Raw genomic sequence first — 268,277 nt, 5'->3', positions numbered from 1 at the left:
CCTACACGTTACGCTATATACACACATACTATATACAAATAAATGAGATGTATATATATATGTACGCAAATACTATGTTTATTTACATGAACATTCACACATACACGTTAAGTTATGGTGGGTAAAAGCCGTTTTGACCTTTTGTCAATTTTTGTTACCCACCATAACTTAACTAAGTATGGTAAAACCTATCCTTGCTTCATTTTGCACAGCCGGTATAACCAATCCCACACTGATGAGACTCATTAAGGTCGAAACGGCTGTCTGTGGGTGGGTTTACTGACTATGCATCTTAACAATGGCTGTGTTCAAAGCTGTCACCATGCAGCAAGCTTAAGCCTATAGGGAACCATGTTAATGGTTTTGAAGCAAAGGGTGGCACTGTGTGCTCATTTGCATGTCATTTCCCATAATCCCTTGCTGCAGTGGAAGTGCTGTGTGCTGGCTGATAATGGTGAAAGGCAGGGTTGCAGACCCACATGCAAATGAGCACGCAGTAATATTTCCATTTGCTATACTGTATGCTTTGCTGTGGAGGGTTTTTGTCACTTTTTTTACCCACCATAACGTGTGTGTGTGTGTGTGTGTGTGTGTGTGTGTGTGTGTGTGTGTGTGTGTGTGTGTGTGTGTGTGTGTGTGTGTGTGTGTGTGTGTGTGTGTGTGTGTGTGTGTGTGTGTGTGTGTGTGTGTGTCACACTTTTTACACCCACCATCTATATATTTATTTTCTATAAATATTTATATACATCAACATGGATATTCTTCTGCATTATAGTTTGTTCACAGCGCTCTGCATGAGCATGAATACATGTCACTGTCCCCCACGAGAGCTGAATCTTTGATAACTAGTCCACGGCAGCCAGGAAGGGGTTAACCCGCCTGGTTCCTCCGGAGGATTTTAACACGGTTATAAATTCTATAAAGCTGCCAGCTAGTCTATAATGATAGGTTCTGTCTGGGCTCCCAGACTCTGCCCGCTCACCCCCTCCGTTTCCTCCTTTGCTTGCTTAGCAGCTCCCAGCACTTTAATTAGAATGTTTCTCTGTAATTAATTAGCTTCAGGCACACATTCACACAGTATTGTTCACGCTTCTCCTGAAAGCAGCGATTTTCCCAGAATCCTCTATGAGTGTTACCTCATAGTGTTAGTGTCTTGTACCCTGATCATAACCTGCTCTTTAAAAAAAAAAGGGGGTATTTTTAGTGTTAAAAATTTATAATTTTGTTAATCTCTAGCGTCTGAGGTTACCATGGTCACTACACTTGGCTTTGGAAGCTCCATTTTAACCTCCCGGACACTTAGTATTTTAAATGTGTATATCTCCAGAACAGAGCATCAGATTTTAAAAATAAAACCGGGGTTGGAAAGAGCAGGAAGATAACTCCTAAGTAAGTAAAAAAGGCAAAAAAAAAAATCATGTTCCAGGAACTGGGACATAAACAGCAAAGCGTTGGGCAGCCATTTTATATGCCCGCAAACCCGTAACTCACTTGTCTTCTGCGTTGAGTCCATAAGACACAATGCATAAAGCATAGCAAAGTGTTGGCTGCAGACAACACTAGCAAATTAAACAGTTGTTCAAATTAATTATCAGAAGACATGTTTACCTGTTCAAAGGTCAGAGCCGTAACCCCATCCTGGTTAAAGGAGCCATGAAAGAGCTTAACCTCCCCCACCCCCTTGGTTTAATGCTGCCTTTTATTGTGTTTTCTATGTAAACTTGTAACTTTGTAGTGCTATAAAATGTCTGTGGGACAGACTTTCTGCAGGTAAAAGGAGACCAATAAGCCAGCGGCTCCCAACCTTTATTACACTGGGCACTCCTGATAGAAAATATTTGTTCCACGAACCCATAATGAATACATTTTATTGCCTACTCATCAGACTATTGCTAACAAAACTGCGTGACCTATCCCAGGCAATATAGTGTCCTGAACTCATCAGGGCCGACTTAATTAGGCCCCAAACTGCACCTCAGTTTATGCAGGCAGCATGGATGGTATAGGCGTCAATTAATGCGAGAGCTTCCAAATTCACGCCCCATATTGCCTTGCCACCAGGGTCGGACCGAGACATTATCGCAGCCCGGGCAGAATAAAAATGTAGCGCCCCACCTCCTCCTAACGTCACGTGGTGACACGTTGCCATGACAACGTGACAACACCATGATGTCCCGTTGTCATGGAAACGTGTCGCCATGTGACATCGGGACGCTGCAAGAGGCGGAGGCCTCCTGAGGAAGCATTTCTGCGAAACGCGTAGAGTCTGTTGGGAAATTGAGGCAGAGACCGAGGAGGGGTGTATTCTCATTCGGAGAGACTACAAGACCAGCATCTCATCCTGAGACACAGCAAGATCTCACCTGGAAAGTCCGCAAGACCCAAAGCTAAGTCTGTTTGGAAACAGACGGCACGAGCTAGACCGAGCTGAGCAGCGGTGAACGGCGGGCAACGGCGGAAAGACCTTCCCAGATGATCCTTGTTTACTCCATGTTTTAAAACGTTAAAGGACTTGAGAAATGTGAGTGTAACTGACACTATTTTCAAGTTTATAATTATAAATGGAAACAATTTGCACTATTGGGCTCTTCCCTTCTTATCTTCCCTATGTCTGAGATGTTGTCTGGCAGAGTCAAAGAAATCGGTCACCATCTATATTTGTTGTGATCAGAGAGGCTGAAACGATCATCAAGATAAGAAGTTTCTCTGCATTGAGTTGTATTTTTGATCCGTGTGGGACCCCAACGCTTTCTATTATTATACCAGTCAGTTATGGTAAGGTTCACAAATGTATTACTGAACATTTACACGCGTACTACCAGCGCTCCCCAATTTTGGATCTAATTCACATTAGAAGAACTATAAGGCTGGTTCACTTCAGCGATGAGAACAGCGGATCAATTAGTAGTTGAAGCATTTGCTTTTACGTAACATTAATCACGTCACGATTATTTATGTCATATGAATAGTTTATATTCACTTAAATTATTATTATTTACACGTTGGTTGTTGTCACTTTTAGGAGCGCCCGGTTTGTACATTTTTGTCACTTTGTATGATAAGAGTAGGGTCTGAAACTAAAACCTGGCCTGGATCAATATCACCTGTAGTTCTCTGGCTGGTGTGAGAGAATTGCACCACTATTAAAACAGACGATTTTTTTTTTTAAGTGGAACTTCTTTGGCAGTGTGAATGCAGTTGATTGGAGACGGAAGTCAGTGGTGAATGAAGTGACATCAGTCCTGGCAGAAGAGGCCGTCAGTGTTGCCAGCTACAGTTTTCCACGACCACGTGTAGTTTTTTGGCACAAAATCACTACAAATATCTCGGGGGTCGGCGTCCTCAGAGGTTGGGGGACCACAGATCAGCTGCAGTTCAGGCAAACTTAAAATAAAAGTCATTACAAATAAGAAAATAAAAAAATCTTATTCTGCCAGCTCACAGATCATCCGCAAAATGGTATTTACTCCAATATGGTTAATGCCTTCTTTTGCGAAAATGCTGCATTGAAATGTTGTATCACTGGGAGCCTGCTGTAGGAATAAAGAATTAAACAAATATTGGGGAGAGGTGCTGCTGCAGCTTTGGAAATGGGGTACATCGTGGTGTTACATTGTGCTTTGTTATGAAACAGGACTGGTTTCTTTTAACCACTGCCCGCAACAGGGTTAACCCCTTGAACGCCAGAGAGACCAGGAGCTCATAAGCCAAAGGGGAAAATTCTATATACTCCAAGCTGTTTCTTGGGCTGGAAATTCCCAGTGAAGTTAATAGGGACTTTTGTCCGGGAACGGCAGCCCGTGAGTATATAGAATTTACCCCTAAGAGTACCTACAGTTACACAGTCAGGAGGATCGGGCATTTTGCATCCTGTGTTGTTCATACATGACCTTTTACCCTTGTACACTGTTAGCCCTGAGTCAAGTGACTGATTCCTCTTATCTTATTGACACAGCGTGATTGCAGTCCCATGTAGTTACCTGTATATTGGAATAAGGCTCAAGCAGGCAGTGATGTAAGACCTTATGAGCTATGTATAAAAGTCTCCCAGCAGGCAAACACAGCACTAGACACAAAATTTAGCAAAGAGAATGATATATATATATATATACATAGATATAGCATGGGGATTTTAGGTATGGCCGCTTACTTTTTTTGGCTGCAGATTTCACCGGCCGGGAGACTTTGATACACAATCGATCTCTTCTAGTATTTTCATAAAGGTGCAGTCCCACTCGGCAGCATTAAGTGACAATGCAATAAAGTGAAAGCACTTAACCTTATAACCTGTTACTCTCATTAATTAATCTCTCATTTCCTCACTCACCCCCTCTCTCCTCTCCCTCCGTCAATTACCCAACGCTCACTCATTTCCTCCCCCCTCACACAATTCCCCCCACAAGATATATACCAAAAATTCCCCACCCCCCCCAATGCATACAAAAAACACACCTACCCAATACATATAAAAAAAAACAATACATATAACCCCCCCATACATAAACACACACACACACACACACACACACACACACACACACACACACACACACACACATACACACAAACATATACACACACACACACCATATTAAAAAAAAAACCTCCCCAATACATATAAAAATACCCCCACTCCCCCCAATACATATAAAAATTCCCCCAAGCCCCCAATACATATAAAAAGTCCCCCACTCCCCCAATACATATAAAAAGTCCCCCACTCCCCCAATACATATAAAAAGACCCCCACTCCCCCCAATACATATAAAAAGACCCCCACTCCCCCAATACATATAAAAAGACCCCCACTCCCCCAATACATATAAAAAGACCCCCACTCCCCCAATACATATAAAAATTCCCCCACTCCCCCAATACATATAAAAAGACCCCCACTCCCCCAATACATATAAAAAGACCCCCACTCCCCCAATACATATAAAAATTCCCCCACTCCCCCAATACATATAAAAAGACCCCCACTCCCCCAATACATATAAAAAGACCCCCACTCCCCCAATACATATAAAAATTCCCCCACTCCCCCAATACATATAAAAATTCCCCCACTCCCCCAATACATATAAAAAGACCCCCACTCCCCCAATACATATAAAAAGACCCCCACTCCCCCAATACATATAAAAAGACCCCCACTCCCCCCAATACATATAAAAAAAAGTAGACATATCTTGGGGATGGTCGGGACCGGTGGTTGCGGGGTCCGGCGGCTGGTGGGGGGTCTGAGGAGCCACCTGTCTGGGGAGGGCGCTGGGGGTGGATGGATCCTAGTAGGGCCTGGGACTGAGGGGTGGGGAAGGATGCTGGGCGGTAGGGCCTGGATGGGGAAGCCGTGGGGATGCCGGTAGGGGCCTTGGAATGGTGGAGGGGCCTGGGGATGGATGGAACGTGGCTGGGAAGAGTGCGGGTTAAGTCCGGCCGTCCGGGCCCCTACATCAGCGGGAGCCGAGGGGATGATGGTGGGGGGGTGGGGCTGGGGATGACGGTGAGGGGGGGCTGGGGAGTGTGGCTGGGGACTTGGGGAGAGTGCGGGTTAAGGCCAGAGTGTCCAGCAGTGGAGCAGCTGCGGTGAAGGGTCCCTCGTTTGCCAAACGCCGGCACCGATGCAGTCGCAGCAAAATGGGCGCGACCAAATGTCTGATTCCGAAGGTGTATGTATGCAGGAGGAGTACGTCCAATATGCTTTGAGCCGTCTCCTTCCTGTTAAATAAGGTTTAACTCTTTGAACGCCAGAGTGGCCCAGCCCCAGTGGCACATCTCGATCACATGTACGTGACATCGCCTCTATTGTTCCTCTTCCACAGGAATACAGAACGCAGTCTCCCCTAGTAAAATGAGCAGAACGCCGATACATCATGGGACCCCTTGAATGGTGGCTACATCATGGGCCACTCCAAGGGTTAAAGGAATGGAGCTGAAATCTTCCCTGACCAGGAGTAGACAACTTCACAGCATACTGAATAAGGACAGCAGACCCGGCCTGAGAATACCGCACTTGCATGTGAACTAACCTTTTCATGACCCTTCTCTCCACATTCTGGGAATAAGTGAGAAGATTTATCACTTGGGTCTTAAATCTTCCTGAGAACCAGTTGGATTCAATTCTCAGGCCCCTGCTGTCTCCTAAGGAATCTTCACACATAACATCAAATCCAACTTGTTCCTATAATAGAGGTAAATGAGAATTTTAATCCTAATAGAGGTATATTAGTATTTTATCTGGTAGTGTTAGGACCTGTGAACAGGGTCTGCCTTGTCGTGGCTCACAGGCTTACAACGCTTTGGCCAAAGGGTTAAACTAAATGACCCTTTTTCAAGAGAATATATAAGTATTTTACTGCGTATTTTTGTCATATTGGATGTAGCATTGGCTTCTCTGTCGCTGGTTGTATACATTTGCCACGCTCAATAGCTCTCCTTTTTGACACTTATATACATATATATTTTGTGGGGGTGCAGGGGTTCCCAAAAAGAGCTTGCTGGGGTTCTGTGTCTAGTTTGTTAACATGTGTGTTTGCCTATTCCTGTGAATAAATTTACAGTTTATTTCATTAACTCGTTTTGCTCAATGCATGATCCTGGTAAAAAGGTGTAAATAGCCTGGTCTCCCGTGACATGTACCCCAAAGAAGTGTCTGTCCGGTGCCAACAGTGTGGAACCCTCAACCAACCATACCCAGGGAAGCGGAGCCGGAACCAGTGAGTGACGATCCCTTGACCAGCCCTGAAGATGCACTGCAAGCTGCCAGGCAAAACTATGATCTGCTCCGTGAAGAGTTGAAAATGGAGAGAGAAAATAATGCTGAGCTATAGAAGACTGTGCTCACAATTTACTCTGCGGCCAAGACCGAATTGGAAGGATCTAAGGATAGATCTAGATACTGCGAATACTACTATTACCACATGGATGAAAAGCAGAGCAAGTCTGACTGATTGATTCATAATCTGTGACAGAAGTATGAGGAGGCACTGAAAGGGATTACAGTCTTTCAGCAAGAGGTTCGCGATTGCCATAGAGAGTTGGAAGTCTTTCAGAATGAGGTTCATACTCTGCAAAGAACTGGAAGCCTCACACCAAGAGATCAGCAGTTGCCGCACAGAACTGGAAGTCTCTAAAAAGGAACTTCACAGTCTTGCTGAGGCGCTGGACATCTCTCAAAAAGATGTTTACAGTCTTAATATGGATCTTAAGTCTCTCAGAAGGAGCTTCACACCCTTAACCTAGAGATAGAAGTCTCACGCCAGGAGACCGGGAGTCTCAACTCAGAAGTGGGTATATGGAAGGAGGACTACAAGGAGACCTTGAATATTATAGAGACTGTAAGAAGAGAAAATACAAGGCTGAAAGATGAAAAGTTAAATGCATTGGAGCAACGCACACAAGCAGAGCACCTACTGCAGAACCAACAGCAAGGTCTGCGTACGCACCTACAGATTGCCAAAGAGAAGCAGCGATCTCTGCAGGAAGAAAATCTGCAGGCTGCTAAAGAAGTACAAATGCTGCAGGAACGTCTGATTACCCAGTGTGTCTCCGCAAAACAGCATGAGAAATTGAAGGCTACCGTGAGCTTCACAAGAGCATCGCTATAGGCCAAGCTTAGAAGCCAGGTGACACGGTACAAGAGGGAGCACAAGCAGGTCCAGAAACTGAGACAAGCACCTGCGGCCCAAGCAAAGAAATCCGCAGAGCTCCAAAATATAATGAAGAATACTTTGATGCACACTCAGAGCAAGCTTTAGAAACAGGATTCTCTCGCTGATGAGCTAAACTTCTTTAAAAAGGGAGAAAAGCTGCAGAGTAATTCAGAAGAACTACAAAGCTCTTGTCCAAGCAAGGCTGTAAAGAGAAATGTATCTGCGCAAACACTCTGCAGCGCTCACCATACAGGCTGCCTACAGAGGAATGAAAACTCGTCGGCTAAATAGCCAGAAGAAAGCAGCCTGCCTTCTCCAATCCATATGGAGAATGCAACGTCAAAGAAAAAATTATGAACATTTGAAGCTGTGTGTAATCTTACTCCAGTCAAATGTTAGGAAGTGTCTGCAGAAAAAATACTACAAAAAAATGAAGGAAGCTGCTGGTGTGATTCAATCCAGATATATAGGTTCTACAACACAACCAAGCAAGCTGTGCGTTGCTATAAACGCACCCACAATGCCATCTCAGTACTACGATCGGCTTTCCACACAAGTCAGGAAAGAATTACGAATTACGATTGAGAAGCTCAATACCAATACAGTCATGCTACTGTGGCCCTGTAGCCCAAGCCATATTCCTCACAATGAAGCTAACTGCTAGAAAGATACAGTCTTTGGCTAGATTGAGGTAGAACTGTTTCGGTGTTCACACCTCTACAGGTACAACACTAGGTAACTAGCAAACTGAGATGCCACGGGAGTCAATCGGTATGGATAAAAACTCCACCCAGCTTGAACCACCCATGAATATGGCTACAGAACCCAATGCAGGTGGTCAACCTAAACTCAGGGAAGAAAGGGCCGTCCAATGCAGGGAAAAACACATGACCAAGTGGTCAGAAGAAAGACTGTGCTTGGGAAAAGTCCTCCTCGAGCGACTGAAGAGTGCTGAGCTCAAGCACCTTCTTGAGGAGACATTACTGACCTGGAGAAAGGGCTCCAATCCCAGCGGGACTAAGGGTTCTCTTCCTCCATCCACTCTTATTCGAACCGCAGAGATATTTCGAGTGAGAGTGGAAGGACGGGCTTTAGCTGTGGCAAGCCCGAGATTCCCACAAACATGGGCAGGTATGTAACAGGGACATATCCCTGTTTAAATAAAGCAGCCTTAGAGCTCTGAGAATCCAGCAGAGAGATAGTCAATTGCAGACACTCAATTAACTAGTCTCCACCTGGACTAATGAGAGTGCTGTAAAAAGCCTCATGTGAGACACAGGAGAGATTCCTTAGCTCACATTTGGGCTGACATAATGAGAAGGAGGACTGCAGTGATTTTCCTCAGCACACAAGGTGCTGCCATGAGGAGAGCGTCTTCCAGCATACAGTACTGTGTGCCGACAGCAAGGACGAAGGGACAAGACAAGGTTGCTGACCCAGGAGAGCAGAGAGGTTTCCCCTACAGCTACAGCAAAAGAAACAGATAAGAGACTTTCTTGATGGACTGTTGTGTGTGTATATATATATGTTTAGGGTGATAACCAGCTTAGCTACCCACCCAGTTAGAAAGGGCTGGAGTAAAGGTTTAGTTATTCTCCAAAGTGGAGTAGGTCTTTATTTTGTTTCTTTTTGTATGTTTTGCCTTGTTAAAGGAACAGGTGCAATAACGCCAAGATATATTGTCACCCTAATCTGTCTCCATTATTGTACCTCTGCACACATCTCTTAAAAAACCTAGGTAGTCTTGGCTTCTTTTTCTGCTCTATAAACAGGAAACTAACATTTTGGATCACTTATTTGCTTGGACAGAATTAAAATAGCTAGGGTCTGGAAGGAATATAAAAGTTTCGGTAAGATGTTCATTTTAACCGAGGTGATTCTCCCCAGCCAGGAGATTTGGAATTCGTTCCCATTCCCTAGATCCTTCTTAATCTGGGCGAAAAGGCTTCTTAAATTCTGGTCTAATAAGTCCTGATAGTTTTTAGCGACATAGATACCATGGTATCTGATGCGTAAGTGCCGCCATTTATAGTCAAAATGTAACTGTAATAGCTTTACATCGTGGTCCAGTGGGGACAGGTTCAGAGGTTTGGATTTGTCCGAATTAATTTTATAGAAAAACAAAAAAGGATCCTAATCCAATATCAGTGGATTTGTTTAATGACTACCATGATTGTGTTCTTTAAGTGAAAATGTGTAACTCGTTCCGCTGCCATGGTTATATAAAAATCCTCAATTGTGAGTACAAACTCTTCTGTACAAATAAAGTGTGGCGCAACTCACAGTTAGGTGTGCACTGGGAAGTGGGAACGAAGACTTACACCCATGGATAGGGAGCGATCTCAGATGCCACAGCCGCCTACTTCAAGTAAAGCCTTAGAGCTGTATCTACAATATTGGACATAGATATAATAGTCCAAGGTTCAAGTTGAATCAAGAATCACATCATATATGAAATGTATGGAAGTACTCGCGGAATCCCTACACAAGTTCCGTTGGTGTGCTCCAGCTGCATAAGAAGGCGACAATTGAAGAAAAAATGGCAGTGCACAGCACAAAAAAGGACAGGGCTGGAGTGCAGGCAAATGCTGATCAGATCATTTTATTGGCACATAACAAAAGCAAATAAAAAGGGTAAGTACACACTAACGCGTTTCGAAACTAGCCTGGCGCTTTGGATGGATGTGAATTCGGAGAGGACCATCTGTAAATTTGGGAGGGACGTTAGAGGATTCAAGATGGACAGGATAATATCATCAGCAAATAATGATAACTTTAATGAGAGAGGACAGCTCTATCTTGTACCATTGGAGACTTTTATTCTGTCATGGTTACCCCCAGGTAGCTTTAGAGTTGATGACGGGAGATTATAAAGTGCTTGGATGCCCTTCAGATAAAGACCCATGAATCCCAAACGCTGTTAATGTTCTTTTTAGGAATAACTAATTCATTTGGCCTAAAGCTTTTTCCACATCAAAGTTTAACAGGATTTGCTTTGGACTTTCTCGTATTGACGTGATCTATTATGTTTATAATTTATCTCATACTGACAGAGACTGGCTTGTCACTCACAAAGCCCACTTGATCTATATGGATCAGCCTTGGGAGGATTGGGTTCAGTCTATTTGCTAAAATCTTACTGTAGATCGTAAGGTCTGAATTTAATAACGAGATCGGTCAATAACTCCCTCAATGTCATTGAGTAAGGTATCGGCTCGCCCTCTAAGGCCCCGGACATGTTTTGCGCTTGCTGACGGAAGAGTGCTGACGCGCGCTCCCGCTCAGCACTGAGCCCCTACAGCCGCAATTAGAGCGGCTTTAGTAGGGGCTCACCTGCGCTTCTGCGTGCTTGCGGAAGCGCAGGTCTTAGGGGAATTTAAAATTCCCCCACTTGCCGGCGAGACAGGCCGGTCACGTGAGCGGTTCGCCGAATGAGGCGCCCGCCTCGGACCGCCCCCGGACCGCCTCCTGACGGCCTGCTGAGAGCGCTTGCGGTAAGCAACCGTAAGGCCAGGGAAAGCACCCGCCTCAGCACGCCAGCGGTAAGCGTGTCCGAGGCCTAAGAAGGAATTTAGAAATTTTAGAAGATGTGGGGAAACGATCTTTATATATTTTTTATAGTCGAGGTTACAAAAACCATCTGCGCCTCGCACCTTATTGAATTTCAGATCTCTAAATACTGCTAGCAATTCTAGGCTTGTAATTTTAGCATTCAGTATAGTAAGGTGATCCTTCGATAGTTTAGGTATAATTGAGAAGAACTTGTCCATCTGGGCTTGTGGTGTTACTGAGTGGAGGTTCAGGTTATCTAAATTATGTAGTTTGGAACAAAACTTGTTTAATTCTTTTGCAATTTTTGGGATTGCTGTATGTGTTGGTCCCATTTTTGAGATTTATTGCACTGATCCTTTTTCTAGTTTGGACCCCTCTAAGCTTACTTGATGAAATGATGAAATGCAATCTGCTTTGTTACCTTTGTTGTAGAATTATTGTCTTGTCCATCTCATTGCTGTTTTAGTTTCCTCAGATCGATTTTGTTTCAGCTCCTCTCTAGCGCTAGTGCGCTGTAGTTTTTCTATGTGGGTTAGATTTATGATCTTGTTCGAGGCGAACAACCCTTTCTATAAGAACTTGAATAGTTCTCTGCCTAGTCTTCTTTCTGTGCGCGGCTAATGAAATTAATCTTCCTCTCACTGTGACCTTGTGGGCTTCCCACAGGATGACCCCCGACTCAACTGTTCCCTCATTTATGTCAAAAACATCTTTAATCGAGTCTCTTAGGTTGCTCTCTACTTCTGGGAAATTTAGTAGGGCTTCATTAAGCCTCTATTTTCTTGATCTGATGTGGGCAAAGGGGGTAGAGAGAGTTAACTCCACTAGAGCATGATCAAACCAGGTTATTGGGGCCAAGGTTGTCTGGGAAACTCTTTCCAGCACCTCCATAGTCACCAGTATATGATCGACCCTTGAATATGACTCGTGAGGAGGTGAAAAGGAGTAATCCCTTTGCCCCTGGTATCCTGCTCTCCAGGCATCTGTTAGGCCTAATTCTTTATAATTAGCTCTCTGAATAATTTGGCTTTTTTGTAGGTTTGTGCAGAATGAGCCCAGCTTATCAATGCCGATTTATCAATATATGGGTACTGCACCATGTTGAAAACTCCAACTACAATTAGTAGGGTTGAAGGTTGTCTTTTGACATTCTCCAAGACCCTTTTTAGGAATTCAACTTTGTAATCATTAGGGGCATATACATTGACTAGCACCATTTTAATTTCTGAAAGTGTGCCGTAAACCATAATAAATCTCCCTTCCAAATCTCTCTGAATTCTTTGGCATTGGAAGGGGATGTCATGTTTTATATAGATGACAACTCCCCGTTTCTTTCTTTGGCTGGAAGCATAATAAGCTAATGGGTATGTTTTCTTAAAGGTATTAGAAGGTACCAATTAATCAAAACAAGTTTCTTGAAGGAAAAGTATGTCTCTCTTGACTCCTTTGAACTCAGACAAGGCAAGCCTATGCTTAAAATTGGTGTTGAGGCCTTTGACATTCATTGAGATTAATTTAACTGGAGATTTAGCAGCCATAATTATATTGGGTTCAGCTAGCGCTGAGAGCTCTATTCATCTTTATTTGGTATTTCTTTACTGTATAGACTGATGGGATAAGTAATACATCCCTCTCGTGCCCCTGTGACATCGGCAATCAGTTGTTCAGGTGGTTTGTCTTAGATTGTTTCCTCTGCAGTGGTGGGAAGTAAAGAATGTATAATAGGGGGCAAAGCGAATACAAAAGGTATTGGTTCCAGCAATTCCAACTGGCCTTTTAAGGGGCTAGCGGTACAGGCTTGCAGTTCTAAGGGAAATTGTCTGACCCTCCAGCAGTCACAAGCTGAATTGTGTCTGCCTTATAATAGTCAGACTGCTCTCCGGAGCCTCCAATGCCCCCCGGCCCACCAACCCCCGGCAAAGGGCGGAGATGTGCCGCCAGGGGCTCCCAAGGCCCACTAGATGGCAAAATAGTATAATTTACCCCTTAATAGTTGGGGTTGAGTCTAACACGGTATAAACATTACAACCATACATTGTTTTCAAAGAAACAGAAAAACTAACAATATAGTTATACATATGTAATGGTGCTCCCCCCCCCCCCCGCCCCTCAATCGAAGATAGGGGTAATTACAGGGTGTGTGTGGTGCATACCTGCTGGTAACAAGAGGGCTGAGTCATCCACTATGACTTTGGGACACAGGATCAGGCTTCTGGGGTCCATGCCCCAGATAATACTCTCTTTAAAGTGAGAGCAGAAAGATAGTCCTGGTAACATACTGGGCATCCACATATCTTTTAGTCCCAGGGCGGTTTGGGCATAGGCCTATGGGCCCTTACATATTTCTGATACCCGGCCACACCGAAGGACTATCTGTCTCAGGGACCAAGGCCGTATCGGCCATGGCAGCGGCCGCTTGTTTACGGGCCAAATGTTCATGTTCATTGGATAAAGGCAACAGTTCCTTTCACCGGAGCTATAGCGGTACTCACCGGAGCGGGAATCAAAGGCTTCTCATCCGCCCCAGCTGTCGCTCATAGTACGACATCATCTCCGGCAGGTCTTGCGGGGTCCTGGCGCATGTCCAGATCCCGCACCGGAAGGGCATTGACATCCAGCCATTGCGTAGGGGTGCTCCCTTTGTCATTATCAGCTCCCGCCACGTGGACGTTGGCACCGGAAGGTACCTCCATTGGTACCGTAGACTCGCTGACTAGACCTTTGGTCACCTCCACTACGAGTAGGTTCATCGACCTCTCTGTTCTCACAGTCGCGGTCATCAGTAAAGGGCTCTGCTCTCATACGGAGTCATTGACACCATTCGGTCCATCTTTAGTCTCGGTCGGCATAGTCGTCAGTGGCCGAAACACCACTGAAGACTGGCGGCTACTGGTGCAGGACGAAAGTAGGGACACACCCGCAGGGGCCGGACACCGGATCATTTCTGAGTCATCAGTGGCAATCAGCAGAGCCGGTCCCGACTCTTGCGCCTCTGAGAATAACGGTGTCTCATCACCCCAGGTAGTCACCTTACCCGGCTGCTAATGGGCCGGTTCTGATTCTCCAACCATCTCTGGTTCCTCTGTGGGAACCAGGTTTGGAACCGTCTCAGCTTGCTTTGTGGTCATCGGGATACTCGAATCCCTTTGGGCCTCAGTGAGGGCGCAGGGACCCTCCAAAACCTCCACAGTTGAGGTAGCTTGAATAACAGCAGTATCGAGGAAATGTGCTCCGCAGTAGGCACACTGGACTCCCCAGGTCAGTTTGCCACCTGGGAACTCACATTTGGGACAGAAGCATCAAAGGTGCCACTTCCTTTCCACGTTTACCACCAGAAGTCCTCCTGGTAATCGATAGGGGTCAAATCTCCAGACATAATCAGTTCTTGCTGAACACAAGGGCACAAGAGCAAGGGGCAGTTGGCTCCTTTCACTCACCAGGCTCCAAAGAACTGAGGGTGCGGTCTGCTGCATCCGGTGCCTCCCTAATTCTCTGAAGTCTTTAGTCATTAGTTGTGGGCGTGTTCCCTCCCTCTGGTGGAGATTAGAGGAGGGACACCCGATGACATGGACGGGGCGTGACTCTGACTCTGAGTTGAGCCAGTCACATGGTGGGGACCTGGCTTTTGCGCCAGACCCCGACAGAATTTTGCAGCGAGGCGTGCAGTTCTTTTGCAACCAGCACGTGCATTATCCAGCCTTGGCGGGAGACACCATTTTAAGTCCTGTAACTCACGTGACGTTTTTCCAGGCAGGGGAACCTCCATTTTGGGCTCAATCACTTCACAGACCATGCTGTGACCGAGATTCCAAAAGGATTCCATTCCTTGTGGTTCCTCACAGTTCATATATTAGCAATCTACCAAGAGTAGGTTGTACCCCAGTCTAGCAAAGCTTCATCTCGATACCCTGTACATGATCTTAGTCCATTACAAGCACTATGTGGTTCTATAGTCTGGCAACTGGCTAGTAGTACTCTGGGCTTCTTCCCTATGCAGTACTCTTACGTCACCCCTTCTAGACTGCTGGTATCACAGACCCTTCCTTCGGTGGCTCCTGGGGTTTCCAGGTACACCCACATTCTAGATATCTCGACCACCCGCCTTAGGGCGACTTAGAACAGCAATAGCCTTCGTGTCTCCAGACCATTTACCCAATAGGGCCGTCTAGGTCATCTTTGTGAGGTTTGGTTCTGGAAGCGTATCTCATTACTTCCAGCTTTGTTTCACTATAAGCCTGTCCTGTTATCGCATCTCAGCAGCTCCTACAAATGTAATGGTGTACCCCCCCCCCGCCCCCAATCGCAGATAGGGGCCATTACAGGGTGTGTGTGGTGCATACCTGCGATGACTTTTGGCCACATGATCATCCTTCTGGGGTCCATACCCCAGATAATACTTAACAGTACAGCGCCTCCATCTGCCGTAGGCTCCAGGAATATGTGGAGATGATCTCCCACTGTAGAACTTGTACTCTCCCCCCAGTTAGATCACACACCAGGCCGGAGGTATATTGCTAACAGGAACGGTTTATTACTACAGTCTTTGCTGTAATACACAGCTACTCAGCAGTCTTCTGCCAGTTACAGTCTCTTTACTCGCAGCTATCACTGGAGATGGTCCCTGGACCGTCACTACAGGCCAAGGGCACCCGCAGCTATACTAACTCTTCCGCACCTCCCTAGCGGAGGCAGAGGTATAATCACACTCACTCCTCCCCGCAGGAAGAGCACATAGGTAGGCCCCAATCTCAGGCTCCCAGATGTGTGACCTGCCTTCCTTAGATGGAAGGAATAACCACCAAATTTAGGGCGGTCCTGCCCTTAAGTACAGCCAGAAGGCAGGCACCCCGTTGTCCCATCTACAACAGAATGTGCCACCCTCTGCTGTCACTTAAGTGCAGAACCAAAGGTGAAGGGGAAAACTCCATACCAACTACTGGCAAGCCTGTAAATACCAGGGTTTACTGCCAGCCCATTGGGTAGAATCGTAGCCAGCGGGTACCCCGCTACACATATATACTTGAACAATGTCCTTATGGGAGGTGTTCTGTCCCAGACTCACTGTGGCTTAATTAGTAGAAAAAGGCAGCTAAACCCATTTCCTTTTCCAGCACACAGAGTCCTTCTTGAGTTTATGAAAACTTTATTGGAGTACAGACAGATAACAAAAGGGGACATGGGGTAGCAGAATTAGGGGAAGGTGAAAAGACAAAACTATCTCAGGGGAGAGCAGTGAGGAAGGAATCACTCACAATGGCTGCTGGCTGAAAAAGGAAGGGGCTGCAACCAGACAAGGAGGAAATAGGGGCTAGGACTGCACCAAGTGACAAGGGAGGAGGGGCTGCCCAAATCACAGAGGAGAGAAGGGGAGGGTTGTTAACAGGGCAAACCAGGAAGTGGCCTGAAAGAAGGGACAGAAAATAGGTATACAACCCAGAATCTACATTCTTCTGATTGGCCCTAATAACGTACAGGTAGAGGCCCCTTTAAACTTTGGGCCAAATTATGTAAGTGGATCTCAGGATAAATGAACATAATTGTTAACTACTTCCCTCAGTAATTGCGATAAACAGTTATAGTTACCCAGGTTGTGTCATACGATTCCCAATGAGGAGGATGCAAGAACAAGGAAGGCTCTGGCAGACCTCAAGTCCCGGAACTTATCTATGGTCCATGGGCCTGCAAACAAAATGGTGTAACCTCCCGGTCTCTTCCCAGGTGAGAGCCAGAGAATCTGGTGATTCCATCTGTGTCTGCACATCTTCGGCTGGCTCCCGGGAAGCGGTGTTCCAGGTTCGAATCAGGCTTCTCCGACTCTCGTCGCACCAAAGGGTGTGAATCTCTCCTTACTCGCCTTCCTCGGACTGAGGCCGACTCCTCTTTTTAGCCTCCAACGCAGACCACATGGTGTGTTGATGGCCATTTCTGCCAATGATTAGATGAAACAGGAAACCCCACCTGTACCTGTAGCCTTTATCTCTCAGCAGGGAGGCAACTGCTTGCAATTCCCGTCTTCTTAATATCGTGGACCTGGATAGGTCGCTAAATATCTGCAGGGTTGCACCTTCGTGTTTGATGTTTTCCTGATTTCTGCAAGCAGCAAGAATTGTTTATTTTCTGGAGAAGTAATGGAGTCTTAGCACCACGTCTGTAGATCTATTGTGGTTCGCAAGCCTGGGTCCGAGAGATCTATGAGCTCTGTCCATGATGAGCGAGCTTTCATCCAGGGAAGGCAACCAGGGTTTGGACAAATTTCGTTAGATAGGGCTGAAAGGCATCCAAACTGACTCGGGTATGTTCCTAACACGTAGGTTTTGACGCCTCTCACTGTTTTCTAGGTCTTCCATGGCATCTTTTAAGGTTATCACCTTGTTTTGCAGCTGCAAAACCTCCTCGGTGGTGTCAGCTTGGAGGCAGAGAAATTCCCCTAACTTCTGCCCTAGGGTCATGGTTCGGGTCTTCAAGGAGGAAATAACCCTACAATATCGGGAAGGGTAGGAGTAGGGAATAAAGAATAAAAGGGAGTAACTAAACACAGTGGCTAAGATTACTTTAGGTTCTGATCTCGTTGCACTGCTGTAGGCTAGTTACTGACCACTGGAAAACATGTGGAGCTCAGGGAGCGGAGCAAATCAGCTGGCGGCTGGTGTACTAGTTGCGGCGATAGTCTAACGCATAATACGTGATGTCATAGGTGACACCTACCTCACCTATGACATCACGTATTATGTGTTAGACCAGGGGTGTGCAAAATTTTCTATGGGGGCGCGGCGGTTATAGAGGCCCCCCGCTTAAATTAAATGCTGGGGGAGGCGTGAGGCCTCTGTAACTTCTCTTACTTGCTCTCAGCCGGCTCTTCTGTGACGCATCACCATAGCAATGCCGCGTCAAGTGACGCCGCGGGGTCATGTGACATGATGCGTCGCTATGACAACGCGCGTCAAATGCCGCTGCGGGGTCACGTGATGTTACATGACCCGCGGCGACATTTGACGCCGGGTCCTAGGAGAGGGGGGGCATGAGTGCTGGGGCTGCCAGGCAGGGGGTGCAGCTCAGAAACTTTGCGCACCCCTGCATTAGACTATCGCCGCAACTAGTACAACAGCCACCAGCTGATTTGCTCCACTCCATGGGCCAACGTTTTCCGGTGGTCAGTAACTAGCCTACAGCAGTGCAACGAGATCGGAACCTAGGGTAAGCTTAGCCACTGTGTTTAGTTAGTCCCTTTGATTCCTTATTCCCTACCCCTACCCATCCCGATATTGTAGGGTTATGTACCTAGGGAAAGTTACGTAATCATGGTCCAACATTAATTTACGATGTTGCACTGAATTACCTGTCGTTTCTTTGGGTATATTACTAACGGGGACAGTGTTTAATATTTACCTATGTCTCCTTGACCTCCAAGTTCCAATTATATGACTGCACCATTAAAATTATTGGTCCAAATATACAACTGAGGAGCGTGACACATCTGTTATATGCTACACAGCGCTCTGATACATCATAGCACCATAGAGTGTCCTTTTAAATACTAATTAGGACCATTAACCCTGTGCGGTCTTGTCAGCATTGTGAGTCATGTATTTCTCTTATACTTCCCTCTTTATTCCAGTAGGGGAGTACACATTATGTAGCCATTGTCCTTGGGGGATACTCTTTCTACTTAAAGTTACACTACACCCCAGGAGAGACTTTTCGTTATAGTGTTGCACATTTCATCACAGTGCCTATTTTGATTGAATACAAGACTTATGTAGAGTTCTTATAGTTTACTGTGCTCTCTTGTCAGCAATAAGAGTTCAAAGGTGTTCATCAGGGTAAGGTAGGTATTATTACCTCCTGACCCTAGTGCGGTTGACCATACCACGGTTTTGTTATGTATATTTTTTTCCATGTTGTGTTAACAACTGTCCTGCCCCCCCCCCCATTCTTTTAATTAGTTTGAAATAAATGGGTTTTAAATTTTCTTTCATAGCCTGATATCTGCTGATATTTGGAGGACAAACTAGCTTGGTCTTCAGTATATTTGCACCTTGTCCTACTCCATTCTCTTACTAACAAATCCCTTGTTAGTACATAGAGTCAATCTGTTTGTCTCTGCCTTCAACCAGTGCTATTGCTTAAATAGAGGTGTTTGAGTGCATGTTATTTGAGGCCTTTCCTGTTTTCTTCTGCCCAGGAGATATCTGTAAAAGAGGACCTCTCTTCTTGCACTCTTAAGTTCACTTTCTCCTATTGCAGCGGTGCGCATTCTTTCCCTGCTGTGCCCCCCTGCCAGCTCGCGCCACCCTCCCTTACCTTGTCTACGGCTCTCGGCGTCAAATGACGCAGCGGGGTCACGTGATGTCCCGTTGTCATGGCGACGCATTGCCGAAGACAAGGTACTGTAAGTGAAGTTGCAGAGGCCTCATGCGATCCCCCGGCATTAATTTAAATGCCTTGGCGGAAGAGCGTGGGGCCTCTGCAACCGCCGCACACCCCCAGTTTGCATACCCCTGCCCTAGTGCGCTGACCCTTTATCTATTTATATTTTTACAATTTGTATAGGTTGAGCGGATATCCTTATCCTTTGCCTCTGTACCCTTCAGAGAATGTAGCCATATCTTGCATGGTAACATATCTCGACTCCTCGTTCCTCTGCTCCAATTCATGGGCACGTGGGAGCCTCGAGTCAGCACCGCCATCTTCGGGCTCCATGTTGTGTGGGGGGCCTCTAGTAAAGAACCTGGATACCTCCTAAGCAGAGTTCTTTTTGCCCCTGGCGGGCATACCTGGAGTGTTCGGGAGTTTTAGGGATGTGAATCAAGGATTCAGGGAAATCCTAGTTTGAAATTCAGGCAATATTACTGTATGTATAGGTAGTATCCGCACAGCTCCTCTAGAAAGCTTCCATATTTGGTCGACGTCTCACTAGCACATCTTCCAAAATGCTTGTTTTCCAAGGGGAACTTCACTTTGTTTGTTGATACTACATATATGTTGATAAAATTGTATTATTTTTTCAAACACCAGAGCTATCCATAGCTCCTATAATCTTGATATAACATTTATTTGAGTATGGCACTCTGCGCTATTATTGCTTAATATAATACTTTATAGGCATGAGTGAAATTTGAGAGGGACTCTTTTTTGTGACTCCTACTGGGATTCACAAAGTTGGTGTATATATACGTTCCTATTCCCTCATGCACCGCCTTCTAAACAGCATATACTTATCATTGTAGTGGGTTGAGCAGGTTCTTTCTGTTGTGTTTGTTTCCAAGGGGAACTCCACTTCCGTTCACGTCCTGGGAGTGGAACGTCTGCCCGTGACCACTAGAAGACTGGTGGAACTAAGGTCCTCCAGCACTTAACGGGTGTGGTTCTGTGTGAGTTTTTTTTCTAGGTAGGAAGCAGGGAGTCTCCGGAACTGAACCGCGTGAATTTCAGATCCGGGACCCCTCTGTGAGTGGCATAGACTTTGCCAGAGCTGCTGCTCTTGGAACCTTCAGAGGAGCCGCCGAGATGGGTTCCTAGGAATGACAGTTGGGATTTGATTGGGGAGTTGGGCAGTTGAAAAGTTAGTTAGAAACAGGACTCACACAGAAAGACATGTATAACTTGATGTGGAGGTAATGAGATGTAAATAAAAAGTATAAAGTGCCAAGTAGTGCTGAGTGTTCCTCCTGTCTTTCCTTGGGAATTATGGTGAAGGTGCCCTGCCTGTTATCTGGTGAAATATAGATTTTTGGTACCGGGGAACGGGGAAGTCCCAAGGGACTTACCTCCGAAAGTGCTACCAGTTGCAACCCCTACTGGGGAAACAATATGGAGGTTTAAATCTCCCGCGGCTTCCTATTTGTCCACGTTCCCGCAGGAGATATAAGAACCAGGAATGACCGGCTGCACCTACAGAGGTTAGTATCTCAGAAGCACGGGGTCTGCGGAGCTGAAATTAATGCAGTTCATCACGCACACACTATTTCTTGTGTCTCTACTCCCCAACTTTTTAGATTGTAAGCTCCTTGGGGCAGGGATCTCCTACTTATTTTCTCTGTTCGTCTTAACCTACACTTTTTTGGTACACAATGTGATTTCCCTCTGTCCCACTTTATACTGCACTGCAGAATATGTTGGTGCCATACAAATAAAATCATAATAATAATAAAGATCTGTGATGCTAAAAATGAGCGAGACTATTACACTGAGTGAATCTCACTGCTGATTTCATATGTTGTGAAGCTGCTTCCCAGTGCTATGGAACAGGGGTGCGCAAACTTTTCACTCTACGCCCCCCTGCCTGCTCGCGCCCCCCTCTTACCTTGCCCCCGGCGTCAAATGATGTCACGTTAGCCCGCTGCGTCATTTGACATGGCGTCATTTGACATGGTTGTCATGGCGATGCGTCGCCCAAAGTCAAGGTATGAGAATTTACAGAGGCCTTGCTCGGTCCACCGGCACTTAATTTAAATGTGTTTTGGGGAAGCACGGGCCTCTGTCACCACCGCAAACCCCCCCAAAAAATCATGTGCCCCCCATTTTATGCAACCCTGCTGTAGAAGACATCAGCTCCATTCAAACGAATAGAACTTAAATCTTCTCCAGTATATTGGATAAGGGCTGTTATATACAGGATGCGGCCGTGCGTTCCTATGCGAGCGTGCGTGCGTAGTGCCGCATGCTTTTCCTGTATATAGTGCCGGGAGCTGCAGGTAAGTGTATATGTGTGTATATGTGTGTATATGTGTGTATATATGTTGTGTGAGTGAAATTAAGTCTTAAGTAAGATTTAAAAAGAAAAAAAAAAGTTTAATAATTTTTTATTTCACATCCATACAAACACGCATACACGCATACATACATACACACATACACACTAATACATACATTTGAGCGCAGGCAGCGGCGCGAAAAGATTAATTTCTTCATCTTCCCCGCTCCCTGTCGGCTCGCCTCTCCCTGCCGTGCGCGCGCGCGGCCCTCGTATTGAAAGGCTAACTGACGTCAGCCAACTAAAAATCCGCGCGCACGCACGGCGTAGCGCACGCACGGCACTATAGAACGTGCCTAAGGGTCCAAGTGAAGAGACAAGCACAGGGGACTTTGCTTGCTGACATCACCCTGCAGGCGTTAGCAGTGTTTGTTTTTGCCGATGTAGCGTCTGGATCTCTCACGGATACAAGAAATCGTTGTTTGTCTCAGGGTGTTGTTATCACGAGGAGCTGCCACAGTTTTAAACTTTGGCCCGGCCTCTGAAACACTAGGAAGGAGACACAAGCAGATAATCATCTAGAACAGGAGTGGCTAACTCCAGTCCTCAAGGGCCACCACACAGGTCAGGGTTACAGGATATCCCGCTTCAGCACAGGTGGCTCAATCAGTGGCTCAGTCATAATGACCCTTAACGACTGGAGTTGGCCACCCCTGATCTAGAAAATCTAGTGGGACAGAACCACTTGGCTGACCTTTTCTGCCCATTTTCCTATCTGCTATAAAACCTCAGACCCTATTTGATCTTTGACTTAATTTCATATTTAGGATCCCCTTATATCTGTCCCAAGCATGTTTGAATTCCCTTACTGTATTATCCCATAGCACCTCTGTTGGGAGGCTATTCCCTGAATCCACCAACCTTTCGGTGAAGAACTAATTCGTCACATTTCCTGTTTGCCTTCCACCCTACCGAAGATCATTTATCAAAGCCATAAATGTCTGCTATTTATTTGTGACTTGTATGTATATCTGTATTTATATAGCGCCCACAGCTGTACTCAGTGGTTTAAAAGAGAGACAATACTGTACAGGAAATTGTAGTAAAAAAAAGTGCAACAAACAAGATCAGGCAATAGGAAAGGAAATAAGGAAATCACTGCCCCGGAGAGCTTGCAATCTAAGTTAATTTAAAGGGAGCAATCCCTCCCAGAACCAATATACTAATAGCAGTGACATGTTTAAGGGGTCACATCTGGGTTCTTGATGCCTCTGTTGTTACAACCCAACACCTACATTAATGTTTTAATATTTTTTGTTTTTAAGTTACTTTGTTTACATGGTGAGCTGAGACTTGGGGAGGAATGGGCGGTTTCATTTCCTCTGGCTGCTCCCTATATTTCTGATGTCACTGTGTGTTCAAAATGAGTTTGCACAGGCAAAGTTCCCCCCAATCGTTATTAGTTCCCTGACAGCATGGGATAAGGGTAAATAAATCACTTCACTGACAAACTCTTCCCCATACAGATGTCCTAAGAAATACCATTTGTAATTAATTTCCAAACACATGAAGCCAGATCTGTGCTTAAGTAAACCAATGAGATTGTTTAAAGGAGCATCCTCTACTTTTAAAAAAAATACTCCCTAGGGGGGAAGCAGGGTCTCTCCGCAGCTGAAGCGTGATCATTTTAGTTCTGGGGACACCCTGTTTCCCGAGATACCTCTGTAGGTGATGCCAGTATCCACTGCATATTTAGGGGGCTTGCATCTCGGGGGCCCAATAGAAAGCTGCAACGAATGACATCACGACTTCCTATTGGCCAGCATGATGCAAAACCTTTCATCTGCCATATTGCGTGCCCATCCGGGGCTGCTAGAAGCATGGCATTTCACGAGTGAGTATCGTGGGAAGTAGGTGGTCTCCGGAGCTGAAATGAAGGGTACAGCACCGGGGACCCCCTTTATCCCACCTAATGCAGAAAAAAAACCCAGCCAGGAAATGCATCTTCAATTAATTACAAAGGGACGTTTCTTTCGGGCACTATTGTAGCTTAATGAATTAACCCCGTGCGAGATGAGTTTGTGGTATCTTTGCAGGACACTGGCTTTGAGTCTTATGAAGAAAAACAATATATATATCTGTATATATATATATATATATGCCATTACGTTTTAAGTTATGATGGGTGAAAAAGGCAACAAGAAACCTCCACCGTATTGCATATAGCAAATAAAAAGATCACTTGTGAGCACATTCACATGTCTAAGGCCTTGCCCCCGCTGCCTGCTACGGCGCCCTCCCCGCAATGGCGCCGGGCCCGCTGCGAGGGGGGGCCGCAGCGCTCGCGCGAGAGCTACTCCTGCTCTCAATAGAATTGAGAGCAGGAACTCGCGGCGAGCGGCTAGGCACGCCCCCCGGCGGTTCAGCCAATGAGGGCGAACCTGCCGGGTGACGTCATGGCCGCGCCCCCGTCACTCCTCCGCCACGCCCCCCCGGTCTCTGCTCCTGCAGTGAGCTGCAGACCGGGGAATCGCCGGAACGCGCAGCCAAAAGCGCGGGCGGCAATTAGAGCGCCGTGACCGGGGCCTTAGTCTTAGGCAGGTCTGCAACCCTGCCTTTCACCATTATCCCTAGCATACAGTGTATCCACTGCAGCAAGGGATTCTGGGAAATGACATGCAAATGAGCAAACAATGTCACCTTTTGCCTGAAAAACCATTGTTTCATGGAGCTGATATCAGCTAATGCTCGCTGTTAACAAAGCTTTAAAGCACAGCATGCGAATCAGATGCAAAGCCAGAGAAACCATTCACAGGCATGTTTCTACCTTAATGGGTATCATCCGTGTGAAGTTGGTTGTACTGCTGGCTTTGCAATTTTCAAGGCTGTAGGGTTTACCATCACGTTTTGATTTCTTGTTTTAAGTTAGGCCTCGGGCACGGTGCCTCGGGCCGCGTTGATCCGCGCTCCTGCTCTGCCTCACCTGCTCAAACTGGAGCTTTTTTGTGTCCTGGCAGGCGAGGCAGTGAGCGTGCTTTGGGGGCAGTGCGTAGGCGGGGCGTAGGCGGATCGGGAGGCGGGGCTAGTCCCTCGCTCCCATTGGATGTGAGCGGTCACGTGACCGCTCCTCCGTTTCCCTGAGTGGCAAATTTTAAATTTGCCTGTCTTTCCAAAATACCTGAGCCTCCGCACACATGCGGAAGCGGCTGCTAAAGCCGCGCTGATGACAGATGCAGGGGATAAGTGCATCTGCTCACCGCGGCTCAGCAAGGCTCGCCGTACTATGTCCCAGGCCTTATGGTGGGTGAAAAAGGCAACAAGAAACCTCCACCGTATTGCATATAGAATATATATATATATATATATATATATACACACACACACACTATGCAAAACAAATAACAATATAAAAATATTTGCCGACTTAAAAAAAAACAGAGCGTGGATGGGTAGGTATAATTATGTGTAAAAGCCTAATAATCCAGATGAGAAGACACGTAAAGAATAATTGCAGGCGTTTTAAATATGTAGAGTATGAAGTCACCATTGGAACAACAAGTGTGGCATTAACCCCTCGCTCAGTTAAACTATTAACCTGTTCCAATTAAATAAAGGACGTTTTTAACATTTTATAAATGATTTAAGAACACTTATAGTTGTCTGTTTTTTTTGTAAAGATTCCAATAACCAAGATTTGGTCCAATATATATACAGCTCAACCCCCTTATAACGCTGTGCTTGGGGTCCAAAGAATTACATTGTGCTATAAGCGGATCGCGTTAGAAATAATGTACAATTGTATGCATTGTACAATAAAGTATTTAAGATACCAATAATTGTGTTGTAAAGTATTCATAAATACAGAAATTGGGAGCCGCGCTTGCATCGCGTTATAAGCGGATTCGCGTTGTAACGGATCGCGTTATAATGGGGTTGAGCTGTATATATATATTCTTAATGGCACTAATTTAGTTTTGGTCCATATGGCACAATTTAATTCAGGGATGGCCAACTCCAGTCCTCAAGGGCCACCTGTCAGGGGAGACCAGGTTATTTACACCTTTTTACCGGGATCATTCATTGAGCAAAACAAGATAATTAAATAAATTGTAATTTATTCGGCATAAATTCGCTTACACACAATGATACATAAAATACAAACAAAAAGACACACTTACTTTGGGACTGGGGTCGAAAACTAGACTTACCTAGGTGCAGGGAACACTATAGAATCGTTTTACCCTGACCGGGACTTAGCCTGGAATCTCTTGGAACCCAAATCGGCATAAAGTTCCACACGCCACAGGTACGTTCTCTTCTGAAAACTTGGTCCCTCCTGACCGCGAGTTAGTCCAAATCTCATAGAACTCGAATCGGCATAAAATCCAGGCCGCGTCCACTACGATCGTTTCTGAGAATTTAGGCTCAAAAGACTCTGGCAGGGAGGCTTTTCGGGCTTGAAATCGAAGCCGGTTGCTCTGCTATTCGCACAGAAGCAACTTTGAAAAGCCCGCCCAAGCGCTTACTACAGGGAACTCCTAATCTGATTGGCTCATCGATTATTATAGTATTCTGAGTTTCATTCACAAAAACTGAGCAGCCAATCAACGTGTGGGAACTTTCCCAAGCAACCAATCAGAGCCAAGCCGCCTAGAAAAGCCGGGTCAGCGGGAAATTTGAAATAGCCAAGAGACATGTGCAAGTTTGCTACCTCTCTCCCTGGCTATCTCAATGCCACCCGCTGGGGCAGGCTCTACCAGGTCTAGCAGAGCAAGTGGCATCCCAGAGGACTGCCATTGATCTCCGGACCTGGTACTCCGCCTTTCCCCACTGACCGAATGCTATTCACACCTCTGGGCATCCTCTGGTTGCTTTGAACTCCGATGTCCAGCAGACTTACCGGCACCTATGGGTTTGCTTGGGCAGCCTGTTTGGACATCGGTTCCGAATGCAAAAAGCATATTACATTATTAAAGTATATTTTAATACACCTCAGGGTCTCTGTGTACCAGGGGGACAGAAAGGATAAATGTTGTACTTGTAGTTCTATCAGCTTTATTCCTCACACAGCTTTATTCCTCACCTTGGACTCAGTTTGGACTCTCAGAGTCCCCCCATACCCTTATATACGGTTGGGGCACTAACAAACCCTATCCTGGTTCTGGGCCACCTTGGCACTAGCTGGGATTCCCTCAGCTACAGGAATATATGTTTTATCCCTATGCCTCATTCTCCTTTCTGGCCTATGCTGAAGCAGGGTACTCTAGTGGTGAGTCGAGCTTGCGTTTTCCAGGGGAGGTATTGCTGGGACAATGTGCCTACATGTATCCGAGAATCAGGCAGGATTCCCGGGTACATTTATAGGAGAACCGACAAATCCGGACTCCAACCTCCTAGGCACATTCTGACAACGGTTCCTCCGCAAAAAAAAGAACTTGAAACCCATACCCTAGTAATCCCTGCTTGACTGCATGTCCGGAAAGGGAAAACACAAAAAATACTTTTATTACAGGCAAAACATTGGAATGATACAATGTTACTAACCTTTGAGAGCCTGGTTACCCCCTACCGTCACACCACCAACAGGCCAGGTTTTCAGAATATCCCCGCTTCAGCACAGGTGGCTCAATCAGTGGCTCACTCAAAGACTGAGCCACTAATTGAGCCAACTGTGCTGAAGCAGGGATATCTGGAAAACCTGGCCTGTTGGTGGCCCTTGAGGACTGGAGTTGGCCACCCCTGAAATTGTAATTAATTTGTAGCAGAAAGAGGCTCAAATGCATTGCTTTGTAAACTGCAACCAAATACTTGAATCATTTGGATGTTCTCACCATATAACTTATTATTTATCATTTTTAATGTTTGTTACATAACTGAAGAGATGTTGGTTAGCTTGGCAAATGCAATCCCAAAAGGTGCAATTGCAAAAAGCTTAGTAACACATTTCGCACACACAAACGTTGCTTGTATCTGACTAATGAAAGAACACAGCAAAGATTGCAACATTTGCAGGGATTCGGGCTGGGTTGTAAAACAGTTTTTAGAAATTTTGCAATGGTGGCCAATTTGTTTTTGTTTTTTTACATCAACATTTCTCCAGTTCAGCAATTACTGAATGATTTCTCAATGTGGCCTGTGATTGGGTAAAAGTATATTAACAAATAAATATATATATATATATATATATATATATATATAATCATCATCTTTAGCCCTTGTCACTGGATGAAAGCCTCCCCAATTATCTTCCAGGTACTGCGATTACAAGCCTCTTCTTCACATTGCTCCAACACATTTTCTGATTTCGTCCTCCCATCTTACTTTTGGTCGTCGTCTTGGTTATGTCAGACTATGGCTATGTCAGACTGTTCCTCCAAACCCTGACTGTTTAATATGGTACAGAAGGAATGGCTGAACCTCATCACTTCAAGCTACAGGGACTCACTGGTTCCTGAAATATTTAATTTTAAAATTCCCTTACAAGAATTCTTGTCCGGGAGAACAATATGACCACCGAGTCAGCCTCTCTCTGACGACCAACAGAAAGCTGTGACGTCACCATAAGATAACATTGCAGCTTCCGATTGGGTGACCCCACAGCCGTTACTGGCCAAAGTAAAATAAATATTTCTCGGTAATAATGGGGTCCCCCAACTTCCGCTCCTGGGGGATGCCTTGGTTAATTTAAGATGATTTGGGGGGGAGGTGGTTGCTGCTTTAAAGTGACATTACCTCCCGATTCATTTATTATTTTTACTAGGTGGGAAGCAGGGGGTCTTTGGAGCTCAACCACATTATTTTCAGCTTCGGGGACCCCCTGCTCCCCGACACAGCAGCCCTGGCTGGGCACAGAAAATGTCTGTTTAAAGGTCCTACATCCCAATAGAAAGGCCGTGATGTCATCCCTTGCGGCTTCTTAGATTCTTATTGGCCTGCGTGCTGCAGAAACGTTACACGGACTGAGATACTGGCACCCCCTTTTGATGCGGGTATCTCAGGGAGCTGAAAAAAATGCTCGGGTCCCCAGAGCTGAATTCAACACAGTTCCATTCTGGAGACCCCCTGCTTAAAACCTAGGGGGTATATTTATTTGTTTTAAGGCTATGCTGCTTAGAGCATCTAAAGGCATGATTCTACATTCTGGCTGCCTGTGTGATGATGAAACACTCTATATGACGTCATGTTTTTGCTTCCCAAGATAATTGAGCCAGCAAAAGCCATGCTGATTGATGCAGGAGTTACTGTGTATGATGAGACTGCCTGCATCCTGAGCTGCACAGGGCTGGGGCCAAGCTGAGTGACTCACCATCTGTGCTCCCAATTCCAAAGAATGTAACTTTCCCTAGATAGTCTCAACATGCTGATGGTCTGAACCAAATAATGAGAGGGGGGGAGGGTTCCCTACTGAACCATGGGAAATCATAAAAGAACGGGGGTGTGAAGCACACATCGCACAGAAACCAGACACAGAGCACAGATGGATTTCATGTCAAGCTGGTGAGATAGCTGCTTTTAATAGTGACACATGTAGTATTTGTAAAGGAAATGAGATCAGGTTCCCCCCTCCTGCCAGCACATGGTAGATGCCTGTGTTAAAGACTGGGCAGACACTATTATGTTACAATAGCAGATCCATCAGCTGCTGTGCTGAGGTCTCATTTTATTTATTTATCATTTTGATTTCACATCTAAGTTTTCTTTGCTGCAGGGTCCCTGATCCTTTAAGGGGGGAGAAATAAAGGGAAGATTGAGCCTCTCCCGTCCATAAAACCTTTACAATTTGTGTGATCTTCATTCAAAGCAAACACATCTCCCCAGACCCTGGATTTTTTTTGTTTGAGTAGGTAGGGGGTTGGACACTTTTTTTTTTTCTCCTTCCCCTCCCTGGTGATGAAGACTGTTTTCAACTGCTAAGAAGGATCCGGCTGCCTTTAGGAATGAGATTACACCAGGGAAGCAAAAAAGAAAGCCTGCGATAATTTCCACTTTAAAATATTAGTAATAATAATAATAATAACCTCGCTGGAGTCTAGAAGTAAAATATACCAGTTACTTTGTCTGTCGCGATCATGGAAAACCAGATTGTGGGAACCCAAGAGGAGAAGAAAGAACTGGATCAACACGCGCAAGGTAAATCAATATTAACAATTACAATGGTATATATATTTTTTTAATGATCTGAAAACTGACCCTTTTTGCATGCAAAGTGTCATCAACTGGCACTTGTCCTGTAACTGTGTTATTTTTATACTCGGGGAGGAGGAAGCTGCTGAGAGACTATATAAAGAAAATATTTATCCTGCTCGTGTAACGTTTTGTATACACCAGGGATAATCTCCCCTTACATGTCACACATATAAACATTCGTTTTTCTAGTAGCTGCGGTGAGATTTCTTTTGCAGTGCTATGTTATCATGACATTTGAACATGATTACTAAGGTTACTGTATATCTCTGATTTATAAGAGTAGGCGGGTGTATGTTAAGAACTAACAGTTGTGTTGCATGTATACGTATCTGTTTTACATGTGGTAATTGTATATTATATATGGACCCCTATATGATTCACTGCTTTGGTTGTATGTTTACACATTATTCGGTGTCCGGGGACTTTACATATTGTTTTATAGAAGAGGAATTGTTCAGCACAGAGAGCAGAAATCATGGCTGTGACTTAGAGGAAGGAATTGATTTGGTCTTTAGTATATGCTAGTCCACTCCCCATATGAGCATGGCTGGGGTGAGATCACTTCTACAAAATAGTGTGTTCTCCCCCTCCCCTGCAGTCTGATGGGGCTGGGTTATTATAGAGCTGTGCAGTCAATGACACTGCAGATGATGATAAAAAATACACAGCAATGTATGTAGAATTTTTGCAAGCACAATGGGGTCTCTGCCCCGTAGAGCTGACAATCTAATTTGGGTGCCTGAGGCACAGGGAGATAGTGACGAGTCACAAGGAGCAGATTCTGGGTTCACCCACTTCAAAGGCAGTGGCATTAGCATTTCAGCCCTGGACACTGAATTCTTGTGTCTTTCAAACAATGCTCCACATGATCATTATTAAGGAGGCCTAACAATAGATATCGGGGAGAGACCATTTCCCTTCCCCCATCCCTCAAGAAACAAACTATTGTTGTGATGGGGGAATTATATTCATTGGTCCCCCTAAACTCCTGGCTACTGGAGCGACTGATAAAGTAGGGGTACTGTGCTGGATTTGAAGACATTTTAGGAGTGGGGCAAAGCTCTAATCATGGGAAGATGTATACAATATTTAGGCTTTGAAAACCAAATCCGAGTTTTTGCCCGGTTCAGTTAGAAAGTGGAACAGTAAGTGCAAGTAAGAAAAATTAGTGGTACTCCAGGATCCTAAATACAAAATCCAGTGATACTGTGTCAGCGTCTAGTAATCACCCTGTGATTTACTTAAGTGGAAACCTAAAGCTTTGTGTTTAGAACTGAAGTGATTGGGGGACATGATATTCAGATTGAGATATCTCTATCTCTTACTCCACTGGAGGTAGCATCCCCCTTGGGTGCAAACGGCTGGGTACTGGAATACAAAAAAGATGGAAGCAGGCACCCCAGGACTTAAGTTTTGCAATAACCTTTTATTTTTGTGTGTGGTGAAGAGCCAGAACTCCTAGCAGGACTCTCTTTAAGAATTATAATACTTTATTGCTGAAACATCAATGTTTTCGGTCGAGATTGCAATTGATACATTTATATGTCCTATATGCCAATAAACTCTCTTAGTGGTAGTCGTTTAATGTGGGATATGGCAGGTAGAGAAAATGTATAGGTAATTCAAACCTTTCAGCCAGCAGGCTTCATGGGTATCCCGCATGTGAGCTGGTACTGAGACAGGTGCATGGCCAGGCTCTGACTTCCTCTGATGACCCAACTGGGGCCCTGTTTCACATACTTATCGCTTCCCTGCCAGGAGGGCCTGCAATTCAGCAAAGGGGTTAAGTGCAAAGTCTCCTTTTAAGAAAGGGTAGTCATATCGAAAGAGGAATTAAATGAGCTATTCTTGCTGCTGTGGGATATTGCAACTCAAGTCCTTTTAGTCCCCATTAACCTTGCGAACGATTCCTGTCCATCCAAAAAGGATCCACTATGGCCAATTCATTTCAATCTGACGTTAATAGGGTGACCATACTTGTACCGGCAAAAACCAGGACAAAAATCTCACGCATGGGCAGTCGCATGCGCGGATGGCGAGCACCGACTGCGCATGCACGAATGATGAGTGCTTGCCGCCCGCTTGCGTGCATGCATAATCTGCACATGCCTCTTATGCATGCGTGGCTGGTGCTGGTAGAAAACTGGGACAGTGGCCCAAAAAGTCAGGGCAGAGGCCTAAAAAACGGGACTTCTGGTCACCCTAGACATTAACCCCCTCCCCTCTCTTACTGAGGGTTGGCTCATGACAAAGCATCACGCCAGTTCCCTTAAACAAAGCCAAATCTTGTGTAAACTTTGTTTTTCCAGATAAAGGATTTTGTATCCATTATTATTATTTGCTTCCCATTTTCAATTAACCCCTTCCTTGGAAGCCATGCTCCACAAGCCCATAGTTGGCCCCTGCCAGAGCGGCCTTGTCGATCCACTGCTGGATAAAGTCCTCCCCAATGATCTTCCAGGTACAGGTAGTCCTCGCTATCCAACGAATGGCATATCCAAAGCTTTACAACGCAACCCGAAGGGCCGTTTTTCGACGCCGGAATGCGTTATCCAACGCTCACCGCCCCTGATTAACATGGGACTCACTTTACAACGGTTTCACTATCCAACGCAACTTCCAGAACGGTTTCCATTGGATAACCGAGTACTGTCTGTACGGCAAGCCTCTCTCTTCCACGTTGCTCCAACTATAGTATGTATGTATGTATATATCCATGTATAATAAATTGGTATCCTATCCTGTCTAGCCGATTGTAACCTAATTGCTGCTGGAGGGCACTCCAAAGCCCTGTAGCTAAAGGATGCTGGGGCCTGCCATCCTAGGACTAATGGCAGTGAAGTGTGTTGTGTGGTTTATTTTTGTTGTTGCTTACTTTTTTTTTGAACTAATGCTCCATCCAGAGGAGATAAGCGTTTAAAATATTATGCGTCAGGGAGGTTAAAATGGAGTCCTCCTCAGAGCCCAGTGCAGTCTGAAGGTTACCATGGTGACCTCAGAAGCTAAAGATTAAGAAAGAGGATAAACGTTTATTGTCCCCATGGGAAGCAAATGCTTTGATGGGTTGTTCCAATATTTTAATCATATCTTTCCTAAGACTTGGTAAACCTTGTATCTGCAGGCAATTTATTCATTTGGGCCTTAATTATTCAAACAGCTAACAGTGGAAGACAATAAGTAGATGATGCATCCCATAGGACTTCTTCTTTATTTATAAAATATTTTACCAGGAAGTTATACAGTGAGAGTTACCTCCTCGTTTGCAAGTATGTCCTGGACACAGAGTTATGATAAATAATACATAGTTACATTAAGTGAACAGAGTTATACATTATATACAAGATATTGAATGCACAGTTAAAGATAATATATATTTATAGGTGTATGTAACAGTTAATGAAAAGGGGGGGGGGAGTGTTAATTTTTTTTTGCAGGATACACAGAAGTAAAATCTTGATTATCCCTTTGTTTTCTGGAAAGGTTGGGGTAGATTCATTGTTATTGGTTAGGATGGAGGGGGGGGGGTGTAAAGTTATATTAGATGGGGGGGCTTACCTCTTGGCTTCTGTTACAGAAGTCCGACCCTTCCTGTTGGGTTATTGTTTAACCGGTATGTGTCGTTAAGTTATCTTGTTGCAGCTTTTGTACAAAGTTTATATGGCTACGGCCCTGCTGTCTGCGCTGCGCATGCGTCTGCCTGGCTGGCGACGCGTGCAGCTGATTTCCCCAGTCTGCTGTGAGCTGGAGTGGAAAAGACGGGGGGAGTGACGGGGCGCAGCCATAACGTCACCTGGAAGGTTCGTCCTCATTGGCTGAACCGCCGGGGGGCGTGGCCTAGCGCTCCATCGCTAGTTCTAATCTCAATTTTCATGTATCCCTGAAAAACTTGCCACGCGACGGCCACCCCTCACAGCACCCCCGGCCCCATTGAGGGGAGACTCTTGTCCATAGCGGGCACTGCAGCAGCCAGTGGGGACCAAGCCTTACAGATGTAGCTAACCTTGCTGTCTCCCGTGCCAATGCGCGGTGGTCCCGGCACCAGAGGATTTACGCTGCAAGAGTCCCATTCGAAGCATAAACCCCCTCCGCGTAATCATGCCAGACGCGGTCTCCAGCGCGCAGACCTGCTTCTTTGGCCGTGGCCCGGGGACAGTGAGTCTTTTCACATCTGTACATGGATCCTGTTGGAGTTGGCTCCTTGTGGGGAGGTGGTGGATACCTCCCGTTCATTTGTGTTGGGGAAGGCAGTGTTATACTTAGCTTGGGCAGCTGGTATTGAAGTGATATTCCAGTGTGTAGTGTGTGTTGGGCCTTGGGTGGCTGTTGGCAAATAGAGGTACACGTCATGGGTATCCCCCTCAGCTTTATGTTGGTTGACGGAGCAACATAGCTGGGTACTCCAGTGTTTGGTAACATTTTGTATATTAACAAACCTGCAAGCAGTTTTCTTCCAAGCCTTGCATGTCTCTTATTTGGGTTGGGTATGCTGGGTAGTTCTGGAACACCACCCTCCTACCCCCCTGAATACATTGTATTGACTGTTCCTGGGTGTCTGCCTCCATCATGGATGCTACAGGTCATACTAGATTTAGGATGTTGATATCTGACATTCATGAGTAGCTCACTACAACAAAGTTTTAACCTTTTGGGGTTTTTTTTTTTTGGTTACCATATGTTCTGAGTCGCCCATGTGTGACGGACCGTCCTGCGCTGTGACCATGTGGTCACTTGTCTTGCAGTATAGTTCTCCATAGAAAAAAGTAAACAAACTGATGACTTCCTCTGGATGTCACATTGGCCAGGCGCGTTGCAGATGGGCAAATTTTTGTCATAGTTTGAATTGGCTGCGAAAATATCTGTCTCCTCCCCTTCCAGGGGAAACAAAAAGGAGGTCACGCGGGCTAATACGACGTTGCAGATTCCTACTGGTCTGCGTGACAGAAGTACCAGCGGCACCTTCCTTGGTAAATATCTCAGGAGCAGGGGGTTCCTGGAAATTACTGAGGTTCTGCTGCGGAGACCTACTTCATATACATGATTAAAAAAAGCAAATCTGGGAGGAAATGCTGGTTCATTAGGAGCTTCTAGCTAACAAAGATAACACTGCTGCAGCTACTCCAATGTTGCAGTGATCAGGGCAACGACAAATCAGTTTGTAGGAGATCAGAATTTCTTCTAAACTGGCAAATCACTGGGGGTTGGGGGAGAAAGAGAGCTGACTTCACAATGAAGTATTTCTGAAACAAATGTGTTTACGTGTGAGGGACGGAGACTGTAACCCTTTCAGTGCCAGGGGGAGCATGCAGTGCAGTATGATGGCATGCATTGGGTTGTAGAGCATGATGGTATGCATTGTGTCGCAGAGCTGTATGATGGCACGCGTTGTGTTGCCGAACACTATACTAGTATGCAGAGCAATATGATGACATGCATTGTGATGCAGAGCAGTATACTAGCATGCGGTATGCTAAATTGCAGAGCAGTGCTTTGCAGGCGCCTCTGATGGCAGCCTCTGTAATCCTTCCCAAACGTTGTCACAAATCAAAGATGACTGCCTCTGTCGTCCATTTTATTTAACATTTTTATAGCAATAGATTATGCGCATATCACCCCTTTGCAGCCAGAGGGGCCGGCAGCGCTATTATTTGAAGGGGGGGGGGGGATACTTCAAGGCAGTAGTAGACAAATGGTATACTTCACGGTTCTCAAAAGGGCCACAATATATGTATTGGTGCACAGGCAGGAGGGCTGTTGCAGACGGGGTTTGGAGCTTCTCCCCTGTCCGGTCAGCTGCTTAATGCCGGCATGCTGGTGAATACTGACCGGTCCTCTCTTTACACAGGGAACAAGTGATTAGCGCAGGAGTGGGACAGTACAGTATTTATCAGCGCAGTGTCATAACGCAGCTGGGGGAGTGAAGAGAAGCTACGATCCCCGCTCCATCTTTACTAGGGAGATATGGGGAGCTGTGCTACTGGGGCGGCCAGAGGTGGTGGCCCAAAAGGTGACGCTCCCGTGGGCTGCCTGTTGCCCACCAGTACTTGAAGACTAACTTAGTGGGAAGAACATTCTCTTTTGAAGTGGGTAAACTCGGTTTGATTTCCAGTGTCGGGGATTCTGACCTTGGACACGTCACTTTATCTGCCTGTGCCTCAGACACCTAAAATTAGATTGTAAGCTCTTTAGGGCAGGGATTTATTGCGCTTGCAAACATTTTTGTACGGCGCAGTGGATGCTGTCAGAGCTATATACGAAAACAATGTTCTTATTATTTAAGTGCTGCTGACTGAGATTGTAGGCTTGGTGTCTTTTTGCGTGGGCTGGTTTAATTGTTTCCTGCTGCCTCTGGTTTTGTACTAGGCCTTAAAGCAGCCGTCTGCACTGATCCCCGTTGCTTTTGCATATTTCTTTTATATTTACTTTATGAGATCTTTTACTTTGCAACGCTCCTTAATTTATTTTTAATCCAATGCTCTGTTCAGGAGCATGTGTGTCTAGATTGCACTGGGCCACAGGGGTTACAAATGGAAATCCAATGATGTTGCAGCTTTTTTTTTTGGTGACCCTGGTAGCCATGTTTGCAGTTGTGTTTTTTTTTTTTTTTTTTTTTTTCCATGAAACGCCAAAAATTAAAGTGACAACTTTGGGGGTCCCTGTAGCTGGGAGCACCACAGTGGAACTCTGCGGATCCTCCCCAGATTTTGTAAGATTATATATAATATTTATGGGAGGTTCTCTGGGTGATGAAATGGTGGGGGGGGTGGAGTGATATTTAACTCTGTACCTCCTCATACCATTACATTTTGAACACCACCAGTACACCAGCCTGTCGGTGGCATGAAAACTCTGTCTGACAGCCTCCCTGCTTTTTAGCATAGGCATCTTGTAGACTTAACTGGTGTATCACTGCTAACAATCAGCACTTCATTATTACAATTATTATTTTTTTTGGGGGGGGAATTTGGTGGTTTGGGTCCCCTTTTTTGAGGTTGACATTTTGGTTTCCTGTCAGTTCAGGGCTGCAGCTCTTGTAGCGCAAGATGGCAACGGACTTGACAAACTGTAAGAGAGCCTGTGCCTATTGACGTACAGTGCCCCCCTGTTCTTGTGCCATAGAGGTATGCCCGACGAGATGGATTAAAATAAAGAATGGGTTTGAGACCAAAGAAAAGTAGGGTTGCCAGGTGGCTTCTCCAAAAATACTGGACACAATGACGAAAGATACTCTGTCCGCTCCATGCTGATTCCTCCTGTCCTTGGCCCCACCCCCAGGCTCCTGACACCACCTCTTGATTGGCTGCATTTTCCCATCAGGATGGAGGAAGCTGCCCAGCCCCCTAGCAGCAGTCCTGCTCTCTCTTGGAAAAATCCTGTGCCCTCCCCCCCCCCCCCCCCCCAGCCGGCAGGTCACTATGTCCAGGGAGGTAATATCGGTATACACATACGTGTCCTGTATTACCTCCCTACATTTTTTTTTTTTACTGGAAAGAGTGTCCAAATATAGGACTGTCCGGTTCAATACTGGACACCTGGCAACCCTATCACAGGGGGGAAGAAATGAAAATGGCAGTGGGCCGGACATGTCGCATGAAGAAATGACAATTAGTGGAGGAAGGTAGATGGTACTTGAATGAATTCCAAGAGCGCTTAAAAGACCAAGACAACAACCTAATGTAAGATGGAAGGAAGAAATCTGAAAATGTGTTGGCGCAACGTCAAGAAGAGAGGCTTTCAACCACAGTACCTGGAAGATCATTGGGGAGGCCTTCATCCAGCAGTGGGTCGACCAAGGGCTGAAGATCATGATGAAAGATGTATGTAGAAATTCAGCAGAGTTGCTGCTGTAAACGCTCGATTTTGTTTGCATGTGATGTCCAGTCTTTGTTGGGTTGACTTGGAAGGAGCACCTAGCCATGTGTAATTCATTATATCCAGGGATTTGTGACATGCCAGGGAATCTTACAGTTGTCTCCCTTCTAGCCTTTTGTAAGGTCAGGTTTGGGCAGTGGGTGAGAGAGGAACAGACTTTCCTCATCTCCTCTTAAAGAAACCAAATTCTTCACCCCAATAGCATGTGGCCCCTCTGCGGAAAATAACCCTTTCATTGCCTGAGGAGACCAGCAACTCTGGTAGAGAAGGGGTTACTGAGCCTGCCCAACACCCTCCTGCGGTTTGCCAGAGATGTACAATAACAAGCACTGAATGGAAATCTGGGGGAGGGAGGCTGGGGGCTCAGACCAAGGACTGCCACAGCTCAGCACTTTTATATACTGCATGGTGGCGTGGTCGGCTGATTTTAACTCTTTGCACACCAGAAAGGCGATGGGGGTCCGAGTCTAGCGACTAACTCCAGATATTGTAGTAACAAATCGTGGACGTCTCCTGCTATTTTGCTAGTTAACTCCTTTTCTGACACAGCCCTGCAAGGCATTGCAAAGAGATTTGATGCCGGTCTTTCTGGCAGCAAAGAGGTTAGCACTCTTCAGTATTGGTAAGCGCTTTGTACACTAACATCTCTTCACACATACCTCCTCATATTAAACATGCTGCAGTATAAGTACAGTATGCATCTATGCACGTACCCTCCAACTTTTGGGCTGGCGCCGTACCTATTATTTTTTTTATGAGCTGGACATATTGTACCTATTTCTGTCCACGTTTGAGCTGCCTGTCTCCCATTGGATGAAACATGGAACCTTCAGCTAATTACAGCTGCTTGAAGATCGATTACTGATTTTGATAAATGATCAGCGTGTTATAGGGAAGTATGCTAAGTATATATTTAGTATATACAAATCCAGAAATACAAGTGTTTTATCAGTATGATATTTGCCAATAATTGCATGCGTTGCCTTCATGGAAGATGCTTTCTTGCTTGTAAGCTCCAGTGTCCCACATTAACTGAGGAACTAAAGTGTATCTGTTTGCATGTGCCCCCAATATTGGAGGGTCTGGTATCTGAGAACATAGTCCTCAAAACATTACAGCCCTCCAGTATGTTGAGCTTATTGAATGAAGGTTAAAGTGAGAAGGATCCTGGACGTGCAGAGGATATTCAGTATGTCCCATGTTCATTCTGCTGGGTATTTTCTACCTCCTACAATATTCCTAAAGACAAAAGGGCAACATTGTGTGTGTGTGTGTGTGTATCTTAAAAATAAATTATTGTCCAACACTCCAATATTCCCTTTTCAATCCATCAGAACATGCAGTACAAGAAATAAAAATGGTGCGACATTTCGGACCACCCCAATTCTTTGTCAAGCTTGACAAAGAACCTGGGTGGTCCGAAACATTTGAAATAAAGGGAATATTTTCTAATGGAGGAGTGCTGTGGACAATATATATTTTTTTATTTTGTATTCTTCTGTCGCATAAGTGACTACAATCGTCCGCGTGCGACAAGTGACTTTAATTCTGACTGTATATACTTCATTATTATGTCTGCATATTATAAGCTCTTCAGGCAGTCTTATTGGTTTCTATTAAACATATGAAGCCACCTTCTTGTTAGGGAAGATTTTATCCCCATTCAAACGAAGAAGGGTTTGAATCTTTTGTAGCAAGGTTTAGAAAGCTGGACAGAATAGGAGCAATTGTGCCTGTTCCTTGGTGAACCGCACAGCAGAGCTACAATGTATTGTAATAAATAGGTGTGAGCTGCAGTGTACGGGCTGCTTTTCTTTGCAGATCTCCCTGCCCCCGCCCTGCGGAGCAGTCATAGTGATGTATCGCTCTGCTGCTCCCATCTACAGAGGCTGAATGTTTTATAATGAGCTGCTCAAAGAGGAGGCTTGGGCGCAGAACCTACCGACAAGTGCAGCTCGCTGCTTTTATACAGGGTCTGCTGTCACAGACTTTATATAGCGATCACTTACCCACTGACATGTGGGCTCTATGTATAACCAAGTGAGACTATTAATGCAACCTGCTGTGCTAATCGCCATTTGTTAAGAAATCTCTTCTATCCCTTTCCAACGCTGTTTTAATTTTGTTTTAATCTGATGCTCTGTTCAGGAGACATGTTTTGCAATATTAAGGGCCCGGGGGAGGTTAAAATGGAGCCCTCCCTGAAGACTAGTGCCGTCTACAGGTTACCATCACAAAAATCAGGATATGAAACACCATTTTGGGGGGGAGATTGGAGGGGGGGCGGTGAATTGGAGAACACGTAATTTCCAGTCTTGACATTCAAAATAACATTGTTAAATGTATGCATGTCCAGTACTGGCCAGAGACCAAATACTGGAGAGCTAAATCAGAGATGGGTTATATAATCTCTATCTAAACCTTCAGGTTCAGAACAATCATTTCCAGGATGACTGTTCAGAAGGGATTTTTTTTTTTAAATACCTATTTTTTTGTCTTTTTATGGACGAAGGCACCAACTTTGTCAGAGATGCAAAACATTCTCCCACTATGCCCGATCTTTCCACCATGAACATGCACTGCAAGAAACTATTCCTCTTCTACGGACATGTTTAACCCTTTGAGTGCTCCAGGACGTAGTCAATCTGTCATGGCGACTGGCACTCCCGGGGTCTCATGAGACAGTGACTACATCATCATCCTCCAAGGGTCTGGTTTCCCCCCCGGAGCGCAGGACGCAATCTGCACAGCGAGGAAACTGAGGAGGAGGACGACTCCTCTTCGATGTCCCAGAAAATGGCTGCCGCGGTCACGTGACCACACTGTGCCAGAGGGGCCATGGCACTCGGTCACCACGGTCTCTCCAACATCAAAGGGGTTAAATGAGCATTCCTTTCTATGGTCACTTCTTTTATTAAATGGTTAATGGAGCAAGTGGTCCCCTGGAGCTGGACCGCTTTTATTTCGGCTCTAGGCTCCCTCCATGATTTGCTTCCTGGTTCTTAAATCTCCAGCGTGCCGCGGTAGATTTAAACCTCCATTTTGTTTTCCCTGCAGGGGATGGTACCTGGGACACTTTCAGAGGCAAGTTTCTGGGAAACAAGGGGCTGTCAGAGTGGAAATTAATACTGTTCAGCTCCTGGGACCCCCTGCTTGACAACCTATTTCCCCTTCCCCCTCATTTTTAGCTTCCTAATGATGTCAGTGGAGTCTCGGCACTTATCCATTAATAATCAGATAACAAGCAGATATGGTCAGAGAATAGCAAAAATAGAGCAACATAGATGCAATAGATATTTGGGGGGGAAGGGGGTGGTATTAAAGTAATGTCACTGCCTTTTGAAGTGGGCAAACTCTGTTCCTGCAATACACTATGTACAGCTGGGTACACAGTCAGCACTGTATGAGAAACAATTCTAATAATGAATTAAAGCTGCACCTGCGCTCTCTGTGTGGGAAGCTGGGGCCCCCCGGAGCTGAGCTGTGTTAATTTCCTCTCCGGGGGAACCCCTGGTTTTCGAGATGTAGCCAGGAAAGTTACTGCCGGTAATTCTGCATATTCAAATGCCCTAGTCACCAGGACATTGACCCATTTACAAAATGGCAAATGTAAAATCTGGGGGGCTGTCTTCTCATTTTTAAACTCCCCATTTCACAATCTGGTGCGCAAATAGGGCAACAAGACACCTTGAGTCAGAGAAACCAGGACAAATGGTTCTCTGCTGATGTCAGCATAGTGCCACAGTTACCTTCATACATCTCTTCCCCGCCCCCCCCCTCCCCCCCCCAGAGGCTGGAATATGTTCAAATGCAACCCTGAGTCATAACGAGCTATGTGATGAGGGTGCTGATCAGCAGGTAGCGCTGGACCAGAGTCGCGTGCGTTATCTTGTTTCCACACAGCATGCACCTCAACGTGAGACAAACAGGCAGCGTCGCAGGCTGAGTCATGGAGTCTGTGGAGGTGGGGTAACCCTAAAGGCATAGCCCCACGTAACACCGTAGTGAGCTAATGGCTGCGATGTGTGTAATAGGTTAACGCCTTCAGTCTGGCCCTAAAAACAAAATGCAGTTTTTTTTGATCAGGGAAATTCCATGGAAGTCTGATACCTGCTAAACATCAGTGACACTGACTCCAAACCCGTGCGAAAATCAGATAGTTGACATGACTGTCTGCACCAGAAGTCAATAGATTGTTAACTCCTCATAGCTTTTCCACGAAAATGTTAAGATAAAGTATTTTTTTTTTATTTCGTATACGGCTTTTCTCCCAATGGGACTCAGAGCGCGTCACAATGACAGTACCGTACAGTGCGCAGTACATAGGATTGTTAGTCTTTGCTCCGTAGAGCTTACAAGCAATGATTTTGGTGCCTGAGACAGAGGGAGATAAAGTGACCTTCCCAAGGTCACAAGGAGCTGACACTGGGAATTGAACCAGGTTCCCCTGATTGTGTCATTGTCTGTGTCTTTACTCGCTGAGCCGCTCCTTCTTTAACCCAGTGCTTCTCCGGACCCATTGTTTGTTTTTTAATCTTTTACATAGGTGAAAAGCTCATTTTTCCTCTGGGGAACCCCTCTGGTTCCTAGAGACATTACTTAAACGTTCCTGCTGGTATTGTCCCCAACAAAATGGCAGTTTAAATGTCTTACGCTGCGCGGGCCATTAGGAAGCCGCACCCGCAACGTCCTCCATCGCCACTTCCTTTTTTTTTTTGACCGCGTGACGCTGCGAATTTAAAGACCCATGAAGTTCCCGGTGGCAGCTTTCTCAATTAAGTATCTCGCGAACTAGGGGGTCCAATGAGCTGACATGAGCGTGGTTTCTCTCCCCCCCCCCCCCCCCCCCTCTTCCTATACATAAGAAAAAGGGGGCAGGATTGCTGCTTTGAGTATTCATGGCCATGATTGGGAGTGAGGTCACAGAGACTGATTGGGGGAGTGGGAGTGAGGTCACAGACTGAGGGGAGGGCTGGGTGTGGGGTTTGCTGCTCTGGCCAGCCCCCTTGTTTTGCTCTCTCCGGAAGCCCCTGCTTTGTCCTGTTAAAGCCCCAGCCTCCTTTCAGTTTACTTTGCTGCCTGATTCATTTCCCGCAGTGTCTCTGCTTTTCCGCCTCGTTGCCTGGGATCCTGCCTGTCCTGTAATCCCCCTGCGACCAGCCCTGGCGTGGACAATGCTGTTATTATTCCATGCTGTGTAACCAGTAGTCAGGCCCTATTAAACCGCTTTGCCTACACATGCATTGCTGCCACCTCCAGCAACAGCGGGCTAATTGCTTTTGACTATGCATAAGCAATCCATGGCTCCATTATTATTATTATTAATAATTTGGCTGCTTTGGCCAAAGGAGTTAAACATTTTTTTTTTTTTTTTTTTAGCACCACTGAGCATTGAACACTGTATTTACAGTGAAGTCAAATCACTTCATATATTACTGTAGCCCTGGTTCTTAGCGAACACAGCCCACTACCGTATGCTGTATAACCTGTAGGCTCACAGGGCCTAAGCCTCTGCCACGGAGAGCCTGGGGCACGCTCAATACTGGATACTTGGTGCAGCGCATCCACCTGCGACAGCTTCCGCCAGAGGGAAAGTGGTTCTTCGCAGGAACTTATGTACATCAACACACACAACAATAACCAACCAGTTAACTTTACTAGCATGAATATATGGCATAACCTCACTCCTTCTTTATCATCAACCGGTGTCCCTCTTTGAGGCAGACACTATACTCTGCGTCTCGCAGGACGCTCACTACCCTCCTTCACCGGGTGATCCCTCCCCGTGTCCAGTACCCGTGTCCAATATTTCCCCCACCCTCAAGTGAGACAGTGAATCTATATGTGTGGACTGCGCAGCCACGGTGTCCTGAATAAATGGTGATACCGTTGGTGCACTTGTATGTTACCTGCCGGGCACTCCAGTACCCGGTCCTGCAACAGTCTTCACAAAGGATCAGCGTGGGCCTAGATGACGTCGCCCGTAGGTGTCCGGGGCGATCCCACACAGACGTGCAGCAACACGGCAGCGGGGTCTGAGCCCAGACCTCCCGCTGATTTGGAAATGTCCTGGTAGCACTCACACTAAGGGAACCGGAACCTATCTATGGCCGGTCCCTAGCTCAGCTTCACACTACTGGGGCTCAGGGTCTAACTGGGCCTGGGGTATGAGGCCTCGGAGCTCCTTCTCCTTCCTCCTACCGCTCGCTCTGCCCAACGTGCGCGACCTCCGACCCCTTTTTCCCTTGTCCTCGCATCTCATTGGTCCTTGCGCGTCACGAGGGTCCGCTGGGCTGCTGGGACCCGTCGTTCCCTGGCCTCCCTCCTATCAGAGCTCTCCTCCTTCGCGGGCTTTGCCATTATCCCCGCGCATGCGCAACCTCTGGCCTCGGCGGTCATGCGCCTGCGCCAATCTCTAACATGGCGGCTCCCTCTATCGCGGAACCTCCGATATCGGAGCGTTCCCTAATGCAGCACTCTCCCACCCCGCAACAACAATTGTCGGGCAAAGGGTGTCCCGGCTACATCATTATTATTATTATTTATTTTACAGAATTAAGGGCGGGGGTCGTCCTTTTGGAGCTGAACTGCATTATCATTAATTGTAATTTGTTTGCCTAATCGCTTGCATCTGAGGTTACCATAGTAACCTTTAGGCCTTGCCCCCGCTGCCTACTACAGCGTCCGCTGTGGCGGACGCTGCGCGCACGAGAGCCCTCCCCGCAATGGCGCCGGGCCCGCTGCGAGGGGGGGCCGCAGCGCTCGCGCGAGAGCTACTCCTGCTCTCAATAGAATTGAGAGCAGGACTCGCGTCGAGCGATTAGGCACGCCCCCCGGCGGTTCAGCCAATGAGGGCGAACCTGCCGGGTGACGTCATGGCCGTGCCCCCGTCACTCCTCCGCCACGCCCCCCCCGGTCTCTCCTCCTGCAGTGAGCTGCAGACCGGGGAATCGGCTGAACGCGCCGCCAAAAGCGCGGGCGCGTGTTACAGCGCAGAGACCGGGGCCTTAGCCTTAGAATGAATGCACTTGGGAGAGCTCCTTTTTAACCCTAATATTTAACACTCCAATGTCTTTAACATGAATTTTAAAAATAAAATTGTCAAGAAGAGATCTCAAAGAAGATTAAAAAAAAAAGTGAATCTGCGCGGAGCTGCTGCTTTAAGATGCAGTTACTGAAGTGTTGGAAAGCTTTTACAAGTCTGCTCCGTCTGGATCGGATGTAATGGGTGGGGGGGGAATACACAGGCGGAAAGTCCAAGTACAGTCTTAATACACATCTCTTCTCCCTCCCCCCTGCGTCAGGTCTGGAATGTCGCTGCCTCTGTCCCTGGGATACGCGAGTTATCTTTAACCTTCTCAAGCTACAGCTATGTTCCTTATTATAAAAAAAAAAATTGAAATAACATTGCGGGGAATTGAAAGCACTCCGCCACACAACACCATTCTTTGTTTCTGATCTTTAATAGTTTAAAATGTGTTAAATGTATTGAATAGCTTCTAAGTTTTGCCCTGAAAAGCGTCATACTGCACAGCAGCAGAATTTATTTATGTATAAAATGTTTTACCAGGAAGTAATACATTGAGGGTTACCTTTCGTTTTCAAGTATGTCCTGGGCATAGAGTTATGATGACAAATAATACATGGTTACAAATACAGTTACATAAGTGAACAGGGTATACATTATATACAAGACATTGCATGCACAGTTAGAGATAATATATATTATGGGCGTATGAAACAGTTACAGACTAGATGAAAATGTGAGACAGCCTTAGTTTTGAAAGAACGGTGGCGGCTGTGAGTCCCCTGTAGATTCCTGGTGGTATGTAACCCAGCCTGGTGCAGCGATTCCAAGGTTGCAGTGATCACGGCTGAGATATTGAGTGAAAATAACAATGGCACTCGTCTTTAATGGACTTGGCAGAATTTTTTTTCTGGCAGTGTCACTCTAAAAAAGGAGTGAACTGAACATTTTCACAATGAGGTGTGTGACCAGGATGAAAAAGATTACATTTGGCCTTCCCCTTTAATTAATTCACTCATTTTCTGGGTTCGATGCCAGCCTTTGCAAGTTACAACATTGATGTTTTAGGAAACACTCTCACTCTGCATAACTACTCATAACTAGAAACATGATATGTATTTGCCATCAATAAGAACTGGAGGGGTACTTTCTCTGCTTCTAGAGGCTTTGGTGCAGGTTGGAAATGTACTTCCACCCCAGAGGTGGCTGCATGAATACTTTTTGAAGCATAATTGTAAAGTTCTTTACAAATGACCGATGCAATACAAAATACCGGACATTTATAATGACTGTATACACAGTACGGTTCTCTTGAAAGAGCTGCAGAGTTTAGAAGTGTTTGTGGAGGGGTGAAAAGGCTTTTTAGATGCCTCGGAAATGTTCAGCGTCCTGCACAAGTTGTCATGACACAGGAGAGAACGGGAGGCGAGGCCGTGATCTCAGCCCTGAGAAATTCTGTGCGCGGGGGGGGGGGGGGGGGGGGGAAATGAGGCTGACGTCTGGAGCGATGGGAGAAACCAGTGGCTCACGCAACACAGGCAGCGAATGCTACCCTTTTAATAATGAGCCCACAGGTTCCTGTACACTGCAATCTGTTTAACTCTACCCTTTAATAATCGCACTAGGCCGGGGCTCTTCAACCAGCTCTCCAAAGGGGCCCGATAAGAAACCATTTAGAGGTAAAATGGCCAAAAGCTTATTAAATGCTAATTTTAGATGCTTGAAAATTATAATATCTGTACCATATATGTTTACACAAGTACAACTTTAATTTAGAAGCGAGTTTAGTGTGCAAAATTGCCCTTTTGCTCCTGCGAATTTTGTACCAGTTGTGCGGTCAGCTGAGAGTTCGATGGCTGGCTCGGAGCCCCTCCCGGGCCGCATTTGGACCAGGCTGCCAGTTGTTGAGCCCTGGTTTGTGCTTCAGCAGTGATGCAGTTACTCAGGCAATTCATAGTTTTTATTTCAATAAAGGAAACCATATAAATGTAGCCAGGTCCCCTTTGGCTCCCCGGTTCACCATTGAGAAGGCAGAGAGGCAGGAAGGCCCTCTAGAGGTTGCGCAGGCGCAGTTAAGCATAGCGACGGCCATTACAGCTTTGCACAGGCACAGTAAAGATAGCGCACGCGGTCCCAATGCTAAAGAGGTCCTGAGTGGACTACAATTCCCAGCAGCCTCTGGGGACTGCCCTTTCACCCACATCACGTGCAGCCAGGCAGCAAATAGAGTTTGCAGCTTCTCCTGTGGGAGAAAGATACAATGTTGTGGAGACCACGCTAGGCAGTTGGAGCTGGGATCAGGAAGGGGGAGGAAGTGTGTAAGGAGCAAGTGGCTCTTACTCTAGGCCAGGTTACCCCCAGGCCCCAGGTAGGTCCCACTCCCCACTAGGTTAGTGGGTAAGTCATAGGGAAGGCCCCTTAGGTAGGGACCCTGCCCTTAGGTGTGTGTAAGTCTTGTCAGTGACACAGCTGCAGTGCTGTGTGCTCTGACAAGAAGAGACAGTGTTGTGTGCAGTGCAGCTAGAGGGGTTGCTTTGGCTGTTTCAGGGAAAGGCCCCTCATAGGAAGAAGGGGGATTGCTTTCTAAGTTATACAGTGTGTGTAATATCACCAGTGCCAGTTGCATGTGGTGAGATGCCAGAGTTTGGGATCAGACAGAAGCTACAGTAAGAGATCTTCTGCATGCAGAGGCTAGGGTAGAGGTATACCCCAGGGCCCAGTTAGTCCCCAGAGACACTGCAGAGGGAAACTGTATGGTATAGGGTCGGCCTTAGGACAGGGACTCCTTCACCATACGCAGAGAGGAAGAGGATTGCTGTCTGACAGTACCTGACTGTCAGTACAGCGTGTATCAGAGACTGTGTTAAAGGATCATTCCGGCTGGAGATCCTGTCCATGTGAAGTCAGCGTGTGCATCCATTCCTGCAGAGAGCAGCACAGCATGGCGTGGGATCACTGTGCGGTGTTGCTGAATTCCAAGGATTTTCCTGATCAGGACTGATCAGGGAGGTAGTATATATTAGGCCCCGGACATGTTGCTTGCTGGCGGAAGCGTGCTGACGCGCGCTCCTGCTCAGCACTGAGCCCCTACAGCTGCAATTAGAGCGGCTTTAGTAGGGGCTCACCTGCGCTTCCGCGTGCTTGCGGAAGCACAGGTCTTGGGGGAATTTAAAATTCCCCCGCTTGCCGGCGAGACAGGCCGGTCACGTGAGCGGTTCGCCCAATGAGGGCGAACCAGCTCCGTGACGTCACTGGCCCGCCCCCGGCCAGTGACGCGCCCGCCCCCGGACCGCCCCCTGACGGCTGCTGAGAGTGCTTGCGGAAAGCACCCGCTTTCCCTGCGCCTCAGCACGCCAGCAGGGACCATGGACTCGGCCTTAAGTGCACCACCGGGCCCCAACACAGGGAAGCGCTATCCCTCACACTCACACTGGTCTTTGTTGTGGTGGACACTCAAGGGACTGAAAGGGATGTGATGATGGACATGTGGGTGAGGGGACGGTATGCATTCAGGGTGATGCACTGTTATTCATATGCTGTATTGATGTTATGCAAAGAGTTTAATTGAAGTTACCATTCATGCTCAGTAAATAATGTTTATTCACATTGTGTGTATTTTACTGTATGGTTGTTCTGGTGAGGGCACACTCGCACCACGTTGGGATCCCTCATCAGTGGAAGCGCTGCACCGAGTGTAAGTACATACTCCAGGTTCCCCGTGGCGGAAGCTCAGCTCTCCTGGTTGCCAAACAGGTACCGCACCACACTGATAAGAAGTCAGATACACCTGCCCACCCCAATCTCACTTAGGGTGGAGGAAAGAGGGCTACATAAAAATAAAAAAAAAAGAGGGTTCCGGAAATATATTTTTGTTTTGCTTCATAGATTTTTATTGATTTTTGAAAATGGCACAGGGAGGTGAAGTACGGAAACAGATTGGGGAGGGTTCCATATCCAATACGTATACATCCATACAGAGAACTGTACCACTAGCCAAGGAAGAAAAAAGCGGTGCCAGGTAGTAAAAATTTGGTATTCTTTATTCAAAAAATAAGCAGGAGTGCCAACCCCCCCCCCTTCCCCCCCCCCCCCCCCCCCCCCCGGCAACACCAAGTCTAGGGCTAAATGGCTGGCCATTGTCTAACCCATAGGAGGGTTAAAAATGTAAGTTTTTTTTAAATTAACTCCGAAAACCGGAATCCCTAACTCTGAGTTAAACTTTTTAGCGGATTGTTGCTTTAAAAATGATTTGTGTCTTTCTAAGGCCGCGCTTATAGTGTGCGTGGTGGGTGACGTCGCCGCTAGCGAAAGTTGTAATTCGCTTTGCGGTGACGTTGCGGGCTACCAGGTCATTGATTGGATCAGAGGCTGTCACATGTGCGACAGCCGCTGAAAAATCAAATTTGACCGGCTTCCAAATTTTGTGTCGCTCTGTCGCGCTTACTATAAGCGCACGCGACGGCGACAAAACATTTGTTTTTGGGCGACGTCGCGTCACCGTCGCCGACACTATAAGCGCAGCCTAAGGAAGCTGATAACATACATAACATGTTTCCATCCTCTTCGTCTGGTAACATTGCACTGTATCTGTGTTTCCAAACCTTTATTATATTGTGCACACCCTGTTAAAAAATATTTGTTCCACGAACCCACAATTAACAAATCTTATTGCCTACTCATCAGACTATCGCTAATAAAACTGTGTGACCTATCCCAGGCAGTGTAGTGTCCTGACCTTGTGTGGGTGGAACAAGGCCCAAACTGCACAGTGTGTGCAGGCAGCATGGGTAGTACCGGTATAGCTGTCAATTACTGCGAGAGCTTCCAAAGTCACGCCCCACAATGCTTTGCTGCTGTGGATGTAAAGCGTTGTGGGGAACACCTGCTGGAATTGATGGCTATACCACCCACGCCAAGGTGCAGTTTGGGGTCTTACTGAGCACGAAGTCCCCACACTGGCTCAGGAACCCATTACACTGCCTGGGACGTGATGCTGTGGATTTATTTTGCCGGACTCCTTGGAGACTCATCGCGAGGCCCCTGTGGGGAATTGCTGCTCGGTCATCTCCCTCCTAGCATTTGTAAGGGGAAAAGTACACGCACTTTTATCCCCCCCAAAAAAAAGTTTGGAAAGGGGCCACGCTGCATTCCTCTTGAGTTCCAGGGAGGGGCAGGAAATGCCTTGTGCTGACTCATACTGTGGTGGAAAGGGGACAGGTACAGCTGGTGAGGTAAGAGGCAGATAAGGACCCCCAGGTAAAATGTCTCATATCCAGGTCATACTGTGGATAAGTAACCTCTTCATTGCTGGTGGGACCTGCAATGCTTTGTTCAAGAACAATTACAATTCAAAATCCTTCTTTTTTTTTTTTTTTTTTTTTTTTAATTTGTATATATTAAAAAAAAAAAAAGCAGCAGCACTGAAATCATTTGACTTCAAATAAATATTTTTGCTTGTGAATAACTGTGGGTCAAACCTAGGATCTCAGCTGCCATAACTTCCCCGCCAGTCATGTCAACACTACTGATTTTGACTTTAAAGCAGTCTTCCTGATGGACGTCTGTAGTTCTGTATAAAGGGACACATTTTCTTGGGGCCAGAACCCCCAAAAGTCACTAATTTTGGGCCTTGGAGATGTTAAACACACCTTGAGTTATGGAACTGCAGTTTACAGGGGCAGTTTATTGAAGCTGGTACAAACATACTTTCAGTTCAAATAATCAATGTAATAGATTACAATGGCCATATAATTGATTGTCTTGCTTTTTTTTTTCTTGGGAGAAATGTTTTTCCTTTAATCTGGAACACATAATTCATCAGATACTTCTGTTTATCTGCTTGTTTCACGAGGACTTCAATATTACTTGGAAAACAAAAGCCAAAAAGAGAGACAATTTACCTCCGACTTTGAGGACTGACCAATAGTTTTTGGGTCCAAAATACATTAGATAAAGATTGTGTTTAAAGAGGTATCCAAGCAGCAAAGATCCTGCTTCCCAGGGTTCACTAAATGGCTGCTTTTCAGTTTCAATCAATCCTTCAGTCTGTGTAACTCAGCAGCCACTATGTATTAAATTACTAAGGTGACATATCTATTGTTACAGTTTGCAGCTATAAGGACTGGGAATATTGGCAACAAATTATAACAAACAAAGTTACAAAGATTTTGCATTGCCGGGGAGGTGTGTTAAAACCTGCTATAGAAAAAAAAAAAGAATATATATTTATTTCATTATATAAAAAATGGCACAGAGTTGAATTTAAAAAACATTTAAATGTAGTACGTATTATCTAATACAGCAGAATTTATTTAAAAAAAAAAAAACGTGAAGTTCATAGGCGACGGTATAAAATTTAAGTAAATAAGGCACCTGGCCCCGATGACATATATCCAAGAGGTTTTTAAGGACTTGTGGTCAGTAATAGCCAATTCATTACAATTAATATCCAAGGACTCTATTTCCACAGGCTCAGTACAACAAGATTGACGTAAAGCAGATGTGGTGCCTATATTTAAAAAGGGAGCTAGATCACAACTGGGGAATTACAGACCTGTAAGCCTGACATCAAGAGTGGGGAGGCTACTTGAAGGTTTAGTACAGGTAATATTCAGGAATACCTAATGTTAAACAAAATTATTAGTAATAGTCAGCATGGATTTATGAAAAATAGGTCGTGCCAAACTAACCTTATTAGTTTCTTGGAGGAGACAAGCGAGAATTTAAGTGGGTAATGCAGTTGATGTGGTCTAGTTAGATTTTGCAAAAGCTTTTGATATGGCTCCACACGAGGTTGGTGTACAAAATGAAACATGGATTCAGTAAAAATATTTGAACCTGGATTGAAAACTGCTTGAAGGACAGACAGCAGCGGGTTGTCATAAATGGAAACTTTTTCAGGTTGGCTAAGGTCGTGAGTGGAGTACCTCAGGGATCGGTACTGGGACCCCTGCTTTTTAACTTGTTTATTAATGACCTTGAGGTTGGCATAGAGAGCAAAGTTTCCATCTTTGCTGATGACACTAAATTGTGTATGGTAGTAGGATCAGAGCAGGGAGTAATTTCTCTCCAGAAGGCTTTGGATAGATTGGAAACTTGGGCAGGTAAATGGCAGATAAGGTTTAATATAGATAAATGTAAGGTTATGCATATTGGAAACTAGAATAAACAGGCCACTTACAAATTAGATGGGGATACATTAGGAGAATCATTGATGGAGAAGGATTTAGGAGTGCTGGCAGACAGCAGGCTTAGCAGTGGTGCCCAAAGTCATGCAGTAGCTGCAAAGGCAAATAAGATCTTATCTTGCATTAAAACGGAAATTAAGGGAAGTAAACATAATTATGCCCCTTTATAAAGCATTAGTAAGACCACACCTTGAATATGGAGAACATATTTGGGGCACCACTTCATAGAAAATACATAATGGAATTAGAGCGTGCAAAGAAGAGCCACCAAATTAATAAAGGGGATGGATAATCTGATTTATAAGGGGATGCTATCTAAATTAGATTTATTTACATTAGAAAAGAGGTGTCTAAGAGGGGATATGATAACGATATACAAATATATTCAGGGACAGTACAAGGAGCTTTGAAAAGAGCTATTCATCCCAAGGGCAGTACAAAGGACTTGGGGTCATCCCTTAAATTTGCAGGAAAAGAGATTTCACCAGCAACAAAGGAAAGGGTTCTTTACAGTAAGGGCAGTTAAAATGTGGAATTCATTACCCATGGAGTCTGTGATGGCAGATACAATAGTCTGACATCTTATTTTTAGAAAGGAAAGGTATACAGGGATATACCAAATAAGTAATCTGATTGTCATTATGGAGTTAGGAAGGCATTTTTTATTTTATTTTCCCTTATGAGAGATCAAGGATGATATTTCACAGTTTTTTGGTTTATTTTTGCCTTTTTTCTGGATCAATATACTGGAAGTACAAATGTAGGATAACGTACAACCCCCCGTCGAGGCCCCAAACAAGGTCGACCACCCTAAAAAGACCATATATAGAAGGGGAAAAAGGGGGGTGGGAGAAGCCCCCAACACAGGAGAGATACCCGAGTCCGGAGACATTAAGATCAAAAGGTATCTTCAATCTCTCTTCCCTTGAAATTGACTTACAACTATGCAATGTCCTGTCCAAGGGTCTAACATTCGCTCCGACAGCAAACCCTTCGGAGTTTGAATTATTCGTAGACCTTCAGAAGTATCTGAGGAAACTGACATTGCATAGGCACTTTGCCAATTGTAAGGAAATAGAAAATAATGTAATGGAACCTTTACCAGTAGCCACTAACTTATACAGCGACCCCATAGAACAACAGACGTATAGGGATCTGGAAAGTTTGTTCCGTGAGAATCATACAGATAGCCAAACTGTTGAGGACATGAGAATTTTCCATTCTGGGTATAAACCCAAATCGGTATTCTACCCTTACCATTCTAGAGGTCAATATGTCGAGCTGTTTGAAAAACTGTTAGAACAAGAGTTCAGACACATCTGCAATTCGGCCTCATCTAAAAAGCGTAGTTATTCGAATATGACACAGAGCGAAACCCTATCCATTAAAAACCTGCGCACTAATACTGGTATTGTAGTGCGCGAGGCAGACAAGGGAGGGGGAGTTGTCATACAGGACAAAAAAGACTACTGCTTAGAAGCGGAGAGACTCCTATCGGATCCCAAATCATATAAAAAATTAAAAAAGGATCCCACAGGAGAGTTCCTCCTATCACTTAAAGCACTACTTGATGAGGCCCTTGACCAGGGCATATTGATTAAATCTGAATATGAGTTCATTTATATTCCATCACCCACCATTCCCATATATTACCATCTACCTAAGATTCACAAATCGATTTTGAATCCTCCTGGACGCCCCATTATATCGGGCATAAATTCTATGACATCGAATTTATCCCAGTATCTGGATTTTTATTTACAGCCTTTAGTTACCGAGTTACCGTCACATCTTAAAGATACCACTGCGGTTATCAAATTATTACAACAAACCAAGTGGAAAACTGGATATAGACTGGCCATGCTGGATGTACAATCATTGTACACATGTATACCACATCAGGCGGGATGTATGGCGGCTAGGTACTTTTTGGAGGCATGTAATTTGATAAAACAAACACTAATTGACTTTTTGTTATGCTCCATAGAGTTCATTTTAACTCATAACTACTTTTTGTTCGAATCGGAATTTTATTTGCAGATACTTGGTACCGCAATGGGTACCAAGTTTGCTCCATCGTTTGCTAACTTATATATGGGGTGGTGGGAAAAACTCACTATAACTGAGATATCTCCTCCACAGTTATTTCTGTGGAGGAGATATATAGATGATATCCTCATCATTTGGGATGGTACAGAAGCATCTCTTTTAGAGTATATTGCTCAATTAAATACGAACACGTGTAACCTCTTTTTTAGTGGGGAAAATAGTGAAACATCAGTACATTATTTGGATCTTGAAATTACCATCGAATCAGAGCAAATCTGTACTAAAACATACTTCAAGGACACTAATGTGAATTCTTACATTCATCCATCTAGTTGCCATTTTAAACCCTGGATTGTGAATATCCCTTTCAATCAATTTGCACGTCTCAAGAGAAATTGCACTAATGACGAGCAATTTCAAGATCAGGTACTCTTTCTGAAGGAAAGATTTATTCAGAAAGGTTATGACAGACACCTGATTGACTGTGCCATTGACAAAGTCAATCTCGTCAAAAGGACGAACTTATTAAAAAATAAGTAAAAAAGAGATAAAAGACTTGACTTTAGAAAGGGGCCTATCAATCAAAATCCAGTGGCTAGGGCTGAGCTTGCGTTAACAGAGGGAGTAAGCCATAATGACCCAACACATAGTAATAAATTCCCAGTGTTTATTACACAATTTAACGATAAACACAAGGCCATACAATCGGCCATTGCTAAGCACTGGAGGATTCTATCTCTAGACCCTGTGTTGAGTGTCGGAATGTCGTTGAAACCAAAGATCGTATACAAAAAAGCTCAAAATCTAAAAGGATTAATAGCCCCATGTCAATTAAAGTCTGCTTCTTGTCAAAGGGGCACATTAAGATCCTATTTAGATCTGAAGGGCAACTACAAATGTAGTAAATGTAAAATATGTACCAACCTAATGAATAAGAAAGAGGTTGTCTCTTTTACCACAAAACGCAGTTTTAAAATTAACCATTTTATTAATTGTTCCACAGCATATGTGGTGTACATTTTACAGTGCCTATGTGGGTTACAGTACATCGGCAAAACAAAACGATGTATGAAGGTGAGGGCAATGGAACATATGAGGAACATCAAAAATGTGCAAAAATTAATTGATAAACACATGCCCCTAACCCACCTTTTAAAACACTTTCATGATTGTCATCAGTGTGACCCGAGTGGCATTTCCTTCATGGGCATTGAATCAATCACCGCTAATCAACGCTTAGGCAATAGAGATTTACGCCTAAGTAGAAGGGAGCAATTCTGGATCTATACCATGCAAACGAGGTTCCCACATGGTCTAAATGACTACATAGAATTGGTCCCCTTCTTAAAAGAATGAATCATTAGGTGATTACATGGTTTTTATGCATGTTTTATGATTTATTGTATTTTTAGATAACATATTTTAATATTTAATAATCATGTGTTAAATATATTTTTTATACATGTTCATCTTAAAATTGTCCATAACTTTTCAAACATTAGTGTATATATGTTTACTTTTAATATGGTTATGTTGGTATGATTATTTAGAACCAAAATTGGGACCTGTCTAACATTGCTCCAATTTAAAATGTGCTTTTAATTAGTTAATCCCCCTTACATGCTGCAGGAAACTCCATTTGCCTTGATTGGGATTACATGTGCCCCCACTTTTTCTAATTACACTAGATCCATTGGCTGCTGCTCTGCACTTAAACTCCAGGGACAGCGCTATCACGTGACCTCCTGACGAAGCACTACGTGCGAAACGCGTAGAGGTCACGTGGTGGCAGTTCCTGTGGAGTTATTGCAGCCGGTAGGAGCGGGTCCCCTTGTCTCTAGCAGGGTAAGTACTCAGATTGGTCCGGACCCTTTCTGTAGTGCGTAGCTAGATCCTGTGGTTACCCCGTGCTCCACACCGAATATACTAGTGTATAAACCAGTCCCGTTTTTTAACGGTTTTTAACGTTTATTTGTCCTACCGTGCCGCTTTATTATTTATTTATATATTTTGCATCATTGTTGTTTTATCCCATATCAGTGGATGTCTTGCCCACTGTCTTAGATTAATAAATTGTTCATACCCCTCAGTGCGCCTGTCTGCCTATTGTTTTCTCTGTCTGTGAGCCCCCCTTGTGGGAGCTCACATTTGTAGGGGACGTGTGGAACCCCCCCCCCCCCCCAGACCGAAGGCTGCAAGAGGGATCCCTTACAGTATCCACGTTAGCGCGGAGCAACTTAACCCTTAGGATAACGTATCTGTCTAAATTTAGCATAGGTTGAACTTGATGGACGTATGTCTTTTTTCAACCTCATCAAATGTAACTATGTAACATTGTAGGATATTGCATGGATTGCTCCTATAAAAGTAAAAAAAAAAATATAGATATATAATTATTCTTACCAATTATGTTTTATTTATTTTTAAAGGTATCAATTGGCTACATAACCTATTAAACATATCCCTGTCTTAAAGCCATTTTCATCCGAGGACTCAAGGGACTGATTGTAGCACAAAAGGTGTTACAGGGCCAAGGGGGCAAATCTATACCCACTGAAGTGGCAGTTCGGGATGTTTTCAGATGCTAATCATAAGTGTTTTCCACATGAAAACGGCCCAAACATCTGTTTCGGTGAAATTATAATAAGGCCCTAAGTGTTGCAGTGTCGTAGGACGAGGTGAGATAACAGCAGGTGTATATGGGTGTAGCCCCCTCCTTGGAGGACTACTAGTTTCTGTAAAGGATTGATTACCTTAAGGGGTTAAGTGTATAGGCTCACTCCGGTTACTCCCTTCCCCTCCATGTGATGTCTGATGTCATTGCAAGAGTATACACAGGCAGTCCTCGTCTTACAACGCTTCGCTTTACAACGAATGGCTTATCCAACGCTGTGTAATGCATACCTATGTTCATTTTTACAACGCCAAAACGGCTTATCCAACGCTCTTACAACGCTTTGCAACGTTGTTTATGTGTATATCATGTATATATATATATATATATTATATAATATAATATTATATTATACTATATATTATATTTTGTTATATTATATATATAATACACTATATAATTTATGTGTGTGCTGCGTATCTTATTGCCTGCATAAAATATTTGGTGTATTTTAGTGTTAAAAATGCCTTCAGGAACGGAACCTTTCATTTAAACAGTGTTCCTATGGGAAAACGTGTTTCGCTTTAAGACATTTCGCTATCCAACGCCATTTTGAGTAACGCATTGTGTCGGATAACCGAGGACTGCCTGAATTGCCACCCCATGTGTTCTAGAACCAGGTTCTTTAGAGTTCTAACTGGGGTCCTCACTGAGTCCTGTACATAGGTTTGTGTGTATTACAGCTGCGCATTTCTAGATCCGCCTCCCCTAGGCACTTGCCTGGTGCCACCTCCAATGTGCTGCCGTCCTCCGTCTTCAAAATAAATTGTAGCGTCATTTGCCATGGCGACACAACGTCATATGACTCTGTGACTTCCCGTTTCCATGTCAACGAGCCGCCATGTTGCATTGCAGCGTCATTTGATGCTGCAGAAAGTAGACGGAGGCAGCAGTAAGGCTGAGGCTGCAGCAGGTAAGGAATTTCCCATCAGGCCCGAGAGTGCGGCCTCTATGTATGGGGGCGGAAACTTTTACCGCCCCAAAAACTTGCCCCCTATCGGGCCGAATGGGAAATCCGCCACTGGTGTATAGTCATGAGTATTAAGATGGGTCCTATCATCTTTTGTTGTTTTCAGTTAGTAACGTGTGCCGCCTTCTAAGTTAGTGCCCATTAAAGGAATGAGAAGCCTAAGTTTACGGGCGACAGATGCCAACTGTCTTGGTCTTATAGGCTTGTCCCTACAGCAGCCTCACCGCCACTGTTCTCATAGGGTCGCCCTTCCCTCACTCACTCTGAACCTGCGCGTCTAGCAGGTACTCACTTACATTCTAGTTTCCCCACAAGCGGTACTTAGTGGCCCATTGCAAAAAAGGGAATAAGTTCAACTCTTCCTCTGAATGGGAACTACCAGGGGATGAAGTCTTAAAAGTTTTGTTTGCGACGAGTTTGTCAAGTATGATGCATGTCGATACCTGTACAGTGGTTTTTTTTTTTTTTTTTTTTTTTTTTTTTAGTCGGCTATCAATAAAGCACCTTTTATTGTTTTATAAAAGTTTCTGGCGAACATCTCTTTTCTATATGGTCATCCATGCCTAGCCTGCCCCTCACCCAGCATCCTGAAAAGGCCTGAGAGACTGAGCACTGCCATTGTACATACTTCATCTGATGTGACCTTCTTTGGAGCTGGGTGAAGAGGTTTACATGGGCGGTTAATAAAAAAACCAATGGCAATCCCTGGTTCCTGATATGTACCGGGGAAGGTATTGCCCCCTTAAGGGAAATCCAATATGGAGGTTTTAAATATCGACCTCATCAGTCCCGTCTTTCTTTTGGCCCACGTGACAACTGGGATTTAAACCTCCATGAAGTACTGGCGTCACCTTTTCCAGTAAGTATCACGGGAAGCATGGGGTCCCCAGAGCTGAAATTAATGTGGGTCAGTTCCGGAAACACCCTGCTTCATATATATATATTTGTTTAAGAAGAGGACAGAGGAATTGCTGCTTTGAGGCTACGTTACTGCAGCCTTTGCTAGGCCCAGTCTGCACAGGGCATGCTGCACGGGTGACATGGCTGTCATATGACACTTGGCTGGAGTCACGTGATGGCTGCGTGTGAATGAGCCTGCATTGGGGTCTCGGTGCATTCATCTTCCTCATTCATCTCTTACACAGATTCCTCCTCCTCCTCCTTCCCAGGATGCAGGATGCGTGAGAGCTGCTATGACCGGCTGCCTAGCTTGGTGGCTCTGCCATTGTGTGCTGCTCTTTGAGATGGTCACTGAGACTGTGGGGAAAAGTCTGCCCAGCACTCCATCAATTTCATGCCTGTGTGTGACATTCTACCCCACAAATCCTCACACCCGTCTCATTTTCTGTTTTTCTTTGTTTTTCCTCCCTCTGTTTTTTTTCTCTTTCATGTTTTGTTCTGCTATTATCTTCTCCCTCATTCTTCATTCTTCATTTCTCCCCCTCCGCCCCCTCCCTGCCTTTTTCTGTTTCTTTCAATATGTCCTTCCTCCTGGGGTAGTTCTACCCTGGAGATCACATGTTAAAGCAGTCCCTGCTGAGCGCCATTTTGTTTTTTATTTTCTTTCCTCCTTGCCCTTTTTGACACTTTAAAAAAAAAATATATATATATCTGATGCCCTGTTGCTGCTTTAAATAGATAATGTCCTTCTGTTTTCTCCAGTCTCCACCACAAGTGTGTTTAAAGTATTTCCAACCATTTATAGTTTTTTCCCTGTGACGTCTGGACAGCATCGTGACCCAGAGACAGGAAGGGTTTTAGGGGGGAACTATTCACAGAGGTTGCATCATAGTGTGATTTTAGAGTGTCTATTTCACACTGGAAGCGTTCATTCAAGTACGTAACCCCTCATTTGAGACCGTGAATCCAAGGTGCCAACGCTTAAAATCCCCCAGCTTACTCCCCAACAGACAGAAGAGCAGAAAAGGGGGTGTGCAGATTAGGAGGGGGAGAAACAAAGGTGCAGGACACTGACAAATCCTAAAATGGCTTCATGTAATACCAAGGATATCCCACCCAGAAATATATCCACCTCACTCACTGCCGGGGTGAGGGCGGTAGCAACAAAAGTGGTTAATTTAACACACCCCATATGTATTGCCCTCTCTGTCACTATCTCCCGTCTCTGTGCACTCCATTTTCTGTCCCCTGTTCTCTTTGTGTGACTGTCCCTTCTGTCTGTCGCTGTCCCTTGTGTCCTTTTGCAGGGCATTTTTTGAGGGAGAACTCAGGACAAGAGTCCCTTTGGGAAACCTCGAGAAAAGAGGGAGAAAAACATGAAATGATTAGGAAGAAGTCTGGTAACTAGTTAGGAATAGCTGTATATACCTTTTTCGATCACCTTTATTTAAAGCTACATTATGCTTGCGTTCAATTTTTTATTAACTTGTTCTTTGTTTAGGATTCTGCCACCTTTTTTCCCTACAAAAAATACCACTGCCTTTCTGAGTCCTTTTGTATAGCTCTGTTCCCCTATGTTCCGCCCAAGCATGACTGCCCCTTGCACGTCTCATCGTGACTGTCCTGTGTCACTGTCTGTGTCCCTTTATCCTTCTCCAGCGGCTGGGAGGTTGCCTACTTTTTCCAGCCTAGCTGGCAGTCACGTGTTAATGGGAGCCATGCATGCGCAGTATGTAGGATAGGCCAGCTGCATGTAGCCTCTCCTGACTCTCTGCGGCGGCGTGCCTCTTGACAGCTGCCGGGAGCTGAAAGTTGCACAAGGTCAGAGCCCACATGGACCTCTTAACCTCTTCACTGTCGTAGACGCACAAAACTATCCTAGCGGAACTTTCACCCCAAATTTTGATTCCTGGCTAAACGTTCCAGCAAACCTTAAAGTGGCAGTCAGTGCTGATCACTTTTTTTGAATTTTTTTTTTTACTCCAATCTATTCTTTCCAAATATGTGTTTTTAATTTAAAATTTGTATGTCTATATCTATGTATCTGATTCGCCTTTCAAATGGTAAGCTTTTTAAATATTAAGTCTGGTCGATTTTTAAAATGAAGTCTCCAGAGTTTATTAGCTTTCAACTGCAGAGATTAAAAAAGTCATGTTTTTTTAACACTAGAAAAGTGTGTGTGTGTGTGTGGTGCCAAAATATTCCGCAGCGCGGTACAATTGGGGTGCAGAGCTACATGCAAATAAGCGTAAACTGCTACAGAAGGTAATGAGGACCCTGCTCATGAGAGTTTACAATCTAGATGGAGTAAGGGACATTGTTGAAACAAAAGTTAGTGTCTGCACATTGTGGAAGGGAGAATGCCTCAGGAAGGAGTATGGTCCAGCCTCAGAGCTGCTGCCATTAAGGTTTGAGGGTGAGGACGTTATGAGATATATGTATATATAAAAAACGAATATTGTTTTCTGAAGCGCAGGACATGCTCGGGGGGGGCAAGATATTCACATAGGAGTTAAACTCTTACAGGCTTCTCATGTGGATTGCAACTTTTTAACAGACTAAACCCATCTCAAAAAATCTCGAGTTTCCCATCCTTTTTTAAAGGCTAGACAAGGATATAGGGCTTTCGCGAGAGGAGAGAGGGAATTGGCGAATCGCCTGCGAACGCTGAAGGAGCCGCCATTTTTATTGGCAACTTAAAAATGGCAAGTTTCAGAGGGACTTCATGGAACGGTTTGACACATTTCTCTATTCAATGCTGGAGGGGGACACAAAGTGACTAGGTGTTTTGTAATGCAGAAGGATTCGTTAGGGATTTGTTGTATTCCCCGAGGGAATACAATCGCTCCTAAAAATAAACCTAATGCATTTATTTGCATTCCTTCTGTTAAACAAAACCTCATATAAATTATAATAATAATAAACCTCTGCTGGGAGGCTATTCCCTGAATCCACCACCCTTGGGTGAAGAAGCCCTGCCTCATGTTTCCCCCTGACCCTCCCACCCTCCTGCTTCAGAGAATGACCTCTGGTTCTAGCTCTTCTCTTTCTCTGGAATAATCTACCCTCCTGTACTTTGTTGAATCCCTTTCTAATATACAGAGAGAAATTGTATTATCAATATTACTCTGTTCTGCACGGTTGAATAAAAACAGTATACGTTCCGTACAAAGTACTGATTCTGCTTCCTTCTCGGTGCAGATTTGGCCTCTCCGGCACCAAACATTGTAACCGAGTATTTTAACAGGTTTCCCTAAAATGTTGGGAGCTTGTCCCTAGTTGGAAGGGAAGTTTTGGAATAGTTGAAGGTTAGTCAGAAGGTACTCTGCATCACTATATGGTGCTGCCAAAGCCTGGCTGGCAGCTGGCGGGGCTCTGTGGTCAGGGCTGAGCCCCAGACAGACTCACTCAGCTGACAGGTGCAGCATTGCTGACAGTCCTGTGGAGGGCAGCTGTGATTGTGCATTCTCCCAGAGGGGGCAGCTGTGTGAAGCAGCCCCGACCCTCATTAAGTGATAGACCTGCGTTCTGAAGGGATGGAGGAGGTATGTGTTCTCAAAATAGTATTTCATGCTTAATGGGGACGAGGGGAGATGACACCCCGCCCCCCCCCCACCACTTTTGGTCTCTGAAATGGAGCATGATACACGGAGTAGCGACAGGAAAGGGACATGCACAGTGAGCGAGCGGGCATAAGGGACAGAGATAGGGGTCAGTGACCGTGGAAAGTGACATTTAAAGAAGGAGCCTAGAGGACAGGGGCAGTTTACAGAGGCAGGTTACAGGGGCAGAGAAGTAGTGCAAGAGGTTTTATTCATTAATCCTGTTGGTGCCAGAGCTCCTAATGCGTTACTGCCCCCCTGGTGTTTTATAGCATATACAGAACAAACAAACAAAATGAAAAGCACTTTATGAGCCTATTCACGTCTCGGACAAGTCCACAAACCCACCTCTTAATCACTCTCAGCACACAATGCTTCCACGGCAGCCAGGGATTCTGGGAATTGACATGCAAATAAGCACTCGCAGTGAGTCACTTTTAACTTCTTATCCATTTTAACATAGATCCCTAATAGCTTATGTCTGATGGTTTTTTTTACACCGCTTTTACAGCAAATCCTGATGTTTATACAAAGTTGCTTGAGTCCTTTGGGGGGAGGGACTCCTCCCGTTGCGTCATCGTCGTCAGCGAAGTAATCACAGGCAGCATGGCCCCTCCCGGCACTCAAACGGTTAAGATTACAGGTGTCTTGCAACTGTCCGCCCCTGTCACCCACGTCTGCTGTTAATGTAATGGGGGGAGACCGGGTGTCCCTCAGTCTGGCAGTGAAGGGGGTTGTACTCCGTATGTGCTTTTTATTCTAAGGCATTGAAGGTTTTAGTTATATCACAGGCTTTGTTTCTGCTCTGTATAGGAACTAAAAATATGTTCCAGCTCAATAATTCCTGTTGGCGTCGGTCACATGCAAAGGCTGCGAGAGAGGAGGAGGGGGGGAAGAATGAAACGTGCAGTGTTGAATCCCACACGGTTCTCACAGAATTAACCCCTTTATTGCTGCAAGGGCCTCGCTTGCTTTGAATTAACCCCTTTCAGTGCCACTAGGATGTATGACCGCTTTCTTAGATAAGAAGTCACCTCTGACTGCAAACACGTGAGTTTAACCTTGCCCCGAGATTAAGGGCTGTTCTATATGGATGCTCAGGGGTTTAACTTGTCCAAAGGGCCGTTGAGTACCTGTGTCATTGTTACTTGGGCTTGACTTGGAGTACCTATGTTAATATGTTACTTGGGCTCCTCTCTCTCAGTACCTGTGTGTTATTTGCTCTTAGTTGTCTTTGTGTGCAAGTATATCTGTTTATATGTGGCTCCAACAATATATGCAGTGCTTACCAAAATAAACGTATACAGGGCATTCTAATAGCATACGTACAACTAATATAAGCGCACACTATAGGAAAACTTTACAATCCAAGTGCCTATGTTACTTGGTCGTGCTGCAAGTCTGTGTGCTCTGCAGGGCGAGTCTTGGTGTCTGTGTGTTGAGTGGTATGGGAGTCTTGCATCTAGTGACAAATCATTGCTTGTTCTCTTCCAGGCTTCACAGCAAGTACAGAGGAAGAGGATGAACAGGAGACCCCAGCAGAACCCCCCAAACCTGACACACATGCCCGGCTAGAAGCTGGACAGCCAAACACAAGGACAGATACTGGGAGTGACCGCTCCTCATCCGTGGCTGAAAACAACTGCTCTCCCCAACAGATTGAGGGACTCTGTTCTCCCCCAGCAGCTAAAGAACCTGCCTACTTATCACAGACTGAGGGTCCCTGTTCTTCAACAGCTGAAGGACCCAGATTATCTCTTGAAGGTCACAGCTGTTCACCACACACTGAAGGCCGATGCTCACCACCAGTGTCTGAGGGCCTCGGCTCCCCAAAAGTAGAGACCATCTTTAAAGGGGATGAATCCTCTCCACCTGCTGCCCCTTCTCCTGCCGCTGCAGTGAGCCCCCGGCAAATAATAGGTGGGTCTCACGTCCTCTGTCCCATTTTACTTCCACTACTCTCTCCACCAACCTCTCCATAAAAAAGATATATTAATGTAACCCATCTTGCCCGGCTCTTAAGGAGTTTACATCAGTTTACTATTTTACATGGTTTTGCTCCATTTCTCTTACCTTATTAGGGTGCTGGATCCACACAGGCTGGCCGCAGATATGCTAAGTAAATAATAATGGGCACCAGGAAATTTTATATTAGAAACAGGAGCTTTATTGACCGCCGTTTATAATGTTCTTCATTTTTAGATACACTTGACTCTATTCACATTTACTGATATATTTACAGTGTTTGTACTATTTGCTTCTTCCCTAGGCACCCTCATCTTAATACGCTAGGGAGGTACGGAAGCTTGTTCCTATTTGGGTTAGCTGAATAGTTCCTCTTCTGTATAGGGTCCAACATGTCCCATTACTAGTGAGCCCCTTGCGGGCATTGGCCGACATTTCTATTTCCTCGGGATCAATGTCCCGGTACTGTATACTGACTGCCACCTCTGGGTGGACTGGGTCTGAGTTAGCTATGGACCTTCCAATTAGGAACTTTAGGGTATAGTCAATTGTCCCATCTGTGGAACCCCATATATGCATACGCTTCCTTGTATCTGAACAAATGGGTTTATTATAGCCATTACTACGGACGCTATTTGGGTAGGGCACTTTCTCTAACTATAAAACAACAAACGTGGATAGATCAATCTTGGTACACATAATGTATACACAGGAAATAATTAGATTATTAACAGTGAAGCTCCTCCAACTATTACTCCCAGGAACCGAAGTTCTAGAACATTTGGAGGAGAAAACTATACCCCAATGGTGACATCATGGGTCACCAGAGAAGGTGGGCTTGGCTTCTTGTCTTGCCAAGTCACTCTATACCATGTGATGGGAAAGGTGTGTTACCCTAAATGAGCCCACACAGTTAACCCATTAAGGCTGCTAACCCCATAACTGGAATATCAGTCCCAAAGGGGGGCTACACTAATATATTTATATCCATCTATCTTGATATATTAGGAGGCCACAGCGCTTTCTCCATAAAAGAAAAAACAAAGCTATTAGAATTGTATTTAGAAGCCAGGTTACATGTCCCTCTGGCAGCAAAGTGGTTAACATGCCAGTTATTATAGGGTGTGGCTAGCCATACATGGGCCCTCGTATGCAAAAAGCAGGATACAGTCTAAAAAAAAACCAAAAAACCCACCACAAATGCCTTCAAATTGGATATAAAATGCACAACAAGTACATTACAGAAGCGCCTCAAATAATATCTAAAAATGAAGGCAACACAGATTTCGCCCTCCAATTACCAAAATCGGGATGTTGCGGGGTTAAAATGGCATTTTACTGCAGTCATTGAGACCCTATTGAAGTCTGCATGTATCATCACCCTCCAGAAAAAAATGCGTTTCGTTTTTTCAGTATAAGATTTCTCTCGTCTCTTCCCGCTGGTCCGTTAACTGGTTATCTCGCCCTGTGGAGCATACAGACTTACAGCACGTGTTGAGTCTATCTTTTGTATTCTCCTTTCACAGACACCCAGAAAGCAGAACAACGGCAGAAGCAGGCAAAGGAGAGGAGAGAAGAGAGAGCCAAGTACCTGGGTGAGTTTACCTGCCTTGCAGGCCCCTCCGGCATTGATGGTGTTAAGAGCGGTGCCTGTCAGGTCCCTGAATAACTCTGTTGCTGGGAAGGTCTGCAGCTCAGACGCATGAATATTTAATCGGGCAGAGAGGCTGCAAAACATGAATATTTCACGATCCGTTCCGGAGATGGCAAGGAACTCAGGCCAAGCTGTGAGAAGCCAAGTGATCTTACAACTGCTCTGCAGATTCCTCACCTGGCTACCAGATCGTTATCTCTGGGCATTAGTTGAGTAAATACAATTTAAAAAAAACAAAAAACTAGTGGTGCTGTTTTTGCTAGCAGTGTATCATGCTTGTGATTTTAGGGACTGGCAGGAGCACCTGGGCATCATTTTGTATCTCCCTGCATGTAACAATCTGCATCATTTTTTTTGTAAGGAACTTAATGAACACGTTGGATTTGCTTTGTTGCAGTCTGTCACAGCAAAATTTCCTTTGTCGTGATACTCTGGCCTCCTGATCTTCAGCTGTATGGCACAGAGGGCAAGGGGCTGGTTTATTTTTGTTTCAAATTTTTTTATTAGGCATTGATACAGTATACATTTTTACAAATATATCTTGGCCTAATACAGGGTTTTTCTTTTTTTGTTGTTAACAGAGATAGTCTCAGCGCGCCCCCGACCCTCAAGGGGCTGGTTTTAATGACCTAATGTAATGTTGATTCCATCCTCAGCCGTTTACTCACACTTGCGCTCGCTCTCGTCAGGGGCAGTTTCAGCCCTATTTGCAAAGCTTGGCGCACCTTTGTCTTTTTTATTATCGTGTACAGGAAGACAGACAGGCTTTTGGTAAGTGGGAGAAGGAGAACCCCACCTCCTGTGGCATCCGTCCAAGCCTTGTGAAAGTTCCGGATCACAGATATCGATCAGATTCTTTATAATGTCTTATCTCTGGCATAAACATTGATCCTAACTCACTGCAGAGATTTTAGTTGGTCTGTGCCCTCTGTGTATCTGCAGTTCCCAATGTCACCCTGCCAGGTACCAGTGGGGAAGGCACCACAGCCACACTTTTTATGGAAAGGAGAGGTTGTTAGTGATGCAGATGTGGAGGTTAATCATCGCAGAACCAGTTTCTTTTGAGTTGTTGCTCCATTTTGCAGCTACGTCAGATGTAATACTTTCACATTTTCCTCACTTTGGTTTCAGCTTATAGTGCTAGTATCTGTATTTGTTCCTTGATGATCGTTGCAGGTTGTGAATGATACCTTTTATTTAATTTCTTTTTATATACTTAATTTTTATTAAATGGAGGGGGGGGGGGATACAGAAAGGAAAAAGGAGGGGGGGATGCATGTATGTAGACAGCTGTCGTAACAATATATTGTACAGTACATGTGACAAGTATTTGTTTTAATTTATTGCTTTGTTTCCCTTTCTTATTACTATTTACTAATCGTAACGCAACATCCCAACCTTAAATCATCAGCAATTTCATAATTAATTGCCTCATTTTGAAGTATGTGACATTTAGGCTCTCCTTCATTCGAGAGCACGTCTCAAGATGACCCCAAATGTCCAATACCAGATAGGGTGCCCAGAGGGAAGTTATAGGACGGCTGATTCCCTGTTTAGGCCCGGTACACTCAAGTAGTAGATCCATGGTTCCCATATGTTTAGGAATTTTATGCTAGAGTCACTTAAGTAGCTCAAGACTTTTTCCATGGAAAACATATGCCATATTATTTCCTCAATTTGCGTAATTGTGGGGAGGTCGTGTTTAAACCATAGTGATGCCAAAGCACACTTCGTTGCTGCTGTTATATATGAGATTAATCTTTGGGTACTTGTATTTGTCATTTAGAGGTATTGTTCAGTAAGGTTAACCATGGATCCATGGGAATTGAGATATCTAAGATTCTTTAGATTAGTTTGTATTTTTTTCCAAAGTGGCATCTGAGCATCACCTCAGGTGGTCTCCTGTATAGAGGTGCATATTGAGCTTTTGTTTACTGCTTCAGATATTTCTGTCCAGTCCTCTGGCTCTATAGATGTGTTTAAGTCTGTTTCCCACTGTTTTGTATATTTTGGGAGTGCTTGTGAATCGAAGAGTGAAAGCTTTATACAGGATTGATAACAGGCCTTTTTGATAATTGGGATTTATGCATTGTTCTTCAAAATATGTGAGAGGGAGGGGAGGGAGATTATCAAAGTGTTTTTTTTTTTTTTATAAAACCTTTAAGATGCAGGTATCTGAAGATCTCTCCTCCCGGCAATCCGGTGTAATTTCTGAGGGTCTCAAAAGACAGATTTTCTACCATGTCCCTGATTCTGGTTATATTACTAGTTTGCCGTGAAGGTTCTTGATTTTCCCAGGACAAAGTCTGGGTTCTCAAATAGTGGTGTCATTTGGGAGTTTTCGTTTATTAGATTACATTTATGTTTGGATTGTTTCCATATCTTTAGAGAATGTTGTGTCGTGGGGTGGAAGGTATTATGTGGTAACTTTTTGGATTATGGGAATCAAATTAGCATGTGTATGGGTGTAGGAGCTGTTGCAGATGATTCTATTTCGACCCACCTTTTCGTCTTTGAGGTTTGCGCAATGAGATTAGCTGACTGATCTGTGCTGATCAGTAGTAGTTGATTAGACTGGGTAGGGCCAGTCCTACCTTATTTATGGTAGGCACAATGTTTTTTATTTATCTGCCCAAATACATTTTAATGTGACTTTGGAGGTCCTTTAGTTCCTCAGCAGGGACCACCGGGATTGGTAGGGTCTGATAGAGATATAGGAGTCTGGGTAATGGGCTCATTTTAATTGAGTGGATCCTGCCTATCCAGGATAAGTAATGTTTGTTCCAATTTCGTTAGTCATTTTTTAGAATTTTTAGTAAAGGGGTGAAGTTATATTTGTATAAGGATTCGTACGTATTAGTCAGATATATACCTAGATATTTGATTGTGCGGTGTTGCCATCTAAAGTAAAAATGTAGGGAAATTTGTTTGCTTCATCGTGGACATTGGTTTAGGGCTTCTGATTTTCTTTTTATTAACTTTGAAGCCCAATGGGTTTAATAAAATATCTAATTCCTTTATATAGATTAGGTAAAGAGGTCAGTAGTCCAGAAAGAGAAGTATGTCGTCTGCCAAGAACGATATTTTATATTCTTGATTTGTAGTCTACACAACAAAAAAAGGAGATGCTGAAAGCGCTTTCACTATAAAACAATAAGTGATGTGACCTCAAGTGATTACATAAAATAAAGTGTAAGGAAAACTCCTGCCTGATGTCAAACTGACCGAACAAGATCAGAACACAATAGCATGTAACAAATACGAACCGGAGCCTCAAAAAATGTCCAATACATGTCCAAATGTGATGATAGATGGTATTGGGAACTTTGTTAGGAAATCCAATCTGCACACCTGATCGGCTTGATGGATCCACAGAGAAGTGTCTCAGACATGCGGGATTAAACACACAAGAAAATCATAATGTATACTGCTACAAAAGAACGAACAAACAAAACACAAACCGACAATACAATAATAACACACCAAAGTGTGAGTGACAAACACCCCCTACAAAAATCACACAACAAATGTGACATTATTTGTTACATGCACTTGATTTGTCGTCTGAATATCTTTTAAATATCGGGATTGTTTCATGTGAACAGCTAACGTTTCCAGGGACAGGGCGAAGAGCAGGGGGGACAGTGGGCATCCCTGACGTGTTCCTCCCTTTATTAGGATGGGCTGGGAAGGGAATCCCATGCACCAGATTTTAGCTGTGGGATTAGAATAGAACGCTTCAATAGCTCTGAGGAACTTTCTGTGAAACCCAAACTCCCGGAGGGTTGATAAAATAAAGTTCCAGTCTAGACGATCAAAAGCCTTCTCTGCGTCTAGCGCTACGAGCATGGCGGGGTGTTGGGATTTTTTTGCTATTTCTATAAGATTGATCGCCCGTCTTGTATTGTCAGCGGCCTGTCTACCCGAGACAAACTGACCTGATCCGGGAAAACCAGCCGAGGGGGATATTCATTTAGTCTGGTTGTTTGGATTTTGGTAAATATTTTTAGGTCTACATTAATTAAAGATATTGGGTGATAATGTATGCAGTTGGTTGGATCTTTACCCTCTTTGTATCTCAATGAGATATTAGCTTGGAGCATGTTTGGGGAAATATTAGATCCTGACATGTAAGAGTTGGATACTTGTTGAAGATTCGGGGATAAGAAGGGGGAACATATTTTGTAATCTAAATTGGAAAACCCGTCTGGGCCGGCAGCCTTGGAGGGCTAACATTTTTTTTTTATATAGTGGATAGTATTTTATCCGGCGATTTTAAGGGTTTCACTCCATTTTTGTCGTTTCGGTAAGTTTGCTGCTTTGAGGTAGATTCAGATAATAATCTGAGTTTTTATGATGGGCTGTCCCCCCCCCCCCCCCATCATATAGTTTGGTATAATAATTAAAAAAAATTGACTATGCCGCCAGCTGGCGCGTCACGTGAGCGGTTCGCCCAATGAGGGCGAACCAGCTCGGTTACGTCATGGCCCCTTTCCCTGCACAAGCAACTACAGATGCAGCGGCTGTTATTCCAACGTTTCACGCGTTGAATACCCATGTAATGGCGCGTGATTTCTTCCAACCGTACCGCCTTAAGATGCAAGTGCAGAAAATGGCATTTTGGTGTTCTGGTTTTTAAACACCTGAGATTGACACAATAGCACAGTACTGTACACATTATAATTCAATCATTTCTGCCACGGATACGCGAAGAATTGCACCCAAAGAAACAGAATCCATGAAATTCAAACAAAGCAACCACGATAAACACATGTGCCTGGTGTGATTGGCCGCGTGGAATACAGCAGAGCACATGAAAACAGCTCTGTGAAATGTTCGAATAACGGCCGTTGCATCTGTAGCTGGCCATAAATCGCCCGGCCCAACAGAGCTCGTGACGTCACCACGCACAAGCGCCAGCACGTTCCCTGCCTGGCCGCAGCCTTAATGTTTGTAGTTCTGCCCTAAAGAGGTTTTTAATATTACTAAAAAGATCTATTAACTTTTTTTTGTTGAGGTTTGGGAGAAGGTTTCTTGCTCTGACTCTGATTCAGAGTTTTGAGCACATGGTAATGGCTTCTCGGATTCAGTAGGCTGCATCAGCTCTTCTTAAAGTAATCTTGAACTCCCTGTTGGGTCGTGTTTTTTGTTTTTGTTTTAATATTTAGAAGAAGGCATCTCCATCCAGCATAAGGCCGCGTCCATGGTTATCTGCTGCTCGCGGCGCTATCAAAATGATGTGCCTCTATGAGGCTGTCCTGAGAGCGTGCGACCAGAAGTGCTGGCGCTTGCGATGTGCGAGAGTGGTTTGCCCAATGAGGGCAAACCGGGTCCCGAGACGTCCCGGCCATGCCCACGACACGCCCAATTAGAGTGCACAAATCGCTGAAGCTAGAGGCAGGTGTGAAGCCACTAGCACGGTCGCGTACCCGTATGCACCCACTATGGACTCAGCCTAAGTCTTTAACTGTTTTGGGGAGATTTCTGTGATTTTTGTGGCTCTGAGGGATCAATATTTGGGTGCTCGGCTTCTATGCGACCATCTGCATCAATGTTGCCTGAGCCACGTGATTTATACCCTTTTAATGGACCAACACAAGTTCTTCCTAGATTAGAAAATAGTGTACAGAGTTTTTCGAGCCTCACAGGCCTCTTCATGTATATAGAGCTTTCCAAACCTCACAGGTCTCTTCTTCATGTATACAGAGCTTTCCAATCCTCACGGGTCTCTTCACATGTAAAAGGTTGTTCACCAGGCAGATTTAGCACCCCATCTCTTAACTTTTTCCATTAACAATCCCCGAACCATAATCTGGTGAAGAACAAGTCAAGTAGGAGCTAAGTAGTTTGCCCTCTTGACTCAATTTTCCATGCAAGGCAAGGGTGGAATTATCTTTTGATTGACATGTACATGCAATTCACACTCTATTTAAACAAAAAAAACAGACACATGTTTCCTTGATTTGAGATTACATTTTTCTTAGGAAGACGATTTCATGAAGTTGTGCTTTTATTTTTAATTTTAAATGAACCATTTGGTGTCTTTTTTCACCTTGTTACCCTTTAGCTGCCAAGAAAACTGTGTGGCTGGAGAAAGAAGAGAAGGCAAAACAGTTGCGGGAGAAGCAGTTGCAGGACCGCAGGAAGAAACTGGAGGAGCAGCGCCTGAAAGCGGAGAGGAAGCGGACCCTGCTGGAGGAACGGCAGAGGTTGAAACAGGAGAAGAACAAGGTGAGGATGGAGAGCGCAGGAGGAGAGCCGTATCAGTCAAGGACAGGATCCTGTGGCAATCAAACATTTTGACGAGTCAAATAGCCTTTTAAAGTCTTTGTAATGATGCAGAGATAAAGCACAACATTTCGGGGAAATCCCTTTGTCACGTACGTGTTTTACCTGACGAAGGGATTTCCTCGAAACGTTGTGCATTATGTTTGCATCATTACAAAGACTTTAAATGTCTTTTTGTCTGTGGTCAAAAAGTTTGAGTGCCACAGGATCCTGTCTTTATTCAAGTCTATGGAGTGATTTCTGCGGGGACTCTCGCTTTCCGGTTAGAGCACCTACCACCATTTTGAAAAGGAGTGGAGTGCGCCTGTCATCTTTGGATCCTTTGAAGAGCAGTATCGGTCCCGACGAGGACTAGAGTGATCCAGGGACAGGGACATTTTAATTTATTTGCAGTTTTACAGCATAGTGCATTTCTGTGGAGGAACCATGTGCTTAGTGATGTCCCAAACTGCACATCAGTGGGGGTGGTACAGTTGTCAATAACCAAAGTCGTGCCCCGCCTTGTGTAACCCTCCTTGCCCGGCTCCTAAGGAGTTTACATTGTGTCTATTTACATGGCTGTGTTCCATCTTTGTTAGGGTGCTGGATCCATGCAGGCTGGACATTGAAAAGGTGGTGATGGGCATCAGCAACTTTATTCATACAAACAGTGTTGCCTAACTAATCCATTTTCTTTACTGTGTATGTGGCACTCTGTCCCTTGGGGGCCCTTTCTGAGCCTTGTCACATCTCCTCTCGTGCTGTCCTCAGTATCCCTCTCTCGGGTACTGAATGTCAGTCACCATGTGGCCTTCTGGGTGAGAGTTGGCAAAAGAATCTTCAATTGGGCTGGTCGTCTTGCGCCTCGAGGTCACGGTTTGCAGAGCCCTGGCTAGGCATAGGCTTCCTCCATATACAATAGGAGAGTAGGGAATAGCCATCTCTATGGACACTATCTGGGAAGGACACTGTCACCATCTCCAAAACAAGAAAGGGGGATCCCTGCCCTATTATAGGATAATCTACATACTAATCTATATACACAATACACAGTGAACACCCTCTACACAGAACTACTCCAGGGACCTAACCATTAGAACCTTCTCCCCCACTCTCTCTATACCCTCTTGTGATATCACGGTCACAAGGTAGAACTGGGTGAGGGTTACTCTCTTCTAAGGCACCCCGTACCATCTGAGGGGTAAAGGGCATTTTTCTGTGAGCCCCCACAGTTGCCCTTTAAGGACATAGTAATCCTAAGGGTGGGGGGTGTTACACATGCATTAGCTGCTGCCAAGCATTGTGGGGCGTGCCTTTGGAATCTCCTGCGGTGATTGAGAGGTATACCTCCCATATTGCCTGTATACACTTAAGTGTTGTTTGGGACCTTACTAAGCACACAGCCCCCCTACGGGCTCAGGACACTATACTGCCCTGGATTTGCTAGCAATAATCTGATGAGTAGGTAATAAGATTTATTAATTACAGGCTTGTGGAACAAATATTTTCACAATGTAAAAGAGGTTGGGAACCACTGCAATAGAGCATCTACTGACAATCAAGATATGTAAAATGAATGTATCGGAGTTGTTATGAATGCCAGGAATATTTTTGTTGAGGAGAGAAACAGCTTCATGTCACAACATCAACGCTTATAACATTGTCCTATGTATAATAGAGAGAACGTGAGACAAGATTGTAGCGATAACTGGACATGCCAATCATCTATGGAGCATATTGCTAGGGCCACCAAAATGTCTCCAACATGAGTTTCAAACATCTCATGTAATCTGACAGGGACCGTATACCACCGGATGAGGACTTTTAGCTGTTGTTTTTAATGGTTGTACATATACTGTAAGCAATTTAGCCGTTCTAATGGAGGTAGATCGTCCGTCCACTGAGGTTAGATTTTTTTTTAATTCATTCTCCCAATTCAGCATGTACTGTAGGATCGTTTAGAGCAGTGGCGGGCAACATTATATATTTGGGGAGTGGGGGAAAGGACGAACAGGCAGAAGGGCTGTTGCAGCCGTGGGTCGAACCTTCTCCCCACTAAGCTGCTTAATGCTGGCGTGCTCGTGAATACTGTCCCGCCCCTCCCTTACACAGGGAACAAGTGATTAGCACAGGAAAGGAGCGGGCAGTACAGTATTTATCAGTTGAGAGAGTGGGGAGGAGCTATGATCCACGCCAGCAACGTCTCCGCTCCCTTTGTACTAAGATCAAAGGGAGAGGGGGCTGCCAGAAGTTGGGGTAGGGGAGGCCTCTGAGGGCTGCCTGTTGCCCACCAACGGTTAAGACGAGTCTGGTTTGAGATGTGTCAAGATGTAGTATAAAAGGAGACACCATAGTCTTTCTGTATAATTATCTTTCACAGAGCCACTCGGAGTAAAATAGCCTAGTTTGTTGCCAGGTCAGTTAACAGATGAAAAGAGGATTTAATTGTAGAAATCTAAAGAATTTAGAAAACCGTATTCATCTTGAATATCAACAAAATAATTTAAATATGATTTTATTTTAACAGATGATAAAGTCTGGTAATTCCCTTTCCACCCCCCCCCCCCCCCCCAAAGAGAAAAATTACCAGCCGAGGGATATTTTGGATTGAGCAATAAAGGGAATGAGAAGTTGGCAAGATTTAACCTTGGGGAATGAGGGAATGTGAGACTATTGGCGGGTTATAGGCCTCTTTAGGCCCATCTTGTCTTGGGAGCTATAAAAAAGACCCAAAACATTAATAGGGAAAATAACACGATTCCCTGTGTTAGCCCAGCATTCGTTTCGAGTGCCAGATTCAAAGGGGGGGGGGGGGGGGGGGGGGGGTGAAGCTGTGCTGTAAGTAGATCATATTCAGAGGGTTGGTGCTCCTAGACTTCCATTGGAATGTGCTAAATAATAAGTATTGTAAAATAATATGCTATTCTTTTAACATTTCTATGGTAAAAAAAGCTTTGGAAAGTTTTTGGAACCTGTGTCTTTGTCTATTGATGCAGAAATGTCAACTCTCACTGATTTTCTGTTGATCTTATTGATTTGGAATCTGTCCCACTGATTTTATTGCTCAAGTATAATTATTTCTTTTAAGACTATTTCCTTTTTTTTTTTTTTTTTAACGGCAAAGCATTTGGTTAGCAAGGAAACCTGAACGGTAAAAGAAATAATAATTTAAAAATACGAATATCACCTCACGTTTAACAAACCTCTTAATGCCGATAGTTCACTTTGGTCATCAATGTGTCAAGAAAAGTATTCATTATACACAAAAATAGTCCCCTGTGGCGCTGGAATCCTGGTGCTCGATGTTTTTTTTTTCTCTCTCCGATGAATATGTTGGAAAGAATATGACAACAAAACCATGTGCTTCAATACATTGTACAATACTGAATTCTTGTAATCACATTTAATATGAAATTACCACACAAGATAATACCTGGCTAGATCCTCACAGTATGTGAACCTTCGGATACCTTACACAGGTGAATATATAGGGTATATCTGGAGAAGTGTGTTATAATCTTCAGTAGACCTTATATCCTTTTGGTGATTGATGCTTATTAAACAGTGGAAAAAAATACCCTGGAGTGGTAAAAGATATACATTTTGATAGAAGAACTTGACTTGTAGCTAATTAATATCTTCAGCATGAATCACACTGAAGGAAGAGATCATAGCTCGTGTTCCACATGAAAAATAAAATGGATAACAAACATAGTGCAATAATGTTTGAAAAATGCTTTACTAAAAAACTTGATAACAATTGGAATCACATGCACAAATTCCCTCTTCAAATCGCTCAGTTTGACTGTTCAGGCCGTCACAGCCCTTTTATTGCCGTTCTTCATGGAGGGTTGATGTCTTGGGTAAACTGTAATCTTGCCATGGAGGTTTCCTTGCATCCGCGTGTGTCTTCCGCTTCCACATTCGTCTCAATGTGACGTCAGCGTTCTACACGGAACTCTCCCAGTGTAAGGAAGCCTTCTAGTTAAAAGATACCTCCTGTATATGGCAATCGACAGGACGAGCACTTCTCTCCACAATCAAGCAAACAGCAGTTTGACAAACGCATAGGACAGAGCAACGCATGTGCAGTGTTGACCAGAACTGATCTCAGTAAAAGAGTCAAGGGGTGCTCCAATCTTGTGACAACTAGATCATCAAATAACAATCTTCATGGACCCCAATATAGCAGTGTGGGTTTAAAATGAAATGGCCTGTGAGTCACTCATAACAACATGTAGAATAATATCCTCATGGTAGTTTAGACAGTCCAAGTTAGAGTACTCAACTATAATGGTCAAACATAAAGATATATAATCCTTACCCACTTCTGCTGTCTCTAGGGGTCCACTGTGGCGTGCCAGCCATGGAGGTAATCCAGATACACGTAGAACAAAGAGGCAAAAGGCGCACTGCCAGGGAGTCAGGTGGTGAAAAAATAAAATCCATTTATTTCAGAACATATCTGATAACAAACATCACCCCAGGGGGGTAACAAACAACCTCCTACGCGTTTCGGACGGATAGGTCCTTTATCAAGGACCCTATAAGCAGAGAAGAGAGGGGATCGTGGAGAGAAGTGCTCGTCCTGTCAATTGCTATATACAGGAGGTATCTTTCTCCTAGAAGGCTTCCTTACACTGGGGGAGTTCCGTGTAGAACGCTGACGTCGCATTGAGATCCACGCGGACGCAAGGAAACCTCAAAGGCAAGACGGACAAGATTTCTGTTTACCTGAGATATCAACCCTCCACGAAGAATGGCAATAAAGGGGCTGTGACGGCCTGAACGGTCACACTGCGCAATTTTAAGAGGGAATGCGTGCGTGTGATTCCAATTGTTTTATCAAGTTTTTTTTTTTTAGTAAAGCATTTTTCAAACATTATTGCACTATTTTTATCCATTATATTTTTCACTAGCTGATATTCCCGGCGTTGCCCGGGCGTGGAAGGGCAGGGGGCATGGAGTGGAAGGGGGGGGGCAAAGGGCAGGGAGGGAGGGGGGGACTCAATCCCCCCCCCCCACACACACACAATCCCCCCCCACACACACACATACACAATCCCCCCCCACACACAATCTCCCCCCCCACACACAATCTCCCCCCCCACACACAATCTCCCCCCCACACACAATCTCCCCCCCCCCCACACACAATCACACAATCCCCCCCCCCCACACACAATCACACAATCCCCACACTAAATCCCACCCCACACACACACACACACAATCCCCCCCCCCACACACACACACACACAATCCCCCCCCCCCACACACACACTTCCCACACACACACACACACTTCCCACACACACACACACACTTCCCCCCCCCCCCCACACACACACACACACACTCAATCCCCCCCACCCCCCACACACACACTCAATCCCCCCACACACACACACTCAATCACTCCCCCCCACCACCACCACCACCACCAACACACACACACACTTAATCAGTCCATAATTTCACCTGGGGGGCGACATGCTCCGATCCCCCAACCCCCCATGCTGCTGAAAACGGGAAGCAGACAGGAAGAGAAGGAGGGCTTGTCTGTGTGCAGAGAGAAGCCCCGCCCCCTCTGCAAGACACAGACATAGAAGCAGCAGCACGGAGCTTCTGGCCCCGCCCCCTCTGCAAGACACAGACACATAGAAGCAGCAGCACGGATCTTCTGGCCCCGCCACCTCTGCAAGACACAGACATAGAAGCAGCAGCACGGAGCGCCCGTGCACAGCTCTGGCCGCCCCCAGGTTTCCCTGCAAGCTGCTCGCGCCCCCCCTACATAATCGTGGGCCCCCCCACAGTTTGCGCACCGCCCCCCCCTACCGTGTGTGTGTGTGTGTGTTTTGGCCCGTCACTCCGCCTCAGGCCAATGAGAGGTGTGCGGGGGAGGCCGGCCCAAGGGACCAATGAGATTTCCCCTAGGGACACCGGACATCCAGACAGGCATACAGTGCTTTCACTAATATAGTATAATAAGATAAGATGTGGAACACGAGCTATGATCTCTTCATTCAGTGTGATTCGTGCTGAAGATATTAATTGGCTACAAGTTAAGTTCTTCTATCAAAATGTATATCTTTTACCACCACCAGGGTGTTTTCCCACTGTTTAAAAAGCATCAATCTCCAAAAGGATATAAGGGCTACTGAAGATTACAACACACTTCTTCAGATATACCCTATATTCACCTGTGTAAGGTATCCGAAGGTTCACATACTGTGAGGATCTAGCCAGGTCATTATATTGTGTGGGAATTTCACATTAAAGGTAATTACAAGAATTCAGTATTGTACAATGTATTGAAGCACATGGTTTTGTTGTTATATTCTTTTCAAAAGATTAATCGGAGAGAAAAAGCCATCAGGTACCAGGATTCCAGCACCAAAGAGGACTATTTTTGTATATATTTAATCAAAAATGACATTTGAAAAGGCCTTAAAGTCTTCAGGGCTGCAGGACTCTGGACAATCTAATGAATCGTATCTAACATAATTGTAACACTGTAGGAAAGTCTATCTTTGCGCGCTAGAGTTGTTTTATTTGAGAAAAGGATTCAATTTCAATAAAAATCCCAACAGAGTCGCGCAAAAAACTTTTTATTTTTCTTCTAACGAAGTTGAAAACTGAAGGATTTTACAGTGAAGATCAGAATAAAGAGATAAATTAAAGGCCGTTTATACCAACGTGGCAGTGTACCATATTTCTTTAGCGTTCAGATACAAGATAGTACTGGATTCTTCTTCTTAGTAATGGTAATATCCCCCAGGAGCGCTATGAGGCTGTGGTGACCAGGAACACCAAGAAGACTTGGGCAGAGATCCGGCAGCAGAGATGGTCATGGGCAGGAGCTCTACATCAGAACTCTCCCGGACAGAAAGGTGGTGAGTATGAGGGCCAGCATGGGCACACTCTGCTTTGTTTTTCTCCAGCAGAGATAAACCTGATGCGTTAACGGATTTGTAGCGGTGAAGGGGTTATAGTTGGAGATCCCCTTGCATGTTGGTTTTAAAGATTTCTTCCCCCTACTGTACAATACTGGATTTGTTTTTATACTTTTTATTTTTTTAATGCCTGTTTTTGTTTTAACCCTTTGGAGGTATCCTGACGTAGCCACCACCTTTATGGGGTCTGTCTGACACTAGGACCTCCATGATATACTGGCTACGTTATGAGCTTTCTGTTCAGTTTCATGGAGAGATCCCGTTCTGTGCTCCTGTGGAGCGTTGAACGCGATCTAGTCAGCAGAGGAACTGAAGAGGACTCCCCTTCACGTGTGACGCCGCAATCACGTGTTTACTCCGAGGGGGCGCTCACGCCATCGCCGTATCGGGTATTGGATGTAAAATACTGACTGGGAGCAGATCGATACTTTATTTTCTACTTGGGATATAAATGATTATTTCATTGATTTTTAGGATGTTTTGCACCGTTTTACTCCCTACAAAAAAATCCAGTGGGCACAGGAAGGACAGGTGTTGGGTTTAAAGCCAGTAAAGTAGCATGTTCCATGATGCAGTGTATCTGTTTATCCCAGGTGCAAACCGATGTTCTGTGTCTGCAGTAAACCTTCCCAGACATGTTGATTCTATAATCAACAAGAGGTTGTCTAAATCGTCTGCAACCTTATGGAATTCTCCCAGTAGAAGTAAGTACTATGGATTACCCGGGTACTTTAAACAGTCAGGCCCTCCTAGGACCAAAGTGTACTGTACAAATGGCGGTGGCATGCTTAAGGGATAACATCTGGGTGATTGCTACCTTTTTTCACCCAAATCTGACATCTACAACTCGTTTACATAATTTTAAAAAGTCCATTGGTAAATATGGTGAGCTGAGATGGGGATTTGCTTCCTTTGGTCTTATTGTCGGTATGTTTATGGGGTCTCATTTTGGTAAATTATATTTTTTGTACGCAAATCTGACACGTATACGTGGGGGGGGGGGTTGGGGGTTGATTTCCTCTAGCTGCCCCCTTTTTATGTGCCATCACTATGTGATCAGTGAGTGCTTGTACAGTCGGAGCCCCCTCCCCACATCTTTATTGGTTCTCTGATGAGAACAAGGCCGGGATAAGGGTAAAGAAAACGCTTAGTTGACAAAGACTTCCATACTTAGAGGCCCCTAGTAATTCAACTTGTAACTAATAAAACAAAAGGAAAAATGTAAGTAGCCAGAGCCTTGCTTATAAGCACAGTTAGACTGTTCCGGTTTTGTTTTCTGACTGACTATGTGGGCTGGCACCTCTACCAGATTCCTGAGCAGCTGCTGACGTAGAGGACTTTGGGCTGTTATGTTTCTGTTTCTCAGTAACCAGCTCCGGCTTCCCAAATATTTCTAGCCGAGGAGGAGGGAAAGGAAGGGGAGTTATTGGCCCGTTCTTTATGCTGCACACTTTTACATACTCACTGCAGAACCTTCTCATGCAGACCACCTGCTCTGTCCCCAGGAGCTCGCAATCAAACATGACATGGTAAATGTTTCTTTTTAACCCCTTTCGTGCTGAAAGCCTGCAGTGCATAGCACGGAAATGCATAAATTTGCTACCTCCGTAGAGGTTTGCGGCTGCAGACCGGGCTATTTGGGGCTAATGTAATGGCGACTTTAAAGCGCCCACTTCCAATGTTTGCATTGTCCAGGAAAATTTGCTTTTATGTTTAAAGGAGCTTTTCAAAATACAACGGCTTGGATTTCCTTATTGTCTTGTCAGAAATCAGTGGGGTTGCAGTGCGATAAGATTAATTTCTAATCACTTAGAAGTGATTGTCCATCCCCTCTGTTGGTGTTCTAGCAAAACAGAGAAACAGAAAAGGTTTGAGCTCACCTAGAGGAGGCAGTAGCCAGAGGACAGAGGAATTAATTTTATTGCATCTCATCCAAGTGTTATGAATGACTTTCCAAACCCCAGTTGGCTTGTTCATGGGATCTCAATAAATGTCTGCTAAAGGGTATTTTTATAGTATATACATCATTTTAAAACCGGTTGAATCTACATTTGAAAGAGTTCAACCTGCGTGTTTTTGTTGAAGATTTATTCCTCATACTGTACAACACGGGACTGTTTTCCCTGGTTTTTTTTTCTTTTCCTTTTTTAAATGTGCATTTCAAGGCTAAAAATGTTTTTTTTTTTTTTTAATTTTTTTTATTTATAGCCACATACCTAAATGGCTAAATTCTTTCCTCTTGGTGACATCACTAGACTTCAAAAAATGTATTGGAGGTATCCAGAATAAAACAGCTTAACTAAGAAGTCCCTTTTGTAGTCAGCATGAAAAAACAATCGGTGCTGGCTCATGGAGTGGAGGAAGAGCGAATAACAGCAGGAGTTACAATGTAGACACTCTCTACTGCAGGCTTTGGGCCTTTTTGATATGCAAACTTCATTGTCTATAAATTATATAGATTAAAGGCAAAATGAATATAGCTTTTATTGACTGATGCTTTGTGTATATCCAGATGTGAGTCAGAATCCATGATGTGTAACCTGGTCCAATGGCTATTATGTCAATAATATAATATTATCTATAATATAAAACCCAAAATCTGTTTGTCTGTGGGTTTGTGTGCGCTCTCATTGGCTGTCAAGCTCTCCCATTGACTGACTGTGGGGCGGGCCTTGGCTGTCATTGGCTCTCGCGGTCTCTGAGTGCAAGGCAGGGTGACGTCATTATATACACACAGAGAGATGGGAGATGTATATAATATATACACACAGAGAGAGGGGAGATACATATATTATATAAACTCATAGAGAGGGGAGATACAGATCTTATATACACAGAGAGGGAAGATACATATCTTATATACACACAGAGAGAGGGGAGATACATATCTTATACACACAGAGCAGAGATACATATATTATATACAACCGCAGAGGGGAAATACCCCACTGTGAAGGGAGGGGGGACACACGGAGTTGTTAACGGGGGGAACAGAGCTGTGGAGGGGGGGGGGAGAAATCGGAGATGTGAAAGGGGGGAGCAGAGCTGTGACCGGCGGGGGACCGCAGCTGTGAAGGGGGGGAATGGAGTTATGAACGGGGGGGGGGGAACCCAGCACCGGAGCTGTGAAGGGAGGGGATGCATGTGCAGGGTGGGGGACAGGATTTCTGTGAATGGTGAAGGGAGAGGTGAAGGGGAGAGAGGAGGGGGGAGAGAGAGGGGGGAAAGGGGGAGGGGGAAAATTACATCACGGGCAACGCCGGGTATATCAGCTAGTTTATAATATTCTGTATATGCATTAACACTTAATCTCATGGATAATCTGGCCAGTTGTGGGTACAGTATATAGTCTTAAAGTTTGATGTATAAAGATCGTATGAGGCAATCATTATTAAATTATTGAAAACTAATCTGCTTTCTTTCTCATCTGTCCCTCTTGCTCTCCCTCTCCCCCTTTTTTCACTCTCCTTTGCTCTCCCCCCACTCCCCCATCTCTTTCTCTCTCCCCCCACTCCCCCATCTCTTTCTCTCTCCCCTTCCCTCCAGACCGCAGCAGGCAGCTCAGCCCCTGGGAGAGCAGTATTGTGGATCGGTTGATGACTCCTACACTCTCATTCCTCGCACGGAGCCGTAGTGCAGCCACACTCCCGGGCAATAGCCGAGATCTGAGTAAGAGACGGGCAAAACTGGGAGAAGAAGAAAAGTGAGGGGGATAGAGTGGGAGAGGCAACTATAGTACTAGTATTGTAGAAACAATGGGTTTCCAGTGACCAGCAAGAAACCCAGCTTGACTATTACAGTTATATGCATGAATCAATAATGTATTATGTGCAGTATGTAACCCTCCCTGCCCGGTTTCTATGGAGATTACATTGATGTGTTGTGAGGCTACGTCGCATTGGTTACCTTGACTCCTGTGGCTGGGCGATGAGGTAGCCAGGTTGTATAATAATGGGCGACAGGAACTTTTGTAGTACAACTGTCATTCGTTCATGTCCCGAAGCACGGGGACAGGTCATACACATTTTGACAACATTGCACTGTATTTGTATCAGACATACATGAATATGGTTTTTCCATTAGTGCCCACTCTTAACACTTGGAGGTACATTTACTTAGTTGTTCTACATAGATGTGATACCCGGCCCCTCCTGTTGCTTTGGCATATCACCGGCATTAATCCAATTTCACTAGGCCCCTACGGGAGTCCTGGCGGGTCTTTCTCATGTGACTTGATACCTTCGGCCTGTTTGAGAACGGCTACTTGCGTACAATATTAGTGCAGATCTGCGGTTAGAGCTGATCCACAGACAACCCGTGATCCCTCTTTCCTGAGGCAGTCTGTGGCGTGCTGTATTCCCTTTCCTGTAATCCGGTTCATTCCTTCTGGGGATCCTTACTTAAAGAGTCCCTATCTACAACATAATAAACAGGGGAGCCTGGTTGGTGCTATTACTTTATATACGTTACTTCTCTACTCTCCCTCAGGCTCCTCTCCTCATCCTCCTGGAACCTAACCTCCTCAAACTTTTCCCTCCCCTTATAAACTCTGTGATGTCATGATCCCATGACAACACTGGGTGGGCCCCAGTAAACTCCTCGTCTCCTTGCTGTCTCTCTCTCTGTCTATATCTATATATGACACACACAAACATTCTGAAATATCTGTGTGGCAAGTCCGCCACTAGTTGTTGTACCTGGTAGGCTATATATCTGGCACATTACATAATGAGTTGTAGACATCCTTAGGCTTTTATATAGATAGATATATTTATATTTTGGGTATGAGTATAATTATTTTGTTTCACCTCTGCCAAAAGTCCCTGCGACGCCTTGAGATTGAATGTGTTCTGTATATGACATGTTTGCATAAAATGGATAATTTGGCCAATACTGGATACTCCCAGTCCAAGAAAAAGTTACCAAAGTGGCACCATTCACACAAGGCCAATAGCTTAAAAATGACCAGAAACATGGCTGTTTGCATACAAACTCGCTCAATTCTCACGTTTCTAAGAGAGGCAAAGTTGTGAACTTTGTGGGATTTTGCTTGACTTTTCATCGCATATGAATATTAAATTGAAATGTGAATAAAATAAAAAATGCTTTTTGCAACTTTGAATGTCTCTCTTGCTCTAATCTTCTCTCTCTCCCCCTCTTTCTATTATGCGGCCTCTGTCTCTTTCGCTCACGCTCTCCTCTTCCATCCTTCCCCAGGTTCTCTGGTTTGCCCTCGTTCTGCCTCTGCCAGTCCTCTCACCCCCTTCAATACCCACAGACACCGGTGCTCGGAGCGTCGCAGGACCACGGGCAGCAGCCCTGACGTCACCACCAGGAAGAGCAGCGACTCTTCCCCGGTGAGAATGAAACCACAACACCCTGTGGTCTCACAGGAGTCATTCTATGTGTACCGAAAGCAGCCTTTTTTTTGGGCGTCAAAATCCATATTAATTTCAATGAGGATTTTTGCCCAAAAATGGCTGCACTCCAATTCAGAAAACCTGTAATGTGATTTGTTCTTTTGTCAGTTAGTAATTGGAAGTGTTTAATATATCAGAGAAATACTTGCATATCTAATAAAATAATCCAGCGAAATCGTCCCAAGTAATATACTTCATGGTTTCCTCTGTGCGCTGCATGTTTGGGAATAAGTAACGGTAGAGGTACTTATGTTTCGCCGGGCGGCGGGATTCCAGCAATTTGATTTGTTCAAGGGCCCTCACGTGACGCGACAGCCCTTGAAAAATAAAATTTTGCCGGCTTCCAGTTTTGGCTCCGTCGCTTTGTCGCCGTTGCGCGCACTATAAGCGCACGCGGCGGCAATGTATTTGTGTTCGGGTGACGTCGCGTCGCCGGCACTAAAGCGCGGCCTTACCTGCACACTTGCCCCCATTGCTTCCTGTCTGCATTTATTTGTTTCTCACTTTCTTAGCTCTCCGCATATCTCTGTATTTCTGACTTTCTTTGTTCACAGCTGCCCCTTTCTTTCTCCTAGATCTCTCTGTTCCCCTCTCTCTCATTTTCTCACTGCCCCTCTTTATACCTTCTGTTTCTCTGACTCCCATTCTCTTCTTTATCTGTCCCCTTCTCTGTCGTTCTCTCCCCGTTTCTCCTATTCTGTACACCTTTTCTCACGCTCTCCTCTGTCCCTCTCTGCCTATCTTTCCTTTCTCAATCTCTCCTTCCGTGTCCCTCTCTTCCCCTCTGCCTCTCTCCTTTCTCACTACTGTGTCCCTCTCTGCCTCTCTCCTTTCTCACTCTCTGCCTCTCTCCTTTCTTGCTCTGCCTTTCCCCTTTCTGCACCCATTTCTCACTCTCTCCTCTGCTTCTGTGTCCACCTCTTCCTTTTCTTTTTCCTTGCTCTCTCTGCCCGCCCCTTCGATTCCCCCCGTTTGTGTGTGTGCCTCCCAGTTAGACGTGGGCGATTTTTATGTCGGGTAAAATTTTCTGATATTTTTTAGGGAAAAATGTTGCAAAAGCAGCACACTTTATAAAACATTTGTTGGATAATTAAAAGTCAATAGGCAATGCAAAGGGCGTGTGACCTCCAATACGCTGGCATTTTTTTGCTAAATACTGCGATAATCTGGTGAAAAGTGTGTGTGTGTGTGTGTCAGTGTGTGTGTGTCTCAGTGTGTGTGTGTGTGTGTGTGTGTGTGTGTGTGTGTGTGTGTCAGTGTGTGTGTGTGTGTGTGTGTGTGTGTGTGTGTGTGTCAGTGTGTGTGTGTGTGTCAGTGTGTGTGTGCGCCAGTGTGTGTGTGCGCCAGTGTGTGTGTGCGCCAGTGTGTGTGTGCGCCAGTGTGTGTGTGTGTGTGTCAGTAAATAGCCATGTTAGTCCAGTTGCGATAGTGCAGAATAAATGATTTCTTCAGTATTAGGTGATACCTTTTTTTTATTGGACTAACAATTTATGTCATAGGACAAGCTTTCGAGAGTTATCCGCTCAACTTCAGGTCAAGCAATACTGATATACAAAGGATTCAATGGCTAAAACGGGGTAGAGAGAGGAAAAGAAAAAAAAACAGCAGATATTTACTGTAGATAAGGTGTTTGAAGCCAGGGGACAGTGTCAAAGAAAGGTGGGGAGGGGGAGGCATACTGGGGGGGAGAGAGAAAGTGTGGATAAGAATAGAGGCAAGCAGGATAATTACAAGCAATTTTGATAGGGTGTGAGAAAACCCATGTCCGCATGAAGTCCTTTGGTTTTGGTGTCAGAGTCTTATCATTCTGAGTTCAAATGTTTTCCGTTCTTGGGTGCTTTTAAACATTCCATTAAGGATTTTGATTTTTAGATCATTTATGGAATGATCTGGTTGTGAGAAGTGATGTCCCACAGGTGAGCAGTATCTTCCTTCTTCGTGAAGAGTATAGAGTGTCTGTGCATATTCATTCTTCCTTGTAGTTTTTGGCTGGTTTCCCCAATGTAGCAACCTTGGTCACATTTGTTGCACTGAATCATATATACTATATTCCTGGATGTGCAGCAGTATGATCCTTTAACATTGAATGTTCTATGGTTGTGACTGGCTGTGGGATCTTGGCAAATATGTTTGCAGAGTTTGCAGCGTTTGTTGCTGCACGGTTTTGTGCCATTATCCATGTCTTTAAAATCGTTGTGACGTTTTCTGCTGACTAATTTCTGTTTGAGGTTTGGTGGTTGCCGGAATGCAAGCCAGTCACAACCATAGAACATTCAATGTTAAAGGATCATACAGCTGCACATACATACTGCTGTAGGACCGAAACGTTGGGTTTCTGGATGTATTTTTGCTATCACTAATACACTTTGATTTTCAACATTGAGTGCTGTCTCTTGTTTACCAATCCTTGGAACGGTAAAGTATAGCTACATTCTGTATATGGGACGTGCACCTGTGGCTTACCAGCACCTATTGGAGTGCCAACTGCCTATATATATATATATATATATATATATATATATATATATATATATATATATATATATATATATATATATATATATATATATATATATATTTATATTTATATATTACAGGATGGAAAGGGTGTTTCCCAGAGCCAAACACTGCTGTTTTTGGATTCCCCCCCCAATTACTGAGATGTACTTATTAATGAAGTTACATCTCCCTAAGAGGAAACAGAATGGCTGCCAAATGTCAGGCCAATAGGCAGCTGCAACATCTGTTATAATTTCCCATCCTCTGTGTAAAAACCAGGAAGTAACTTCATCAGTAAATATCTTGGGAACTGGGGACCAAGGGGGGGTCCCTGTCCCCGGAGCTGGTAATAGCATGGTTCAGCTCAGAAAAATCCTGATTCCAACCCTATTGAAAAATATTTTTTAAAAATGGATGTTGGGTGAATGGTTGGATTGCTCAACCCTCCCAGCCCCTTGACTTTTCCACATTGTATTCTAATCATGTCCAGAAAAAGAAAGAAAAGAGGGAGAAGGAACGAGAGAACGAGCGCGAGAGAAACGCTCTGAGCAGAGAACGGGTCCTGAAGAAGAGACCGTCCTTGGCCAGCACCACGAGTCGCGTATCCCTCTCTTCCGACATCAGGTCAGCATCTGCCCCTCTCCGCCACTTGCAGACTCCCCTCAAGCGCTGCATGCGTTCTACATAAACCTGTCTCACTGACTCATTCGGGTATATTCTATACGCACATAGATTGCCGATCCGTGCGGTCTGAAGTCAATGGGACTTCTGTGTCAGACAGCACGGGTCGGCGATCTGAGTTTATAGAATATATATACCCCTGTCGCCAAGCTAGCACGCATCCTGCATACGGGACAAGGGTTAATGCTCACGCCGACAAGCGCTCCCACTTTTCACCTCCGCAAAGGTCCGTCAAATGGACAAAATCTCCTCTACAGGATCAAAGATCAATACACAACCCACAAGCTGTTTCACTCTTCACCTCCGCAAAGGTCCCTCAAATGAGTTCTTATCTCTTCTCAATCCATCCCAATATACTACCATCACGAAGAGCACACAAGTGAGCACGTGACTTAGATATGCAACCAGGGTCAATACACACAGCTACTGTAGCCAACTCGTTTTTCTCGTCCACAAGGAACCAGCGAATTAATATTAACCCCTACTAAATTGCAAATCATATCTATCCACTGCCCCGACCTGGGGGTATGCAAATAATATCAGATGTAAAATGAATATTTGCCAGTTTATTATAGAAAAAACTATGCACTTTAACCCACCAAAATCAGTTGTAGCCAAATGTGTCCGAACACTTTAATACTCTCCCCAGAGCATGCAATAGTTCATCCAGAGCCCAAAGCATTACTTATTAAATGTTTTAATATATATAAAAATACAGTGCTTAGGTTACGGAAAAGGTATTACAAAAAACATTCAGTTACAATAAAATGCAGAACAGCTTCTTAAAATAAAAGGGTAAAACAGACAGAAAATCCTATACTTTACCAAATGCTATGGATTTTCCCCAGAGAGGTCGCTGGTTCAGAATATGAGGTCTCACGTACTTGGTCCAAGGCATTCCTCTGGTGAGATCTAATTATTATAATCTCTGCTCAGACTTGAATACACTTGTTTCCCATTGAACACCACCTAAACTCAGCCCCTGTTGTAAATCAGCTGTGAGATTGACAGTTTTACGACAGAGGAACACACCTCCCACCAAATGACGTTTAAAACTTATTTTCCATATCTAAATGTACTCATAGCTTCACTTCTGTAATACTTACACACGGGAGACACATCAATACATTCAGGCACTCATGGCGGGCACAATGAGACTAAATATGAACATTTAAATCCTAACTTTGAGAGATATTAATATCTGTCTCCTAGTACCTGCTAGACGTAACGTGTCTGTAATCATTATCTGCGACTCTGTTCTACGGATACACACATGTAATGTTTTAGCATGTTCAGCAGAGGACGTCACATGATATTCTCATATTTAATAAGGTCACTTTTGGTTTGATACCTCCTGAAGCCACGCCCCTGGCCATCCATACACCCCCTGTCGAGAAATGCTCTGTAGCTCCTGTTTAAAAAAAAAAAAAAAATATCATGTTTACAGAAATTTGTCACAGGGGCTATATTTTACACCAAAGTCTCCAGACACGCTTTATCTTGACTATCAGCCATACAGGATAGACACCCAACTTCAATCACGCCTCTTTAAAGCTAAGCACAAAGCTGGAAAAAGTCCTGACATGTTACAACCCCAACAGATGTTATTTTAAAATAAAACTCCAATCCCATTAACACCTTAAGCACCAGAGGAATTAAAATACCTAATATCTCAGGACATTATCATGACAACTCCATTCACTTCAACGGAGTCACGTTAATCAAATTTTTTAAAAGCAGCACTTTTTCATTATAATGACATTTATTTTTGGTCTGGAATTCCCCCAAATCTCTCTGGTTTTGGTTATTGGAGGTAGCCTGTCCTTGCAGTGGGCTGTGTTTGTTGGGGGAACTTCTAGGAACTGAGTTTAGTTTTAGAGATTAGCAATAAACTCTACAGAGTGATTCTGAAATGATTAGGATGGCTGCGGAATAATGAGGCTGTCTGCTTATTCTGCAATATTTCCAAAAAATCAGCACCAATTAATATTTTTGGGGCGGTATCTTTTGGAAATAAATTTTTTCTCCTAAAAAAGAACAGCGCAGCAATCCGGAATGTCCTGCACTGTTATTCCACCTCATATATAAAATAAAACCAGTCAATCACTCCGGTTAAACTTCCTAAACAAGCTGCAGGTACATTTTGGTCCTTGGAGTAACTGCAGAGGCCTTCAATGCGGAGCAATGTAATAACATGCAGAGCAATGTTTTTCAGTCCCCTCACTGTTTCCTTTGAGCACATGGTATTTCCAATGTAATGGTGTTTCTTGTTCCCTATAGCATCCGGTCCAAAAAACGCCCATCCTCCTCCTCCACCCCCACTCGCAAGATTGCTTTGGCCAGCCCAGGCCCCTCTGGAATTCTTACACTGAAGCCACTTTCCCCTAAGAGCTTACTGGGGGCAACAAAGACCAAGCCGAAAGCAGAGAAGCTAAAGGAGGACAAGACCCCCATCAAGCTCAAAGAGAAGGAGGACCACAAGACAGAGAAGGAGAGGCAACCATCGCCCGCCCCCCGCCTGGAGGAGACAACAGGGGGGCAGGAAGGGGTAGAAAGTGTCCCAGACAGCGCAGCACCAAGCACAGGTCAGTACCGAGCTCCCCTTCTCCTGGACCGATTTCATACTATAAGATGTATGTATGTATGTATATCTTGATATAGCGCCAAAAGTGTACTCCGCGCTTCTCAAAGAATGTAGTACAGGGAATTATAATACAATAAGCGTAGCAAAATCAGACAATAGGAAAGGAGATCTCTGCCCCGAAGAGCTTACAATCTAAGTGGTATGATGGGAGACTTGCAGAGACAGCAGGTGAGGGAATTCATGCAGTAGATGGCAGTGCTTGGCCACAATGGGTGGTAGGAGTGACTCTGGGTGTGGAACAATAGCCATGAGTGCAGGCTATTGGGTTGCTTGATTTGTGCGGCAAGTTTTAAGGTTAGTCAGTATTAAATCAGAAGTTTAACACCATTTGCAGGGGAAGAGATGGCAGGGAGGCGTGGATGAGAGCAGGTGTGTTTATGTCTGGGTTCAGGATTAGGAGAGAGATCCCCAGCAGCAGGAAGGAGTAGGTAGAGGACGTGTGATAGGTCAAATCTCTTGATCAGACCTGGGCATGAAACCTTTTCACTCTACCCGGGGAGCTTTCCACGGCCCTGCTATATGCTTCTGGTTTCAGATATGATAGTTACGAGCCCGGATAAGCAGAGATTCAATGCACACAATGTGGTTGAGTTCTCACTTCTGTTTAATATGTGGTCAAGGCAGTTCTTTTATACATAAAGGCAAGAACAAAACATAGTGTGTCAATTCCATACATTTCTTACAAACTGAGTTCCCATGTATAGATCATACATCTAAAATTACATATACAGCTCAACCCCGTTATAACGCGGTCCTTGGGGTCCACAGCTTGGGGTCGCGTTAAAATTTCACCGGCATCAGCTCTCGAGCCTTATTACAGATTTCCTTTAACTCCATTTTGCCGCCTTACCAGTGCGCTCCTCTTCCTGCTGTCCACGTGCTCATCTCATCTCTCTGCTCGTGCTCATCTCTCTGCTCTCTTGCCATCGCGTGCCATTGTTTTTTTTTTTTTCAAACATTCAATTCAATGCTTTATTGAATACCAGACAACGACACACAATTAAACATTAGTACATTTTGTACAAAACACATGCAGGGATTGTACTTGGGACCTTCTGATACCAATGCCTTGCCTCTTACCTCTACACCATAGGCTTGGTGTTACGTGACATACCCTATAAATATATTTATCCTCTACAATACAGTGCCACAGGGTACATGTCAATGCTAAATCTTAAGCCTATTTCTAGATGTCTATGACATCACACAGCTTCTGTGCTGTATAGGTAGAAATCTTAACCAACATATGAAAGGGTACTGGGTTCAATTCCTGTATGATATGATATAATTTAAATTTTTTATAAATTATTATTTTAATTATATTGTATAATTTATAAATAATATATTATTCTTTATTATTCTTTATTAAGTAATAATTATTTATTAATAATTAATGATGTATTAATTATTAATTAAGTGTTAAGTAATAATTATTTAGTAATAATTATTTATTAATATTATTATTATTAATTATATGATTATTATTTATCATTAACAATTACTAATTATTAATAATTACTAACGAATAATTATTACTAATTAATACTTAATAATTATTAATACCTAATTAGTTATAATAATTATTAATAGATAATTATTAATAACAATTATTAATACTTCATTATTAATAACAATTATTAATACTTCATTATTAATAACAATTATTAATACTGGCTAGTTATTAATAATTAATAAGTATTAATAATTAAGTATTAATTAATTGTTAATAATTAATAATCATACTTATTAATAATACATAATTAATCATAAAGAATTATTATGAATACTTAATACTTTATACTTAATAATTATTAATACATCATTATTAATTATTAATAAATAATTATTACTTAAAGAATAATAAATAATAATATATTTATAAATTATACAATATAATTAAAATAATAATTTAAAAAAAATTAAATTATAATATACTATATCATACAGGAATTGAACCCACGACCCTTTCATATGTTGGTTAAGATTTCTACCTCTGCACCACAGAAGCTGTGTAATGTCATAGACATTTAGAAATAGACTTGAGATTTAAAAGTGACATGTACCCTGTGGCAATGTGTTGTAGAGGATAAATATATTTATAGGGTATGTCTCATCACACCAAGCCTATGGTGTAGAGGCAAGGCATTGGTATCAGAAGGTCCCGAGTTCAATCCCTGCATGTGTTTTGTACTAAATGTATTAATGTTTAATTGTGTGTCTGTCTGGTAGTCCATAAAGAATTGAATTGAATGTTTGAAAAAAAAAAAAAAAATGGCACGCGACTGGCAGAGAGATGAGCAAATGGGACAGGAGGAGAGAGATGAGCACGTGGACAGGACAGCTGGAAGAGGAGAGCGTAAGGCGGCAAAATGGAGGATTTGAGATGCGGGAAATGGAGGCTTTCAATTTGGGAGCCATGCTCAGACCGCGTTATAAGCGGATTCGCGTTGTAGTGGATCGTGCTATAACAGGGTTGAGCTGTACCATCTGGCCTAAATTGGTGGGAACAAGGATAAAAGGTCAATAACTACTAATGGGGTCAGAAACAAGACTAGTGGTCTTGTTTCTTATAATCTTATTTCTTATGTAATAGATATCATGGGACAGCTGGTCCAAAGCTGAAATACTTTTACCATCTAGTCTTCTGAGAAAATAAAGCTTGACTGTTTTAACCTATTCAGTCCCTGAAAAGAACAGAGCTGAGATACGATTTTTGACCTTACATTTCCTCCTTTTGTTCTGGAAGAACAATCCAATCGACCAGGCCCATTTATTCTTCTGCACACCACTCAGGAGAGGAAAAACTCCAATGGAGAAACCTCCAAGAGACCATGGGAATGCAGAAACCTATCTCTTTTAGGTATCTCGTTTGATAATCAGAGATGAACATATGGGTGGTTGACGAGTACCAAGACTATTGGTATTTCTCGCTCTCATTGTGGGAGACATATACATAATGGTAGAGCTAGAAGCAGAAGCAGCTTTCTTTGGCAAAAATAGAGCTGATTATACATCTAGTCATTTGGATTAACATATACACACAAAGTAATTAACTTGCGATTGCCATGATTCCATAAAGAATTTTCATTCCCAATGCACCCAGCCAATTTCCAAGACCAAATGTCCAATCGAACCCTTTTGGTTCCTCTCGCATTCTAGATTGAATTTCTGCTAGAGTGTCTATATCATGGTGTATGCTTTTTTTGATTGGTTGTCAATATAAGCACATCATTCTTTACCCACTAACCTCCTTGTGCTGCCAACAGATAATCTAGTGCCATACAATTTTGCAATACTGTTGCTCTAATTTGTTGCTATTTGCTACTGAGCCTTAAAATAGCGTCTTTAGTATCATTAAAAACGGCATCTATATTGACTACTAAGAAATCCCCTTTTGCATACAAATCATACATTCCTAAAAAGGTATTAGACGTCCCGCAACTCTCTTAACTGAGCTACTTTTAATAATTAATGCACTTTTCCCAAATAACATAACCTGGTCTAGTTGCAGGATAATACTGTATCTATCCTATCACAGAGTCAATAACCTCCCTAGAGCAAACTCGTATTTCTTCTCCCTTCGTAACCAATTCTTATATATATAGTTCATCTATATCTTATAACATATTGTCCTTTTCCAAGGGGTTAAATATAATTCTCGTGTTCCTGGGGTGCAACCTATTGGGTATGGATAGTACATTGGGTTACATTGCACATAAGATATGGGCTTTGTTTACCAGGATTCCATTATATAACAAAAAGGTGCGCATATATGTTATACACAGGACAATAAAACAAAAGAAATATTATTAAACAAAATACAGGCATACCCCGCATTAACGTACGCAATGGGACCGGAGCATGTATGTAAAGCGAAAATGTACTTAAAGTGAAGCACTACCTTTTCCCACTTATCGATGCATGTACTGTATTGCAATCGTTATATACGTGCATAACTGATGTAAATAACGCATTTGTAACAGGCTCTATAGTCTCCCTGCTTGCGCACAGCTTTGGTACAGGTAGGGAGCCGTTATTGCTGTTCAGGACGTGATGACAGGCGCATGCGTGAGCTGCCGTTTGCCTATTGGGCGATATGTACTTACTCGCGAGTGTACTTAAAGTGAGTGTACTTAAAGCTGGGTATGCCTGTATTCCTGTTACTACCCTATCGTCTTCATGTGAACACCACTTATATAAACCTAATAGCATAAACATTGTAATTAAAACAATAAAACCTGTAAAAAAGGTTATTAAAAAGTTCAAAGTTCATATATTGAGGTCCGGATTTCTGCCTATGAACTTTTCTCCTTCTTTGGTTAGTACCGGGTTTTATTGTGACCCAAAACACCAACTGAAAATAACTGTGTCTTTAGGCCTTCTCTTCTGTATTGAGGTTTAATTTTGAAGCGACTGTGGGTGCACTTATGTAACATGGATCCAGGAAAAATACTCTGACGGGGTAGACTCTGGAATGGGCCTCTCCACTTTAGATGAAAAGCGCTTTTGCGTCACCTTTATCTTCATCTAATTGGAAGGACTGCACCTGGACATGAGACACTCAAACAATTGCATTAGTTTCACACAATAGACGCTGATTAAAATCGTCTGTTTAGAGCAGGGGGGCGCAAACTTTTTTCCCTGCGCCCCCCTGCCGGCTGTCCCCTCACTCCCGCACCCACCCCAACCCCAACTTACCCGCGCTCCTGCGCAACGTGACGTCACATGACCTCGCAGCGTCATTTTGACGCCGCGTTGCCATGGCGACGCAGGGAGGAAGCCGCCGGAGCCACGGTAAGTTAGGTTTACAGAGGCCCTGCAGCTCCCCCGGCACTTAATTTAAGTGCCTTCGGGAAGCGCGCGGGGCCTCTGTAAACCCCGCGCCCCCCGTTGCCAGTCTCGCGCCCCCCCTGGGGGTCGCGCCCCACAGTTTGCGCACCGCTGGTTTAGAGCATAATCATACAACATTAAATCTACAAGGTACCTGGGGTGACCATTGGTCTACGCATGAGAAAAATTCTTTCTGACTGTCACGGTAGGCCAGGCCAAATACACCTTTATATTTAAGGGATCGGTCACAAGGCAAAACAGGCAGAAAAATAAATTGCGGTTTATTCGGATAGGACCTCGGAAACACACAAACACAAGAAACAGAGAATATACTTTGGGGGACCTTATACTTATTAGGGAAATAACTTGGGGGGGGGGGGATTTGGGCTCAAAATCCAGGAGTCTGGGGAACACAGGGAAGTCCTGGCGTAATTCACCCTGCGTACCGTCAACTCATGCCTGCTTGCTGGGAAAATTAAATGACTACCAGCACTTAGGCCCCCCCAACTCATGCAACCAAAATAATTATATTTCCACCCAAATATCCCCCTAAAACCGACACACAAGAAATTTCACAGTTCAAGGGCTAATGGAACATGACATAGGAAATAACAGGGTCAGTTCACTTTCAGGCAATCCATATCTGAGCTGGGGCATTGAAATGCTTATTCACATGTAATTCACATGCTAATTCACACTGCCTTTTGTCACCTAACCTGGGTTTAAATCACAGGACAAACACAATGCATTGTAGGTTTAAAACACATAAAACCAACATGTAGACACAAGAGCTTGCACTCCACCATTTGCACCTATCATGTGGGGTTCTAAAACCTTCTCTAAGACACCAGCTAAGAATACCTTAGTCTCTGCCCTGCAGCTATTTATCATAAGAGGCCACCCATACAAGGCAATCCACTTATAAGCTTGCACAGGCAGCTACAGGCCCATGAGGCAAAGGGAATACACAGAGAATGCATTAACTAGCCCACTGGTCTTACACAGTTAATCCCACATACACAGTTCCTAGCTTATACCCCTATGGGGGACAGTATAAAAGGGAAAAATTATAGGCAACACAGTAAGGTACAATATTAGACCCAAGAGCTGACACTCTCAGCCCTTGCCATACGGTTTCAGGGGCAGCCAGCCGGGCTCCACCTTTATTAATGAAGGCCGGCTACGCCTATCGCCACACTGATAGACAAAAACAGCAATAATACCAGCAATAATATCCCTCCTTTTTGTTCACATCTTATTACATGTGAACAATATCACACAAAGGATAACAGTATTTAAAACATAACCTTAATGGAATTGCTTGATGTACAAAAAGAGCACAGACACAAAACAAACAGAATTTTACACATCTCTCACACATTCAACCAGCTTTTACAAAAATAAGACACATATTTTCTCACCTATTCTAATAAATAGGAAAACAAAACAATTTGATCCTGCAAACTAAATTAATAAAGATATCCTTCTTTTTCCCCATATCATAATTAACTTTTTTTATTTTATTAAACTAATTTAAAAATGTTGAGCTTCTAGTTAGCTCTGCCTGATTTTATCTGTAGAAATTTAGAGGAAAAGAATTGTAATTCTGGTTAAGGAAATAAATCGCCTGGCCAGTACGATAAACATCCTTATTATTCCAGTGACCGGACTGTTTACAAAAAGATGGTAAAAGTCAAATGACTTTTCCGAATTTTGTCCTTTCTTTATCCTTTTTTTTCCACAGATACCCTAATTCACCTCTGCCCAGTGTTAATTAGTTTATATTATATTAGGGGTGTACACATTTTAAAAATTAAATTTCAACATGAGCAATTAATTATATTCTTATTTTAGAAGCACTTGCCCTGAATAGTAATTTTGTATACATACAATAAACTGTTTTTCTTATTATTTCAACTTTCTAATTCTTGTCTCTTTTTTTTTTTTTTTTTTCTTCTTGATCGGTCTACAACATTCCTGTGCCTTTCCTGTGTAACAAATCACTGGGGGGGGGGGAAACAAAAGGTGGGGGCTAGAGCGGCTTATACATGCAGGCAACTTGAGGGAGACAGACAGAGCTCAGATTGTCAAAAGGGAAAAAAAAAATATTTTATCTTCCCAGCTTTGTTGCTGTGCCTTCGTGTTAATTGAGGCACCTATGCCACACTGCATTCATCCATAAGGGTTATTTTAACTCATACTACAGTACATTTCTTCATATACCTATAATCCCATAAACAACCTATAAAGGAATTTTATCTTAACAATATACAATAAGGTTAGTTTACTTCCAGACGTGGCCATAATAAATGTATACAGAAAAGAAATCTTAACACTTTATGCGTATGTAATATGTAATTCTTATTTTAACTTAAACAATTATTATCTTATCTTAACCTAAATTACCATCATATCTGAGACACCATATACAGCCCGTTTCAATTAAACAACAGGGACTCCAACCCTTTGTTATATAAATCAGGGACTTAAACCCTCGATTCTTCTGCCCTATAAAATTTAGATTCGCAGAGGAAAGGTGAGATAGAAATAAAAAGAATCTTTACTCGCCGTTCCTTGTGCAAAATCCCAACTTCTGACGCCAAGTTGATAGGTCAAATCTTCTTGATCAGACCTAGGGCATGAAACCTTTTCTCTCTACCCGGGGGGCTTTCCACGGCCCTGCTATATGCTTCTGGTCTCAGATATGATAGTTACGAGCCCGGAGAAGCAGAGATTCAATGCACACAATGTGGTTGAGTTCTCACTTCTGTTTAATATGTGGTCAAGGCAGTTCTTTTATACATAAAGGCAAGAACAAAACATTGTGTGTCAATTCCATACATCTCTTACAAACGGAGTTCCCATGTATAGATCATACATCTAAAATTACATATACCACCTGGCCTAAATTGGTGGGAACAGGGATAAAATAACTACTAATGGGGTCAGAAACAAGACTAGTGGTCTTGTTTATTATAATCTTATTTCTTATGTAATAGATATCCTGGGACTGCTGGTCCAAAGCTGAAATACCTTTACCATCTAGTCTTCTGAGAAAATAAAGCTTGACTGTTTTAGCCTATTCAGTCCCTGGAAAGAACAGAGCTGAGAGATACGATTTTTATCCTTACAATGTGTGTGGGTGCTTTTTATTGAGGTGGTAAAGAAGTTGTTGGGAGAGAGCTGTATAAATAATGGTGCAGTGTATGGGCACATGCATAGGTGGAGGGGGGGGGGAGATGAAGAAATGAGGGGAGTGGGGAAGCTGGAGAGAACAGAAATGATCACAAAGGAATGAGGAAACAGTAAACAGAAAAAGCAACAGGAAGGGCACAGTGAGATGGAGGAGAGACCTCCCAGGTATTGCAAGATGGGAAGAGTACAAATAATCACAGCACTTAGAAAATCAAGTTCTCAAAGTTGCAAAGTTATTGTTGTTGTGCAGAGTCAAGATTTTCTTGTAGTATTCACCTCCAATTCTAACTCCAAAATTTACTCCACAGATACTTTATATGTGACACTTTGGGGTGACACAGCCAAGATAAACTGACTTAAGTACTCTGAACACATTCACTTGACTAACAATTAAGGGAGGGGTTTGCCTAATCAATTCACAGAAACCTACCAAATAGTTTTTAATTAGATTTAAAAAGTTAATACAACTATTAATACAAGTACCAATAGACACACACACACACACACACACACACACACACACACACACACACACACACACACACACACACACACACACACACACACACACCTATTTTCTTTGTATGGCACCAACATATTCCACAGTGCAGAACAATGTGGGAGGGAGGACAATAACCTACTATGACCAAAGAGTACATATATGTTAAGACAAACTGAGACAATAGGAAGCGGGCCTCTCACCCAAGGATCTTACAATCTAGAAGGGTGCAGGTGGAAACACTAAGGAATAGTGTATAAGCAGAATGCAGTCACTGTTATACCACTCCAATATGTGTTACGTGGGACAGCATCTTTAACAATCTGTGTTTTTCAGATCCTGCTGCTGCTGCCCCTACACCTGTCCCCCCGCCCGTTACTGCCGCTGTCACCGCTACCGCTCCATCCCCTGCCCCCTCTCCTGGTAAGCCCATGGCAGGCACCACAGACAAGGACGAGGCCGCCCGCTTGCTGGCAGAGAAGAGGCGCCAAGCCCGAGAGCAGAGGGAGCGAGAGGAACAGGAGAAGAGGGAAAGAGAGCAGCAGGAGAGGTAGGAAGACACTATGGTGACCAGGTAAAAGTGGTCCTATTCTGGGGCAACCGCACTGAAAAAGTCCTATTTCGGTGGGAGAAATTTGCTTTTGATACAGTATTGCACCACTTTTTTGCCTTGGTACAGATACCCCTGTAAGCGTTAATCTTCTAGCTAAACCAAACGCTAGTGGGTTTGCAAATAAAAAGTAGTGGTATTGCCTGCTACCATCACACCTTGACCACAGGCTCCATCCCCGAACGTGCTGAACAGGAAATGGCAGATAAAAACCATTTGGCCCACCGAGTCTTATTTCATATTTACGATCCCTTTGTGCCTATCCCAAGCATTTTTTTTTATTATCTAACTGTATTGGGCCTCTACCACCTCTCCTGGGAGACTATTCCACAAATCCTCCACCCTTTCTGTGAGAAAGTACGTCCTCACATTTCCCCTTAGCCTGCCTCCCTCCATCGCTTCTATTTCTCTGAAGCATGCTTCCCTCCTGCACTTTGTTGAAACCTTTTCTCCGGTACTTGTTGATTCCGCGGGGCGGGGGCCTCGCAGTTAGTGGTGATTGTGGTATCTCACACAGGCAGGCGCGGGAGGTGGCCGCTCTCAGGGAGGCTGAAAAGAGGGTGCAGAGGGAGGCGGAGGCCCGGAGACAGGAGGAGCAGAGGAGGCTGGAGGAGGAGGAGACACGCCAGCGCGATGAGGAACAGCAGAAGAGGGAGGCTGAGGAGAGAGCCAGGACTGAGCAAGAGGAGATGGAGCGCCTCCAGAAACAGGTGAAGGGCAGAGGGAGGAGGATGGGGAGGTGCCAAGCAATGCGTGCGCCATGGCTCAGGTTAAACGGTCACCAATGCATTTCGAAGGCTTCTGCACTAGTGAATAGGTTACAGCTGCATATAGCGGGCTTGGTTCAGCAAGGAATGAGTTAAATACAGATCTGCTTGTTGTGGCGCCAAAGAGGTTAATGACACGGATGTCCTGGTTCGTGGTCATAAGACAGAGCCAGGGGCAGAGATCTGTGCAGAATGCACAAGTCAGCAGGGTGTTTACCTTCAGCTGCCTGAAACAACGGCCAGGTTTCCTTACTGTGCATCTTTGTAATTACAGTGCAGCTACGTGCTGGAACATTGTAGCATGCAAGCACTATGTATTGGATGTGGTACTTTACTGCCCCCCGGTGGTAGGAGGATGCATATTTAAACCCTGCTGCTCTGAAAGGTCTGAGTGCAGATTTTTATCTTTCATATGTGTGGAGTGCTAAGAGATAATGGGAAAAGACAGGGTTACAGACCTGTCTTAGACATGTACATTCACCACAACTGATATTTTTTATTAACTGTATGGTGGAGGTTTTTTTTTTTAATACATTTATTTTTTACCCACCATAACTTTTTTAATGTCTGGTTATACCCACGTACGAGCTTCACTTTGCAGAACCAGCAACCACCCTCACACTGAGACCTAAAAGAGCAAAAAAATCATCTGTGAGTAGGTTTACACATCTTAAAGCCATGGCTGTGCTGAAAAACTGTGCAATACGGCAGGCATAAGTTTATAGTGTTCCATGTTAAAATGGATGAGAAGTAAAGTGTGACACGCTGTGTGCTCATTTGCATTTCATTACCCAGAATCCCTGGCTGCAGTGGAAGCACTGTTTGCTATGTGATAATGGGGAAAGAAAGGATTGCAGACCCATCTGAGACACGTAAATGCACTACAAATGGAATTTTACTGGATATGTGTATGGAGGCAACATATTCAGCAGCGCAGTACAAGGTGGGAGGGAGCACAATAACATTGCATAACCAAAAGACTACAAATTGTTACAAACTGAGGCTGTAGGAAGCCATTTTCTGCCCCAAGGAGCTTACAATCTAAAATTCAGAATGAAATCCGAGAGGCCAGCAACACCTAGTGAAGGGGTTGATGTGGCTTCACCTTGGTTGGGTTTTGTTTGCAGAGAGAAGAAGCAGAAGCCAGAGCCCGGGAAGAAGCAGAGAAACAGAGGCTGGAGAGAGAGCAGCATTTCCAAAGGGAGGAACGGGAGCGACTGGAACGCAAGAAGGTATCTGCAGAAAAACGACAGGCACGCCTGTAGCAGTCCCCAAAATATAAAATAAAAACCACCGTGTGAAAAGAAATAAACCCACCAAAGATCTACACAATGGGAGCTCAGTAATCGCCACTAAACATATATTTAACACCTTCCCTGCCAGGCTACATGGAAACACATGGAATGTCTGGTGGGTAAGAAGCACTTGGCACACCCAGCCCGCCTATTTCCCATCTGCTACAACACCTCAGACCCTATTTTATCCTTGTCTGTCTTTCATAGGCTGCGGCCCCGCTGCCTGCGCTGCCCGCGCGTCTGTGAGGCAGGCGGCGCGTGCAGCCGAGTCCCCCGGTCTGCAGAGAGCGACGGGCGAGTAACGTGGGCGCGGTCGTGATGTCACCCGGCAGGTTCACCCTCATTGGCTGAACCGCCGGGGGGCGTGGCCTAGCGCTCCGTCGCGACTCCTGCTCTCAATTTTCTTGAGAGCAGGAGTTTGTCGGCGCAGCGGACCCGGCCCCCCCTCGCAGCGGGCCCAGCCTCATTGTGGGGCGGAATTTGTCCCTCATCTTGAATTCCCTTACTGAAGGCGCCACTACCATCTCTCCTGGAAGGCTATTTCTCAAATCTACCACCGTTTCAGTGGAGACATACTTACTACTCACATTTGCCCTTAGCCTGCCACCCTTCATGGCATGGCCTCCTGTATTTTAGCATTTCCCTGTCTCTGAAATACACTTCCCTCCTGCACTTTGTTAAATGCCCTTTATTATGTTTAAGTTTCTATTCTTCTCTTTCTCTCTCTTTCTCTCTATTCTCTCTCTTCTCTCTATTCTCTTGTCTCCTCTTCTCTTCTTCTCTCTTCTCTTCTTCTTTCTTCCTTTCTCCTCTTCTCTCTTCTCCTCTCTTCTCCTCCCTCCTCTCTCCTCTCCTCTCTTCTTCTCCTCTGTCCTCTTCTCCTCTTCCTTCTTCTCTTCTCCTCTGTCCTCTTCTCGCTCTTCTCCTCTCTTTTCTTCTCTTCTCTCTTATCCTCTCTTTTCTTCTCTTCTCTCTTATCCTCTCTCTCCTCGTCTCCTCTTCTCTCGTATCTTCTCCTCTGTCCTTCTCTTCTCTCTTCTCCTCTCTCTTAACTTCTCTCCTTCTCTCCTCCTCTCTTCTCTCTTCTCTTATCCTCTCTCTCCTATCTTCTCCTCTCCTCCTCTCTCCTCTTAGTTTCTCTTTTCCTCTCGTCTATTCTCCTCTCTCGTCTCTTCTCTCTCGTCTCTTCTTATTTCTCCTCTCTTCTCTTCTTCTCCTCTATCCTCTTCTCCTCTGTCCTCTTCTCCTCTTCCTTCTTCTCTTCTCCTCTGTCCTCTTCTCCTCTGTCCTCTTTTCTCTTCTTCTCGCTCTTCTCCTCTCTTTTCTTCTCTTCTCTCTTATCCTCTCTCTCCTCATCTTCTCTTCTCTCGTATCTTCTCTTCTCCTCTCCTTTCTCTTCTCCTCCTCTGTCCTTCTCTTCTCTCTTCTCCGCACTCTTAACTTCTCTCCTTCTCTCCTCCTCTCTTCTCTTATCCTCTCTCTCCTATCTTCTCTTCTCCTCTCCTCCTCTCTCTTCTTATTTTCTCTTTTCCTCTCGTCTATTCTCCTCTCTCGTCTCTTCTTCCCTCTCGTCTCTTCTTATTACTCGTCTCTTCTTCTTTCCTTCTCTTTTCCTCTCTTCTCCCCTCCTCTGTCCTCTTCTCTCTTCTCCTCTTCTCCTCTCTTCTCCTCTGTCCTCTTCTCTTCTCTCTTCTTCTCTCCTTCTCTCTTTTCTTCTCCCCATCTCTTCTCTTCTCCCCTCCTCTCTTCTCTTCTCCCCTCCTCTCTCTTCTTCCTTCTCGTCTCTTCTCTTCTTCCTTCTCGTCTCTTCTCTTCTTCCTTCTCGTCTCTTCTCTCCTCTCTTGTCCTGTCCTCCTCTCTCTTCTCCTCCTCTCTTCTCCTCTCTCCTCTTATTTTCTCTTTTCCTCTCGTCTATTCTCCTCTCTCGTCTCTTCTTATTTCTCGTCTCTTCTTCTTTCCTTCTCTTTTCCTCTCTTCTCCCCTCCTCTGTCCTCTTCTCTTCGGTCCTCTTCTCCTCTGTCCTCTTCTCATCTCTTCTTCTCTCTTCTCCTCTTCTCCTCTGTCCTCTTCGCTTTTCTCTTCTCTCTTTTCTCTTCTCTCGTCCCTTCTCTCCTCTCTCACGTCTCTTCTTCTCTCCTTCTCTCTTATCTCCCCATCTCTTCTCCTCTCCTATCTCGTCTCTTCTTCTCGTCTCTTCTCTTCTCCCCTCCTCTCTCTTCTTCTCTATCCTCTTCTCTTCTTCCTTCTCTTTTTCTCTCTTCTCTTCTTCCTTCTCGTCTCTTCTCTCCTCTCTTGTCCTGTCCTCTTCTCTTCCCTCTCCTCTCTTGTCCTGTCCTCCTCTCTTCTCCTCTCTCCTCTTCTCTTCTCTCTCCTCTTATCCTCTCTCTCCTATCTTCTTTTCTTCTCTTCTCCTCTCCTCCTCTCTCTCCTCTCCTCCTCTCTTCTCCTCTCCTCCTCTCTCTTATTTCTCTTCTCTTCTTCTTTCCTTCTCTTTTCCTCTCCTCTTATCCCCTCCTGTATCCTCTTCTCTTCTGTCCTCTTCTCCTCTGTCCTCTTCTCATCTCTTCTCTCTTCTCCTCTCTTCTTCTCTTTTCCTCTGTCCTCTCTTCTCCTCTTCTGTCTCTCTTCTCCCCTCCTCTCTCTTCTTCTCTCTCCTCTTCTCTTCTTCCTTCTCTTGTCCTGTCCTCCTCTCTCTTCTCCTCTCTCCTCTTATACTCTCTCTCCTATCTTCTCTTCTCCTCTCCTCCTCTCTCTCCTCTCCTCCTCTCTTCTCCTCTCTTATTTCTCGTCTCTTCTTCTTTCCTTCTCTTTTCCTCTCCTCTTCTCCCCTCCTCTATCCTCTTCTCTTCTGTCCTCTTCTCCTCTGTCCTCTTCTCATCTCTTCTCTCTTCTCCTCTCTTCTTCTCTTTTCCTCTGTCCTCTCTTCTCTTCTCCTCTTCCGTTTCTCTTCTCCCCTCCTCTCTCTTCTTCTCTCTCCTCTTCTCTTCTTCCTTCTCTTCTTCTCTCTTCCCTTCTTCCTTCTCGTCTCTTCTCTCCTCTCTTGTCCTGTCCTCTTCTCTTCCCTCTCCTCTCTTGTCCTGTCCTCCTCTCTCTTCTCTGTCCTCTTCCACTCCTTTGTCCTCTTCTCTCCTCCTCTGTCCTCTTCTCCTCTGTCCTCTTCTCCTCTGTCCTCTTCTCTCCTCCTCTGTCTTCTCTTCTCTTCTCCTCTGTCCTCTTCTTTTCTCCTCTGTCCTCTTCTCCTCTGTCCTCTTTTCTCTTCTCGCTCTTCTCCTCTCTTTTCTTCTCTTCTCTCTTATCCTCTCTCTCCTCGTCTCCTCTCTTCTCTCGTATCTTCTCCTCTGTCCTTCTCTTCTCTCTTCTCCTCTCTCTTAACTTCTCTCCTTCTCTCCTCCTCTCTTCTCTCTTCTCTTATCCTCTCTCTCCTATCTTCTCCTCTCCTCCTCTCTCCTCTTATTTTCTCTTTTCCTCTCGTCTATTCTCCTCTCTCGTCTCTTCTCTCTCGTCTCTTCTTATTTCTCCTCTCTTCTCTTCTTCTCCTCTATCCTCTTCTCCTCTGTCCTCTTCTCCTCTTCCTTCTTCTCTTCTCCTCTGTCCTCTTCTCCTCTGTCCTCTTTTCTCTTCTTCTCGCTCTTCTCCTCTCTTTTCTTCTCTTCTCTCTTATCCTCTCTCTCCTCATCTCCTCTTCTCTCGTATCTTCTCTTCTCCTCTCCTTTCTCTTCTCCTCCTCTGTCCTTCTCTTCTCTCTTCTCCGCTCTCTTAACTTCTCTCCTTCTCTCCTCCTCTCTTCTCTTATCCTCTCTCTCCTATCTTCTCTTCTCCTCTCCTCCTCTCTCTTCTTATTTTCTCTTTTCCTCTCTTCTCCCCTCCTCTGTCCTCTTCTCTCTTCTCCTCTTCTCCTCTCTTCTCCTCTGTCCTCTTCTCTTTTCTCTTCTCCTCTCTCTTCTCTCTTCTTCTCTCCTTCTCTCTTTTCTTCTCCCCATCTCTTCTCTTCTCCCCTCCTCTCTTCTCTTCTCCCCTCCTCTCTCTTCTTCCTTCTCGTCTCTTCTCTTCTTCCTTCTCGTCTCTTCTCTTCTTCCTTCTCGTCTCTTCTCTCCTCTCTTGTCCTGTCCTCCTCTCTCTTCTCCTCTTCTCTTCTCTCTCCTCTTCTCTTCTCTTATGCTCTCTCTCCTATCTTCTCTTCTCCTCTCCTCCTCTCTTCTCTTCTCCTCCGCTCTTCTCCTCTCCTCTTATTTCTCGTCTTCTTCTTTCCTTCTCTTTTCCTCTCTTCTCTTCTCCCCTCCTCTATCCTCTTCTCCTCTGCCCTCTTCTCCTCTTCTCTCGTCTCCTCTTCTCTCGTCTCCTCTTCTCTCGTCTCCTCTTCTCTCGTCTCCTCTCCTTTCTCCCCTCTTTTCCTCTGTGATTCTCTTCTCTCTTCTCCTCTCTCTTAAATTCTCTCCTCCTCTCATCCTCTCTTATCCTCTCTCTCCTATCTTCTCTTCTCCTCCTCTCTTCTCCTCTCTCCTCTTATTTTCTCTTTTCCTCTCGTCTATTCTCCTCTCTCGTCTCTTCTTATTTCTCGTCTCTTCTTCTTTCCTTCTCTTTTCCTCTCTTCTCCCCTCCTCTGTCCTCTTCTCTTCGGTCCTCTTCTCCTCTGTCCTCTTCTCATCTCTTCTTCTCTCTTCTCCTCTTCTCCTCTGTCCTCTTCGCTTTTCTCTTCTCTCTTTTCTCTTCTCTCGTCCCTTCTCTCCTCTCTCTCGTCTCTTCTTCTCTCCTTCTCTCTTATCTCCCCATCTCTTCTCCTCTCCTATCTCGTCTCTTCTTCTCCTCTCTTCTCTTCTCCCCTCCTCTCTCTTCTTCTCTATCCTCTTCTCTTCTTCCTTCTCTTTTTCTCTCTTCTCTTCTTCCTTCTCGTCTCTTCTCTCCTCTCTTGTCCTGTCCTCTTCTCTTCCCTCTCCTCTCTTGTCCTGTCCTCCTCTCTTCTCCTCTCTCCTCTTCTCTTCTCTCTCCTCTTATCCTCTCTCTCCTATCTTCTTTTCTTCTCTTCTCCTCTCCTCCTCTCTCTCCTCTCCTCCTCTCTTCTCCTCTCCTCCTCTCTCTTATTTCTCTTCTTCTTTCCTTCTCTTTTCCTCTCCTCTTATCCCCTCCTCTATCCTCTTCTCTTCTGTCCTCTTCTCCTCTGTCCTCTTCTCATCTCTTCTCTCTTCTCCTCTCTTCTTCTCTTTTCCTCTGTCCTCTCTTCTCTTCTCCTCTTCTCCTCTTCTGTCTCTCTTCTCCCCTCCTCTCTCTTCTTCTCTCTCCTCTTCTCTTCTTCCTTCTCTTGTCCTGTCCTCCTCTCTCTTCTCCTCTCTCCTCTTATACTCTCTCTCCTATCTTCTCTTCTCCTCTCCTCCTCTCTCTCCTCTCCTCCTCTCTTCTCCTCTCTTATTTCTCGTCTCTTCTTCTTTCCTTCTCTTTTCCTCTCCTCTTCTCCCCTCCTCTATCCTCTTCTCTTCTGTCCTCTTCTCCTCTGTCCTCTTCTCATCTCTTCTCCTCTCTTCTTCTCTTTTCCTCTGTCCTCTCTTCTCTTCTCCTCTTCCGTTTCTCTTCTCCCCTCCTCTCTCTTCTTCTCTCTCCTCTTCTCTTCTTCCTTCTCTTCTTCTCTCTTCCCTTCTTCCTTCTCGTCTCTTCTCTCCTCTCTTGTCCTGTCCTCTTCTCTTCCCTCTCCTCTCTTGTCCTGTCCTCCTCTCTCTTCTCTGTCCTCTTCCTTCTCTCTTCTCCTCTTCCTCCTCTCTTCTTCTCTCTTCTCTTCTCTCCTCTTCCTTCTCTCTTCTCTGTCCTCTTCTACTCCTTTGTCCTCTTCTCTCCTCCTCTGTCCTCTTCTCCTGTCCTCTTCTCTCCTCCTCCTCTGTCCTCTTCTCTTCTCCTCCTCTGTCCTCTTCTCTTCTCCTCCTCTGTCCTCTTCTCTTCTCCTCCTCTGTCCTCTTCTCTTCTCCTCTTCTATCTTCTCCTCTGTCCTTCTATCTTCTCCTCTGTCCTTCTATCTTCTCCTCTGCCCTCTTCTCCTCTCTTCTCCTCTGCCCTCTTCTCCTCTCCCTTCTCCTCTGCCCTCTTCTCCTCTCCCTTCTCCTCTGCCCTCTTCTCCTCTCCCTTCTCCTCTGCCCTCTTCTCCTCTCCCTTCTCCTCTGCCCTCTTCTCCTCTCCCTTCTCCTCTGCCCTCTTCTCCTCTCCCTTCTCCTCTGCCCTCTTCTCCTCTCCCTTCTCCTCTGCCCTCTTCTCCTCTCTCTTCTCCTCTGTCCTTCTCCTCTCTCTTCTCCTCTGCCCTCTTCTCCTCTCTCTTCTCCTCTGTCCTCTTCTCTTCTCCGTTCTCTTCTCTCTTCTCCTCCTCTGTCATCTTCTCTTCTCCTCCTCTGTCCTTCTCTTCTCTCTTCTCCTCCTGTCCTCTTCTCCTCCTCTGTCCTCTTCGCCTCTGTCCTCTCCTCTCTTCTCCTTTGTCCTCTCTTCTCTCTTCTTCTCTGTCCTCTTCTCCTCTGTCCTCTTCTCCGCTGTCCTCTCTTCTTCTCCTCTTTTCTCCTCTCCGTCTCTCTTCTCCTCTGTCCTCTTCTATCTTCTCCTCTGTCCTCTTCTCTCTCCTCTTCTTCTCTCTCTTCTCCTCTGTCCTTCTCTGTTCTCTTCTCCTCTGTCCTCTTTTCTTCTCTCCCCTCTGTCCTCTACTCCTCTTCTCTTGTCCTCTGTCCTCTTCTCTCCGTCCTCTTCCTTCTCTCTTCTCTGTCCTCTTCTCTTCTGTCCTCTTCCCTTCTCCTGTCTTCTTCCTTCTCTTTTCTCCTCTGTCCTCTTCCCTTCCCCTATGTCCTTCTCTTCCCCTATGTCCTTCTCTTCTCTCTTCTCCTGTCCTCTTCTCCTCTGTCCTCTTCTATCTTCTCCTCTGCCCTCTTCTACTCTCCCTTCCCCTCTGTCCTCTTCTCTCTCCTCTTCTTCTCTCTCTTCTCCTCTGTCCTTCTCTTCTCTCTTCTCCTCCTCTGTCCCCTTCTCTTCTTCTCCTCTGTCCTCTTCTCCTCTGTCCTTCTCTTCTCTCTTCTCCTCCTGTCCTCTTCTCCTCCTCTGTCCTCTTCTCCTGTCCTCTCCTCTCTTCTCCTTTGTCCTCCTCTCTTCTCTCTTCTCTGTCCTCTTCTCCTCTGTCCTCTTCTCCGCTGTCCTCTTCTCCGCTGTCCTCTTCTCCGCTGTCCTCTTCTCCGCTGTCCTCTTCTCCGCTGTCCTCTTCTCCTCTGTCCTCTTCTCTGTCCTCTCCTCTTCTTTTCTCCTCTCCGTCTCTCTTCTCTTCTCCTCTGTCCTCTTCTCCTCTGTTCTCTTCTCTCTTCTCCTCTGTCCTCTTCTCCTCTGTCCTCTTCTCCTCTCACTTCTCCTCTGTCCTCTTCCTTCTCTTTTCTCCTCTGTCCTCTTCCCTTCCCCTATGTCCTTCTTATCCCCTATGTCCTTCTCTTCTCTCTTCTCCTCTGTCCTCTTCTCCTCTTCTCTCCGTCCTCTTCCTTTTCTCTTCTCCTCTGTCCTCTTCCCTTCTCCTCTGTCCTCTTCCCTTCTCCTCTGTCCTCTTCCCTTCTCCTCTGTCCTCTTCTCTTCTCCTGTCCTCTTCTCTTCTCCTCTGTCCTCTTCTCCTCTCTCTTCTTCTCTGTCCTCTTCTCTCTTCTCCTCTGTCCTCTTCTCTCTTCTTCCTTCTCTTCTCCGCTGTCCTCTCTTCTTCTCCTCTTTTCTCCTCTCCATCTTTCTTCTCTTCTCCTCTGTCCTCTTCTCTGTCCTCTCCTCTCTTCTCCTCTGTCCTCTTCTATCTTCTCCTCTGCCCTCTTCTTCTCTCTCGTCTCCTCTGTGCTTCTCTTCTCTCTTCTGCTCCTCTGTCCTTCTCTTCTCTGTTCTCTTCTCTCTTCTCCTCCTCTGTCCTTCTCTTCTCTGTTCTCTTCTCTCTTCTCCTCCTCTGTCCTCTTCTCCTCCTCTGTCCTCTTCTCTCTTCTCCTCTATCCTCTTCTCTCTTCTCCTCTATTCTCTTCTCCTCTGTCCTCTTCTCCGCTGTCCTCTCCTCTTCTCCCCTCTCCGTCTCTCTTCTCTTCTCCTCTGTCCTCTTCTCCTCTCTCTTCTCCTCTGTCCTCTTCCTTCTCTTTTCTCCTCTGTCCTCTTCTCTTCTCCTCTGTCCTTCTCTTCTCTGTTCTCCTCCTCTGTCCTCTTCTCCTCTGTCCTCCCCTCTTCTCCTCTGTCCTCTTCCCTTCCCCTATGTTCTTCTCTTGTCCTCTGTCCTCTTCTATCTTCTCCTCTGTCCTCTTCTCCTCTTCTCTCCATCCTCTTCCTTCTCTCTTCTCCTCTGTCCTATTCTCTTCTGTCCTCTTCCCTTCTCCTCTTCCCTCTCGTCTGTCCTCTTCTCTTCTCCTGTCCTCTTCTCTTCTCCTGTCCTCTTCTCTTCTCCTGTCCTCTTCTCTTCTCTTGTCCTCTTCTCTTCTCTGTCCTCTTCTCCTCTGTTCTCTTCTCCTCCTCTGTCCTTCTCTTCTCTGTTCTCTTCTCTCTTCTCCTCCTCTGTCCTCTTCTCCTCCTCTGTCCTCTTCTCTCTTCTCCTCTATCCTCTTCTCTCTTCTCCTCTATTCTCTTCTCCTCTGTCCTCTTCTCCGCTGTCCTCTCCTCTTCTCCCCTCTCCGTCTCTCTTCTCTTCTCCTCTGTCCTCTTCTCCTCTCTCTTCTCCTCTGTCCTCTTCCTTCTCTTTTCTCCTCTGTCCTCTTCTCTTCTCCTCTGTCCTTCTCTTCTCTGTTCTCCTCCTCTGTCCTCTTCTCCTCTGTCCTCCCCTCTTCTCCTCTGTCCTCTTCCCTTCCCCTATGTTCTTCTCTTGTCCTCTGTCCTCTTCTATCTTCTCCTCTGTCCTCTTCTCCTCTTCTCTCCATCCTCTTCCTTCTCTCTTCTCCTCTGTCCTATTCTCTTCTGTCCTCTTCCCTTCTCCTCTTCCCTCTCGTCTGTCCTCTTCTCTTCTCCTGTCCTCTTCTCTTCTCCTGTCCTCTTCTCTTCTCCTGTCCTCTTCTCTTCTCCTGTCCTCTTCTCTTCTCTGTCCTCTTCTCCTCTGTCCTCTTCTCTCTTCTCCTCTGTCCTCTTCTCCTCTGTCCTCTTCTCCGCTGTCCTCTTCTCCGCTGTCCTCTTCTCCGCTGTCCTCATCTCCGCTGTCCTCTCCCCGTCTCTCTTCTCTTGTCCTCTGTCCTCTTCTCTCCGTCCTCTTCCTTCTCTCTTCTCCTCTGTCCTCTTCTCTTCTGTCCTCTTCCCTTCTCCTCTTCTCCTCTTCTCCTCTTCTCTCTCGTCTGTCCTCTTCTCCTGCCCTCTTCTCCTGTCCTCTTCTCTTCTCCTCTGTCCTCTTCCCTTCTCCTCTCTCCTCTTCTCTTCTCCTCTTCTCTCTCGTCTGTCCTCTTCTCCTGCCTCTTCTCCTGTCCTCTTCTCTTCTCCTCTTCCTCCTCTCTTCTCTCTTCTCTTCTCTCCTCTTCCTTCTCTCTTCTCTGTCCTCTTCTACTCCTTTGTCCTCTTCTCTCCTCCTCTGTCCTCTTCTCCTGTCCTCTTCTCTCCTCCTCCTCTGTCCTCTTCTCTTCTCCTCCTCTGTCCTCTTCTCTTCTCCTCCTCTGTCCTCTTCTCTTCTCCTCCTCTGTCCTCTTCTCTTCTCCTCTTCTATCTTCTCCTCTGTCCTTCTATCTTCTCCTCTGTCCTTCTATCTTCTCCTCTGCCCTCTTCTCCTCTGCCCTCTTCTCCTCTGCCCTCTTCTCCTCTCCCTTCTCCTCTGCCCTCTTCTCCTCTCCCTTCTCCTCTGCCCTCTTCTCCTCTCCCTTCTCCTCTCCCTTCTCCTCTGCCCTCTTCTCCTCTCCCTTCTCCTCTGCCCTCTTCTCCTCTCCCTTCTCCTCTGCCCTCTTCTCCTCTCTCTTCTCCTCTGTCCTTCTCCTCTCTCTTCTCCTCTGCCCTCTTCTCCTCTCTCTTCTCCTCTGTCCTCTTCTCCTCTCTCTTCTCCTCTGTCCTCTTCTCTTCTCCGTTCTCTTCTCTCTTCTCCTCCTCTGTCATCTTCTCTTCTCCTCCTCTGTCCTTCTCTTCTCTCTTCTCCTCCTGTCCTCTTCTCCTCCTCTGTCCTCTTCGCCTCTGTCCTCTCCTCTCTTCTCCTTTGTCCTCCTCTCTTCTCTCTTCTTCTCTGTCCTCTTCTCCTCTGTCCTCTTCTCCGCTGTCCTCTCTTCTTCTCCTCTTTTCTCCTCTCCGTCTCTCTTCTCCTCTGTCCTCTTCTATCTTCTCCTCTGTCCTCTTCTACTCTCTCTTCTCCTCTGTCCTCTTCTCTTTTCTCCTCTGTCCTCTTCTCTCTCCTCTTCTTCTCTCTCTTCTCCTCTGTCCTTCTCTGTTCTCTTCTCCTCTGTCCTCTTTTCTTCTCTCCCCTCTGTCCTCTACTCCTCTTCTCTTGTCCTCTGTCCTCTTCTCTCCGTCCTCTTCCTTCTCTCTTCTCTGTCCTCTTCTCTTCTGTCCTCTTCCCTTCTCCTGTCTTCTTCCTTCTCTTTTCTCCTCTGTCCTCTTCCCTTCCCCTATGTCCTTCTCTTCCCCTATGTCATTCTCTTCTCTCTTCTCCTGTCCTCTTCTCCTCTGTCCTCTTCTATCTTCTCCTCTGCCCTCTTCTACTCTCCCTTCCCCTCTGTCCTCTTCTCTCTCCTCTTCTTCTCTCTCTTCTCCTCTGTCCTTCTCTTCTCTCTTCTCCTCCTCTGTCCCCTTCTCTTCTTCTCCTCTGTCCTCTTCTCCTCTGTCCTTCTCTTCTCTCTTCTCCTCCTGTCCTCTTCTCCTCCTCTGTCCTCTTCTCCTGTCCTCTCCTCTCTTCTCCTTTGTCCTCCTCTCTTCTCTCTTCTCTGTCCTCTTCTCCTCTGTCCTCTTCTCCGCTGTCCTCTTCTCCGCTGTCCTCTTCTCCGCTGTCCTCTTCTCCGCTGTCCTCTTCTCCGCTGTCCTCTTCTCCTCTGTCCTCTTCTCTGTCCTCTCCTCTTCTTTTCTCCTCTCCGTCTCTCTTCTCTTCTCCTCTGTCCTCTTCTCCTCTGTTCTCTTCTCCTCTGTCCTCTTCTCCTCTGTCCTCTTCTCCTCTCACTTCTCCTCTGTCCTCTTCCTTCTCTTTTCTCCTCTGTCCTCTTCCCTTCCCCTATGTCCTTCTTATCCCCTATGTCCTTCTCTTCTCTCTTCTCCTCTGTCCTCTACTCCTCTGTCCTCTTCTCTTGTCCTCTGTCCTCTTCTCCTCTTCTCTCCGTCCTCTTCCTTCTCTCTTCTCCTCTGTCCTCTTCCCTTCTCCTCTGTCCTCTTCCCTTCTCCTCTGTCCTCTTCCCTTCTCCTCTGTCCTCTTCTCTTCTCCTGTCCTCTTCTCTTCTCCTCTGTCCTCTTCTCCTCTCTCTTCTTCTCTGTCCTCTTCTCTCTTCTCCTCTGTCCTCTTCTCTCTTCTTCCTTCTCTTCTCCGCTGTCTTCTCTTCTTCTCCTCTTTTCTCCTCTCCATCTTTCTTCTCTTCTCCTCTGTCCTCTTCTCTGTCCTCTCCTCTCTTCTCCTCTGTCCTCTTCTATCTTCTCCTCTGCCCTCTTCTTCTCTCTCGTCTCCTCTGTGCTTCTCTTCTCTCTTCTGCTCCTCTGTCCTTCTCTTCTCTGTTCTCTTCTCTCTTCTCCTCCTCTGTCCTTCTCTTCTCTGTTCTCTTCTCTCTTCTCCTCCTCTGTCCTCTTCTCCTCCTCTGTCCTCTTCTCTCTTCTCCTCTATCCTCTTCTCTCTTCTCCTCTATTCTCTTCTCCTCTGTCCTCTTCTCCGCTGTCCTCTCCTCTTCTCCCCTCTCCGTCTCTCTTCTCTTCTCCTCTGTCCTCTTCTCCTCTCTCTTCTCCTCTGTCCTCTTCCTTCTCTTTTCTCCTCTGTCCTCTTCTCTTCTCCTCTGTCCTTCTCTTCTCTGTTCTCCTCCTCTGTCCTCTTCTCCTCTGTCCTCCCCTCTTCTCCTCTGTCCTCTTCCCTTCCCCTATGTTCTTCTCTTGTCCTCTGTCCTCTTCTATCTTCTCCTCTGTCCTCTTCTCTCCATCCTCTTCCTTCTCTCTTCTCCTCTGTCCTATTCTCTTCTGTCCTCTTCCCTCTCGTCTGTCCTCTTCTCTTCTCCTGTCCTCTTCTCTTCTCCTGTCCTCTTCTCTTCTCCTGTCCTCTTCTCTTCTCTTGTCCTCTTCTCTTCTCTGTCCTCTTCTCCTCTGTTCTCTTCTCCTCCTCTGTCCTTCTCTTCTCTGTTCTCTTCTCTCTTCTCCTCCTCTGTCCTCTTCTCCTCCTCTGTCCTCTTCTCTCTTCTCCTCTATCCTCTTCTCTCTTCTCCTCTATTCTCTTCTCCTCTGTCCTCTTCTCCGCTGTCCTCTCCTCTTCTCCCCTCTCCGTCTCTCTTCTCTTCTCCTCTGTCCTCTTCTCCTCTCTCTTCTCCTCTGTCCTCTTCCTTCTCTTTTCTCCTCTGTCCTCTTCTCTTCTCCTCTGTCCTTCTCTTCTCTGTTCTCCTCCTCTGTCCTCTTCTCCTCTGTCCTCCCCTCTTCTCCTCTGTCCTCTTCCCTTCCCCTATGTTCTTCTCTTGTCCTCTATCCTCTTCTATCTTCTCCTCTGTCCTCTTCTCCTCTTCTCTCCATCCTCTTCCTTCTCTCTTCTCCTCTGTCCTATTCTCTTCTGTCCTCTTCCCTTCTCCTCTTCCCTCTCGTCTGTCCTCTTCTCTTCTCCTGTCCTCTTCTCTTCTCCTGTCCTCTTCTCTTCTCCTGTCCTCTTCTCTTCTCCTGTCCTCTTCTCTTCTCTGTCCTCTTCTCCTCTGTCCTCTTCTCTCTTCTCCTCTGTCCTCTTCTCCGCTGTCCTCTTCTCCGCTGTCCTCTTCTCCGCTGTCCTCTTCTCCGCTGTCCTCATCTCCGCTGTCCTCTCCCCGTCTCTCTTCTCTTGTCCTCTGTCCTCTTCTCTCCGTCCTCTTCCTTCTCTCTTCTCCTCTGTCCTCTTCTCTTCTGTCCTCTTCCCTTCTCCTCTCTCCTCTTCTCCTCTTCTCTCTCGTCTGTCCTCTTCTCCTGCCCTCTTCTCCTGTCCTCTTCTCTTCTCCTCTGTCCTCTTCCCTTCTCCTCTCTCCTCTTCTCTTCTCCTCTTCTCTCTCGTCTGTCCTCTTCTCCTGCCTCTTCTCCTGTCCTCTTCTCTTCTCCTCTGTCCTCTTCTCTTCTCTCTCCTCCTCTGTCCTCTTCTCTCTGCTCCTCTCTCCTCTTCTCTCTCCTCTTCTCTCTCCTCCTCTGTCCTCTTCTCTTCTCTCTCCTCTTCTCCTCTTCTCTTCTCCGCTGTCCTCTTCTCTTCTCTTTTTCTCTTTTCCTCTGTCCTCCTCTGCCCTCTTCTCCTCTGTCCTCCTCTCTTCTCCTCTGTCCTCTTCTCCTTTTCCGTCTCTCTTCTCTCTCCTCTTCTGTCACTCCTCTCTCCTCTTCCTTCTCTCTTCTCCTCTGTCCTCTTCTCTCTCCTCCTCTGTCCTCTTCTTTTTTCTCTCCTCTCTTTTCTCTCCTCCTCTGTCCTCTTCTCTCTCCTCCTCTGTCCTCTCCTCTCTTCTCCTCTGTCCTCTTCTATCTTCTCCTCTGCCCTCTTCTTCTCTCTCGTCTCCTCTGTGCTTCTCTTCTCTCTTCTGCTCCTCTGTCCTTCTCTTCTCTGTTCTCTTCTCTCTTCTCCTCCTCTGTCCTTCTCTTCTCTGTTCTCTTCTCTCTTCTCCTCCTCTGTCCTCTTCTCCTCCTCTGTCCTCTTCTCTCTTCTCCTCTATCCTCTTCTCTCTTCTCCTCTATTCTCTTCTCCTCTGTCCTCTTCTCCTCTCTCTTCTCCTCTGTCCTCTTCCTTCTCTTTTCTCCTCTGTCCTCTTCTCTTCTCCTCTGTCCTTCTCTTCTCTGTTCTCCTCCTCTGTCCTCTTCTCCTCTGTCCTCCCCTCTTCTCCTCTGTCCTCTTCCCTTCCCCTATGTTCTTCTCTTGTCCTCTGTCCTCTTCTATCTTCTCCTCTGTCCTCTTCTCTCCATCCTCTTCCTTCTCTCTTCTCCTCTGTCCTATTCTCTTCTGTCCTCTTCCCTCTCGTCTGTCCTCTTCTCTTCTCCTGTCCTCTTCTCTTCTCCTGTCCTCTTCTCTTCTCCTGTCCTCTTCTCTTCTCTTGTCCTCTTCTCTTCTCTGTCCTCTTCTCCTCTGTTCTCTTCTCCTCCTCTGTCCTTCTCTTCTCTGTTCTCTTCTCTCTTCTCCTCCTCTGTCCTCTTCTCCTCCTCTGTCCTCTTCTCTCTTCTCCTCTATCCTCTTCTCTCTTCTCCTCTATTCTCTTCTCCTCTGTCCTCTTCTCCGCTGTCCTCTCCTCTTCTCCCCTCTCCGTCTCTCTTCTCTTCTCCTCTGTCCTCTTCTCCTCTCTCTTCTCCTCTGTCCTCTTCCTTCTCTTTTCTCCTCTGTCCTCTTCTCTTCTCCTCTGTCCTTCTCTTCTCTGTTCTCCTCCTCTGTCCTCTTCTCCTCTGTCCTCCCCTCTTCTCCTCTGTCCTCTTCCCTTCCCCTATGTTCTTCTCTTGTCCTCTGTCCTCTTCTATCTTCTCCTCTGTCCTCTTCTCCTCTTCTCTCCATCCTCTTCCTTCTCTCTTCTCCTCTGTCCTATTCTCTTCTGTCCTCTTCCCTTCTCCTCTTCCCTCTCGTCTGTCCTCTTCTCTTCTCCTGTCCTCTTCTCTTCTCCTGTCCTCTTCTCTTCTCCTGTCCTCTTCTCTTCTCCTGTCCTCTTCTCTTCTCTGTCCTCTTCTCCTCTGTCCTCTTCTCTCTTCTCCTCTGTCCTCTTCTCCTCTGTCCTCTTCTCCGCTGTCCTCTTCTCCGCTGTCCTCTTCTCCGCTGTCCTCATCTCCGCTGTCCTCTCCCCGTCTCTCTTCTCTTGTCCTCTGTCCTCTTCTCTCCGTCCTCTTCCTTCTCTCTTCTCCTCTGTCCTCTTCTCTTCTGTCCTCTTCCCTTCTCCTCTCTCCTCTTCTCCTCTTCTCCTCTTCTCTCTCGTCTGTCCTCTTCTCCTGCCCTCTTCTCCTGTCCTCTTCTCTTCTCCTCTGTCCTCTTCCCTTCTCCTCTCTCCTCTTCTCTCTCGTCTGTCCTCTTCTCCTGCCTCTTCTCCTGTCCTCTTCTCTTCTCCTCTGTCCTCTTCTCTTCTCTCTCCTCCTCTGTCCTCTTCTCTCTGCTCCTCTCTCCTCTTCTCTCTCCTCTTCTCTCTCCTCCTCTGTCCTCTTCTCTTCTCTCTCCTCTTCTCCTCTTCTCCGCTGTCCTCTTCTCTTCTCTTTTTCTCTTTTCCTCTGTCCTCCTCTGCCCTCTTCTCCTCTGTCCTCCTCTCTTCTCCTCTGTCCTCTTCTCCTTTTCCGTCTCTCTTCTCTCTCCTCTTCTGTCACTCCTCTCTCCTCTTCCTTCTCTCTTCTCCTCTGTCCTCTTCTCTCTCCTCCTCTGTCCTCTTCTTTTTTCTCTCCTCTCTTTTCTCTCCTCCTCTGTCCTCTTCTCTCTTCTCTCTTCTCCTCTGTCCTCTTCTCCTCTGTCCTCTTCTCCGCTGTCCTCTTCTCCGCTGTCCTCTTCTCCGCTGTCCTCTTCTCCGCTGTCCTCATCTCCGCTGTCCTCTCCCCGTCTCTCTTCTCTTGTCCTCTGTCCTCTTCTCTCCGTCCTCTTCCTTCTCTCTTCTCCTCTGTCCTCTTCTCTTCTGTCCTCTTCCCTTCTCCTCTCTCCTCTTCTCCTCTTCTCCTCTTCTCTCTCGTCTGTCCTCTTCTCCTGCCCTCTTCTCCTGTCCTCTTCTCTTCTCCTCTGTCCTCTTCCCTTCTCCTCTCTCCTCTTCTCTTCTCCTGCCTCTTCTCCTGTCCTCTTCTCTTCTCCTCTGTCCTCTTCTCTTCTTTCTCCTCCTCTGTCCTCTTCTCTCTGCTCCTCTCTCCTCTTCTCTCTCCTCTTCTCTCTCCTCCTCTGTCCTCTTCTCTTCTCTCTCCTCTTCTCCGCTGTCCTCTTCTCTTCTCTTTTTCTCTTTTCCTCTGTCCTCCTCTGCCCTCTTCTCCTCTGTCCTCCTCTCTTCTCCTCTGTCCTCTTCTCCTTTTCCGTCTCTCTTCTCTCTCCTCTTCTGTCACTCCTCTCTCCTCTTCCTTCTCTCTTCTCCTCTGTCCTCTTCTCTCTCCTCCTCTGTCCTCTTCTTTTTTCTCTCCTCTCTTTTCTCTCCTCCTCTGTCCTCTTCTCTCTCCTCCTCTGTCCTCTTCTCTCTCCTCCTCTGTCCTCTTCTCTCTCCTCCTCTGTCCTCTTCTCTCTCCTCCTCTATCCTCTTCTCTTCTGTCCTCTTCTCCTCTGTCCTCTTCTCATCTCTTCTTCTCTTTTCCTCTGTCCTCTCTTCTCCTCTTCTCTCTTCTCCTCTTCCGTCTCTCTTCTCCCCTCCTCTCTTCTTCTCTCTCCTCTTCTCTTCTTCCTTCTCTTGTCCTGTCCTCCTCTCTCTTCTCCTCTCTCCTCTTATCCTCTCTCCTATCTTCTCTTCTTCTCTCCTCCTCTCTCTCCTCTCCTCCTCTCTTCTCCTCTCCTCCTCTCTCTTATTTCTCGTCTCTTCTTCTTTCCTTCTCTTTTCCTCTCCTCTTCTCCCCTCCTCTATCCTCTTCTCTCCTGTCCTCTTCTCCTCTGTCCTCTTCTCATCTCTTCCTCTCTTCTTCTCTTTTCCTCTGTCCTCTCTTCTCTTCTCCTCTTCTCTCTTCTCCTCTTCCGTCTCTCCTCTCTCTTCTTCTTTCTCCTCTTCTCTTCTTCCTTCTCTTCTTCTCTCTTCCCTTCTTCCTTCTCGTCTCTTCTCTCCTCTCTTGTCCTGTCCTCCTCTCTCTTCTCCTCTGTCCTCTTCCTTCTCTCTTCTCCTCTTCCTCCTCTCTTCTCCTTCTCTCTTCTCTCCTCTTCCTTCTCTGTCCTCTTCTCCTCCTTTGTCCTCTTCTCTCCTCCTCTGTCCTCTTCTCCTCTGTCCTCTTCTCTCCTCCTCTGTCCTCTTCTCTTCTCCTCTGTCCTCTTCTCTTCTTCTCCTCTGTCCTCTTCTCTTCTCCTCCTCCTGTCCTCTTCTCTTCTCCTCCTCTGTCCTCTTCCTCTGTCCTCTTCTCTTCTCCTCCTCTGTCCTCTTCTCTTCTCCTCCTCTTCTATCTTCTCCTCTGTCCTTCTATCTTCTCTCTCTTCTCCTCTGCCCTCTTCTCCTCTGCCCTCTTCTCCTCTCTCTTCTCTGCCCTCTTCTCCTCTCTCTTCTCCTCTGCCCTCTTCTCCTCTCTCTTCTCCTCTGCCCTCTTCTCTTCTCCGTTCTCCGTTCTCTTCTCTCTTCTCCTCCTCTGTCATCTTCTCTTCTCCTCCTCTGTCCTCTTCTCTCTTCTTCCTTCTCTTCTCCTCTGTCCTCTTCTCCTCTATCCTCTCTCCTCTTCCGTCTCTCTTCTCCTCTGTCCTCTTCTCCGCTGTCCTCTCTTCTTCTCCTCTTTTCTCCTCTCTGTCTCTCTTCTCTTCTCCTCTGTCCTCTTCTCTCTTCTCCTCTGTCCTCTTCTATCTTCTCCTCTGCCCTCTTCTACTCTCTCTTCCCCTCTGTCCTCTTCTCTCTCCTCTTCTTCTCTCTCTTCTCCTCTGTCCTTCTCTTCTCTCTTCTCCTCCTCTGTCCCCTTCTCTTCTTCTCCTCTGTCCTCTTCTCCTCTGTCCTTCTCTTCTCTCTTCTCCTCCTGTTCTCTTCTCCTCCTCTGTCCTCTTCTCCTCTGTCCTCTCCTCTCTTCTCCTTTGTCCTCCTCTCTTCTCTCTTCTCCTCTGTCCTCTTCTCCTCTGTCCTCTTCTCCGCTGTCCTCTCTTCTTCTCCTCTTTTCTCCTCTCCGTCTCTCTTCTCTTCTCCTCTGTCCTCTTCTCCTCTGTCCTCTTCTATCTTCTCCTCTGCCCTCTTCTACTCTCTCTTCCCCTCTGTCCTCTTCTCTCTCCTCTTCTTCTCTCTCTTCTCCTCTGTCCTCTTCTCCTCTGTCCTCTTCTCCTCTGTCCTCTTCTCCTCTCTCTTCTCCTCTGTCCTCTTCTCTTCTCCGTTCTCTTCTCTCTTCTCCTCCTCTGTCCTCTTCTCTCTCCTCTGTCCTCTTCTCTCTCCTCCTCTGTCCTCTTCTCCGCTCTCTCCTCCTCTGTCCTCTTCTCCGCTCTCTCCTCCTCTGTCCTCTTCTCCTCTCTCCTCCTCTGTCCTCTTCTCCTCTCTCCTCCTCTGTCCTCTTCTCCTTTCTCCTCCTCTGTCCTCTTATCCTCTGTCCTCTCCTCTTCTCTCTCCTCCTCTGTCCTCTTCTCTCTCCACCTCTGTCCTCTTCTCTTCTCCTCTGTCCTCTTCTCTCCTCCTCTGTCCTCTTCTCCTCTCTCTTCTCCTCTGTCCTCTTCTCCGCTGTCCTCTTCTCCGCTGTCCTTATCTTCTACGTTCTCTTCTCTCTTCTCCTCCTCTGTCTTCTTCTCCTCCTCTGTCCTCTTCTCTTCTCCTCCTCTGTCCTCTTCTCTTCTCCTCCTCTGTCCTCTTCTCTTCTCCTCCTCTGTCCTTTTCTCTTCTCCTCCTCTGTCCTCTTCTCCTCCTCTTCTATCTTCTCTTCTCCTCCTCTTCTATCTTTTCCTCTGTCCTCTTCTATCTTCTCCTCTGCCCTCTTCTCCTCTGCCCTCTTCTTCTCTCTCTTCTCCTCTGTCCTCTTCTCCTCTCCCTTCTCCTCTGCCCTCTTCTCCTTCTCTCTTCTCTCCTCTTCCTTCTCTGTCCTCTTCTCCTCCTTTGTCCTCTTCTCTTCTCCTCTGTCCTCTTCTCCTCTGTCCTCTTCTCTCCTCCTCTGTCCTCTTCTCTTCTCTGTCCTCTTCTCCTCCTCTGTCCTCTTCTCTTCTCCTCCTCTGTCCTTTTCTCTTCTCCTCCTCTGTCCTCTTGTCTTCTCCTCCTCTGTCCTCTTCTCTTCTCCTCCTCTTCTATCTTCTCCTCTGTCCTTCTATCTTCTCTCTCTTCTCCTCTGCCCTCTTCTCCTCTCTCTCCTTCTCTGCCCTCTTCTCCTCTCTCTTCTTCTCTGCCCTCTTCTCCTCTCCCTTCTCCTCTCTTCTCCTCTGCCCTCTTCTCCTCTGCCCTCTTCTCCTCTGTCCTCTTCTCCTCTGTCCTCTTCTCCTCTGTCCTCTTCTCTTCTCCGTTCTCTTCTCTCTTCTCCTCCTCTGTAATCTTCTCTTCTCCTCCTCTGTCCTCTTCTCTCTTCTTCCTTCTCTTCTCCTCTGTCCTCTTCTCTTCTCCTCTATCCTCTCTCCTCTTCCGTCTCTCTTCTCCTCTTTTCTCCTCTCCGTCTCTCTTCTTTTCTCCTCTGTCCTCTTCTCTCTTCTCCTCTGTCCTCTTCTATCTTCTCCTCTGCCCTCTTCTACTCTCTCTTCCCCTCTGTCCTCTTCTCTCTCCTCTTCTTCTCTCTCTTCTCCTCTGTCCTCTTCTATCTTCTCCTCCTCTGTCCCCTTCTCTTCTTCTCCTCTGTCCTCTTCTCCTCTGTCCTTCTCTTCTCTCTTCTCCTCCTCTGTCCTCTTCTCCTCTGTCCTCTTCTATCTTCTCCTCTGTCCTCTTCTCTTCTCCTCCTCTGTCCTCTTCTCTTCTCCTCCTCTGTCCTCTTCTCTTCTCCTCCTCTGTCCTTTTCTCTTCTCCTCTTCTATCTTCTCTTCTCCTCCTCTTCTATCTTCTCTTCTCCTCCTCTTCTATCTTTTCCTCTGTCCTCTTCTATCTTCTCCTCTGCCCTCTTCTCCTCTCTCTTCTCCTCTGCCCTCTTCTCCTCTCTCTTCTCCTCTGTCCTCTTCTCCTCTCCCTTCTCCTCTGCCCTCTTCTCCTTCTCTCCTCTTCCTTCTCTGTCCTCTTCTCTCCTCCTCTGTCCTCTTCTCCTCTGTCCTCTTCTCTCCTCCTCTGTCCTCTTCTCTTCTCCTCTGTCCTCTTCTCCTCCTCTGTCCTCTTCTCCTCCTCTGTCCTTTTCTCTTCTCCTCCTCTGTCCTCTTCTCTTCTCCTCCTCTGTCCTCTTCTCTTCTCCTCCTCTTCTATCTTCTCCTCTGTCCTTCTATCTTCTCTCTCTTCTCCTCTGCCCTCTTCTCCTCTCTCTTCTTCTCTGCCCTCTTCTCCTCTCCCTTCTCCTCTCTTCTCCTCTGCCCTCTTCTACTCTCTCTTCCCCTCTGTCCTCTTCTCTCTCCTCTTCTTCTCTCTCTTCTCCTCTGTCCTCTTCTATCTTCTCCTCCTCTGTCCCCCTTCTCTTCTTCTCCTCTGTCCTCTTCTCCTCTGTCCTTCTCTTCTCTCTTCTCCTCCTCTGTCCTCTTCTCCTCTGTCCTCTTCTATCTTCTCCTCTGCCCTCTTCTACTCTCTCTTCCCCTCTGTCCTCTTCTCTCTCCTCTTCTTCTCTCTCTTCTCCTCTGTCCTTCTCTTCTCTCTTCTCCTCCTCTGTCCCCTTCTCTTCTTCTCCTCTGTCCTCTTCTCCTCTCCTTCTCTTCTCTCTTCTCCTCCTGTCCTCTTCTCCTCCTCTGTCCTCTTCTCCTCTGTCCTCTCCTCTCTTCTCCTTTGTCCTCCTCTCTTCTCTCTTCTCCTCTGTCCTCTTCTCCGCTGTCCTCTCTTCTTCTCCTCTTTTCTCCTCTCCGTCTCTCTTCTCTTCTCCTCTGTCCTCTTCTCTCTTCTCCTCTGTCCTCTTCTATCTTCTCCTCTGCCCTCTTCTACTCTCTCTTCCCCTTTGTCCTCTTCTCTCTCCTCTTCTTCTCTCTCTTCTCCTCTCTCTTCTCCTCTGTCCTCTTCTCTTCTCCGTTCTCTTCTCTCTTCTCCTCCTCTGTCCTCTTCTCTCTTCTCCTCCTCTGTCCTCTTCTCTCTCCTCCTCTGTCCTCTTCTCTTCTCTCTTCTCCGCTGTACTCTTCTCCGCTCTCTCCTCCTCTGTCCTCTTCTCCGCTCTCTCCTCCTCTGTCCTCTTCTCCTCTCTCCTCCTCTGTCCTCTTCTCCTCTCTCCTCTTCTCCTTTCTCCTCCTCTGTCCTCTTATCCTCTGTCCTCTCCTCTTCTCTCTCCTCCTCTGTCCTCTTCTCTCTCCACCTCTGTCCTCTTCTCTTCTCCTCTGTCCTCTTCTCTCCTCCTCTGTCCTCTTCTCCTCTCTCTTCTCCTCTGTCCTCTTCTCCGCTGTCCTCTTCTCCGCTGTCCTTATCTTCTACGTTCTCTTCTCTCTTCTCCTCCTCTGTCTTCTTCTCCTCCTCTGTCCTCTTCTCTTCTCCTCCTCTGTCCTCTTCTCTTCTCCTCCTCTGTCCTCTTCTCTTCTCCTCCTCTGTCCTTTTCTCTCCTCCTCCTCTGCCCTCTTCTCCTCTCTCTTCTCCTCTGTCCTCTTCTCCTCTCCCTTCTCCTCTGCCCTCTTCTCCTTCTCTCTTCTCTCCTCTTCCTTCTCTGTCCTCTTCTCCTCCTTTGTCCTCTTCTCTCCTCCTCTGTCCTCTTCTCCTCTGTCCTCTTCTCCTCCTCTGTCCTCTTCTCTTCTCCTCCTCTGTCCTCTTCTCTTCTCCTCCTCTGTCCTCTTCTCTTCTCCTCCTCTGTCCTCTTCTCTTCTCCTCCTCTTCTATCTTCTCCTCTGTCCTTCTATCTTCTCTCTCTTCTCCTCTGCCCTCTTCTCCTCTCTCTTCTTCTCTGCCCTCTTCTCCTCTCCCTTCTCCTCTCTTCTCCTCTGCCCTCTTCTCCTCTCTCTTCTCCTCTGTCCTCTTCTCCTCTCTCTTCTCCTCTCTCTTCTCCTCTGTCCTCTTCTCTTCTCCGTTCTCTTCTCTCTTCTCCTCCTCTGTCATCTTCTCTTCTCCTCCTCTGTCCTCTTCTCTCTTCTTCCTTCTCTTCTCCTCTGTCCTCTTCTCTTCTCCTCTATCCTCTCTCCTCTTCCGTCTCTCTTCTCCTATGTCCTCTTCTCCGCTGTCCTCTCTTCTTCTCCTCTTTTCTCCTCTCCGTCTCTCTTCTTTTCTCCTCTGTCCTCTTCTCTCTTCTCCTCTGTCCTCTTCTATCTTCTCCTCTGCCCTCTTCTACTCTCTCTTCCCCTCTGTCCTCTTCTCTCTCCTCTTCTTCTCTCTCTTCTCCTCTGTCCTCCTCTCTTCTCTCTTCTCCTCTGTCCTCTTCTCCGCTGTCCTCTCTTCTTCTCCTCTTTTCTCCTCTCCGTCTCTCTTCTCTCCTCCTCTGTCCTCTTCTCTCTCCTCCTCTGTCCTCTTCTCCTCTGTCCTCTTCTCTTTCCTCCTCTGTCCTCTTCTCTTCTCCGCTGTCCTCTTCTCTCTTCTCCGCTGTACTCTTCTCCGCTCTCTCCTCCTCTGTCCTCTTCTCCGCTCTCTCCTCCTCTGTCCTCTTCTCCTTTCTCCTCCTCTGTCCTCTTCTCCTTTCTCCTCCTCTGTCCTCTTCTCCTCTGTCCTCTCCTCTTCTCTCTCCTCCTCTGTCCTCTTCTCTCTCCTCCTCTGTCCTCTTCTCTCTCCACCTCTGTCCTCTTCTCTTCTCCTCTGTCCTCTTCTCTCCTCCTCTGTCCTCTTCTCCTTTCTCTTCTCCTCTGTCCTCTTCTCCGCTGTCCTTATCTTCTACGTTCTCTTCTCTCTTCTCCTCCTCTGTCTTCTTCTCCTCCTCTGTCCTCTTCTCTTCTCCTCCTCTGTCCTCTTCTCTTCTCCTCCTCTGTCCTCTTCTCTTCTCCTCCTCTGTCCTTTTCTCTTCTCCTCCTCTGTCCTCTTCTCCTCCTCTTCTATCTTCTCTTCTCCTCCTCTTCTATCTTTTCCTGTCCTCTTCTATCTTCTCCTCTGCCCTCTTCTCCTCTGCCCTCTTCTCCTCTCTCTTCTCCTCTGTCCTCTTCTCTCCCTTCTCCTCTGCCCTCTTCTCCTCTGCCCTCTTCTCCTCTGTCCTCTTCTCTTCTCCGTTCTCTTCTCTCTTCTCCTCCTCTGTCATCTTCTCTTCTCCTCCTCTGTCCTCTTCTCTCCTCTCCCGTCTCTCTTCTCTCTCCTCTTCTGTCACTCCTCTCTTCTCCTCCTCTGTCCTCTTCTCCTCTGTCCTCTTCTCTTCTCCTCCTCTTCTATCTTCTCTTCTCCTCTTCTATCTTCTCCTCTGTTCTCTTCTATCTTCTCCTCTGCCCTCTTCTCCTCTGTCCTCTTCTCCTCTGTCCTCTTCTCCTCTCTCTTCTCCTCTGCCCTCTTCTCCTTTCTCCTCCTCTGTCCTCTTCTCCTTTCTCCTCCTCTGTCCTCTTCTCCTTTCTCCTCCTCTGTCCTCTTATCTCCTCCTCTGTCCTCTTATCTCCTCCTCTGTCCTCTTCTCCCCTGTCCTCTTCTCTTCTCTCTCCTCCTCTGTCCTCTTCTCTCTCCTCCTCTGTCCTCTTCTCTCTCCTCCTCTGTCCTCTTCTCTCTCCACCTTTGTCCTCTTCTCTCCTCCTCTGTCCTCTTCTCCTCTCTCTTCTCCTCTGTCCTCTTCTCCGCTGTCCTTATCTTCTACGTCCTCTTCTCCTCTGTCCTCTTCTCTTCTCTCTCCTCCTCTGTCCTCTCCTCTCTCCTCCTCTGTCCTCTTCTCTTCTCCTCCTCTGTCCTCTTCTCTTCTCCTCCTCTGTCCTCGTCTCTTCTCCTCTGTCCTCTATTCTTCTCCTCCTCTGTCCTCTTCTCTTCTCCTCCTCTGTCCTCTTCTCCTCCTCTTGTATCTTCTCTTCTCCTCCTCTTCTATCTTCTCCTCTGTCCTCTTCTATTTTCTCCTCTGTCCTCTTCTATCTTCTCCTCTGCCCTCTCCTCTCTCTTCTCCTCTGTCCTCTTCTCCGCTGTCCTTATCTTCTACGTTCTCTTCTCCTCCTCTGTCTTCTTCTCCTTCTCTGTCCTCTTCTCTTCCCCTCTGTCCTCTTCTCTTCTCCTCCTCTGTCCTCTTCTCTTCTCCTCCTCTGTCCTCTTCTCCTCCTCTTCTATCTTCTCTTCTCCTCCTCTTCTATCTTCTCCTCTGTCCTCTTCTATCTTCTCCTCTGTCCTCTTCTATCTTCTCCTCTGTCCTCTTCTCCTCTCTCTTCTCCTCTGCCCTCTTCTCCTCTCTTCTCCTATGTCCTCTTCTCCTCTCTCTTCTCCTATGTCCTCTTCTCCTCTCCCTTCTCCTCTGCCCTCTTCTCCTCTCTCTTCTCCTCTGTCCTCTTCTCTTCTCCTCTGTCCTCTTCTCTTCTCCGTTCTCTTCTCTCTTCTCCTCCTCTGTCATCTTCTCTTCTCCTCCTCTGTCCTCTTCTCCTCCTCTGTCCTCTTCTCTCCTCTTCCTTCTCTCTTCTCTCTCCTCTTCTGTCACTCCTCTCTTCTCCTCCTCTGTCCTCTTCTCTTCTATCTTCTCTTCTCCTCCTCTTCTATCTTCTCCTCTGTCCTCTTTTATCTTCTCCTCTGTCCTCTTCTATCTTCTCCTCTACCCTCTTCTCCTCTGCCCTCTTCTCCTCTCTTCTCCTCTGCCCTCTTCTCCTCTGCCCTCTTCTCTCTCTTCTCCTCTGCCCTCTTCTCCTCTGCCCTCTTCTCTCTCTTCTCCTCTGCCCTCTTCTCTTCTCTCTCTTCTCCTCTGTCCTCTTCTCTTCTCTCTCTTCTGTCCTCTTCTCTCTTCTTCCTTCTCTTCTCTCTTCTTCTCCTCTGTCCTCTTCTCTTCTGTCCTCTTCTCTCTCTTCTCTTCCGTCTCTCTTCTCCTCTGTCCTCTTCTATCTTCTCCTATGCCCTCTTCTACTCTCTCTTCTCTGTCCTCTTCTCTTTTCTCCTCTGTCCTCTTCTCTCTCCTCTTCTTCTCTCTCTTCTCCTCTGTCCTTCTCTGTTCTCTTCTCTCTTCTCCTGTCCTCTTTTCCTCTGTACTCTTCTCCTCTGTCCTCTTTTCTTCTCTCCCCTCTGTCCTCTACTCCTGTCCTCTTCTCTTGTCCTCTGTCCTCTTCTCTCCGTCCTCTTCCTTCTCTCTTCTCTGTCCTCTTCTCTTCTGTCCTCTTCCCTTCTCCTGTCCTCTTCTCTTCTCCTCTGTCCTCTTCTCCTCTGTCCTCTTTTCTTCTCTCCCCTCCTCTGTCCTCTACTCCTCTGTCCTCTTCTCTTGTCCTCTGTCCTCTTCTCCTCTTCTCTCCGTCCTCTTCCTTCTCTCTTCTCCTGTCCTCTTCTCTTCTCCTCTGTCCTCTTCTCTTCTCTCTCCTCCTCTCTCCTCTTCTCTTCTCTCTCCTCCTCTGTCCTCTTCTCTCTGCTCCTCTGTCCTCTTCTCTTCTCTCTCCTCTTCTCTCTCCTCCTCTGTCCTCTTCTCTCTCCTCTTCTCCTCTCCTCCTCTGTCCTCTTCTCTTCTCCTCTGTCCTCTTCTCTTCTCTCTTCTCCTCTTCCGTCTCTCTTCTCTCTCCTCTTCTGTCACTCCTCTCTCCTCTTCCTTCTCTCTTCTCCTCTGTCCTCTTCTCTCTCCTCCTCTGTCCTCTTCTTTTCTCTCTCCTCTCTTTTCTCTCCTCCTCTGTCCTCTACTCTTCTCTTCTCTCTCCTCCTCTGTCCTCTTCTCTATCCTCCTCTGTCCTCTTCTCCTCTCCTTCTCTTTCCTCCTCTGTCCTCTTCTCTTCTCTCTTCTCCGCTGTCCTCTTCTCTTCTCTCTTCTCCGCTGTCCTTTTCTCCACTCTCTCCTCCTCTGTCCTCTTCTCCTCTCTCCTCCTCTGTCCTCTTCTCCTCTCTCCTCCTCTGTCCTCTTCTCCTTTCTCCTCCTCTGTCCTCTTCTCCTTTCTCCTCCTCTGTCTTCTTCTCCTCCTCTGTCCTCTTCTCTTCTCCTCCTCTGTCCTCTTCTCCTCCTCTTCTATCTTCTCTTCTCCTCTTCTATCTTCTCCTCTGTCCTCTTCTATCTTCTCCTCTGTCCTCTTCTATCTTCTCCTCTGTCCTCTTCTATCTTCTCCTCTGTCCTCTTCTATCTTCTCCTCTGCCCTCTTCTCCTCTCTCTTCTCCTCTGCCCTCTTCTCCTCTCTCTTCTCCTCTGTCCTCTTCTCTTCTCTCTCTTCTCCTCTTCTCTTCTCCGTCCTCTTCTCTCTTCTCCTCCTCTGTCATCTTCTCTTCTCCTCCTCTGTCCTCTTCTCCTCCTCTGTCCTCTAATCTCCTCTTCCGTCTCTCTTCTCTCTCCTCTTCTGTCACTCCTCTCTTCTCCTCCTCTGTCCTCTTCTCTTCTCCTCCTCTTCTATCTTCTCCTCTGTCCTCTTTTATCTTCTCCTCTGTCCTCTTCTATCTTCTCCTCTACCCTCTTCTCCTCTGCCCTCTTCTCCTCTCTTCTCCTCTGCCCTCTTCTCCTCTCTTCTCCTCTGCCCTCTTCTCTTCTCTCTCTTCTCCTCTGCCCTCTTCTCTTCTCTCTCTTCTCCTCTGCCCTCTTCTCTTCTCTCTCTTCTCCTCTGTCCTCTTCTCTCTTCTTCCTTCTCTTCTCTCTTCTTCCTTCTCTTCTCTCTTCTTCTCCTCTGTCCTCTTCTCTTCTGTCCTCTTCTCCTCTTCTCTCTCTTCTCTTCCGTCTCTTTTCTCCTCTGTCCTCTTCTCCGCTGTCCTCTCTTCTTCTCCTCTTTTCTCCTCTCCGTCTCTCTTCTCCTCTGTCCTCTTCTATCTTCTCCTATGCCCTCTTCTACTCTCTCTTCTCCTCTGTCCTCTTCTCTTTTCTCCTCTGTCCTCTTCTCTCTCCTCTTCTCTCTCTTCTCCTCTGTCCTTCTCTGTTCTCTTCTCTCTTCTCCTCTGTCCTCTTTTCCTCTGTACTCTTCTCCTCTGTCCTCGTCTCCTCTGTTCTCCTCTATCCTCTTTTCTTCTCTCCCCTCTGTCCTCTACTCCTGTCCTCTTCTCTTGTCCTCTGTCCTCTTCTCTCCGTCCTCTTCCTTCTCTCTTCTCTGTCCTCTTCTCTTCTGTCCTCTTCCCTTCTCCTGTCTTCTTCCTTCTCTTTTCTCCTCTGTCCTCTTCCCTTCCCCTATGTCCTTCTCTTCCCCTATGTCCTTCTCTTCTCTCTTCTCCCGTCCACTACTCCTCTGTCCTCTTCTCTTGTCCTCTGTCCTCTTCTCCTCTTCTCTCCGTCCTCTTCCTTCTCTCTTCTCTGTCCTCTTCTCTTCTGTCCTCTTCCCTTCTCCTGTCCTCTTCTCTTCTCCTCTGTCCTCTTCTCTTCTCCTCTGTCCTCTTTTCTTCTCTCCCCTCCTCTGTCCTCTACTCCTCTGTCCTCTTCTCTTGTCCTCTTCTCCTCTTCTCTCCGTCCTCTTCCTTCTCTCTTCTCCTGTCCTCTTCTCTTCTCCTCTGTCCTCTTCTCTTCTCTCTCCTCCTCTGTCCTCTTCTCTTCTCTCTCCTCCTCTGTCCTCTTCTCTCTGCTCCTCTGTCCTCTTCTCTCTCCTCCTCTGTCCTCTTCTCTTCTCTCTCCTCTTCTCCTCTCCTCCTCTGTCCTCTTATCTCCTCCTCTGTCCTCTTCTCCTGTCCTCTTCTCTTCTCTCTCCTCCTCTGTCCTCTTCTCTCTCCACCTCTGTCCTCTTCTCTTCTCCTCTCCTCTGTCCTCTTCTCTCCTCCTCTGTCCTCTTCTCCTCTCTCTTCTCCTCTGTCCTCTTCTCCGCTGTCCTTATCTTCTACGTTCTCTTCTCTCTTCTCCTCTTCTGTCCTCTTCTCTTCTCCTCCTCTGTCCTCTTCTCCTCCTCTGTCCTCTCCTCTCTTCTCTGTCCTCTCCTCTCTTCTCTGTCCTCTTCTCTCTTCTCCTCTGTCCTCTTCTCTCTTCTCCTCTGTCCTCTTCTCTCTTCTCCTCTGTCCTCTTCTCCGCTGTCCTCTCCTCTTGTCCTCTGTCCTCTTCTTTCTTCTCCTCTGTCCTCTTCTCCTCTTCTCTCCGTCCTCTTCCTTCTCTCTTCTCCTCTGTCCTCTTCCCTTCTCTTCTTCTCTTCTCCTCTTCTCTCTCGTCTGTCCTCTTCTCTTCTCCTGTCCTCTTCTCCTGTCCTCTTCTCTTCTCCTGTCCTCTTCTCTTCTCCTCTGTCCTCTTCTCCTCTGTCCTCTTCTATCTTCTCCTCTGTCCTCTTCTCTCCGTCCTCTTCCCTTCTCCTCTGTCCTCTTCTCTTCTCCTGTCCTCTTCTCTCCTCCTCTGTCCTCTTCTCTTCTCACTTCTCCTGTCTTCTTCCTTCTCTTTTCTCCTCTGTCCTCTTCCCTTCCCCTATGTCCTTCTCTTCCCCTATGTCCTTCTCTTCTCTCTTCTCCTCTGTCCTCTACTCCTCTGTCCTCTTCTCTTGTCCTCTGTCCTCTTCTCCTCTTCTCTCCGTCCTCTTCCTTCTCTCTTCTCTGTCCTCTTCTCTTCTCCTCTGTCCTCTTCTCCTCTGTCCTCTTTTCTTCTCTCCCCTCCTCTGTCCTCTTCTCTTGTACTCTGTCCTCTTCCTTCTCTCTTCTCTGTCCTCTTCTCCGCTGTCCTCTCCTCTTCTCCCCTCCCCGTCTCTCTTCTCGTCTCCTCTGTCCTCTTCTCCTCTCACTTCTCCTGTCTTCTTCCTTCTCTTTTCTCCTCTGTCCTCTTCCCTTCCCCTATGTCCTTCTCTTCCCCTATGTCCTTCTCTTCTCCTCTGTCCTCTACTCCTCTGTCCTCTTCTCTTGTCCTCTGTCCTCTTCTATCTTCTCTTCTGTCCTCTTCTCTCCGTCCTCTTCCTTCTCTCTTCCCCTCTGTCCTCTTCTCCTCTTCTCTCTCGTCTGTCCTCTTCTCTTCTCCTGTCCTCTTCTCTTCTCCTGTCCTCTTCTCTCTTCTCCTCTGTCTTTCTCTCTTCTTCTCTGTCCTCTTCTCTTGTCCTCTATCTTCTCCTCTGTCCTCTTCTCTCCGTCCTCTTCCTTCTCTCTTCTCTGTCCTCTTCCCTTCTCCTCTGTCCTCTTCTCTTCTCCTCTGTCCTCTTCTCTTCTCCTGTCCTCTTCTCTCCTCCTCTGTCCTCTTCTCTTCTCACTTCTCCTGTCTTCTTCCTTCTCTTTTCTCCTGTCCTCTTCCCTTCCCCTATGTCCTTCTCTTCCCCTATGTCCTCCTCTGCTCTCTTCTCCTCTGCCCTCTTCTCTCTTCTCCTCTGTCCTCTTCTCCTCTGTCCTCTTTTCTTCTCTCCCCTCCTCTGTCCTCTACTCCTCTGTCCTCTTCTCTTGTCCTCTGTCCTCTTCTCCTCTTTTCTCCGTCCTCTTCTCTTCTGTCCTCTTCCCTTCTCCTGTCTTCTTCCTTCTCTATTCTCCTCTGTCCTCTTCCCTTCCCCTATGTCCTTTCTCTTCCCCTATGTCCTTCTCTTCTCTCTTCTCTTCTGTCCTCTTCCCTTCTCCTGTCCTCTTCTCCTGTCCTCTACTCTTCTCCTCTTTCCTCTTCTCTTCTCCTCTGTCCTCTTCTCCTCTGTCCTCTTTTCTTCTCTCCCCTCCTCTGTCCTCTTCTCCTCTCTCCTCCTCTGTCCTCTTCTCTCTGCTTCTCTGTCCTCTTCTCTGTCCTCTTCTCTCTCCTCCTCTGTCCTCTTCTCTCTCCTCCTCTGTCCTCTTCTCTCTCCTCCTCTGTCCTCTTCTCTCTGCTTCTCTGTCCTCTTCTCTCTCCTCTTCTCTCTCCTCTTCTCTCTCCTCCTCTGTCCTCTTCTCCTCTCCTCCTCTTTCCTCTTCTCCTTTCCTCCTCTGTCCTCTTCTCTTCTCCGCTGTCCTCTTCTCTTCTCTCCGCTGTCCTTTCTCCACTCTCTCCTCCTCTGTCCTCTTCTCCTCTCTCCTCCTCTGTCCTCTTCTCCTCTCTCCTCCTCTGTCCTCTTCTCCTTTCTCCTCCTCTGTCCTCTTCTCCTTTCTCCTCCTCTGTCCTCTTCTCCTTTCTCCTCCTCTGTCCTCTTCTCCTTTCTCCTCCTCTGTCCTCTTCTCTCCTCCTCTGTCCTCTTATCTCCTCCTCTGTCCTCTTCTCCTCTGTCCTCTTCTCTTCTCTCTCCTCCTCTGTCCTCTTCTCTCTCCACCTCTGTCCTCTTCTCTTCTCCTCTCCTCTGTCCTCTTCTCTTCTCCTCTCTCTTCTCCTCTGTCCTCTTCTCCGCTGTCCTTATCTTCTACGTTTCTCTTCTCTCTTCTTCTCCTCTGTCCTCTTCTCTTCTCCTCCTCTGTCCTCTCCTCTCTTCTCTGTCCTCTCCTCTCTTCTCTGTCCTCATCTCTCTTCTCCTCTGTCCTCTTCTCTCTTCTCCTCTGTCCTCTTCTCTCTTCTCCTCTGTCCTCTTCTCTCTTCTCCTCTGTCCTCTTCTCCGCTGTCCCTCTTCTCCGCTGTCCTCTCCTCTTGTCCTCTGTCCTCTTCTATCTTCTCCTCTGTCCTCTTCTCCTCTTCTCTCCGTCCTCTTCCTTCTCTCTTCTCCTCTGTCCTCTTCCCTTCTCCTCTGTCCTCTTCTCTTCTCCTCTTCTCTCTCGTCTGTCCTCTTCTCTTCTCCTGTCCTCTTCTCCTGTCCTCTTCTCTTCTCCTCTGTCCTCTTCTCCTCTGTCCCTCTTCTCTCTTCTCCTCTGTCCTCTACTCCTCTGTCCTCTTCTCTTGTCCTCTGTCCTCTTCTATCTTCTCCTCTGTCCTCTTCTCTCCGTCCTCTTCCTTCTCTCTTCTCTGTCCTCTTCTCTTCTGTCCTCTTCCCTTCTCCTCTGTCCTCTTCTCTTCTCCTGTCCTCTTCTCTCCTCCTCTGTCCTCTTCTCTTCTCACTTCTCCTGTCTTCTTCCTTCTCTTTTCTCCTCTGTCCTCTTCCCTTCCCCAATGTCCTTCTCTTCCCCTATGTCCTTCTCTTCTCTCTTCTCCTCTGTCCTCTTCTCTTGTCCTCTGTCCTCTTCTCCTCTTCTCTCCGTCCTCTTCCTTCTCTCTTCTCTGTCCTCTTCTCTTCTGTCCTCTTCCCTTCTCCTGTCCCCTTCTCTTCTCCTCTGTCCTCTTCTCTTCTCCTCTGTCCTCTTCTCCTCTGTCCTCTTTTCTTCTCTCCCCTCCTCTGTCCTCTACTCCTCTGTCCTCTTCTCTTGTCCTCTGTCCTCTTCTCCTCTTTTCTCCGTCCTCTTCCTTCTCTGTCCTCTTCTCTTCTGTCCTCTTTCCCTTCTCCTGTCTTCTTACTTCTCTTTTCTCCTCTGTCCTCTTCCCTTCCCCTATGTCTTTCTCTTCCCCTATGTACTTCTCTTCTCTCTTCTCCTCTGTCCCTCTACTCCTCTGTCCTCTTCTCTTGTCCTCTGTCCTCTTCTCCTCTTCTCTCCGTCCTCTTCCTTCTCTCTTCTCTGTCCTCTTCTCCGCTGTCCTCTTCTCCCCTCCCCGTCTCTCTTCTCGTCTCCTCTGTCCTCTTCTCCTCTCACTTCTCCTCTGTCCTCTTCCTTCTCTTTTCTCCTCTGTCCTCTTCCCTTCCCCTATGTCCTTCTCTTCCCCTATGTCCTTCTCTTCTCCTCTGTCCTCTACTCCTCTGTCCTCTTCTCTTGTCCTCTTCTATCTTCTCCTCTTCTCTCCGTCCTCTTCCTTCTCTCTTCCCCTCTGTCCTCTTCTCTTCTGTCCTCTTCCCTTCTCCTCTGTCCTCTTCTCTTCTCCTCTTCTCTCTCGTCTGTCCTCTTCTCTTCTCCTGTCCTCTTCTCCTGTCCTCTTCTCTTCTCCTGTCCTCTTCTCTTCTCCTCTGTCCTCTTCTCCTCTGTCCTCTTCTCTCTTCTCCTGTCTCCTTCTCTCTTCTTCTCTGTCCTCTTCTCTTGTCCTCTGTCCTCTTCTATCTTCTCCTCTGTCCTCTTCTCTCCGTCCTCTTCATTCTCTCTTCTCTGTCCTCTTCTCTTCTGTCCTCTTCCCTTCTCCTCTGTCCCTCTTCTCTTCTCCTCTGTCCTCTTCTCTTCTCCTGTCCTCTTCTCTTCTCCTGTCCTCTTCTCTCCTCCTCTGTCCTCTTCTCTTCTCACTTCTCCTGTCTTCTTCCTTCTCTTTTCTCCTGTCCTCTTCCCTTCCCCTATGTCCTTCTCTTCCCCTATGTCCTTCTCTTCTCTCTTCTCCTCTGTCCTCTACTCCTCTGTCCTCTTCTCTTCTCCTCTGTCCTCTTCTCCTCTTCTCTCCGTCCTCTTCCTTCTCTCTTCTCTGTCCTCTTCTCTTCTGTCCTCTTCCCTTCTCCTGTCCTCTTCTCCTCTGTCCTCTTCTCTTCTCCTCTGTCCTCTTCTCCTCTGTCCTCTTCTCTTGTCCTCTGTCCTCTTCTCCTCTTTTCTCCGTCCTCTTCCTTCTCTCTTCTCTGTCCTCTTCTCTTCTGTCCTCTTCTCTTCTGTCCTCTTCCCTTCTCCTGTCTTCTTCCTTCTCTTTTATCCTCTGTCCCCTTCCCTTCCCCTATGTCTTTCTCTTCCCCTATGTCCTTCTCTTCTCTCTTCTCTTCTGTCCTCTTCCCTTCTCCTGTCCTCTTCTCTTCTCCTGTCCTCTACTCTTCTCCTCTTTCCTCTTCTCTTCTCCTCTGTCCTCTTCTCCTCTGTCCTCTTTTCTTCTCTCCCCTCCTCTGTCATCTTCTCCTCTCTCCTCCTCTGTCCTCTTCTCTCTCCTCTGTCCTCTTCTCTCTGCTTCTCTCTCCTCTTCTCTCTCCTCCTCTGTCCTCTTCTCCTCTCCTCCTCTGTCCTCTTCTCCTTTCCTCCTCTGTCCTCTTCTCTTCTCCGCTGTCCTCTTCTCTTCTCTTCTCTTTCCTCTGTCCTCCTCTGCCCTCTTCTCCTCTGTCCTCTTCTCTCTCCTCCTCTGTCCTCTTCTCCTCTCCTCCTCTGTCCTCTTCTCCTCTCCTCCTCTGTCCTCTTCTCTTTTCCTCTGTCCTCCTCTGCTCTCTTCTCCTCTGCCCTCTTCTCTCTTCTCCTCTGTCCTCTTCTCCTCTGTCCTCTTCTCTTCTCCTCTATCCTCTTCTCTCTCTTCTCTTCTCTTCCGTCTATCTTCTCTCTCCTCTTCCGTCTCTCTTCTCTCTCCTCTTCCGTCTCTCTTCTCCTCTGTCCTTCTCTTCTCTCTCCGCCTCTGTCCTCTTCTCTTCTCCTCTGTCCCCTTCTCTTCTCCTCTTCTCTTCTTCTCTCTCCTCTTCCCTCTTCTCCTCTCTCTTCTCCTCTGTCCTCTTCTCCTCTCTCTTCTCCTCTGTCTTCTTCTCCTCCTCTGTCCTCTTCTCTTCTCCTCCTCTGTCCTCTTCTCCTCCTCTTCTATCTTCTCTTCTCCTCTTCTATCTTCTCCTCTGTCCTCTTCTATCTTCTCCTCTGCCCTCTTCTATCTTCTCCTCTGCCCTCTTCTCCTCTCTCTTCTCCTCTGCCCTCTTCTCCTCTCTCTTCTCCTATGTCCTCTTCTCCTCTGCCCTCTTCTCTCTCTTCTCCTCTGTCCTCTTCTCTCTCTTCTCCTCTGTCCTCTTCTCTTCTCTCTCTTCTCCTCTTCTCTTCTCCGTCCTCTTCTCTCTTCTCCTCCTCGGTCCTCTTCTCTTCTCCTCCTCTTCTATCTTCTCCTCTACCCTCTTCTCCTCTGCCCTCTTCTCTCTCTTCTCCTCTGCCCTCTTCTCTTCTCCTCTGCCCTCTTCTCCTCTGCCCTCTTCTCTCTCTTCTCCTCTGCCCTCTTCTCTTCTCTCTCTTCTCCTCTGCCCTCTTCTCTCTCTTCTCCTCTGTCCTCTTCTCTCTCTTCTGTCCTCTTCTCTCTTCTTCCTTCTCTTCTCTCTTCTTCTCCTCTGTCCTCTTCTCTTCTGTCCTCTTCTCCTCTTCTCTCTCTTCTCTTCCGTCTCTTTTCTCCTCTGTCCTCTTCTCCGCTGTCCTCTCTTCTTCTCCTCTTTTCTCCTCTCCGTCTCTCTTCTCCTCTGTCCTCTTCTATCTTCTCCTATGCCCTCTTCTACTCTCTCTTCTCCTCTGTCCTCTTCTCTTTTCTCCTCTGTCCTCTTCTCTCTCTTCTCCTCTGTCCTTCTCTGTTCTCTTCTCTCTTCTCCTCTGTCCTCTTTTCCTCTGTACTCTTCTCCTCTGTCCTCGTCTCCTCTGTTCTCCTCTGTCCTCTTTTCTTCTCTCCCCTCTGTCCTCTACTCCTGTCCTCTTCTCTTGTCCTCTGTCCTCTTCTCTCCGTCCTCTTCCTTCTCTCTTCTCTGTCCTCTTCTCTTCTGTCCTCTTCCCTTCTCCTGTCTTCTTCCTTCTCTTTTCTCCTCTGTCCTCTTCCCTTCCCCTATGTCCTTCTCTTCCCCTATGTCCTTCTCTTCTCTCTTCTCCTGTCCTCTACTCCTCTGTCCTCTTCTCTTGTCCTCTGTCCTCTTCTCCTCTTCTCTCCGTCCTCTTCCTTCTCTCTTCTCTGTCCTCTTCTCTTCTGTCCTCTTCCCTTCTCCTGTCCTCTTCTCTTCTCCTCTGTCCTCTTCTCTTCTCCTCTGTCCTCTTCTCCTCTGTCCTCTTTTCTTCTCTCCCCTCCTCTGTCCTCTTCTCTTGTCCTCTGTCCTCTTCTCCTCTTCTCTCCGTCCTCTTCCTTCTCTCTTCTCCTGTCCTCTTCTCTTCTCCTCTGTCCTCTTCTCTTCTCTCTCCTCCTCTGTCCTCTTCTCTCTGCTCCTCTGTCCTCTTCTCTCTCCTCTTCTCTCTCCTCCTCTGTCCTCTTCTCTTCTCTCTCCTCTTCTCCTCTCCTCCTCTGTCCTCTTCTCTTCTCCGCTGTCCTCTTCTCTTTTTCTCTTTTCCTGTCCTCTGCCCTCTTCTCCTCTGTCCTCTTCTCTCTTCTCCTCTGTCCTCTTCTCCTCTCCTCCTCTGTCCTCTTCTCCTTTCCTCCTCTGTCCTCTTCTCTTCTCCGCTGTCCTCTTCTCTTCTCTTTTCCTCTTCTCTTCTCTTTTCCTCTGTCCTCCTCTGCCCTCTTCTCCTCTGTCCTCTTCTCTCTCCTCCTCTGTCCTCTTCTCCTCTCCTCCTCTGTCCTCTTCTCTTTTCCTCTGTCCTCTTCTCTTTTCCTCTGTCCTCCTCTGCTCTCTTCTCCTCTGCCCTCTTCTCTCTTCTCCTCTGTCCTCTTCTCCTCTGTCCTCTTCTCTTCTCCTCTATCCTCTTCTCCTCTCTCTTCTCTTCTCTTCCGTCTATCTTCTCTCTCCTCTTCCGTCTCTCTTCTCCTCTGTCCTTCTCTTCTCTCTCCGCCTCTGTCCTCTTCTCTTCTCCTCTGTCCCCTTCTCTTCTCCTCTGTCCTCTTCTCTCTTCTCCTCCTCTGTCTTCTCCTCCTATGTCCCCTTCTCTTCTCCTCTTCTCTATTCTCTTCTTCTCTCTCCTCTTCCCTCTTCTCCTCTCTCTTCTCCTCTCTCTTCTCCTCTGTCTTCTTCTCCTCCTCTGTCCTCTTCTCTTCTCCTCCTCTGTCCTCTTCTCCTCCTCTTCTATCTTCTCTTCTCCTCTTCTATCTTCTCCTCTGTCCTCTTCTATCTTCTCCTCTGCCCTATTCTATCTTCTCCTCTGCCCTCTTCTCCTCTCTCTTCTCCTCTGCCCTCTTCTCCTCTCTCTTCTCCTATGTCCTCTTCTCCTCTGCCCTCTTCTCTCTCTTCTCCTCTGTCCTCTTCTCTCTCTTCTCCTCTGTCCTCTTCTCTCTCTTCTCTTCTCCGTCCTCTTCTCTCTTCTCCTCCTCTGTCATCTTCTCTTCTCCTCCTCTGTCCTCTTCTCCTCCTCTGTCCTCTAATCTCCTCTTCCGTCTCTCTTCTCTCTCCTCTTCTGTCACTCCTCTCTTCTCCTCCTCTGTCCTCTTCTCTTCTCCTCCTCTTCTATCTTCTCCTCTACCCTCTTCTCCTCTGTCCTCTTCTCCTCTGTCCTCTTCTCCTCTGCCCTCTTCTCCTCTGCCCTCTTCTCCTCTGCCCTCTTCTCTCTCTTCTCCTCTGCCCTCTTCTCTTCTCTCTCTTCTCCTCTGCCCTCTTCTCTCTCTTCTCCTCTGTCCTCTTCTCTCTCTTCTGTCCTCTTCTCTCTTCTTCCTTCTCTTCTCTCTTCTTCTCCTCTGTCCTCTTCTCTTCTGTCCTCTTCTCCTCTTCTCTCTCTTCTCTTCCGTCTCTTTTCTCCTCTGTCCTCTTCTCCGCTGTCCTCTCTTCTTCTCCTCTTTTCTCCTCTCCGTCTCTCTTCTCCTCTGTCCTCTTCTATCTTCTCCTATGCCCTCTTCTACTCTCTCTTCTCCTCTGTCCTCTTCTCTTTTCTCCTCTGTCCTCTTCTCTCTCCTCTTCTCTCTCTTCTCCTCTGTCCTTCTCTGTTCTCTTCTCTCTTCTCCTCTGTCCTCTTTTCCTCTGTACTCTTCTCCTCTGTCCTCGTCTCCTCTGTTCTCCTCTGTCCTCTTTTCTTCTCTCCCCTCTGTCCTCTACTCCTGTCCTCTTCTCTTGTCCTCTGTCCTCTTCTCTCCGTCCTCTTCCTTCTCTCTTCTCTGTCCTCTTCTCTTCTGTCCTCTTCCCTTCTCCTGTCTTCTTCCTTCTCTTTTCTCCTCTGTCCTCTTCCCTTCCCCTATGTCCTTCTCTTCCCCTATGTCCTTCTCTTCTCTCTTCTCCTGTCCTCTACTCCTCTGTCCTCTTCTCTTGTCCTCTGTCCTCTTCTCCTCTTCTCTCCGTCCTCTTCCTTCTCTCTTCTCTGTCCTCTTCTCTTCTGTCCTCTTCCCTTCTCCTGTCCTCTTCTCTTCTCCTCTGTCCTCTTCTCTTCTCCTCTGTCCTCTTCTCCTCTGTCCTCTTTTCTTCTCTCCCCTCCTCTGTCCTCTTCTCTTGTCCTCTGTCCTCTTCTCCTCTTCTCTCCGTCCTCTTCCTTCTCTCTTCTCCTGTCCTCTTCTCTTCTCCTCTGTCCTCTTCTCTTCTCTCTTCTCCTCTGTCCTCTTCTCTTCTCTCTCCTCCTCTGTCCTCTTCTCTCTCCTCTTCTCTCTCCTCCTCTGTCCTCTTCTCTTCTCTCTCCTCTTCTCCTCTCCTCCTCTGTCCTCTTCTCTTCTCCGCTGTCCTCTTCTCTTTTTCTCTTTTCCTGTCCTCTGCCCTCTTCTCCTCTGTCCTCTTCTCTCTTCTCCTCTGTCCTCTTCTCCTCTCCTCCTCTGTCCTCTTCTCCTCTCCTCCTGTCCTCTTCTCTCCTCCTCTGTCCTCTTCTCCTTTCCTCCTCTGTCCTCTTCTCTTCTCCGCTGTCCTCTTCTCTTCTCTTTTCCTCTGTCCTCCTCTGCCCTCTTCTCCTCTGTCCTCTTCTCTCTCCTCCTCTGTCCTCTTCTCCTCTCCTCCTCTGTCCTCTTCTCTTTTCCTCTGTCCTCTTCTCTTTTCCTCTGTCCTCCTCTGCTCTCTTCTCCTCTGCCCTCTTCTCTCTTCTCCTCTGTCCTCTTCTCCTCTGTCCTCTTCTCTTCTCCTCTATCCTCTTCTCCTCTCTCTTCTCTTCTCTTCCGTCTATCTTCTCTCTCCTCTTCCGTCTCTCTTCTCCTCTGTCCTTCTCTTCTCTCTCCGCCTCTGTCCTCTTCTCTTCTCCTCTGTCCCCTTCTCTTCTCCTCTGTCCTCTTCTCTCTTCTCCTCCTCTGTCTTCTCCTCCTATGTCCCCTTCTCTTCTCCTCTTCTCTATTCTCTTCTTCTCTCTCCTCTTCCCTCTTCTCCTCTCTCTTCTCCTCTGTCCTCTTCTCCTCTCTCTTCTCCTCTGTCTTCTTCTCCTCCTCTGTCCTCTTCTCTTCTCCTCCTCTGTCCTCTTCTCCTCCTCTTCTATCTTCTCTTCTCCTCTTCTATCTTCTCCTCTGTCCTCTTCTATCTTCTCCTCTGCCCTCTTCTATCTTCTCCTCTGCCCTCTTCTCCTCTCTCTTCTCCTCTGCCCTCTTCTCCTCTCTCTTCTCCTATGTCCTCTTCTCCTCTCCCTTCTCCTCTGCCCTCTTCTCTCTCTTCTCCTCTGTCCTCTTCTCTTCTCTCTCTTCTCCTCTTCTCTTCTCCGTCCTCTTCTCTCTTCTCCTCCTCTGTCATCTTCTCTTCTCCTCCTCTGTCCTCTTCTCCTCCTCCTCTGTCCTCTAATCTCCTCTTCCGTCTCTTTTCTCTCTCCTCTTCTGTCACTCCTCTCTTCTCCTCCTCTGTCCTCTTCTCTTCTCCTCCTCTTCTATCTTCTCCTCTACCCTCTTCTCCTCTGTCTTCTTCTCCTCTGCCCTCTTCTCTCTCTTCTCCTCTACCCTCTTCTCTTCTCTCTCTTCTCCTCTGCCCTCTTCTCTCTCTTCTCCTCTGTCCTCTTCTCTCTCTTCTGTCCTCTTCTCTCTTCTTCCTTCTCTTCTCTCTTCTTCTCCTCTGTCCTCTTCTCTTCTGTCCTCTTCTCCTCTTCTCTCTCTTCTCTTCAGTCTCTTTTCTCCTCTGTCCTCTTATCCGCTGTCCTCTCTTCTTCTCCTCTTTTCTCCTCTCCGTCTCTCTTCTCCTCTGTCCTCTTCTATCTTCTCCTATGCCCTCTTCTACTCTCTCTTCTCCTCTCTCCTCTTCTCTCTCTTCTCCTCTGTCCTTCTCTGTTCTCTTCTCTCTTCTCCTCTGTCCTCTTTTCCTCTGTACTCTTCTCCTCTGTCCTTGTCTCCTCTGTTCTCCTCTGTCCTCTTTTCTTCTCTCCCCTCTGTCCTCTACTCCTGTCCTCTTCTCTTGTCCTCTGTCCTCTTCTCTCCGTCCTCTTCCTTCTCTCTTCTCTGTCCTCTTCTCCTCTGTCCTCTTCTCTTGTCCTCTGTCCTCTTCTCCTCTTCTCTCCGTCCTCTTCCTTCTCTCTTCTCTTCTGTCCTCTTCCCTTCTCCTGTCCTCTTCTCTTCTCCTCTGTCCTCTTCTCCTCTGTCCTCTTTTCTTCTCTCCCCTCCTCTGTCCTCTACTCCTCTGTCCTCTTCTCTTGTCCTGTCCTCTTCTCCTCTTCTCTCCGTCCTCTTCCTTCTCTCTTCTCCTGTCCTCTTCTCTTCTCCTCTGTCCTCTTCTCTTCTCTCTCCTCCTCTGTCCTCTTCTCTCTGCTCCTCTGTCCTCTTCTCTTCTCTCTCCTCTTCTCTCTCCTCCTCTGTCCTCTTCTCTTCTCTCTCCTCTTCTCCTCTCCTCCTCTGTCCTCTTCTCTTCTCCGCTGTCCTCTCTCTCTCCTCCTCTGTCCTCTTCTTTTTTCTCTCCTCTCTTTTCTCTCCTCCTCTGTCCTCTTCTCTTCTCTCTCCTCTTCTCTTCTCTCTCCTCCTCTGTCCTCTTCTCTCTCCTCCTCTGTCCTCTTCTCTCTCCTCCTCTGTCTTCTTCTCTCTCCTCCTCTGTCCTCTTCTCTCTCCTCCTGTCCTCTTCTCTCTCCTCCCTCTGTCCTCTTCTCTCTCCTCCTCTGTCCTCTTCTCTCTCCTCCTCTGTCCTCTTCTCTCTCCTCCTCTGTCCTCTTCTCTCTCCTCCTCTGTCCTCTTCTCCTCTCCTTCTCTTTCCTCCTCTGTCCTCTTCTCTTCTCTCTTCTCCGCTGTCCTCTTCTCTCTTCTCCGCTGTCCTCTTCTCCACTCTCTCCTCCTCTGTCCTCTTCTCCACTCTCTCCTCCTCTATCCTCTTCTCCTTTCTCCTCCTCTGTCCTCTTCTCCTTTCTCCTCCTCTGTCCTCTTCTCTCCTCCTCTGTCCTCTTATCTCCTCCTCTGTCCTCTTCTCCTCTGTCCTCTTCTCTTCTCTCTCCTCCTCTGTCCTCTTCTCTCTCCACCTCTGTCCTCTTCTCTTCTCCTCTCCTCTGTCCTCTTCTGTCCTCTTCTCCTCTCTCTTCTCCTCTGTCCTCTTCTCCGCTGTCCTTATCTTCTATGTTCTCTTCTCTCTTCTCCTCCTCTGTCCTCTTCTCTTCTCCTCCTCTGTCCTCTTCTCCTCCTCTGTCCTCTCCTCTCTTCTCTGTCCTCTCCTCTCTTCTCTGTCCTCTTCTCTCTTCTCCTCTGTCCTCTTCTCTCTTCTCCTCTGTCCTCTTCTCTCTTCTCCTCTGTCCTCTTCTCCGCTGTCCTCTTCTCCGCTGTCCTCTCCTCTTCTCCCCTCCCCGTCTCTCTTCTCGTCTCCTCTGTCCTCTTCTCCTCTCACTTCTCCTCTGTCCTCTTCCTTCTCTTTTCTCCTCTGTCCTCTTCTCTCCCCCTATGTCCTTCTCTTCCCCTATGTCCTTCTCTTCTCCTCTGTCCTCTACTCCTCTGTCCTCTTCTCTTGTCCTCTGTCCTCTTCTATCTTCTCCTCTGTCCTCTTCTCCTCTTCTCTACGTCCTCTTCCTTCTCTCTTCTCCTCTGTCCTCTTCCCTTCTCCTCTGTCCTCTTCTCCTCTTCTCTTCTCCTCTGTCCTCTTCTCCTCTGTCCTCTTCTCTTCTCCTCTGTCCTCTTCTCCTCTGTCCTCTTCTCTCTTCTCCTCTGTCTTCTTCTCTCTTCTTCTCTGTCCTCTTCTCTCCGTCCTCTGTCCTCTGTCCTCTGTCCTCTTCTCTTCTGTCCTCTTCCCTTCTCCTCTGTCCTCTTCTCTTCTCCTGTCCTCTTCTCTCATCCTCTGTCCTCTTCTCACTTCTCCTGTCTTCTTCCTTCTCTTTTCTCCTCTGTCCTCTTCCCTTCCCCTATGTCCTTCTCTTCCCCTATGTCCTTCTCTTCTCTCTTCTCCTCTTTCCTCTACTCCTCTGTCCTCTTCTCTTGTCCTCTGTCCTCTTCTCCTCTTCTCCTCTTCTCTCCGTCCTCTTCCTTCTCTCTTCTCTGTCCTCTTCTCTTCTGTCCTCTTCCCTTCTCCTGTCCTCTTCTCTTCTCCTCTGTCCTCTTCTCTTCTCCTCTGTCCTCTTCTCCTCTGTCCTCTTTTCTTCTCTCCCCTCCTCTGTCCTCTACTCCTCTGTCCTCTTCTCTTGTCCTCTGTCCTCTTCTCTCCGTCCTCTTCCTTCTCTCTTCTCTGTCCTCTTCCCTTCTCCTGTCCTCTTCTCTCTTCTCCTCTGTCCTCTTCTCTTCTCTCTCCGCCTCTGTCCTCTTCTCTTCTCCTCTGTCCCCTTCTCTTCTCCTCTGTCCTCTTCTCCTCTGTCCTCTTCTCTTCTCTCTTCTCCTCTGTCCTCTTCTCTTCTGTCCTCTTCTCTTCTCCTTTGTCCTTCTCTCTTCTCCTCTGTCCTCTTCTCCTCTGTCCTCTTCTCCTCTGTCCTCTTCTCTCTTCTCCTCTGTCCTTCTCTTCTTCCTTCTCTTCTCTCTTCTCCTCTTCTCCTCTGTCCTCTTCTCTCTTCTCATCTGTCCTTCTCTTCTCCGTTCTCTTCTTCTCCTCTGTCCTCTTCTCCTCTGTCCTCTTCTCCTCTGTCCTCTTCTCCTCTGTCCTCTTCTCCTCTGTCCTCTTCTCTCTTCTCCTCTGTCCTCTTCTCTTCTGTCCTCTTCTCTTCTGTCCTCTTCTCTTCTCCTTTGTCCTTCTCTCTTCTCCTCTGTCCTCTCTTCTCCTCTTCTATATTCTCTTCTCCTCCTCTTCTATATTCTCTTCTCCTCCTCTTCTATCTTCTCTTCTCCTCCTCTTCTATCTTCTCCTCTGTCCTCTTTTATCTTCTCCTCTGTCCTCTTCTATCTTCTCCTCTGCCTTCTTCTCCTCTGTCCTCTCCTCTTCTTTTCTCCTCTCCTCTTCTTTTCTCCTCTCCGTCTCTCTTCTATTCTCCTCTGTCCTCTTCTCTCTTCTCCTATGTCCTCTCCTCTTCCGTCTCTCTTCTCCTATGACCTGTTCTCTTCTCCTCTGTCCTCTTCTCCTTTCCTCCTCTGTCCTCTTCTCTTCTCCGCTGTCCTCTTCTCTTCTCTTTTCCTCTGTCCTCCTCTGCCCTCTTCTCCTCTGTCCTCTTCTCTCTCCTCCTCTGTCCTGTTCTCTTCTCTTTTCCTCTGTCCTCTTCTCTTTTCCTCTGTCCTCCTCTGCGCTCTTCTCCTCTGCCCTCTTCCCTCTTCTCCTCTGTCCTCTTCTCCTCTGTCCTCTTCTCTTCTCCTCTATCCTCTTCTCCTCTCTCTTCTCTTCCGTCTCTCTTCTCTCTCCTCTTCCGTCTCTCTTCTCCTCTGTCCTTCTCTTCTCTCTCCGCCTCTGTCCTCTTCTCTTCTCCTCAGTCCCCTTCTCTTCTCCTCTGTCCTCTTCTCTCTTCTCCTCCTCTGTCTTCTCCTCCTATGTCCCCTTCTCTTCTCCTCTTCTCTATTCTCTTCTTCTCTCTCGTCTGTCCTCTTCTCCTCTGTCCTCTTCTCTTCTCCTCTGTCCTCTTTTCTTCTCTCCCCTCTGTCCTCTACTCCTGTCCTCTTCTCTTGTCCTCTGTCCTCTTCTCTCCGTCCTCTTCCTTCTCTCTTCTCTGTCCTCTTCTCTTCTGTCCTCTTCCCTTCTCCTGTCTTCTTCCTTCTCTTTTCTCCTCTGTCCTCTTCTCCTCTGTCCTCTTCTCTTCTCTCTCCGCCTCTGTCCTCTTCTCTTCTCTCTCCGCCTCTGTCCTCTTCTCTTCTCCTCTGTCCCCTTCTCTTCTCCTCTGTCCTCTTCTCCTCTGTCCTCTTCTCCTCTGTCCTCTTCTCTTCTGTCCTCTTCTGTCCTCTTCTCTTCTCCTTTGTCCTTCTCTCTTCTCCTCTGTCCTCTTCTCTTCTGTCCTCTTCTCCTCTATCCTCTTCTCCTCTCTCCTCTTCCTTCTCCTCTGTCCTCTTCTCTCTTCTCCTCTGTCCTTCTCTTCTTCCTTCTCTTCTCTCTTCTCCTCTTCTCCTCTGTCCTCCTCTCTCTTCTCATCTGTCCTTCTCTTCTCCGTTCTCTTCTTCTCCTCTGTCCTCTTCTCTTCTCTCTCCGCCTCTGTCCTCTTCTCTTCTCCTCTGTCCCCTTCTCTTCTCCTCTGTCCTCTTCTCCTCTGTCCTCTTCTCCTCTGTCCTCTTCTCTTCTCTCTTCTCCTCTGTCCTCTTATCTTCTGTCCTCTTCTCCTTTGTCCTTCTCTCTTCTCCTCTGTCCTCTTCTCTTCTGTCCTCTTCTTCTCTTCTCCTCTATCCTCTCTCCTCTTCCTTCTCCTCTGTCCTCTTCTCTCTTCTCCTCTGTCCTTCTCTTCTTCCTTCTCTTCTCTCTTCTCCTCTTCTCCTCTGTCCTCCTCTCTCTTCTCATCTGTCCTTCTCTTCTCCGTTCTCTTCTTCTCCTCTGTCCTCTTCTCTTCTCCTCTGTCCTCTTCTCCTCTGTCCTCTCTTCCTCTGTACTCTTCTCCTCTGTCCTCTTCTCCTCTGTCCTCTTCTCTCTTCCCCTCTGTCCTCTTCTCTTCTGTCCTCTTCTCTTCTGTCCTCTTCTCTTCTCCTTTGTCCTTCTCTCTTCTCCTCTGTCCTCTCTTCTCCTCTTCTATCTTCTCTTCTCCTCCTCTTCTATCTTCTCTTCTCCTCCTCTTCTATCTTCTCCTCTGTCCTCTTCTATCTTCTCCTCTGCCTTCTTCTCCTCTGTCCTCTCCTCTTCTTTTCTCCTCTCCGTCTCTCTTCTATTCTCCTCTGTCCTCTTCTCTCTTCTCCTATGTCCTCTCCTCTTCCGTCTCTCTTCTCCTATGACCTGTTCTCTTCTCCTCTGTCCTCTTCTCCTCTGTCCTCTTCTCCTTTCCTCCTCTGTCCTCTTCTCTTCTCCGCTGTCCTCTTCTCTTCTCTTTTCCTCTGTCCTCCTCTGCCTTCTTCTCCTCTGTCCTCTTCTCTCTCCTCCTCTGTCCTCTTCTCTTCTCTTTTCCTCTGTCCTCTTCTCTTCTCTTTTCCTCTGTCCTCCTCTGCGCTCTTCTCCTCTGCCCTCTTCTCTCTTCTCCTCTGTCCTCTTCTCCTCTGTCCTCTTCTCTTCTCCTCTATCCTCTTCTCCTCTCTCTTCTCTTCCATCTCTCTTCTCTCTCCTCTTCCGTCTCTCTTCTCCTCTGTCCTTCTCTTCTCTCTCCGCCTCTGTCCTCTTCTCTTCTCCTCAGTCCCCTTCTCTTCTCCTCTGTCCTCTTCTCTCTTCTCCTCCTCTGTCTTCTCCTCCTATGTCCCCTTCTCTTCTCCTCTTCTCTATTCTCTTCTTCTCTCTCGTCTGTCCTCTTCTCCTCTGTCCTCTTCTCTTCTCCTCTGTCCTCTTTTCTTCTCTCCCCTCTGTCCTCTACTCCTGTCCTCTTCTCTTGTCCTCTGTCCTCTTCTCTCCATCCTCTTCCTTCTCTCTTCTCTGTCCTTTTCTCTTCTGTCCTCTTCTCTTCTCCTGTCTTCTTCCTTCTCTTTTCTCCTCTGTCCTCTTCCCTTCCCCTATGTCCTTCTCTTCCCCTATGTCCTTCTCTTCTCTCTTCTCCTCTGTCCTCTACTCCTCTGTCCTCTTCTCTTGTCCTCTGTCCTCTTCTCTCCGTCCTCTTCCTTCTCTCTTCTCTGTCCTCTTCCCTTCTCCTGTCCTCTTCCCTTCTCCTGTCCTCTTCCCTTCTCCTGTCCTCTTCTCTTCTCCTCTGTCCTCTTCTCCTCTGTCCTCTTTTCTTCTCTCCCCTCCTCTGTCCTCTACTCCTCTGTCCTCTTCTCTTGTCCTCTGTCCTCTTCTCCTCTTCTCTTCTCCTCTGTCCTCTTCTCCTCTGTCCTCTTCTCCTCTGTCCTCTTTTCCTCTGTACTCTTCTCCTCTGTCCTCTTCTCCTGTTCTCCTCTCCTCTGTCCTCTTTTCTTCTCTCCCCTCTGTCCTCTACTCCTCTGTCCTCTTCTCTTGTCCTCTGTCCGCTTCTCTCCGTCCTCTTCCTTCTCTCTTCTCTGTGCTCTTCTCTTCTGTCCTCTTCCCTTCTCCTGTCTTCTTCCTTCTCTTTTCTCCTCTGTCCTCTTCCCTTCCCCTATGTCCTTCTCTTCCCCTATGTCCTTCTCTTCTCTCTTCTCCTCTGTCCCCTTCTCTTCTCCTCTGTCCTCTTCTCCTCTGTCCTCTTCTCTTCTCTCTTCTCCTCTGTCCTCTTCTCTTCTGTCCTCTTCTCTTCTCCTTTGTCCTTCTCTCTTCTCCTCTGTCCTCTTCTCTTCTGTCCTCTTCTTCTCTTCTCCTCTATCCTCTTCTCCTCTCTCCTCTTCCTTCTCCTCTGTCCTCTTCTCTCTTCTCCTCTGTCCTTCTCTTCTTCCTTCTCTTCTCTCTTCTCCTCTGTCCTCCTCTCTCTTCTCATCTGTCCTTCTCTTCTCCGTTCTCTTCTTCTCCTCTGTCCTCTTCTCTTCTCCTCTGTCCTCTTCTCCTCTGTCCTCTCTTCCTCAGTACTCTTCTCCTCTGTCCTCTTCTCCTCTGTCCTCTTCGCTCTTCTCCTCTGTCCTCTTCTCTTCTGTCCTCTTCTCTTCTGTCCTCTTCTCTTCTCCTTTGTCCTTCTCTCTTCTCCTCTGTCCTCTCTTCTCCTCTTCTATCTTCTCTTCTCCTCCTCTTTTATCTTCTCCTCTGTCCTCTTTTATCTTCTCCTCTGTCCTCTTCTATCTTCTCCTCTGCCTTCTTCTCCTCTGTCCTCTCCTCTTCTTTTCTCCTCTCCTCTTCTTTTCTCCTCTCCGTCTCTCTTCTATTCTCCTCTGTCCTCTTCTCCTATGTCCTCTCCTCTTCCGTCTCTCTTCTCCTATGACCTGTTCTCTTCTCCTCTGTCCTCTTCTCCTTTCCTCCTCTGTCCTCTTCTCTTCTCCGCTGTCCTCTTCTCTTCTCTTTTCCTCTGTCCTCCTCTGCCCTCTTCTCCTCTGTCCTCTTCTCTCTCCTCCTCTGTCCTCTTCTCTTTTCCTCTGTCCTCTTCTCTTCTCTTTTCCTCTGTCCTCTTCTCTTTTCCTCTGTCCTCCTCTGCGCTCTTCTCCTCTGCCCTCTTCTCCTCTATCCTCTTCTCTTCTCTCTTCTCTTCCGTCTCTCTTCTCTCTCCTCTTCCGTCTATCTTCTCCTCTGTCCTTCTCTTCTCTCTCCGCCTCTGTCCTCTTCTCTTCTCCTCAGTCCCCTTCTCTTCTCCTCTGTCCTCTTCTCTCTTCTCCTCCTCTGTCTTCTCCTCCTATGTCCCCTTCTCTTCTCCTCTTCTCTATTCTCTTCTTCTCTCTCGTCTGTCCTCTTCTCCTCTGTCCTCTTCTCTTCTCCTCTGTCCTCTTTTCTTCTCTCCCCTCTGTCCTCTACTCCTGTCCTCTTCTCTTGTCCTCTGTCCTCTTCTCTCCGTCCTCTTCCTTCTCTCTTCTCTGTCCTCTTCCCTTCTCCTGTCCTCTTCCCTTCTCCTGTCCTCTTCTCTTCTCCTCTGTCCTCTTCTCCTCTGTCCTCTTTTCTTGTCCTCTGTCCTCTTCTCCTCTTCTCTTCTCCTCTGTCCTCTTTTCCTCTGTACTCTTCTCCTCTGTCCTCTTCTCCTGTTCTCCTCTCCTCTGTCCTCTTTTCTTCTCTCCCCTCTGTCCTCTACTCCTCTGTCCTCTTCTCTTGTCCTCTGTCCTCTTCTCTCCATCCTCTTCCTTCTCTCTTCTCTGTCCTCTTCCCTTCTCCTGTCTTCTTCCTTCTCTTTTCTCCTCTGTCCTCTTCCCTTCCCCTATGTCCTTCTCTTCCCCTATGTCCTTCTCTTCTCTCTTCTCCTCTGTCCTCTACTCCTCTGTCCTCTTCTCTTGTCCTCTGTCCTCTTCTCTCCTCTGTCCTCTTCCTTCTCTCTTCTCTGTCCTCTTCCCTTCTCCTGTCCTCTTCCCTTCTCCTCTGTCCTCTTCTCTTCTCCTCTGTCCTCTTCTCTTCTCCTCTGTCCTCTTCTCCTCTGTCCTCTTCTCCTCTGTCCTCTTTTCTTCTCTCCCCTCCTCTGTCCTCTACTCCTCTGTCCTCTTCTCTTGTCCTCTGTCCTCTTCTCCTCTTTTCTCCGTCCTCTTCCTTCTCTCTTCTCTGTCCTCTTCTCTTCTGTCCTCTTCCCTTCTCCTGTCTTCTTCCTTCTCTTTTCTCCTCTGTCCTCTTCCCTTCCCCTATGTCTTTCTCTTCCCCTATGTCCTTCTCTTCTCTCTTCTCCTCTGTCCTCTACTCCTCTGTCCTCTTCTCCTCTTCTCTCCGTCCTCTTCCTTCTCTCTTCTCTGTCCTCTTCTCTTCTGTCCTCTTCCCTTCTCCTGTCCTCTTCCCTTCTCCTGTCCTCTTCTCTTCTCCTCTGTCCTCTTCTCTTCTCCTCTGTCCTCTTCTCCTCTGTCCTCTTTTCTTCTCTCCCCTCCTCTGTCCTCTTCTCCTCTCTCCTCCTCTGTCCTCTTCTCTCTCCTCCTCTGTCCTCTTCTCTCTGCTTCTCTGTCCTCTTCTCTCTCCTCTTCTCTCTCCTCCTCTGTCCTCTTCTCCTCTCCTCCTCTGTCCTCTTCTCCTCTCCTCCTCTGTCCTCTTCTCTCCTCCTCTGTCCTCTTCTCCTTTCCTCCTCTGTCCTCTTCTCTTCTCCGCTGTCCTCTTCTCTTCTCTTTTCCTCTGTCCTCCTCTGCCCTCTTCTCCTCTGTCCTCTTCTCTCTCTTCCTCTGTCCTCTCCTCCTCTGTCCTCTTCTCTTTTCCTCTGTCCTCTTCTCTTTTCCTCTGTCCTCCTCTGCTCTCTTCTCCTCTGCCCTCTTCTCTCTTCTCCTCTGTCCTCTTCTCCTCTGTCCTCTTCTCTTCTCCTCTATCCTCTTCTCCTCTCTCTTCTCTTCCGTCTCTCTTCTCTCTCCTCTTCCGTCTCTCTTCTCCTCTGTCCTTCTCTTCTCTCTCCTCCTCTGTCCTCTTCTCTTCTCTCTCCTCCTCTGTCCTCTTCTCTCTGCTTCTCTGTCCTCTTCTCTGTCCTCTTCTCTCTCCACTTCTCTCTCCTCCTCTGTCCTCTTCTCTCTCCTTTTCTGTCCTCTTCTCCTCTCCTCCTCTGTCCTCTTCTCCTCTCCTCCTCTCCTCCTGTCCTCTTCTCCTCTCCTCCTCTGTCCTCTCCTCCTCTGTCCTCTTCTCTTCTCTTTTCCTCTGTCCTCTTCTCTTCTCTTTTCCTCTGTCCTCCTCTGCCCTCTTCTCCTCTGCCCTCTTCTCTCTTCTCCTCTGTCCCCTTCTCTTCTCCTCTGTCCTCTTCTCCTCTGTCCTCTTCTCTTCTCTCTTCTCCTCTGTCCTCTTCTCTTCTGTCCTCTTCTCTTCTCCTTTGTCCTTCTCTCTTCTCCTCTGTCCTCTTCTCTTCTGTCCTCTTCTTCTCTTCTCCTCTATCCTCTTCTCCTCTCTCCTCTTCCTTCTCCTCTGTCCTCTTCTCTCTTCTCCTCTGTCCTTCTCTTCTTCCTTCTCTTCTCTCTTCTCCTCTGTCCTCCTCTCTCTTCTCATCTGTCCTTCTCTTCTCCGTTCTCTTCTTCTCCTCTGTCCTCTTCTCTTCTCCTCTGTCCTCTTCTCCTCTGTCCTCTCTTCCTCAGTACTCTTCTCCTCTGTCCTCTTCTCCTCTGTCCTCTTCGCTCTTCTCCTCTGTCCTCTTCTCTTCTGTCCTCTTCTCTTCTGTCCTCTTCTCTTCTCCTTTGTCCTTCTCTCTTCTCCTCTGTCCTCTCTTCTCCTCTTCTATCTTCTCTTCTCCTCCTCTTTTATCTTCTCCTCTGTCCTCTTTTATCTTCTCCTCTGTCCTCTTCTATCTTCTCCTCTGCCTTCTTCTCCTCTGTCCTCTCCTCTTCTTTTCTCCTCTCCTCTTCTTTTCTCCTCTCCGTCTCTCTTCTATTCTCCTCTGTCCTCTTCTCCTATGTCCTCTGCTCTTCCGTCTCTCTTCTCCTATGACCTGTTCTCTTCTCCTCTGTCCTCTTCTCCTTTCCTCCTCTGTCCTCTTCTCTTCTCCGCTGTCCTCTTCTCTTCTCTTTTCCTCTGTCCTCCTCTGCCCTCTTCTCCTCTGTCCTCTTCTCTCTCCTCCTCTGTCCTCTTCTCCTCTCCTCCTCTGTCCTCTTCTCTTTTCCTCTGTCCTCTTCTCTTTTCCTCTGTCCTCCTCTGCTCTCTTCTCCTCTGCCCTCTTCTCTCTTCTCCTCTGTCCTCTTCTCCTCTGTCCTCTTCTCTTCTCCTCTATCCTCTTCTCCTCTCTCTTCTCTTCTCTTCCGTCTATCTTCTCTCTCCTCTTCCGTCTCTCTTCTCCTCTGTCCTTCTCTTCTCTCTCCGCCTCTGTCCTCTTCTCTTCTCCTCTGTCCCCTTCTCTTCTCCTCTGTCCTCTTCTCTCTTCTCCTCCTCTGTCTTCTCCTCCTATGTCCCCTTCTCTTCTCCTCTTCTCTATTCTCTTCTTCTCTCTCCTCTTCCCTCTTCTCCTCTCTCTTCTCCTCTGTCCTCTTCTCCTCTCTCTTCTCTGTCTTCTTCTCCTCCTCTGTCCTCTTCTCTTCTCCTCCTCTGTCCTCTTCTCCTCCTCTTCTATCTTCTCTTCTCCTCTTCTATCTTCTCCTCTGTCCTCTTCTATCTTCTCCTCTGCCCTCTTCTATCTTCTCCTCTGCCCTCTTCTCCTCTCTCTTCTCCTCTGCCCTCTTCTCCTCTCTCTTCTCCTATGTCCTCTTCTCCTCTCCCTTCTCCTCTGCCCTCTTCTCTCTCTTCTCCTCTGTCCTCTTCTCTTCTCTCTCTTCTCCTCTTCTCTTCTCCGTCCTCTTCTCTCTTCTCCTCCTCTGTCATCTTCTCTTCTCCTCCTCTGTCCTCTTCTCCTCCTCCTCTGTCCTCTAATCTCCTCTTCCGTCTCTTTTCTCTCTCCTCTTCTGTCACTCCTCTCTTCTCCTCCTCTGTCCTCTTCTCTTCTCCTCCTCTTCTATCTTCTCCTCTACCCTCTTCTCCTCTGTCCTCTTCTCCTCTGCCCTCTTCTCTCTCTTCTCCTCTACCCTCTTCTCTTCTCTCTCTTCTCCTCTGCCCTCTTCTCTCTCTTCTCCTCTGTCCTCTTCTCTCTCTTCTGTCCTCTTCTCTCTTCTTCCTTCTCTTCTCTCTTCTTCTCCTCTGTCCTCTTCTCTTCTGTCCTCTTCTCCTCTTCTCTCTCTTCTCTTCAGTCTCTTTTCTCCTCTGTCCTCTTATCCGCTGTCCTCTCTTCTTCTCCTCTTTTCTCCTCTCCGTCTCTCTTCTCCTCTGTCCTCTTCTATCTTCTCCTATGCCCTCTTCTACTCTCTCTTCTCCTCTCTCCTCTTCTCTCTCTTCTCCTCTGTCCTTCTCTGTTCTCTTCTCTCTTCTCCTCTGTCCTCTTTTCCTCTGTACTCTTCTCCTCTGTCCTTGTCTCCTCTGTTCTCCTCTGTCCTCTTTTCTTCTCTCCCCTCTGTCCTCTACTCCTGTCCTCTTCTCTTGTCCTCTGTCCTCTTCTCCTCTTCTCTCCGTCCTCTTCCTTCTCTCTTCTCTGTCCTCTTCTCTTCTGTCCTCTTCCCTTCTCCTGTCCTCTTCTCTTCTCCTCTGTCCTCTTCTCTTCTCCTCTGTCCTCTTCTCCTCTGTCCTCTTTTCTTCTCTCCCCTCCTCTGTCCTCTACTCCTCTGTCCTCTTCTCTTGTCCTGTCCTCTTCTCCTCTTCTCTCCGTCCTCTTCCTTCTCTCTTCTCCTGTCCTCTTCTCTTCTCCTCTGTCCTCTTCTCTTCTCTCTCCTCCTCTGTCCTCTTCTCTCTGCTCCTCTCTTCTCTTCTCTCTCCTCTTCTCTCTCCTCCTCTGTCCTCTTCTCTTCTCTCTCCTCTTCTCCTCTCCTCCTCTGTCCTCTTCTCTTCTCCGCTGTCCTCTCTCTCTCCTCCTCTGTCCTCTTCTTTTTTCTCTCCTCTCTTTTCTCTCCTCCTCTGTCCTCTTCTCTTCTCTCTCCTCTTCTCTTCTCTCTCCTCCTCTGTCCTCTTCTCTCTCCTCCTCTGTCCTCTTCTCTCTCCTCCTCTGTCTTCTTCTCTCTCCTCCTCTGTCCTCTTCTCTCTCCTCCTGTCCTCTTCTCTCTCCTCCCTCTGTCCTCTTCTCTCTCCTCCTCTGTCCTCTTCTCTCTCCTCCTCTGTCCTCTTCTCTCTCCTCCTCTGTCCTCTTCTCTCTCCTCCTCTGTCCTCTTCTCCTCTCCTTCTCTTTCCTCCTCTGTCCTCTTCTCTTCTCTCTTCTCCGCTGTCCTCTTCTCTCTTCTCCGCTGTCCTCTTCTCCACTCTCTCCTCCTCTGTCCTCTTCTCCACTCTCTCCTCCTCTATCCTCTTCTCCTTTCTCCTCCTCTGTCCTCTTCTCCTTTCTCCTCCTCTGTCCTCTTCTCTCCTCCTCTGTCCTCTTATCTCCTCCTCTGTCCTCTTCTGTCCTCTTCTCCTCTCTCTTCTCCTCTGTCCTCTTCTCTTCTCTCTCCTCCTCTGTCCTCTTCTCTCTCCACCTCTGTCCTCTTCTCCTCTCCTCTGTCCTCTTCTGTCCTCTTCTCCTCTCTCTTCTCCTCTGTCCTCTTCTCCGCTGTCCTTATCTTCTATGTTCTCTTCTCTCTTCTCCTCCTCTGTCCTCTTCTCTTCTCCTCCTCTGTCCTCTTCTCCTCCTCTGTCCTCTCCTCTCTTCTCTGTCCTCTCCTCTCTTCTCTGTCCTCTTCTCTCTTCTCCTCTGTCCTCTTCTCTCTTCTCCTCTGTCCTCTTCTCTCTTCTCCTCTGTCCTCTTCTCCGCTGTCCTCTTCTCCGCTGTCCTCTCCTCTTCTCCCCTCCCCGTCTCTCTTCTCGTCTCCTCTGTCCTCTTCTCCTCTCACTTCTCCTCTGTCCTCTTCCTTCTCTTTTCTCCTCTGTCCTCTTCTCTCCCCCTATGTCCTTCTCTTCCCCTATGTCCTTCTCTTCTCCTCTGTCCTCTTCTCTTGTCCTCTGTCCTCTTCTATCTTCTCCTCTGTCCTCTTCTCCTCTTCTCTACGTCCTCTTCCTTCTCTCTTCTCCTCTGTCCTCTTCCCTTCTCCTCTGTCCTCTTCTCCTCTTCTCTTCTCCTCTGTCCTCTTCTCCTCTGTCCTCTTCTCTTCTCCTCTGTCCTCTTCTCCTCTGTCCTCTTCTCTCTTCTCCTCTGTCTTCTTCTCTCTTCTTCTCTGTCCTCTTCTCTCCGTCCTCTGTCCTCTGTCCTCTGTCCTCTGTCCTCTTCTCTTCTGTCCTCTTCCCTTCTCCTCTGTCCTCTTCTCTTCTCCTGTCCTCTTCTCTCATCCTCTGTCCTCTTCTCACTTCTCCTGTCTTCTTCCTTCTCTTTTCTCCTCTGTCCTCTTCCCTTCCCCTATGTCCTTCTCTTCCCCTATGTCCTTCTCTTCTCTCTTCTCCTCTTTCCTCTACTCCTCTGTCCTCTTCTCTTGTCCTCTGTCCTCTTCTCCTCTTCTCTCCGTCCTCTTCCTTCTCTCTTCTCTGTCCTCTTCTCTTCTGTCCTCTTCCCTTCTCCTGTCCTCTTCTCTTCTCCTCTGTCCTCTTCTCTTCTCCTCTGTCCTCTTCTCCTCTGTCCTCTTTTCTTCTCTCCCCTCCTCTGTCCTCTACTCCTCTGTCCTCTTCTCTTGTCCTCTGTCCTCTTCTCTCCGTCCTCTTCCTTCTCTCTTCTCTGTCCTCTTCCCTTCTCCTGTCCTCTTCTCTCTTCTCCTCTGTCCTCTTCTCTTCTCTCTCCGCCTCTGTCCTCTTCTCTTCTCCTCTGTCCCCTTCTCTTCTCCTCTGTCCTCTTCTCCTCTGTCCTCTTCTCTTCTCTCTTCTCCTCTGTCCTCTTCTCTTCTGTCCTCTTCTCTTCTCCTTTGTCCTTCTCTCTTCTCCTCTGTCCTCTTCTCTTCTGTCCTCTTCTTCTCTTCTCCTCTATCCTCTTCTCCTCTCTCCTCTTCCTTCTCCTCTGTCCTCTTCTCTCTTCTCCTCTGTCCTTCTCTTCTTCCTTCTCTTCTCTCTTCTCCTCTTCTCCTCTGTCCTCCTCTCTCTTCTCATCTGTCCTTCTCTTCTCCGTTCTCTTCTTCTCCTCTGTCCTCTTCTCTTCTCTCTCCGCCTCTGTCCTCTTCTCTTCTCCTTTGTCCTTCTCTCTTCTCCTCTGTCCTCTCTTCTCCTCTTCTATATTCTCTTCTCCTCCTCTTCTATATTCTCTTCTCCTCCTCTTCTATCTTCTCTTCTCCTCCTCTTCTATCTTCTCCTCTGTCCTCTTTTATCTTCTCCTCTGTCCTCTTCTATCTTCTCCTCTGCCTTCTTCTCCTCTGTCCTCTCCTCTTCTTTTCTCCTCTCCTCTTCTTTTCTCCTCTCCGTCTCTCTTCTATTCTCCTCTGTCCTCTTCTCTCTTTTCCTATGTCCTCTCCTCTTCCGTCTCTCTTCTCCTATGACCTGTTCTCTTCTCCTCTGTCCTCTTCTCCTTTCCTCCTCTGTCCTCTTCTCTTCTCCGCTGTCCTCTTCTCTTCTCTTTTCCTCTGTCCTCCTCTGCCCTCTTCTCCTCTGTCCTCTTCTCTCTCCTCCTCTGTCCTGTTCTCTTCTCTTTTCCTCTGTCCTCTTCTCTTTTCCTCTGTCCTCCTCTGCGCTCTTCTCCTCTGCCCTCTTCCCTCTTCTCCTCTGTCCTCTTCTCCTCTGTCCTCTTCTCTTCTCCTCTATCCTCTTCTCCTCTCTCTTCTCTTCCGTCTCTCTTCTCTCTCCTCTTCCGTCTCTCTTCTCCTCTGTCCTTCTCTTCTCTCTCCGCCTCTGTCCTCTTCTCTTCTCCTCAGTCCCCTTCTCTTCTCCTCTGTCCTCTTCTCTCTTCTCCTCCTCTGTCTTCTCCTCCTATGTCCCCTTCTCTTCTCCTCTTCTCTATTCTCTTCTTCTCTCTCGTCTGTCCTCTTCTCTTCTCCTCTGTCCTCTTTTCTTCTCTCCCCTCTGTCCTCTACTCCTGTCCTCTTCTCTTGTCCTCTGTCCTCTTCTCTCCGTCCTCTTCCTTCTCTCTTCTCTGTCCTCTTCTCTTCTGTCCTCTTCCCTTCTCCTGTCTTCTTCCTTCTCTTTTCTCCTCTGTCCTCTTCTCCTCTGTCCTCTTCTCTTCTCTCTCCGCCTCTGTCCTCTTCTCTTCTCTCTCCGCCTCTGTCCTCTTCTCTTCTCCTCTGTCCCCTTCTCTTCTCCTCTGTCCTCTTCTCCTCTGTCCTCTTCTCTTCTCTCTTCTCCTCTGTCCTCTTCTCTTCTGTCCTCTTCTGTCCTCTTCTCTTCTCCTTTGTCCTTCTCTCTTCTCCTCTGTCCTCTTCTCTTCTGTCCTCTTCTCCTCTATCCTCTTCTCCTCTCTCCTCTTCCTTCTCCTCTGTCCTCTTCTCTCTTCTCCTCTGTCCTTCTCTTCTTCCTTCTCTTCTCTCTTCTCCTCTTCTCCTCTGTCCTCCTCTCTCTTCTCATCTGTCCTTCTCTTCTCCGTTCTCTTCTTCTCCTCTGTCCTCTTCTCTTCTCTCTCCGCCTCTGTCCTCTTCTCTTCTCCTCTGTCCCCTTCTCTTCTCCTCTGTCCTCTTCTCCTCTGTCCTCTTCTCTTCTCTCTTCTCCTCTGTCCTCTTATCTTCTGTCCTCTTCTCCTTTGTCCTTCTCTCTTCTCCTCTGTCCTCTACTCTTCTGTCCTCTTCTTCTCTTCTCCTCTATCCTCTCTCCTCTTCCTTCTCCTCTGTCCTCTTCTCTCTTCTCCTCTGTCCTTCTCTTCTTCCTTCTCTTCTCTCTTCTCCTCTTCTCCTCTGTCCTCCTCTCTCTTCTCATCTGTCCTTCTCTTCTCCGTTCTCTTCTTCTCCTCTGTCCTCTTCTCTTCTCCTCTGTCCTCTTCTCCTCTGTCCTCTCTTCCTCTGTACTCTTCTCCTCTGTCCTCTTCTCCTCTGTCCTCTTCTCTCTTCCCCTCTGTCCTCTTCTCTTCTGTCCTCTTCTCTTCTGTCCTCTTCTCTTCTCCTTTGTCCTTCTCTCTTCTCCTCTGTCCTCTCTTCTCCTCTTCTATCTTCTCTTCTCCTCCTCTTCTATCTTCTCTTCTCCTCCTCTTCTATCTTCTCCTCTGTCCTCTTTTATCTTCTCCTCTGTCCTCTTCTATCTTCTCCTCTGCCTTCTTCTCCTCTGTCCTCTCCTCTTCTTTTCTCCTCTCCGTCTCTCTTCTATTCTCCTCTGTCCTCTTCTCTCTTCTCCTATGTCCTCTCCTCTTCCGTCTCTCTTCTCCTATGACCTGTTCTCTTCTCCTCTGTCCTCTTCTCCTCTGTCCTCTTCTCCTTTCCTCCTCTGTCCTCTTCTCTTCTCCGCTGTCCTCTTCTCTTCTCTTTTCCTCTGTCCTCCTCTGCCCTCTTCTCCTCTGTCCTCTTCTCTCTCCTCCTCTGTCCTCTTCTCTTCTCTTTTCCTCTGTCCTCTTCTCTTCTCTTTTCCTCTGTCCTCCTCTGCGCTCTTCTCCTCTGCCCTCTTCTCTCTTCTCCTCTGTCCTCTTCTCCTCTGTCCTCTTCTCTTCTCCTCTATCCTCTTCTCCTCTCTCTTCTCTTCCATCTCTCTTCTCTCTCCTCTTCCGTCTCTCTTCTCCTCTGTCCTTCTCTTCTCTCTCCGCCTCTGTCCTCTTCTCTTCTCCTCAGTCCCCTTCTCTTCTCCTCTGTCCTCTTCTCTCTTCTCCTCCTCTGTCTTCTCCTCCTATGTCCCCTTCTCTTCTCCTCTTCTCTATTCTCTTCTTCTCTCTCGTCTGTCCTCTTCTCCTCTGTCCTCTTCTCTTCTCCTCTGTCCTCTTTTCTTCTCTCCCCTCTGTCCTCTACTCCTGTCCTCTTCTCTTGTCCTCTGTCCTCTTCTCTCCATCCTCTTCCTTCTCTCTTCTCTGTCCTTTTCTCTTCTGTCCTCTTCTCTTCTCCTGTCTTCTTCCTTCTCTTTTCTCCTCTGTCCTCTTCCCTTCCCCTATGTCCTTCTCTTCCCCTATGTCCTTCTCTTCTCTCTTCTCCTCTGTCCTCTACTCCTCTGTCCTCTTCTCTTGTCCTCTGTCCTCTTCTCTCCGTCCTCTTCCTTCTCTCTTCTCTGTCCTCTTCCCTTCTCCTGTCCTCTTCCCTTCTCCTGTCCTCTTCCCTTCTCCTGTCCTCTTCTCTTCTCCTCTGTCCTCTTCTCCTCTGTCCTCTTTTCTTCTCTCCCCTCCTCTGTCCTCTACTCCTCTGTCCTCTTCTCTTGTCCTCTGTCCTCTTCTCCTCTTCTCTTCTCCTCTGTCCTCTTCTCCTCTGTCCTCTTCTCCTCTGTCCTCTTTTCCTCTGTACTCTTCTCCTCTGTCCTCCTCTCCTCTGTCCTCTTTTCTTCTCTCCCCTCTGTCCTCTACTCCTCTGTCCTCTTCTCTTGTCCTCTGTCCTCTTCTCTCCGTCCTCTTCCTTCTCTCTTCTCTGTCCTCTTCTCTTCTGTCCTCTTCCCTTCTCCTGTCTTCTTCCTTCTCTTTTCTCCTCTGTCCTCTTCCCTTCCCCTATGTCCTTCTCTTCCCCTATGTCCTTCTCTTCTCTCTTCTCCTCTGTCCTCTTCTCTTCTCCTCTGTCCCCTTCTCTTCTCCTCTGTCCTCTTCTCCTCTGTCCTCTTCTCTTCTCTCTTCTCCTCTGTCCTCTTCTCTTCTGTCCTCTTCTCTTCTCCTTTGTCCTTCTCTCTTCTCCTCTGTCCTCTTCTCTTCTGTCCTCTTCTTCTCTTCTCCTCTATCCTCTTCTCCTCTCTCCTCTTCCTTCTCCTCTGTCCTCTTCTCTCTTCTCCTCTGTCCTTCTCTTCTTCCTTCTCTTCTCTCTTCTCCTCTGTCCTCCTCTCTCTTCTCATCTGTCCTTCTCTTCTCCGTTCTCTTCTTCTCCTCTGTCCTCTTCTCTTCTCCTCTGTCCTCTTCTCCTCTGTCCTCTCTTCCTCAGTACTCTTCTCCTCTGTCCTCTTCTCCTCTGTCCTCTTCGCTCTTCTCCTCTGTCCTCTTCTCTTCTGTCCTCTTCTCTTCTGTCCTCTTCTCTTCTCCTTTGTCCTTCTCTCTTCTCCTCTGTCCTCTCTTCTCCTCTTCTATCTTCTCTTCTCCTCCTCTTTTATCTTCTCCTCTGTCCTCTTTTATCTTCTCCTCTGTCCTCTTCTATCTTCTCCTCTGCCTTCTTCTCCTCTGTCCTCTCCTCTTCTTTTCTCCTCTCCTCTTCTTTTCTCCTCTCCGTCTCTCTTCTATTCTCCTCTGTCCTCTTCTCCTATGTCCTCTCCTCTTCCGTCTCTCTTCTCCTATGACCTGTTCTCTTCTCCTCTGTCCTCTTCTCCTTTCCTCCTCTGTCCTCTTCTCTTCTCCGCTGTCCTCTTCTCTTCTCTTTTCCTCTGTCCTCCTCTGCCCTCTTCTCCTCTGTCCTCTTCTCTCTCCTCCTCTGTCCTCTTCTCTTTTCCTCTGTCCTCTTCTCTTCTCTTTTCCTCTGTCCTCTTCTCTTTTCCTCTGTCCTCCTCTGCGCTCTTCTCCTCTGCCCTCTTCTCCTCTATCCTCTTCTCTTCTCTCTTCTCTTCCGTCTCTCTTCTCTCTCCTCTTCCGTCTATCTTCTCCTCTGTCCTTCTCTTCTCTCTCCGCCTCTGTCCTCTTCTCTTCTCCTCAGTCCCCTTCTCTTCTCCTCTGTCCTCTTCTCTCTTCTCCTCCTCTGTCTTCTCCTCCTATGTCCCCTTCTCTTCTCCTCTTCTCTATTCTCTTCTTCTCTCTCGTCTGTCCTCTTCTCCTCTGTCCTCTTCTCTTCTCCTCTGTCCTCTTTTCTTCTCTCCCCTCTGTCCTCTACTCCTGTCCTCTTCTCTTGTCCTCTGTCCTCTTCTCTCCGTCCTCTTCCTTCTCTCTTCTCTGTCCTCTTCCCTTCTCCTGTCCTCTTCCCTTCTCCTGTCCTCTTCTCTTCTCCTCTGTCCTCTTTTCTTCTCTCCCCTCCTCTGTCCTCTACTCCTCTGTCCTCTTCTCTTGTCCTCTGTCCTCTTCTCCTCTTCTCTTCTCCTCTGTCCTCTTTTCCTCTGTACTCTTCTCCTCTGTCCTCTTCTCCTGTTCTCCTCTCCTCTGTCCTCTTTTCTTCTCTCCCCTCTGTCCTCTACTCCTCTGTCCTCTTCTCTTGTCCTCTGTCCTCTTCTCTCCGTCCTCTTCCTTCTCTCTTCTCTGTCCTCTTCCCTTCTCCTGTCTTCTTCCTTCTCTTTTCTCCTCTGTCCTCTTCCCTTCCCCTATGTCCTTCTCTTCCCCTATGTCCTTCTCTTCTCTCTTCTCCTCTGTCCTCTACTCCTCTGTCCTCTTCTCTTGTCCTCTGTCCTCTTCTCTCCTCTGTCCTCTTCCTTCTCTCTTCTCTGTCCTCTTCCCTTCTCCTGTCCTCTTCCCTTCTCCTCTGTCCTCTTCTCTTCTCCTCTGTCCTCTTCTCTTCTCCTCTGTCCTCTTCTCCTCTGTCCTCTTCTCCTCTGTCCTCTTTTCTTCTCTCCCCTCCTCTGTCCTCTACTCCTCTGTCCTCTTCTCTTGTCCTCTGTCCTCTTCTCCTCTTTTCTCCGTCCTCTTCCTTCTCTCTTCTCTGTCCTCTTCTCTTCTGTCCTCTTCCCTTCTCCTGTCTTCTTCCTTCTCTTTTCTCCTCTGTCCTCTTCCCTTCCCCTATGTCTTTCTCTTCCCCTATGTCCTTCTCTTCTCTCTTCTCCTCTGTCCTCTACTCCTCTGTCCTCTTCTCCTCTTCTCTCCGTCCTCTTCCTTCTCTCTTCTCTGTCCTCTTCTCTTCTGTCCTCTTCCCTTCTCCTGTCCTCTTCCCTTCTCCTGTCCTCTTCTCTTCTCCTCTGTCCTCTTCTCTTCTCCTCTGTCCTCTTCTCCTCTGTCCTCTTTTCTTCTCTCCCCTCCTCTGTCCTCTTCTCCTCTCTCCTCCTCTGTCCTCTTCTCTCTCCTCCTCTGTCCTCTTCTCTCTGCTTCTCTGTCCTCTTCTCTCTCCTCTTCTCTCTCCTCCTCTGTCCTCTTCTCCTCTCCTCCTCTGTCCTCTTCTCCTCTCCTCCTCTGTCCTCTTCTCTCCTCCTCTGTCCTCTTCTCCTCTCCTCCTCTGTCCTCTTCTCCTCTCCTCCTCTGTCCTCTTCTCTCCTCCTCTGTCCTCTTCTCCTCTCCTCCTCTGTCCTCTTCTCCTCTCCTCCTCTGTCCTCTTCTCTCCTCCTCTGTCCTCTTCTCCTTTCCTCCTCTGTCCTCTTCTCTTCTCCGCTGTCCTCTTCTCTTCTCTTTTCCTCTGTCCTCCTCTGCCCTCTTCTCCTCTGTCCTCTTCTCTCTCTTCCTCTGTCCTCTCCTCCTCTGTCCTCTTCTCTTTTCCTCTGTCCTCTTCTCTTTTCCTCTGTCCTCCTCTGCTCTCTTCTCCTCTGCCCTCTTCTCTCTTCTCCTCTGTCCTCTTCTCCTCTGTCCTCTTCTCTTCTCCTCTATCCTCTTCTCCTCTCTCTTCTCTTCCGTCTCTCTTCTCTCTCCTCTTCCGTCTCTCTTCTCCTCTGTCCTTCTCTTCTCTCTCCTCCTCTGTCCTCTTCTCTTCTCTCTCCTCCTCTGTCCTCTTCTCTCTGCTTCTCTGTCCTCTTCTCTGTCCTCTTCTCTCTCCACTTCTCTCTCCTCCTCTGTCCTCTTCTCTCTCCTTTTCTGTCCTCTTCTCCTCTCCTCCTCTGTCCTCTTCTCCTCTCCTCCTCTCCTCCTGTCCTCTTCTCCTCTCCTCCTCTGTCCTCTCCTCCTCTGTCCTCTTCTCTTTTCCTCTGTCCTCTTCTCTTCTCTTTTCCTCTGTCCTCCTCTGCCCTCTTCTCCTCTGCCCTCTTCTCTCTTCTCCTCTGTCCTCTTCTCTTCTCCTCTATCCTCTTCTCCTCTGTCCTCTTCTCCTCTTCTCTCCGTCCTCTTCCTTCTCTCTTCTCTCTCCTCTTCCGTCTCTTCTCCTCTGTCCTCTTCTCTTCTCTCTCCGCCTCTGTCCTCTTCTCTTCTCCTCTGTCTCCTTCTCTTCTCCTCTGTTCTCCTCTGTCCTCTTCTCTTCTCTCTTCTCCTCTGTCCTCTTCTCTTCTCCTTTGTCCTTCTCTCTTCTCCTCTGTCCTCTTCTCTTCTGTCCTCTTCTTCTCTTCTCCTCTATCCTCTTCCTTCTCCTATGTCCTCTTCTCTCTTCTCCTCTGTCCTTCTCTTCTTCCTTCTCTTCTCCCTTCTCCTCTTCTCCTCTGTCCTCCTCTCTCTTCTCATCTGTCCTTCTCTTCTCCGTTCTCTTCTTCTCCTCTGTCCTCTTCTCTTCTCCTCTGTCCTCTCTTCCTCTGTACTCTTCTCCTCTGTCCTCTTCTCTCTTCTCCTCTGTCCTCTTCTCTTCTGTCCTCTTCTCTTCTCCTTTGTCCTTCTCTCTTCTCCTCTGTCCTCTCTTCTCCTCTTCTATCTTCTCTTCTCCTCCTCTTCTATCTTCTCCTCTGTCCTCTTTTATCTTCTCCTCTGTCCTCTTCTATCTTCTCCTCTGCCTTCTTCTCCTCTGTCCTCTCCTCTTCTTTTCTCCTCTCCTCTTCTCCTCTCCGTCTCTCTTCTTTTCTCCTCTTCTCTCTTCTCCTCCTCTGTCTTCTCCTCCTATGTCCCCTTCTCTTCTCCTCTTCTCTATTCTCTTCTTCTCTCTCGTCTGTCCTCTTCTCTTTTCCTCTGTCCTCTTCTCTTCTCTTTTCCTCTGTCCTCTTCTCTTTTCCTCTGTCCTCCTCTGCGCTCTTCTCCTCTGCCCTCTTCTCCTCTATCCTCTTCTCTCTTCTCTTCCGTCTCTCTTCTCTCTCCTCTTCCGTCTATCTTCTCCTCTGTCCTTCTCTTCTCTCTCCGCCTCTGTCCTCTTCTCTTCTCCTCAGTCCCCTTCTCTTCTCCTCTGTCCTCTTCTCTCTTCTCCTCCTCTGTCTTCTCCTCCTATGTCCCCTTCTCTTCTCCTCTTCTCTATTCTCTTCTTCTCTCTCGTCTGTCCTCTTCTCCTCTGTCCTCTTCTCCTCTGTCCTCTTTTCTTCTCTCCCCTCTGTCCTCTACTCCTGTCCTCTTCTCTTGTCCTCTGTCCTCTTCTCTCCGTCCGCTTCCTTCTCTCTTCTCTGTCCTCTTCTCTTCTGTCCTCTTCTCCTGTTTTCTTCCTTCTCTTTTCTCCTCTGTCCTCTTCCCTTCCCCTATGTCCTTCTCTTCCTCTATGTCCTTCTCTTCTCTCTTCTCCTCTGTCCTCTACTCCTCTGTCCTCTTCTCTTGTCCTCTGTCCTCTTCTCTCCGTCCTCTTCCTTCTCTCTTCTCTGTCCTCTTCCCTTCTCCTGTCCTCTTCTCTTCTCCTCTGTCCTCTTCTCCTCTGTCCTCTTTTCTTCTCTCCACTCCTCTGTCCTCTACTCCTCTGTCCTCTTCTCTTCTCCTCTGTCCTCTTCTCTTCTCCTCTGTCCTCTTCTCCTCTGTCCTCTTCTCCTCTGTCCTCTTTTCTTCTCTCCCCTCCTCTGTCCTCTTCTCCTCTCTCCTCCTTTGTCCTCTTCTCTCTCCTCCTCTGTCCTCTTCTCTCTGCTTCTCTGTCCTCTTCTCTCTCCTCTTCTCTCTCCTCCTCTGTCCTCTTCTCCTCTCCTCCTCTGTCCTCTTCTCCTCTCCTCCTCTGTCCTCTTCTCTCCTCCTCTGTCCTCTTCTCCTTTCCTCCTCTGTCCTCTTCTCTTCTCTTTTCCTCTGTCCTCCTCTGCCCCCTTCTCCTCTGTCCTCTCCTCCTCTGTCCTCTTCTCTTTTCCTCTGTCCTCTTCTCTTCTCTTTTCCTCTGTCCTCCTCTGCTCTCTTCTCCTCTGCCCTCTTCTCTCTTCTCCTCTGTCCTCTTCTCCTCTGTCCTCTTCTCTTCTCCTCTATCCTCTTCTCCTCTCTTCCGTCTCTCTTCTCTCTCCTCTTCCGTCTCTCTTCTCCTCTGTCCTTCTCTTCTCTCTCCTCCTCTGTCCTCTTCTCTTCTCTTTCCTCCTCTGTCCTCTTCTCTCTGCTTCTCTGTCCTCTTCTCTGTCCTCTTCTCTCTCCTCTTCTCTCTCCTCCTCTGTCCTCTTCTCTCTCCTCCTCTGTCCTCTTCTCCTCTCCTCCTCTGTCCTCTTCTCCTCTCCTCCTCTGTCCTCTTCTCTTCTCTTTTCCTCTGTCCTCTTCTCTTCTCTTTTCCTCTGTCCTCCTCTGCCCTCTTCTCCTCTGCCCTCTTCTCTCTTCTCCTCTGTCCTCTTCTCTCTTCTCTTCTCTACCGTCTCTCTTCTCTCTCCTCTTCCGTCTCTCTTCTCCTCTGTCCTCTTCTCTTCTCTCTCCGCCTCTGTCCTCTTCTCTTCTCCTCTGTCCCCTTCTCCTCTGTTCTCCTCTGTCCTCTTCTCCTCTGTCCTCTTCTCTTCTCCTTTGTCCTTCTCTCTTCTCCTCTGTCCTCTTCTCTTCTGTCCTCTTCTTCTCTTCTCCTCTATCCTCTTCTCCTCTCTCCTCTTCCTTCTCCTCTGTCCTCTTCTCTCTTCTCCTGTCCTTTTCTTCTTCCTTCTCTTCTCCTTCTCCTCTGTCCTCCTCTCTCTTCTCATCTGTCCTTCTCTTCTCCGTTCTCTTCTTCTCCTCTGTCCTCTTCTCTTCTCCTTTGTCCTCTTCTCCTCTGTCCTCTCTTCCTCTGTACTCTTCTCCTCTGTCCTCTTCTCTCTTCTCTTCTGTCCTCTTCTCTTCTGTCCTCTTCTCTTCTCCTTTGTCCTTCTCTCTTCTCCTCTGTCCTCTCTTCTCCTCTTCTATCTTCTCTTCTCCTCCTCTTCTATCTTCTCCTCTGTCCTCTTTTATCTTCTCCTCTGTCCTCTTCTATCTTCTCCTCTGCCTTCTTCTCCTCTGTCCTCTCCTCTTCTTTTCTCCTCTCCTCTTCTTTTCTCCTCTCCGTCTCTCTTCTTTTCTCCTCTGTCCTCTGCTCTCTTCTCCTCTGTCCTCTTCTCCTCTGTCCTCTTCTCCTCTGTCCTCTTCTCTTCTCCTCTATCCTCTTCTCCTCTCTCTTCTCTTCCGTCTCTCTTCTCTCTCCTCTTCCGTCTCTCTTCTCCTCTGTCCTTCTCTTCTCTCTCCTCCTCTGTCCTCTTCTCTTCTCTCTCCTCCTCTGTCCTCTTCTCTCTGCTTCTCTGTCCTCTTCTCTGTCCTCTTCTCTCTCCTCTTCTCTCTCCTCCTCTGTCCTCTTCTCTCTCCTCCTCTGTCCTCTTCTCCTCTCCTCCTCTGTCCTCTCCTCCTCTCCTCCTGTCCTCTTCTCCTCTTCTCCTCTCCTCCTCTGTCCTCTTCTCCTCTCCTCCTCTGTCCTCTTCTCTTTTCCTCTGTCCTCTTCTCTTCTCTTTTCCTCTGTCCTCCTCTGCCCTCTTCTCTCTTCTCCTCTGTCCTCTTCTCTCTCTTCTCTTCTCTACCGTCTCTCTTCTCTCTCCTCTTCCGTCTCTCTTCTCCTCTGTCCTCTTCTCTTCTCTCTCCGCCTCTGTCCTCTTCTCTTCTCCTCTGTCCCCTTCTCCTCTGTTCTCCTCTGTCCTCTTCTCCTCTGTCCTCTTCTGTCCTCTTCTCTTCTCCTTTGTCCTTCTCTCTTCTCCTCTGTCCTCTTTTCTTCTGTCCTCTTCTTCTCTTCTCCTCTCTCCTCTTCCTTCTCCTCTGTCCTCTTCTCTCTTCTCCTCTGTCCTCTTCTCTCTTCTCCTCTGTCCTTCTCTTCTTCCTTCTCTTCTCTCTTCTCCTCTTCTCTGTCCTCCTCTCTCTTCTCATCTGTCCTTCTCTTCTCCGTTCTCCTCTTCTCCGTTCTCCTCTTCTCCTCTGTCCTCTTCTCTTCTCCTCTGTCCTCTCTTCCTCTGTACTCTTCTCCTCTGTCCTCTTCTCCTCTGTCCTCTTCTCTCTTCTCCTCTGTCCTCTTCTCTTCTGTCCTCTTCTCTTCTCCTTTGTCCTTCTCTCTTCTCCTCTGTCCTCTCTTCTCCTCTGTCCTCTCTTCTCCTCTGTTCTCTCTTCTCTTCTCCTCCTCTTCTATCTTCTCCTCTGTCCTCTTCTATCTTCTCCTCTGCCTTCTTCTCCTCTGTCCTCTCCTCTTCTTTTCTCCTCTCCTCTTCTTTTCTCCTCTCCGTCTCTCTTCTTTTCTCCTCTGTCCTCTTCTCTCTTCTCCTATGTCCTCTCCTCTTCCGTCTCTCTTCTCCTATGACCTGTTCTCTTCTCCTCTGTCCTCTTCTCCTCTGTCCTCTTCTCCTTTCCTCCTCTGTCCTCTTCTCTTCTCCGCTGTCCTCTTCTCTTTTCCTCTGTCCTCCTCTGCTCTCTTCTCCTCTGTCCTCTTCTCTCTCCTCCTCTGTCCTCTCCTCCTCTGTCCTCTTCTCTTTTCCTCTGTCCTCTTCTCTTCTCTTTTCCTGTCCTCCTCCTGCTCTCTTCTCCTCTGCCCTCTTCTCTCTTCTCCTCTGTCCTCTTCTGCTCTCTTCTCCTCTGCCCTCTTCTCTCTTCTCCTCTGTCCTCTTCTCTTCTCCTCTATCCTCTTCTCCTCTCTCTTCTCTTCCGTCTCTCTTCTCTCTCCTCTTCCGTCTCTCTTCTCCTCTGTCCTTCTCTTCTCTCTCCGCCTCTGTCCTCTTCTCTTCTCCTCAGTCCCCTTCTCTTCTCCTCTGTCCTCTTCTCTCTTCTCCTCCTCTGTCTTCTCCTCCTATGTCCCCTTCTCTTCTCCTCTTCTCTATTCTCTTCTTCTCTCTCGTCTGTCCTCTTCTCCTCTGTCCTCTTCTCTTCTCCTCTGTCCTCTTTTCTTCTCTCCCCTCAGTCCTCTACTCCTGTCCTCTTCTCTTGTCCTCTGTCCTCTTCTCTCCGTCCTCTTCCTTCTCTCTTCTCTGTCCTCTTCTCTTCTCCTGTCTTCTTCCTTCTCTTTTCTCCTCTGTCCTCTTCCCTTCCCCTATGTCCTTCTCTTCCCCTATGTCCTTCTCTTCTCTCTTCTCCTCTGTCCTCTACTCCTCTGTCCTCTTCTCTTGTCCTCTGTCCTCTTCTCTCCTCTGTCCTCTTCCTTCTCTCTTCTCTGTCCTCTTCCCTTCTCCTGTCCTCTTCCCTTCTCCTCTGTCCTCTTCTCTTCTCCTCTGTCCTCTTCTCCTCTGTCCTCTTCTCTTGTCCTCTGTCCTCTTCTCTTGTCCTCTGTCCTCTTCTCCTCTTTTCTCCGTCCTCTTCCTTCTCTCTTCTCTGTCCTCTTCTCTTCTGTCCTCTTCCCTTCTCCTGTCCTCTTCTCTTCTCCTCTGCCCTCTTCTCTTCTCCTCTGTCCTCTTCTCCTCTGTCCTCTTCTCCTCTGTCATCTTTTCTTCTCTCCCCTCCTCTGTCCTCTCCTCCTCTGTCCTCTTCTCTCTCCTCCTCTGTCCTCTTCTCTCTCCTCTTCTCTCTCCTCCTCTGTCCTCTTCTCCTCTCCTCCTCTGTCCTCTTCTCCTCTCCTCCTCTGTCCTCTTCTCCTCTCCTCCTCTGTCCTCTTCTCTCCTCCTCTGTCCTCTTCTCCTTTCCTCCTCTGTCCTCTTCTCTTCTCCGCTGTCCTCTTCTCTTCTCTTTTCCTCTGACCTCCTCTGCCCTCTTCTCCTCTGTCCTCTTCTCTCTCCTCCTCTGTCCTCTTCTCTTCTCTTTTCCTCTGTCCTATTCTCTTTTCCTCTGTCCTCCTCTGCTCTCTTCTCCTCTGCCCTCTTCTCTCTTCTCCTCTGTCCTCTTCTCTGTCCTCTTCTCTTCTCTTCTCCTCTATCCTCTTCTCCTCTCTCTTCTCTTCCGTCTCTCTTCTCTCTCCTCTTCCGTCTCTCTTCTCCTCTGTCCTTCTCTTCTCTCTCCGCCTCTGTCCTCTTCTCTCCTCCTATGTCCCCTTCTCTTCTCCTCTTCTCTATTCTCTTCTTCTCTCTCGTCTGTCCTCTTCTCCTCTGTCCTCTTCTCTTCTCCTCTGTCCTCTTTTCTTCTCTCCCCTCTGTCCTCTACTCCTGTCCTCTTCTCTTGTCCTCTGTCCTCTTCTCTCCGTCCTCTTCCTTCTCTCTTCTCTGTCCTCTTCTCTTCTGTCCTCTTCTCTTCTCCTGTCTTCTTCCTTCTCTTTTCTCCTCTGTCCTCTTCCCTTCCCCTATGTCCTTCTCTTCCCCTATGTCCTTCTCTTCTCTCTTCTCCTCTGTCCTCTTCTCCTCTGTCCTCTTTTCTTCTCTCCCCTCCTCTGTCCTCTTCTCTTCTCCTCTGTCCTCTTCTCCTCTGTCCTCTTCTCCTCTGTCCACTTCTATCTTCTCCTCTGCCTTCTTCTCCTCTGTCCTCTTCTTTTCTCCTCTCCTCTTCTTTTCTCCTCTCCGTCTCTCTTCTATTCTCCTCTGTCCTCTTCTCCTCTGTTCTCTTCTATCTTCTCCTCTGTCCTCTTCTCCTCTGTCCTCTTCTCCTCTCTCTTCTCCTCTGTCCTTCTCTTCTCTGTTCTCTTCTCTCCTCTCCTCCTCTGTCCTCTTCTCCTCCTCTGTCCTCTCCTCTCTTCTCTGTCCTCTCCTCTCTTCTCTGTCCTCTTCTCTCTTCTCTCTTCTCCTCTGTCCTCTTCTCTCTTCTCCTCTGTCCTCTTCTCCGCTGTTCTCTTCTATCTTCTCCTCTGTCCTCTTCTCCTCTGTCCTCTTCTCCTCTCTCTTCTCCTCTGTCCTTCTCTTCTCTGTTCTCTTCTCTCCTCTCCTCCTCTGTCCTCTTCTCCTCCTCTGTCCTCTCCTCTCTTCTCTGTCCTCTCCTCTCTTCTCTGTCCTCTTCTCTCTTCTCTCTTCTCCTCTGTCCTCTTCTCTCTTCTCCTCTGTCCTCTTCTCCGCTGTCCTCTCCTCTTCTCCCCTCCCCGTCTCTCTTCTCGTCTCCTCTGTCCTCTTCTCCTCTCACTTCTCCTCTGTCCTCTTCCTTCTCTTTTCTCCTCTGTCCTCTTCCCTTCCCCTATGTCCTTCTCTTCCCCTATGTCCTTCTCTTCTCCTCTGTCCTCTACTCCTCTGTCCTCTTCTCTTGTCCTCTGTCCTCTTCTATCTTCTCCTCTGTCCTCTTCTCCTCTTCTCTCCGTCATCTTCCTTCTCTCTTCTCCTCTGTCCTCTTCTCTTCTGTCCTCTTCCCTTCTCCTCTGTCCTCTTCTCTTCTCCTCTTCTCTCTCGTCTGTCCTCTTCTCTTCTCCTGTCCTCTTCTCCTGTCCTCTTCTCTTCTCCTCTGTCCTCTTCTCCTCTGTCCTCTTCTCTCTTCTCCTCTGTCTTCTTCTCTCTTCTTCTCTGTCCTCTTCTCTTGTCCTATGTCCTCTGTCCTCTTCTATCTTCTCCTCTGTCCTCTTCTCTCCGTCCTCTTCCTTCTCTCTTCTCTGTCCTCTTCTCTTCTGTCCTCTTCCCTTCTCCTCTGTCCTCTTCTCTTCTCCTGTCCTCTTCTCCTGTCCTCTTCTCTCCTCCTCTGTCCTCTTCTCTTCTCACTTCTCCTGTCTTCTTCCTTCTCTTTTCTCCTCTGTCCTCTTCCCGTCCCCCTATGTCCTTCTCTTCCCCTATGTCCTTCTCTTCTCTCTTCTCCTCTGTCCTCTTCTCCTCTTCTCTTGTCCTCTTCCTTCTCTCTTCTCTTCTGTCCTCTTCTCTTCTCCTCTGTCCTCTTCTCTTCTCCTCTGTCCTCTTCTCTTCTCCTCTGTCCTCTTCTCCTCTGTCCTCTTTTCTTCTCTCCCCTCCTCTGTCCTCTACTCCTCTGTCCTCTTCTATCTTCTCCTCTGTCCTCTTCTCTCCGTCCTCTTCCTTCTCTCTTCTCTGTCCTCTTCTCTTCTGTCCTCTTCCCTTCTCCTGTCTTCTTCCTTCTCTTTTCTCCTCTGTCCTCTTCCCTTCCCCTATGTCTTTCTCTTCCCCTATGTCCTTCTCTTCTCTCTTCTCTTCTGTCCTCTTCCCTTCTCCTGTCCTCTTCTCTTCTCCTGTCCTCTTCTCTTCTCCTCTTTCCTCTTCTCTTCTCCTCTGTCCTCTTCTCCTCTGTCCTCTTTTCTTCTCTCCCCTCCTCTGTCCTCTTCTCCTCTCTCCTCCTCTGTCCTCTTCTCTCTGCTTCTCTGTCCTCTTCTCTCTCCTCCTCTGTCCTCTTCTCCTCTCCTCCTCTGTCCTCTTCTCTCTCCTCCTCTGTCCTCTTCTCTCTGCTTCTCTGTCCTCTTCTCTCTCCTCCTCTGTCCTCTTCTCCTCTCCTCCTCTGTCCTCTTCTCCTTTCCTCCTCTGTCCTCTTCTCTCTCCTCCTCTGTCCTCTTCTCCTCTTCTCCGCTGTCCTCTTCTCTTTTCCTCTGTCCTCCTCTGCCCTCTCCTCCTTTCCTCCTCTGTCCTCTTCTCTTCTCCGCTGTCCTCTTCTCTTTTCCTCTGTCCTCCTCTGCCCTCTTCTCCTCTGTCCTCTTCTCTCTCCTCCTCTGTCCTCTTCTCTTTTCCTCTGTCCTCTTCACTTCTCCTGTCTTCCTTCTCTTTTCTCCTCTGTCCTCTTCCCTTCCCCTATGTCCTTCTCTTCTCTCTTCTCTTCTGTCCTCTTCCCTTCTCCTGTCCTCTTCTCTTCTCCTGTCCTCTTCTCTTCTCCTCTTTCCTCTTCTCTTCTCCTCTGTCCTCTTCTCCTCTGTCCTCTTTTCTTCTCTCCCCTCCTCTGTCCTCTTCTCCTCTCTCCTCCTCTGTCCTCTTCTCTCTCCTCTGTCCTCTTCTCTCTGCTTCTCTGTCCTCTTCTCTGTCCTCTTCTCTCTCCTCCTCTGTCCTCTTCTCCTCTCCTCCTCTGTCCTATTCTCTCTCCTCCTCTGTCCTCTTCTCTCTGCTTCTCTGTCCTCTTCTCTGTCCTCTTCTCTGTCCTCCTCTGTCCTCTTCTCCTCTCCTCCTCTGTCCTCTTCTCCTTTCCTCCTCTGTCCTCTTCTCTTCTCCGCTGTCCTCTTCTCTTCTCTTTTCCTCTGTCCTCTTCTCTCTTCTCCTCTGTCCTCTTCTCTCTTCTCCTCTGTCCTCTTCTCTTCTCCTCTCTCTTCTCTTCTCTTCCGTCTATCTTCTCTCTCCTCTTCCGTCTCTCTTCTCCTCTGTCCTCTTCTCTCTCCGCCTCTGTCCTCTTCTCTTCTCCTCTGTCCCCTTCTCTTCTCCTCTGTCCTCTTCTCTCTTCTCCTCCTCTGTCTTCTCCTCCTATGTCCCCTTCTCTTCTCCTCTTCTCTATTCTCTTCTTCTCTCTCGTCTGTCCTCTTCTCCTCTGTCCTCTTCTCTTCTCCTCTGTCCTCTTCTCCTCTGTCCTCTTTTCCTCTGTACTCTTCGCCTCTGTTCTCCTCTCCTCTGTCCTCTTTTCTTCTCTCCCCTCTGTCCTCTACTCCTCTGTCCTCTTCTCTTGTCCTCTGTCCTCTTCCTTCTCTCTTCTCTGTCCTCTTCTCTTCTGTCCTCTTCCTTTCTCCTGTATTCTTCCTTCTCTTTTCTCCTCTGTCCTCTTCCCTTCCCCTATGTCCTTCTCTTCCCCTATGTCCTTCTCTTCTCTCTTCTCCTCTGTCCTTTTCTCCTCTTCTCTCCGTCCTCTTCCTTCTCTCTTCTCTGTCCTCTTCCCTTCTCCTGTCCTCTTCCCTTCTCCTGTCCTCTTCTCTTCTCCTCTGTCCTCTTCTCTTCTCCTCTGTCCTCTTCTCCTCTGTCCTCTTTTCTTCTCTCCCCTCCTCTGTCCTCTTCTCCTCTCTCCTCCTCTGTCCTCTTCTCTTCTCTCTCCTCCTCTGTCCTCTTCTCTCTGCTTCTCTGTCCTCTTCTCTGTCCTCTTCTCTCTCCTCCTCTGTCCTCTTCTCTCTCCTCCTCTGTCCTCTTCTCCTCTCCTCCTCTGTCCTCTTCTCCTCTCCTCCTCTGTCCTCTTCTCCTCTGTCCTCTTTTCTTCTCTCCCCTCCTCTGTCCTCTTCTCCTCTCTCCTCCTCTGTCCTCTTCTCTTCTCTCTCCTCCTCTGTCCTCTTCTCTCTCCTCTTCTCTCTCCTCCTCTGTCCTCTTCTCTCTCCTCCTCTGTCCTCTTCTCTCTCCTCCTCTGTCCTCTTCTCTCTCCTCCTCTGTCCTCTTCTCCTCTCCTCCTCTGTCCTCTTCTCCTCTCCTCCTCTGTCCTCTTCTCTTCTCTTTTCCTCTGTCCTCTTCTCTTCTCTTTTCCTCTGTCCTCTTCTCTTCTCCTCTGTCCTCTTCTCCTCTCTCTTCTCTTCCGTCTCTCTTCTCTCTCCTCTTCCGTCTCTCTTCTCCTCTGTCCTCTTCTCTTCTCTCTCCGCCTCTGTCCTCTTCTCTTCTCCTCTGTCCCCTTCTCTTCTCCTCTGTCCTCTTCTCTTCTCTCTTCTCCTCTGTCCTCTTCTCTTCTGTCCTCTTCTGTCCTCTTCTCTTCTCCTTTGTCCTTCTCTCTTCTCCTCTGTCCTCTTCTCTTCTGTCCTCTTCTCTTCTGTCCTCTTCTTCTCTTCTCCTCTATTCTCTTCTCCTCTCTCCTTCTCCTCTGTCCTCTTCTCTCTTCTCCTCTGTCCTTCTCTTCTTCCTTCTCTTCTCTCTTCTCCTCTGTCCTCCTCTCTCTTCTCATCTGTCCTTCTCTTCTCCGTTCTCTTCTTCTCCTCTGTCCTCTTCTCCTCTCTTCCTCTGTACTCTTCTCTCTTCTCCTCTTCTCTTCTGTCCTCTTCTCTTCTCCTTTGTCCTTCTCTCTTCTCCTCTGTCCTCTCTTCTCCTCTGTCCCCTTCTCTTCTCCTCTGTCCTCTTCTCCTTTCCTCCTCTGTCCTCTTCTCTTCTCCGCTGTCCTCTTCTCTTCTCTTTTCCTCTGTCCTCCTCTGCCCTCTTCTCCTCTGTCCTCTTCTCTCTCCTCCTCTGTCCTCTTCTCTTTTCCTCTGTCCTCTTCTCTTCTCTTTTCCTCTGTCCTCTTCTCTTTTCCTCTGTCCTCCTCTGCGCTCTTCTCCTCTGCCCTCTTCTCCTCTATCCTCTTCTCTTCTCTCTTCTCTTCCGTCTCTCTTCTCTCTCCTCTTCCGTCTATCTTCTCCTCTGTCCTTCTCTTCTCTCTCCGCCTCTGTCCTCTTCTCTTCTCCTCAGTCCCCTTCTCTTCTCCTCTGTCCTCTTCTCTCTTCTCCTCCTCTGTCTTCTCCTCCTATGTCCCCTTCTCTTCTCCTCTTCTCTATTCTCTTCTTCTCTCTCGTCTGTCCTCTTCTCCTCTGTCCTCTTCTCTTCTCCTCTGTCCTCTTTTCTTCTCTCCCCTCTGTCCTCTACTCCTGTCCTCTTCTCTTGTCCTCTGTCCTCTTCTCTCCGTCCTCTTCCTTCTCTCTTCTCTGTCCTCTTCCCTTCTCCTGTCCTCTTCCCTTCTCCTGTCCTCTCCTCTTCTCCTCTGTCCTCTTCTCCTCTGTCCTCTTTTCTTCTCTCCCCTCCTCTGTCCTCTACTCCTCTGTCCTCTTCTCTTGTCCTCTGTCCTCTTCTCCTCTCCTCTGTCCTCTTTTCCTCTGTACTCTTCTCCTCTGTCCTCTTCTCCTGTTCTCCTCTCCTCTGTCCTCTTTTCTTCTCTCCCCTCTGTCCTCTACTCCTCTGTCCTCTTCTCTTGTCCTCTGTCCTCTTCTCTCCGTCCTCTTCCTTCTCTCTTCTCTGTCCTCTTCCCTTCTCCTGTCTTCTTCCTTCTCTTTTCTCCTCTGTCCTCTTCCCTTCCCCTATGTCCTTCTCTTCCCCTATGTCCTTCTCTTCTCTCTTCTCCTCTGTCCTCTACTCCTCTGTCCTCTTCTCTTGTCCTCTGTCCTCTTCTCTCCTCTGTCCTCTTCCTTCTCTCTTCTCTGTCCTCTTCCCTTCTCCTGTCCTCTTCCCTTCTCCTCTGTCCTCTTCTCTTCTCCTCTGTCCTCTTCTCTTCTCCTCTGTCCTCTTCTCCTCTGTCCTCTGTCCTCTTCTCCTCTGTCCTCTTTTCTTCTCTCCCCTCCTCTGTCCTCTACTCCTCTGTCCTCTTCTCTTGTCCTCTGTCCTCTTCTCCTCTTTTCTCCGTCCTCTTCCTTCTCTCTTCTCTGTCCTCTTCTCTTCTGTCCTCTTCCCTTCTCCTGTCTTCTTCCTTCTCTTTTCTCCTCTGTCCTCTTCCCTTCCCCTATGTCTTTCTCTTCCCCTATGTCCTTCTCTTCTCTCTTCTCCTCTGTCCTCTACTCCTCTGTCCTCTTCTCCTCTTCTCTCCGTCCTCTTCCTTCTCTCTTCTCTGTCCTCTTCTCTTCTGTCCTCTTCCCTTCTCCTGTCCTCTTCCCTTCTCCTGTCCTCTTCTCTTCTCCTCTGTCCTCTTCTCTTCTCCTCTGTCCTCTTCTCCTCTGTCCTCTTTTCTTCTCTCCCCTCCTCTGTCCTCTTCTCCTCTCTCCTCCTCTGTCCTCTTCTCTCTCCTCCTCTGTCCTCTTCTCTCTGCTTCTCTGTCCTCTTCTCTCTCCTCTTCTCTCTCCTCCTCTGTCCTCTTCTCCTCTCCTCCTCTGTCCTCTTCTCCTCTCCTCCTCTGTCCTCTTCTCTCCTCCTCTGTCCTCTTCTCCTTTCCTCCTCTGTCCTCTTCTCTTCTCCGCTGTCCTCTTCTCTTCTCTTTTCCTCTGTCCTCCTCTGCCCTCTTCTCCTCTGTCCTCTTCTCTCTCTTCCTCTGTCCTCTCCTCCTCTGTCCTCTTCTCTTTTCCTCTGTCCTCTTCTCTTTTCCTCTGTCCTCCTCTGCTCTCTTCTCCTCTGCCCTCTTCTCTCTTCTCCTCTGTCCTCTTCTCCTCTGTCCTCTTCTCTTCTCCTCTATCCTCTTCTCCTCTCTCTTCTCTTCCGTCTCTCTTCTCTCTCCTCTTCCGTCTCTCTTCTCCTCTGTCCTTCTCTTCTCTCTCCTCCTCTGTCCTCTTCTCTTCTCTCTCCTCCTCTGTCCTCTTCTCTCTGCTTCTCTGTCCTCTTCTCTGTCCTCTTCTCTCTCCACTTCTCTCTCCTCCTCTGTCCTCTTCTCTCTCCTCCTCTGTCCTCTTCTCCTCTCCTCCTCTGTCCTCTTCTCCTCTCCTCCTGTCCTCTTCTCCTCTCCTCCTCTGTCCTCTCCTCCTCTGTCCTCTTCTCTTCTCTTTTCCTCTGTCCTCTTCTCTTCTCTTTTCCTCTGTCCTCCTCTGCCCTCTTCTCCTCTGCCCTCTTCTCTCTTCTCCTCTGTCCTCTTCTCTTCTCCTCTATCCTCTTCTCCTCTGTCCTCTTCTCCTCTTCTCTCCGTCCTCTTCCTTCTCTCTTCTCTCTCCTCTTCCGTCTCTCTTCTCCTCTGTCCTCTTCTCTTCTCTCTCCGCCTCTGTCCTCTTCTCTTCTCCTCTGTCTCCTTCTCTTCTCCTCTGTTCTCCTCTGTCCTCTTCTCTTCTCTCTTCTCCTCTGTCCTCTTCTCTTCTCCTTTGTCCTTCTCTCTTCTCCTCTGTCCTCTTCTCTTCTGTCCTCTTCTTCTCTTCTCCTCTATCCTCTTCTCCTCTCTCCTCTTCCTTCTCCTATGTCCTCTTCTCTCTTCTCCTCTGTCCTTCTCTTCTTCCTTCTCTTCTCCCTTCTCTTCTTCTCCTCTGTCCTCTTCTCTTCTCCTCTGTCCTCTTCTCCTCTGTCCTCTCTTCCTCTGTACTCTTCTCCTCTGTCCTCTTCTCTCTTCTCCTCTGTCCTCTTCTCTTCTGTCCTCTTCTCTTCTCCTTTGTCCTTCTCTCTTCTCCTCTGTCCTCTCTTCTCCTCTTCTATCTTCTCTTCTCCTCCTCTTCTATCTTCTCCTCTGTCCTCTTTTATCTTCTCCTCTGTCCTCTTCTATCTTCTCCTCTGCCTTCTTCTCCTCTGTCCTCTCCTCTTCTTTTCTCCTCTCCTCTTCTCCTCTCCGTCTCTCTTCTTTTCTCCTCTTCTCTCTTCTCCTCCTCTGTCTTCTCCTCCTATGTCCCCTTCTCTTCTCCTCTTCTCTATTCTCTTCTTCTCTCTCGTCTGTCCTCTTCTCTTTTCCTCTGTCCTCTTCTCTTCTCTTTTCCTCTGTCCTCTTCTCTTTTCCTCTGTCCTCCTCTGCGCTCTTCTCCTCTGCCCTCTTCTCCTCTATCCTCTTCTCTTCTCTCTTCTCTTCCGTCTCTCTTCTCTCTCCTCTTCCGTCTATCTTCTCCTCTGTCCTTCTCTTCTCTCTCCGCCTCTGTCCTCTTCTCTTCTCCTCAGTCCCCTTCTCTTCTCCTCTGTCCTCTTCTCTCTTCTCCTCCTCTGTCTTCTCCTCCTATGTCCCCTTCTCTTCTCCTCTTCTCTATTCTCTTCTTCTCTCTCGTCTGTCCTCTTCTCCTCTGTCCTCTTCTCCTCTGTCCTCTTTTCTTCTCTCCCCTCTGTCCTCTACTCCTGTCCTCTTCTCTTGTCCTCTGTCCTCTTCTCTCCGTCCGCTTCCTTCTCTCTTCTCTGTCCTCTTCTCTTCTGTCCTCTTCTCTTCTCCTGTTTTCTTCCTTCTCTTTTCTCCTCTGTCCTCTTCCCTTCCCCTATGTCCTTCTCTTCCTCTATGTCCTTCTCTTCTCTCTTCTCCTCTGTCCTCTACTCCTCTGTCCTCTTCTCTTGTCCTCTGTCCTCTTCTCTTCTCCTCTGTCCTCCTCTGCTCTCTTCTCCTCTGCCCTCTTCTCTCTTCTCCTCTGTCCTCTTCTCCTCTGTCCTCTTCTCTTCTCCTCTATCCTCTTCTCCTCTCTTCCGTCTCTCTTCTCTCTCCTCTTCCGTCTCTCTTCTCCTCTGTCCTTCTCTTCTCTCTCCTCCTCTGTCCTCTTCTCTTCTCTTTCCTCCTCTGTCCTCTTCTCTCTGCTTCTCTGTCCTCTTCTCTGTCCTCTTCTCTCTCCTCTTCTCTCTCCTCCTCTGTCCTCTTCTCTCTCCTCCTCTGTCCTCTTCTCCTCTCCTCCTCTGTCCTCTTCTCCTCTCCTCCTCTCCTCCTGTCCTCTTCTCCTCTCCTCCTCTGTCCTCTTCTCCTCTCCTCCTCTGTCCTCTTCTCTTCTCTTTTCCTCTGTCCTCTTCTCTTCTCTTTTCCTCTGTCCTCCTCTGCCCTCTTCTCCTCTGCCCTCTTCTCTCTTCTCCTCTGTCCTCTTCTCTCTCTTCTCTTCTCTACCGTCTCTCTTCTCTCTCCTCTTCCGTCTCTCTTCTCCTCTGTCCTCTTCTCTTCTCTCTCCGCCTCTGTCCTCTTCTCTTCTCCTCTGTCCCCTTCTCCTCTGTTCTCCTCTGTCCTCTTCTCTTCTCCTTTGTCCTTCTCTCTTCTCCTCTGTCCTCTTCTCTTCTGTCCTCTTCTTCTCTTCTCCTCTATCCTCTTCTCCTCTCTCCTCTTCCTTCTCCTCTGTCCTCTTCTCTCTTCTCCTCTGTCCTTTTCTTCTTCCTTCTCTTCTCCTTCTCCTCTGTCCTCCTCTCTCTTCTCATCTGTCCTTCTCTTCTCCGTTCTCTTCTTCTCCTCTGTCCTCTTCTCTTCTCCTTTGTCCTCTTCTCCTCTGTCCTCTCTTCCTCTGTACTCTTCTCCTCTGTCCTCTTCTCTCTTCTCTTCTGTCCTCTTCTCTTCTCCTTTGTCCTTCTCTCTTCTCCTCTGTCCTCTCTTCTCCTCTTCTATCTTCTCTTCTCCTCCTCTTCTATCTTCTCCTCTGTCCTCTTTTATCTTCTCCTCTGTCCTCTTCTATCTTCTCCTCTGCCTTCTTCTCCTCTGTCCTCTCCTCTTCTTTTCTCCTCTCCTCTTCTTTTCTCCTCTCCGTCTCTCTTCTTTTCTCCTCTGTCCTCTGCTCTCTTCTCCTCTGTCCTCTTCTCCTCTGTCCTCTTCTCCTCTTCTCTTCTCCTCTATCCTCTTCTCCTCTCTCTTCTCTTCCGTCTCTCTTCTCTCTCCTCTTCCGTCTCTCTTCTCCTCTGTCCTTCTCTTCTCTCTCCTCCTCTGTCCTCTTCTCTTCTCTCTCCTCCTCTGTCCTCTTCTCTCTGCTTCTCTGTCCTCTTCTCTGTCCTCTTCTCTGTCCTCTTCTCTGTCCTCTTCTCTCTCCTCCTCTGTCCTCTTCTCTCTCCTCCTCTGTCCTCTTCTCCTCTCCTCCTCTGTCCTCTCCTCCTCTCCTCCTGTCCTCTTCTCCTCTTCTCCTCTCCTCCTCTGTCCTCTTCTCCTCTCCTCCTCTGTCCTCTTCTCTTTTCCTCTGTCCTCTTCTCTTCTCTTTTCCTCTGTCCTCCTCTGCCCTCTTCTCTCTTCTCCTCTGTACTCTTCTCTCTCTTCTCTTCTCTACCGTCTCTCTTCTCTCTCCTCTTCCGTCTCTCTTCTCCTCTGTCCTCTTCTCTTCTCTCTCCGCCTCTGTCCTCTTCTCTTCTCCTCTGTCCCCTTCTCCTCTGTTCTCCTCTGTCCTCTTCTCCTCTGTCCTCTTCTGTCCTCTTCTCTTCTCCTTTGTCCTTCTCTCTTCTCCTCTGTCCTCTTCTCTTCTGTCCTCTTCTTCTCTTCTCCTCTCTCCTCTTCCTTCTCCTCTGTCCTCTTCTCTCTTCTCCTCTGTCCTCTTCTCTCTTCTCCTCTGTCCTTCTCTTCTTCCTTCTCTTCTCTCTTCTCCTCTTCTCTGTCCTCCTCTCTCTTCTCATCTGTCCTTCTCTTCTCCGTTCTCTTCTTCTCCTCTGTCCTCTTCTCTTCTCCTCTGTCCTCTTCTCCTCTGTCCTCTCTTCCTCTGTACTCTTCTCCTCTGTCCTCTTCTCCTCTGTCCTCTTCTCTCTTCTCCTCTGTCCTCTTCTCTTCTGTCCTCTTCTCTTCTCCTTTGTCCTTCTCTCTTCTCCTCTGTCCTCTCTTCTCCTCTGTCCTCTCTTCTCTTCTCCTCCTCTTCTATCTTCTCCTCTGTCCTCTTCTATCTTCTCCTCTGCCTTCTTCTCCTCTGTCCTCTCCTCTTCTTTTCTCCTCTCCTCTTCTTTTCTCCTCTCCGTCTCTCTTCTTTTCTCCTCTGTCCTCTTCTCTCTTCTCCTATGTCCTCTCCTCTTCCGTCTCTCTTCTCCTATGACCTGTTCTCTTCTCCTCTGTCCTCTTCTCCTCTGTCCTCTTCTCCTTTCCTCCTCTGTCCTCTTCTCTTCTCCGCTGTCCTCTTCTCTTTTCCTCTGTCCTCCTCTGCTCTCTTCTCCTCTGTCCTCTTCTCTCCTCCTCTGTCCTCTCCTCCTCTGTCCTCTTCTCTTTTCCTCTGTCCTCTTCTCTTTTCCTGTCCTCCTCCTGCTCTCTTCTCCTCTGCCCTCTTCTCTCTTCTCCTCTGTCCTCTTCTGCTCTCTTCTCCTCTGCCCTCTTCTCCTCTGTCCTCTTCTCTTCTCCTCTATCCTCTTCTCCTCTCTCTTCTCTTCCGTCTCTCTTCTCTCTCCTCTTCCGTCTCTCTTCTCCTCTGTCCTTCTCTTCTCTCTCCTCCTCTGTCCTCTTCTCTTCTCTTTCCTCCTCTGTCCTCTTCTCTCTGCTTCTCTGTCCTCTTCTCTGTCCTCTTCTCTCTCCTCTTCTCTCTCCTCCTCTGTCCTCTTCTCTCTCCTCCTCTGTCCTCTTCTCCTCTCCTCCTCTGTCCTCTTCTCCTCTCCTCCTGTCCTCTTCTCCTCTCCTCCTCTGTCCTCTTCTCCTCTCCTCCTCTGTCCTCTTCTCTTCTCTTTTCCTCTGTCCTCTTCTCTTTTCCTCTGTCCTCCTCTGCCCTCTTCTCCTCTGCCCTCTTCTCTCTTCTCCTCTGTCCTCTTCTCTCTCTTCTCTTCTCTACCGTCTCTCTTCTCTCTCCTCTTCCGTCTCTCTTCTCCTCTGTCCTCTTCTCTTCTCTCTCCGCCTCTGTCCTCTTCTCTTCTCCTCTGTCCCCTTCTCCTCTGTTCTCCTCTGTCCTCTTCTCCTCTGTCCTCTTCTCTTCTCCTTTGTCCTTCTCTCTTCTCCTCTGTCCTCTTCTCTTCTGTCCTCTTCTCTTCTGTCCTCTTCTTCTCTTCTCCTCTATCCTCTTCTCCTCTCTCCTCTTCCTTCTCCTCTGTCCTCTTCTCTCTTCTCCTCTGTCCTTTTCTTCTTCCTTCTCTTCTCCTTCTCCTCTGTCCTCCTCTCTCTTCTCATCTGTCCTTCTCTTCTCCGTTCTCTTCTTCTCCTCTGTCCTCTTCTCTTCTCCTTTGTCCTCTTCTCCTCTGTCCTCTCTTCCTCTGTACTCTTCTCCTCTGTCCTCTTCTCTCTTCTCTTCTGTCCTCTTCTCTTCTGTCCTCTTCTCTTCTCCTTTGTCCTTCTCTCTTCTCCTCTGTCCTCTCTTCTCCTCTTCTATCTTCTCTTCTCCTCCTCTTCTATCTTCTCCTCTGTCCTCTTTTATCTTCTCCTCTGTCCTCTTCTATCTTCTCCTCTGCCTTCTTCTCCTCTGTCCTCTCCTCTTCTTTTCTCCTCTCCTCTTCTTTTCTCCTCTCCGTCTCTCTTCTTTTCTCCTCTGTCCTCTGCTCTCTTCTCCTCTGTCCTCTTCTCCTCTGTCCTCTTCTCCTCTGTCCTCTTCTCTTCTCCTCTATCCTCTTCTCCTCTCTCTTCTCTTCCGTCTCTCTTCTCTCTCCTCTTCCGTCTCTCTTCTCCTCTGTCCTTCTCTTCTCTCTCCTCCTCTGTCCTCTTCTCTTCTCTCCTCCTCTGTCCTCTTCTCTCTGCTTCTCTGTCCTCTTCTCTGTCCTCTTCTCTGTCCTCTTCTCTCTCCTCTTCTCTCTCCTCCTCTGTCCTCGTCTCTCTCCTCCTCTGTCCTCTTCTCCTCTCCTCCTCTGTCCTCTCCTCCTCTCCTCCTGTCCTCTTCTCCTCTTCTCCTCTCCTCCTCTGTCCTCTTCTCCTCTCCTCCTCTGTCCTCTTCTCTTTTCCTCTGTCCTCTTCTCTTCTCTTTTCCTCTGTCCTCCTCTGCCCTCTTCTCTCTTCTCCTCTGTCCTCTTCTCTCTCTTCTCTTCTCTACCGTCTCTCTTCTCTCTCCTCTTCCGTCTCTCTTCTCCTCTGTCCTCTTCTCTTCTCTCTCCGCCTCTGTCCTCTTCTCTTCTCCTCTGTCCCCTTCTCCTCTGTTCTCCTCTGTCCTCTTCTCCTCTGTCCTCTTCTGTCCTCTTCTGTCCTCTTCTCTTCTCCTTTGTCCTTCTCTCTTCTCCTCTGTCCTCTTCTCTTCTGTCCTCTTCTTCTCTTCTCCTCTGTCCTCTTCTCTCTTCTCCTCTGTCCTTCTCTTCTTCCTTCTCTTCTCTCTTCTCCTCTTCTCTGTCCTCCTCTCTCTTCTCATCTGTCCTTCTCTTCTCCGTTCTCTTCTTCTCCTCTGTCCTCTTCTCTTCTCCTCTGTCCTCTTCTCCTCTGTCCTCTCTTCCTCTGTACTCTTCTCCTCTGTCCTCTTCTCCTCTGTCCTCTTCTCTCTTCTCCTCTGTCCTCTTCTCTTCTGTCCTCTTCTCTTCTCCTTTGTCCTTCTCTCTTCTCCTCTGTCCTCTCTTCTCCTCTGTCCTCTCTTCTCTTCTCCTCCTCTTCTATCTTCTCCTCTGTCCTCTTCTATCTTCTCCTCTGCCTTCTTCTCCTCTGTCCTCTCCTCTTCTTTTCTCCTCTCCTCTTCTTTTCTCCTCTCCGTCTCTCTTCTTTTCTCCTCTGTCCTCTTCTCTCTTCTCCTATGTCCTCTCCTCTTCCGTCTCTCTTCTCCTATGACCTGTTCTCTTCTCCTCTGTCCTCTTCTCCTCTGTCCTCTTCTCCTTTCCTCCTCTGTCCTCTTCTCTTCTCCGCTGTCCTCTTCTCTTTTCCTCTGTCCTCCTCTGCTCTCTTCTCCTCTGTCCTCTTCTCTCTCCTCCTCTGTCCTCTCCTCCTCTGTCCTCTTCTCTTTTCCTCTGTCCTCTTCTCTTCTCTTTTCCTGTCCTCCTCCTGCTCTCTTCTCCTCTGCCCTCTTCTCTCTTCTCCTCTGTCCTCTTCTGCTCTCTTCTCCTCTGCCCTCTTCTCTCTTCTCCTCTGTCCTCTTCTCCTCTGTCCTCTTCTCTTCTCCTCTATCCTCTTCTCCTCTCTCTTCTCTTCCGTCTCTCTTCTCCTCTTCCGTCTCTCTTCTCCTCTGTCCTTCTCTTCTCTCTCCGCCTCTGTCCTCTTCTCTTCTCCTCAGTCCCCTTCTCTTCTCCTCTGTCCTCTTCTCTCTTCTCCTCCTCTGTCTTCTCCTCCTATGTCCCCTTCTCTTCTCCTCTTCTCTATTCTCTTCTTCTCTCTCGTCTGTCCTCTTCTCCTCTGTCCTCTTCTCTTCTCCTCTGTCCTCTTTTCTTCTCTCCCCTCAGTCCTCTACTCCTGTCCTCTTCTCTTGTCCTCTGTCCTCTTCTCTCCGTCCTCTTCCTTCTCTCTTCTCTGTCCTCTTCTCTTCTCCTGTCTTCTTCCTTCTCTTTTCTCCTCTGTCCTCTTCCCTTCCCCTATGTCCTTCTCTTCCCCTATGTCCTTCTCTTCTCTCTTCTCCTCTGTCCTCTACTCCTCTGTCCTCTTCTCTTGTCCTCTGTCCTCTTCTCTCCTCTGTCCTCTTCCTTCTCTCTTCTCTGTCCTCTTCCCTTCTCCTGTCCTCTTCCCTTCTCCTCTGTCCTCTTCTCTTCTCCTCTGTCCTCTTCTCCTCTGTCCTCTTCTCTTGTCCTCTGTCCTCTTCTCTTGTCCTCTGTCCTCTTCTCCTCTTTTCTCCGTCCTCTTCCTTCTCTCTTCTCTGTCCTCTTCTCTTCTGTCCTCTTCCCTTCTCCTGTCCTCTTCTCTTCTCCTCTGCCCTCTTCTCTTCTCCTCTGTCCTCTTCTCCTCTGTCCTCTTCTCCTCTGTCATCTTTTCTTCTCTCCCCTCCTCTGTCCTCTCCTCCTCTGTCCTCTTCTCTCTCCTCCTCTGTCCTCTTCTTTCTGCTTCTCTGTCCTCTTCTCTCTCCTCTTCTCTCTCCTCCTCTGTCCTCTTCTCCTCTCCTCCTCTGTCCTCTTCTCCTCTCCTCCTCTGTCCTCTTCTCTCCTCCTCTGTCCTCTTCTCCTTTCCTCCTCTGTCCTCTTCTCTTCTCCGCTGTCCTCTTCTCTTCTCTTTTCCTCTGACCTCCTCTGCCCTCTTCTCCTCTGTCCTCTTCTCTCTCCTCCTCTGTCCTCTTCTCTTCTCTTTTCCTCTGTCCTATTCTCTTTTCCTCTGTCCTCCTCTGCTCTCTTCTCCTCTGCCCTCTTCTCTCTTCTCCTCTGTCCTCTTCTCCTCTGTCCTCTTCTCTTCTCCTCTATCCTCTTCTCCTCTCTCTTCTCTTCCGTCTCTCTTCTCTCTCCTCTTCCGTCTCTCTTCTCCTCTGTCCTTCTCTTCTCTCTCCGCCTCTGTCCTCTTCTCTCCTCCTATGTCCCCTTCTCTTCTCCTCTTCTCTATTCTCTTCTTCTCTCTCGTCTGTCCTCTTCTCCTCTGTCCTCTTCTCTTCTCCTCTGTCCTCTTTTCTTCTCTCCCCTCTGTCCTCTACTCCTGTCCTCTTCTCTTGTCCTCTGTCCTCTTCTCTCCGTCCTCTTCCTTCTCTCTTCTCTGTCCTCTTCTCTTCTGTCCTCTTCCCTTCTCCTGTCTTCTTCCTTCTCTTTTCTCCTCTGTCCTCTTCCCTTCCCCTATGTCCTTCTCTTCCCCTATGTCCTTCTCTTCTCTCTTCTCCTCTGTCCTCTACTCCTCTGTCCTCTTCTCTTGTCCTCTGTCCTCTTCTCTCCTCTGTCCTCTTCCTTCTCTCTTCTCTGTCCTCTTCCCTTCTCCTGTCCTCTTCCCTTCTCCTCTGTCCTCTTCTCTTCTCCTCTGTCCTCTTCTCCTCTGTCCTCTTCTCTTGTCCTCTGTCCTCTTCTCTTGTCCTCTGTCCTCTTCTCCTCTTTTCTCCGTCCTCTTCCTTCTCTCTTCTCTGTCCTCTTCTCTTCTGTCCTCTTCCCTTCTCCTGTCCTCTTCTCTTCTGTCCTCTTCCCTTCTCCTGTCCTCTTCTCTTCTCCTCTGCCCTCTTCTCTTCTCCTCTGTCCTCTTCTCCTCTGTCATCTTTTCTTCTCTCCCCTCCTCTGTCCTCTCCTCCTCTGTCCTCTTCTCTCTCCTCCTCTGTCCTCTTCTTTCTGCTTCTCTGTCCTCTTCTCTGTCCTCTTCTCTCTCCTCCTCTGTCCTCTTCTCCTCTCCTCCTCTGTCCTCTTCTCCTCTCCTCCTCTGTCCTCTTCTCTCCTCCTCTGTCCTCTTCTCCTTTCCTCCTCTGTCCTCTTCTCTTCTCCGCTGTCCTCTTCTCTTCTCTTTTCCTCTGACCTCCTCTGCCCTCTTCTCCTCTGTCCTCTTCTCTGTCCTCTTCTCTTCTCTTTTCCTCTGTCCTATTCTCTTTTCCTCTGTCCTCCTCTGCTCTCTTCTCCTCTGCCCTCTTCTCTCTTCTCCTCTGTCCTCTTCTCCTCTGTCCTCTTCTCTTCTCTTCTCCTCTATCCTCTTCTCCTCTCTCTTCTCTTCCGTCTCTCTTCTCTCTCCTCTTCCGTCTCTCTTCTCCTCTGTCCTTCTCTTCTCTCTCCGCCTCTGTCCTCTTCTCTCCTCCTATGTCCCCTTCTCTTCTCCTCTTCTCTATTCTCTTCTTCTCTCTCGTCTGTCCTCTTCTCCTCTGTCCTCTTCTCTTCTCCTCTGTCCTCTTTTCTTCTCTCCCCTCTGTCCTCTACTCCTGTCCTCTTCTCTTGTCCTCTGTCCTCTTCTCTCCGTCCTCTTCCTTCTCTCTTCTCTGTCCTCTTCTCTTCTGTCCTCTTCTCTTCTCCTGTCTTCTTCCTTCTCTTTTCTCCTCTGTCCTCTTCCCTTCCCCTATGTCCTTCTCTTCCCCTATGTCCTTCTCTTCTCTCTTCTCCTCTGTCCTCTTCTCCTCTGTCCTCTTTTCTTCTCTCCCCTCCTCTGTCCTCTTCTCTTCTCCTCTGTCCTCTTCTCCTCTGTCCTCTTCTCCTCTGTCCACTTCTATCTTCTCCTCTGCCTTCTTCTCCTCTGTCCTCTTCTTTTCTCCTCTCCTCTTCTTTTCTCCTCTCCGTCTCTCTTCTATTCTCCTCTGTCCTCTTCTCCTCTGTTCTCTTCTATCTTCTCCTCTGTCCTCTTCTCCTCTGTCCTCTTCTCCTCTGTCCTCTTCTCCTCTCTTCTCTGTTCTCTTCTCTCCTCTCCTCCTCTGTCCTCTTCTCCTCCTCTGTCCTCTCCTCTCTTCTCTGTCCTCTCCTCTCTTCTCTGTCCTCTTCTCTCTTCTCCTCTGTCCTCTTCTCTCTTCTCCTCTGTCCTCTTCTCCCCTCCCCGTCTCTCTTCTCGTCTCCTCTGTCCTCTTCTCCTCTCACTTCTCCTCTGTCCTCTTCCTTCTCTTTTCTCCTCTGTCCTCTTCCCTTCCCCTATGTCCTTCTCTTCCCCTATGTCCTTCTCTTCTCCTCTGTCCTCTACTCCTCTGTCCTCTTCTCTTGTCCTCTGTCCTCTTCTATCTTCTCCTCTGTCCTCTTCTCCTCTTCTCTCCGTCATCTTCCTTCTCTCTTCTCCTCTGTCCTCTTCTCTTCTGTCCTCTTCCCTTCTCCTCTGTCCTCTTCTCTTCTCCTCTTCTCTCTCGTCTGTCCTCTTCTCTTCTCCTGTCCTCTTCTCCTGTCCTCTTCTCTTCTCCTCTGTCCTCTTCTCCTCTGTCCTCTTCTCTCTTCTCCTCTGTCTTCTTCTCTCTTCTTCTCTGTCCTCTTCTCTTGTCCTCTGTCCTCTGTCCTCTTCTATCTTCTCCTCTGTCCTCTTCTCTCCGTCCTCTTCCTTCTCTCTTCTCTGTCCTCTTCTCTTCTGTCCTCTTCCCTTCTCCTCTCCTGTCCTCTTCTCTTCTCCTGTCCTCTTCTCTTCTCCTGTCCTCTTCTCTTCTCCTGTCCTCTTCTCTCCTCCTCTGTCCTCTTCTCCTCTCACTTCTCCTGTCTTCTTCCTTCTCTTTTCTCCTCTGTCCTCTTCCCGTCCCCCTATGTCCTTCTCTTCCCCTATGTCCTTCTCTTCTCTCTTCTCCTCTGTCCTCTTCTCCTCTTCTCTTGTCCTCTTCCTTCTCTCTTCTCTTCTGTCCTCTTCTCTTCTCCTCTGTCCTCTTCTCTTCTCCTCTGTCCTCTTCTCTTCTCCTCTGTCCTCTTCTCCTCTGTCCTCTTTTCTTCTCTCCCCTCCTCTGTCCTCTACTCCTCTGTCCTCTTCTATCTTCTCCTCTGTCCTCTTCTCTCCGTCCTCTTCCTTCTCTCTTCTCTGTCCTCTTCTCTTCTGTCCTCTTCCCTTCTCCTGTCTTCTTCCTTCTCTTTTCTCCTCTGTCCTCTTCCCTTCCCCTATGTCTTTCTCTTCCCCTATGTCCTTCTCTTCTCTCTTCTCTTCTGTCCTCTTCCCTTCTCCTGTCCTCTTCTCTTCTCCTGTCCTCTTCTCTTCTCCTCTTTCCTCTTCTCTTCTCCTCTGTCCTCTTCTCCTCTGTCCTCTTTTCTTCTCTCCCCTCCTCTGTCCTCTTCTCCTCTCTCCTCCTCTGTCCTCTTCTCTCTGCTTCTCTGTCCTCTTCTCTCTCCTCCTCTGTCCTCTTCTCCTCTCCTCCTCTGTCCTCTTCTCTCTCCTCCTCTGTCCTCTTCTCTCTGCTTCTCTGTCCTCTTCTCTCTCCTCCTCTGTCCTCTTCTCCTCTCCTCCTCTGTCCTCTTCTCCTTTCCTCCTCTGTCCTCTTCTCTTCTCCGCTGTCCTCTTCTCTTTTCCTCTGTCCTCCTCTGCCCTCTCCTCCTTTCCTCCTCTGTCCTCTTCTCTTCTCCGCTGTCCTCTTCTCTTTTCCTCTGTCCTCCTCTGCCCTCTTCTCCTCTGTCCTCTTCTCTCTCCTCCTCTGTCCTCTTCTCTTTTCCTCTGTCCTCTTCCCTTCTCCTGTCTTCCTTCTCTTTTCTCCTCTGTCCTCTTCCCTTCCCCTATGTCCTTCTCTTCTCTCTTCTCTTCTGTCCTCTTCCCTTCTCCTGTCCTCTTCTCCTGTCCTCTTCTCTTCTCCTCTTTCCTCTTCTCTTCTCCTCTGTCCTCTTCTCCTCTGTCCTCTTTTCTTCTCTCCCCTCCTCTGTCCTCTTCTCCTCTCTCCTCCTCTGTCCTCTTCTCTCTCCTCTGTCCTCTTCTCTCTGCTTCTCTGTCCTCTTCTCTGTCCTCTTCTCTCTCCTCCTCTGTCCTCTTCTCCTCTCCTCCTCTGTCCTCTTCTCTCTCCTCCTCTGTCCTCTTCTCCTCTCCTCCTCTGTCCTCTTCTCCTCTCCTCCTCTGTCCTCTTCTCTCCTCCTCTGTCCTCTTCTCCTTTCCTCCTCTGTCCTCTTCTCTTCTCCGCTGTCCTCTTCTCTTCTCTTTTCCTCTGACCTCCTCTGCCCTCTTCTCCTCTGTCCTCTTCTCTCTCCTCCTCTGTCCTCTTCTCTTCTCTTTTCCTCTGTCCTATTCTCTTTTCCTCTGTCCTCCTCTGCTCTCTTCTCCTCTGCCCTCTTCTCTCTTCTCCTCTGTCCTCTTCTCCTCTGTCCTCTTCTCTTCTCTTCTCCTCTATCCTCTTCTCCTCTCTCTTCTCTTCCGTCTCTCTTCTCTCTCCTCTTCCGTCTCTCTTCTCCTCTGTCCTTCTCTTCTCTCTCCGCCTCTGTCCTCTTCTCTCCTCCTATGTCCCCTTCTCTTCTCCTCTTCTCTATTCTCTTCTTCTCTCTCGTCTGTCCTCTTCTCCTCTGTCCTCTTCTCTTCTCCTCTGTCCTCTTTTCTTCTCTCCCCTCTGTCCTCTACTCCTGTCCTCTTCTCTTGTCCTCTGTCCTCTTCTCTCCGTCCTCTTCCTTCTCTCTTCTCTGTCCTCTTCTCTTCTGTCCTCTTCCCTTCTCCTGTCTTCTTCCTTCTCTTTTCTCCTCTGTCCTCTTCCCTTCCCCTATGTCCTTCTCTTCCCCTATGTCCTTCTCTTCTCTCTTCTCCTCTGTCCTCTACTCCTCTGTCCTCTTCTCTTGTCCTCTGTCCTCTTCTCTCCTCTGTCCTCTTCCTTCTCTCTTCTCTGTCCTCTTCCCTTCTCCTGTCCTCTTCCCTTCTCCTCTGTCCTCTTCTCTTCTCCTCTGTCCTCTTCTCCTCTGTCCTCTTCTCTTGTCCTCTGTCCTCTTCTCTTGTCCTCTGTCCTCTTCTCCTCTTTTCTCCGTCCTCTTCCTTCTCTCTTCTCTGTCCTCTTCTCTTCTGTCCTCTTCCCTTCTCCTGTCCTCTTCTCTTCTGTCCTCTTCCCTTCTCCTGTCCTCTTCTCTTCTCCTCTGCCCTCTTCTCTTCTCCTCTGTCCTCTTCTCCTCTGTCATCTTTTCTTCTCTCCCCTCCTCTGTCCTCTCCTCCTCTGTCCTCTTCTCTCTCCTCCTCTGTCCTCTTCTTTCTGCTTCTCTGTCCTCTTCTCTGTCCTCTTCTCTCTCCTCCTCTGTCCTCTTCTCCTCTCCTCCTCTGTCCTCTTCTCCTCTCCTCCTCTGTCCTCTTCTCTCCTCCTCTGTCCTCTTCTCCTTTCCTCCTCTGTCCTCTTCTCTTCTCCGCTGTCCTCTTCTCTTCTCTTTTCCTCTGACCTCCTCTGCCCTCTTCTCCTCTGTCCTCTTCTCTGTCCTCTTCTCTTCTCTTTTCCTCTGTCCTATTCTCTTTTCCTCTGTCCTCCTCTGCTCTCTTCTCCTCTGCCCTCTTCTCTCTTCTCCTCTGTCCTCTTCTCCTCTGTCCTCTTCTCTTCTCTTCTCCTCTATCCTCTTCTCCTCTCTCTTCTCTTCCGTCTCTCTTCTCTCTCCTCTTCCGTCTCTCTTCTCCTCTGTCCTTCTCTTCTCTCTCCGCCTCTGTCCTCTTCTCTCCTCCTATGTCCCCTTCTCTTCTCCTCTTCTCTATTCTCTTCTTCTCTCTCGTCTGTCCTCTTCTCCTCTGTCCTCTTCTCTTCTCCTCTGTCCTCTTTTCTTCTCTCCCCTCTGTCCTCTACTCCTGTCCTCTTCTCTTGTCCTCTGTCCTCTTCTCTCCGTCCTCTTCCTTCTCTCTTCTCTGTCCTCTTCTCTTCTGTCCTCTTCTCTTCTCCTGTCTTCTTCCTTCTCTTTTCTCCTCTGTCCTCTTCCCTTCCCCTATGTCCTTCTCTTCCCCTATGTCCTTCTCTTCTCTCTTCTCCTCTGTCCTCTTCTCCTCTGTCCTCTTTTCTTCTCTCCCCTCCTCTGTCCTCTTCTCTTCTCCTCTGTCCTCTTCTCCTCTGTCCTCTTCTCCTCTGTCCACTTCTATCTTCTCCTCTGCCTTCTTCTCCTCTGTCCTCTTCTTTTCTCCTCTCCTCTTCTTTTCTCCTCTCCGTCTCTCTTCTATTCTCCTCTGTCCTCTTCTATTCTCCTCTGTCCTCTTCTCCTCTGTTCTCTTCTATCTTCTCCTCTGTCCTCTTCTCCTCTGTCCTCTTCTCCTCTGTCCTCTTCTCCTCTCTTCTCTGTTCTCTTCTCTCCTCTCCTCCTCTGTCCTCTTCTCCTCCTCTGTCCTCTCCTCTCTTCTCTGTCCTCTCCTCTCTTCTCTGTCCTCTTCTCTCTTCTCCTCTGTCCTCTTCTCTCTTCTCCTCTGTCCTCTTCTCCCCTCCCCGTCTCTCTTCTCGTCTCCTCTGTCCTCTTCTCCTCTCACTTCTCCTCTGTCCTCTTCCTTCTCTTTTCTCCTCTGTCCTCTTCCCTTCCCCTATGTCCTTCTCTTCCCCTATGTCCTTCTCTTCTCCTCTGTCCTCTACTCCTCTGTCCTCTTCTCTTGTCCTCTGTCCTCTTCTATCTTCTCCTCTGTCCTCTTCTCCTCTTCTCTCCGTCATCTTCCTTCTCTCTTCTCCTCTGTCCTCTTCTCTTCTGTCCTCTTCCCTTCTCCTCTGTCCTCTTCTCTTCTCCTCTTCTCTCTCGTCTGTCCTCTTCTCTTCTCCTGTCCTCTTCTCCTGTCCTCTTCTCTTCTCCTCTGTCCTCTTCTCCTCTGTCCTCTTCTCTCTTCTCCTCTGTCTTCTTCTCTCTTCTTCTCTGTCCTCTTCTCTTGTCCTCTGTCCTCTGTCCTCTTCTATCTTCTCCTCTGTCCTCTTCTCTCCGTCCTCTTCCTTCTCTCTTCTCTGTCCTCTTCTCTTCTGTCCTCTTCCCTTCTCCTCTCCTGTCCTCTTCTCTTCTCCTGTCCTCTTCTCTTCTCCTGTCCTCTTCTCTTCTCCTGTCCTCTTCTCTCCTCCTCTGTCCTCTTCTCCTCTCACTTCTCCTGTCTTCTTCCTTCTCTTTTCTCCTCTGTCCTCTTCCCGTCCCCCTATGTCCTTCTCTTCCCTATGTCCTTCTCTTCTCTCTTCTCCTCTGTCCTCTTCTCCTCTTCTCTTGTCCTCTTCCTTCTCTCTTCTCTTCTGTCCTCTTCTCTTCTCCTCTGTCCTCTTCTCTTCTCCTCTGTCCTCTTCTCTTCTCCTCTGTCCTCTTCTCCTCTGTCCTCTTTTCTTCTCTCCCCTCCTCTGTCCTCTACTCCTCTGTCCTCTTCTATCTTCTCCTCTGTCCTCTTCTCTCCGTCCTCTTCCTTCTCTCTTCTCTGTCCTCTTCTCTTCTGTCCTCTTCCCTTCTCCTGTCTTCTTCCTTCTCTTTTCTCCTCTGTCCTCTTCCCTTCCCCTATGTCTTTCTCTTCCCCTATGTCCTTCTCTTCTCTCTTCTCTTCTGTCCTCTTCCCTTCTCCTGTCCTCTTCTCTTCTCCTGTCCTCTTCTCTTCTCCTCTTTCCTCTTCTCTTCTCCTCTGTCCTCTTCTCCTCTGTCCTCTTTTCTTCTCTCCCCTCCTCTGTCCTCTTCTCCTCTCTCCTCCTCTGTCCTCTTCTCTCTGCTTCTCTGTCCTCTTCTCTCTCCTCCTCTGTCCTCTTCTCCTCTCCTCCTCTGTCCTCTTCTCTCTCCTCCTCTGTCCTCTTCTCTCTGCTTCTCTGTCCTCTTCTCTCTCCTCCTCTGTCCTCTTCTCCTCTCCTCCTCTGTCCTCTTCTCCTTTCCTCCTCTGTCCTCTTCTCTTCTCCGCTGTCCTCTTCTCTTTTCCTCTGTCCTCCTCTGCCCTCTCCTCCTTTCCTCCTCTGTCCTCTTCTCTTCTCCGCTGTCCTCTTCTCTTTTCCTCTGTCCTCCTCTGCCCTCTTCTCCTCTGTCCTCTTCTCTCTCCTCCTCTGTCCTCTTCTCTTTTCCTCTGTCCTCTTCCCTTCTCCTGTCTTCCTTCTCTTTTCTCCTCTGTCCTCTTCCCTTCCCCTATGTCCTTCTCTTCTCTCTTCTCTTCTGTCCTCTTCCCTTCTCCTGTCCTCTTCTCTTCTCCTGTCCTCTTCTCTTCTCCTCTTTCCTCTTCTCTTCTCCTCTGTCCTCTTCTCCTCTGTCCTCTTTTCTTCTCTCCCCTCCTCTGTCCTCTTCTCCTCTCTCCTCCTCTGTCCTCTTCTCTCTCCTCTGTCCTCTTCTCTCTGCTTCTCTGTCCTCTTCTCTCTCCTCCTCTGTCCTCTTCTCCTCTCCTCCTCTGTCCTCTTCTCTCTCCTCCTCTGTCCTCTTCTCTCTGCTTCTCTGTCCTCTTCTCTGTCCTCTTCTCTGTCCTCCTCTGTCCTCTTCTCCTCTCCTCCTCTGTCCTCTTCTCCTTTCCTCCTCTGTCCTCTTCTCTTCTCCGCTGTCCTCTTCTCTTCTCTTTTCCTCTGTCCTCTTCTCTCTTCTCCTCTGTCCTCTTCTCTCTTCTCCTCTGTCCTCTTCTCTTCTCCTCTCTCTTCTCTTCTCTTCCGTCTATCTTCTCTCTCCTCTTCCGTCTCTCTTCTCCTCTGTCCTCTTCTCTCTCCGCCTCTGTCCTCTTCTCTTCTCCTCTGTCCCCTTCTCTTCTCCTCTGTCCTCTTCTCTCTTCTCCTTCTCTGTCTTCTCCTCCTATGTCCCCTTCTCTTCTCCTCTTCTCTATTCTCTTCTTCTCTCTCGTCTGTCCTCTTCTCCTCTGTCCTCTTCTCTTCTCCTCTGTCCTCTTCTCCTCTGTCCTCTTTTCCTCTGTACTCTTCGCCTCTGTTCTCCTCTCCTCTGTCCTCTTTTCTTCTCTCCCCTCTGTCCTCTACTCCTCTGTCCTCTTCTCTTGTCCTCTGTCCTCTTCCTTCTCTCTTCTCTGTCCTCTTCTCTTCTGTCCTCTTCCTTTCTCCTGTATTCTTCCTTCTCTTTTCTCCTCTGTCCTCTTCCCTTCCCCTATGTCCTTCTCTTCCCCTATGTCCTTCTCTTCTCTCTGCTTCTCTGTCCTCTTCTCTGTCCTCTTCTCTCTCCTCCTCTGTCCTCTTCTCTCTCCTCCTCTGTCCTCTTCTCCTCTCCTCCTCTGTCCTCTTCTCCTCTCCTCCTCTGTCCTCTTCTCCTCTGTCCTCTTCTCCTCTGTCCTCTTTTCTTCTCTCCCCTCCTCTGTCCTCTTCTCCTCTCTCCTCCTCTGTCCTCTTCTCTTCTCTCTCCTCCTCTGTCCTCTTCTCTCTCCTCTTCTCTCTCCTCCTCTGTCCTCTTCTCTCTCCTCCTCTGTCCTCTTCTCTCTCCTCCTCTGTCCTCTTCTCCTCTCCTCCTCTGTCCTCTTCTCCTCTCCTCCTCTGTCCTCTTCTCTTCTCTTTTCCTCTTCTCTTTTCCTCTGTCCTCTTCTCTTCTCCTCTGTCCTCTTCTCTTCTCCTCTGTCCTCTTCTCCTCTCTCTTCTCTTCCGTCTCTCTTCTCTCTCCTCTTCCGTCTCTCTTCTCCTCTGTCCTCTTCTCTTCTCTCTCCGCCTCTGTCCTCTTCTCTTCTCCTCTGTCCCCTTCTCTTCTCCTCTGTCCTCTTCTCTTCTCTCTTCTCCTCTGTCCTCTTCTCTTCTGTCCTCTTCTCTTCTCCTTTGTCCTTCTCTCTTCTCCTCTGTCCTCTTCTCTTCTGTCCTCTTCTCTTCTGTCCTCTTCTTCTCTTCTCCTCTATTCTCTTCTCCTCTCTCCTTCTCCTCTGTCCTCTTCTCTCTTCTCCTCTGTCCTTCTCTTCTTCCTTCTCTTCTCTCTTCTCCTCTGTCCTCCTCTCTCTTCTCATCTGTCCTTCTCTTCTCCGTTCTCTTCTTCTCCTCTGTCCTCTTCTCCTCTCTTCCTCTGTACTCTTCTCTCTTCTCCTCTTCTCTTCTGTCCTCTTCTCTTCTCCTTTGTCCCTTCTCTCTTCTCCTCTGTCCTCTCTTCTCCTCTGTCCCCTTCTCTTCTCCTCTTCTCCCCTGTCCTCTTCTCTTCTCTCCTCTGTCCTCTTCTCTTCTCTTCCGTCTCTCTTCTCTCTCCTCTTCTGTCACTCCTCTCTTCTCCTCCTCTGTCCTCTTCTCTTCTATCTTCTCTCTCCTCCTCTTCTATCTTCTCCTCTGTCCTCTTTTATCTTCTCCTCTACCCTCTTCTCCTCTGTCCTCTTCTCCTCTGCCCTCTTCTCCTCTGCCCTCTTCTCTTCTCTCTCTTCTCCTCTGTCCTCTTTTCTCTCTCTTCTCCTCTGTCCTCTTCTCTTCTCCTCCTCTGTCCTCTTCTCTCTTCTTCCTTCTCTTCTCTCTTCTTCTCCTCTGTCCTCTTCTCTTCTGTCCTCTTCTCCTCTTCTCTCTCTTCTCTTCCGTCTCTTTTCTCCTCTGTCCTCTTCTCCGCTGTCCTCTCTTCTTCTCCTCTTTTCTCCTCTCCGTCTCTTCTCCTCTGTCCTCTTCTATCTTCTCCTATGCCCTCTTCTACTCTCTCTTCTCCTCTGTCCTCTTCTCTTTTCTCCTCTGTCCTCTTCTCTCTCCTCTTCTTCTCTCTCTTCTCCTCTGTCCTTCTCTTCTCTCTCCTCCTCTTCTCTCTTCTCCGCTGTCCTCTTCTCCACTCTCTCCTCCTCTGTCCTCTTCTCCACTCTCCTCCTCTGTCCTCTTCTCCTCTCTCCTCCTCTGTCCTCTTCTCCTCCTCTGTCCTCTTCTCCTTTCTCCTCCTCTGTCCTCTTCTCCTTTCTCCTCCTCTGTCCTCTTCTCCTTTCTCCTCCTCTGTCCTCTTCTCCTCTGTCCTCTTCTCTTCTCTCTCCTCCTCTGTCCTCTTCTCTCTCCACCTCTGTCCTCTTCTCCTCTCCTCTGTCCTCTTCTCTCCTCCTCTGTCCTCTTCTCCTCTCTCTTCTCCTCTGTCCTCTTCTCCGCTGTCCTTATCTTCTACGTTCTCTTCTCTCTTCTCCTCCTCTGTCTTCTTCTCCTCTGTCCTCTTCTCCTCCTCTGTCCTCTTCTCCTCCTCTGTCCTCTCCTCTCTTCTCTGTCCTCTCTTCTCCTCTCCTCTGTCCTCTTCTCTCTTCTCCTCTGTCCTCTTCTCTCTTCTCCTCTGTCCTCTTCTCTCTTCTCCTCTGTCCTCTTCTCTCTTCTCCTCTGTCCTCTTCTCCGCTGTCCTCTTCTCCCCTCCCCGTCTCTCTTCTCGTCTCCTCTGTCCTCTTCTCCTCTCACTTCTCCTCTGTCCTCTTTCTTCTCTTTTCTCCTCTGTCCTCTTCTCTTCCCCTATGTCCTTCTCTTCCCCTATGTCCTTCTCTTCCCCTATGTCCTTCTCTTCCCCTATGTCCTTCTCTTCTCCTCTGTCCTCTACTCCTCTGTCCTCTTCTCTTGTCCTCTGTTCTCTTCTATCTTCTCCTCTTCTCTCCGTCCTCTTCCTTCTCTCTTCTCCTCTGTCCTCTTCCCTTCTCCTCTGTCCTCTTCTCTTCTCCTCTTCTCTTCTCCTGTCCTCTTCTCTTCTCCTGTCCTCTTCTCTTCTCCTCTGTCCTCTTCTCTTCTCCTCTGTCCTCTTCTCCTCTGTCCTCTTCTCCTCTGTCTTCTTCTCTCTTCTTCTCTGTCCTCTTCTCTTGTCCTCTGTCCTCTGTCCTCTTCTATCTTCTCCTCTGTCCTCTTCTCTCCGTCCTCTTCCTTCTCTCTTCTCTGTCCTCTCTTCCTCTGTCCTCTTCTCCTCTGTCCTCTTCTCCTCTGTCCTCTTCTCATCTGTCCTCTTCTCTTCTGTCCTCTTCTCTTCTCCTTTGTCCTTCTCTCTTCTCCTCTGTCCTCTCTTCTCCTCTTCTATCTTCTCTTCTCCTCCTCTTCTATCTTCTCCTCTGTCCTCTTTTATCTTCTCCTCTGTCCTCTTCTATCTTCTCCTCTGCCTTCTTCTCCTCTGTCCTCTTCTTTTCTCCTCTCCTCTTCTTTTCTCCTCTCCGTCTCTCTTCTATTCTCCTCTGTCCTCTTCTCCTCTGTTCTCTTCTATCTTCTCCTCTGTCCTCTTCTCCGCTGTCCTCTCCTCTTCTCCCCTCCCCGTCTCTCTTCTCGTCTCCTCTGTCCTCTTCTCCTCTCACTTCTCCTCTGTCCTCTTCCTTCTCTTTTCTCCTCTGTCCTCTTCCCTTCCCCTATGTCCTTCTCTTCCCCTATGTCCTTCTCTTCTCCTCTGTCCTCTACTCCTCTGTCCTCTTCTCTTGTCCTCTGTCCTCTTCTATCTTCTCCTCTGTCCTCTTCTCCTCTTCTCTCCATCCTCTTCCTTCTCTCTTCTCCTCTGTCCTCTTCTCTTCTGTCCTCTTCCCTTCTCCTCTGTCCTCTTCTCTTCTCCTCTTCTCTCTCGTCTTTCCTCTTCTCTTCTCCTGTCCTCTTCTCTTCTCCTGTCCTCTTCTCTTCTCCTCTGTCCTCTTCTCTTCTCCTCTGTCCTCTTCTCCTCTGTCCTCTTCTCTCTTCTCCTCTGTCTTCTTCTCTCTTCTTCTCTGTCCTCTTCTCTTGCCCTCTGTCCTCTTCTATCTTCTCCTCTGTCCTCTTCTCTCCGTCCTCTTCCTTCTCTCTTCTCTTGCCCTCTGTCCTCTTCTATCTTCTCCTCTGTCCTCTTCTCTCCGTCCTCTTCCTTCTCTCTTCTCTGTCCTCTTCTCTTCTGTCCTCTTCCCTTCTCCTCTGTCCTCTTCTCTTCTCCTGTCCTCTTCTCTCCTCCTCTGTCCTCTTCTCTTCTCACTTCTGTCTTCTTCCTTCTCTTTTCTCCTCTGTCCTCTTCCCTTCCCCTATGTCCTTCTCTTCCCCTATGTCCTTCTCTTCTCTCTTCTCCTCTGTCCTCTTCTCTTGTCCTCTGTCCTCTTCTCCTCTTCTCTCTTCTCTGTCCTCTTCTCTTCTGTCCTCTTCCCTTCTCCTGTCCTCTTCTCTTCTCCTCTGTCCTCATCTCTTCTCCTCTGTCCTCTTCTCCTCTGTCCTCTTTTCTTCTCTCCCCTCCTCTGTCCTCTACTCCTCTGTCCTCTTCTCTTGTCCTCTGTCCTCTTCTCCTCTTTTCTCCGTCCTCTTCCTTCTCTCTTCTCTGTCCTCTTCTCTTCTGTCCTCTTCCCTTCCCCTATGTCTTTCTCTTCCCCTATGTCCTTCTCTTCTCTCTTCTCCTCTGTCCTCTTCTCCTCTTCTCTCCGTCCTCTTCCTTCTCTCTTCTCTGTCCTCTTCTCCGCTGTCCTCTCCTCTTCTCCCCTCCCCGTCTCTCTTCTCGTCTCCTCAGTCCTCTTCTCTTCTCCTGTCCTCTTCTCTTCTCCTGTCCTCTTCTCTTCTCCTGTACTCTTCTCCTCTGTCCTCTACTCCTCTGTCCTCTTCCCTTCCCCTATGTCCTTCTCTTCTCTCTTCTCCTCTGTCCTCTTCCTTCTCTCTTCTCTGTCCTCTTCCCTTCTCCTGTCCTCTTCTCTTCTCATCTGTCCTCTTCTCTTCTCCTCTGTCCTCTTCTCTTCTCCTCTGTCCTCTTCTCCTCTGTCCTCTTCTCCTCTGTCCTCTTTTCTTCTCTCTCCTCCTCTGTCCTCTTCTCTCTGCTTCTCTGTCCTCTTCTCTCTCCTCTTCTCTCTCCTCCTCTGTCCTCTTCACCTCCTCTGTCCTCTTCTCCTCTCCTCCTCTGTCCTCTTCTCTTCTCTTTTCCTCTGTCCTCCTCTGCCCTCTTCTCCTCTGTCCTCTTCTCCTCTGTCCTCTTCTCCTCTGTCCTCTGTCCTCTTCTCTTCTCCTCTATCCTCTTCAATTCTCCTCTCTCCTCTTCAATTCTCCTCTCTTCTCCTCTCTCCTCTTCTCCTCTTCCGTCTCTCTTCTCTCTCCTCTTCCGTCTCTCTTCTCTCTCCTCTTCCGTCTCTCTTCTCTCTCCTCTTCCGTCTCTCTTTTCTCTCCTCTTCCGTCTCTCTTTTCTCTCCTCTTCCGTCTCTCTTTTCTCTCCTCTTCCGTCTCTCTTCTCTCTCCTCTTCCGTCTCTCTTCTCCTATGTCGTCTCTCTTCTCCTATGTCCTGTTCTCCTCTTCCTTCTCTCTTCTCTTCTCTCTTCTCTGTCTTCTTCTCATCTCCTCCTCTGTCCTCTTCTCTTCTCTCTTCTCCTCTGTCATCTTCTCTCTTCTCCTCTGTCCTCTTCTCTCTTCTTCTCCTCTGTCCTCTTCTCTTCTCTGTCCTCTTCTCTGTCCTCTTCTCTCTTCTCCTCTGTCTTCTTCTCTCTTCTTCTCTGTCCTCTTCTCTTGTCCTCTGTCCTCTGTCCTCTTCTATCTTCTCCTCTGTCCTCTTCTCTCCGTCCTCTTCCTTCTCTCTTCTCTGTCCTCTTCTCTTCTGTCCTCTTCCCTTCTCCTCTGTCCTCTTCTCCTGTCCTCTTCTCCTGTCCTCTTCTCTCCTCCTCTGTCCTCTTCTCTCCTCCTCTGTCCTCTTCTCACTTCTCCTGTCTTCTTCCTTCTCTTTTCTCCTCTGTCCTCTTCCCTTCCCCTATGTCCTTCTCTTCCCCTATGTCCTTCTCTTCTCTCTTCTCCTCTGTCCTCTACTCCTCTGTCCTCTTCTCTTGTCCTCTGTCCTCTTCTCCTCTTCTCTCCGTCCTCTTCCTTCTCTCTTCTCTTCTGTCCTCTTCCCTTCTCCTGTCCTCTTCTCTTCTCCTCTGTCCTCTTCTCTTCTCCTCTGTCCTCTTCTCCTGTCCTCTTTTCTTCTCTCCCCTCCTCTGTCCTCTACTCCTCTGTCCTCTTCTCTTGTCCTCTGTCCTCTTCTCCTCTTCCTTCTCTCTTCTCTGTCCTCTTCTCTTCTGTCCTCTTCCCTTCTCCTGTCTTCTTCATTCTCTTTTCTCCTCTGTCCTCTTCCCTTCCCCTATGTCTTTCTCTTCCCCTTTGTCCTTCTCTTCTCTCTTCTCCTCTGTCCTCTACTCCTCTGTCCTCTTCTCCTCTTCTCTCCGTCCTCTTCCTTCTCTCTTCTCTGTCCTCTTCTCTTCTGTCCTCTTCCCTTCTCCTGTCCTCTTCTCTTCTCCTGTCCTCTTCTCTTCTCCTCTTTCCTCTTCTCTTCTCCTCTGTCCTCTTCTCCTCTGTCCTCTTTTCTTCTCTCCCCTCCTCTGTCCTCTTCTCCTCTCTCCTCCTCTGTCCTCTTCTCTCTCCTCCTCTGTCCTCTTCTCTCTGCTTCTCTGTCCTCTTCTCTGTCTTCTCTCTCCTCCTCTGTCCTCTTCTCCTCTCCTCCTCTGTCCTCTTCTCCTCTCCTCCTCTGTCCTCTTCTCCTCTCCTCCTCTGTCCTCTTCTCTCCTCCTCTGTCCTCTTCTCCTTTCCTCCTCTGTCCTCTTCTCTTCTCTTTTCCTCTGTCCTCCTCTGCCCTCTTCTCCTCTGTCCTCTTCTCTCTCCTCTGTCCTCTTCTCCTCTCCTCCTCTGTCCTCTTCTCTTCTCTTTTCCTCTGTCCTCCTCTGCTCTCTTCTCCTCTGCCCTCTTCTCTCTTCTCCTCTGTCCTCTTCTCCTCTGTCCTTTTCTCTTCTCTATCCTCTTCTCCTCTCTCTTCTCTTCCGTCTCTCTTCTCTCTCCTCTTCCGTCTCTCTCTTCTCCTCTGTCCTTCTCTTCTCTCTCCGCCTCTGTCCTCTTCTCCTCTGTCCTCTTCTCTCTTCTCCTCCTCTGTCTTCTCCTCCTATGTCCCCTTCTCTTCTCCTCTTCTCTATTCTCTTCTTCTCTCTCGTCTGTCCTCTTCTCCTCTGTCCTCTTCTCTTCTCCTCTGTCCTCTTCTCCTCTGTCCTCTTTTCCTCTGTACTCTTCTCCTCTGTTCTCCTCTCCTCTGTCCTCTTTTCTTCTCTACCCTCTGTCCTCTTCTCTTGTCCTCTGTCCTCTTGTCTCCGTCCTCTTCCTTCTCTCTTCTCTGTCCTCTTCTCTTCTCCTGTCTTCTTCCTTCTCTTTTCTCCTCTGTCCTCTTCCCTTCCCCTATGTCCTTCTCTTCCCCTATGTCCTTCTCTTCTCTCTTCTCCTCTGTCCTCTACTCCTCTGTCCTCTTCTCTTGTCCTCTGTCCTCTTCTCTCCTCTGTCCTCTTCCTTCTCTCTTCTCTGTCCTCTTCCCTTCTCCTGTCCTCTTCCCTTCTCCTGTCCTCTTCTCTTCTCCTCTGTCCTCTTCTCTTCTTTCCCCTCCTCTGTCCTCTACTCCTCTGTCCTCTTCTCTTGTCCTCTGTCCTCTTCTCTTCTCCTCTGTCCTCTTTTCCTCTGTACTCTTCTCCTCTGTTCTCCTCTCCTCTGTCCTCTTTTCTTCTCTCCCCTCTGTCCTCTACTCCTCTGTCCTCTTCTCTCCGTCCTCTTCCTTCTCTCTTCTCTGTCCTCTTCTCTTCTGTCCTCTTCCCTTCTCCTGTCTTCTTCCTTCTCTTTTCTCCTCTGTCCTCTTCCCTTCCCCTATGTCCTTCTCTTCCCCTATGTCCTTCTCTTCTCTCTTCTCCTCTGTCCTCTACTCCTCTGTCCTCTTCTCTTGTCCTCTGTCCTCTTCTCTCCGTCCTCTTCCCCTCTCCTGTCCTCTTCCCTTCTCCTGTCCTCTTCTCTTCTCCTCTGTCCTCTTCTCTTGTCCTCTGTCCTCTTCTCCTCTTCTCTCCGTCCTCTTCCTTCTCTCTTCTCTGTCCTCTTCTCTTCTCCTGTCCTCTGTCCTCTTCTCCTCTGTCCTCTTCTCCTCTGTCCTCTTTTCTTCTCTCCCCTCCTCTGTCCTCTTCTCCTCTCTCCTCCTCTGTCCTCTTCTCTCTCCTCCTCTGTCCTCTCCTCTGTCCTCTTCTCTTCTCCTCTGTCCTCTTCTCCTCTGTCCTCTTTTCCTCTGTACTCTTCTCCTCTGTTCTCCTCTCCTCTGTCCTCTTTTCTTCTCTACCCTCTGTCCTCTTCTCTTGTCCTCTGTCCTCTTGTCTCCGTCCTCTTCCTTCTCTCTTCTCTGTCCTCTTCTCTTCTCCTGTCTTCTTCCTTCTCTTTTCTCCTCTGTCCTCTTCCCTTCCCCTATGTCCTTCTCTTCCCCTATGTCCTTCTCTTCTCTCTTCTCCTCTGTCCTCTACTCCTCTGTCCTCTTCTCTTGTCCTCTGTCCTCTTCTCTCCTCTGTCCTCTTCCTTCTCTCTTCTCTGTCCTCTTCCCTTCTTCCCTTCTCCTGTCCTCTTCCCTTCTCCTGTCCTCTTCTCTTCTCCTCTGTCCTCTTCTCTTCTTTCCCCTCCTCTGTCCTCTACTCCTCTGTCCTCTTCTCTTGTCCTCTGTCCTCTTCTCTTCTCCTCTGTCCTCTTTTCCTCTGTACTCTTCTCCTCTGTTCTCCTCTCCTCTGTCCTCTTTTCTTCTCTCCCCTCTGTCCTCTACTCCTCTGTCCTCTTCTCTCCGTCCTCTTCCTTCTCTCTTCTCTGTCCTCTTCTCTTCTGTCCTCTTCCCTTCTCCTGTCTTCTTCCTTCTCTTTTCTCCTCTGTCCTCTTCCCTTCCCCTATGTCCTTCTCTTCCCCTATGTCCTTCTCTTCTCTCTTCTCCTCTGTCCTCTTCTCTTGTCCTCTGTCCTCTTCTCTCCGTCCTCTTCCCCTCTCCTGTCCTCTTCCCTTCTCCTGTCCTCTTCTCTTCTCCTCTGTCCTCTTCTCTTGTCCTCTGTCCTCTTCTCCTCTTCTCTCCGTCCTCTTCCTTCTCTCTTCTCTGTCCTCTTCTCTTCTCCTGTCCTCTGTCCTCTTCTCCTCTGTCCTCTTCTCCTCTGTCCTCTTTTCTTCTCTCCCCTCCTCTGTCCTCTTCTCCTCTCTCCTCCTCTGTCCTCTTCTCTTCTCTCTCCTCCTCTGTCCTCTTCTCTGTCCTCTTCTCTCTCCTCTTCTCTCTCCACCTCTGTCCTTTTCTCTCTCCTCCTCTGTCCTCTTCTCCTCTCCTCCTCTGTCCTCTTCTCCTCTCCTCCTCTCCTCCTCTGTCCTCTCCTCCTCTCCTCCTCTGTCCTCTTCTCCTCTGTCCTCTTCTCTTCTCTCTCCTCCTCTGTCCTCTTCTCTCTGCTTCTCTGTCCTCTTCTCTGTCCTCTTCTCTCTCCTCCTCTGTCCTCTCCTCCTCTGTCCTCTTCTCCTCTCCTCCTGTCCTCTCCTCCTCTCCTCCTCTGCCCTCTTCTCCTCTGCCCTCTTCTCTCTCCGCCTCTGTCCTCTTCTCTTCTCCTCTGTCCCCTTCTCTTCTCCTCTGTTCTCCTCTGTCCTCTTCTCCTCTGTCCTCTTCTCTTCTCTCTTCTCCTCTGTCCTCTTCTCTTCTCCTTTGTCCTTCTCTCTTCTCCTCTGTCCTCTTCTCTTCTCCTCTGTCCTCTTCTCTCTTCTCCTCTGTCCTTCTCTTCTTCCTTCTCTTCTCTCTTCTCCTCTTCTCCTCTGTCCTCCTCTCTCTTCTCATCTGTCCTTCTCTTCTCCGTTCTCTTCTTCTCCTCTGTCCTCTTCTCTTCTCCTCTGTCCCCTTCTCTTCTCCTCTGTTCTCCTCTGTCCTCTTCTCCTCTGTCCTCTTCTCTTCTCTCTTCTCCTCTGTCCTCTTCTCTTCTGTCCTCTTCTCTTCTCCTTTGTCCTTCTCTCTTCTCCTCTGTCCTCTTCTCTTCTCCTCTGTCCTCTTCTCCTTTGTCCTCTTCTCTCTTCTCCTCTGTCCTTCTCTTCTTCCTTCTCTTCTCTCTTCTCCTCTGTCCTCCTCTCTCTTCTCATCTGTCCTTCTCTTCTCCGTTCTCTTCTTCTCCTCTGTCCTCTTCTCTTCTCCTCTGTCCTCTTCTCCTCTGTCCTCTCTTCCTCTGTACTCTTCTCCTCTGTCCTCTTCTCCTCTGTCCTCTTCTCTCTTCTCATCTGTCCTCTTCTCATCTGTCCTCTTCTCTTCTCCTTTGTCCTTCTCTCTTCTCCTCTGTCCTCTCTTCTCCTCTTCTATCTTCTCTTCTCCTCCTCTTCTATCTTCTCCTCTGTCCTCTTTTATCTTCTCCTCTGTCCTCTTCTATCTTCTCCTCTGCCTTCTTCTCCTCTGTCCTCTCCTCTTCTTTTCTCCTCTCCTCTTCTTTTCTCCTCTCCGTCTCTCTTCTATTCTCCTCTGTCCTCTTCTCCTCTGTCCTCTTCTCCGCTGTCCTCTCCTCTTCTCCCCTCCCCGTCTCTCTTCTCGTCTCCTCTGTCCTCTTCTCCTCTCACTTCTCCTCTGTACTCTTCCTTCTCTTTTCTCCTCTGTCCTCTTCCCTTCCCCTATGTCCTTCTCTTCCCCTATGTCCTTCTCTTCTCTCTTCTCCTCTGTCCTCTTCTCTTCTCCTTTGTCCTTCTCTCTTCTCCTCTGTCCTCTTCTCTTCTCCTCTGTCCTCTTCTCTCTTCTCCTCTGTCCTTCTCTTCTTCCTTCTCTTCTCTCTTCTCCTCTGTCCCTCCTCTCTCTTCTCATCTGTCCTTCTCTTCTCCGTTCTCTTCTTCTCCTCTGTCCTCTTCTCTTCTCCTCTGTCCCCTTCTCTTCTCCTCTGTTCTCCTCTGTCCTCTTCTCCTCTGTTCTCCTCTGTCCTCTTCTCCTCTGTCCTCTTCTCTTCTCTCTTCTCCTCTGTCCTCTTCTCTTCTGTCCTTCTCTCTTCTCCTCTGTCCTCTTCTCTTCTCCTCTGTCCTCTTCTCCTTTGTCCTCTTCTCTCTTCTCCTCTGTCCTTCTCTTCTTCCTTCTCTTCTCTCTTCTCCTCTGTCCTCCTCTCTCTTCTCATCTGTCCTTCTCTTCTCCGTTCTCTTCTTCTCCTCTGTCCTCTTCTCTTCTCCTCTGTCCTCTTCTCCTCTGTCCTCTCTTCCTCTGTACTCTTCTCCTCTGTCCTCTTCTCCTCTGTCCTCTTCTCTCTTCTCATCTGTCCTCTTCTCTTCTGTCCTCTTCTCTTCTCCTTTGTCCTTCTCTCTTCTCCTCTGTCCTCTCTTCTCCTCTTCTATCTTCTCTTCTCCTCCTCTTCTATCTTCTCCTCTGTCCTCTTCTATCTTCTCCTCTGCCTTCTTCTCCTCTGTCCTCTCCTCTTCTTTTCTCCTCTCCTCTTCTTTTCTCCTCTCCGTCTCTCTTCTATTCTCCTCTGTCCTCTTCTCCTCTGTTCTCTTCTATCTTCTCCTCTGTCCTCTTCTCCGCTGTCCTCTCCTCTTCTCCCCTCCCCGTCTCTCTTCTCGTCTCCTCTGTCCTCTTCTCCTCTCACTTCTCCTCTGTCCTCTTCCTTCTCTTTTCTCCTCTGTCCTCTTCCCTTCCCCTATGTCCTTCTCTTCCCCTATGTCCTTCTCTTCTCCTCTGTCCTCTACTCCTCTGTCCTCTTCTCTTGTCCTCTGTCCTCTTCTATCTTCTCCTCTGTCCTCTTCTCTCCATCCTCTTCCTTCTCTCTTCTCCTCTGTCCTCTTCTCTTCTGTCCTCTTCCCTTCTCCTCTGTCCTCTTCTCTTCTCCTCTTCTCTCTCGTCTTTCCTCTTCTCTTCTCCTGTCCTCTTCTCTTCTCCTGTCCTCTTCTCTTCTCCTCTGTCCTCTTCTCTTCTCCTCTGTCCTCTTCTCCTCTGTCCTCTTCTCCTCTGTCTTCTTCTCTCTTCTTCTCTGTCCTCTTCTCTTGCCCTCTGTCCTCTTCTATCTTCTCCTCTGTCCTCTTCTCTCCGTCCTCTTCCTTCTCTCTTCTCTGTCCTCTTCTCTTCTGTCCTCTTCCCTTCTCCTCTGTCCTCTTCTCTTCTCCTGTCCTCTTCTCTCCTCCTCTGTCCTCTTCTCTTCTCACTTCTGTCTTCTTCCTTCTCTTTTCTCCTCTGTCCTCTTCCCTTCCCCTATGTCCTTCTCTTCCCCTATGTCCTTCTCTTCTCTCTTCTCCTCTGTCCTCTACTCCTCTGTCCTCTTCTCTTGTCCTCTGTCCTCTTCTCCTCTTCTCTCTTCTCTGTCCTCTTCTCTTCTGTCCTCTTCCCTTCTCCTGTCCTCTTCTCTTCTCCTCTGTCCTCATCTCTTCTCCTCTGTCCTCTTCTCCTCTGTCCTCTTTTCTTCTCTCCCCTCCTCTGTCCTCTACTCCTCTGTCCTCTTCTCTTGTCCTCTGTCCTCTTCTCCTCTTTTCTCCGTCCTCTTCCTTCTCTCTTCTCTGTCCTCTTCTCTTCTGTCCTCTTCCCTTCCCCTATGTCTTTCTCTTCCCCTATGTCCTTCTCTTCTCTCTTCTCCTCTGTCCTCTTCTCCTCTTCTCTCCGTCCTCTTCCTTCTCTCTTCTCTGTCCTCTTCTCCGCTGTCCTCTCCTCTTCTCCCCTCCCCGTCTCTCTTCTCGTCTCCTCAGTCCTCTTCTCTTCTCCTGTCCTCTTCTCTTCTCCTGTCCTCTTCTCTTCTCCTGTCCTCTTCTCCTCTGTCCTCTACTCCTCTGTCCTCTTCCCTTCCCCTATGTCCTTCTCTTCTCTCTTCTCCTCTGTCCTCTTCCTTCTCTCTTCTCTGTCCTCTTCCCTTCTCCTGTCCTCTTCTCTTCTCATCTGTCCTCTTCTCTTCTCCTCTGTCCTCTTCTCTTCTCCTCTGTCCTCTTCTCCTCTGTCCTCTTCTCCTCTGTCCTCTTTTCTTCTCTCTCCTCCTCTGTCCTCTTCTCTCTGCTTCTCTGTCCTCTTCTCTGTCCTCTTCTCTCTCCTCCTCTGTCCTCTTCTCCTCTCCTCCTCTGTCCTCTTCTCCTCTCCTCCTCTGTCCTCTTCTCCTTTCCTCCTCTGTCCTCTTCTCTTCTCTTTTCCTCTGTCCTCCTCTGCCCTCTTCTCCTCTGTCCTCTTCTCTCTCCTCTGTCCTCTTCTCCTCTCCTCCTCTGTCCTCTTCTCTTCTCTTTTCCTCTGTCCTCCTCTGCTCTCTTCTCCTCTGCCCTCTTCTCTCTTCTCCTCTGTCCTCTTCTCCTCTGTCCTTTTCTCTTCTCTATCCTCTTCTCCTCTGTCCTTTTCTCTTCTCTATCCTCTTCTCCTCTCTCTTCTCTTCCGTCTCTCTTCTCTCTCCTCTTCCGTCTCTCTCTTCTCCTCTGTCCTTCTCTTCTCTCTCCGCCTCTGTCCTCTTCTCCTCTGTCCCCTTCTCTTCTCCTCTGTCCTCTTCTCTCTTCTCCTCCTCTGTCTTCTCCTCCTATGTCCCCTTCTCTTCTCCTCTTCTCTATTCTCTTCTTCTCTCTCGTCTGTCCTCTTCTCCTCTGTCCTCTTCTCTTCTCCTCTGTCCTCTTCTCCTCTGTCCTCTTTTCCTCTGTACTCTTCTCCTCTCCTCTGTCCTCTTTTCTTCTCTACCCTCTGTCCTCTTCTCTTGTCCTCTGTCCTCTTGTCTCCGTCCTCTTCCTTCTCTCTTCTCTGTCCTCTTCTCTTCTCCTGTCTTCTTCCTTCTCTTTTCTCCTCTGTCCTCTTCCCTTCCCCTATGTCCTTCTCTTCCCCTATGTCCTTCTCTTCTCTCTTCTCCTCTGTCCTCTTGTCCTCTGTCCTCTTCTCTCCTCTGTCCTCTTCCTTCTCTCTTCTCTGTCCTCTTCCCTTCTTCCCTTCTCCTGTCCTCTTCCCTTCTCCTGTCCTCTTCTCTTCTCCTCTGTCCTCTTCTCTTCTTTCCCCTCCTCTGTCCTCTACTCCTCTATCCTCTTCTCTTGTCCTCTGTCCTCTTCTTTTCTCCTCTGTCCTCTTCTCTTCTCCTCTGTCCTCTTTTCCTCTGTACTCTTCTCCTCTGTTCTCCTCTCCTCTGTCCTCTTTTCTTCTCTCCCCTCTGTCCTCTTCTCTCCGTCCTCTTCCTTCTCTCTTCTCTGTCCTCTTCTCTTCTGTCCTCTTCCCTTCTCCTGTCTTCTTCCTTCTCTTTTCTCCTCTGTCCTCTTCCCTTCCCCTATGTCCTTCTCTTCCCCTATGTCCTTCTCTTCTCTCTTCTCCTCTGTCCTCTACTCCTCTGTCCTCTTCTCTTGTCCTCTGTCCTCTTCTCTCCGTCCTCTTCCCCTCTCCTGTCCTCTTCCCTTCTCCTGTCCTCTTCTCTTCTCCTCTGTCCTCTTCTCTTGTCCTCTGTCCTCTTCTCCTCTTCTCTCCGTCCTCTTCCTTCTCTCTTCTCTGTCCTCTTCTCTTCTCCTGTCCTCTGTCCTCTTCTCCTCTGTCCTCTTCTCCTCTGTCCTCTTTTCTTCTCTCCCCTCCTCTGTCCTCTTCTCCTCTCTCCTCCTGTCCTCTTCTCTTCTCTCTCCTCCTCTGTCCTCTTCTCTTTGCTTCTCTGTCCTCTTCTCTCTCCTCTTCTCTCTCCACCTCTGTCCTCTTCTCTCTCCTCCTCTGTCCTCTTCTCCTCTCCTCCTGTCCTCTTCTCCTCTCCTCCTCTGTCCTCTCCTCCTCTCCTCCTCTGTCCTCTTCTCCTCTGTCCTCTTCTCTTCTCTCTCCTCCTCTGTCCTCTTCTCTCTGCTTCTCTGTCCTCTTCTCTCTCCTCTTCTCTCTCCACCTCTGTCCTCTTCTCTCTCCTCCTCTGTCCTCTTCTCCTCTCCTCCTGTCCTCTCCTCCTCTCCTCCTCTGCCCTCTTCTCCTCTGCCCTCTTCTCTCTCCGCCTCTGTCCCCTTCTCTTCTCCTCTGTTCTCCTCTGTCCTCTTCTCTTCTCTCTTCTCCTCTGTCCTCTTCTCTTCTCCTTTGTCCTTCTCTCTTCTCCTCTGTCCTCTTCTCTTCTCCTCTGTCCTCTTCTCTCTTCTCCTCTGTCCTTCTCTTCTTCCTTCTCTTCTCTCTTCTCCTCTTCTCCTCTGTCCTCCTCTCTCTTCTCATCTGTCCTTCTCTTCTCCGTTCTCTTCTTCTCCTCTGTCTTCTTCTCTTCTCCTCTGTCCCCTTCTCTTCTCCTCTGTTCTCCTCTGTCCTCTTCTCCTCTGTCCTCTTCTCTTCTCTCTTCTCCTCTGTCCTCTTCTCTTCTGTCCTCTTCTCTTCTCCTTTGTCCTTCTCTCTTCTCCTCTGTCCTCTTCTCTTCTCCTCTGTCCTCTTCTCCTCTGTCCTCTTCTCTCTTCTCCTCTGTCCTTCTCTTCTCTCTTCTCTCTTCTCCTCTTCTATCTTCTCTTCTCCTCCTCTTCTATCTTCTCCTCTGTCCTCTTTTATCTTCCCCTCTGTCCTCTTCTATCTTCTCCTCTGCCTTCTTCTCCTCTGTCCTCTCCTCTTTCCTCTTCTCTTGTCCTCTGTCCTCTTCTATCTTCTCCTCTGTCCTCTTCTCCTCTTCTCTCCATCCTCTTCCTTCTCTCTTCTCCTCTGTCCTCTTCTATTCTGTCCTCTTCCCTTCTCCTCTGTCCTCTTCTCCTCTTCTCTCTCGTCTTTCCTCTTCTCTTCTCCTGTCCTCTTCTCTTCTCCTCTGTCCTCTTCTCTTCTCCTCTGTCCTCTTCTCCTCTGTCCTCTTCTCTCTTCTCCTCTGTCTTCTTCTCTCTTCTTCTCTGTCCTCTTCTCTTGCCCTCTGTCCTCTTCTATCTTCTCCTCTGTCCTCTTCTCTCCGTCCTCTTCCTTCTCTCTTCTCTGTCCTCTTCTCTTCTGTCCTCTTCCCTTCTCCTCTGTCCTCTTCTCTTCTCCTGTCCTCTTCTCTCCTCCTCTGTCCTCTTCTCTTCTCACTTCTGTCTTCTTCCTTCTCTTTTCTCCTCTGTCCTCTTCCCTTCCCCTATGTCCTTCTCTTCCCCTATGTCCTTCTCTTCTCTCTTCTCCTCTGTCCTCTACTCCTCTGTCCTCTTCTCTTGTCCTCTGTCCTCTTCTCTCTTCTCTGTCCTCTTCCCTTCTCCTGTCCTCTTCTCTTCTCCTCTGTCCTCATCTCTTCTCCTCTGTCCTCTTCTCCTCTGTCCTCTTTTCTTCTCTCCCCTCCTCTGTCCTCTACTCCTCTGTCCTCTTCTCTTGTCCTCTGTCCTCTTCTCCTCTTTTCTCCGTCCTCTTCCTTCTCTCTTCTCTGTCCTCTTCTCTTCTGTCCTCTTCCCTTCCCCTATGTCTTTCTCTTCCCCTATGTCCTTCTCTTCTCTCTTCTCCTCTGTCCTCTTCTCCTCTTCTCTCCGTCCTCTTCCTTCTCTCTTCTCTGTCCTCTTCTCCGCTGTCCTCTCCTCTTCTCCCCTCCCCGTCTCTCTTCTCGTCTCCTCAGTCCTCTTCTCTTCTCCTGTCCTCTTCTCTTCTCCTGTCCTCTTCTCTTCTCCTGTCCTCTTCTCTTCTCCTGTCCTCTTCTCCTCTGTCCTCTACTCCTCTGTCCTCTTCCCTTCCCCTATGTCATTCTCTTCTCTCTTCTCCTCTGTCCTCTTCCTTCTCTCTTCTCTGTCCTCTTCCCTTCTCCTGTCCTCTTCTCATCTGTCCTCTTCTCTTCTCCTCTGTCCTCTTCTCTTCTCCTCTGTCCTCTTCTCCTCTGTCCTCTTCTCCTCTGTCCTCTTTTCTTCTCTCTCCTCCTCTGTCCTCTTCTCTCTGCTTCTCTGTCCTCTTCTCTGTCCTCTTCTCTCTCCTCCTCTGTCCTCTTCTCCTCTCCTCCTCTGTCCTCTTCTCCTCTCCTCCTCTGTCCTCTTCTCCTCTCCTCCTCTGTCCTCTTCTCTTCTTTTTTCCTCTGTCCTCCTCTGCCCTCTTCTCCTCTGTCCTCTTCTCCTCTGTCCTCTTCTCTTCTCCTCTGTCCTCTGTCCTCTTCTCTTCTCCTCTATCCTCTTCAATTCTCCTCTCTTCTCCTCTCTCCTCTTCTCCTCTTCCGTCTCTCTTCTCTCTCCTCTTCCGTCTCTCTTCTCTCTCCTCTTCCGTCTCTCTTCTCTCTCCTCTTCCGTCTCTCTTCTCTCTCCTCTTCCGTCTCTCTTTTCTCTCCTCTTCCGTCTCTCTTTTCTCTCCTCTTCCGTCTCTCTTCTCTCTCCTCTTCCGTCTCTCTTCTCCTATGTCGTCTCTCTTCTCCTATGTCCTGTTCTCCTCTTCCTTCTCTCTTCTCTTCTCTCTTCTCTGTCTTCTTCTCATCTCCTCCTCTGTCCTCTTCTCTTCTCTCTTCTCCTCTGTCATCTTCTCTCTTCTCCTCTGTCATCTTCTCTCTTCTCCTCTGTCCTCTTCTCTCTTCTTCTCCTCTGTCCTCTTCTCTCTTCTCCTCTGTCCTCTTCTCTTCTCTCTTTTCCTCTGTCCTCCTGTCTTCTCCTCCTCTGTCCCCTTCTCTTCTCCTCTCTTCTCTTCTTCTCTCTCGTCTGTCCTCTTCTCCTCTGTCCTTCTCTTCTCTCTTCTTCTCCTCTGTCCTCTCCTCTTCTCTACTCCTCTGTCCTCTTCTCTTCTGTCCTCTTTTCTCTTCTCTCCTCTGTCCTCTTCTCTTCTCTCTTCTGTCCTCTTCTCCGCTGTCCTCTTCTCCTCCGTCTCTTCTTCTCTTCTCCTCTCTCTTCCCCTATGTCCTTCTCTTCTCTCTTCTCCTCTCTACTCCTCTGTCCTCTTCTCTTGTCCTCTGTCCTCTTCTATCTTCTCCTCTGTCCTCTTCTATCTTCTCCTCTGTCCCCTTCTCTTCTCCTCTTCTCCTCTGTCCTCTTTTCTTCTCTCTTCTCCTCTCTCCTCTTCCTTCTCTGTCCTCTTCTCTCTTCTCCTATGTCCTCTCCTCTTCCGTCTCTCTTCTCCTATGTCCCCTTCTCTTCTCCTCTGTCCTCTTCTTCTCTCTCGTCTGTCCTCTTCTCCTCTGTCCTCTTCTCTTCTCTATCCTCTTCTCTCTCTTCTCTTCCGTCTCTCTTCTCTCTCCTCTTCCGTCTCTCTTCTCCTCTGTCCTTCTCTTCTCTCTCCTCCTCTTCTCTCTTCTCCGCTGTCCTCTTCTCCACTCTCTCCTCCTCTGTCCTCTTCTCCTCTCTCCTCCTCTGTCCTCTTCTCCTCTCTCCTCCTCTGTCCTCTTCTCCTTTCTCCTCCTCTGTCCTCTTCTCCTTTCTCCTCCTGTGTCCTCTTCTCCTCTGTCCTCTTCTCTTCTCTCTCCTCCTCTGTCCTTTTCTCTCTCCTCCTCTGTCCTCTTCTCTTCTCTCTCCTCCTCTGTCCTCTTCTCTCTCCTCCTCTGTCCTCTTCTCCTCTCTCTTCTCCTCTGTCCTCTTCTCCGCTGTCCTTATCTTCTACGTTCTCTTCTCTCTTCTCCTCCTCTGTCTTCTTCTCCTCTGTCCTCTTCTCCTCCTCTGTCCTCTTCTCCTCCTCTGTCCTCTCCTCTCTTCTCTGTCCTCTTCTCTCTTCTCCTCTGTCCTCTTCTCTCTTCTCCTCTGTCCTCTTCTCCTCTGTCCTCTTCTCCTCTGTCCTCTTCTCCGCTGTCCTCTTCTCCGCTGTCCTCTTCTCCCCTCCCCGTCTCTCTTCTCGTCTCCTCTGTCCTCTTCTCCTCTCACTTCTCCTCTGTCCTCTTTCTTCTCTTTTCTCCTCTGTCCTCTTCTCTTCCCCTATGTCCTTCTCTTCCCCTATGTCCTTCTCTTCTCCTCTGTCCTCTTCTCCTCTTCTCTCCGTCCTCTTCCTTCTCTCTTCTCCTCTGTCCTCTTCCCTTCTCCTCTGTCCTCTTCTCTTCTCCTCTTCTCTCTCATCTGTCCTCTTCTCTTCTCTTCTCCTCTGTCCTCTTCTCCTCTGTCCTCTTCTCCTCTGTCCTCTTCTCTCTTCTCCTCTGTCTTCTTCTCTCTTCTTCTCTGTCCTCTTCTCTTGTCCTCTGTCCTCTGTCCTCTTCTATCTTCTCCTCTGTCCTCTTCTCTCCGTCCTCTTCCTTCTCTCTTCTCTGTCCTCTTCTCTTCTGTCCTCTTCCCTTCTCCTCTCCTGTCCTCTTCTCTTCTCCTGTCCTCTTCTCTTCTCCTGTCCTCTTCTCTTCTCCTGTCCTCTTCTCTCCTCCTCTGTCCTCTTCTCTTCTCACTTCTCCTGTCTTCTTCCTTCTCTTTTCTCCTCTGTCCTCTTCCCTTCCCCTATGTCCTTCTCTTCCCCTATGTCCTTCTCTTCTCTCTTCTCCTCTGTCCTCTACTCCTCTGTCCTCTTCTCTTGTCCTCTGTCCTCTTCTCCTCTTCTCTCCGTCCTCTTCCTTCTCTCTTCTCTGTCCTCTTCCCTTCTCCTGTCCTCTTCTCTTCTCCTCTGTCCTCTTCTCTTCTCCTCTGTCCTCTTCTCTTCTCCTCTGTCCTCTTCTCCTCTGTCCTCTTCTCCTGTCCTCTTTTCTTCTCTCCCCTCCTCTGTCCTTTACTCCTCTGTCCTCTTCTCTTGTCCTCTGTCCTCTTCTCCTCTTTTCTCCGTCCTCTTCCTTCTCTCTTCTCTGTCCTCTTCTCTTCTGTCCTCTTCCCTTCTCCTGTCTTCTTCATTCTCTTTTCTCCTCTGTCCTCTTCCCTTCCCCTATGTCTTTCTCTTCCCCTTTGTCCTTCTCTTCTCTCTTCTCCTCTGTCCTCTACTCCTCTGTCCTCTTCTCCTCTTCTCTCCGTCCTCTTCCTACTCTCTTCTCCTGTCCTCTTCTCTTCTCCTGTCCTCTTCTCTTCTCCTCTTTCCTCTTCTCTTCTCCTCTGTCCTCTTCTCCTCTGTCCTCTTTTCTTCTCTCCCCTCCTCTGTCCTCTTCTCCTCTCTCCTCCTCTGTCCTCTTCTCTCTCCTCCTCTGTCCTCTTCTTTCTGCTTCTCTGTCCTCTTCTCTGTCTTCTCTCTCCTCCTCTGTCCTCTTCTCCTCTCCTCCTCTGTCCTCTTCTCCTCTCCTCCTCTGTCCTCTTCTCCTCTCCTCCTCTGTCCTCTTCTCTCCTCCTCTGTCCTCTTCTCCTTTCCTCCTCTGTCCTCTTCTCTTCTCTTTTCCTCTGTCCTCCTCTGCCCTCTTCTCCTCTGTCCTCTTCTCTCTCCTCTGTCCTCTTCTCCTCTCCTCCTCTGTCCTCTTCTATTCTCTTTTCCTCTGTCCTCCTCTGCTCTCTTCTCCTCTGCCCTCTTCTCTCTTCTCCTCTGTCCTCTTCTCCTCTGTCATTTTCTCTTCTCTATCCTCTTCTCCTCTCTCTTCTCTTCCGTCTCTCTTCTCTCTCCTCTTCCGTCTCTCTCTTCTCCTCTGTCCTTCTCTTCTCTCTCCGCCTCTGTCCTCTTCTCCTCTGTCCCCTTCTCTTCTCCTCTGTCCTCTTCTCTCTTCTCCTCCTCTGTCTTCTCCTCCTATGTCCCCTTCTCTTCTCCTCTTCTCTATTCTCTTCTTCTCTTTCGTCTGTCCTCTTCTCCTCTGTCCTCTTCTCTTCTCCTCTGTCCTCTTCTCCTCTGTCCTCTTTTCCTCTGTACTCTTCTCCTCTGTTCTCCTCTCCTCTGTCCTCTTTTCTTCTCTACCCTCTGTCCTCTTCTCTTGTCCTCTGTCCTCTTGTCTCCGTCCTCTTCCTTCTCTCTTCTCTGTCCTCTTCTCTTCTCCTGTCTTCTTCCTTCTCTTTTCTCCTCTGTCCTCTTCCCTTCCCCTATGTCCTTCTCTTCCCCTATGTCCTTCTCTTCTCTCTTCTCCTCTGTCCTCTTCTCTTGTCCTCTGTCCTCTTCTCTCCTCTGTCCTCTTCCTTCTCTCTTCTCTGTCCTCTTCCCTTCTTCCCTTCTCCTGTCCTCTTCCCTTCTCCTGTCCTCTTCTCTTCTCCTCTGTCCTCTTCTCTTCTTTCCCCTCCTCTGTCCTCTACTCCTCTGTCCTCTTCTCTTGTCCTCTGTCCTCTTCTCCTCTTCTCTTCTCCTCTGTCCTCTTTTCCTCTGTACTCTTCTCCTCTGTTCTCCTCTCCTCTGTCCTCTTTTCTTCTCTCCCCTCTGTCCTCTACTCCTCTGTCCTCTTCTCTCCGTCCTCTTCCTTCTCTCTTCTCTGTCCTCTTCTCCTCTGTCCTCTTCCCTTCCCCTATGTCCTTCTCTTCCCCTATGTCCTTCTCTTCTCTCTTCTCCTCTGTCCTCTACTCCTCTGTCCTCTTCTCTTGTCCTCTGTCCTCTTCTCTCCGTCCTCTTCCCCTCTCCTGTCCTCTTCCCTACTCCTGTCCTCTTCTCTTCTCCTCTGTCCTCTTCTCTTGTCCTCTGTCCTCTTCTCCTCTTCTCCCCGTCCTCTTCCTTCTCTCTTCTCTGTCCTCTTCTCTTCTCCTGTCCTCTGTCCTCTTCTCCTCTGTCCTCTTTTCTTCTCTCCCCTCCTCTGTCCTCTTCTCCTCTCTCCTCCTCTGTCCTCTTCTCTTCTCTCTCCTCCTCTGTCCTCTTCTCTCTGCTTCTCTGTCCTCTTCTCTGTCCTCTTCTCTCTCCACCTCTGTCCTCTTCTCTCTCCTCCTCTGTCCTCTTCTCCTCTCCTCCTCTGTCCTCTTCTCCTCTCCTCCTGTCCTCTTCTCCTCTCCTCCTCTGTCCTCTCCTCTTCTCCTCCTCTGTCCTCTTCTCCTCTCTCCTCCTCTGTCCTCTTCTCTTCTCTCTCCTCCTCTGTCCTCTTCTCTCTGCTTCTCTGTCCTCTTCTCTCTCCTCTTCTCTCTCCACCTCTGTCCTCTTCTCTCTCCTCCTCTGTCCTCTCCTCCTCTGTCCTCTTCTCCTCTCCTCCTGTCCTCTCCGCCTCTCCTCCTCTGCCCTCTTCTCCTCTGCCCTCTTCTCTCTCCGCCTCTGTCCTCTTCTCTTCTCCTCTGTCCCCTTCTCTTCTCCTCTGTTCTCCTCTGTCCTCTTCTCCTCTGTCCTCTTCTCTTCTCTCTTCTCCTCTGTCCTCTTCTCTTCTCCTTTGTCCTTCTCTCTTCTCCTCTGTCCTCTTCTCCTCTGTCCTTCTCTTCTTCCTTCTCTTCTCTCTTCTCCTCTTCTCCTCTGTCCTCCTCTCTCTTCTCATCTGTCCTTCTCTTCTCCGTTCTCTTCTTCTCCTCTGTCCTCTTCTCCTCTGTCCCCTTCTCTTCTCCTCTGTTCTCCTCTGTCCTCTTCTCCTCTGTCCTCTTCTCTTCTGTCCTCTTCTCTTCTCCTTTGTCCTTCTCTCTTCTCCTCTGTCCTCTTCTCTTCTCCTCTGTCCTCTTCTCCTCTGTCCTCTTCTCTCTTCTCCTCTGTCCTTCTCTTCTTCCTTCTCTTCTCTCTTCTCCTCTTCTCCTCTGTCCTCCTTTCTCTTCTCATCTGTCCTTCTCTTCTCCGTTCTCTTCTTCTCCTCTGTCCTCTTCTCTTCTCCTCTGTCCTCTTCTCCTCTGTCCTCTCTTCCTCTGTACTCTTCTCCTCTGTCCTCTTCTCCTCTGTCCTCTTCTCTCTTCTCATCTGTCCTCTTCTCTTCTGTCCTCTTCTCTTCTCCTTTGTCCTTCTCTCTCCTCCTCTGTCCTCTTCTCCTCTCCTCCTCTGTCCTCTTCTCCTCTCCTCCTCTGTCCTCTTCTCTTCTTTTTTCCTCTGTCCTCCTCTGCCCTCTTCTCCTCTGTCCTCTTCTCCTCTGTCCTCTTCTCCTCTGTCCTCTTCTCCTCTGTCCTCTTCTCTTCTCCTCTGTCCTCTGTCCTCTTCTCTTCTCCTCTATCCTCTTCAATTCTCCTCTCTTCTCCTCTCTCCTCTTCTCCTCTTCCGTCTCTCTTCTCTCTCCTCTTCCGTCTCTCTTCTCTCTCCTCTTCCGTCTCTCTCCTCTCTCCTCTTCCGTCTCTCTTTTCTCTCCTCTTCCGTCTCTCTTTTCTCTCCTCTTCCGTCTCTCTTCTCTCTCCTCTTCCGTCTCTCTTCTCCTATGTCGTCTCTCTTCTCCTATGTCCTGTTCTCCTCTTCCTTCTCTCTTCTCTTCTCTCTTCTCTGTCTTCTTCTCATCTCCTCCTCTGTCCTCTTCTCTTCTCTCTTCTCCTCTGTCATCTTCTCTCTTCTCCTCTGTCATCTTCTCTCTTCTCCTCTGTCCTCTTCTCTCTTCTTCTCCTCTGTCCTCTTCTCTCTTCTCCTCTGTCCTCTTCTCTTCTCTCTTTTCCTCTGTCCTCCTGTCTTCTCCTCCTCTGTCCCCTTCTCTTCTCCTCTCTTCTCTTCTTCTCTCTCGTCTGTCCTCTTCTCCTCTGTCCTTCTCTTCTCTCTTCTTCTCCTCTGTCCTCTCCTCTTCTCTACTCCTCTGTCCTCTTCTCTTCTGTCCTCTTTTCTCTTCTCTCCTCTGTCCTCTTCTCTTCTCTCTTCTGTCCTCTTCTCCGCTGTCCTCTTCTCCTCCGTCTCTTCTTCTCTTCTCCTCTCTCTTCCCCTATGTCCTTCTCTTCTCTCTTCTCCTCTCTACTCCTCTGTCCTCTTCTCTTGTCCTCTGTCCTCTTCTATCTTCTCCTCTGTCCTCTTCTATCTTCTCCTCTGTCCCCTTCTCTTCTCCTCTTCTCCTCTGTCCTCTTTTCTTCTCTCTTCTCCTCTCTCCTCTTCCTTCTCTGTCCTCTTCTCTCTTCTCCTATGTCCTCTCCTCTTCCGTCTCTCTTCTCCTATGTCCCCTTCTCTTCTCCTCTGTCCTCTTCTTCTCTCTCGTCTGTCCTCTTCTCCTCTGTCCTCTTCTCTTCTCTATCCTCTTCTCTCTCTTCTCTTCCGTCTCTCTTCTCTCTCCTCTTCCGTCTCTCTTCTCCTCTGTCCTTCTCTTCTCTCTCCTCCTCTTCTCTCTTCTCCGCTGTCCTCTTCTCCACTCTCTCCTCCTCTGTCCTCTTCTCCTCTCTCCTCCTCTGTCCTCTTCTCCTCTCTCCTCCTCTGTCCTCTTCTCCTTTCTCCTCCTCTGTCCTCTTCTCCTTTCTCCTCCTGTGTCCTCTTCTCCTCTGTCCTCTTCTCTTCTCTCTCCTCCTCTGTCCTTTTCTCTCTCCTCCTCTGTCCTCTTCTCTTCTCTCTCCTCCTCTGTCCTCTTCTCTCTCCTCCTCTGTCCTCTTCTCCTCTCTCTTCTCCTCTGTCCTCTTCTCCGCTGTCCTTATCTTCTACGTTCTCTTCTCTCTTCTCCTCCTCTGTCTTCTTCTCCTCTGTCCTCTTCTCCTCCTCTGTCCTCTTCTCCTCCTCTGTCCTCTCCTCTCTTCTCTGTCCTCTCCTCTCTTCTCTGTCCTCTTCTCTCTTCTCCTCTGTCCTCTTCTCTCTTCTCCTCTGTCCTCTTCTCCTCTGTCCTCTTCTCCTCTGTCCTCTTCTCCGCTGTCCTCTTCTCCGCTGTCCTCTTCTCCCCTCCCCGTCTCTCTTCTCGTCTCCTCTGTCCTCTTCTCCTCTCACTTCTCCTCTGTCCTCTTTCTTCTCTTTTCTCCTCTGTCCTCTTCTCTTCCCCTATGTCCTTCTCTTCCCCTATGTCCTTCTCTTCTCCTCTGTCCTCTTCTCCTCTTCTCTCCGTCCTCTTCCTTCTCTCTTCTCCTCTGTCCTCTTCCCTTCTCCTCTGTCCTCTTCTCTTCTCCTCTTCTCTCTCATCTGTCCTCTTCTCTTCTCCTCTTCTCTTCTCCTCTGTCCTCTTCTCCTCTGTCCTCTTCTCCTCTGTCCTCTTCTCTCTTCTCCTCTGTCTTCTTCTCTCTTCTTCTCTGTCCTCTTCTCTTGTCCTCTGTCCTCTGTCCTCTTCTATCTTCTCCTCTGTCCTCTTCTCTCCGTCCTCTTCCTTCTCTCTTCTCTGTCCTCTTCTCTTCTGTCCTCTTCCCTTCTCCTCTCCTGTCCTCTTCTCTTCTCCTGTCCTCTTCTCTTCTCCTGTCCTCTTCTCTTCTCCTGTCCTCTTCTCTCCTCCTCTGTCCTCTTCTCTTCTCACTTCTCCTGTCTTCTTCCTTCTCTTTTCTCCTCTGTCCTCTTCCCTTCCCCTATGTCCTTCTCTTCCCCTATGTCCTTCTCTTCTCTCTTCTCCTCTGTCCTCTACTCCTCTGTCCTCTTCTCTTGTCCTCTGTCCTCTTCTCCTCTTCTCTCCGTCCTCTTCCTTCTCTCTTCTCTGTCCTCTTCCCTTCTCCTGTCCTCTTCTCTTCTCCTCTGTCCTCTTCTCTTCTCCTCTGTCCTCTTCTCTTCTCCTCTGTCCTCTTCTCCTCTGTCCTCTTCTCCTGTCCTCTTTTCTTCTCTCCCCTCCTCTGTCCTTTACTCCTCTGTCCTCTTCTCTTGTCCTCTGTCCTCTTCTCCTCTTTTCTCCGTCCTCTTCCTTCTCTCTTCTCTGTCCTCTTCTCTTCTGTCCTCTTCCCTTCTCCTGTCTTCTTCATTCTCTTTTCTCCTCTGTCCTCTTCCCTTCCCCTATGTCTTTCTCTTCCCCTTTGTCCTTCTCTTCTCTCTTCTCCTCTGTCCTCTACTCCTCTGTCCTCTTCTCCTCTTCTCTCCGTCCTCTTCCTACTCTCTTCTCTGTCCTCTTCTCTTCTGTCCTCTTCCCTTCTCCTGTCCTCTTCTCTTCTCCTGTCCTCTTCTCTTCTCCTCTTTCCTCTTCTCTTCTCCTCTGTCCTCTTCTCCTCTGTCCTCTTTTCTTCTCTCCCCTCCTCTGTCCTCTTCTCCTCTCTCCTCCTCTGTCCTCTTCTCTTCTCTCTCCTCCTCTGTCCTCTTCTCTCTGCTTCTCTGTCCTCTTCTCTGTCCTCTTCTCTCTCCACCTCTGTCCTCTTCTCTCTCCACCTCTGTCCTCTTCTCTCTCCTCCTCTGTCCTCTTCTCCTCTCCTCCTGTCCTCTTCTCCTCTCCTCCTCTGTCCTCTCCTCTTCTCCTCCTCTGTCCTCTTCTCCTCTCTCCTCCTCTGTCCTCTTCTCTTCTCTCTCCTCCTCTGTCCTCTTCTCTCTGCTTCTCTGTCCTCTTCTCTCTCCTCTTCTCTCTCCACCTCTGTCCTCTTCTCTCTCCTCCTCTGTCCTCTCCTCCTCTGTCCTCTTCTCCTCTCCTCCTGTCCTCTCCTCCTCTCCTCCTCTGCCCTCTTCTCCTCTGCCCTCTTCTCTCTCCGCCTCTGTCCTCTTCTCTTCTCCTCTGTCCCCTTCTCTTCTCCTCTGTTCTCCTCTGTCCTCTTCTCCTCTGTCCTCTTCTCTTCTCTCTTCTCCTCTGTCCTCTTCTCTTCTCCTTTGTCCTTCTCTCTTCTCCTCTGTCCTTCTCTTCTTCCTTCTCTTCTCTCTTCTCCTCTTCTCCTCTGTCCTCCTCTCTCTTCTCATCTGTCCTTCTCTTCTCCGTTCTCTTCTTCTCCTCTGTCCTCTTCTCCTCTGTCCCCTTCTCTTCTCCTCTGTTCTCCTCTGTCCTCTTCTCCTCTGTCCTCTTCTCTTCTGTCCTCTTCTCTTCTCCTTTGTCCTTCTCTCTTCTCCTCTGTCCTCTTCTCTTCTCCTCTGTCCTCTTCTCCTCTGTCCTCTTCTCTCTTCTCCTCTGTCCTTCTCTTCTTCCTTCTCTTCTCTCTTCTCCTCTTCTCCTCTGTCCTCCTTTCTCTTCTCATCTGTCCTTCTCTTCTCCGTTCTCTTCTTCTCCTCTGTCCTCTTCTCTTCTCCTCTGTACTCTTCTCCTCTGTCCTCTTCTCCTCTGTCCTCTTCTCTCTTCTCATCTGTCCTCTTCTCTTCTGTCCTCTTCTCTTCTCCTTTGTCCTTCTCTCTTCTCCTCTGTCCTCTCTTCTCCTCTTCTATCTTCTCTTCTCCTCCTCTTCTATCTTCTCCTCTGTCCTCTTTTATCTTCTCCTCTGTCCTCTTCTATCTTCTCCTCTGCCTTCTTCTCCTCTGTCCTCTCCTCTTCTTTTCTCCTCTCCTCTTCTTTTCTCCTCTCCGTCTCTCTTCTATTCTCCTCTGTCCTCTTCTCCTCTGTTCTCTTCTATCTTCTCCTCTGTCCTCTTCTCCGCTGTCCTCTCCTCTTCTCCCCTCCCCGTCTCTCTTCTCGTCTCCTCTGTCCTCTTCTCCTCTCACTTCTCCTCTGTCCTCTTCCTTCTCTTTTCTCCTCTGTCCTCTTCCCTTCCCCTATGTCCTTCTCTTCCCCTATGTCCTTCTCTTCTCTCTTCTCCTCTGTCCTCTACTCCTCTGTCCTCTTCTCTTGTCCTCTGTCCTCTTCTCCTCTGTCCTCTTTTCTTCTCTCCCCTCCTCTGTCCTCTACTCCTCTGTCCTCTTCTCTTGTCCTCTGTCCTCTTCTCCTCTTTTCTCCGTCCTCTTCCTTCTCTCTTCTCTGTCCTCTTCTCTTCTGTCCTTTTCCCTTCCCCTATGTCTTTCTCTTCCCCTATGTCCTTCTCTTCTCTCTTCTCCTCTGTCCTCTTCTCCTCTTCTCTCCGTCCTCTTCCTTCTCTTCTCTGTCCTCTTCTCCGCTGTCCTCTCCTCTTCTCCCCTCCCCGTCTCTCTTCTCGTCTCCTCAGTCCTCTTCTCTTCTCTTCTCCTGTCCTCTTCTCTTCTCCTGTCCTCTTCTCTTCTCCTGTCCTCTTCTCCTCTGTCCTCTACTCCTCTGTCCTCTTCCCTTCCCCTATGTCCTTCTCTTCTCTCTTCTCCTCTGTCCTCTTCCTTCTCTCTTCTCTGTCCTCTTCCCTTCTCCTGTCCTCTTCTCTTCTCATCTGTCCTCTTCTCTTCTCCTCTGTCCTCTTCTCTTCTCCTCTGTCCTCTTCTCCTCTGTCCTCTTTTCTTCTCTCTCCTCCTCTGTCCTCTTCTCTCTGCTTCTCTGTCCTCTTCTCTGTCCTCTTCTCTCTCCTCTTCTCTCTCCTCCTCTGTCCTCTTCTCCTCTCCTCCTCTCCTCCTCTGTCCTCTTCTCCTCTCCTCCTCTGTCCTCTTCTCCTCTCCTCCTCTGTCCTCTTCTCTTCTCTTTTCCTCTGTCCCCTCCTCTGCCCTCTTCTCCTCTGTCCTCTTCTCCTCTGTCCTCTTCTCCTCTGTCCTCTTCTCCTCTGTCCTCTTCTCCTCTGTCCTCTTCTCTTCTCCTCTATCCTCTTCAATTCTCCTCTCTCCTCTTCAATTCTCCTCTCTTCTCCTCTCTCCTCTTCCGTCTCTCTTCTCTCTCCTCTTCCGTCTCTCTTCTCTCTCCTCTTCCGTCTCTCTTCTCTCTCCTCTTCCGTCTCTCTTTTCTCTCCTCTTCCGTCTCTCTTCTCTCTCCTCTTCCGTCTCTCTTCTCCTATGTCGTCTCTCTTCTCCTATGTCCTGTTCTCCTCTTCCTTCTCTCTTCTCTTCTCTCTTCTCTGTCTTCTTCTCATCTCCTCCTCTGTCCTCTTCTCTTCTCTCTTCTCCTCTGTCATCTTCTCTCTTCTCCTCTGTCCTCTTCTCTTCTCCTCTATCCTCTTCTCCTCTTCAATTCTCCTCTCTCCTCTTCAATTCTCCTCTCTCCTCTTCAATTCTCCTCTCTCCTCTTCTCTTCTCTCCTTCTCTTCTCTCTCCTCTTCTCCTCTTCCGTCTCTCTTCTCTCTCCTCTTCCGTCTCTCTTCTCTCTCCTCTTCCGTCTCTCTTCTCTTCCGTCTCTCTTCTCTCTCCTCTTCCTTCTCTCTTCTCTTCTCTCTTCTCTGTCTTCTTCTCATCTCCTCCTCTGTCCTTTTCTCTTCTCCTCTGTCATCTTCTCTCTTCTCCTGTCCTCTTCTCTTCTCTTTTCCTCTGTCCTCCTCTGCCCTCTTCTCCTCTGTCCTCTTCTCTTCTCCTCTTCTCCTCTTCCGTCTCTCTTCTCTCTCCTCTTCCGTCTCTCTTCTCCTCTGTCCTCTTCTCTTCTCCTCTGTCCTCTATCCTCTTCTCCTCTATCCTCTTTTCCTCTCTCTTCTCCTCTGTCCTCTTCTCTTCTCCTCCTCCTCTGTCTTCTTCTCCTCCTCTGTCTCCTCCTCCTCCTCTGTCCTCTTCTCCTCCTCTATCCTCTTCTCTTATCCTCTCTCTCTTCTCCTCTTCCGTCTCTCTTCTCTCTCCTCTTCCGTCTCTCTTCTCTCTCCTCTTCCGTCTCTCTTCTCTCTCCTCTTCCGTCTCTCTTCTCTCTCCTCTTCCGTCACTCCTTTCCTCTTCCGTCACTCCTCTCTCCTCTTCCGTCACTCCTCTCTCCTCTTCCGTCACTCCTCTCTCCTCTGTCCTCTTCTCTTCTCCTCTGTCCTCTTCTCTCTCCTCCTCTGTCCTCTTCTCTTTTCTCTCCTCCTCTGTCCTCTTCTCTCTCCTCTGTCCTCTTCTCTCTCCTCCTCTGTCCTCTTCTCCTCTGTCCCCTTCTCTTCTCCTCTGTCCTCTTCTCTTCTCCTCTGTCCTCTTCTCTCTTCTCTGTCCTCTTCTCTCTCCTCTTCTGTCCTCTTCTCCTCTGTCCCCTTCTCTCTTCCTCTGTCCTCTTCTCTTCTCCTCAGTCCTCTATCCTCTTCTCCTCTGTCCTCTTCTCTTCTCCTCCTCCTCTGTCTTCTTCTCCTCCTCTGTCTCCTCCTCCTCTGTCCTGTTCTCCTCCTCTATCCTCTTCTCTTATCCTCTCTCTCTTCTCCTCTTCCGTCTCTCTTCTCTCTCCTCTTCCGTCTCTCTTCTCTCTCCTATTCCGTCACTCCTCTCTCCTCTTCCGTCACTCCTCTCTCCTCTTCCGTCTCTCTTCTCTCTCCTCTTCCGTCTCTCTTCTCTCTCCTCTTCCGTCTCTCTTCTCTCTCCTCTTCCGTCACTCCTTTCCTCTTCCGTCACTCCTCTCTCCTCTTCCGTCACTCCTCTCTCTCCTCCTCAGTCCTCTTCTCCTCTCTCCTCTTCCTTCTCATCTGTCCTCTTCTCTCTTCTCCTCTGTCCTTCTCTTCTCTCTTCTCCTCTGTCCTCTTCTCCTCTTCTGTCCTCTTCTCCTCTCCATTCCTCTGTCCTCTTCTCCTCTGTCCTTCTCTTCTCTCTTCTCCTCTGTCCTCTTCTCCTCTTCTCCTATGTCCTGTTCTCTTCTCGTCTGTCCTCTACACCTCTGTCCTCTTCTCTTGTCCTCTGTCCTCTTCTCTCCTCTGTCCTCTTCCTTCTCTCTTCTCTGTCCTCTTCCCTTCTTCCCTTCTCCTGTCCTCTTCCCTTCTCCTGTCCTCTTCTCTTCTCCTCTGTCCTCTTCTCTTCTTTCCCCTCCTCTGTCCTCTACTCCTCTGTCCTCTTCTCTTGTCCTCTGTCCTCTTCTCCTCTTCTCTTCTCCTCTGTCCTCTTTTCCTCTGTACTCTTCTCCTCTGTTCTCCTCTCCTCTGTCCTCTTTTCTTCTCTCCCCTCTGTCCTCTACTCCTCTGTCCTCTTCTCTCCGTCCTCTTCCTTCTCTCTTCTCTGTCCTCTTCTCCTCTGTCCTCTTCCCTTCCCCTATGTCCTTCTCTTCCCCTATGTCCTTCTCTTCTCTCTTCTCCTCTGTCCTCTACTCCTCTGTCCTCTTCTCTTGTCCTCTGTCCTCTTCTCTCCGTCCTCTTCCCCTCTCCTGTCCTCTTCCCTACTCCTGTCCTCTTCTCCTCTGTCCTCTTCTCTTGTCCTCTGTCCTCTTCTCCTCTTCTCTCCGTCCTCTTCCTTCTCTCTTCTCTGTCCTCTTCTCTTCTGTCCTCTTCCCTTCTCCTGTCCTCTTCTCCTCTGTCCTCTTCTCCTCTGCCCTCTTCTCTCTTCTCTGTCCTCTTCTCCTCTGTCCTCTTCTCCTCTGTCCTTTTCTCTTCTCTATCCTCTTCTCCTCTCTCTTCTCTTCCGTCTCTCTTCTCTCTCCTCTTCCGTCTCTCTCTTCTCCTCTGTCCTTATCTTCTCTCTCCGCCTCTGTCCTCTTCTCCTCTGTCCCCTTCTCTTCTCCTCTGTCCTCTTCTCTCTTCTCCTCCTCTGTCCTCTTCTCCTCTGTCCTCTTCTCTTCTCCTCTGTCCTCTTCTCCTCTGTCCTCTTTTCCTCTGTACTCTTCTCCTCTGTTCTCCTCTCCTCTGTCCTCTTTTCTTTTCTACCCTCTGTCCTCTTCTCTTGTCCTCTGTCCTCTTCTCTTCTGTCCTCTTCTCTTCTCCTGTCTTCTTCCTTCTCTTTTCTCCTCTGTCCTCTTCCCTTCCCCTATGCCCTTCTCTTCCCCTATGTCCTTCTCTTCTCTCTTCTCCTCTGTCCTCTACTCCTCTGTCCTCTTCTCTTGTCCTCTGTCCTCTTCTCTTCTCCTCTGTCCTCTTTTCCTCTGTACTCTTCTCCTCTGTTCTCCTCTCCTCTGTCCTCTTTTCTTCTCTCCCCTCTGTCCTCTACTCCTCTGTCCTCTTACCTCTGTCCTCTTCTCTCTCCTCCTCTGTCCTCTTCTCCTCTCCTCCTCTGTCCTCTTCTCCTCTCCTCCTGTCCTCTTCTCCTCTCCTCCTCTGTCCTCTCCTCTTCTCCTCCTCTGTCCTCTTCTCCTCTCTCCTCCTCTGTCCTCTTCTCTTCTCTCTCCTCCTCTGTCCTCTTCTCTCTGCTTCTCTGTCCTCTTCTCTCTCCTCTTCTCTCTCCACCTCTGTCCTCTTCTCTCTCCTCCTCTGTCCTCTCCTCCTCTGTCCTCTTCTCCTCTCCTCCTGCCCTCTCCTCCTCTGCCCTCTTCTCCTCTGCCCTCTTCTCTCTCCGCCTCTGTCCTCTTCTCTTCTCCTCTGTCCCCTTCTCTTCTCCTCTGTTCTCCTCTGTCCTCTTCTCCTCTGTCCTCTTCTCTTCTCTCTTCTCCTCTGTCCTCTTCTCTTCTCCTTTGTCCTTCTCTCTTCTCCTCTGTCCTCTTCTCTTCTCCTCTGTCCTCTTCTCCTCTGTCCTTCTCTTCTTCCTTCTCTTCTCTCTTCTCCTCTTCTCCTCTGTCCTCCTCTCTCTTCTCATCTGTCCTTCTCTTCTCCGTTCTCTTCTTCTCCTCTGTCCTCTTCTCCTCTGTCCCCTTCTCTTCTCCTCTGTCCTCTTCTCCTCTGTCCTCTTCTCTTCTCTCTTCTCCTCTGTCCTCTTCTCTTCTGTCCTCTTCTCTTCTCCTTTGTCCTTCTCTCTTCTCCTCTGTCCTCTTCTCTTCTCCTCTGTCCTCTTCTCCTCTGTCCTCTTCTCTCTTCTCCTCTGTCCTTCTCTTCTTCCTTCTCTTCTCTCTTCTCCTCTTCTCTGTCCTCCTTTCTCTTCTCATCTGTCCTTCTCTTCTCCGTTCTCTTCTTCTCCTCTGTCCTCTTCTCTTCTCCTCTGTCCTCTTCTCCTCTGTCCTCTCTTCCTCTGTACTCTTCTCCTCTGTCCTCTTCTCATCTGTCCTCTTCTCTTCTGTCCTCTTCTCTTCTCCTTTGTCCTTCTCTCTTCTCCTCTGTCCTCTCTTCTCCTCTTCTATCTTCTCTTCTCCTCCTCTTCTATCTTCTCCTCTGTCCTCTTTTATCTTCTCCTCTGTCCTCTTCTATCTTCTCCTCTGCCTTCTTCTCCTCTGTCCTCTCCTCTTCTTTTCTCCTCTCCTCTTCTTTTCTCCTCTCCGTCTCTCTTCTATTCTCCTCTGTCCTCTTCTCCTCTGTCCTCTTCTCCGCTGTCCTCTCCTCTTCTCCCCTCCCCGTCTCTCTTCTCGTCTCCTCTGTCCTCTTCTCCTCTCACTTCTCCTCTGTCCTCTTCCTTCTCTTTTCTCCTCTGTCCTCTTCCCTTCCCCTATGTCCTTCTCTTCCCCTATGTCCTTCTCTTCTCTCTTCTCCTCTGTCCTCTACTCCTCTGTCCTCTTCTCTTGTCCTCTGTCCTCTTCTCCTCTTCTCTCCGTCCTCTTCCTTCTCTCTTCTCTGTCCTCTTCTCTTCTGTCCTCTTCCCTTCTCCTGTCCTCTTCTCTTCTCCTCTGTCCTCATCTCTTCTCCTCTGTCCTCTTCTCCTCTGTCCTCTTTTCTTCTCTCCCCTCCTCTGTCCTCTACTCCTCTGTCCTCTTCTCTTGTCCTCTGTCCTCTTCTCCTCTTTTCTCCGTCCTCTTCCTTCTCTCTTCTCTGTCCTCTTCTCTTCTGTCCTCTTCCCTTCCCCTATGTCTTTCTCTTCCCCTATGTCCTTCTCTTCTCTCTTCTCCTCTGTCCTCTTCTCCTCTTCTCTCCGTCCTCTTCCTTCTCTCTTCTCTGTCCTCTTCTCCGCTGTCCTCTCCTCTTCTCCCCTCCCCGTCTCTCTTCTCGTCTCCTCAGTCCTCTTCTCTTCTCCTGTCCTCTTCTCTTCTCCTGTCCTCTTCTCTTCTCCTGTCCTCTTCTCCTCTGTCCTCTACTCCTCTGTCCTCTTCCCTTCCCCTATGTCCTTCTCTTCTCTCTTCTCCTCTGTCCTCTTCCTTCTCTCTTCTCTGTCCTCTTCCCTTCTCCTGTCCTCTTCTCTTCTCATCTGTCCTCTTCTCCTCTGTCCTCTTCTCCTCTGTCCTCTTTTCTTCTCTCTCCTCCTCTGTCCTCTTCTCTCTGCTTCTCTGTCCTCTTCTCTGTCCTCTTCTCTGTCCTCTTCTCTCTCCTCCTCTGTCCTCTTCTCCTCTCCTCCTCTGTCCTCTTCTCCTCTCCTCCTCTGTCCTCTTCTCCTCTCCTCCTCTGTCCTCTTCTCTTCTCTTTTCCTCTGTCCTCCTCTGCCCTCTTCTCCTCTGCCCTCTTCTCCTCTGTCCTCTTCTCCTCTGTCCTCTTCTCCTCTGTCCTCTTCTCCTCTGTCCTCTTCTCTTCTCCTCTATCCTCTTCAATTCTCCTCTCTCCTCTTCAATTCTCCTCTCTTCTCCTCTCTCCTCTTCCGTCTCTTCTCTCTCCTCTTCCGTCTCTCTTCTCTCTCCTCTTCCGTCTCTCTTCTCTCTCCTCTTCCGTCTCTCTTTTCTCTCCTCTTCCGTCTCTCTTCTCTCTCCTCTTCCGTCTCTCTTCTCCTATGTCGTCTCTCTTCTCCTATGTCCTGTTCTCCTCTTCCTTCTCTCTTCTCTTCTCTCTTCTCTGTCTTCTTCTCATCTTCTCCTCTGTCATCTTCTCTCTTCTCCTCTGTCCTCTTCTCTCTTCTTCTCCTCTGTCCTCTTCTCTCTTCTCCTCTGTCCTCTTCTCTTCTCCTCTATCCTCTTCTCCTCTTCAATTCTCCTCTCTCCTCTTCAATTCTCCTCTCTCCTCTTCAATTCTCCTCTCTCCTCTTCTCTTCTCTCCTTCTCTTCTCTCTCCTCTTCTCCTCTTCCGTCTCTCTTCTCTCTCCTCTTCCGTCTCTCTTCTCTCTCCTCTTCCGTCTCTCTTCCTTCTCTCTTCTCTTCTCTCTTCTCTGTCTTCTTCTCATCTCCTCCTCTGTCCTTTTCTCTTCTCCTCTGTCATCTTCTCTCTTCTCCTGTCCTCTTCTCTTCTCTTTTCCTCTGTCCTCCTCTGCCCTCTTCTCCTCTGTCCTCTTCTCTTCTCCTCTATCCTCTTCTCCTCTTCCGTCTCTCTTCTCTCTCCTCTTCCGTCTCTCTTCTCCTCTGTCCTCTTCTCTTCTCCTCTGTCCTCTATCCTCTTCTCCTCTATCCTCTTTTCCTCTCTCTTCTCCTCTGTCCTCTTCTCTTCTCCTCCTCCTCTGTCTTCTTCTCCTCCTCTGTCTCCTCCTCCTCCTCTGTCCTCTTCTCCTCCTCTATCCTCTTCTCTTATCCTCTCTCTCTTCTCCTCTTCCGTCTCTCTTCTCTCTCCTCTTCCGTCTCTCTTCTCTCTCCTCTTCCGTCTCTCTTCTCTCTCCTCTTCCGTCACTCCTTTCCTCTTCCGTCACTCCTCTCTCCTCTTCCGTCACTCCTCTCTCCTCTTCCTTCTCTCTTCTCCTCTGTCCTCTTCTCTTCTCCTCTGTCCTCTTCTCTCTCCTCCTCTGTCCTCTTCTCTTTTCTCTCCTCCTCTGTCCTCTTCTCTCTCCTCTGTCCTCTTCTCTCTCCTCCTCTGTCCTCTTCTCCTCTGTCCCCTTCTCTTCTCCTCTGTCCTCTTCTCTTCTCCTCTGTCCTCTTCTCTGTCCTCTTCTCCTCTGTCCCCTTCTCTCCTCCTCTGTCCTCTTCTCTTCTCCTCAGTCCTCTATCCTCTTCTCCTCTGTCCTCTTCTCTTCTCCTCCTCCTCTGTCTTCTTCTCCTCCTCTGTCTCCTCCTCCTCTGTCCTGTTCTCCTCCTCTATCCTCTTCTCTTATCCTCTCTCTCTTCTCCTCTTCCGTCTCTCTTCTCTCTCCTCTTCCGTCTCTCTTCTCTCTCCTATTCCGTCACTCCTCTCTCCTCTTCCGTCACTCCTCTCTCCTCTTCCGTCTCTCTTCTCTCTCCTCTTCCGTCTCTCTTCTCTCTCCTCTTCCGTCACTCCTTTCCTCTTCCGTCACTCCTCTCTCCTCTTCCGTCACTCCTCTCTCTCCTCCTCAGTCCTCTTCTCCTCTCTCCTCTTCCTTCTCATCTGTCCTCTTCTCTCTTCTCCTCTGTCCTTCTCTTCTCTCTTCTCCTCTGTCCTCTTCTCCTCCTCTGTCCTCTTCTCCTCTCCATTCCTCTGTCCTCTTCTCCTCTGTCCTTCTCTTCTCTCTTCTCCTCTGTCCTCTCCTCTTCTCTACTCCTCTGTCCTCTTCTCTTCTCTCCTCTGTCCTCTTCTCTCTTCTGTCCTCTTCTCCGCTGTCCTCTTCTCTTCTCCTCTGTCCTCTTCTCCTCTCTCTTCCCCTATGTCCTTCTCTTCTCTCTTCTCCTCTGTACTCTTCTATCTTCTCCTCTGTCCTCTCTTCTCCTCTGTCCCCTTCTCTTCTCCTCTGCTCCCTTCTCTTCTCCTCTGCTCTCTTCTCTTCTTCTCTCTTCTCCTCTGTCCTCTTCTCCTCTTCTCCTATGTCCTGTTCTCTTCTCGTCTGTCCTCTTCTCCTCTGTCCTCTTCTCCTCTGTCCTCTTCTCCTCTCTCTTCTCCTCTGTCCTCTCTTCTTCTCCTCTTCCATCTCTCTTCTCTTCTCCTCTTCCGTCACTCCTCTCTCCTCTTCCGTCACTCCTCTCTCCTCTTCCGTCTCTCTTCTCCTATGTCTTCTCCTCTTCTTTCTCTCTTCTCCTATGTCCTGTTCTCTTCTCGTCTGTCCTTCTCTTCTCCTCTATCCTCCTCTCCTCTGTCCTCTTCTCTTCTCCTTCTCCTCTGTCCTCTTCTCTCGTCTCCTCTGTCCTCTTCTCTCTTCTCTGTCCTTCCCTTCTTCTCTCTTCTCCTCTGTCCTTCTCTTCTCCTCTATCCTCTTCTCTCTTCTCCTCTATCCTCTTCTACTCTCCTCTGTCCTCTTCACTCTTCTCCTCTTCCGTCTCTCTTCTCTCGTCTCCTCTGTCCTCTTCTCTCGTCTCCTCTGTCCTCTTCTCTCGTCTCCTCTGTCCTCTTCTCTCTTCTCCTCTGTCCTTCTCTTCTTCTCTCTTCTCCTCTGTCCTCTTCTACTCTCATCTGTCCTCTTCTCTCTTCTCCTCTGTCCTCTTCTACTCTCATCTGTCCTCTTCGCTCTTCTCCTCTGTCCTCTTCTCTCTTCTCCTCTGTCCTCTTCTCCTCTGTCCTCTTCTCCTCTGTCCTCTTCTCTTCTCCTCTGTCCTCTATCCTCTTCTCCTCTATCCTCTTTTCCTCTCTCTTCTCCTCTGTCCTCTTCTCTTCTCCTCCTCCTCTGTCTTCTTCTCCTCCTCTGTCTCCTCCTCCTCCTCTGTCCTCTTCTCCTCCTCTATCCTCTTCTCTTATCCTCTCTCTCTTCTCCTCTTCCGTCTCTCTTCTCTCTCCTCTTCCGTCTCTCTTCTCTCTCCTCTTCCGTCTCTCTTCTCTCTCCTCTTCCGTCACTCCTTTCCTCTTCCGTCACTCCTCTCTCCTCTTCCGTCACTCCTCTCTCCTCTTCCTTCTCTCTTCTCCTCTGTCCTCTTCTCTTCTCCTCTGTCCTCTTCTCTCTCCTCCTCTGTCCTCTTCTCTTTTCTCTCCTCCTCTGTCCTCTTCTCTCTCCTCTGTCCTCTTCTCTCTCCTCCTCTGTCCTCTTCTCCTCTGTCCCCTTCTCTTCTCCTCTGTCCTCTTCTCTTCTCCTCTGTCCTCTTCTCTGTCCTCTTCTCTCTCCTCTTCTCCTCTGTCCCCTTCTCTCCTCCTCTGTCCTCTTCTCTTCTCCTCAGTCCTCTATCCTCTTCTCCTCTGTCCTCTTCTCTTCTCCTCCTCCTCTGTCTTCTTCTCCTCCTCTGTCTCCTCCTCCTCTGTCCTGTTCTCCTCCTCTATCCTCTTCTCTTATCCTCTCTCTCTTCTCTTCCGTCTCTCTTCTCTCTCCTCTTCCGTCTCTCTTCTCTCTCCTATTCCGTCACTCCTCTCTCCTCTTCCGTCACTCCTCTCTCCTCTTCCGTCTCTCTTCTCTCTCCTCTTCCGTCTCTCTTCTCTCTCCTCTTCCGTCACTCCTTTCCTCTTCCGTCACTCCTCTCTCCTCTTCCGTCACTCCTCTCTCTCCTCCTCAGTCCTCTTCTCCTCTCTCCTCTTCCTTCTCATCTGTCCTCTTCTCTCTTCTCCTCTGTCCTTCTCTTCTCTCTTCTCCTCTGTCCTCTTCTCCTCCTCTGTCCTCTTCTCCTCTCCATTCCTCTGTCCTCTTCTCCTCTGTCCTTCTCTTCTCTCTTCTCCTCTGTCCTCTCCTCTTCTCTACTCCTCTGTCCTCTTCTCTTCTCTCCTCTGTCCTCTTCTCTCTTCTGTCCTCTTCTCCGCTGTCCTCTTCTCTTCTCCTCTGTCCTCTTCTCCTCTCTCTTCCCCTATGTCCTTCTCTTCTCTCTTCTCCTCTGTACTCTTCTATCTTCTCCTCTGTCCTCTCTTCTCCTCTGTCCCCTTCTCTTCTCCTCTGCTCCCTTCTCTTCTCCTCTGCTCTCTTCTCTTCTTCTCTCTTCTCCTCTGTCCTCTTCTCCTCTTCTCCTATGTCCTGTTCTCTTCTCGTCTGTCCTCTTCTCCTCTGTCCTCTTCTCCTCTGTCCTCTTCTCCTCTCTCTTCTCCTCTGTCCTCTCTTCTTCTCCTCTTCCATCTCTCTTCTCTTCTCCTCTTCCGTCACTCCTCTCTCCTCTTCCGTCACTCCTCTCTCCTCTTCCGTCTCTCTTCTCCTATGTCTTCTCCTCTTCTTTCTCTCTTCTCCTATGTCCTGTTCTCTTCTCGTCTGTCCTTCTCTTCTCCTCTATCCTCCTCTCCTCTGTCCTCTTCTCTTCTCCTTCTCCTCTGTCCTCTTCTCTCGTCTCCTCTGTCCTCTTCTCTCTTCTCTGTCCTTCCCTTCTTCTCTCTTCTCCTCTGTCCTTCTCTTCTCCTCTATCCTCTTCTCTCTTCTCCTCTATCCTCTTCTACTCTCCTCTGTCCTCTTCACTCTTCTCCTCTGTCCTCTTCTCTCTTCTCCTCTGTCCTCTTCTCCTCTGTCCTCTTCTCTCGTCTCCTCTGTCCTCTTCTCTCGTCTCCTCTGTCCTCTTCTCTCGTCTCCTCTGTCCTCTTCTCTCTTCTCCTCTGTCCTTCTCTTCTTCTCTCTTCTCCTCTGTCCTCTTCTACTCTCATCTGTCCTCTTCTCTCTTCTCCTCTGTCCTCTTCTACTCTCATCTGTCCTCTTCGCTCTTCTCCTCTGTCCTCTTCTCTCTTCTCCTCTGTCCTCTTCTCCTCTGTCCTCTTCTCCTCTGTCCTCTTCTCTTCTCCTCTGTCCTCTATCCTCTTTTCCTCTCTCTTCTCCTCTGTCCTCTTCTCTTCTCCTCCTCCTCTGTCTTCTTCTCCTCCTCTGTCTCCTCCTCCTCCTCTGTCCTCTTCTCCTCCTCTATCCTCTTCTCTTATCCTCTCTCTCTTCTCCTCTTCCGTCTCTCTTCTCTCTCCTCTTCCGTCTCTCTTCTCTCTCCTCTTCCGTCTCTCTTCTCTCTCCTCTTCCGTCACTCCTTTCCTCTTCCGTCACTCCTCTCTCCTCTTCCGTCACTCCTCTCTCCTCTTCCTTCTCTCTTCTCCTCTGTCCTCTTCTCTTCTCCTCTGTCCTCTTCTCTCTCCTCCTCTGTCCTCTTCTCTTTTCTCTCCTCCTCTGTCCTCTTCTCTCTCCTCTGTCCTCTTCTCTCTCCTCCTCTGTCCTCTTCTCCTCTGTCCCCTTCTCTTCTCCTCTGTCCTCTTCTCTTCTCCTCTGTCCTCTTCTCTGTCCTCTTCTCCTCTGTCCCCTTCTCTCCTCCTCTGTCCTCTTCTCTTCTCCTCAGTCCTCTATCCTCTTCTCCTCTGTCCTCTTCTCTTCTCCTCCTCCTCTGTCTTCTTCTCCTCCTCTGTCTCCTCCTCCTCTGTCCTGTTCTCCTCCTCTATCCTCTTCTCTTATCCTCTCTCTCCTCTCCTCTTCCGTCTCTCTTCTCTCTCCTCTTCCGTCTCTCTTCTCTCTCCTATTCCGTCACTCCTCTCTCCTCTTCCGTCACTCCTCTCTCCTCTTCCGTCTCTCTTCTCTCTCCTCTTCCGTCTCTCTTCTCTCTCCTCTTCCGTCACTCCTTTCCTCTTCCGTCACTCCTCTCTCCTCTTCCGTCACTCCTCTCTCTCCTCCTCAGTCCTCTTCTCCTCTCTCCTCTTCCTTCTCATCTGTCCTCTTCTCTCTTCTCCTCTGTCCTTCTCTTCTCTCTTCTCCTCTGTCCTCTTCTCCTCCTCTGTCCTCTTCTCCTCTCCATTCCTCTGTCCTCTTCTCCTCTGTCCTTCTCTTCTCTCTTCTCCTCTGTCCTCTCCTCTTCTCTACTCCTCTGTCCTCTTCTCTTCTCTCCTCTGTCCTCTTCTCTCTTCTGTCCTCTTCTCCGCTGTCCTCTTCTCTTCTCCTCTGTCCTCTTCTCCTCTCTCTTCCCCTATGTCCTTCTCTTCTCTCTTCTCCTCTGTACTCTTCTATCTTCTCCTCTGTCCTCTCTTCTCCTCTGTCCCCTTCTCTTCTCCTCTGCTCCCTTCTCTTCTCCTCTGCTCTCTTCTCTTCTTCTCTCTTCTCCTCTGTCCTCTTCTCCTCTTCTCCTATGTCCTGTTCTCTTCTCGTCTGTCCTCTTCTCCTCTGTCCTCTTCTCCTCTGTCCTCTTCTCCTCTCTCTTCTGCTCTGTCCTCTCTTCTTCTCCTCTTCCATCTCTCTTCTCTTCTCCTCTTCCGTCACTCCTCTCTCCTCTTCCGTCACTCCTCTCTCCTCTTCCGTCTCTCTTCTCCTATGTCTTCTCCTCTTCTTTCTCTCTTCTCCTATGTCCTGTTCTCTTCTCGTCTGTCCTTCTCTTCTCCTCTATCCTCCTCTCCTCTGTCCTCTTCTCTTCTCCTTCTCCTCTGTCCTCTTCTCTCGTCTCCTCTGTCCTCTTCTCTCTTCTCTGTCCTTCCCTTCTTCTCTCTTCTCCTCTGTCCTTCTCTTCTCCTCTATCCTCTTCTCTCTTCTCCTCTATCCTCTTCTACTCTCCTCTGTCCTCTTCACCTCTTCCGTCTCTCTTCTCTCGTCTCCTCTGTCCTCTTCTCTCGTCTCCTCTGTCCTCTTCTCTCGTCTCCTCTGTCCTCTTCTCTCTTCTCCTCTGTCCTTCTCTTCTTCTCTCTTCTCCTCTGTCCTCTTCTACTCTCATCTGTCCTCTTCTCTCTTCTCCTCTGTCCTCTTCTACTCTCATCTGTCCTCTTCGCTCTTCTCCTCTGTCCTCTTCTCTCTTCTCCTCTGTCCTCTTCTCCTCTGTCCTCTTCTCCTCTGTCCTCTTCTCCGCTGTCCTCTTCTCCTCTCTTCTTCTCTCTTCTCTGTCCTCTTCTTCTCTCTTCTCCTCTGTCCTTCTCTTCTCCTCTATCCTCTTCTCTCCTCTATCCTCTTCTACTCTCCTCTGTCCTCTTCTCTCTTCTCCTCTTCCGTCTCTCTTCTCTCTCCTCTTCCGTCTCTTCTCCTCTGTCCTCTTCTCCTCTGTCCTCTGTCCTCTTCCCTTCTCCTCTGTCCTCTTCCCTTCTCCTCTGTCCTCCTCTCAGCCATACACTTCTCCTCTCCTCTTCCATTGTCTTATCCTCTTCCTTCTCTCTTCTCCTCTCTCCTCTTCCTTCTCTCTTCTCCTCTGTCCTCTTCTCTCCTCCTCCTCTGTCCTCTTCTCTCTCCTCCTCTGTCCTCTTCTCTCTCCTCCTCTGTCCTCTTCTCCTCTCCTCCTCTGTCCTCTTCTCCTCTCCTCCTCTGTCCTCTTCTCTTCTCTTTTCCTCTTCTCTTTTCCTCTGTCCTCTTCTCTTCTCCTCTGTCCTCTTCTCTTCTCCTCTGTCCTCTTCTCTCTCCTCCTCTGTCCTCTTCTCTTTTCTCTCCTCCTCTGTCCTCTTCTCTCTCCTCCTCTGTCCTCTTCTCCTCTGTCCTCTTCTCCTCTGTCCCCTTCTCTTCTCCTCTGTCCTCTTCTCTTCTCCTCTGTCCTTTTCTCTCTTCTCTGTCCTCTTCTCTCTCCTCCTCTGTCCTCTTCTCCTCTGTCCCCTTCTCTCCTCCTCTGTCCTCTTCTCTTCTCCTCAGTCCTCTATCCTCTTCTCCTCTGTCCTCTTCTCTTCTCCTCCTCCTCTGTCTTCTTCTCCTCCTCTGTCTCCTCCTCCTCTGTCCTGTTTTCCTCCTCTATCCTCTTCTCTTATCCTCTCTCTCTTCTCCTCTTCCGTCTCTCTTCTCTCTCCTCTTCCGTCTCTCTTCTCTCTCCTATTCCGTCACTCCTCTCCCGTCACTCCTCTCTCCTCTTCCGTCTCTCTTCTCTCTCCTCTTCCGTCTCTCTTCTCTCTCCTCTTCCGTCACTCCTTTCCTCTTCCGTCACTCCTCTCTCCTCTTCCGTCACTCCTCTCTCTCCTCCTCAGTCCTCTTCTCCTCTCTCCTCTTCCTTCTCATCTGTCCTCTTCTCTCTTCTCCTCTGTCCTTCTCTTCTTCCTTCTCTTCTCTCTTCTCCTCTGTCCTCCTCTCTCTTCTCATCTGTCCTTCTCTTCTCCGTTCTCTTCTCTTCTTCTCCTCTGTCCTCTTCTCCTCCTCTGTCCTCTTCTCCTCTCCATTCCTCTGTCCTCTTCTCCTCTGTCCTTCTCTTCTCTCTTCTCCTCTGTCCTCTTCTCCTCTGTCCTCTCCTCTTCTCTACTCCTCTGTCCTCTTCTCTTCTCTCCTCTGTCCTCTTCTGTCCTCTTCTCCGCTGTCCTCTTCTCTTCTCCTCTGTCCTCTTCTCCTCTCTCTTCCCCTATGTCCATCTCTTCTCTCTTCTCCTCTGTCCTCTTCTCTTGTCCTCTGAACTCTTCTATCTTCTCCTCTGTCCTCTCTTCTCCTCTGCTCTCTTCTCTTCTCTCTTCTTCTCTCTTCTCCTCTGTCCTCTTCTCCTCTTCTCCTATGTCCTGTTCTCTTCTCGTCTGTCCTCTTCTCGTCTGTCCTCTTCTCCTCTGTCCTCTTCTCCTCTGTCCTCTTCTCTCTTCTCCTCTGTCCTCTCTTCTTCTCCTTTTCTCCTCCTCCTCTGTCTTCTTCTCCTCTTCCATCTCTCTTCTCTTCTCTTCTCCTCTTCCGTCACTCCTCTCTCCTCTTCCGTCACTCCTCTCTCCTCTTCCGTCTCTCTTCTCCTATGTCTTCTCCTCTTCTTTCTCTCTTCTCCTCTGTCCTCTTCTCTCTCCTCCTCTTCTCTTCTCTCTCCTCCTCTGTCCTCTTCTCTTCTCTCTCCTCTGTCCTCTTCTCTTCTCTCTCCTCCTCAGTCCTCTTCTCCTCTCTTCTTCTCTTCTCCTCTATCCTCTTCTCCTCTCTCCTCTTCCTTCTCATCTGTCCTCTTCTCTCTTCTCCTCTGTCCTTCTCTTCTTCCTTCTCTTCTCTCTTCTCCTCTCTCTTCTCATCTGTCCTTCTCTTCTCCGTTCTCTTCTCTTCTTCTCCTCTGTCCTCTTCTCCTCCTCTGTCCTCTTCTCCTCTCCATTCCTCTGTCCTTCTCTTCTCTCTTCTCCTCTGTCCTCTTCTCCTCTGTCCTCTCCTCTTCTCTACTCCTCTGTCCTCTTCTCTTCTCTCCTCTGTCCTCTTCTCTTTTCTGTCCTCTTCTCCGCTGTCCTCTTCTCTTCTCCTCTGTCCTCTTCTCCTCTCTCTTCCCCTATGTCCTTCTCTTCTCTCTTCTCCTCTGTCCTCTTCTCCTCTCTACTCCTCTGTCCTCTTCTCTTGTCCTCTGTACTCTTCTATCTTCTCCTCTGTCCTCTTCTCCTCTGTCCTCTTCTCCTCTCCATTCCTCTGTCCTCTTCTCCTCTGTCCTTCTCTTCTCTCTTCTCCTCTGTCCTCTTCTCCTCTGTCCTCTCCTCTTCTCTACTCCTCTGTCCTCTTCTCTTCTCTCCTCTGTCCTCTTCTCTCTTCTGTCCTCTTCTCTTCTCCTCTGTCCTCTTCTCCTCTCTCTTCCCCTATGTCCTTCTCTTCTCTCTTCTCTGTCCTCTTCTCCTCTCTACTCCTCTGTCCTCTTCTCTTGTCCTCTGTACTCTTCTATCTTCTCCTCTGTCCTCTCTTCTCCTCTGTCCCCTTCTCTTCTCCTCTGCTCCCTTCTCTTCTCCTCTGCTCTCTTCTCTTCTCTCTTCTTCTCTCTTCTCCTCTGTCCTCTTCTCCTCTTCTCCTATGTCCTGTTCTCTTCTCGTCTGCCCTCTTCTCGTCTGTCCTCTTCTCGTCTGTCCTCTTCTCTCTTCTCCTCTCTCTTCTCCTCTGTCCTCTCTTCTTCTCCTTTTCTCCTCCTCTGTCTTCTTCTCCTCTTCCATCTCTCTTCTCTTCTCTTCTTCTCTTCCGTCACTCCTCTCTCCTCTTCCGTCACTCCTCTCTCCTCTTCCGTCTCTCTTCTCCTATGTCTTCTCCTCTTCTTTCTCTCTTCTCCTATGTCCTGTTCTCTTCTCGTCTGTCCTTCTCTTCTCCTCTATCCTCCTCTCCTCTGTCCTCTTCTCTTCTCCTTCTCCTCTGTCCTCTTCTCTCGTCTCCTCTGTCCTCTTCTCTCTTCTCTGTCCTTCCCTTCTTCTCTCTTCTCCTCTGTCCTTCTCTTCTCCTCTATCCTCTTCTACTCTCCTCTGTCCTCTTCACTCTTCTCCTCTTCCGTCTCTCTTCTCTCGTCTCCTCTGTCCTCTTCTCTCGTCTCCTCTGTCCTCTTCTCTCGTCTCCTCTGTCCTCTTCTCTCTTCTCCTCTGTCCTTCTCTTCTTCTCTCTTCTCCTCTGTCCTCTTCTACTCTCCTCTGTTCTCTTCTCTCTTCTCCTCTTCTCTCTTCTCTGTCCTCTTCTCTCTTCTCCTCTGTCCTCTTCTCCGCTGTCCTATTCTCCTCTCTTCTCTGTCCTTCTCTTCTTCTCTCTTCTCCTCTGTCCTTCTCTTCTCCTCTATCCTCTTCTCTCCTCTATCCTCTTCTACTCTCCTCTGTCCTCTTCTCTCTTCTCCTCTTCCGTCTCTCTTCTCTCTCCTCTTCCGTCTCTTCTCCTCTGTCCTCTTCTCCTCTGTCCTCTGTCCTCTTCCCTTCTCCTCTGTCCTCTTCCCTTCTCCTCTGTCCTCCTCTCCGCCATACACTTCTCCTCTCCTCTTCCCTTGTCTTATCCTCTTCCTTCTCTCTTCTCCTCTCTCTTCTTCCTTCTCTCTTCTCCTCTGTCCTCTTCTCTCCTCCTCCTCTGTCCTCTTCTCTTCTCCTCCTCTGTCCTCTTCTCTTCTCCTCCTCTGTCCTCTTCTCTTCTCCTCCTCTGTCCTCTTCTCTTCTCCTCCTCTGTCCTCTTCTCTTCTCCTCCTCTGTCCTCTTCTCTCTTCTCTTCTCCTCTGTCCTCTTCTCTCTTCTCCTCTGTCCTCTTTTCTCTCTTCTCCTCTGTCCTCTTCTTCCTTCTCTTCTCTCTCCTGTCCTCTTCTCGCTGTCCTCTTCTCCTCCTTCTCTTCTCCTCTGTCCTCTTTTCTTCTCCTCTCTCTTCCCCTAGGTCCTTCTCTTCTCCTCTGTCCTCTTCTCCTCTCTACTCCTCTGTCCCCTTCTCTTCTCCTCTGTCCTCTTCTCCTCTGTCCTCTTCTCCTCTGTCCTCTTCTCCTCTGTCCTCTTCTCCTCTGTCCTCTTCTCCTCTGTCCTCTTCTCCTCTGTCCTCTTCTCCTCTGTCCTCTTCTCCTCTGTCCTCTTCTCCTCTGTCCTCTTCTCTCTTCTCCTCTGTCCTCTTCTCTTCTATCCTCTGTCCTTCTCCTCTGTCCTTCTCCTCTGTCCTCCTCTCTTCTCATCTGTCCTCCTCTCTCTTCTCATCTGTCCTTCTCTTCTCCGTTCTCTTCTCTTCTTCTCCTCTGTCCTCTTCTCCTCCTCTGTCCTCTTCTCCTCTCCACTCCTCTGTCCTCTTCTCCTCTGTCCTTCTCTTCTCTCTTCTTCTCCTCTGTCCTCTTCTCTTCTCTCCTCTGTCCTCTTCTCTCTTCTGTCCTCTTCTCCGCTGTCCTCTTCTCCTCCTTCTGTTCCCCTAGGTCCTTTTCTTCCCTCTTCTCCTCTGTCCTCTTCTCTTCTCCTTTCTCTTCCCCTATGTCCTTCTCTTCTCTCTTCTCCTCTGTCCTCTTCTCCTCTCTACTCCTCTGTCCCCTTCTCTCCTCCTCTGTCCTCTGTCCTCTGTCCTCTCTTCTTCTCCTTTTCTCCTCCTTCTCTCTTCTCCTCTGTCCTCTTCTCTTCTCCTCTCCACTTCTCTGTCCTCTTCTCCTCTGTCTTTCTCTTCTCTCTTGTCCTCTGTCCTCTTCTCCTCTACTCCTCTGTCCTCTTCTCTTGTCCTCTGTCCTCTTCTATCTTCTCCTCTGTCCTCTCTTCTCCTCTGTCCCCTTCTCTTCTCCTCTGCTCTCTTCTCTCTTCTTCTCCTCTGTCCTCTTCTCCTCTTCTCCTATGTCCTGTTCTCTTCTCGTCTGTCCTCTTCTCGTCTGTCCTCTTCTCCTCTGTCCTCTTCTCTCTTCTCCTCTGTCCTCTCTTCTTCTCCTTTTCTCCTCCTCCTCTGTCTTCTTCTCCTCCTCTATCCTCTTCTCCTCTTCCATCTCTCTTCTCTTCTCCTCTTCCGTCACTCCTCTCTCCTCTTCCGTCTCTCTTCTCCTATGTCTTCTCCTCTTCTTTCTCTCTTCTCCTATGTCCTGTTCTCTTCTCGTCTATCCTCCTCTCTCTTCCCCTATGTCCTTCTCTTCTCTCTTCTCCTCTCTACTCATCTGTCCTCTTCTCTTGTCCTCTGTCCTCTTCTATCTTCTCCTCTGTCCTCTCTTCTCCTCTGTCCCCTTCTCTTCTCCTCTTCTCCTCTGTCCTCTCTTCTCCTCTGTCCCCTTCTCTTCTCCTCTTCTCCTCTGTCCTCTTTTCTCCTCTGTCCTCTCCTCTTCTCTACTCCTCTGTCCTCTTCTCTTCTCTCTTCTGTCCTCTTCTCCTCCGTCTCTTCTTCTCTTCTCCTCCGTCTCTTCTTCTCTTCTCCTCTCTCTTCCCCTATGTCCCCTCTTCTCTTCTCCTCTCTCTTCTCCTCTGTCTCTTCTCCTCTCTCTTCCCCTATGTCCTTCTCTTCTCTCTTCTCCTCTCTACTCCTCTGTCCTCTTCTCTTGTCCTCTGTCCTCTTCTATCTTCTCCTCTGTCCTCTCTTCTCCTCTGTCCCCTTCTCTTCTCCTCTGTCCCCTTCTCTTCTCCTCTGTCCTCTTTTCTTCTCTCTTCTCCTCTGTCCTCTTCTCTTCTGTCCTCTTCTCCTCTCTCCTCTTCCTTCTCTGTCCTCTTCTCTCTTCTCCTATGTCCTCCTCTTCCGTCTCTCTTCTCCTATGTCCCCTTCTCTTCTCTGTCCTCTTCTCTTCTCTCTTTTCCTCTGTCTTCTCCTCCTCTGTCCCCTTCTCTTCTCTTCTTCTCTCTCGTCTGTCCTCTTCTCCTCTGTCCTTCTCTTCTTCCTTCTCTTCTCTCTTCTTCTCCTCTGTCCTCTTCTCTCCTCTGTCCTCTTCTCTTCTCTCTTCTGTCCTCTTCTCCGCTGTCCTCTTCTCCTCCGTCTCTTCTCCTCTCTCTTCCCCTATGTCCTTCTCTTCTCTCTTCTCCTCTCTACTCCTCTGTCCTCTTCTCTTGTCCTCTGTCCTCTTCTATCTTCTCCTCTGTCCTCTCTTCTCCTCTGTCCTCTTTTCTTCTCTCTTCTCCTCTGTCCTCTTCTGTCCTCTTCTCCTCTCTCCTCTTCCTTCTCTGTCCTCTTCTCTCTTCTCCTATGTCCTCTCCTCTTCCGTCTCTCTTCTCCTATGTCCCCTTCTCTTCTCCTCTGTCCTCTTCTCTTCTCTCTTTTCCTCTGTCCTCCTGTCTTCTCCTCCTCTGTCCCCTTCTCTTCTTCTCTCTCGTCTGTCCTCTTCTCCTCTGTCCTCTTCTCTCTTCTCCGCTGTCCTCTTCTCCTCTCTCTCCTCCTCTGTCCTCTTCTCTCCTCCTCTGTCCTCTTCTCCTCTGTCCTCTTCTCCTCTGTCCTCTTCTCTTCTCCTCTGTCCCCTTCTGTCCTCTTCTCTTCTCCTCTGTCCTCTATCCTCCTCTGTCCTCTTCTCTTCTCCTCTGTCCTCTATCCTCTTCTCCTCTATCCTCTTCTCCTCTCTCTTCTCCTCTGTCCTCTTCTCTTCTCCTCCTCCTCTGTCTTCTCCTCTTCCGTCTCTCTTCTCTCTCCTCTTCCGTCTCTCTTCTCTCTCCTCTTCCGTCACTCCTCTCTCCTCTTCCTTCTCTCTTCTCCTCTGTCCTCTTCTCTTCTCTCCTCTCTTCTCCTCTGTCCTCTTGTCTTCTGTCCTCTTCTCCTCTTCCTTCTCATCTGTCCTCTTCTCTCTTCTCCTATGTCCTCTCCTCTTCCGTCTCTCTTCTCCTATGTCCTGTCCTCTTCTCGTCTGTCCTCTTCTCCTCTGTCTCTCTCCTCTTCCGTCTCTCTTCTCTCTCCTCTTCCGTCTCTCTTCTCTCTCCTCTTCCGTCTCTCTTCTCTCTCCTCTTCCGTCTCTCTTCTCTCTCCTCTTCCGTCTCTCTTCTCCTATGTCGTCTCTCTTCTCCTATGTCCTGTTCTCCTCTTCCTTCTCTCTTCTCTCCTCTTCCTTCTCTCTTTCTCTGTCCTCTTCTCCTCTGTCCTCTTCTCTTCTCCTCCTCTGTCCTCTCCTCTTCCTTCTCATCTGTCCTCGTCTCTCTTCTCCTATGTCCTCTCCTCTTCCGTCTCTCTTCTCCTATGTCCTGTTCTCTTCTCCTCTGTCCTCTTCTCGTGTGTCCTCTTCTTCTCTGTCCTCTTCTCTCTTCTCCTTTCTCTTCTCCTCTGTCCTCTCTTCTCCTCTCCTTCTCTCTTCTCCTCTGTCCTCTTCTCTTCTCCTCTATCCTCTCTCCTCTTCAATTCTCCTTTCCTCTTCAATTCTCCTCTCCTCTTCAATTCTCCTCTCCTCTTCAATTCTCCTCTCTTCTCTCTCCTCTTCTCTTCTCCTCTGTCCTCTATCCTCTTCTCCTCTATCCTCCTCTGTCCTCTTCTCTTCTGTCCTCTATCCTCTTCTCCCCTATCCTCTTCTCCTCTCTCTTCTCCTCTGTCCTCTTCTCTTCTCTCTTCTCCTCTGTCCTCTTGTCTTCTGTCCTCTTCTCCTCTTCCTTCTCATCTGTCCTCTTCTCTCTTCTCCTATGTCCTCTCCTCTTCTCCTCTGTCTCTCTCCTCTTCCGTCTCTCTTCTCTCTCCTCTTCCGTCTCTCTTCTCTCTCCTCTTCCGTCTCTCTTCTCTCTCCTCTTCCGTCTCTCTTCTCTCTCCTCTTCCGTCTCTCTTCTCTCTCCTCTTCCGTCTCTCTTCTCTCTCCTCTTCCGTCTCTCTTCTCTCTCCTCTTCCGTCTCTCTTCTCTCTCCTCTTCCGTCTCTCTTCTCTCTCCTCTTCCGTCTCTCTTCTCTCTCCTCTTCCGTCTCTCTTCTCCTGTCGTCTCTCTTCTCCTATGTCCTGTTCTCCTCTTCCTTCTCTCTTTCTCTGTCCTCTTCTCCTCCTCTGTCCTCTTCTCTTCTCCTCCTCTGTCCTCTTCTCTCTTCTCCTATGTCCTCTTCTCTCTTCTCCTATGTCCTGTTCTCTTCTCCTCTGTCCTCTTCTCGTGTGTCCTCTTCTTCTCTGTCCTCTTCTCTCTTCTCCTTTCTCTTCTCCTCTGTCCTCTCTTCTTCTCCTTTTCTCCTCTCCTTCTCTCTTCTCCTCTATCCTCTCTCCTCTTCAATTCTCCTCTCCTCTTCAATTCTCCTCTCTTCTCTCTCCTCTTCTCTTCTCCTCTCTCCTCTTCTGTCTCTCTTCTCTCCCCTCTTCCGTCTCTCTCCTCTTCCGTCTCTCTTCTCTCTCCTCTTCCGTCTCTCTTTTCTCTCCTCTTCCGTCTCTCTTCTCTCTCCTCTTCCGTCTCTCTTCTCCTATGTCATCTCTCTTCTCCTATGTCCTGTTCTCCTCTTCCTTCTCTCTTCTCTGTCTTCTTCTCATCTCCTCCTCTGTCCTCTTCTCTTCTCTCTTCTCCTCTGTCATCTTCTCTCTTCTCCTCTGTCCTCTTCTCTCTTCTTCTCCTCTGTCCTCTTCTCTCTTCTTCCTTCTCTTCTCTCTTCTCCTCTGTCCTCTTATCTTCTCCTCTTCCGTCTCTCTTCTCCTCTTCTGTCTCTCTTCTCCTCTTCCATCTTTTTCCTCTCTCCTCTTCCGTCACTCCTCTCTCCTCTTCTGTCACTCTTCTCCTCTGTCCTGTCCTCTTCTCCTCTGTCCTCTTCTCCTCTCCTCTCTTCTCCTCTATCCTCTTCTCCTCTTCCTTCTCCTCTATCCTCTTCTCTCTCTTCTCCTCTTCCGTCTCTCTTCTCTCTCCTCTTCCGTCTCTCTTCTCTCTCCTCTTCCGTCACTCCTCTCTCCTCTTCCGTCTCTCTTCTCCTATGTCCTCTCCTCTTCCGTCTCTCTTCTCTTATGTCCTGTTCTCCTCTCCTCTGCCCTCTTCCTTCTCTTCTCCTCTCCATTCTCTTCTCATCTTCCTTCTCTCTTCTCCTTCTCTCTTCTCTCCTCTTCCTTCTCTCTTCTCTGTCCTCTTCTCCTCCTCTGTCCTCTTCTCCTCCTCTGTCCCCTTCTCCTCCTCTGTCCTCTTCTCTTCTCCTCCTCTGTCCTCTTCTCCTCCTCTGTCCTCTACTCTTCTCCTCCTCTGTCCTCTTCTCTTCTCCTCCTCTGTCCTCTTCTCTCTTTTCTTCTCCTCTGTCCTCTTCTCTCTTTTCTTCTCCTCTGTCCTCTTCTCCTCTGTCCTCTTCTCCTTTGTCCTCTTCTCTCTTCTCCTCTGTCCTCTTCTCCTCCTCTGTCCTCTTCTCTTCTCCTCCTCTGTCCTCTTCTCTCTTTTCTTCTCCTCTGTCCTCTTCTCTCTTTTCTCTTCTGTCCTCTTCCCTTCTCTGTCCTCTGTCCTCTTCTCTCCTCCTCTCTTCTCCTCTATCCTCTTCTCCTCCGTCCTTCTCTTCTCCTCTGTCCTCCTCTCCTCTGTACAGTTCTCCTCTCTTCTTCCCTTGTCTTATCCTCTTCCTTCTCTCTTCTCCTCTTCATTCTCTCTTCTCCTCTCTCCTCTTCTCTCCTCCTCCTCTGTCCTCTTCTCCTCTGATCTCTTCTCCTCCTCTGATCTTTTATCTCTTCTTCCTTCTCTTCTCTCTTTCTCCTCTGTCCTCTTCTCTTCTCCTCTGTCCTTTTCTCTTCTCTCCTCTGTCCTCTTCTCCGCTGTCCTCTTCTCCTTTCCTTCTCTCTACTCCGCTGTCCTTTTCTCTTGTCCTCTTGTCTCTCGTCTGTCCTCTTCTCCTCTGTTCTCTTCTCCGCTGTCCTCTTCCCTCTTCTCCGCTGTCCTCTTCTCCTCTGTCCTCTTCTCTCTCCTATCCTCTCTTCTCCTCTTCCGTCTCTTCTCCTCTTCCGTCTCTCTTCTCCTCTTCCGTCTCTCTCTTCTCTGTCCTCTGTCCTCTTCTCTTGTCCTCTTCTCTCTCGTCTGTCCTCTTCTCCTCTGTCCTCTTCTCTCTTCTCCTCTGTCCTCTTTTCCTCTGTCCTTTTCTCTCTCCTCCTCTGTCCTCTTCTCCTCTGTCCTCTTCTTCTCTTCTCTGTCCTCTTCCTTCTCCTCTGTCCTCTTCTCCTGCTTCTCCTCTGTCCTCTTCTCCGCTGTACTCTTCCCTCTTCTCCGCTTTTCTCCTCTCTTCTCTTCTCCTCTGTCCTCTTCTCCTCTGTTCTCTTCTCTCTCCTCTCCTCTTCTCTTCTCCTCTTCCGTCTCTCTTCTCTTCCGTCTCTCTTCTCTCTCCTCTTCCGTCTCTCTCTTCTCTCTCCTCTTCCGTCTCTCTCTTTTCCGTTCTCTTCTCTTCTCCTCCTCTGTCCTCTTCTCCTCTGTCCTCTTCTCTGCTCTCTTTTCCTCTGTCCTCCTCTCTTCCGTCTCTCTTCTCTCTCCTCTTCCGTCTCTCTTCTCCTCTATCCTTTTCTCCTGTCCTCTTCTCCTCTTCCTTCCCTCTTCTCTGTCCTCTTCCTTCTCTCTTCTCCTCTTCCTCTCTCTTCTCCTCCTCTGTCCTCTTTTCTTCTCCTCTGTCCTCTTCTCCTGTTCCTTCTCTCTTCTCCTGTTCCTTCTCTCTTCTCGTCTCTCCTCCTCCTTCTCTCTTTTCTTCTCCCCTGTCCTCTTCTCTCTTTTCTCTCCTCTGTCCCTCGAGTGGGTTAATAACTCGACCCAGGCAATGTTTTCAGCCGCCGTTTCTGATTTTCCCATTGCACAAGACAATGTCTGAACAGGTTGTCACATGGTTCAGCTTTTTATAATACACACTTTGTCCAAAACATACAGATGTAGCCAGACATTGCGGAGAGAGATGGGGGTACCCAGCTGCAGCTTCCCCCGGCCGAGTAGGAATCCTCGCTGCTGGTTGTCCCATTTGGAAGTAATGGACCAGCCGCAATAATGGCGGGGGAAGCTGCAGCTGTAATTTTCACTGAAACCGCGGCTTTTTAATGATGTAGGAGAGGAGCACTCGCACTGTGATGTGTGCCACCGTTGCATGTTCATGCAAACTCTGTACAGTTAAGTAATAATACGGGGGCACTCTTGTAAAAGTAATACGTATTTATTCAAAAGGGATCCACGTTTCAGTTTCAGGACCGAAATGTTGATACTTGTCACTTTTCAGTGGAGTGCCAGTACTCAAAAAAATAAACGTTGCTTGAATAATGTTTTGGATTGTGTGTATTAGTCACTTCCTAAGAGTGTGACAGCTGTTGTTTTTATATCGTTGGCAATAGCTATAGGAAGTTAAGAGATTATGTTTTGACTCTTGCTGGTTGCATATTTCAGCGTCTTGAAGAAATAATGAAAAGGACGAGAAAATCCGATGTTTCTGAGAAGGTGAGGACTCCTGAATATGGGTAGAGAGCCACAGACAAATATCTGAAGTCAAATGTTCCTTGCAAACTCAGGAGAGCAGTTTTTGACTGGGAAAAAAAAGTTAAATATTCCGAGTGCTGTTTTTATTTTGTTAGTTTTCTTATGGTTTTTTATTTCTCCTTAAAACTCATATTATACCATTATGCAGAATAAAAAAAAAATGTATGTTTTGTATGCAGTGTGCTTCTTTTCTTGCACCTTGGGCAATTAATAGAATTGTGAATTCCTGCACATATTAGATGGATCTTTTTTTAACCTAATATTCCGAGTTATTAATGTCTGTCAAACCCCGTTCACTGCTTTAAAAAAAAAAAATATATATATATATATATATATATATATATATATATAATGGTCATATACGATGTATGTTATTTCTTTGTAGAAGAAAGAGGATAAACAAACATTAAACGGAAAGGAGACCAAACCAGACACTGCTCTCAGCAAAGGTAAATAAGAACTCAAAGCAGAGGAGAGAAGAGGGAGGGAGTTGCGCTGTGGATTCATCCAGCTGGTAACACACACTAAATGGTGCATCAATTTCCATTTAATTAAGTTTTGTGAAATGTTTGCCTTAACGTTTTACCATTACAAACCCAGAGGTAATAGGTCAGGGCATGGTTTGGAAAATGCTGTCTTATACAGCTACAGATATAGAGTGCTTCATTGTTGGGATAAGTCACGGTATATTGTGATATGCTACACCAAACCATGACATTAAATGTAATGGATACTTTGCGTTACACAGTTGTGTTGTGTGTGGAAACCAATATCACGCGTTAAACCTGTATCTTCCCTCTGCTTCTGTGTCCACAGACGAAGCCAAACCCTCTGACATCATCATGAAGATCGAGCTTCCAGAGAAGAAGGTGGTGAGGATACAGGACAGGACGAGCGAACTGGAGCCTCCACCGGGGTACGTGCAGCCAGAGACTGGAAGCAAAATGGGTTTGTCACCTGTCACCACACCCATTTACTTCCCACAAACCCCATTTACATAAACGAAATGTTTAGGTAATAACTGGTAACGTTACGATTTTGACCGGTTTAGGGCTTCTAGTTAAATGTATCCCCTTTCTCTCGCAGTGGAAGTAGCTTCATTATGTGAAAACCTCACGGACGTCAATATTTTATGGCTGTAATGGGTCCTTCCCTTTTCGTTTGCGGATGGCAAATGCCCCCCAATAAAAGGAGCAAAACCTGATAACCTACTGTCTACGTCATAAGGGCCTCAAGGGTGCCACCCCTTATGGCATACGCTGTATGTCCACTATAGGACACTGCTGGGTTAATTAGATCATGTTGACTACCACTGTTATAACCACTGTGTGCTTCCCTGCCAGATGTATTATCAGGAATTAGATGTAATGATCCCTACTCTCGCTGTTTAGAAGTTGTTAACCCTATATATTTATGTTGACTGTATCCATTGTTTTCTGTAGTGCAGCTACAGTATAGTGCTGCACTACTGGTGTCTGCATCCCCCCTCCCCCCCTGACCCTTTTGCTGTCTCTGTCCACACGCAGGGTCCCTGGTGCTCCCCAGCAGGTGACCCTAGTGAACGGAGTCCAGCCCCCCAAGCAGGAAAATGGCTTCTCCCCTAAAGATTCATCTCCCGGCTTTGAGGAAGTGATTACCCTATCCGACATCAGCGGCTCCAACGGAGAGAAGGGGATCCCCACAAACGACCCTATTATCGCCTTCGGGGGCAAAGACTCGTTCCTAAAGAAGCCGACAATGCAGCCTCCTCAAGTCACCGGTAAGGAAACGCCACGGCTAGTGGCTTTAATTGAAGGGCCACTTACATTAAGAATGAGTAGTACTGAGGCTGATTCAGGGTAGTATTGTTTCTGTTTTTGGATGCTCCAGTTTGAGGGTTGTAAATTCAAACTTGGCGAATTTTTGAATCTGAGCGATATTTGAGTCAAAACCCAACAGACTCATTCTCGGGTCCATTTTTTTTCTTGGTTTGGTGGGGTTTTTTTTTTGTTTTTTTTTAATGGATACATTTTTGAGTTTGTGAACCTCCAAAAAAAAAAACACAAACTTATGCAAAAAACAAAAAGTTTTACAAAAGCTTACTAACATTTGCCTACTAAAAACAAGTGTTGTATCAGGTCCTGAAAAGTGGCGAGTATCGGGTACCCGGGGAAAATATATATATTTGCTGGGCCATGTACCCTGCCGGTTAGTTTTCACTTGCCTGCAGCCGGTGTCGGAGGGTGAGGAAGACCACGACGACATCCTGGTGGTGGTTGGAGAAGCGGTAGACATCCTTCAGGTAATGGCATCATTCTTCAGCCGGTGGGAGGAGCAGAAGACGTCCTTCACAGCCGGTACCGGTGGGAGCAGGAGAACATGTGACCGGGCAGGATCGTTACTAATGGACAGCCGCAGAGGAGTGCTCCTCCCCGGTTGTCCCATAGTAACGCTCCTGCTCCGGTCACATGTTCCCCTGCTTCCACCGGCTGTGAAGGATGTCTACCGCTGCTCCCACCACCACCAAGATGTCGCCGTGGTCTTCCTCACCCTCCGCTGCCGGCTGCAGATATGTCTTCTCCTGCCGTTCTCCAAGAGTAGGAGCGAGGGAGCAGAGCACAACTGGGTTCCAGCCCCCCGGTGCCAGGTCCGGGTATTTTCTGGGTACCTGGTACATCACTACTAAAAACCAATCAATTTCCAGCTAAAACCAAATTGCCACTGAAAGTGCCTAACCCTCCCTTTCATGTCAATTATATTAAAAAAAAATCTGTTAAAGTGAACAAGCAGCAAAATGTGACTCTGCGAGTGCTTATTTGCATGTTTTTACCCAGAATCCCTGGCTGCAGTGTAAGCGCTGTATGTATGTCTTTATTTATATAGCGCCATTAATGTACATGGCGCTTCACAGTAGTAATACACATGACAATCCCATAAATAACAAATAATACAAATAACAGGTCATGGGAATAAGTGCTTTAGACATATAAAAGTAACATTTTGGAAGAGGAGTCCCTGCTCCGAAGAACTTGCAATCTAATTGGTAGGTAGGAAGAATGTACAGAGACAGTAGGAGGACATTCTGGTAAGTGCATCTGCAGGGAGCCAAGCTATATGTATCATGTGTATAGTATTAGCCACGGTGCTACTCGTATGCTTCTTTAATCAAGTGTGTCTTAAGGTGGGTCTTAAAGGTGGATAGAGAGGGTGCTAGTCGGGTATTGAGTTCGGGTGTGCTAAGAGATAATGGGAAAGGCAGGGTTGCAGACCTGTCTGGGACATGTGAATGTGCTCACAAGTGGTAGCAATAAGTAAAGATTTCAGAATATGTGACGCATATTAATACCATGACGGTAAAGGGCGCTGAAGCTCACACAGCGAAAGAGCAGAGACGGCTGCGATTACAAGACCTGGGCCAGGATCACTGAATACACATCCGTTGCCTCCTTCTCTGAAGTCTGTGCTTTTCCATCAAACAAAATAGTGTTCGACTCCCTGAAAATTGTCATCTCTGAATTACGTTCATAAATTCTGTCGCAGCCAAAGGAACCAAAAAACACAGTGTGAGGAAACTTCGATTTGTAAGCTCTTCGGGGCAGGGATTTGTTTTCCTAATGTTACTTTTATGTTGGAAGCACTTATTCCCATTATGTTATATTATGTCACATGTATTACTGCTATGAAGCACTATGTACATGGATGGCCATACATACATACATACATACATACATACATACATACGCAGCCACATCTTTGCTTCTAGCGCATCTTTATTAGTTTACGGAGGTCAAGACTGTTTAATAAAAAAAAATTAACTTTGTTCTCGCTATGTGGGAATGTGCCTTTTTTAACTAATTTCTCTCTTGTTGACCTGCAGAAGTCCTGTAAAAATTAGCCTCAGCCTCTGATGACTGCGAGGCATTTGGGACAGCGGGAGGCGGAAAATCCTGCCCACCACTTTTTACCTATTGCGTTTCTGCTGATCCCTGTTACTGCCGGAGAGGCCTGCTACTTCTCAGACAACCAAGGCGTTTAAAACTATACGCACTACGGGAAAATACAGCGGGTACTTTTCACACTGAGCACAGCCGCTACGAGGTGATAACACTGCAGGCCGGCGGAAAGAAATTACCAATGCCACAACTTGTCCGCGACTGTTGCCGATGAATACTGGACACTTCTTAGTGTTATAATTTTCATGTTTTTTTTTTTTCATTTTAACGTGCACCTTATTAAAAAAACAAAACAACAAAATAAACAACTGACAAGGTTTCTTTCACCATGGAGACAGGGCGGAAAAAACATTTGAAAAAAATAAATAAAAAACAACGCTAAAAAAGGTTGAATAGCCCAGCCACGGCTGAGACGGCGTGAACAAGCTTTTGGTGTTCCTAATTATGTAGCTATTTAACGAGAAGAGACTGCTGGGTACAATACTGTATATGAAATCTGTAAATAAACCTCAGTGTTACATTAAGGATGATGAGCATTGGGCTGTTTTTCATGTTGAGGTTTACTCTACCGAGCTGGGATACTTTACAGTGGATTTTGAGCCTGGTCCTAAATGGTTTATTTTTTTAATAGTTTTGGGAGGTGGCGCAAATCATTTTAGTTGATTCAGACATAGACGTAGTGCCCATATAAACAACAAAACACAGGCTTACAATTTTAGCAACATGTGCGGGTCTTCGTGTATCTTTGTACATGTTTGCATGTACATCATTCATCCACGTCATTTATATAGCAGCATGCCTGTGTGCGGACTATGGTTCTTAGCCACTGTCATGGGGCATGCAAAGGATTATGCGATGGACTTTCTGCTCATTTTGTAGGGGCGCTCCTGTGAAGCGCTGGACCCAATCTGACCGGCGGATGGTGAACTTCTTCTGTTTGCCTCATCAGCGATGAGCAGCACTCAAAGGGTTAAAGCATACTGTGGCTTAGCAACCGTTATTGAATCTGGGCCTATGTACCTCAGTGTCTTGGTGTATCTGTGTGTGTCAATGTGTCTTATTGAATTTTATGTGGTTGGGTTACAGAGCATCAGATACTTGCATTCAGGACTGTAAGCATTACAGCGTTACTCTATGCGCTGTTAGAGAGCTGACCAATGCATTGTTCTACATGTGATGTTGCTCAGCAATGTGTTACTGGCACCTTTTGGAGTGAAGGGGTTAAAACTTATACTTACTCTGCCTGATTCCCATACCAGAGAGGGCAGAAGGATAGGCTGTAGTCAGCCTATGCAGATTTATTGTTTTTGTAGGGTAGATAAGTGGTTCCCAAATTTATTTTTTCACATTGTGCACACCTGCTAGAAAATATGTTCCACGAACCCATAATTAATCACTTATTACCTACTCATTAGACTATTGATAACAAAACTGTGTGACCTATCCAAGGCAATATAATGTCCTGAGCTCGTAGGGAAACGCACACTTAAGGCCCCAAACTACAACTCTGTGTGCAGACAGCATGGTGGGTATAGCTGTGAATTACTGTGAAAACTTCCAAAGTCAAGCCCCACAATGCTTTGCTGCTGTGTATACAAAGTATTTTGGATAGCGACTTTGGAAGCTCCTGCTGAATTGACATCTATAACCCGCACACTAATATGCAGTTTGGGGCCTTACTAAGTGCGCAGTCCCCATACGGGCTCAGGAACCAGCTATACTGCCTGGGATTCGCCATTACAGATTTATTTTGAAGAACGAGTTGGGAATACCATACAAACCCCTAAGGGAAGCCTGTTGGGAATTACTGGCTACATTAGCTAAAGGTCGATAACACTGCATTAACAAACAACAAATATTTATTCAGAAAATGGGCTGTGATATTCATTCTCATATCTGAAACTCCATGTTAAAATAACGCTAGCAATACAAATAAGTTAACTCCTACAAATCCACGCTAATCGGCGCCAGCGATGCCTTTGTGGGTGGGGGAGGGGTGGAGAAAGAGAGAAAGAAAGAGATATCTCTGTTCTGCCATATGGTTATATAATCGAATTTCTCACAATCCTATTGCAGAAAATTATTTAACCCATTTGATGCTGGAGGCTAACAATGCATTGCACAGGAATGCCTTCAGGCACCAATAGGGTTAACAATCATCTTTTAACATCCTACAAATAAAACTAAGCAGAATATCTCCATTAGATTGTAAGCTCTTCCGGGCAGGGACTCCTTTGCCTAATTGTTTACTTTTTGTCTAGTGCATATTGCCATTATGTCTCCTATTTTGTATTACTGCTGTGAATCGCTATGTACATGAAGGGCGCTATACAAATAAAGATATACATACATGTGTAAATATTCAGCCTTTAGTAGCCCAAGTGGGTTTACTATTGCTGCCCACTTTGGCATCTAAGAGGTTCATATATCAATAGGTTTAACATTTGTTAATATGATGTATTGTTATCGCCTATTCTCGGTTGGCTAGTCTCATATTGCCTATGTGTATAGTGGCCATTATATACACAAGAAAGATAGGCCTAACCTGCCTGGGGTAGGTGATAAAAATGGGTGCTATTTTTTGGTGGGAGCCTATCTCCAGGTATCAGAATTTAGTGAATAGCATGTGAATAAGTAATTTGGCATTAATTACTCCATGGCATAACGCTGACATATTGCCGCGGTACAAGGCACAGCTTGCGATATGACTTTAGTGATCAGAACGATAAATAAAATGTGTTAAATAACGCCAGCTTTTTTTTCATTTATCAACATTTCATGAAACCCTTCATATGCGAGTTAAAGATGCAAGTTCTTACCGAAGATATATATAATAGAAAATGGGAAAACACAAATCACAGAATAGCCAGGACAATCCAAGCTTATAGTTTAAAAAAAAAAAAAATGTATTTTTAAGGCTCATATACACAGCCAGGGGTAATGTTAAAGAATATAGGGCAGATGGAGCAGGACCAATCCCTGGAGACTTTAGCTGCTTCTTGTGAGAATAACCAGTTCCAAGGGAAATCTATCAAACAAAAAAAAGCAGAAGTGCATGCCCCATAACGTAATTTAATAAAATTTTGTTTGGGAAAGCTACATAAAACTGCACTTGCAAGTGTTGATGAATAAATCGCTTTTTAATAAACTGATCACAGGTGAGTCAGCAGCCTGTGTTTGAACCGGAGTCCCAGGGTGGAGATGGAAGAGAAACCAGTGGAAGCATCACCAACGGCCTCAGCAAGGCCAGATCGAATCCACAGCAGGGGGTGGTGGCAGATGCATCACTGGGGCACGGGTATCAATGATAGGAAAAATCCACAATTAGCATCCACAGGGCTTTCAGGCTATAAACACATTGGAGGTAGGGACTGAAGAAAGCCCAACCCCCACAAGAATCCCTCACTATTGCACTTGTGTAGTATTATTTTAAGGAGAGCATTGATCCAGGATAATATCCTATATAATATAAATATATATGTGGGGGTTGGGCTTTCTTCAGTCCATACCGCCAATGTGTATATAGTACTTAATTGCTACTTTCTCTCTGTAACACTCAGTCCCTCCCCTAACAAACACAGGATGTGGCCCATATTGACCTGTACCCCCAGACTGTCGCTGGAGAGTTTAGAGGGGAGGGCGTGCCCGCACACTTTGCGCCATAAGGCAACGGACTCCACACATTGTTGCCACCATGCATTAGGTTAATACTGTATGGCTGATGAAATGTACTGTCTATACACTGTTTTCCACTTAATCTTTTTTCACGTATTGCACGTTGCACTCTACTGAGGACCAGTGCCATGGAGGACTATCTTCTAAAAATATTTTGACAATGTTGCACTGTATTTTATATCAGACATACGTGAATATGGTTCTTCCATTAGTGCCCACTCGAATGGAGGTACATTTACTTAGTTGCGCTACAGTATGTTGATGTGGGACTGGCCCCCCTTGTTTCTTCGGGATCAACATCTGTATTAATACGATTACGCTAGGCCCCTACGAGAATCCTGGTGGATAGTATAATCCTAGCTATATAGAGGTGATTATACTCAGCAATTAAGCCAAAAAAAAAACCCTGGTTGTAACAGGCATAAACGCTTTAAAAATCCAAGATTAATATCAGGATGGTAAATCAGCTGTGCATCAAAACCACACACCGTTTGTATGATAGAGCAGTGGTTATTGATGCACCAGATTCCTTATATCAGTTGCAAGCTCTGTATAATGTCCTGCTAGATCGAGCTCCTTACAGCGGATCAGGTATAAATCTATGTTGTGTTCAGAAACCACTAACCACAATCGCAGCCATTTACTAATACAAATATATATATATACACACAGGTGAGGTAATGCTCCGAGCTCAATGTGACAAGAGCTACTCCATAATGATCAGCCTCCGCCGACGACCGTTTCGTGCATACTCGCTTTCTCAAGGCTGCAAGCGCAAAACGGTCGTCGGCGGAGGCTGATCATTATCAGCACAGCACCATCACTCACCTACTTATTTAGAATGACCATTAGCTGAGCAGAGGTTCCCATCCCTTTTCCCTTCCCCATCTGTATACTACTTTATAAATAATTCTTATCACTCTCCCAGAGGCTCTTCTCCTCCGAGCCCCCCGGAACCTAACCTTTGCGAACATCCTCATTCTAATATACTCTACACATGATGTCATGATCACATGGCAACACAGGGTGGGGCCGGATACACTCCAACCTTCTAGTAACCCTTTAGGAGGGGGGTTACATACAGAGTATACATACACATACATATTCACATGCACTACCATAACTATTAGTCATGGTAAAAAAAATCTAAAAAATGGAATACAAGCAAAAAGATATGATACTGAAAAGGAGTATCACTTAATATGTTGTTTTTATTTATTTGTCCTTCTTACATATATATTTGGATTCCGAGAATCCTAGCAATCAGTCTAAAACCCATAAAAGATTGCAAAGACCAGATACAGGGTCAAACATAAACACTAGATCCAAAACAACAACTCAAGAATCTACTCCTTTCTTAGGGGAATCCCTAGCATTAGGCACCCCAGACCACTATTTAAGAGAACAAGGAGGGGGAAGAGGAAGGAGACCCAAGAACAGAGGGTACAACAAAAACAGAAGGGGAATACCCCATTAAATCCTAATCACGAACTACCAGACACTTTCATTATGAATTTGGCAGAATTCACTCTAAATGAATATCACATTAAAATACTTAAACGAGGCCTTTCATATTCACCCACTTCAAACATAGACCAATTTGAATGTATTAAAGACACTAATTTATTTGCTAGAAAATTACTGTTACACAAATACTACAAAAGGATTCAACAAGCAAGATCTAAAAATCTTGACTCTGTAGAAATGAACAGTGATGACCTAGACAATCTGGATATCCTATTAGATCTCTGTAAAGAGAATGAAAGGACCCCAGGTACTGGTCCATTTACACAACTTAGACCCAAGAGTAAATTCACTCCTCCAATGGATATCTGTAGCAATGTGGAAACTTTTGTAAAATTGGTGTCACAAGATATAGGACAAATGATAGTCAAAGGAAGAGGGAGGAACGATAATATGGATAAGGATGAAAGGATGGCCTTAAAAGATCTATCAGAGAGAAAATAAATCACTATAAAATCTTCCGACAAAGGCGGTAACATTGTGTTGTTAAAAACAGACAATTACGTGAAAGAGAACCTGAGACTATTGGGGGACAAGAAGTGTTACAGAATCCTAGAACTAGATCTAACCCTGGTTTTCCAAAAATAATTGAAAACACTCCTGGACAAGGGTCTGGAGGATTCTGTAATATCAAAACAAGAACATAATTTCATGTTGAATTTATCTCCAAAAACAACAACATTTTATACAGTAGCTTACCAAAGGTTCATAAAAATCACACACATCCGCCAGGTCGACCTATTGTCTCGAGCATTGGGAATCTCACTGAGGGACCCAGTGTCTATGTTGACAAAGTCTTAAGAACTTTTGTAACATCTTTACCGTCGTATGTACAAGACACACGGGATGCACTAAAACGCCTAGAACGGATAATAATGGATACTGATACGGTCCTGTGTAGCCTTGATGTTGAATTGCTCTATACAAGCATTCAGCATCAAGTAGGCCTAGGGGCGGTGGCATCTGTTCTCTCAACTCGAAGTGTACAATATCATAAACACAACGAGTTCATCTGTGACCTATCATTTGTCCTAACCCATAATTACTTCATGTTTAACAACAAACTCTACCTCCAGGTGCAGGGAACTGCAATGGGGACAACATGTGCCCCAACATATATAAACCTGTACCTGGGGTGGTGGAAAAAACATACGGTGTTCAACGATAACATCATCTTAAGGATTCGCTACATAGATGATATCTTGATATTATGGACTGGAAGCAAAGAATCCTTTGCAGCCTTTGTTGAAATGCTAAACTCTAATCAACACAATTTACGGTTAACCTATGAGGTCAATGAAAAGAGTCTGGTATTTCTGGATTTAAAAATCATTATTAACCAGGAGGGCACATTCAGCACTATATCACATGCTAAAGAAACAGCAACAAATAGTTACTTTAGGGCAGATAACCACCATCCGGCATCACTTATTAAGGGCATCCCAACAGGACAGTTCCTCCGAATTCGGAGAAACTGTTCAGACATGGCAGATTTTAAATCTCAAGCAGAAATCATGAAAGGAAAATTCCAAAGCAGAGGCTACAGTAAAACAAATATAAATAAAGCCTTTAAAAATGCAGTCAAAGCAAACAGAGACACTACTGTATACCAAAAGGAAAATAGATGCCAAACAAACAATAAGATACATAGGTACCTATAATGCTCAATGGGACCAAATTAAAAACATCTATAGAAAGTACTTGCACATCCTTCTGGAGGATAATGACCTATGTGAGATTCTAAAACCATTTCCTACGAAGGTACCCAAAAGATAAAAAAAATCTCAAGGATACCTTGGTTCACAGTCATTTCCAAAGTAACCAATTAGTTCAAACATGGCTCCCCCAAAAAACTCCATTCACAGCAGGCTCCATCATTCTTTCCTCTGCCCAATAGACTGAAGACTCAGGCAGTGGTATATGAAACAAGATCCTCTTTATTGCAGATAGCATCCACTGCAGATGGTATTACAGCGAATGCATTATGTTTAGCACAGATCCCAGACCTCTGGATGGTGCCTGGTCTCTTCTCCGAATGGAGGCCTTCCAAGCCTGCTTGTTATTCTCTTCAGCCGCCCTGAGGGGGCTGAGGGCACGTCTCAATCCCTTGAGGGAGAGACTTGGACTGACTATAATTTGGTATGTGTCCTTCCTGGCACAGAGGGGAAGGGCACAAGGTCTACACCCGGATTGACTGCACACAGACCAAGTTCCTCCTCCACCCCTGTCCCTCAGAAAGGCTGCCTGAGGGTGGGGAAACCCCAAAATGATAGCCTGCAGCTATCAGGACTTACATGACAGGGAGGGGCAGAAAGATAGCCAGTACCAGTCATGGCTACAATTATATATAACCCACTCGGGAGAGAATTTGAAAATACCATAAGAGTACCAGGGTCAGACAAGTGCTATTGTCCACACTTTTAGTATAATAATGTACCAGGTCTCAGGTCAGGGGAGCATGTCAGAGCAGCAAATTAAAATCAAGTACATATCAAAATTATGTCAAATAAATTCAATGGTTAAATACTACAGTTGTCGCCAAAACTCAGCAGTACTAACATTGTGGCTATTATATTGAAGAGGTTCTTTGTGACGACACTCGAAGTGGTACTTTTTAAGGGAAAACAACAAATAGAAAGCACAGTATCCACAGTAATGAACAAGCTTGAGAGGTATCAAAACTCTTAATTCAATGTTTAACGTCCATAATTATTAAAGTCCAGGATATAAATTTGCCGTAATTCAGAAATATCAATGCCAAAACGATAATGTGTAGGTTCAGATCAAGGAGAATAGTGAAAGTTCAATTCTTGTCAAATCCAAGGTCGCCACAGCATGGGCGCAGTATTACTGCTCTCAAGTGAATCACCACACGCCTTGTTATAATGCATGTACAGTATAAGGAACTGGCGTGTAGACTAATTAGTACACAATGTGTAAAATGGAGCATAGTTGCAGTGCGCTGTTAAACCAACACAACCATACTGACCTCAGTGACAGACCCTGGGCAACACAGACCTGGTAACAAATAGTACGCACACAGACCCAGGTAAGGTCAAATAGCAGATCCAGAAAGAAGAAAATAGGCGAACATGTTGGTATTCAGTGGGGACAGGGCCGAGGCTACCTTTAGTCATCGAACCGTCACATATTTATGTATATTATATACAACCCACTGGGGGGAAAATCTCACAAAATGGTACAGGGGTCAGACAGGAGATATTATCCACACTGTTGGTATAATGGTGTACCAAATCTCAGGTCAGAGGATCATAATGTATGCAGGGTGTCACGATATAAAATACCCAACACAGCACATAATATACGCACATGCATAATACAACGGGGTTCTATTGGTACATGGATATGCAGCATCAAAGAGTCCCAAAACAGGTTGAACTGAGAGCTAGTGTATATACGTCCAAGCTGGGGGCTGTGCCAGTGGCAAGTGCCTGAAGAATAACAGTCCGATAGTGGGAACCAAAACCTAGAAAACGTCTCCAGCACCTTATGAGGGAATCATACCATGCTAAGTTGGAGATCCAAGTAACCCATTGAGAGGGGCAATAACTATAACCACAACTCTCGAATCATGTTCACAACAAGCAGGCAAGGCTAAATTCATCATTTAATCCATGGGAGCACAAACTTTTGGAGCTGTGCCCCCCTGCTTGCTCCTCCTCGCTTTCGGCCCCCTCACCTTGTATGGCGCAGTCAAATAACGCTGAGGGGTTACGTGATGGCACGTCACCACGTTGCCATGGAGACAGACGTGTGATGTTACTCCGCACTAAAACTAAGTATACCTTATAATTCAATAGCTTGTAGAACCACCTTTAGCAGCAATAACTTGACGTAATCGTTTTCTGTCTGACTTTATCAGTCTCTCACATCGTTGTGGAGGAATTTTGGCCCACTCTTATTTACAACGTTGCTTCAGTTCAATGAGGTTTGTGGGCATTTGTTTATGCACAGCTCTCTTAAGGTCCAGCCACGGCATTTCAATCGGGTTGAAGTCTGGACTTTGACTGGGCCATTGCAACACCTTGATTCTTTTCTTTTTCAGCCATTCTGTTGTAGATTTGCTGGTGTGCTTGGGATCATTGTCCTGTTGCATGGCCCAATTTCGGCCAAGCTTTCGCTGTCTGACAGATGGCCTCACATTTGACTCTAGAATACTTTGGTATACAGAGGAGTTCATGGTCGACACGATGACTGCAAGGTTCCCAGGTCCTGTGGCTGCAAAACAAGCCCAAATCATCACCCCTCCACCACCGTGCTTGACAGTTGGTATGAGGTGTTTGTGCTGATATGCTGTGTGATTTTCACCAAACGTGGCGCTGTGCATTATGGCCAAACATCTCCACTTTGGTCTCGTCTGTCCAAAGGACATTGTTCCAGAAGTCTTGCGGTTTGTTCAGATGCAACTTTGCAAACCTAAGCCGTGCTGCCATGTTCTTTTTAGAGAGAAGAGGCTTTCTCCTGGCAACCCATCCACACAAACCATACTTGTTCAGTCTTTTTCTAATTGTACTGTCATTAACTTTAACATCTAACATGTTAACAGAGGTCTGTAGAGTCTGAGATGTAACTCTTGGATTTTTTGCAATTTCTATGAGCATTGCACGGTCTGACCTTGGGGTGAATTTGCAAGGACGTCCACTCCTGGGAAGATTGGCAACTGTCTTGAATGTTTTGCACTTTTGAATAATCTTTCTCAATGTAGAATGATGGACTTTAAATTGTTTGGAAATAGCATTATAACCCTTCCCAGATTGATGGTCAGCAACAATTGCTTCTCTAAGATCATTGCTGATGTCTTTCCTCCTTGGCATTGTGTTAACACACACCTGAATGCTCCAGACCAGCAAACTGCTAAAACTTCAGCTTTTATAGAGGTGGTCACACTTTCTGATGATCATATAATCAAGGGCATTTGATTAGCAGCACCTGTCTGCTACTTAGCATCTTAATTCATATGGAAGCAGTAAGGGTGTACTTAGTTTTTCACACATAGCTTCTCCATTTTGGCTTTATTTTTGTTAAATAAATCATGACGATGTAATATGTCATGTGTTGTTGTTCATCTGAGGTTGTATTTACCTAATTTTAAGACCTGCTAAGTAACAGATGATTGTTATTATGTCCTGATATGTAAAACCATAGAATTCAAAGAGGGTGTACTTTCTATTTCACACAACTGTGTGTATATAGAGTAGTGCCAATAACGTGATTAATGTGCTATAATGTGAACATGTGAAATATATATATATAAATAAATAAATGAAGTGATGATCACCAAAATGTGTGAATGTCCAGTGATCATAGAATGACAATCAAATAACCAATGAAGAAAAAATAAAATAAAACAGAAAATGCAATAATATTACATATAAAAATGTATAAAAATATAGAACCAGTCCCAATAGAAAGTCCAAAGGATATATATAGAGTTAAATCCAATAGAAGGGGAACTTCAGGCTGCTCTCAAACGGATGAACCACATCCATCCAGTGGAACCTGTAGAAAAGAAAAGAGGAGAGAGCGCACGCCCCATAGCGTAAAATTGTAACAATTTATTGGGGGAGAGGGGGAGGGATAAGAATCGCACTCACAAGATGTCAAATATAAAAGAACAGTTGTGAAATAATATCACCGCCAAGCTGCAATATCACCACAATCCAAGGATAGGGTCCACCGGAAAGATGATACTCCGTACTTGTAGTCAGTCAGAATCGTAAACCACCTGGTGTAGCCCTTCCGTGGGTTTTCTGCTGCTGGGCTAGGTGTCTCACTCAATGCAGAGGAACAGAAGGTCTGTACAAACATCCAGCGCGGCCCGACCAGATCGCGCACTTCCGTATTGACGCAGTGTCGTGACGTAGTAACGTAGTGACGTCCCTGACACGTTTCGTCGCAACAGCGACTTTCTCAAAGGGGGAGTTTATATATAGGGGTTATATATCCCTTCATGTGAACTCTGAACTCCCTCCCCCTTTGAGAAAGTCGCTGTTGCGACGAAACGCGTCAGGGATGTCACTACGTCACGACACTGCGTCAATACGGAAGTGCGCGATCTGGTCGGGTCGCGCTGGATGTTTGTACAGACCTTCTGTTCCTCTGAATGAAGTGAGACACCTAGCCGAGCAGCAGATAACCCACGGAAGGGCTACACCAGGTGGTTTACGATTCTGACTGACTACAAGTACGGAGTATCATCTTTCCGGTGGACCCTAACCTTGGATTGCGGTGATATTGCAGCTTGGCGGCGATATTATTTCACAACTGTTCTTTTATATTTGACATCTTGTGAGTGCGATTCTTATCCCTCCCCCTCTCCCACCCCCCCCCCCCCCCCCCAATAAATTGTTACAATTTTACGCTATGGGGCGTGCGCTCTCTCCTCTTTTCATATATATATATATATATATATATATACACACTTTACCCTGACCGCGGCGCAGCTAAGCGTTCTACACAAAGGCCTTAGTTTTGTACCCACTCACATTCAACGTAGCTTTAATTGGGAAGTCGAAATGTATAAGTTCAATAGACAACTGAGACTAAAAGACTTCTTCATCAAACAGCCCCTGCCAAACACCTCAGCTAAGGCAAACCGCTTTAAATCTAGCAGCAACTTTGATCCACAAACAAACAACCACAGTATTGCTGCTTTTATGAATGTTCTGGACAAAGAAACTGCCCTACAAAATAAGACCAAAAAAGTTAGCTATCACAATATCACACGTGAGGAAAAATCAGCAATTGACACATTAAAAAATAACAAAGATATCATCATCCGCGCTGCGGACAAAGGGGGTGGCATTGTGCTACTTAAATATGTGGACTACAAAAAGGAAATAGAGGATCAATTATCAGGCACATCCACGTATAGATGCTTACCAGCGGATCCTACGGTGGAGTATAAAAAGGAGGTGGATTCAATCATACAGATGGGGGTTTTGAACAACTGGATTTCTGAGGAAACAGGTAGATTCCTTACACAGCCCTTTCCAAGAATGCCCATTCTGTACACCTTGCCTAAAATACACAAATCGGCCACAAAACCACCCGGAAGACCGATCATTTCTGCGAGAGGATCATTATGCCACCCATTGTCTCAATTTATTGATTTCATCCTCCAGCCCATGGTCATGGGTATGAGTTCCTATGTCAAGGACACAACTGATTTTATTTTGCAGCTTGGTGACATCGCACTGGAAAAAATGGACTACATTTTGGTCACTCTAGACGTAAGTAGTCTTTACACCAATATCCCCCACCGAGAGGGGCTTGAAGCGGTTAGATCGAAGTTTGGGACCTTTACATCGCACGATGGTCCACCGGTGGAATTCCTAATGCTGCTTATGGAAATCATCCTCAATAAGAACTATTTTCGATTTGAGAGAAGCGTCTATCTGCAACTAAGTGGGACCGCAATGGGGTCCAATATGGCCCCTGCGTACGCAAACTTATTCATGGATGTATATGAACATACACACATCCTACATGATGCCCCACACGCGGTATGCATTAAGAAGTATTTAAGATACTTAGACGATATCTTTCTTATATGGGATGGACCAGAGACTGCACTGTTAGAATTCATTGAATACTTGAATCATATTCCATCTACCATCAGATTCACAGCACAGTTCAGCCAATCTGAGATTTCATTTTTGGATACCATCGTGTATAAGTCAGGTGGGGGCTTGGCCACGAGGCTGTATCACAAGGATACAGACAGAAACACGCTATTGTATGCCACTAGCCACCACCCAACACCGCTCAAGAGGGGTCTCCCCTTTTCTCAGTTACTTCGAGTAAAAAGAATAATTTCCAATCCGGATGAATTGGAACCAGCACTCGTAGCCATGGCGGCACGCTTCCAAGACAGGGGCTATGACCACAAAGACATCAGTGAGGCCCTGATCAAAGTAAGGAGCCTTGACAGACAATCTCTGCTGCGACCGATTACCAACAAACCTACTGAGCAACGTTGCCACTTTATCAGCACTTTCTGTACGGCATCCAACCGCATCAAGCGCAGAATACATAAGAACTGGCATATCTTAGCAAATGACACCAAAATTGGCAAAATCTGCAAAGACCCACCGCTGTTCTGCTACAGGCGAGGACGCAACCTAGGAGATATGTTGACACAGGCGGACCCAGTGGACAAGTATAGACACCCTAAAACCTGGCTCGAAAGAAAACCAGGCTCATACAAGTGTCATGGTTGCACTAACTGCAGTTTCATGCAAACAGGTGCAAGTTATACCCATCCGCACAGTGGGGTTCCGATCAAGATCAAGAATTTCCTAAATTGTGAGTCTCGATTTGTCGTGTACATGATCATGTGCCCCTGTGGGCTACGCTACGTGGGTAAAACATCACGCATGCTCAAGGAGAGAATAGCTATCCATCGATCCACGATCAGAAAAGCATTGAACAGCACGGACGAGCAGAGTGAGCTTAAATACCTTGGAACGGAACCAGGGGAGCGTCAATACCTGAAAAAATATATACAAACTACCATAGTGTATACTGTATATAAAACAACATATAAACGGTAGGGCTCCAAGGAGCAACAGGGTGCTGGATTAGGGAATATAGTCCATAAACAGCATATAATTAGGGAGAATAGTATTCCAGAAGAGAGACAACAGAGCCAAGGATAAAAAAGCCAAATCAAATTTATCCGGAAATGGTAAAATTCAAGGCTTACAAGATACCAGATTCAAACAGGCGTGGGTAACAGGTTTAAAGATGGAACGCCGAGTCGCGACCTCGTGGACCTCCTGCACGTCTGACTTCTCCACCGGTATCTCCTGTACTGCAGACTGGATGCCGATACGTCACTTCCGGGTTTCACGGAACAGTTGGCGCCAACGGAACATCAGCTGGAGACTGTCTCCCTCAGGATGGCACGTTGAGGGTTACGCTCTACGCTCTACGCTCTACGCTTCGTCGAAGCCGTCCACCCTATACGGCGAAACGCGTAGAGCGTAACCCTCAACGTGCCATCCTGAGGGAGACAGTCTCCAGCTGATGTTCCGTTGGCGCCAACTGTTCCGTGAAACCCGGAAGTGACGTATCGGCATCCAGTCTGCAGTACAGGAGATACCGGTGGAGAAGTCAGACGTGCAGGAGGTCCACGAGGTCGCGACTCGGCGTTCCATCTTTAAACCTGTTACCCACGCCTGTTTGAATCTGGTATCTTGTAAGCCTTGAATTTTACCATTTCCGGATAAATTTGATTTGGCTTTTTTATCCTTGGCTCTGTTGTCTCTCTTCTGGAATACTATTCTCCCTAATTATATGCTGTTTATGGACTATATTCCCTAATCCAGCACCCTGTTGCTCCTTGGAGCCCTACCATTTATATGTTGTTTTATATACAGTATACACTATGGTAGTTTGTATATATTTTTTCAGGTATTGACGCTCCCCTGGTTCCGTTCCATTGTACTTTGAGTGTGGACCCTGAAACAGTCCTACAAGGGTTTGAGTGTTTTTATTTTTATTTATTGCACGGTGAAGTTTATATATAATTTGTTTTATTTTAATTGATTGTTTATTTCACTGCTATTTGCACATAGGTATAGTGTTTGAGCGCCATCTAGTGTCCTTTATATGAGCTTAAATACCTGCCAGTTGCCAGGCATTTCAAAGAACTGCGGCACTCATTAGCAACATTGCGGTGTATGCCCATACTACAGGTGCAACCACCACCTAGAGGGGGTGATAGAAACAAGCTGCTTCTGCAACAAGAGGCAAGACTAATATATGAACTCAAGACCATCTCCCCTCATGGACTAAATGAAGATCTAAAGTTAGGCTGTTTTCTGTAAAGTTTTTGTGTATAGTAATTATTCTTCAGTTCTTTTGGGACTTTAAATTAATATGTTTCTGTACACTATACGCAATGCCGACTTCCTCCATCCCCCCTTTTCCCTGTATGTTTCATTCACTTCATTCACTTTTGGGTGTTCTGTTACACTTGGTGTCCAAAGTTTTAGAACTATACACTATTAACAGCCGGGTGTATGTGGATAGATCTCCACTGTAACCAACAATATATGTGGTTAGACTTTTTGGTACTGCAGGCACCGATTCGCCACTTTTTGGTATGCATGTGGTACATTTGCATATTACATATTCTAGTAGCCTATTATATTAAATCTTGGTTACTGCACCAACATACTACCTGGTAGGGCTTCATGTATGCAGGAAATATGTAGTTTCCATCTAGATTACAGTCTTAAATATACGACATCAGACTCCTGCTTTTTAATGTTTGATTTTATTATAGGTTTGCTCTTAGTTTCATCCCTACACTATATGTATCCAACCTTTGGCCACAGGGTGTACTGAGTTGCCATTATCTGTGCTCATGGTAAGAAAGTAATAGTTATTTTTATCATGTTCATGTTCTCTTTGGGTCTGTCTTAGACGCTGACATATCACTAGGGCACATGCGCATCCATTTCTTGGATTTCACTGCTTGCGCCACTAGCGCAGCGTTGCGCATGCGCATTAGCACAGATACGCGCGCACCTTCACTTACAGTAGTCTAGGAAGCGATCGGGTTGCTAGGGACGCATTGCGCATGCGCGGAAGAGTACTCGGGAACGCATCGCGTGAGTATTACCCTCCCTCCCTTCACAACAGGTCAGGCAAGCGATCAGGGTTGTCAGGGACGCACTGCGCATGCACGGAAGAACTCCAGGGAACGCAATGCGTGAGTATTACCCCCACTCCATACACAACAGGTCAGGCAAGCGATCTGTTCAAATGAACGCGCTGCCAGCATGTGATATACTGCTAACTGGCCGTGCCACCTTGATTATTGCTTATCAGACAGGTTATCCGTTCCCTGGGACCATCTACACTAAGGTATGCGTTTATGGGAAAGTATAGTAGTATTTTTAGCATGCATCTACAGTACAGAGGGCTAGCAGCTGCTATGGGCATCACTTTATATATATTTCTACCATTTATGTGCAATTTAACTATTCATGTGCATTTAAACGTAATGGTATGCTTCATGTAGTCATGGTTACCTAGATAGGAGGTACTGTGATGTCACTACTAACATGTGACTAATTACATTTGTGTCAAGATCAGGCTATTTCATTGGTGCTAGCCAGTGTCAGTATGTTGAATTGGCTGTTAAGCAATGTGGGCTGTTTCTGGGATTGCTATTTGGATTTTCTTGATTGTTGTCAGGTGTTTTTAGTATGTGTTAAGGGGTATATATGGGTGCTTGTGTCAGTCTGAGGTGCACTGCCCTGAGGAAGGTCCCGTTGGGAGGACCGAAACGTTGGCGGCCCTGTGTCACGTAATACACTTTTTTTGATATCAACATTGCAGTGTGCTGTCTTCTTTTGGCTATCAGGATCTCCTGGTCACCATATGTCTACATACTATCTATAGGACAAGCATCTGCCTCCTACATCAAAACGTGAGTGCTAATCTCCATACCTGACTATATATACATACATACATACATATATTGTGACAAACGCCCCTCTTTTGTAGCGCTGACGTCTGTCTGGGTTCTTCCCGACACAGTCTTCTAGGGTTAATTATACAACAAACAGGAACATGCAAAGTATTACGTTGCTTAACTCAGGCTTCTGCCTGCTTTATTTTCATCCAAGTAAGGTACTGCAGCTTTAACATGTGTAGGTTAGAGGCACTCAGATATTTTCATTCAGCGGTTCACTTATATCAGTGTCATAGCATTTCACACAGTGTCACTTTTAAGAAATAAAAACCAAATCATATAAAGAAATCCTATCCCTTTCAGGGAACTAACTACACATCAGAATCAGCCTCTAACTGCGAACTAACTGGCCCAACTAACCTGGTTCCCCAGCTTAAAATAATGCCCTCTCATTTAGGGTCACCAGATACAGCACAGTCTTTTAGCAACAGCAATAAACATTTGTTTTGTCTTATCTGTTCGTGGTGGGAACACGGTCCCAAGTGTCCAGGTAAATCCTCTGGTACTGTGATACTTGGAGGGGCCGTCAACCCCGAAACTGGAAACAGGGGAGCAGCGATACCCCCAGCCTCCAGGCTCTAAGGAGAGAGAGTGAAATGCAAAACCTCTCTGCTCTAAATACCTGTGCATGTGATTAGAAGAGCAGGTGAGGGAGAACTAGAGCCATTGTAATCTGTGGTCTTGATTTTCCATCCAGCTGCCTGAGTTAATGGGAAGCTGTGGAACGGATCATTTTTAACTATTCCTGCACTTTCTGACCTAAAATGGGGCAGAAAGCTGCCTAACATCTTTGGACTATGTCACATATCCCCCTCCCCAGCTCACACCTACTGGGGTGAGCGGCCATGGACCTCAGTGGGGTGAGCGTCCTACCTGAAATACTTGAGCTAACTCCTCAGTACAATATTAAGTATTCACATGACACGAATATGAACTTTTTCCACGGCAATTATGGACAATAGGTTTCGTCATAAGAGACTATACTTGGCAAACATATTTTGTTGCTCTCTATTAGGGAACTATTTTGAAAAACAAATGTCTAGCACACATTCTTATAACCCAGGATATGCTAAATATGCTCACAAAACCAGACAGTTTCTATTACCTCCCTGGGTTTTTCTACTCTAGAATATGAACCTCATTATATATTTACCAACCGGAAAGGGCATTTTTTCCCTATATTTTAAGCTACATATATATATATATATATATATATATATATATATATATATATTTTTTTTTTTTTTTTTTTATAAACTACAGCCTTGTAATCTTAAGGGTCATCAACCCTGTATATTAATTTGTAGTTTTACCTACATTTTCAATGAAGAGAAAAAAAAAATACAACATTGCAATATTTACAAAAATGCTTTTCTAAAGGCATAGTATAGCATATACTGTAGTAGTGACATAGTCCGCACATGTAACCCAATTGGTTAGTTCCACTACTTTTTTTTTTTTTTTGACTTCCAGTCCATTATATCCTCAGAGTTCATTTTAACGCTTTCTGTCTCTTGCACATGGTCGGACTGTCTCTTTAACTTCTGACGGAACTCTGGGGCCGGATAGTCTTTGTCTTTATATTGTGGCCCAGAGTGGCGAGATCTGGATAAATTCAAGGCCAGCGTTGACCTTCGACGCTTTTGCTTTGCAACCTTTGAACCTTTATGGTACTTCTTACTGCCATGTATTTTCTCACAACCATCTTCACTCTTAGAGATTTGGGATTTTCCCTTTGGGGCAATTATATGGTACTTAGAACATGAAGCGCTAATTACCTGGAGCACCTTCACCTTGATGGGGCTCTCAATAACTCTGGCTGTACCGTGTGGCATTTTACCTTTGCAGCCGGCAGGCATGTAGCCTTGGGCCTCTCTTTCCTGAGGCCTACATTTATTCAGGCGAAAGTACCGCTGGATAACCAGTGACGCCTTTCTCAGGGTTTGATAGCGAATCCTGTTCTGTGTCATCCTAGTCAGAGACTGAATTTTTATAGTTGCTCCTTTCATAATGAGGAACCTGTTTCGTACCATGCGGGCACGGTAGAATGATTGAAGAACACAAGCTGCTTTATTCCGGCGATTAAACTGACGAATTTTCATCCCTCTGTAGGCAGCCTGTAGGATGATAGTTGCGGCGCGTTTACGCCGATAATTTTCTCTTTCCCTTCTTCCTTGGATAAGAGCTTTGCAGTGCTTCTGAATTATTCTAATGCTTTTCTCCTTTTTCAAAACGTTAAGTTCCTCCACGAGAGAATTCTGTTTTGTGCACACATGTCGCAATTCTGTTCTCAGAGCCTCCATTTCTTCCTGGTGCTGGCTCTGAGTGTGCATCAATGCATTCTGTAGTGCTTCCTGCACTTCTAATTTTTCCTGAGTCAACTGTTTTACTTTTTCTGCTTGGTCAGTCAAATCTGAATTTTTCAATTTCAGAGTCTCATTTTCTTGCTTTACAGTCTCTAACTCACTCAGGGCAATCTCATGGGTTTGCTTCAACATTCCCAGCTCTGTGTTCAGACCGTGGCCCTCCAGGCGTGAGTTTTTCACCTCTGTGCTGAGTGCGTGAACCTCTTGTAGAGCTTTCCCGTATTTCTGTTTTAGGATAGCAATTACGGTGTTGGCCTTTTCCAGACTAGTCGTCACCTCTTCCAGCTCACTCCGTAAGAGAGACTCTGTTTTCTTCAAAGCCTCGTGCTCTTGTAAAGCTGGGAGTATACACCTCTGTAACTCTGCTTTCGCTTCTTGCACCTTCTTCCAACATTCTCGCTCCTTCACCAAATCCTGCCACAGGACTTCATAATCATGGCGGGCAGCTTGGAGTGCAGAAACCAAAGAATCTTTATCCTAGTTTAAGGATTCAGCTTCCCTTTGCTCCTCCTTTTCCTTTGCCACTGTTCCCGTGACAATTCTGCCGGTCCCTCCGGTCTGCAGCACATCTCGGCGCCTTTCTGACGCATGTCCCGACAGCGCCGGTTCAAGTGGCTCGGTCACTTGCCCTGTGACTTGAGGAACAGTTTTCTTTTTCTTCTTCTTTCTTTTTGCTTTATTAGCTCCAGAGATATCAGTGGTACTGGGCACACACTCACTGGTATCAGCTTCCACATCTTGCTTGCACTCACAGGGCGTTGCTTGCTTTTGCAGTTGTTTGTCTTTGAAAATTTTGGGGCACACATCTTCCATGTGACCTACTTCACGACAGGCCCATCATACTAAATTCATCTGTAGGTACGGCTCTCTTCCAGGGGCCACATACGAATCGTCGTCATCATCATCATCGTATGGCCTGAAGGGACACTGTTTTTCATGATTATGTACATTACAAAACAAACATTTCACGTCGGCCATTTTAGAAACCCAGCAGGGACAATTTGCTAGCTGCAAATTTACTCACTTCAGCAAAAGGCATTAGCTTTCCAAACAGCACTTGCTAGATGCAAATTTTTATTTTTTTTCTTCAGCGAAACATTTTGGTTTTCTGTTTGGGTTCAGGGTGCTATTGCATCCACACCTCGCACATTCTCTGTGTATGCTAGAAGCACAACTGATATACGCAGTGGGACAGACTTCACTCATAGCATCTGTATTTTACTTCAGCTGGGCGGCCATTTTAAACCCCCGCATTTATTTGCAAACCCACAGACTTTAGTGTCGACCCGCATTCTCCACAATATGTGTCAAACGCCCCTCTTTTGTAGCGCTGACGTCTGTCTGGGTTCTTCCCGACACAGTCTTCTAGGGTTAATTATACAACAAACAGGAACATGCAAAGTATTACGTTGCTTAACTCAGGCTTCTGCCTGCTTTATTTTCATCCAAGTAAGGTACTGCAGCTTTAACATGTGTAGGTTAGAGGCACTCAGATATTTTCATTCAGCGGTTCACTTATATCAGTGTCATAGCATTTCACACAGTGTCACTTTTAAGAAATAAAAACCAAATCATATAAAGAAATCCTATCCCTTTCAGGGAACTAACTACACATCAGAATCAGCCTCTAACAGCAACTAACTGGGCCAACTAACCTGGTTCCCCCGCTTAAAACAATGCCCTCTCATTTAGGGTCACCAGATACAGCACAGTCTTTTAGCAACAGCAATAAACATTTGTTTTGTCTTATCTGTTCGTGGTGGGAACACGTTCCCAAGTGTCCAGGTAAATCCTCTGGTACTGTGATACTTGGGAGGGGCCGTCCAGCCCGAAACTGGAAACAGGGGAGCAGCGATACCCCCAGCCTCCAAGGAGAGAGTGAAATGCAAAACCTCTCTGCTCTAAATACCTGTGCATGTGATTAGAAGAGCAGGTGAGGGAGAACTAGAGCCATTGTAATCTATGGTCTGGATTTTCCATCCAGCTGCCTGAGTTAATGGGAAGCTGTGGAACGGATCATTTTTAACTATTCCTGCACTTTCTGACCTAAAATGGGGCAGAAAGCTGCCTAACATCTTTGGACTATGTCACTATATATATATATATATATATATATATATATATATACACACATACATACACACACACCGTCTTGTTCGAAAACTGCTCTCTATTTATACTGCATAGGAATGCGTGAAGATTCTTAAGCACGTGGGATAAGCCCTGATCGGCTAGGACTGAAATCGTTGGTACTGTAAAGCTTCAATTTAAAAATACAGAAGCAGTGGTACCCTGTAAGACCACCCGTCTGTCTGTATATTAGGAGGTGAGAGGTATGTGTCCTTGATGTCCATACATCAGAACACATACATCATGTACCGCTCACCTCCACTATTCTTAGGAGGTTAGAGGTACGTGTTCCTGATATCTATGTATTAAGAGGAGGACTTCAGTGTACAGCGACTGATTTCAAAATCCGCCACCCCTAGGCACTCTCCTGTGTGGCCGTCTCCTTTCTGCCGACCTCCTGCTCCTTCCGCATTCCAGCGTCAAATGATGCCGTGGACGTCATGAATGTAACGTCGCACGGTGGCGCATTGCCATGGAAACACAACGTCATGACGTTATTTGATGTCACGACGTCACGTGTCCATGGCAACAAGACACGTGTGACGCCACGTTCATGACGTCTGCGGCGTCATTTGACGCTGGGATGCCAAAGGAGCAGGAGGGCGGCAGAAAGGAGGCAGCCACATAGGCAAGTGCATTCCCATTAGGTCCGATAGGCCCGAGAGTGCAGCAAAAGCATATGGGGGCAGCAATTTTGCCTCCCTAGGCCCGGGCCTAACGGGAAATCTGACACTGTCTGTGTATTAAGAGGGGGAGAGAGGTACAGTATGTGTCCCTGATGTCTGTATATTAGGAGGTGAGAAGTATGTGTCCCCGATGTCTCTGAATTTGGAGGAGGTAATGGGTCTGTTCATAATATGTTTATAGGAGTTGGTGTGATTGGTATGTTTCCCTGATGTCTCAGTCAAAGTATAATCTTCACCTCCTACATTTACACCCTCCCACTGCCTGACTCCGTTATTCAACTCTTCAAACTAAGAGGAATTTAA

At 47.4% G+C, this 268,277-nt stretch overlaps 1 protein-coding gene across 2 annotated transcripts; it reads left to right on the top strand.

Moving 5' to 3' along the window:
• The first annotated feature begins 29,487 nt into the window (after nt 1-29,487).
• On the top strand, nt 29,488-246,606 carry MAP7D1 (MAP7 domain containing 1). Of its 2 annotated transcripts, XM_075604547.1 has the most exons (18): nt 29,488-30,030; nt 63,860-64,285; nt 65,857-65,925; nt 72,052-72,215; nt 79,033-79,147; nt 79,801-79,911; nt 82,754-82,876; nt 84,425-84,564; nt 87,617-87,750; nt 90,088-90,392; nt 99,312-99,525; nt 100,103-100,295; nt 101,480-101,584; nt 242,060-242,110; nt 242,535-242,598; nt 242,966-243,065; nt 243,676-243,908; nt 246,006-246,606. In XM_075604547.1, exons 1-18 carry the CDS (start codon nt 29,970-29,972, stop codon nt 246,014-246,016), a joined length of 2,619 nt encoding a protein of 872 aa, XP_075460662.1. In that variant the 5' UTR covers nt 29,488-29,969; the 3' UTR covers nt 246,017-246,606. The 2 variants fall into 2 exon arrangements, with proteins under 2 accessions (XP_075460662.1, XP_075460663.1); XM_075604548.1 differs by lacking the exon at nt 79,801-79,911 and having other exon boundaries at nt 29,489-30,030.
• The last annotated feature ends 21,671 nt before the right edge of the window (nt 246,607-268,277 follow it).

This window comes from Ascaphus truei, chromosome 6, assembly GCF_040206685.1.
Source record: "Ascaphus truei isolate aAscTru1 chromosome 6, aAscTru1.hap1, whole genome shotgun sequence".
Taxonomy (NCBI): domain Eukaryota; kingdom Metazoa; phylum Chordata; class Amphibia; order Anura; family Ascaphidae; genus Ascaphus; species Ascaphus truei.
This window is presented reverse-complemented; position numbering and strand designations above follow the sequence as displayed.

Coding starts and splice junctions, on each gene's coding strand:
- MAP7D1 (XM_075604547.1), top strand. CDS start 29,970: ATGGAAAACCAGATTGTGGGAACCCAAGAGGAGAAGAAAGAACTGGAT. Junction 72,216..79,032: donor TGAAACAGGAGAAGAACAAG/GTGAGGATGGAG, acceptor AATATCCCCCAG/GAGCGCTATGAGGCTGTGGT. Junction 242,111..242,534: donor AATCCGATGTTTCTGAGAAG/GTGAGGACTCCT, acceptor ATTTCTTTGTAG/AAGAAAGAGGATAAACAAAC.